This window comes from Dermochelys coriacea, chromosome 1, assembly GCF_009764565.3.
Source record: "Dermochelys coriacea isolate rDerCor1 chromosome 1, rDerCor1.pri.v4, whole genome shotgun sequence".
NCBI lineage: Eukaryota > Metazoa > Chordata > Testudines > Dermochelyidae > Dermochelys > Dermochelys coriacea.
Window position 1 is genome coordinate 126253732 of NC_050068.2, and position 288358 is coordinate 126542089.

Genomic DNA, 288358 nt, shown 5'->3' on the forward strand with positions numbered 1-288358 from the left:
GTGATGCTTCAGCAAGGCAGAGGACCTGGATCTGGGACTAAGACTGGTCCATTATCCAGAAATACAATTTTGATTTGGACTTGGTGATGGGTTAGGGTGACAGGGTTTAACTTCCCTGGAGAAGGAAGTAGTGTACCCAAAGGATTTGTGGTATGCATCAAGGGTAAGCGCCCAGAGCAAAAAAACTTAGAGGGATGGAATTCTCTACTCCTTCCATAGAGGGACGGCGAGCTCCTGTCAGCCTCATTTGCATTAATTATAATATTGTATACCCATAATTACACATACTGTGTTTTGTTGCTTTAGTTAGAATTTGTCTCAGTTATGATTATATAAATGGTAGTGGATTGTCACTGTGACCAAACTCTTGATAGGGCATAGGAATTCTATAGGGGTCACCCTGAATGCACAGGTAGAGAATTCTGGTTTGGCAAGAGCAGGTAGGAGTCTCTTTCAACCCCATGAATTGAGTGGATGACAGAGGATAGATCATTTGATGATTGCCCTGTTATTTTCATTCCCTTGGAAGCATCTGGCAATTGGCCACTGTGGGAAGACAGGATATGGGCTAGATGGACAGTTGGGCTGACTGTTCTTATGTTCTGCCCTAGAGACCAGGGACTCCGTCCAGTGATCCTGTTTTTGTTTTGGGTTCCCCACCTGGAAATTCTGTGGGAATGGACCAGGGACAATGCAGTGCTGACTTTACAGAACTGAGAGAGACAGCTGCACATTGGACCAGGACCGTGTGGTGCAGACCTCTCTGGATTGCAACAGGCAGGAAGAAGAGAGCTGGCCCCTGACTACCAATGAATCTAATTGGACTCATGATTGGGGTTTTAGGTGGCTGGGGACTGTGTGATTACGATTTGAAGATCACTACATGCCAGAAAATTAAAAGCAGGAACTGTGCTGTTTGGTCATCCTCCTGATAGACTGACAAGATTTTGTTCATTTTATTGTATGTAAATATTTATAATGTTATGGGGGGAGGCAGCGGTTCCTTTTACCCCCTCATAGAAAGTACTTGTGGTTCCTTATTCCCAAGAGCTTGTGAGTGGGGAAGAAGAATTAGAAAGATGACCAGGGAAAGTCTATTTTGATTTCCCAGAGCCCGAAGTGAGAAGATGGCTCTAGGTGCAGCTCAAGTCATAGTTTTATGCATTTTATAAAAGAACCCTTTGACAGACTAAACCCAGCCTTTCTTGCTGCCATTGGCATCTCACAGAATGGTTACTTAAGTATTTGGTGCTGTCAGCTTGGTCAATAATTTGTTAGTAAATTTAAGTCCTGTGGACCACATTTACATTGGTGCAACCCACTGTGTTTTGCAATTTTGTACATTTTGGAGTTCAGTGAGGAAAGAATTTAACTCACCAGGGCTTAAATTTAGCAATAAGCTATTGGACCAAGTTGATAGCACCAAATACTTGCATTATGGCACAAATAAGAACACAAGAACAACCATACTAGGACAGACCAAAGGGCCATCTAGTCCAGTATCCTGTCTTCTGACAGTGGCCACTGCCAGGTGCCCCAGAGGGAATGAACAGAACAATCATCAAGTAATCCATCCTCTATTGCCCATTCCCAGCTTCTGGCAAACGGAGGCTAGGACAGCATCCTGGCTAATAGCCATTGATGGACCTATGCTCCAGAAATATATCTAGTTCTTTTTTTTAACCCCTTGGCCAGATGCTTTGGCCACACAATTTTCTTGCTCAAGGAATTGATACCAGGCCCCATCACCCACATCCACCAGCAATTCCATAGCAAAATCATCCTCCTGATTTTCCAAACACTTCATGGAATTTTTTTCAACACTATCACTTTGAGTACATCTACACTGGAGCTGAAGGTGCAATTTCCAACCTGGGTAGACATACCTGCTGTAGCTTTCATCAAGCTAGCATACTAAAAAAGTGTAGCCACAGCAGCACAAATGGCAGGATGAAATAGGCACCCTGACTATGTACCTAGGGTTTCAGAAGGGACTGTACTTGGGAAAGCTACCTGGAAATTACACCTTTAGCTCCAGCGTAGGCATATCTTTAGATCTCCTGTCCTCCTACTCCAATCTGGTCAAGCTATTCCTCTATACAGTCACATCCTCTGTCCTCTCCCTTATTTCCTGCACTTTTGATCAATCTACAATGCTTTCCATGCCTGTCATTTCACATCTTTCTAATTCACTTAGCCTATTCTTGATCTCCCCCTCACCTCTTTTTCTTCTTTCCAGTCTTTTAACAGTGGGCCAAATCCTCACCCAAGCAAAAAACTCCCCCTGTAATCTACAGGCAGTCTCCAGCACCGTCAATTTGGCACTCTTTCTAAAGATTCCAGATGCATCTTTAAAGCCTGCTTTAAGTATTACAACACAAAATTTCCTTCCCCCCACCCTCACCTCCCCGATTGTATTCTTTAGATACACTACCCTAAAATTCTTTAGTGTGGCTAGCAGGAAAATGAATACACAGTGGGCAAAGCAGCTCTCCTACAGCCAGGAAGAGAATGACATATAGAAACCAAGCAGAGCAAGAGGCAAAGGAGCAGTGATATTAAGAGACTTCCAGACAGGGGTGAAAGTAGGCCAGTACGGGCCAGTATGGCGTACCGGTAAAAAACGGCCACCAGTACCGGCCCGTACACAGCTGAAGTTAAAGCTCTGTCATGGCAGCCCTTTAACATGGTTGCCCCTTTAGCCCCACCCACCCCAGGGCCGCTGATGGGTGGGGGGGCAAAAGGGGCAGCTGCCCCAGGGCTGGCGATTTAAAAGGGCCCAGGGCTCCCAGCAGCCACCGCTGCTGCATGGGCGGCGTGGGCCAAGCAGCGTAGATGGGCTGGCTGGGGGAGGCTGACCTCTAGGCCCACCCCTTCCACCCAAGGCCCTGCCCCTTCCAGGGGCCTGGAGCCAGGCCCCCGTACTGGTAAATATTTAATGTTACTTTCATCCCTGCTCCCAGCGGAGTTTTATTTGAGTTAAAATAGCAAAATCTGGTCTCCTCAGTAATTAGTCTGCAAAAACACTTACTTGCATCTTTACCTCCTAACATTACTGTTCTCGTGTCTACTCCCTCTCTACTGTAGAAAAGATGGTGTATACAGTGCCATAAATTATTCTTTCTCCTGCTACACTGAAGAATTTGAGGATCATTTGTTTGAAAGATACTATAGAAGAGTGTTATTGTACTAGAATACTTAAGATAGGCTATTAAAAAGTTAGGAAATTGACTATTTGGAGGCAGTGCCTAATTGGCAAGAACGAGCCTCCCTGTTGGTCCTTTCAATAGGACCCAGTTGTTCTCCCCCCCCATCTAGCAGTGCTAGTAGGGGAATTTAATTGGATTTAAGATTCTTAATATCAGTTAAATGGCCTGTTTCAGGACAACTTCTTAACTGTCTTCTTCTAAGTAGCTGATTTAAATATTTTCTTTAGTTTTATAGAATGTAGTTAAGATTGCTTACTTTGCCAGCTATAAACTGGCTGGTTATTTATTAACAACCAACAGGTCTACCCGCTCTGTAATAAAGTTATTTTGTCCATCTATAAACATACTTAGTTATCTAAGGATATACTAAAGAATGGATTTGCAATAATTTTGGGAGACAATGTACTTTGGTCTTAACTCACCAAAAGGAAAGCACCCCCAAGATGGGTTCACTCTCAGTATGGGTGAAACTTCTCTTAAAAGCTCTCTGGAGACAGACAGATAGAAGAGATTTTAATGGAAATAACCAGTTTATTGTTTATGTTTGATCATTGAAATGACAGAATAGCCATGGTTAATAATTGTGATTATTTTTGTTTGGTCTTGGTCATGGTGTCCTCTAAGATATATAAAAGAACCCTGATGGCTAAACAATGGGAACCACACCCCAAGATGCAAGAGAAATAATTAGTAAGAGCTTGTTTCTCTAAACTAAATATTTTTAGTATTTTTTAAAACATTACTTGGCATCTGGCAATCTAAATCTACTCCTTTCAACCCCACAAGTCCGGTGTGTGTGAGTGAGTGTGAGTGTGTGTGCGAGTGAGAAAGAAACCAGGCATCATGGGAGGAAGGTGGATAGTGCACTACAAAGAGGGACAAAGTATCTTTAAGAATTCAAGTGACAACAAGGTGCGTAACCTCTCCTCCTTCTTTGAGTGATTTTCCCTATATGCAGTGCACTTCAGATGATTCACAAACAGTGTCTCTGTAAGGAGGCAGGTGCCTGGAGTCCTGTGACACAGCAGACATCATCAGACCTAGAGAGGCATCAGAAGTGGTTTTTTTGGACACGTGCATAGTGTTCAATTAAGGTGCATACAGTGCAATGGAATGTTAAACTGTATTATATTGTTCAGCCACTAGGTATCACTGTGTGTAAAATAGCTTATTTAAGCTAATCTCAGCCATACCTGGCAAAGCATTAAAGGATTTTATGATGAACACATTTGTTGTGTACCTCACTAAGAAAGAAGCTCTGTAGCCAGTCCATATCTGGTACAGGAATATGACACGGTGTCAGAAGTAAACTAGAGTCAGAGGAGAACCCAAACAAAAGGAAAACAGCAACAAACGATGCAAACAGAAGGAACAAAGCAACAAAGGTTTCAGAATCTCATCAACATGACACTCTTCAATATCCCAGAGAACTTCAGCTTTGGCAAACCTTCACAATAGAAAGACTGAAAGCAGTATTTTGCAAGATGTCAAATTGCAAACATGTTCCACAATGAAACTAGACATATATGGACATCTTCGTTAATTTATGCTATGGGGAAGTAGATAGTACATATCTTTAAATCCTTTGACTTTACTGAAGTCAATCACAATGATGACTATGAAAGGGTTTCTGACTATGTTTGATGTATACTTTATACCTTAGGAAAATGTGATTTATGAAAGAGAATGCTTCCAACAAAAGAATTCAAGAACCAGGGGGAAAATGTTGAATGTTTTATATGAGCTCTGCATACATTGTCTGAAAACTTATTTTGTGACTGCAAAATACAAAAATATCAGAGACAGGCTGGTTATTGGGTTAATAGATAAAAACCTTTCACAGCAGCTACAATTGAAGAGCAATTTAACCCTAGCCATAGTTATATAGAAAGCAAAAAAGTCTGAGCTAGTGAGACAGCAAAACCACTAACAACTTGCCAAACTTGAAAAAACAAGAAACTAGCTTAGCTGTTAACAGAAGCAGCATGAGTGCTAAAAGTCATTCCCATAAAACCCCTGAAGGAAAGCGAGAGAACTTCCAGACTCAGAAGGACTAATTCCAGCCTGCATGCAGAAGTTATGAAAAATGTCATATCTCAAAAGATGATGCATGTCCAGCCAGAGGTGTAATAAATACATGAAATTTTGACATTTTTCAGCTGTTTGCTGCACCAAATCAGTCAGGGAGTTGACTATATTACAGACAATCAAAAGCCTTTGTTTCTGAGATCTATCACTTGTGATGACATAGAACCTACCTGGAGAGTGAAACTGAATATTCATGGCAAGATTATTGATTTTAAAATTGACACAGGAGGAGACATCACAGTCCTTTCAGAAGGGACTTCCAATCATCTTCAACCCCTCCCAGAGCTGAAGTCACCTGACATAATTCTGACAAGCCCTGGAGGCAGACATGCGAAACCCACCAAAAAATAACAACAAAGAAATTGGGCTTGTTTTTCACTTAATTGGCTTGTGAGTTGCTTATTGGCTAGTTTTTGGCTTCTTGCTTGTTTAGCTTGCAGCTTGTTGCTTCTTTTCTTTTGATCAACTTCGGGCAAGCAGGGGCAAGCAAGGGAGGAGAGAATCAGGGGTGCACAGCGGGCCGACCACAGTCCCAGACTGCATGCCAAGGGATCTAGTCACAGAGAATGTTGGAGTTCTTAGGGATTGGCTCATTTTGGCCTTGTTTTGAAATGGGATTAGCTTGTTTTTTGGTTTATTGTGAAAGTCAGGATGCTTATTTACCATTTGAAAGTTGGCAACTCTGCCTGGAGGTATTCTGAACTGCATGGGACAGTTCACCTCAGAAACAATTTACACAGACAAAAGCTTTGCATTCAGAGTGTATGTGATCAGTGGATTACAGACCAACAGCCTTCTCAGCCACAGTGTGGCAGCCATGATGGGCCTAGTGACAAAGGTGGAAGAATTCAATGGACTGTTTGGTGATATTGGACTTTTGAAAGGAGATCCAGCACAAATAACCTTAAGAGACAATGCTGTACCATATAGTGTATACACACCTCTCAGGATTCCTATCCCATTACTTGGTAAAATGGAAACAGAGTTAAAGAGAACGGAGCAGATTGACATAATTGAGTAAATCCCTAAAACAGCAGCATGGTGTGTCCCAATGGTACTAGTTATAAAGGAAAATATGATTGTGTTGATCTTAAATGACTTAATGAAGCAACAGAGAGAGAAAAATATATTCTCCCAACACTGAATGACTTCCTCTCCAAACTGAAAGGAGCTACAGTATTCTTCAAGTTGGATGCATTGAGTGGATTCTGGCAAATTCTTTTAGTCTAACCTGACTACATTTATTACACCATTTGGGGAATTTTGCTTTCGAAGATTATCTTTTGGAATTACCAGTGCATCTGAAATTTTCCAAAGAAAGATGGAAGAACTGTTAATAAACACAAATGGATTTTTAGAATTCATGGACAATATTGTGATATAAGGAAGGTATGCTGCCTGCCAGGGGCCAATATCCGAGACATTATGGAGGGATTGTCGAGGTTCATCTGGCCCTCTGACTACTACCCCTTACTACTTATCCATGTGGACACTAATGATACTTCAAGGTATAACTCTCAGCAGATCAGAAGTGACTATAGGTGAAAGAGTTGGGAGGGCAGGTAGTGTTCTCTTCGATCCTTCCGGTCAAGGCTAGGGGCCCAGGCAGAGACAGATGCATCCTGGAGGTGAATGCCTGGCTGCAAAGATGGTGTCGCCAGGAGGGCTTCGGCTTCCTTGACCGTGGGATGCTGTTCCAGGAATAAGGACCCTAACCAAAGCCCACAGGTAAGTCAAGAACGTGGAGTCCTGGGAGAAGGTTTGGAATTTGGGGAGAGCATGGGCTGTTATAGCAGGGTTAAAGGAGAGACAAGACAGAACTGGGTGGGTGGGAGGGACGGAAATTAAATCAGTATTTTAGATGTATAGTAATGCCAGAAGTATGGGGAATAAACAGGAAGAACTCAAAATGCTAGTAAATAAACACAACTATGACATAATTGGCAGCACAGAGACCTGGTGGGATAATAGGCATGACTGGAATATTAGTATAGAAGGGTACAACTTACTCAGGAAGGACAGGCAGGGAAAAAAGGGAGGAAGTGTTGCCTGATATATTAAAAAAGTGTACATTTGGACTGAGGTTGAGATGGAAATAGGAGACAGACTTGTTGAAAGTCTCTGGGTAAGAATAAAAGGGGTAAAAAACAAGGGTGATGTCATGGTAGGGATCTACTACAGACCACCTAACCAGGAAGAAGAGGTAGATGAGGCTTTTTTTTAAACAACTAACAAAATCATCCAAAGCACAGGACTTGGTGGTGATGGGGGACTTCAACTACCCAGACATCTGTTGGGAAAACAACACAGCAGGGCACAGATTATCTAATAAGTTCTTGCAATGTATTGGAGACAATTTTTTATTTCAGAAGGTGGAGGCAGCTATTGGGGAGAGGCTGTTCTAGATTTGATTTTGACAAATAGGGAGGAACTGGTTGAGAATTTAAAAGTGAAAGGAAGCTTTGGTGAAAGTGATCATGAAATGATAGAGTCCATGATTCTAAGGAATGGTAGGAGGCAGAACAGCAAAATAAAGACAATGGATTTCAAGAAGGCAGACTGTAGCAAACTCAAGGAGTTGGTAGGTAAGATCCCATGGAAAGCACGTTTAAGAGGAAAAACAACAGAAGACAATTGGCAGTTTTTCAAAGAGACATTATTAAGGGCACAAGAGCAAACTATCCCACTGCGTAGAAAAGATAGGAAGTATGGCAAGAGACCACCCTGGCTTAACCAGGAGATCTTCAATGATCTAAAAATCATAAAAGAGTCCTACAAAAAGTGGAAACTAGGTCAAATTACAAAGGATGAATATAAACACAAGTATATAGGGACAAAATTAGAAAGACCAAGGCACGAAACAAGATCGAACAAGCTAGAGACATAAAGGAAACATTCTACAAATACATTAGAAGCAAGAGGAAGACCAAGAACAGGCCTGTTACTTAACAGGGGTTCGGGCGGGGGAGAAATAATAATAGAAAATGTGGAAATGGCAGAGGTGCTTAATAACTTCTTTGTTTCAGTTTTCACCAAGAAGGTTGGTAGTGATGGGACATCTAACTTAGTGAATGCCAGTGAAAAAGAGGTAGGATAAGAAGAGGCTAAAATACAGAAGGAACAAATTTCAGATTACTTGGACAGATTAGATGTCTTCAAGTCACCAGGGCCTGATGAAATGCATCCTAGAATTATCAAGGAGCTGACTGAGGAAATATCTGAGCCATTGGCAATTATCTTTGAAAAGTCATGGAAGATGAGAGAGATTACAGAAGACGGCACTATATTTGCCCTTTTCCAATCTATAAAAAGAGAAATAAGGACAACCCAGGGAATTACAGACCAGTCAGCTTAACTTCTGTACCCGGTAAGACAACGGAGCAAATAATTAAGCAATCAATTTGCAAACATCTAGAAGATAATAAGATAAGTAACAGTCAGAATGGATTTGTCAAGAACAAACCGTGTCAAACCAACCTGATAGGTGTCTTTGACAGGGTAAAAAGCCTTGTGGATGGGGGGAAAATGGTAGACATGGTATATCTTGACTTTTGTAAAGCTTTTGATACTGCCTCACATGACCTTCTTATGACCAGACTAGGGAAATACAACCTAGATGGAGCTACTATAAAGTGGGTGAAAAACTGCTTGGAAACCATTCCCAGAGAGTAGTTATCAGTGGTTTACAGTCATGCTGGAAGGGCATAATGAGTGGGATCCCACAGGGATCAGTTTTGGATCCGGTTCTGTTCAATATCTTCATCAATGATTTAGATAATGGCATACAGAGTCTACTTATAAAATTTGTGAACAATACCAAGCTGGGAGGGGTTGCAAGTGCTCTGGAGGATAGGATTAAAATTCAAAATGATCTGGACAAACTGGAGAAATGGTCTGAAGCAAAAAGGTGAAATTCAATAAGGACAAATGCAAAGTACTCCCTTTAGGAAGGAACAATCAATCAGTTGCACATGTAAAAATATGAATTTTTTTTCTACCTAGGAAGGAGTACTGCAGAAAAAGATCTGGGGGTAATAGTAGACAACAAGCTAAATACAAGTCCGTTTAACGTTGCTGCATAAAAAGCAAACATTGTCCTGGGATATATTAGCAGGAGTGTTATAAGCAAGACATGAGAATAATTCTTCCGCTCTACTCCATGCTGATTAGGCATCAACTGGAGTATTGTGTCCTGTTCTGGGTGCCACATTTCAGGAAGGATTGGAGAGGGTCCAGAGAAGAGCGACAAAAATTATTTAAAGGTCTAGAAAACATGACCTATGAGAGAAGATTGAAAAAAACTGGGTTTGTTTAGTCTGGAAAAGAGAAGATTGAGGGGGACATAACAGTTTTCAAGTATGTAAAAGATTGTTACAAGGAGGAGGAAGAAATATTGTTTTTCTTAACATTTGAGCAGAGGACAAGAAGCAATAGGCTTAAATTGCAGCAAGGGCAATTAGGTTGGGCATTAGGAAAAGCTTTCTAACTGTCAGGGTGGTTAAGCACTGGAATAAAGTGCCTCAGGAGGTTGTGAAATCTCCATCATTGTAGATTTTTAAGAACAGGTTGGACAAATACCTGCCAGGAATGGTCTAGATAATACTTAGTCCTGCCATGAGTGCAGGGGACTGAACTAGATGACCTCTTGAGGTCCCTTCCAGTTCTATGATTCTTCAGTGGAAGAAAACAACAAAACCCTCAAAGTCCTAAGTCTAATGAGTTAGTCTCATCAGAAGCTAAATAAGACATTTTCCACCTACCCCAAATAGAGTTTTGGGGACAAACAATGCACAAATATGGAATCAGTCCTAGTCCTGAGAAAATAAAAATAATTTGAAAACTGAATGTACCAACTAATGTACCAGCACTGAGATGTGTGCTGGAGATGGTAAATTACCCTGGTCTATACCTACAGAACCTTTCTTCAGTGACAAAACTACTGAATGAACTCTTAGTGAAACACATTTTGGTTGTGGGGGCCAAATCAAGAAATTGCCTTAAAAAAGTTAAATAAATGATCTCAACAGCTACAGTTCTCAAGTATGAACAAACCCACAATAGTCAGTGCGGATATAATTAGCTATGACCGAGTGCTGTATTATTGCAACAACAAGGCTCTCAGTAAAAGCCAGTTGCATTTTGTTCTTGGACACTCACAGAAGATAAAAAAAACCAAAAAGCCGGGCAAGCATATGGGCATGTGAGAACTTTTACAGATATCCACGTGGATTGGATTACTCTACACTGATAACAGACCATAATCTGCTTGTAACCATCATCAATGGAAAAGACCTGGATCTAGCACCACTGAGATGTCAATGTCTATTGCTAAGGTTAATGCATTTTAACCCACTTACTAAATATTTTCCTGGGAAAAATCTGGTACTAGCGGACTAGGACAAGTGATTTTATCATAGAAGTGTATGATTGTCATGGTGAACACATATGTTATGTCATATAATCAATGTGCGATAAATAGATACAAGTAGGATAAAACTATAGGCGTATAAGATTATCAAGTATTTAGGAATGATAAGTGGGCATTAAGATCAGTAAAACATGATTGTAATGCAAGGCCTAAAAGCTGAGGCCTGTAAGATTTTAGTTTAGCCACATGACTTCAGGCTTAATGATGCTTGACGTAAGGGGGTGACCAAAGAATAACACTATGCCAGTAAAGTAAAAAGATTACTGGAAAGAATGGATCAATAATTGATGTTACTGGAAATATGTTGTAGTGTACCCACCTACGTCACAGGACACTTGATTGTAACCACAACAAATTCTGTTCTGACCGTAGGTTACCCTAAAAACAGGCTTGCAGAAATGTTAACAAGATGCTTAGAAGACAAAGGGGAGCTAAGAACAACCTATGAAAAGCAGGGCTCCCCAAAAGGAACTAAGATGTAAAGCACAAGGAGAATGGAGATGCATGTGTATACCACACAGACACTGCTAAAGAAAAATCGCTAGTCCTGGGCGCATGCAGAATATGCACAACCTGAAATGCACTACACGTAAGGACAATACCTCAAACTTCTTCATCTAGTGAAGTTGTGGTCTGGTTCAGAGACTTGCGAAGTTTGCATTCTCAACTAAAGAACCTTGAAATTCGAGATAGAGGACCTGCAAAGCAGGAGTTAACACAAATACAAGAACTATTATGTTGAAATTAATGGAATTACACCAGTATAAAGCTGGTAAAAATAAAGAGAATCAGGCCTAAAATGTCTGACAACAAATTCAACTTTTCAGTGAAACTCACAACTTTTTGGCAAACCATTATCCTTTCATGGGGAACTAGGCTCTGCCCCAGCAAACTGGTCTGTGCAAGCAAAGGGGTCTTGCCCATGTATACCAGCTTGGGAGATCAGAGCTCTAGAATATAATTACATTGTTCTTGCTAAATAGATTATTTATTTCTTCAACTGAGAAAAGGGAAAGTAAAGCTCAGGCTTCAAGCCCCTTCAACCACCTTTGTTGTCAATTCATTTTGGCCTGGGACAGTTTCCCCTCCCCCCCCGGTGAGACTTCAAACTCTTGCACATTCCTTGTCTTCTCCGTATTAGCTGTCAGGCCCTTCCTTATCTTTCTCTGCACCAAGATATCTCTGTGCATCCCCCAGACCTCAATCTCCATCCTCCAGGCCTTCCGCCCCCCCTTTTCTTATCATGTGATTAAAGACTTTCATTCTATTAGCATACAATGGGAAAGGACCCTCCCTATTTTGGCTTCCATAACCATGCTACTGTTCAAGAAATGATGGCCAGTTGAAACACAGAGCAGACCGATGTGGTTTGTGTTTTGGACTGGAGACAGGCACACTTCAACATTTCATTACAGTTAGATCTATTTAAAATTTTCTTCCCAGGTTCAGGTCTATGTATGGTTAGCAGATTCTGACAGGTCTAAGTAATGGTTCATATCTTTCAACAGCTTGTAAGCACACTTACTCATCTATCTAGTTTTTTTATATTCTCACCAACACCATGGGATTGGAGAAGCACCTTCAATGGAGTTATACATTTCTAGTGCTAGTTAGCCTACTTTCCCCAAATATTTTTCACGTTAATACTTCAAAAAGCATATGGTCAGAAGAAACATCAAAGAGTGGGATTAGGCTTTGCCAGTTCATCAGACCTGCAACTGTACAGCTTCAGTAATACTGACATGTGTGGTTTGCCAAGGTAAAGTAATCAAAGATTTCTAAATGCCAGTTTAACTTCAGAACTGCATCTAACAGGACCAATCATGAAAGGTGCTGAACAGCTATTTGCAAGATACTAAGCACTTGACTCCCACTGAAATAAGGGCACTCAGTACCTCACAGAACAGACCCCTTTGTTATTGGTGTGTTTGACAGCATGCAGTAAATACATCATACTGTACACCTCAATTGTAATTTTACAGTGTACCATTTTGATGTAGTTTGGATATTGTGCTGGGAAAACCTGACTGCAAAAGGGTTACGGGATTTTTTTTTTTTTTGAACACAAGACTAACATTACGCATGAGAATGATACGTTGTCGGTTTGTTAAATCTGACTTTTTTAAAAAAATGCTGACGTACAGGACCTGGATATGAAAATAGCTAGTGGCTCAATAAAGGTTTTTCTGGTCTGTGAGGTCATGTCTTGAAGCAGCCATATGAATAACAACATCCTTAACATATCTCCCAGCTACTCCTTTGGGAGAGTGATGGAAAAGTGGAAAAAACAGAAAGTCTGATTCATTGACAAGTTGTGATTTTTTTAGTGTACTGTTCCATGTATCATACTGTCCTTTAAAGTCCCAGATTTATTACCATACTCTCAGATTACCATTTTATTTCAATTAATAAATGAATATTAGTATGTTCTCATCTTATTGTTGGCAATGAGTCTAGCAATGGCTTTTAAGGGGAGATACCTTGTCTTCTTGTTTTTGCAAAGGACTATGTACATATAAACACCTATAGAAAAATAACAATGCATATTAATCTTTAAGTAGGCTGTAATGCTGTGTTCAAATATGAATCAAGTTTAAAATGCAATTTAATTTGATGGTTAGTCTATTCTTTAGTGGATATTGGCCACATTAAACAAGCAAGCAAACAAAAAGAATCAGTAGAGTGCATCAAGATTACAAGATTACCTCTTCTTACAACAAGGTACATCTATACTGCTGCTGGAAGTGTGCTTCCCAGTGTGGGTAGATAGAAAAGTGCTAGCTTTGCTCAGCCTACTGCACTAAAAATAGCAATGCAGCTTGGGACAAGATGGGCAGAGGCTTGGTCAAGCTGCCCCAAAAGGTACCCAATGTGTCAGGGCTGGGGCGAGGGGAGTGTACTCAGGCTGCTAGCCTAATCCACTACCCAGGCTACCCTTGGCTTACACAGCTATTTTTAGCGTGCTAGCTCGAAGTATGCTCCCAGCTGCAGTATAAACAGATTTAAGATTTGATCATGCAACTTCTACCCACTCAGATATCAATGAGACATCAGCAACATTGACTGAAGATTGGGGCCTTATGGCCTTTTCCATGAGGTATTTGTGGAGACAAAGTTCCTGCCCTTCTCAGATATGGGTGGAGAATGATCAATAGATACTGCATCTTGACATGACATGCGCTTTCCCAAGGCAGTACAGGTGGTCATTGCTGACCGAGAAGGATCATGGGCAGGAAGCACAGAGTCTGAAGTCCTGGGCATGGTCCAGTATCGAATGGGGTCTTTAAAATAGACACTTGAATGTAACTTTATTGTTTTTGCTTTATAAGAGGAGGACAGTCTGTATATCCCTTGACTAAGGGATTACAAATGGGTATTAATACTAACCAAGTCACATGAAGAGAGCCCTAAATCTCACCATTCCAAACAGGAAGCTGGTTACATATGGACTTTTGAACATGACGACTTGGTTTTCCTGGACTTTTTTATTTTGAAGATCAGACTCTTGAGCACCAAGGTAAAGAACAGTCAGGAATTAAATAATCCTGACTGAAACAGTTGAACGATTTACTACTTTATTTAAAAGCAAACAATACAGAAAAAGTTGTTGGACCATACTTTTATAGTACTTCCACTGTTTGTTTATTCTTTAAAATATTTAGTTTAATGGGAGAACATTCTCCCCCGCCCCCAATTTTCCAAGGCACAAAAATAATTCAGGTTCTCTTGTGTAACAAGAAAAGGAGTACTTGTGGCACCTTAGAGACTAACAAATTTATTAGAGCATAAGCTTTCGTGAGCTACAGCTCACTTCATCGGAAAGCTTATGCTCTAATAAATTTGTTAGTCTCTAAGGTGCCACAAGTACTCCTTTTCTTTTTGCGAATACAGACTAACACGGCTGCTACTCTGAATCTTGTGTAACAGTGGCTGATCCCGTCTTGACATTGGCAAGCATCCTTTTCATTATCTGTATTTCAGATGAGGGAGGATGCAGGAGCAGATGTTATTACCGATATACATAAATTGCTGAGCAAACAAGAGGATTACTAGAGGAAGGAAAGTACTTGGAAACAACATCAGTCTCCCAATGTTTTCAGTTAAATATATTCTGGGGCAATTCCCAAGATCCAGTTTTCAGCTAACCAGGAATGATATGCAACTCTGTAATAATAAAGGCCAACATATATAGGCCAGTGTTTTGCAGCAGACAGGCAATTCAACTATTTCTTTAGGTCAGAGTTAATCAACCATTGCAACCCAAGGTGCAAGGTAGGATGAGCATCACAAAAAGCATTCAAGAGGGTTATGAAGCACTGAAAATGTTATTACAATCTAAAAAAAAAAAATCACTCTCCTCTCTCCTGACACACACTTGCCCTTCAAGGTATTCTCTGTCAACCTCTTGAAACACACAAACATATAAAATTATATAATCTTATCATTATCACTTACACTCTTTTCTAGCAAATGTAAAGGGGTAATGAAAATTTCTGAATTCAAATAAGGAGTTGCCAACCAAAAAAGCTCGAGAAACATTGTTGTAGATGACTCATTGTGATGCTGCTTTCATCATTTCAGATACACATATTTGATATGAAAAATTTCATTTGGATTAGACAAATTTGGAGAAAAGCAGATGGATTCACTGATGGTGGTGGTGAGTGGAGGGTTGTTTTTCCCAACCATCACTGGTTACATTCCAAGTTATTGACTTCCTCTGATTCAAGCCTGCAAGATGAGGATCTGTGGGTACAACAAACAAAAGACATCAATGGGACAAAATGACTTTATGTCCTCAGCCCCATGCTTTAAGAACTCTTACTAACTTAGTCATGGTTACTAGAAATCCATTAAAACCCACCAGCATGATAAGGCCTTTTTTCATTTTTGGTAGGCTTTGGTCTGTTTTCTGTTCATGGCATTTTTATATTGCTTTATGAACGTATTGTTTCAGTCTGTAATTTATTGCTACTCTTGCCAGAACACCCTGGAGAATGAGATGTACAGATCAAGGATTTACTGATAAAATAAAACAGATTTGAACTCCACTGAATATAGCCTTCAGGGCAACAAAGAAGCACACTACAACTTGAACATAAAATAAGTACTTCCAAAATGAAATAAGAAAATAAAGCTTGGGGTTCTTTAAAGTTGACCAGTTAAAAGGAGCCAGTAAATGTAATAATTTTCTGGCAACTGTGTTTCTATATAATGACTCACGCATGGTTTCAAGGTGGTTTGCATTTTTTTCAGTAGATCAAACGCTATAGTGCATTCTTATTACTGATGAAAATATGCATGGGGAAAAAAAGCTTTTGGATAACATGTTCTAAAACTCACTGTTTGGTGCCATAATCTTGAAGCTTTTGTCTTTTTAGTTCCTTGAAGTACTGCCAACCTAAAATCAACCAAGATTTAGAGGGGAAAAAAAAGCTATAAATGGTTTGAATTATCCTAAATTTCAATGGGAGCATTGGGAGGGGAACACTGTGTTAAATTGATCAGAAGGCTAATAAGTAGAGTTTCTCACCCATTCAGATTTTAATGAATAAATGAATTTTCATTAACAATTTGAAATTAGAAATATAACAGTTCTGAATATTTATAATTATAGAAAACAGGTACATTCGGACTGAACAGCAAAATTCACTAATTACAAATGGATTTGTTTATACAAACACTATGCACGCATTTGGTACTAGGATAATACAACATTTATTCATTACATTTTCTACTTTTAACTGTTAATAATAACTTGTTAACATTAAAAAATCAAACTAAATGCTCTCCATTTGATGGACCTGCACATTTTGTACTCTACAATTAGAACAGAATCCTGTAACTGGAGCGTCTATCACCTATAACCCTAAGGAAACTCTGTTTTCAAGGTGAGTATTATATCACGCATGTTAAACCATTCTACCTCACCAATCTTGCCTGCTTTCCTATCTTTGTTACCTCAAACCTTATATATACACACCTACATAGAAAAAGGAGAGGTTATTCACCTTGTGCAATAAGTGGGGTTCTTTGAGATGTGTGCCTCTATGGGTGCCCCACTTGTAGTCTATAGGGCTAGCCTGCTTGCTTGCCTAAATATCTTTTCTTACGGGTTTCTTATTTTCTTATGGGGTTGAGCCTTTGTTTTATTATAATAGATTTATAGATTGATATTAGAGTGCTTTTGGCTGTAACACAAGGGATGTACATCCTGTATGTTGAGCTAAGACAAAGTTAGCGTACATATATTTGGGACCTTTCACCTAGATGGATGGTGATGAGCTAAAGCGTCAGGTCCATATATGTTTGCGACTTTTAACATAGATAGATAAAAGATGCATTGAAACAGGTTGGTATAGGGTCTACCTAAGTTTATAGCCCTTTAAACTTAACAGGTACACCACAAAGAACTTGGAAAGAACCGAAATAACTGGGTAGGACAGAAATAAAAAACGTGAGAATGAGCTACTGTCATTAATATGTATATATATGTCAGCAATCTGTACAAACATGCCAGCCTAGAGTAAGTGTACCCCAACATTTCTGTGGGTGAGGAAACTAAGTTTGGACATAGAAGGAGGGCTCAAGTGTTCAAGCTCAATAAGAGGGGTCTATTAGTCTGTTAATTCGTAATTGTAAGTTTTAAGTCAGTTAGTTAAGTATAACTCTAAGTTAGTCTCTGTAGTCTTCTATACCTCTCAGCTCTCTAGCTTCTCCTAAACTCTGCACTTCCCACTCAAGAACTGGACCTGAACTCTCGGCATACCAGAGGCAAGGCTAGTCTTTTGTCTCTTACCCCCAGGTAGGGCCCTACCAAATTCACGGTCAATATTGGTCAATTTCATGGATTTTTAAAATTGTGTATTTAATTATTTCAGCTATTTAAACCTGAAATTTCACAGTGTTGTAATTGTAGGGGTCCTGACCCAAAGAGGATTTGTGGGGGTTCTCAAGGTTATTGTAGGGGGGATTGCATTACTGCTACCCTTACTTCTGCACTACTGCTGGTGGTGGTGCTGCCATCAGAGCTGAGGAGCTGGAGGATGGAGGCTGCTGGTCAGGAGTTCAGTTCTGAAGGCAGCGCCGCCACCAGCGGCAGCAATGCAGAAGTAAGGATGGCATGGTATGGTATTACCACTCTCACTTCTATGCTGCTGCCTGCAGAGCTGGGCCCTCAGTCAGCAGCCGCCATTCTCTGGCCACCCAACTCAAAAGACAGCAACGCGGAAGTAAGGATGGCATGATATGGTATTGCCATCCTTACTTCTGCGCTGCTGCCTTCAGAGTTGGGCACCTGACCACCCACCACCACTCACCAGCTGCCCAGCTCTGAAGTCAGCATGGAAGTAAGGGTGGCAATACCATGATGCTCTTAAAATAACCTTGTAACCCCCCCCAAAACTGCCTTTTGGGTCAGAATCCCCAATTTGAAAAACGCTGTCTCCTTTGTGAAATCTGTATAGTATAGGGTAAAAGCACACAAAATACCAGATTTCACAGTAGGAGGACCAGATTTCATGGTCTATGAAGCATTTTTCATGGCCATAAATTTGGGAGGGCCCTACCCCCAGGTTATCAAGAAAGAGTAGGAGTGTAGTAATCAAAAGCTTTATAGTATCGTATATAATATCACATGCATCTCTAGAACAATATTCTTACCTTAGTAACGCAATTTATTTTACCATTTGATTAGAATGTCATAACAATTCCATTTATCTCAATAAAAGTCTTTAAGGCTACATTTGTCTCAATGAGAGTGTCCTTGTCATACAACCCGAGGGTCCTTGCAAACTCTGTGTAGCCTGATTCTGGACAAGAATCTTACTGGCTTCAGATCAGATTAAGTGGCGAGCCCTATAATCCATATTATCTAAAATAATAATAACCTCCTCCTAAACCAGGTAACACATTTCAGGTACAGATGTGCCCCCTGTACCTTTGATCAGAGATTTTTGGTAGCAGTGTCTGTTCACCAAGTGCAGGCATTCTACACATCCTGAGGATCATAGAAATAATAGAAGGTTAGGGTTGGAAGAGACCTCAGGAGGTCATCTAATCCAACCCCCTGCTCAAAGAAGGACCAACACCAACTAAATCATCCCAGCCAGGACTTTGTCAAGCCAGGCCTTAAAAACCTCTAAGGATGGAGATTTCATCACCTCCCTATGTAACCCATTCCAGTGCTTCCCCAACCTCCTAGTGAAATAGTTTTTCCTAATATCCAACCTAGACCTCCCACACTGCAACTCGAGACCATTGCTCCTTGTTCTGTCATCTGCCACCACTGAGAACAGTCTAGCTTCATCCTCTTTGGAACCCCCTTCAGGTAGTTGAAGGCCGCTATCAAATCCCTCCTCGCTCTTCTCTTCAGCAGACTAAATAACCCCAGTTCCCTCAGCCTCTCCTCATAAGTCATATGCCCCAGCCTCCTAATAATTTTCATTCCCCCCGCTGGACTCACTCCAATTTGTCCACATTGTTTCTGCAGTGGACACAATACTCGAAATGTGGCCTTACCAGTGCCAAATAGAGGGTAATAATCACCTCCCTCGATCTTCTGGCAATGTTCCTACTAATGCAGCCCAATACGTCTTGTATATAGGCACCATGGGTGAACCACCTTTAGTTGCTTCTCTCCCACAGAGCTCTGCAGAGGATCCTCTGAAGTGGACGGGAAGGAGGATGGTTAGTGGAGCACCCATTGGGATACACATCTCAAAGAATTTCAGTTACAGCACAAGGTGAGTAACCTCTTTTTTTTTTCTTTGGAATAGTGTCCCTATGAGTGCTCCACTTCAGGTGACCCCTGAGCAGTAACCCCACAGGGAGGAAGAAGCTTCAGAACAGAGTCTAATACCAAAGATAGAATTGCATTGCCAATTGCAACATCTGATTTTGAGGCATGCACTAAACATAGTGGTTGCAGAAAGCATGTACCGAAGTCCAAGTTGCAGCTCTTCAAATTACAGCAAAATTAACATCCTTAAATAATGCCATAGAAATAGATTGAGATCTTGAGGAATGGGCTAACACACTGTAGAAAGAAGTTCAATACTGGCAGAGTCATAACAAGAATTAGGATGCCAAGAGCTACTTCTTGAGTGTCTCTGGGTGTAGGCTGCACATCCCTTGGATTAGTCTGCAATTGAAACAACCAGTCTGGGAAACTTTCAGAAAGATTTGGTTCTGTTCAGATAGAAGGCTAACACCCTTCTGACATACAGATTCAATACAGTATGGAAAGCTGATTCCTGCCTCGTCTGATGCGGTTTTGGGGGACGGAGAGACTGGAAGGATGAATGGTCTGGCTAATATGAAATTCAGAAGAAACCTTAAGTAGAAACTTGGGATGTGATAGCAACAATAGCTTTTCCTTTAAAAAGGCTGTAAAAGAAGGGCCTACTATTAAAGCCCCCAGTTGTCTGACCCTCTGGGCAGAAGTGATGGCCACTAAGGAAGCTGTTGTCATGGATGGATGGAGCAGTGAACACCCTTCAAAAGGGTGTTTCATAAGGCAATTATGGACAAAATTGAAGTCCCATACTGGAGTAGGTTCCCTAATCTGTGGGGAAAGATTAATTAGTCCCCTGAGGAATCTTGATATTGTAGGGTGAGCAAAAATTGAAAAATCATCTGCAAATGAGTGAAAAGCTGTTATAGCCATCAAGTGAACCTTGACAGAACACATAGCAAGACCTGTTCTTTTTAATTTCCATAGGTAGTCCAAGATGGTGGAAAGAAAAGAATGAAAAGGAAAGACTTGTTGATAGGTACACCAGATGTGAAATCTCTTCCATTTCTGAAGGTATTTCATGCAGAGGTTTTTCTGCTGTTTAACAATATTTGTTGTATCTCAGTTGAACAGGAAGTGTATCACTGAAAACCAACAAGAAGCCAGACCTAAAGTTGCAGAACTTCAAGATTTGGGTGAAGAATCTTATTGTCATTCTGAGACAACAGATGGCAACTGATTGGAAGTCTCAGTGATAGAAGAGAAGCAAGTCAAATGAGGCAAGAATACCAAACTTAGCTCAGACAAGTCAGTGCAATTAAAATGACTTTGGCCCTATCCTGTTTGATCTTGTTCAGTACTTTCAAAAGTAATGGTTTTGTTATGTAAACATAAAGACGACCCCTTGTCCTTGAAATGAGGAAGACATTCCCTGGTGGTGGACGATCTAATCCCCCCTTGACCAAAATTTCTTGCACTTTGTGTTGGCAAGGGTTGAAAAAGCTCCACTTTTGGAAAACCCCAAGGATGGAAATATGCTGTTGAGGACTCATGAATCCAACTCCCATTCGTAATTTTGGGAAAAGTAACTGCTGAGGTCATCAGCTGTGGTGTTCTATATACCTGGGAGTTAAGAAGCTGAGATGACTATCTGGTTGCATATGTACCAGTTCCATAGTTTTATCGCTTTGGCACAAAGTAAGGTTGCGGGGGGGGGGAGCACGTCCTGCCCAGAGAGTTGAGGCAGAACATGTAGGTCACATTGTTTGTCAAGATATCTACAGATTTGGCTCTGATCAGATGAAGGAAGTGAATGCAAGCATTTCTGACTGCTCTCAACTCCAAATGATTGGTAGACAACCATTTGCCCTGGGTAGTGTGCAACTCTAGATGCACCTCCCTCACCCCAGAGAGATGCGTCTCCTGTTATAACAATGGTAGGAAGAACTTGAACAAAAGGGACTCCTGCACAGACCTTGGATGGGTCCTTCCACCATCTGAGTGAGTCCAGAATCCAATGGTTAACAGACATCTGCTTGTCCAGATTGTGTGCGTTTGGTAAATAAACTGTCCTGAGCCATCCCTGGAAGCATTAAAAATGTAATCTGGCATAATATTGGATTATGAAGACAAACTTCCATATGATCTAATAGCTGGAGACAATTTCTTGCTGAGGTTTGAGGTCTTATCTGAATCCCTGAAATGAGATTTTTTTAGGATCACAAATTTGTCCATTGGTAAGCTTCATGGCTTCCAGAGACACTCCTATGAAATATATTCACTTTACTGGTTTCAAGGCAGACTTTTTAACGTTGAGTTGGAGATCTAAAATGTGGAATAGAGACATTGTCATTTGTACTGCCAACAGAACCTCTTGGTAAGATCAGCCACTAAGTCAAGATATGGGAAGAGGTTTATCCTTAGTTGGTGTAGGTGGGTGGCTACAACTGCCATGATCTTTGACAATGCCCTTGGAGCAGAGGACAGGCCAAAGGGAAGCACATGGAGCTGGAAGAGGTTGTGGTCAACTATGAAATGAAGAAACTTCTTGTGAGGGAGTGAATTGTGACATGAAAATGTGTGTCCTGCAGGTCAAGAGTTGCAAAGTGAGGGAATTATAGCTGCTAGGATCACAATCCTGAATATCTGCTGTTTCAGGTATTTCTTTAGACACCTGAGAGCTAATGTTGCTCTTCATCACCTGCTTTTTGTGGGGACCAGAAAATATTTGGAATAGGATTCCTTTCCTCACTGCTGGACTGGAACTGGTTTTATGGCCCCTGAGCATAGAAAAGAGGTGACTTTCTGTCTCAGCAAATGATTGTGAGGTGAGTCTCTGAAAAGGAATGGGGAAGGGAAGTGTGAAGGAGGGATGGAAGGAGGTGAAATGGATTGGATAACTGTATGTTATGACCCCCAAATGGCAGAATGTTATTCTCTACTGTGCAGGCTGGAACTTGGAGAGACAGCATCTAAAGGGCAGGGGAAGCAGATGGGATAGTGTAGCAGTATATTCCTGTGGAGCAGATTGCTTGCACTCCCAAACACGCTATCTGAACTGGCATTCAGATTATATGGATAGCTGGAATGAGGTAGCTGTGGGAGCAGCTGGCTTCTTTTTTGAGTATCTTAGTCCCTTTGCTGGTGGTTCAGGCAGTTTATGAAAACTAGAGAAATAAACTGAGTGAGCTCTCTGTGATGTTTGAGGACTGATAAATTTTCATTTATTTGCAGGTGTATAGATCCCAAGGGATCTAGGTATGGCACTGGAATCCTTCAGGGTGTGAAGCAAGTCATCTGAAGACCCTAAAAACAACTTGTGACCAAATGGACAGTACTCTGTACTTCCTTTGAGAAGCCGGACAGCTGGAGCCAAGATTCTCATTGCATCACAATCACAATGCATCTGATGAAGTGAGCTGTAGCTCACGAAAGCTTATGCTCAAATAAATTTGTTAGTCTCTAAGGTGCCACAAGTACTCCTTTTCTTTTTTGCGAATACAGACTAACATGGCTGCTACTCTGAAACAGTTCAGGTGTGAATGTAAAAGCCCTGAGCCCTAGGCCAGAAGCGAGTATTTTTTATTGGCACATTTGCAAGCAGGGAGTGCCGTAGCATGAGTCTGCCAGATGATTGTAGCAGGCTCTACTAAAGTCTCATTTAGTGTCACACATGCAGAAGGTGAGATATGTAAAATATCCAGGAGTTTATAATGGCTAACCTGGACCTCCTCTAGAGGAATTTGAGATGTATTTGTGAGGTGCTTCATCAGTTTCTGGAACTGTATAAAGTCATCTGCCATGGAAGGTGGTGGAGATATTACAGCCTCATCCAGTGATGATGGAAGAAATATTAGTGTAAGGTGCTACCTCCTTGTAAGACTATGCCACCTGCTCCTCAAAGGTCTTCTCTACAGGTTCTGGTTGGTGAGAAGGGAATGAAGGCACAGGAAAAAGGGACTGTCTATGCTCTGGGGTCCTTAGAAATTTTTGACAATATAGGGACCAGGGATCCCAAAAAGGCCTCTGAGGGGGTCCATAGAGCAGAGGAGGAGGAAGAAAACACCACTGGTCACATGTAGTCTATTCTCCATTTTATCTGTATAAGCAGGAGAGTAATGTCTCGCTAAGTAGATAGGGAACGTGTGGACAGAAATCTGTGCTTCAGAGAAGTCTACAACCTGTTCCAAGGGAGGTGATAACTGTCCACCCTGGAGGATAGAAGTCTGTGAAATAGGACATCTCAACCAAAAATGTGGATTGGTGACCCAGAAAATCTTGGTACCGAAAGGGGCACAGTGCCAGTAAGTAAAGGAAGTTCCAGCTCATTTGACACAAAGAGATTTCCTGAGTACCTAAACTCCTGCAGTACCAGAGGAACATAAGCAATTGAATGCAATCCTGTGTAGGTTGGCGTCAGTACTGAGGTAGGGACCTAGCTAATATGCATCAGTGCTGCAGGCACCGAGCACAGCAAATGAGTATGCCCAGACTCGGACTCAGATGCGGAGGTCCGGGCCACCGGAATAGGTACTAAGGGAATCAAAGTGTCTGTTGGTGCAGTCCTCTTTCACATGGAATGTCTACTCAAATGCACATGACCACTTGAAGCAGAAGAGGTCTTCTGTACAGAGTTTCTGTTGGTACAAGTGTGACTTTTACAAATAGCCTTAGACATTTTTGAGGTACCAGATCCACTTGGAATCTCAATATCACTTCCCTTGGGACCTAAGGTCTCTGGTAACAGACTTCTTGGAGAGCTGGCAGTCCTGTTGTCAGTACTTATTAACTTAATATGAGAGGCTCTCAGAACCACAGACATGGATGCAGATGCTGCATTCCCTGAAGCTTTTGGTGACCAAGATCCAGAGATGGATGAGATAGCAACAGTCTTACCCTTGGAAGTTCTTAGCAATCAGGGACCAGAGGTAGACAGGGCACTAAGTGTACTCTGAAGGTGGTGTACAGGAGGGTTCTTGGAGTCAGGGTCAGAAGCTGATCTTAGTGCTTTCCCATCATCAAGAGCTTGAACTTTATTTCCCTGTTTTTTAAGATTTGCTCTTGAATGAGATCAGATCTTACACTTTGCTGATATATGGATATCCCCCAAACACCAAAGACACCAAGAGTGTACATCACAAACCTGGATAGTTTCCTGGCAGGAAAGATAATGTTAAAGCCTGGAGATCCTGGCATATCCCAGATAATAAAATCCAAAATAACCCCTGAGATGGGGAAACACAAAATCCGAACTAAACTAAATTACAGCCATCTAATTATTTAATAACTCTGAATAAAGCAAAGAAGGCATGCTGGACATTCCATCTAAGGCTAAAGGCAGTTGAGACAGAACTGAGAGCGGTTCAACCATGCAGCCCTATATATCCTCGCTACAGTGCGCAAGGATGTGTAGAGTGCACGTGCAGGTTGAACAGACATTGCTACTGAAAAGCTCCAATCTAAAGCTCAAGGACACATGTGCCTCTGAAGTGGAGCACCCACAGGGACATTACTTGAAGAATGAACAGTTCCTTAGAAACCAAAAAAAAGACATAAAACAAAATGTGACACATGGTGGTATCCACAACAAACGTCATTAATATTCACTCTCATTAAGATCATTCTTATTTAGTGTAAACATAGGAATACAAACCTATTAAACAGAGCAAGTTAGAAGTACACAAGCCTTAATCAAGTAACTTATTGTACAGCTGTAATATATCCTCTTCCTATAATTCTGTCATGTTCACATGTGTTGTGTAAAACCTTGATTGTAAACTCTTCTGGGCAGGGACCATATCTTTCATTTAAGTGCCTAGCACACTTTTGAATGATGTAAAATATATAGTAAATTATAACAAATCCTCACTCTACTTTTCCTTCACTCTACCTCCCTAACCTCCTGTTACACCCCAGTTTCCTTGGTCTGTTTTAGATTTGAAGTCCTTGTGGCAAAGATCTGTTTTTAAATTATCTGAAAAACACCATGCAGATTTATGAAACTATAGAAATAATCAAGTTGCTTCCTGTAGATGTTTTATGCATACTCGCTAGACATTTTATGTCTGATACTTCCACACTTTCCCCCTCCCTCCCAGCTTAATTTTTTTATGGCATGTCTTCACTACTTTGGCAGAAAAGTTTGAGATTGATTTGAGTTTCCTTTCTTAATACACCTTTCAGTCCATGTTTTTATTTTATTATTCAATTTAAATCTCCTCGCACTAAAGAATGTCTAGCCACAGCTCTGGCCAAAGATTAGAAAGAGAGGAAAAAAACAAGTTTACAGAACAAAAACAATCAAAGTGGCACTACTCTGTTCTCTCCAGAACCTCTTATACAAATTGAGTTGTTCATTGTCTCTTATATAGTAAAATATTATACCTCAAAAGTTTCACTCATTTTTGAAATCTCATTCTTAAACTGAAATTACATATTTCCTTTGCTCTACTGCCAAGTCAGTTTCTTAAAATAAGTAAGGTTTCAACAGATTAAATAACATACAATGTATTGTTTTAACATCCATCATCTTCCACAGGCAAACAAACATCAATAGTACAAATAATGGCTAAAATGAGGAGGGATGTTTATTAACTACTGGAAAGTTATGTAGATACTTGAAAATAGGCTTTATAACAATTTTTCATATCTAAAAATCTATCCGATGAAATGCATGTGTCTGCAGGAAGATTTGACTGCATAGTAAAAAGCATATTTCAGTAAGACAGACATACAGAAATAGCCTTTCTATGGGTACATTTCATGCTCTTTAAGAAGCAGATAGTGACATTAAGCTATAGTTTCAAGCTCTAGCAAAATTCTGTTAAAATGATCAATCACCAAACTTTGGGTCTTTGGCTGTGAATGACAATTCACAGGAGCACTGGACAAGGACTTTTGTAACCCATTTTAATGTGCTGTTCAAACTTCACTTTAGCTAGCAATATATTGCAACAGTTTTGCTCTCCAGTGGGTAGGTACCTGTGCTGAGAACATATGCACTAGTACTATTGCCAGTTACTGAAAATGCTCTTACAGTTCAAGAAATAGAGCTACTGCTTTTATCCAATCTTCAGATTACAGCAGGATGACTTTCTTGTGCTTTAAGGGACAGATTTAATACTGCCTTGTGGATCACAGTGGTGCTGCAAAAAAACTCACAAAATATGATGAGGTGCGTTTGAAGTTCCAAGAAAAATAAAACTCCTGTGTTGGTGTGTCTCTAAAAGAGATGGCTCTGAAGCAAAACCCAACAGTAATTGAGTTCTCATCTAGAACCAAACTTTCTTCTCTGTTTTTCTTTAAAATGCCCAGAGATGTGTTACCACCCCAGTTTCATTAGCCTGAAAGGCACCTGAACATATTTAGCATTATCCTATTTGATTAAATAAACCCGGAGCGTTAATTTTTTAGCACCATTTGTTTTGGTGCCTACCTACTATGGCGATGAGTAATTTATAAATGCATACATCTCTCAGAGACAGTTCAGCTTGGAATGTCTTTGAGGTCTTGTAATGCATCAGGGCTAGGGGCCCCAGTCATGGACAATGCCCATTGCATTAGGCATTGATGAAAGTATACTGTTAAGGGCACTCTCGATTGGTGAAGCTTGCAGCCAGATTTCATTCAAAGTTAAATAATGAACAGAAAAAAGACTTTATTTTAATACAGTAATAATCAACTGCTTCTTGTCATCATAGTGAATAGTTTGATAATATATTTCAGTTTGCCTTAACCAGTATTGTTTTTTCTAGATTTGACTATTCCACCTAGTATAGATTAAGTTTTCCTCTTTTGTTTATTTTTTGGTCTGCATTAATACCTTATTTTCAATCATGTTTAGTAATTCATTACAAAACCAGATTTCAGTCAACTTCAGATAGACTATTTTCAGATCAATTAAGATTACCTTTTGTGCCTCACTATATTGGTGTTATCCTAGGGAGACAAGGAGTTTGAGAAGATTTTTATTTAGAATCTATAACATAAAATGCAGTCCAAGCATGATGTTCAAAGGGTGTATATGCTGTAGCAAGTGGTAGCCTTGAACTGGCTCTTCAGTTATACTTAATGAGGACCAGAATTCTCTGCTGAGCAGAGATCACACTTGCTGCAACCGAGGAAAGGGGTCTTTCCTTTCCTGGGCTTGTAAAAAAACCCAGAATAATTTAAGGTAGTCTGAAGGCTGCTTTAAACTATTCCAACTCCAGTAGTCTCCTGTTAACTGCAAGTGCAGAAGATCCTCTGGAATATTGTACACCCTGGCCCTGCACCTTCCCATCCCTTATGGAGCAAGAATGGGTGTCACAGAGCTGGCTATGATGACTGATTCATCTCAGGGATTCCATTTCACTGTGTCAGACTGCAGCTGTCCTGTGGATAAGTTACTGGCCTTTTTGGACAGCTCAGGTAGCCCAAAAACCAGAACAGAGGCAAACGTGTGGCCCTAAAAACTCCCAATTGCTATAGCAATGGAGGAATATGGAAGCGAATACATCCTTAGCAAGATATTTCTTGCTAAGCTGTTACCTCCATCTTTTGTAGACTACAAAGAGTGAGCATCTTTATATAGGCAACATCCAGGAGGTTAAAAAAAAGCGGGGAGGGGAGGGGAAATTACAAGTAGATCAAAAATTAAAATAGCCTAAAATTTTAAAAATGAACAGTGATGTGTTATGATACAGCTGCTATAAGGGTCGGGGGGTTGGGAAAGAACTGGGTCCTTACCTCTGCAGAAAGCTAGATTTCTAAATGGAAGATTGTCACACTTGCACTGTTTTCTTTTCTGGAAGACTGACCTGAAGCATACAGAGGTATCCAAAAATAAGAAAAGCCATCTCCTTCCTGAAAGCAAAACAAAGAATAGTTAAATCTATGTATTTAAAAAACTATAAAATCAGTCCAATTGCTACAGAAAGAAGTTTATATAATACTGTGTATGTATAGCAGCAATTAACACAGACATTCCATGTGTCTTAATTAATTTAGGAGTATTCAGAAAGAGATTAGCCCTTTACATGAATAGCAGACTATAGAGTTACATTTGCTAGGACAATCAGTTATTATACAAAAAGAAAAGCAGTACTTGTGGCACCTTAGAGACTAACAAATTTATTAGAGCATAAGCTTTCATGAGCTGCAGCTCACTTCATCGGATGCATTTGGTGGAAAAAACAGAGGGGAGATTGATATACACACACAGAGAACATGAAACAATGGATTTATCATACACACTGTAAGGAGAGTGATCACTTAAGATAAGCCATCACCAGCAGCGGGGGGGGGGGAGGAGGAAAACCTTTCATGGTGACAAGCAAGGTAGGCTATTTCCAGCAGTTAACAAGAATGTCTGAGGAACAGTGGGGGGTGGGGGTGGGGGGAGAAATAACATGGGGAAATAGTTTTACTTTGTCTGTTTTTGAAGCTTTTTTGTTGAAGTATTGCCACTCTTAGGTCTGTAATCGAGTGACCAGAGAGATTGAAGTGTTCTCCAACTGGTTTTTGAATGTTATAATTCTTGACATCTGATTTGTGTCCATTCATTCTTTTACATAGAGACTGTCCAGTTTGACCAATGTACATGGCAGAGGGGCATTGCTGGCACATGATGGCATATATCACATTGGTAGATGCGCATGTGAACGAGCCTCTGATAGTGTGGCTGATGTGATTAGGCCCTATGATGGTGTCCCCTGAATAGATAGGTGAACAGAGTTGGCACCGGGCTTTGTTGCAAGGATAGGTTCCTGGGTTAGTGGTTCTGTTGTGTGGTGTGTGGTTGCTGGTGAGTATTTGCTTCAGATTGGGGGCTGTCTGTAAGCAAGGACTGGCCTGTCTCCCAAGATCTGTGAGAGTGATGGGTCGTCCTTCAGGATAGGTTGTAGATCCTTGATGATGCGTTGGAGAGGTTTTAGTTGCGGGCTGAAGGTGATGGCTAGTGGCGTTCTGTTATTTTCTTTGTTGGGCCTGTCCTGTAGTAGGTGACTTCTGGGTACTCTTCTGGCTCTGTCAACAAAAAAGCTTCAAAAACAGACTCCAGTGAGAGACTGCTGAATTGGAATTAATTTGCAAACTGGATACAATTAATTTAGGCTTGAATAGAGACTGGGAATGGATGAGTCATTACACAAAGTAAAACTATTTCCCCATGTTATTTCTCCACCCCACCCCACCCCCCACTGTTCCTCAGATATTCTTGTTAACTGCTGGAAATAGCCTACCTTGCTTGTCACCATGAAAGGTTTTCCTCCTTTCCCCCCCACCTGCTGCTGGTGATGGCTTATCTTAAGTGATCACTCTCCTTACAGTGTGTATGATAAACCCATTGTTTCATGTTCTCTGTGTGTGTATATCAATCTCCCCTCTGTTTTTTTCCACCAAATGCATCCGATGAAGTGAGCTGTAGCTCACGAAATCTTACGCTCAAATAAATTTGTTAGTCTCTAAGGTGCCATAAGTATTCCTTTTCTTTTTGTGAATACTGACTAACACGGCTGCTACTCTGAAACCTGTCATTATGCAAGGCACTGAATTTAGCCGTATAGAGTGGAAATCTGTCAACTTCATGAAAAAACTCATACAGATACAGACAGACATCATCTTCCTCTCCAAATGCAAACAGATGGACATCATACCGAAAGGACTGAAGGTAAAAAATCCATTACAATCTACATACCACACAGACTGACAGCTTGTGCCACACACTCTCAAAGAAACTGCGGAACCACCTGATCAACATCCTCTACAGCAAACAGGGAAAGATTAAGAATGAGCTCTCAAAACTGGATACTCTCATAAAGAACCAACCTTCCACACAAACTTCCTCGTGGCTGGACTTTACAAAAACTAGACAAACCATTTACAACAAACACTTTGCTTCTCTACAAAAGAAAAAGGACACTAAGCTATCTAAACTACTACATGCCACAAGGGGCCACAACAGTGGTTCCCGTAACCCACCCAGCAATATTGTTAATCTATCCAACTATACTCTTAGCCCAGCAGAAGAATCTGTCCTATCTCGGGGTCTCTCCTTTTGCCCCTCCACCCCCACGATCATGATACAGTTCTGTGGTGACCTAGAATCCTATTTTCGACGTCTTTGACTCAAGGAATATTTCCAACACACCTCTGACCAACATATTAACCCACAGAGACCTTCCTACCAACACTACAAAAAGAAGGATTCTGGGTGGACTCCTCCTGAAGGTCGAAACAGCAGACTGGACTTCTACATAGAGTGCTTCCGCTGACGTGCACGAGCTGAAATTGTGGAAAAGCAGCATCGCTTGCCCCATAACCTCAGCCGTGCAGAACACAATGCCATCCACAGCCTCAGAAACAACTCTGACATCATAATCAAAAAGGCTGACAAAGGAGGTGCTGTCATCATCATGAATAGGTCGGAGTATGAACAAGAGGCTACTAGGCAGCTCTCCAACACCACTTTCTACAAGCCATTACCCTCTGATCCCACTGAGAGTTATCAAAAGAAACTACAGCATTTGCTCAAGAAACTCCCTGAAAAAGCACAAGAACAAATCCGCACAGACACACCCCTAGAACCCAGACCTGGGGTATTCTATCTGCTACCCAAGATCCATAAACCTGGAAATCCTGGACGCCCCATCATCTCAGGCATTGGCACCCTGACAGCAGGATTGTCTGGCTATGTAGACTCCCTCCTCAGGCCCTATGTTACCAGCACTCCCAGCTATCTTCGAGACACCACTGACTTCCTGAGGAAACTACAGTCCATTGGTGATCTTCCTAAAAACACCATCCTAACCACTATGGATGTAGAAGCCCTCTACACCAACATTCCACACAAAGATGGACTACAAGCCGTCAGGAACAGTATCCCCGATACTGTCACGGCTAACCTGGTGGCTGAACTTTGTGACTTTGTCCTGACCCATAACTATTTCACATTTGGGGACAATGTATACCGTCAAATCAGCGGCACTGCGATGGGTACCCACATGGCCCCACAGTATGCCAACATTTTTATGGCTGACTTAGAACAACGCTTCCTCAGCTCTCGTCTCCTAATGCCCCTACTCTACTTGCGCTACATTGATGACATCCTCATCATCTGGACCCATGGAAAAGAAGCCCTTGTGGAATTCCACCATGATTTCAACAATTTCTATCCCACCATCAACCTCAGCCTGGAACAGTCCAAACAAGAGATCCACTTACTGGACACTACGGTGCTAATAAGCGATGGTCACATAAACACCACCCTATATCGGAAACCTACTGACCACTATTCCTACCTACATGCCTCTAGCTTTCATCCAGATCATACCACACGATCCATTGTCTACAGCCAAGCTCTAAGATATAACCGCATTTGCTCCAATCCCTCAGACAGAGACAAACACCTACAAGATCTCTATCATGCATTCCTACAACTACAATACCCACCTGCTGAAGTGAAGAAACAGATGGACAGAGCCAGAAGAGTACCCAGAAGTCACCTACTACAGGACAGGCCCAACAAAGAAAATAACAGAACGCCACTAGCCATCACCTTCAGCCCGCAACTAAAACCTCTCCAACGCATCATCAAGGATCTACAACCTATCCTGAAGGACGACCCATCACTCTCACAGATCTTGGGAGACAGGCCAGTCCTTGCTTACAGACAGCCCCCAATCTGAAGCAAATACTCACCAGCAACCACACACCATACAACAGAACCACTAACCCAGGAACCTATCCTTGCAACAAAGCCCGGTGCCAACTCTGTCCACCTATCTATTCAGGGGACACCATCATAGGGCCTAATCACATCAGCCACACTATCAGAGGCTCGTTCACCTGCGCATCTACCAATGTGATATATGCCATCATGTGCCAGCAATGCCCCTCTGCCATGTACATTGGTCAAACTGGACAGTCTCTACGTAAAAGAATGAATGGACACAAATCAGATGTCAAGAATTATAACATTCAAAAACCAGTTGGAGAACACTTCAATCTCTCTGGTCACTCGATTACAGACCTAAGAGTGGCCATCCTTCAACAAAAAAGCTTCAAAAACAGACTCCAACGAGAGACTGCTGAATTGGAATTAATTTGCAAACTGGATACAATTAACTTAGGCTTGAATAGAGACTGGGAATGGATGAGTCATTACACAAAGTAAAACTATTTCCCCATGTTATTTCTCCCCCCAACCCCACCCCCCACTGTTCCTCAGATATTCTTGTTAACTGCTGGAAATAGCCTACCTTGCTTGTCATCATGAAAGGTTTTCCTCCTTTCCCCCCCTGCTGCTGGTGATGGCTTATCTTAAGTGATCACTCTCCTTACAGTGTGTATGATAAACCCATTATTTCATGTTCTCTGTGTGTGTATATCAATCTCCCCTCTGTTTTTTCCACCAAATGCATCCGATGAAGTGAGCTGTAGCTCACGAAAACTTATGCTCTAATAAATTTGTTAGTCTCTAAGGTGCCACAAGTACTCCTTTTCTTTTTGCGAATACAGACTAACACGGCTTCTACTCTGAAACCAGTTATTATACAGTACAGCCACATGGGGATAAAAGCTCAGGGCACAGCTCTGGCTAGCCCACATCAGCTGACTTGGGCTCACAGGGCTCTGGCTGCAGGACTAAAAATTACTTTGTAGATGTTCAGGCTGGAGTCTGAGCTCCAGGACCTTCCATTCTCGCAGGATCCCCGAGCTCAGACTTCAGCCCGAGCCTGAACATCTGCACAATTTTTCAGCCCTAGAGTCTGAACCCTGCAAGCCTGAGTTAGCTGACGCGGGCTAGCTGTGGGTTTATCATTACCATGTAGACATGCCCTTAGGTGGTGCCGATAGGCAACTTTAATAATACGTGGCCCTGAGAATTTCTATTTTAAGTCCCTGATTTCAGTTACTTATAACATTGTCACACTAACTGTTTGGGCTGAAATTTTCGATGCTGAGTGTATGCATCAGGCTGGTGTTTTCTTTTCTTTTTTATTTCAGGCACAGCAGTTCAACCACTTCTCAGAACAAGGTTAGAGAAACACATTGTTTCGCTCACGTTAAAAAACTTATAGCCAATATTTCCGAAATTAATTTTGTTATGTGCACTAATATCGAGGTAATGAATGGATGTGTACCACCAGTAGAAACAAAAAACCTAGATATAATATATATTTTTAAAAAGTTACGATAGGGATAATTACTTCAGCCAGGACAGGTTAGGAATTTTAGAATTTGCTACTCAAAGAATTAAATTTAAGCATGAGAGAAATAAAAATTATGAAATGCACAGACCAGTCAAAAAACTAAAATAATATTTTGAAAGAATAAAATTACAGAGAATATATGTGCCTTGCAGGAAATATCAAGAAATAACAATACAAGTACATGTTGCGAAGCGAGTGAGAGAGACACGCGATGGGCATGTGCAAGAGAGAAACAGACACAGTGTGTGTCAGAGAGATGTGTTACCCTTTAAGTAGATCAGCACTCAGCAGTCAGGAAGGGTCTGTAAGCAGCTGACCAGGGCCCAGGGGCTCCAAGGCAGAGGGCAGGAGCAGTGCGGCAGTGTGGGGGAGGAGCACCTGAAGTTTGCGGCACTTGATAGCCTGCTGGGTGGCTGCGCAGCTTAGAGAGCACTTAGGTTATAGCTATCATTGAGAAACTTCAGCACCTCAGTGCTTTGTGGCACTGATGTGAAATTTGGCCAGGAGGGAGGTGGGATTGTCCTTTTATAAGGAATGTGTCCTTTGCCTTTCCTGTGAAAACCTGCTCAAATGTGGCAAAGTTATGAACCTCTGAAAATCTTTTTAGCACATGCTCAGTAGAGAGAGTTTGACAGCTAAGTTCTCCTAAGATAGTGTTTGCACTTAGCACAGCCCAGGCCAGGAATGCAGAGGCTGAATAGGACTGACCATGCGGTTGCAATTCCTTGCAGGCAGCAGTCACTATGAGCACAGGAGAACAGGAGCTGATGCAGGGAAACCAGGAGTGGGACAGCCTGGAGAAGCCAGCAGTAAAAGTGTTGTGACAAAGCTCTGTCCTTGCCTCCGTGGGTCCCGCGTTTCCTGGCGGATTTCGCTAGCCTCAGAGGCTCACTGTGACCCTCCACGTAACCCTTCTCTCTCTCTAGAGACAGGGGTCACAGTCTACTGATTCATTTTCATCTTAAGCCAGCGAGGGAGGTGAGGAGAAGTTATCTTTCCTTGCACAGTCTCTGTTGTCTCCCAGTCTCAGTGATTAAACATGGGGCAAAGGTGGGTGGGGGGGGTGGGAAGCCCAGGCCCACCCTCTACTCCAGGGTCCAGCCCAGGGACCCTAATAGTATGGTAGCTGACCTTTTAGAAACATGACATGTACAATTCCCTGGACTACTTCCCCCACAGCAGCCCTCACTTCCTCAAGCTCCACTTCACCCTTACCTCAGGGCCTCCTTCCTTGTGCCTGATATGGTGTGTACTACTCAGCCTCTCCAACAGCGCAACTTCCTCCCACAGCTCCTGACATGCACACCCACCTGACTGACTGGGAAGCTTTGAACTAGTTTCAGCCAGCCCCTGATTGGCTTCAGGTGTCCCAATCAACCTAGCCTTCTCCCTGCCTTCTGGAAAGTTCTTAATTGGCCCCAGGTGTCTTAATTGACCTGGAGCAGCTTCCATTTCACTTAACCTGGTACCAGGGATTTGTTTAGCCTGGAGCTAATATATCTATCTCCCACTACTTTTCTATAGCCATATGGCTTTGCTCCGTCACATATATCCCCTCCCCCAACCCCTCCGCTCAACACCATAGAGTTGGGCAACTTGGGATGCCAGGCAGTATGCTCGTGACAGACCATCAGCGTTGCCATAGTGGCATCCAGCCCTGTGCTGTATGCGGAACTGGAATGGTTGGAGGGATAAGAACCACCTGGTGACCCTTGGATTCTTTTCCTTATTCCGCTGCATCCACTGGAGGGATGCATGGTCCATCACAAGAATAAATCGCTGGCCTAAGAGGTAATAATGCAGTTTCTCCATAGACCATTTGACAGCAAGGCATTCTCTCTCGAATACTGCATATTTCTGTTCTCTTGGGAGAAGCTTTCTGCTTAGGCAGAAGATCGGGTTTTCCTCTTCTCCCACCATTTGCGACAGAACTGCTCCCAACCCCACCTAGGAAGCGTCTGTTTGTAAAATAAATTCCCTGTTAAAGTCTGGGGCTATGAGTACGGGGTCATTACAGAGGGCCGGCCAAAGGTCTGTAAATGCCAACCTCTGCTGCGTCGGTCCACTTTACCACATCTGGACCTCGGGCCTTCACCAGGTCTATTAGGGGACTTGGCAAAGTGGGGAATAAACCATCTGTAGTAGCCTACCACGCCTAGGAATGCACAGACCTGCTTCTTTCGGGTCAGCCGGGGCCAGTTTTGAATTGCCTCTAGCATATTCATTTGGGGCTTTGCTATGCCCCTTCCACAATATATCCCAGGTACCTAGCCTCTGCTAGCCCTATGGTGCATTTAGCGGGATTAGCAGCAAGGCCAGCCCGCCTTAAGGTGCGCAGTACTGCCTCAACTTTCTCAACTGGGTTCCCCAGTCTGGCATATGGATGATGACATCATCTAGGTACGCAGCTGCTGCATAACTAATATAGGGGCGCAGCAGCTTATCCATGAGGCGCTGGAATGTGGCTGGGGCCCCATGTAGCCCAAAAGGGAGGACGTGTACTGGAATAGCCCATCTGGGGAGGAGAATGCTGTCTTTTCTTTAGCTTCTTTGGTCAGAGGAATCTGCCAGTACCCTTCTGTTAGATCCAATGTAGTCAAGAATCAGGCACTACCCAGTTCGTTGATGCATGGTATGGGGTATGCATCAAACTGGGATATTTCATTCAGTTGGCGAAAGTCATTACAGAATCTCATGATACCGTCAGGTTTAGGCACTAGAACAATTCAACTGGACCACTGACTGTAAGATTCTTCAATAACCCCTAATTCTAACATTTTCTTTACTTCGGCCTTGATTTCTTCTCTTTTGGCTGCTGAGATTTGGTAGGGTCTCAATGTTACCTTGGCTCCGGGGATCATGTGGATATGATAATAGGTCTCAGTCGTCTGCCATGGTTTTGTAGAGAACACATCTCTGTTGAGATTAATCATGTCGGTTGCCTCGATCTTTTGAATCGGCGTCAAGTCGGATCATATCCTCACTTGCTCGTGTAAGTTATCCTCCAGGGGAAGGGTCTCCTCCATTACTAAGCACGTCTGTTGATCGTGCCAAGGTTTTAGAAGATTGATGTGGTAAATTTGCTCCGATTTCCGGGGGCCTGGCTGCCGCACCTTATAGTTCACCTCTCCCACGGCTTTGATTATTTCGTAGGGTCCCTGCCACTAGGCCAACAGTTTACTTCCTGCTGTGGGCACCAGTACCATCACCCGATCCCCTGGTTGGAACCGTCGAAGCTTCACTTGGTGGTTATAATGTGTTCATTGGGTCTCCTGTGCTCTCTCCAAGTGTTCCCGTACAATAGGCGTAACTCGGGCTATCCGATCTCTCATCTGCAGTACAGGCTCAACTATGTTCCTTCCGGGATTTGGCTCCTCTTCCCAGGCTTCTCTGGCTATATCCAATATGCCCCGAGGGTGGCGCCCATATAGTAGCTCGAATGGAGAGAAACCTGTGGAGTCTTGCGGAACCTCCCGGATGGCGAACATGAGGTAAGGCAATAGGGTATCCCAATCTTTCCCATCCCGGCTCACCACTTTCCTGATCATGGCCTTGAGGGTCCTATTGAACCTTTCCACAAGGCCATCTGTTTGTGGGTGGTATACAGAGGTCCGTAGGGCTTGTACATGGAGGAATGAACAGAGATCTTTCATCAACTTGGACATGAAAAGGTGTCCTTTGATCAGTCAATATCTCCTTGGGTAGCCCAACCTGGGCAAAGATCTGTACTAGCTCTCTAGCTATTGTCTTGGAAGCTGTGTTGCACAGCGGAACAGCTTCCGGGTACCGGGTTGCATAGTCCAGTACAACAAGCACATGTTGGTGGCCCAGAGCTGTCTTCTCTAGGGGCCCTACCAGATCCATGGCTATCTGTTCGAAAGGAACCTCTATTATTGGAAGAGGTATCAAAGGAGCCTGCAAGTGCGGGCAAGGGCTATATAACTGACACTCCGGACAAGAGGTGCAGTATCACCAGACATCTTCATGTACTCCTGGCCAGAAGAACCTCCGCAGGATCCGTGCCTGGGTTTTCTCTACCCGTAGGTGTCCTCCAAACAGGTGACTGTGGGCGAGACTCAATATGGCTTTTTGATGTTTTTGTGGCACCAGAAGTTGTTGTATCTCTTGCTCCTGCATTTGCACCATGCAGTACAGGAGATCTTTCTTCGCTATAAGGTCTGGGACCCCAGACCTTCCCATCCATGGGTATCCCATTGATCTTGGCCACCTCTTTCCTGGCGTTATCATATCTGGGGTCCTCCGCCTGGTCCGTCCAAAAGTCTCTCTCCCGGGACTAACCTGCCCAAGCTCCCTGGCGCTGGCTTCTGCTTCTTCCAATGGCTCGCCGCTGTCATGGCTGAGGGCAGGTTCTGGCTCATCTTCTGTGGTGGACAAGGGTCACAGTCTATTGAGCCATTTTCATAATAAGCCAGCGAGGGTGGTGAGGAAAAGTTATCCTTTCTTGCACAGTCTCTGTTGTCTCCCAGTCTCAGTGATTAAACAGGGGGCAAAGGTCGGGGTGGGGAGCCCAGGCCATCCTCTACTCCGGGCTCCAGCCCAGGGACCCTAATATTATCAGCTAGGGTAGCTGACCTTTTAGAAATATGACAAGTACAATTCCCTGTGCTACTTCCCCCCACAGAAGCCCTCACTTCCTCAAGCTCCACTTCACCCTTACCTCAGGGCCTCCTTCCTTGTGCCTGATATGGTGTGTACTACTCAGCCTCTCCAACAGCGCAACTTCTTCCCACAGCTCCTGACATGCACCCCCACCTGACTGGCTGGGAGGCTTTTAATTAGTTTCAACCAGCCCCTGATTGGTTTCAGGTGCCCCAATCAACCTAGCCTTCTCCCTGCCTTCTGGAAAGTTCTTAATTGGCCCCAGGTGTCTTAATTGATCTGGAGCAGCTTCCATTTCACTTAACCTGGTACCAGGGGTTTGTTTAGCCTGGAGCTAATATATCTATTTCCCACTACTTTTCTATAGCCATATGGCCTTGCCCCATCACAGTGTATAACCACTAGAACGTTTCCCTCAGAACTTGGATTAGAATCCAGGCTTGCTGAGTCAGCACTCATCTGCTGTCATCAAACGTCTGTGAAACCCACTGGCAAAATGTGTGCCTTATCTCCCTCTCACACAGAGGAGGACATTGCTATTCTATTCTATGACATTTCTATTGCTATTACTCCATTAGTCTGAGTGGCAGAGGTCCATGCTCTGGATCTAAATGTTCCACTGGTGAACAATTTGGAAGTCAGTATGGTTCACTATGATAGAACTGTTTTTTTCAGTTTGCTTTTTTAAAACCTAGGAAATTACAGACAAAAAACACTATCTTGAAAGAACATTAAGTTTGCAAAGTCAAATATGCAAAAGTTACAAAATGCCACAACTAAGGTTGCATGTGCAAGCTTAATTTGCTCCCCTTGTGTATACACAAGTCTTTAATTGCATGCTCATATGCTACTTCCGCTGCTAGCGCATGGAACTCTACATCTTTCATGTACAGGATGAACACTGCCCACTTAATGAGCAGATATTCAAACTTTTATTTTATTCTCATTGTTTCTATATGTGGCCCCAGGCCTTATTGACTGCATACTATTCAAACCCTGCTCTGAAGACAGAATTAATTTCCTCATGTACTTTTCTATGGTGCTCGTCCCTGCAGCAACTTAGTGCTTCATAAGAAATGAGTAAGCTTCAGAACACCTGTGTGAAACTAAGGGATGGTATTATTCCCATTTTACAAATGAGGCACAGGTATCTTATGTCAAAAGTAAAAGGGAAAGCTGACAGGTACGGAGGAGCATATGGTTCAGACAGAGATATCCCTTAGGGGAGGATCTATTAATGGAGATTCTCTATGCCCTAGTGAGGAGAGGATGGAAGATGATAAAATACAGATAGGATCTGATGAGAAACAGTCAAATGTAAAAAGTCCTATTCAAATTACATTTACATTCAATTACAGACAGATTTAAAGTTTCTAAAGTGTTTATATACCAATGCTAGATGTCCAAATAATAAGATGAGTGAGCTAGAGTACCTCATATTAATTAAGGCTATTGATATAATAGGCATCACAGAAACTTGGTGGAATGAGGATAATCTATAGGACACAGTAATACCAGGGTACAAAATATATCAGAAAGACCGAACAGGTTGTGCTGGTGGAGGAGTGACACGATATGTGAAATAAAACATAAAATCAAATGAAGTAAAAAAATCTTAAATGAGGAGAGGCAATTCTTGATTTAGTCCTAAGTGGGGCACAGGATCTGGTCCAAGAGGTGAATATATCTGGACCGCTTGGTAATAGTGACCATAATATAATTAAATTTAACATCCCTGGGGGGGGGGGGGGGACACCACAGGAGCCAAACACTGTAGCATTTAATTTCAGAAAGGGTACTACCCCAAAATGAGGAAGTTAGAGAAACAAAAATTAAAAGGTACATGCCAAAAGTGAAATCCCTGCAAGCTGCATGGGAACTTTTTAAAGACACTATGGGATAGAGGCTCAACTCAAATGTATACCCCAAATTAAAAAACATATTAAGAGAACCAAAAAAGTGCCACCAGGGCTAAACAAAGTAAAAGAAGCAGTGACAGGCAAAAAGGAATCCTTTAAAAAGTGGAAGTTAAATCTTAGTGAGGAAAATAGAAAGGAGCATAAACTCTGGCAAATTAAGCGTAAAAATATAATTAGGAAGACCAAAAAGAATTTGAAGAAAGAAACCAAAAAGACTCCAAAAGTAATAGCAATTTTTTTAAAAGTACATCAAAAGCAAGAAGCCTGCTAAACAACCAGTGGAGCCTTTGGACGATTGAGGTGCCAAAAGGAGCACTCAAAGATAAGGCCATTGTGGAAGAACTAAATGAATTTTTTGCATTGGTCTTCAGGGCTGTGGATGCAAGGGAGATTCCCAAACCTCAGCCATTCTTTTTAGGTGACAAGTCTGAGGAACTGTCCCAGATTAAGGTGTGATTAGAGGAGGTTTTGGAAGAAATTGGTAAATTAAACAGTAATAAGTCACCAGGACCAGATGGTATTCACCCAAGATTCTGAAGGAACTCAAATGTGAAATGTAAAACTACTAACTGTAGTCTGTAACCTACCATTTAAAATCAGCTTCTGTACCAAATGACTGGAGGATAGCTAATATGACACCAATTTTTAAAAAGGGCTCCAGAGGTGACCCCGGCAATTACAGGCCCTGACTTCAGTACCGGGAAAACCAGTTAAAACTATAGTAAAAAACAAAATAGACATATAGATTAACATAGTTTGTTGGGGAAGAGTCAACATGGATTTTGTAAAGGGAAAACATTCCTCACCAATCTACTAGAATTCTTTGAGGGGGTCAACAAGCATGTGGATAAGGGGGATCCAGTGGATAGAGTGAACTTAGATTTTCAGAAATCCTTTGAGAAGGTCCCTCGCCAAAAAGTCTTAAGCAAAGTAAGCTGTCATGAGGTAAGGAGGAAGGTCCTCTCATGGATTGGTAACTGGTTAAAAGATAGGAAACAAAGGATAGGAATAAATGGTCAATTTTCAGAATGGAGAGAGGTAAATAGTGGTGCCCCCCCAGGGGTCTGTACTGGGCCCAGTCCTATTCAACATATTCATAATGGTCTGGAAAAAGGGGTAAACAGTGAGGTGGCAAAATTTGCAGATGATACAAAATTGCTCAAGATAGTTAAGTCCCAGGCAGACTGCAAAGAGCTACAAAAGGATCTCTCAAAAGTGGGTGACTGGGCAACAAAATGGCAGATGAAATTCAGTTTTGATAGATGCAAAGTAAGGCACACTGGAAAACTATACATATAAAATGATGGGGTCTAAATTAGCTGTTACCACTCAAGAAAGATCTTGGCTTCATTGTGGATAGTTTTCTGAAAACATCCACTCAGTGTGCAGCGGCAGTCAAAAAGCAAACAATGTTAGGCATCATTAAGAAAGGGATCAATAATAAGACAGAAAATATCATATTGCCCTTGTATAAATCCATGGGACACCCACATCTTGAATACTGTGTGTAGATGTGGTCGCCCCATCTCAAAAAAAGATATATTGGAATTGGAAAAGGTTCAGAAAGGGCAACAAAAATGATTAGAGGTATGGAACAGCTGCCATAAGAGGACAGATGAATAAGACTGGGATTTTTCAGCTTGGAAAAAGAGACTACTAAGAGGGGAATATGATTGAGGTCTAAAATCATGAATAGTGCGGAGAAAGTAAATAAGGCAGTGTTATTTACTCTCTCTCGTAACAAGAACTAGGGGTCACCAAATGAAATTAATAGGCAACACATTTAAAACAAACGAAAGGAAGCGTTTCTTCACACAATGCAGAGTCAACCTATGGAACTCTCTGTCAGAGGATGTTGTGAAGGCCAAGACTATTAAACAGAGTTCAAAAAAGAACGATACATTCTTGGATAGATCCATCAATGGCTATTAACCAGGATGGGCAGACATGGTGTCCCTAACCTCAGTTTGCCAGCTGGGAATGAGCGAAAGGGAATGGATCACTTGATGATTACCTGTTCTGTTCATTCTCTCTGGGGCACCTGGCATTGGCCACTGTTGGAAGACAGGATACTGGCTAGATGGACCTTTGATCTGATCCACTATGACCATTCTGATGTTCTCTTCTAAGTGTCTACTTATTTTTGATACTCAATTTGACATATCTACAACCTGATTTTTCAGAATACTTATCAATATACAGCATATTATTTCTTCAAAGCATAGCCCTCCTTGAGGTCAAGTGTAGCTGTGAGTGCTCATCATTGTGGAAATCATATTTCAGGTTTCTTAAGTTGGGCACCCAGAAAACAAGGAACACAATTTAGTGACCACCTGTGAAATTTTTGGTTAAGTGACTTATTGAGCATCACCACAGAACTCTGTGGCAAAGACAGGGATATAATCTCCAAGTGACTGATCTAAAATTATTTTGGTTGGTTCAATTTTAAGTGACTTCAAGGGAGACCATTCTAAAATAGAATTTTAATTTGGATTTCACCTGCCATTGTATGTTACGATCAATGCAAAACTAAAGAACTGTAGTCTACTCTAGCAGGAAGTCATCACAACCACAGAGAAGCAGTTTGATACCACACTTACATGAATATCTGTAGAACATCATGTATTTTTCTGAAGCTCCTGAACACAGGGAACATTTAGTTAAGTGTACTTGATTCAATACATGTGTTTTCACACTTGATTAAATTAAAAACAGCATGAAATGAACTTGGGGAAGATTTAGAGCATTAAATCGTGAACACACTGAATTAGATCAGGACTAAGTATTTACACAATTTAATGAGAACTTTGCAGATTATGTTTTTTACTATTGGAGATATCCCTGAACGAACAGGAATCAGAACATTTTTGTTCTCCAATATTTCCTGTTAAGTCTTCATGCCAGTGGCTACTGAAATATCTTTCACCACCTGAGTCTTGTGCTGAGAAATCTTGACTTCTGCTTTAAAAAGTGACAGTTATAAAAAAAAGATTAAGCATTTTCATTTTGAAAGGTGGTGCAGAAGTTATATCTTCTTCCCAATATAAATAGAAGCAAACTAGATTTTAGACACTTAAAAAGATAGAAAGGTTTATTAAACAAATCCAGAATTGACAGATATTACATAAATTAAACAGCAGTAAAATTTTACTAAAGTTTATGTACAGATCACAGTGATTTTAATTGTGCAATGAGGGCTGACTTATGACTTTGAACAGTACTTATACATTGGATTTAGGACAAGCAACCAACAACATACAACATTTGTCTAAGTTAACCGTGGCAGTCTAGCAGTTCAAATTGGTTAAGTAGTACACGGATGCCTGCTGCAACTACCACTATTTACTATGCAAGTATTTATCAAGCAGTTAGGTTTGCCACAGAAAAGTGCAATACATGGAAAAGTCTGTACACAGTACAGTACAAAAGGAATCATGCTACAGTTCTTGAAAGCTGAAAAATAATTTTATAGCAAGGAAGCACTGCATCACAAGTCTTCTAAATGGCAAGCAGATGGGCTGAATCGTAGGCATATTTTAATTGCTTTCAAAATCCACAAAATCCCTGTTCATCCATTTAAACATAGTTTAGTACCTATATTTTGATCAATTAACAATGACTTTTCTACAGTGGAAGATCACATTAGTTAAAGCTCAGTAGCACACGTATTTATCAATTAAGCTAATTTACAGGAAAATCTACAGCATGTTCTCCATCTAAATCATGAAGCATTTTAATCATTTGGTTACAAGGCAATTTAGTTTACAATGCAAGTTCATTCACTTAAAAGCTCATATTGGGCAGTTTAAAAACAAATATATAAACACAAAAATAAAGATAATTTTAACTTTTTTTTAACCTTCTTGTTCACGGAAGCTGAAGAAATATAAAGTTCTTATAGACTGTTGTGGGAAAACAGCACTGGTTTATATGCAAAATACTTGTTAACAAAAGCAACCATTATAAAAAGAACTTTAGAGAACAACACTTGAGTCAAATAAAAAAAATGAAAAAAAATGTTTTAAATTACGGAAGAAATCAGAGTCATTCATGCAGCATCTGTCTGAGAACTCCTGGTTAAGCACGGATATATATTTGCAACAGTGTGGTGTGAAATCCCAATCAGCAAAGAGTTAAAATGAAACTGACCCAGCTATGAAAATAAATAAAATGGGTAGGCAGTGGTGCCTCTTAAATTCTATATTGTACAGGAAAAAACTGCTCATAATTACAAAACAGTTTTCATTTTAAATAATGTTCTGAAAGTGGTCTATGGTTAATAATTATAAGTTACCAAAATGTGAAATACGTTTTATACTAGAAAGCACAAAGAGATTATTAGTCTGTAATAATTAGAGATCAGCAGTTGAGCTATATATGCACACACAATTCCAGAAAGAATGTAAAGTCAATCTATCAACTTAATTTACCTGCCTGATTAGATTTCTTTACTCTCCGGCACAAAGAGTTTCAGTGCATCCATTGCCAATAATGGATAAATTTCACAGACAAAAATCTAACTCCTGGTGTGAAAACATTCAAGATCAATTACCTCCAATGTGATATGTGTGTTCAAATGTAATGTTATTCCCCTCTTCTGGCTTTGAAGATGTAAATGAGGTCTTAGGCAGTTCAGTTTTTAAATCTGCAAACCTACTTCTTGAAATTCAGCACATTCATTGCAATATGTACATTTTGTAATAAGAAACGGGTTTTATAGTTCTCCATGGAATACTGTAAGCTTACACGTTAGAAAGAACTGTACTCTTTCGAAAATACAAGCTCTGTGTGCTGTGTACTTAATTATTCTATCAAATCAGCAAGAGAAAGCTATCTCACTGCATATAAATACATGCCAGACCAAACATTTTACAGAGATTGATAATGACTGTTCCTTATGCCAGTTCTGTATCTTTTCATTTATTACTAATTTCTACACAGTATTTAATGGGAGTGGCACGTGGGGCCTATTAACCAGCAACATGTGGCACTTGCATAAAGTTATCAAGATGTCAATAGCAACACAGAATTTCCCCTTTGGTGTCTGAGTTTATTACCAGATAAACACTGTCTGCATTTCCGCAAGACACTTATGTAATCAGCCACACTCCTGTATATAGGTTTAAGGATATATCCATTAATTTTTCAATATAAAGCAGAAATTGGAGTTTGACATATGATTAATTATATCTGTCAGCTCACTGCACTTGTGAACTGATGAGAACTAGGTGGGTACAGATGTCAGCAGCTTTTTACTGCTAGAGACTCCTGGCTGAAATTTGACTGAAGTCAGAAGCAGAATTATTTTACTAATTTGGGTTATGAGCCAAGTGACCATTTGAATATCACATACTGTACTATATTGCATTCAGCATGCAGTTCAGAACAACTACCCAGCTTAGGCTAGATTTCAGCAATACCCAGGGCACTGCAGGTTATAATTGAGGTGCAGAGGTCTGTGGAGAAGTGTCCACATCATTTGTTTTGGTATTCTTAGAGACATCAGTATAAGTAGCAAGACTCCAGGGCATAAATGTGCCTTTTAAAAAAATACTTTTGGCCTAACTACAAATTTATCTACAACACAATCATTGAAAGCATGTATTTTTTGTTTTGTTTTTAAACCCTGATACTTCAAAATCAATTCCTTATGTTAGCGCAAATATCACAGTGTGAAACATGAAATCAAATATTCTTAAATTATATTTAAGTCTACCTCTGATTGTATGTGTATACACACACACACACACCCCCACACCCACCCATCACCTGCTAGTATTTGGTCTTACTTAAAATGAAGCATTATTGCAAATATTCCTTAAATACAGTGCGCTCCACTTATAAACTGATGTGGTCCACCTAGAAAACTGATCAGAGTAGATAACCAGATTAGGTTTAAACCTGAAGTCCAATCCTGCACATGTTAAAGTCCTAATGGTGAGGACTTGTAAGACAAGACCCTAATAAGTTTAGCCCTGGATTTTCAAATATAGGAGCACAAAGTTAGGTGCCTAAATATGGGTTTAGATGCCTGTCTGATTTTCAAAAGTACTGAGCACCCAACAGCTCCTACTTAGGTCAATAACAAAAATAATTTCAACTATGATCAAAGTATGCCTGACACTGCTTGTACTCAATTTGGGGAAAATAGAGCTGCTAGGGAGAGCCAGGAAGTTTAAAAAAAAAATGAAGCTATTGTACAGATCATTTCCACAAAGTTAAGTAATTGCATGATTTTTAGGAAAAATATTCAAAGATAATTCCATATTTTGCAGCAAAACCAAACAACAACCTTTAGTAGTTTTGGGTTGTTTTTTTAGAATCTAGATTTTTTGTTAGGGAGGACTGTGTACTCTTCACTAACACGTTCACACTGTTTATACTACTGTTCACATATTTTAGATTACACATTTTTCATATTTTCTTTGAGTAACTCATTCTCCTACTTAAATATCAGAAATTGGATAAAGTAGAAACACAGCAAGAGCAACAATAGATCTACCCCCTCGCCCCTCATTAGCAGCATGCACTGCTTTATTTGCCCTACAGTGATTTCACATACAAGGGAAACCCACTATACACAGCGTGGAATCACCAAATATCATGTCATGTAAAAACACAATGCATTGTTTTAACCAAAGTTATTTATGAAGTTAATATGTTTTTGAAATGAACAACAAAACATGTCCTTTTTCTTTCTGCTTTCAAGTATTATGGTTGCAAATGTGAAGCACTGGAAATTTTAGGTACAAATCTTTTTAAACTTAATTATTTTTATTTTTTACAAAGAATTATAAAATGCATATAAGATGATGAAAAACTCATTTATCCTTTTACGATTTTCCCCAGAGAACTTCTTGAAAAACATTTGAAAAATAAAAATCAGACTCTGCAAAGTACAAAAATTTACATCTTTGCACAGTTCCTGTGCTTTAGTTGTATTGTATTCATTATATACATATATACTAATTTGTGCTTTTAAATTACACAACTTTAGTATAAACTTATAAAATTAAGTCTGAGTTAACTATGCAAAAAGGATCTGGGCATAGCAGGAAACTAACAGTAAAACAAGTTAAAAAACTACAACATAGAATTTTTCATGAGTCTAGTAGACTTTCAGTATCATAATTTGCTAAACTAATGCCAATTCTATACAGTTAAAACGAGTCTCACCTGCCTGCCAATTGTTTAAATATTTATCTACGAATGTGCACATATGAATGTGATAACACTCTCCTACATGTCAAAGAATGTCTTCATGTATGTACTTAGTTCTTCTTTGCAAGCCTGCGAATACCATGTCAGTCTTCTTCCAGTTTCCACCATAAAACTAAAAGAAAAAAACGGTTTAAAAGAATGCCAAGTTCCAGACTAGTATAGTTAAGATTACAATGCTGTGAAAATAGGGACATACAAATGCTTGGACAACCTCACCTGTAAACTTAGCTAGTATCTCTTCATCTAGTATACTTCATATTATTTATATATTTACTATACATTACCCTTCTCCATTTTTCTCACCCTAACCGAATCTTAAAAAGAGCATGGTGAATTATATAGCAATGTGATTAAATAATCAGAAGCTGTTGTTACCCGTCGGCTCTGGGTTCTTGGGGAACCAGGGAACAGTATCAAGCCTGTCTCTCTCAAGAAAGACCTTCCCATCCCCAGCCTCTGCTTGAACCAAAACCAATCAGAAGACAGACTTACAAAAAGCAATGAAAAGGCAGCGGAAGGCACACCTAAACCCCTGGGATAAGGGTGACAGGATAAAGGAAACTTCCCTAACCTCATGTGCATCAAGGATGGGACAGGGAGGCATCCCCATGAGCATACTGAATGGAGTACAGAGATTCCAAGGGAAAAACTGCACTGATCCCTGGGACCAGAAAAGCTTAGAAGCACTGCATGATGGGGGATCTCTGCTTCAGATGTTAATGAACCCATGGCTGCACACATCCAGCGCAGCAGTTATCAGACCAATACTAGTAATAAATCCTTTATTGGCATCCGAAGTACTGAAGCTGCCTAATTGTATTGTGAGCTCCTCGAAGGAACACTGCCCACGGCCAGGAATGATCAGTTCCTATTATCTAGCCTGAACAATACAACTTTGGTATACTCCCTTGAGCCATCAGTTTAGCCATAAACAAATATAGTGTTCTCCCTTGAACCAATGTTCCTTCTCTACAAAAACCCCACCCATGCTCAAGTAAGTGTTCTAATGCTTGGTTCAAAAATCTGCATCAGTTCCACTGGGACTTTATCTTCTCCTGACTGATCATACTGAGGGCTCTGCCCGTCTCCAGCACTCCAGACCCTCAGCTACTACCACCACCTGGGACCCGATTGATTCAAGCTTCACGGAGTGGTGAGAACCCAGCTCTCTCTCCCCGTCTCTCTCTCTAGGTATAGCCTTCTGACCCTAACTTGTGTGATCAGTTTAGTTTTCTAAACCTGACTTTCATAATCAAAGTTGTTAGATTTAATATTATAACTGTTTTGTTTGTTTGGCTCCCCTACGGTCATTACATGGCAATACATAACTTTCATGGTTAAGCTGGTTGCTCCTCTCTCTTGCCCCCTCCATCATAGGTGTTTTTTGGCTCTCTCATTCGCTCTGCAGCAACACTCCTCGTACCTAAGCTAAAGATCCCTGGAGCACCCAAAAATCCTGTGGAGTTTGTTCATCAAGTGGGTTACTACCAAAACAACTGTAATGTAAAAGTGGAGATAGGGATGTACTGAACCTTGGACATATGAGGGTAGCAGCTTGAAAGTGCTGCTCAACTCAGCCTGTTCAGGCATACTCTATTCTGGTGTGGTGCCCATGGCATATGAGGGTGACAGTTTGGAGGTGCTGTTTGACCCAGCCTATTGAGTCCAAGGGCCTATGAGGTTGACAGCTTAGAAGCGCAGCTCGATCCAGCCTACTGAGTCCAGGGACATATAAGGGGTCAGCTTGGGAGTGCTGATTAACCCGGTCCTCGCAGACACGTGTGTGTTCGTTCGCCTGATTCTGGGGCTGGAAGAACCCAGCCCTGGGGAACGTAGATCCTGTAGGATAGCTCCATTGGGAGGGAACTTGCAGAAGTAGAGCTCCGTACGACAACAAGTGACACAAGCAGTACATTGATAGAATTACGAAACCCGCCCCAGAAGAGTAACTCTAATAAATGAGCATACCCCACAGTAACAGGCAAATCTGGTAGCACTGCTTCTTCTGCTCAAGGCTCTGTTGTACAAACCGACATTTCCTACAGAATTTCAACATACATACTACATGCTGCTATTTTACTAAGGTTACAACTGACAAAGATGAAGGCCAAATACCTTGCCGAGTTTGGTTGTCCCCCCTCAGAAGTTCTGGAAAATTTCTAGATCTTTAGGGGCTACAGGAGGGGTTTTGTTCCAGTCATCTTCAGGATAAGCTTCAAAATTAGACGTATCTCCGTCATTGGATACCTTCGGCACTATTGGAGGCTGATAAGAAATCAACAATACAAAAATGAAATAGATGTTTTCATACCACAGTAATTATCTCTTCCTCATCATCTTTTTGAACACATACTGTAGTAGTGCCTAGAGGCCAATCAGGTTGGTGCCCACATTGTAAATGTTGTATAAACAGCAAGTGACAGTCCCTGCTCGAAGAGCTTGCAGTCTAAAATACCAGACAACAGGAGGACAAGAGAAAAAAGCAGGTTAGTGAGGCGGGGAGGGGTGATGAGGGGAACAGGGTAACAAAAATAAGATTGGCTAAGAATTACACGAGGGGCACTATTTACGATTGCCACCTGCATACTGTTATCAAGGTGCAATTTACTCTATGCATTATGGAAGAAGTGATTTTTGAGCAGAAAATTGCAGGACGAGATTTATGGATTTAACTAGGAGTTTTTCTCCCATTCATGAAGAGTTGGGATGTGAATGGCTGAGGGAGAAGCAAGTGCTCTAGGTTGCTATCACTGGTAGAAGGAAGGCAGGAATCAATGGCTCAACAACCTAGTAAGTCTAACAGGTCGAGGCTAAATGCTGAAGGACCTTAAAGAAGAAGACCAGGAGTTTGTCTAGGACAACGGGACAGACAAGAGGGTGGAGGGGGGCTTATGTGGGATAGACAGGAAGAGGTTCCTGACAGCAGTACTTGGAATGATTTTAGAGGGGGCATTCATATTTTCAGATATGATGGCTCTTACAAGGCATAGAATAAAATTTCTTTGATTTAATTTTTGATACAAGGATGAGCAGAGCTAAGAAAAAGGCTTTGGAATAATGCTGACTCTGGATTAAACACAAGAGAGTACAAAGATTACATCAAGGCTGAAGCTCCATCCTTAACTCATCTGTTTTTTCCTAGAGATTTGACCATCATCAATAGTCACATCTTAACTCTCTCTAAGGATCAATGGACATGTTAGCACTGACTCTATGCTGGGCAATATCCATAAATAAAGTAGGGCTAATTATTACACATGGCACAAGGACGTGCCCCTGTGGTGGTAGTTCCTTAACATTAATGAGGTAACAGGGAAGGAAAAGCAGGAGATAAGAAGAGATGAATAAACACCATGAGAGAAAGGATGAGGTAAAGAAAGTAGTAAGAAAGGATAAAAAAAATAAATACTCTCATACCCCTTTTTATAAAATCGTCTCCCCTCTTTCCTAATTATTTTATCATTTGTAGGCATGCTCAAGGCTTCTCAATTGTTGCACAGTGCTTACATACTGTGGTGAATGGCACTGTAGTAATATAGTAAAGATATGAGATTGAAATTTTAGTCGCTAAGCAATTAGTCATAAGCTTCAAGAATGTTCTGTTACAAAGAGAGAGTTAAATATAATCAGCAAGTGACTTTTTCCTGCTGAGTATCAAGAAGTGATTTGGTCACATTTAATATTAATGCATTTTTAATAGTCTTTGCCATGACGACATCAGTAGGTCCTTTTGCTGGCAACAAATGTGCCTCTTTCCAACCCCTCCTCAATAGCGATTTGCATACTTTTTTTTTGGCTCAGAAAACACCCCAAACCTATCAAACTGATTGCTTGTAAGTGTATTAAAATGTTTCACTCAGATACTTCACATCATTAATATCCTATGCTTTTTCTAGTCTGGCAATAAACCCATGCAGGAGAAAAGCATTCAGCACTTAAAATAAAAAGTAATTTGAACTGCTGTAATTTGAAGAAAAAGTAGCCACATCATAAAATGCTGATTTTACAATGTTTTATTAATAAAGTATTTCTTTCACCCCAGTAGATCTTTTAAAGCAAATGTGGAGATATTGTGGGGAACCATCTGTTCTTGGCTTCCCCTGAAGGTCCTTTGTATTTCTAATATTGGCCTGGGGATCCCCAGTCTCCATAGCCTTCCCTGTCTTACATCTAGCACATAATCACCAGCCTACTCTCCTTCTGGGCCTGAAGTACAGAATGGGGTTCCCTTTGTATCTTTCTTTCATTAGCCATTTTGGTTTGCCTTCTCTCACACAACCCCCATGTCCTACTACCTAGAGAGCAAATTTAGCATTGTGAATCAAACCTGTATCTTCTGCTTGGCATTGCAAAGGCACTGGAATATCAAATTGCCTAATAATATAAAGCTTTATTCATATAATTTGCTATAAGCCATTAACAGATCAGAACATTACTATTAATTCCTTCAGGAAAAGTTATGAAAACATTCTGAAATTAAGATTATTCCTGTTAGATATGGGATATAGATGGTTTCCCTTAGTTATTTTAGTGTTCCATCCCAAGTCATGTGATCAATATGGAACTGGGGAAAAAAAACGGTGGTACTCTCATAAGTAAGGCTACGTTTTATTCACAGAGTATTTTTAGTAAAAGTCATGGACAGGTCACGGGTAGGGTGACCAGGTGTCTGGTTTTTGAGTGGAACACCCGGTCAAAAAGGGAGCCTGCCAGCTCCAGTCAGCATTGCTGACTGGGCCATTGACTGTCCTCATGGTAGTGCTGGATGGTTCTGCATGCTGCCCCCACCCCAACGCCACTCCCACAGCTCCCATTGGCCGGGAACCACGACCAATGGGAGCTGAGGGGGCAGCACCTGAGAACAGGGCAACACGCTGAGCCACCTGGCTGCACCTCCGCGTAGGAGCCAGACGGGGGTGTGACAGGTTCGGTCACAGAGTCCCCGTTAGGACTGTCACTTGATATGCTGAATTTGCCTCTGAGCCCAATTTTCCCTACCAGCCTGGGACTCCAGAACCCTGCCTTGTTGAGCCAGACACGCTAGCCAGCTGCAAACACAGATCCAGGTCTGAACCACGTCCCGCAAAGCTGCAGACTTTAACCAAAAATTGCTCAGCAGGTCACCTATCTCCAGCACCCAGACACTCAGTTCTCAATGGGATTCAAACCCCAAATAAATCCGTTTTATTCTGTATAAAGCTTATTCAGGGTAAACTCAAATTGTCCGTCCTCTATAAAATGTCACGTCCATCTCTATAATAGAGAGATATGCACAGCTGATTGCTCCCCCAGGTATTAATCACTTACTCTGGGTTAATTAATAAACAAAAATGATTTTATTAAGTATAAAAAGTAGGATTTAAATGGTTTCAAGTAATGACAGAACAAAATAAGTTACCAAGCAAAATAAAACAAAACATGCAAGTCTAAGCCTAATACATTAAGAAACTCATTACAGATAAATCGCACCCTCAGAGATGTTCCATTTTACAGACTAGACTTCTTCCTAGTCTCGGCCCAATCCTTTCCCCTGGTACAATCCTTGTTAGTTCCAGCTCCAGGTAGTAATTAGGGGATTTCTCATGACTGGCAGCCCCCTTTGTTCTGTTCCCCCCTTTCATAGCTTTGGCACAAGGCGGGAATCCTTTGTCTCTCTGGGTCCCCATCCCTCCTTCTAAATGGAAAAGCACCAGGTTTAAGATGGCTTCCAGTTCAGGTGACATGATCACATGTCACTGTAAGACTTCATTACCCGCTCACTGGTATACAGAAAGGCTTACAAGTAAGCCATTTACAACCAGTTGTCCTAGTTGATGGGAGTTGTCAAGATTCCAAACCACCATTAATGGCCCACACTTTGCATAATTACAATAGGACCTCAGAGTTATAGTTCATATTTCTAGTTTTAGATACAAGAATGATACATTCATATAAATAGGATGACCTCACTTAGTAAATTATAATCTTTGTAATGATACCTTACAAGAGACCTTTTGCATAAAGCATATTCCAGTTACATCATATTCACACTTATAAACATATTTTTATAAAACATATGGAGTGCAATGTCACAGGGGGACATGCTGCTGCTTCCGGGATCACCTGAGCCTGAACCCCTCACCCGTCCTGTGCCCCAACCTCCTGGCCCATCCCTTATCCCCCCGCCACCCTCCAAAGCCCTCAGTCCCAGCCCGGAGCACCCTCCTACAGTTCAAACCCCTCACCCCAAGCCTGGAGCATCCTCCTTCTCCCCAAACGCCTCATCCCCAGCCCCACCCCAGGGCCCGCATCCTCAGCCAGAGCCCTCCCACCCCCCACACTCCAACCCCCTGCCCCAGACCGGAGGCTCTTCCTGTACCACGAACTCCTCAGTCCCAGCCCAGAGAACTCCTGCACCCCACATCTTTCATGCCACGCTTCTCCCCAGAGCCTGCACCCCCCAGCCAGAGCCCTCACGCCCCCCTGTACCTCAAACCCCTGCCCCAGCCCAGAGCCCCCTCCCGCACTCCAACCCTTCGGTCCCACCCTGGAGCACCCTCCTGCTCCCCATATCTCTCATCCCCAGACACACGTCAGAGCCCACACCCCCAGCCCAGAGCCCCTCTCATACTCCAACCCCCTCAGCTCCACCCCCCAGCCCTGAACTCCCTTCTGCGCCCCAAACCCCTCATCCCTGGCCCACCCCAGAGCCCGCACCCCCAGCGGGAGACCTCACGGCCTCCCGCACTGCAGCTCAGTGAAAATGAACAAGTGAGTGAGGGTGAGGAGAGAAAGTGAAAGAGGAAGGGGAGATGGAGTGAACAGGGGGTGGGACCTCGGAGAAGGTGTTTGGTTTTGTGCAAGTAGAAAGTTGGAAACCCTAGTCATGGGCAGTAAACAAAAATTCATGGCCTGTGACCTGTCCATGACTTTTACTATATACCTCTGAGTAAAACCTGAGGGGAGGGGGAGAACGGTGCTCAGGGAGGCATCCCGGGGGGGATGCCGCGGGTGTGGCCTAGGGGGACGCTGCAGGTATCTAGGAGGGAGGAGCGGCCCAGAGTGCTCGGTACTGCTCCTCCCCTTTGGCTTTTTAGCTTCACTGGTCAGACTGGCAGGAACCTTTCCCAGGTGGCATCAGAATGAGATGCTTTTCATAATACATTATGCAGATCTGCGATCTTCCTTCTTCTTTCTCACATACTTAATGAGCGAGTACCGGGACAGTTACAAATACTGGTATTTCAAATCATCATTGAGCTTGTGAAAAAAACACTTTATTGAAATAAATAGGGCAGTTCACACCCATCAGAGCTATTATTTCAGACTCTCTGCAGATGTCTGCACTACTTAACACTCATTTTCAAGGTTTTCTTCACAACAAACAAAAACAAAACAAACAAAGAGCTAGACACTTCCTCTTTTAAATGAAAGCTGAGATGGAGGAAGAGATAGCTGCCTCAAAAATGCGCTGGCTTGCTGATTCAGCCCAATTCAAGCACTCGTGATAAAAGAATCTACTGTGTAAGATAGCTGAAACCCATAATTTCCAGTCCCACCCCACAATTTAATTGTATGGGTTCTCTGGAAGAAGCATGAATGGATTTTGTTTAAGAGGTTCACAGACAAAAGCTTAGCATTTTGATTAAAGGCATAGTGAATTACAAAATCCATTCGCCTCCCCTTCAAATTTTTTTTCTTTGTGATGATGGATGAAGGTGAGAAGGAGTTACTTGGATTCAGTTTTAGGTTGGGATTTTAAAAGGATCTTAAACGTATTATGGGAAAAAAGGAAACAGGATGATAAATATAGAAAAAGGAATTAATTGAGGCTGGGAATTTTAAACGTGCCTTATGGATTTAGGCACTCAACTCCCATTGTATTTCAATGGGTTATAGATGCCTAACTCCTTTAAGATCCTTTTAAAATCCTAGCCTCAATTCACTTTTCTATATTTATTATTCTGTTCCCTCTTCCCCAAACTACACATTTATAAACTGATTTTCTTAGTAAAAGAACAACCCATGCCAACAAAGCTTAGATACCATGAGAAAGTAATTCTCTGTATGCGGATTCTCAAATAAAAAAAATATTTGAGTGGAAGGTCTTACAAATTTTTATAGATGTACCTTTGTCTCCAGAAGAACACATATGCACATGTTAACCCATCAAAAACACTGACAGCAGCTCTACATTAGAAACTTTTGCCAGAATATTAACATCAGTTAGGGAGTGTGATTTTTGATGGCATTTTCATACTGGCAAAAGTGCTGAGGTAGACTGAGTTATATTGGCATAAAAGTGCTTTTTTCAGTTAAGGATTACTTTACTCAGAGAGCTGGTACAAGCTATACTGACAAAAGTACTTTTTTGAGAACATAAGCTGTGTCTATAGTAGGAGGGTTTATGATATGGTTGTACCTTTTCTAGTGACAATAAGGTGTAATGTTGAACTTCACAGAAACTAATCATGCCTTATTTAGAACACCACAAACTTGGGATTCAGTATTTGAATAGCCCAAAGGGTGGGCTATTCGAAAAATATCAAGGGTGTTTGGACTAAATCTTTCCTCTCTAAGATTCAGTGCTCATGTATCTTTTATCAGGGTATTAATTGGCTTAGTATAATAGGCAAATAAATGTGTCCTTCTGTTAAAAGTATCTCAGTAGTATAGTTCTCATGCAGACGTGTTCAATTCTAAGTATTATATACTTTTTAAAACGTATTATCTTTCTGAATTGTGTTCCCAAATTCACAGTTTTGCTTGCCCAAATGTTCTAAAGCAGAGAATTTGAAAAATATGAGATGACAATGTATATGGATAAAACATCTGAAGTTAAGTTTTAAGGGTTCTAACATAGAACAGCCACATATGGTTTCTCTTTAAATATCAACATGAAACAGAGCAAAAAATCGATAATCTCTTTGCTCTTTCAATTAATCCATCCAGAAATTCTATCCAGAAGTTCACTGCTTCACATACATAAGCAAGCAAACAGAAATGTATCTGAGTAGCACTTGACTGACATTAAATGGTGGAATAAATCACATTACTAATTAAGTAGAATTGTACCACCTGGATCTTTATTCTTTTTTTAAAGGAGAAGGAAGAAGTTTCACTTGCAAAAGAACTTAAATTAGCATCTTCAAATATTGGTATCTCTTATAAACATTTGCTCCTCTATACTGGCTGAATTTAGTGCTGCTGTATCTGTTAGAATTTTAATAATAAATTCATTTTCCCCCAGATGCTTCAAATTTTATTTAAAGATTTCTCTGCACTGAAACTTGGCAGCGAGACTCAAAGCCAGAATAAAATATTTCTGATTAGTTTTGAAAAACAGCTATTAACTAGCTCTTGTGAAATGAGAAATATGTATGTAATACAGGATATCATTTTCAGATTATTTTAGGGATTTTGTAATGTAAACCCACACCAATTTGTCAGATGTTAAATATGGACTAGTGAAAAGCATATCTTTTTAGAGAATCAATATTTGTAAATGCATCATATGACTGTACATTTCAAATTATTCTGTAATTGATCTTAACTGAATACACATGCAACATTATACCCCTATATTGTATCAGAAAAAATTTTGCATGGATGATTTTTGGTTACCATAGTCTACATAAGATTTTTGTACAAAATACCTTTAGTTTTCTTTGAGGTACAGCATCCCAGTCTATAGACCTGAACCACCGATGCCTTTTCACATCATCTGCTCCATTCTTTAATAAAACCAAAAAACAAACAAAAGATTGTAAGATAATGTATATGCGATAAAACTTTAACCTTTGTATTTCATTACACCTGTTCTCCTGCCCCCCTCAAGTTCAAACTTTATATTAAAAAAAGTCACAGAAGTCCAGAGGTCATCCATAACCCCGTAATATGAAGGGAGAGAGAGAAATATGAAAAACATTTCAAAGCTTTCGTAAGGGCATTAAATAACCAGTGAGCATAAAAAAATTAGATACTACACAAATTCACTCATTTATAACATAAGCATCTATTTTATTTCTGAAAAGCTTTTAACCCTAGTTATACACCTTGGACAAGATTTTCAGTGGCATGAAGGGCCAGTGCAAAGCCCTCTGGACCACATAAGCCCCCCACCTTGGTCTGCAAAGGACGGTGGTGAGAAACAGATGGAGTGGTGTCTGTACCCACAGAAAGGGTTCTGGCCTGGCTCTGCATAGAGAGTATTAAGGTAGTTCAGAGAAGGGATGAGGGGATCTGCACTGACACAGATCCAGTGACACCCAAGATCTCATACATGTGGTACAAGGACATGGGAGAGTGTGGAGCATCCCCATACCCATGTTTTGTTTGAGTGCGTATATCCTCTCTAATATCCTCTCCCACCAGGCACTTTACCACTTGTGAAAGGCTAACAGAGAAAAGTGAAGTAATGCTGCTAAAAAAACCCCTCAAAAAACAGGATGGATAAAAATCAGATTTTTTTGATAAAATGCTTTTTGAAGAAAAAACCCATCTAAAAATAGTTTTAATTAAGATACCTTTGAGCTATAATGTATCTCATCATGGAATAGGGATTATAAATTCTAATTCTACTATGAGACAATTTATTCTTGTAATGTTTAAGAAAAGTTTTGTAAATGAGTTCCAATAGTTCATAGATTAGGGAACCAATCTTATGGGGTTCCAGGGGCTTCTGTATAGATTATTTAGCTTAATCTTTCTATCTACCCAATGTGACTCAGTGCTCAGTCTAGAAGATACCATCAGAGATGCTTAGTTTTGCAGTTCTCAAACTGTGGATTTATGTCTCCAGACGTAACATGCTTGTCAACAGCAAAAATGTTTTTAAATAAATAAATATATAGAGGTGAGAAATAAGACCTCAACTCTATTGTCCCTCTGCAAATTTGTGTACACAGAGTCAATCCCTTAACTCTCTCTAAAAGTGCAAAGTTTCTAAAAGTTCAATGAAAAGAAGATTGTTGGGGGTGGAATAGATCTGGACAAGGAGAAGAAGTCTGCAGATCAATGTGCGAAGCAAGGGACATATGCTTGTTTTGTTAAAATATTCTATGTTCACTGTTGAAGAAAAAAAATCCAGAATACTTAACGTTGTTGTTTTAGCTAAATAAAACAATTTAAATGTCTGTCTGGTATGTTCTCCTCCTAATACAGCATGGCAAGAAAATCCTCCAAATATTGATGATTAACCTGTTGAACTGGAGATAGTTCACCTCCAAATGACTTCATAAATATCTGCTTCAATTACCTTTGGTAAATGAAATAACCAAACAATCATTCGTTTTCTGATATAGCTGTAAAATTAATCTGAAAAGTCTTCAAAATAAATCACTATTTAAAAATGTATAGTGTGCACCTTCTAAAAATGAAGCCTACATCTATCTGAGTTGTGAAGAATATGTATTAAGCTTATAACAACCAACAAGAATGCACTTTTATGTAGAAAACCATGATTAAATTGAGTCTTCCTGAGTAGTGATTTAAATCAATTTGATTTAAATCAAATCCACCCTGAAAAAAATTAAGAAAAACATTAAGAACTTAGAAAATATTTTTTCAGATATACAGTAAAGAGATAGCTATGCAAATGATTTTAATGAGGGGTATGTACTTCACCAATCAGCAATCCTCACACTCTAGCCTGCTCACCCATTGGTGGTCTAATGATCTGATGGTCTATGGAGAACTGTCTGGTGACAAAGTGCCAGCCCTCATTTCCAGTTGCTAAACTGCAGCAGCTAAAAACACATTAAATACTGTCCTAATATGACTTTTTCCTACATGCAATTACAACTTGTATTTTGTGACTGACCTGAAGGGGATATAATCCACAAGAAAATTATTCTAATAAATGACTCACTATGGAAAAGTCAATCTAATTGCAGTGGGCATTAGTCTTCTTTATATTAGCACCCTGAGTTTCATGTATCTAGGGCAATTTCATTAGAGAGAAGAAAATAAATCTCTTAGCATATACCAAGACAAGACAAGACAACAGGCTGACTAATGTGCAAGAGTACTAAATGAATATTTAAAAGTGTTGATTTTCCACTTTTTCCCTTAAAGTCCTTTAAGCTTTACACAGGAAGATGAGTTATTAGCGGAGCACAACCCTTAACACTTTTTTGGTTTTAGGTTTTGTCTCTAACCATCTTCCTTTAACAGTAGTTTGCCCTAAACACTGCAAAAGAAACACACACACACCCACCCCCCATTTTCAGGATAATGGTGAAATTAGTCTTAACTTAATTAAAAATACAGAACTAGAAAATAATCCTCATGTCGGGCATTTCTTGAAAACTAGGATTTGGGGGAACCATACAGGCAATCAAACCAGTGTGGGAGTGGCCCATCTCTTGGATGAAAAGAAAAGGAGTACTTGTGGCACCTTAGAGACTAAAATTTATCTGAGCATAAGCTTTCGTGAGCTACAGCTCACTTCATCAGATGCATCAGATGAAGTGAGCTGTAGGTCACGAAAGCTTATGCTCAAATAAATTTGTTAGTCGCCAAGGTGCCACAAGTACTCCTTTTCTTTTTGCGAATACAGACTAACATAGCTGCTACTCTGAAACCTCTTGGATGGAAGATCATTGTCAGGTGAAAGCAGCTCATCATTCTCCAAATGTCGTATTTTTTCTAAACTACATGGAAGAATCTCTTTGCTTGGTTCCTAATTGCAGCAGAATTCTGAACCACAAGACCTCACACACTGTTGGTCTAAATTTCAATCTGTTTATCTAAACTTCTTCCAAGAATTACCCACCACTAGCAGGTTGCTTCTTTGACACTGCTGACCTTATACCAGTGACAACCTTTCCCGACTACTGTACCCCTTTCCAGAGTCTGATTTATCTTGTGTACCCCCAAGTTTCACCTCACTTAAAAAAAATCAGACATAAAAATACAAAGTGTCACAGCACACTATTACTGAAAAATTGCTTACTTTCTCATTTTTACCATACGATTATAAATTAATTGGAATATAAATATTGTACTTAAATTTCAGTGTATAGTATATACAGCAGTATAAACAAATCATTGTCTATGACATTTTAGTTCGTAGTGACTTTGTTGGTGCTTTTTACATAGCCTGTTGTAAAACTAGGCAAATACTAGATGAGTTGATGTACCCCCTGGAAGACCTCTACGTACTCCCAGTGGTACATGTACCCCTGGTTGAGAACCGCTACCTTATACGACTAACCAAATAATTCAAGCTGAAAGTGCATTTCCAAGACAAATATTCAAACATCAAAAGGAGCAAGTTATCCAGCCACAATTACACTGGGCAGTCATAACAAGCTTCATGTTTTCTCCAGTGAAAACCTTGTTGAACCCATGAGGTCCCTTCCCATTGGACTGTTAACATCTAATATTGCATCCAATCACAGAATCCGGGGGCTAGAGATCTGTGGAGGTACTTTGATTCCTGAGAAAGAAGGCTGGGGACCTGTGGTAGGAGGGATCTGCAAATCAGATCCATCTTGGCCACAGAGGGGGCATGAGAATAGACCCAAGTCTGTCTCTTTTTTGGGGGGAGTTCAGGGGAGGATATATACAGCTGCATGAGACCTGTGGCCATAGGACTGAAAGGCATCTTGAGAAAAGTCAGATGTATTAAGTAGCTGGTGCAAAGCCTTCAAGGTCCATCATAGATGTAAAGCCTTAGGTACAAGATGAGGCTTAAAAAAAATCCCTGGTGTTCATTTGAGAAGTAAGGATATCCATGGTTGGAAGTTGTATCTGGATATCAGAAAAACATCAGATTCCATGCTCTGTGGAGTACCATGTTGTATGTCTGGAAGAGACTGACCCTGCCTTACCTTTCCCAGAACTGAAGAGCTATGTAGCTTGAAAGCTTTCCTCTTTCGCTAAAAGAAGTTGGTCCAGAAAAATTCATTACCTCACCCTCCTTGTCTCACTAATATCCTGGAACCAACACAGTTATAACACCACTGCAATTAACACCTCAGCTAAGGCAAACAGGGTCTTTCCAACAGCTCTCTCCTTTAGGTGAGAGCACTCCCCAGATCTCTTCTGTTCTCCACAGGGACTTCAACAAACCAGACAATTATTGTCACAACATACTTCATATCAGACAGAGATATCTCTCTAATGATAATTGAGCACTGAGCCCATGGCATGAAGGAGACCGGGGCGGTGGGGGGAGAGGTAAGAGAGAGCGGAAAGAGGAGAGGATAATTATCAGTGAAGTTCCAGGTTTAATCAGCTCCAATGTGCATGAAAAGCAGCTAGGGGCTCTGTAACAGAAAAGGAGCTCAGGAATTCACTTCAAGGAAAAATAATACAAGGAAGTGAAAGTAACGATGAGCCTGAAACAACTGGACTGATTACTTACACCTTTACTTAGAGGAAGGCTCTCCCAAGGTCAGTTGAGAAATAGATTAATGAAGCTCTGAATGTGATCAGCGAGCATTTGACTCAGTTAACAGTTAGTTCTAGGTTCTGAAACAAGTCTAAAATCCACTAGCTGCATAATAGTATTGTGAAGGGAAATTTAATGAACTAAACAGTTGTAAACATAAGGAATGACTGATCTCCTGGTTCCAGAGTGGGCTAGGATTTGCCCTCTGGTTTTTTTTTTTTTTTTTAAAACAAACAACACTGAATATATTGAAGAGGACTCAAAAGAATTGCTAATCTGAGGAAATATTTACTCCTAGGCCAAAGTTTAGAACTTAGGCTTCTCTTTTGAGATATGAGAACACAGAGAATTAACAATTTTGGGTAACGGCAGAAACTACTGAAAATCTCTGGAATAACTTCTAGTGACAATGGACCTTACCCATGATCTGATGTGGTGTATCTCCACTGCTACAGAAACTCAGACATGGTCTCTGATTTGGATGAGTCCTTGAGGTTGACGATAGTCAGACTGTTTCCCTATATAAGCAAGTCTATGTGAGGAGTTCTCTGCCCTGGCAGAACTGAAAAGTCGCTTCTCTCTGGTTTACAGAATGAATGGGAATCAGCTAAAGTTAGGTCTGATTCAGAAATAAGCCTGTGGTGTAGAAGTATTTTCACCCTCTTTTGTGGAGGGCGGTCTTTAAAAGCTTGGTCAAGAAGATGAATGGAGCATCTGTAGGGCTTATATTCCCTCATGGAAAATGGAAAAAAAAACACTTAAGTAACTTTCTTTATGTTTCACAACAATCTTGTTGGTAGATTTGTCTGTCTCCTTAGAATGGTGTACGATAAATCAAGTGTTCTGTCTGGTAAACCATTTTTCAGGTGTGGAACCAGGGAAGTCTCTTTGTTACTGCATTATTTGCTATTGAGCTCAAAGAGAATCAAACTGAATAAAGGGTGACACAATGAAGACTGGTTATACAAAGCTGATATGCATTTGTCCTTGGGAAGCAGTTCCTTAAGTCCACTGCATCAGGATGAATTAATTCATTTGAAGATCATAACCAAATTGAATGTAGCTGTAAGGACAGACATCTGTGTATCAGCTTTTTCATCCCTTGGCTACCCAACTGGCACTCCTGCCAGCCACTCTTGTCCTCCAAGTTTATCATGGGCTCAGACAGAGTCCACCATCTGCTTAAGTTTTGTTCCCCACCCTATAGAAGGAAGCTGCTCACTGGACAAAGCAGAAATAATAAGAACATCTTGTTCTGCTTACTTTGGTCACATCTTTAAATCAGAGTGGAAAGAATTAAAGGAGATACCAAAGATGAGCAGACAAACTGCCTGCAATGGTGGAGTGATTAAGGACAGATGGACAAGAATGTAGTAAGACAGACAAAAAAACCCAAAACAGATTCAAACTGGACAATGGTGGTAGGAAGAAGCAAAACTGAAGAGAAGGGACAGCATGTGCGTAAACTGAGAAGGTGGAGAACATAAAAACGGCCATACTGGGTTAGATAACGGTCCATATAGCTCAATATCCTGTCTTCTGACAGTGGTCAGTGCCAGATAACGCACAGGGAATGAACAGAACAGGGCAATTATCAGGGGATCCATCCCTTGTCATCTGGTCCCAGCTTCTGGTAGTTAGAGGTATAGGGACACCCAGAGCATGGAGTTCCATCTCTGACCACCTTGGCTAATAGCCATTGATGGATCTATCCTCCATGAACTTACCTAATACTTTTTTTAACTCTATTTTTACCTTCACAACATAAGAACGGCCATATTGGGTTAGACCAAAGATCCTTCTAGCCCTGTAGTCCGTCTTCCCACAGTGGCCAATGCCAGGTGCCCCAGAGGGAATGAACAGAACTGGTAACATCAAGTGATCCATCCTGTTGTCCATTCCCAGCTTTTGGCAAACAGAGGCTAGGAAAACTATCCCTGTTCATCCTGGCTAATAGCCATTGATGGACCTATTCTCCATGAACTTATCTAGTTTTTTTTGAACCCTGTTATAGTCTTGGCCTTCACAACATTCTCTGGCAAGGAGTTCCACAGGTTGACTGTGCGTTGTGTGAAAAAATACTTCCTTTAGTTTGTTCTAAACATGCTGCCTATTAATTTCATTTGGTGACCCCCAGTTCTTGTGTTATGAGGAGTAAATAACACTTCCTTATTTACTTTCTCCACACCCATCATGATTTTATAGACCTCCATCATATTCCCTCTTAGTCATCTCTTTTCCAAGCTGAAAAGTCCAGTTTTATTAATCTCTCCTCATATAGCAGCCATTCCATACCCCTAATAATTTTTGTTGCCCTTTCCTGAACCTTTTCCAATTCTAATGCATCTTTTCTGAGATAGGGAGATCACGTTTGCACACAGTTTTCAAGATGAGGGCATATCATGGATTTATATAGAGACAATATATTTTCTATTGCTTTCTTAATTATTCCCAACATTCTATTTGCTTTTTTGACTGCTGCTGCGCATTGAGTGAATGTTTTCAGAGAACTATCCACAATGATGCCAAGATCTCTTTTTTGAGTGGTAAAAGCCAATTTAGACCCCATCATTTTATGCATGCAGTTTGGAAAACATAATCCCATGTGCATTACCCTGCACTTATCAACATTGAATTTCATCTGCCATTTTGTTGCCCAGTCACCCACTTTTGAGATCCTTTTGTAGCTCTTTGCAGTCTGCCTGGGACTTAACTATCTTGAGCAATTTTGTATCATTTGCAAAATTTTGCCATCTCACTGTTTACCCCTTTTTCCAGATCATTTATGAATATGTTGAATAGGCCTGGTCCCAGTACAGACCCCTGGGGGACACCACTATTTTTCAAGCTGAAAATTGACCATTTATTCCTACCCTTTGTTTCCTATCTTTTTACTAGTTACCAATCCATGAAAGGACCTTCCTCCTTATCCCATGACAGCTTACTTTGCTTAAGACTTTTTGGCGAGGGACCTTCTCAAAGGATTTCTGAAAATCTAAGTTCACTCTATCCACTGGATCCCCCTTATCCACATGCTTGTTGACCCCCTCAAAGAATTCTAGTAGATTGATGAGGAATGTTTTCCCTTTACAAAATCCATGTTGACTCTTCCCCAAAAAATTATGTTCATCTATGTGTCTGACTATTTTGTTCTTTACTATAGTTTCAACCAGTTTCCCCGGTACTGAAGTCAGGGCCTGTAATTGCCGGGGTCACCTCTGGAGCCCTTTTTAAAAATTGGTGTCATATTAGCTATCCTCCAGTCATTTGGTACAGAAGCTGATTTTAAATGGTAGGTTACAGACTACAGTTAGTAGTTTTACATTTCACATTTGAGTTCCTTCAGAATCTTGGGTGAATACCATCTGGTCCTGGTGACTTATTACTGTTTAGTTTACCAATTTCTTCCAAAACCTCCTCTAATCACACCTCAATCTGGGACAGTTCCTCAGATTTGTCACCTAAAAAGAATGGCTCAGGTTTGGGATCTCCCCCACAGTCTCAGCCATGAAGACCGATGCAAAGAATTTATTTAGTTTCTTCGCAATAGCCTTATCGTCCTTGAGTGCTCCTTTAGCATCTCAATCATCCAGTGGCTACCCCAGTTATTTAGCAGGATTCTTGCTTCTTATGTACTTAAATTTTTTTTTTTTGCTATTACTTTGCGTCTTTGGGTCACTGTTCTTCGAATTCTTTTTTGGCATTCCTAATTATATTTTTACATTTCATTTGTCAGAGTTTATGCTCCTTTCTATTTTCCTCACTAGGATTTAACTTCCACTTTTTAAAGGATGCCTTTTTGCCGCCCTCCCCCCACCTCCTTTTTTTTTTTTTTTTTTTTTAAACACTTCTGTTGTTTAGCCAAGGTGGCACTTTTTTGGTTGTCTAGCATCCCCTGGCAATGAGCTCCAAGGGTGAATCATGCATTGTGTGAAGAAGTACTTCCTTTTGTTTGTTTTAAACCTACTGTCTAACAATTGAGTTACCCCTTGTTCTAGTGTTTATGTGAAGGGGTACATAACAAAAGTATTCACTTTCTCTACACCATTCATGATTTTACAGACCTCTTTATATCCCTCCTTAGTCATCTTTTTTCCAAGATGATGATCCCAATCTTTTAAATCTCTCCTTGCATAGAAACTTCCATATCCCTAATCACTTTTGTTACCCTTGTCTATACCTTTTCCAATTTAAATATATTTTTTGAGATCAGGGGACAAGAACTGCATGCAGTATTCAAGGTGTGCCAGTACCATGGATTTATAACTCACGAAAGCTTATGCTCAAATAAATTTCTTAGTCTCTAAGGTGTCACAAGTACTCCTTTCCTTTATATCACAGTTAGCAGTTCTACAGTTTCATAGTTAAGTTCCTTCAGAACCCTTGGGTGAATATCTGGTCTTCATGACTTATTTCTCTTTAATTTATCAAATTGCTCCAAAACCTCATCTATTGATACCTCAATCTGGGACTGTTCCTCATATCTGTCACCTAGAAAGAATGACTCAGGTGTGGGAATCTCCGTCGCATCCTCTTCTTTTCAATGGCCTTGTCTTCCTTGAGTGCTCCTTTAGTAATTTGTTAATCCAGCTGCCCACTGATTGTTTTGCAGGCTTCCTGATTCTAATGTACTTAGATTTTTTTTTTTAATTTTGTTTTGCACTTCTGTGGGGTTTTTTTGCTAGTTGCTCTTCAATTTCTTTTTTAGTCTGCCAAAAGTACACAAAACTAAAATCTTCCAGTGCTTAACTCTCCCTATGAACACCAAAAAGAGAGTCTTCCAGTCTCTGTAGCTAGACTTTGACACATCTATCATGTAAACTGGTTAGAGTAAATCCCTGACACCTGATACTGCAATAACCATTTCTGAAAAGTGAAACTACAGAATTTTGCAGTTTTATGGAAGGAGCATTAGTGAGGTTTCCAACATACTATGCAAAAAAAAACCAGAACATTTCCCTTTCGCCAGTTACTACAGGAATTCTACCAGGCTGGATCTTCACTGCTAGCACTGAGAAACTGTGGTAACCTTGTACTATATTCAAAAGCTTCTCAATTTCACAATGCAGTACTGTTCAAACTGTAACTTGTGACATTTATGAAAATGAACTGAACTTCAGATGTACTTTATATCCTAATAAAGAAAATGATTGTAATTGTCTTGCCCAGGACTGATTTTACTTGGCCCAATCTCAATACCCACCCACATGCTTATTCCCAGCAATGGCTAAAGCAGAGATTTATTGCTGACAGCAACAAACTGTCAGTTTTAAGTGTCTGGCCTTATAAATGTATACATTTTAAATCAATTAAGTTAGAATTATAATAGACCATTGCATCTCCGGTTTCAAACCTTCATACTTTCTCCATCACAGATAAATTATACTTAAATGCAAATATAAGGCATTTTTTCTTACACCTACACATTGGCATCAAAGAGATTTCTAGCCTACTTTATATCCTGGACATGAAAACTCAGCCTATAAATATATAGTACTTGATGGACTTAACAGTTGTCTTCATTCCTCCCTGAAGGCTAAAAGGAATGCAATGCTCCAAAATGTTTTTAGCTCTAACTTCTTCCATCTTTTGCTATTAAAACAAAATCTTATTTTAGGTTTTCAAGACATCTTATATTGGATATGCTTACTTGCCTAAGGATTACCTTCCACTTGGTCATTACTACTGCCACTCTCAGCTCAAGTGCTCTATCAGATCAGTCCCTCAGGTCTCTATAGATGTCCTAATTTGTTTCTACGTACTCTATGTACCTGATTTGTTTCTTTTACTTGCAGATATGTCTCTAGTTTTAGAGCATATACACCGTATAATTTGCTTAATTTATCACACTGCTAAATAATTTTCTTCTTGGGAAATACGGTGCCAAACAGGGCTTGAACTATTGTTAACTTACAAGCACTTCTTCAGTTTTGAAGCCCTAGGATACTGCTCTTTATTATTCTTACTTGATGTCATGCTGAGCCTCTGGGGCCTTTTACGTTAAAAGATTGTGCTGTGCATAAAAAGCAATACCTGGCATATACGACAGTGTTGTTTTGTTAACGCACTTGCACAGATGTCCATGGTTTCCCATCAACAGTTGGAAACCAGACTATCAATTTTCTAATGTAGATTGGAGACTTCTGATTTAGAAAATAATTGCTCTGAAAATGACCTTTTAAAACATTTTTAGAGCTGCGTTTCTCAAGCTTTTAATGTATGTTATATTCTAGATACACAAAATTATTACTCCTTCCTGTAAATAGACTTATTACAGATTAACTCTTTTGGTTGTGTGTACAAAAACAGAAGCGTCACTTTCTCTCTTTAGAATAGTAGTTTGTTTTTACACAGATTTCATTTTCTTTTTAAGTAAATGTCATGAGCAATAAGTATGGGGAAAAAAACCCAACTTCTCTCTATCTTGGAGCTGATCCAGCAAAACATGGATCTGTATGATTAACTTTAATCTTCTGAGTAATCCCACAAATGTGGATTTGGGATTGGTACTGATATTACTGGTGCTGTGAGCTGATAAAATTATTTAAATGGGACTATTCACATGTAAGAAGTTAAGCACAGGGTTAGGATCAGAGCCTTTTACAAAAGAACAGTTATTTACCCTAGAGTAACTGTGGTTCTTTGAGATGTTCTAGTCAGTGTGGATTTCACTGTAGGTGACTGATAACTAGCATCCTCCCTGGACAATGACAGTGAAGAATTGCAGCTGGATTAGTCAACTGACTATTGAAATCCTGCTGTCCTGACCTTGGCATCAGATCTATCTGGCACATCAATTGCATAAAGTTTGACAAGTATCTGTGGGTTTGTTCCACATTGGTACTTTGTAAATCTTAGATAGGGGCACATTTCTGAAGCAGGCCAAAGATGGTGCCCGTGTGCTACTAGAGTATGCTTTGATGTTCAGAAGAGGCAATATGAAGAAGATGGGTAGAAGACTGTTTCCTTTTGAAAAAAAGGGATCCATATCCATGAGATTTAGAATAGTAGAAAAATGGCAATAAAAGACATTTTATTGGAGGGATACTATATGTCTGAATGAAACTTGCTACTGGTTACCTGGGTGGGCAGCTGACAGTACATATTTAAATCTACAGGAATTTCTAGGATGCTCACATCTCAATATCTGATTTTTATTCCACTTAAACACAAAACAGGATATGAAGTTATTAGGTTCACACCTTGATGTTATTTTCTATTCTTGTTCTATATTTAGAGGGTACTCTGTACAACGTGTACACACACACACACACACACACACACACACACACCCACCCCACCCTCCCACCCCCCTTTATGGACATGGTATTACATTCATTCCACAACAGAATGGTGACAAGCAGGGGGATCTAAGATCTGCTGCTTGTGAATTATCACTATAACAAGAATGCTGATACCATTTCCTTTGGCTATGGGGGTGCCACAACATTATGGGAGAATCAATTTAAACTCGGGGGGGGGGGGGGGACAGGGACACTTTCTAAATGAAGCCAATTCAGTATTGGGTATCTTTGCCTCCAAAGAAAACATCTTTTTAACATGAAGTAGTAGTTGTAATTTTCCAAATGTTAGTAACATTAAAACAAAACAGCTTGAAAATATTTAAAATATTTTAACACTCAGTCATTTGTATGCTACACATACAGTTACACGATGAGGTTGTTCCCTTCAGGGGGAAAAAAAAAATCATTAATACAGTCCAAGGAAATAGAACCGCAGAGGAAAGGAGAGCATCTGGACAAAGTGCCAGATGGCAGCCCATTGCAGTAGATCACCCCATCACATACATACATACACCCCCTCTCCTTCCTCGCTTCTATTTTCTCTTTTCCTTACATTGAACTGAAAGTATGGTGCAATTATATATTCAACACCAGTAACAGCAATCAAGTGCAACAGAGGTACTTTTGTAAAGTTTAAGACAAAAATCAACTACAGCATTCATCCAACTAATACAAGAATGAAAAAATTCAGAACACAAAAATGTAATATTTTTCATAACTAATTTAGATGTTCAGTCCTAAGTAACAGAACAGAAGCACAAGTGGATCTCAAAATGCATGTGTACATTTAACATATTTAACACTAACCTTCATATTTCCCAATCGTCTTGTCCTGTCAACCACTAGAAGCTTCTTAATAAGGTCCCTGTAACAGAGGAAAAAAATGTCATCGTTTTATTTCATTAGGATATGCATAGTACAGACCACTGGAAGCACTTATTTTACCAGCATAAACATTTTGTGCATTTTAACAATTCACATTTTCCCTATTTCAGAACGTTTTACATTCAAATGGTTCAAGGCTGGTATGAAAACAGGTAACCGGTCTCAGAAGAACATAGAGGAACAGAGGTGGGCAAACTATGGCCCGCAAGCCACATCTGGCCCACGGGAACCTTCTGTCCGGCCCCTGAGCTCCTGGCCCGTGAGGCTAGCCCCTGGCCCCTCCCCTGCTGTCCCTCCTCCCCCACAGCCTCAGCTCACTGCGCCACTGGCACAATGCTTTAGTCAGCAGTGCAGCTGCAGAACCGCGGCCTGACCCGGTGCTCTGTGCTGCACGGTGGTGTGGCTGGCTCCAGCCAGGCAGCATGTCTGCCTGCCTGGTGCTCTGGGTGATGCAACCGTAGCACAGCCAGCCACCAGTGCTCCAGGCAGCACAGTAAGGGGGCAGGGAGCAGGAGGGGTTGGATAGAGGGCAGGGGAATTTGGGGTGGTGGTCAGAGGGTAGGGAATTTGGGGTGGTGGTCAGAGGGTAGGGAATAGGGGGGTTGAATGGGGGCAGTCAAGAAGGAGGGGGGGTTGGATAGGGCAGGAGTCCCGGGGGGCCCATCGGGGGTGAGAAGCAGGGGGAGTCAGATAGGGGGTGGGGGACGGGCCATGCCTAGCTGTTTGGGGGAGGCACAGCCTCCCCTAACCGGCCCTTCATACAATTTCGGAAACCCGATGTGGCCCTCAAGCCAAAAAGTTTGCCTGCCCCTGCTATAGAGTGTGGTTTCTTAAGAAAAGATTTGGGATACAAGTTCCTTGCCCTCCTGAAGTGTCTAACCTTCCTTTGCATGTTGTTAGGCATTCAAAATCTTAAGTCAAAACTGAACTTCCTTCAGAGCATGGTTTTAGACTAGACCTTATAGCAAATTAAAAAAGATATATAATTTTCAATCGTTAGGTTTCAGCCAATAATATATTGAATTCTACCTCAGTTAAAAATAAAGAAAATGTGGAACAGCAAGTTCTCTATTTAAAATATAGTGGGGACTAGCTTGCATTCATAAGTCCTCCATAGAAAATGAAATGTATACTTTGAGACCCTAACAATATTTTATGAATTTTGCATAAAGCTAAATTCAACTTTTTAAAAGCCGAGACAATGCTTAGAAAATCAAAAGTATTACGTAAATACATTTGTAAGTACTATGTTAACAAAATCAAGGATCACATTATGTTTTGTTATTCTTGTGTAAATCCAGAATAACTCCATTAAGGCCTGGTCTACACAAATCATCTTATGTTGACCTAAGTATGTCAGTGTACACACTACAACCTTGTTGCGCCAATATAAGTGCCCTGCTACACCTACATAACTACTCCACCTCCATGAGAGGTGTATGGATTATGGTGGTGTAGTTAGGGAGATGCAATGTCTGCGTAAACACTGCATTACTTACGTATTCTGTTGGCTGTCTTAATTTCACGGGTCCATGCTGGAGCCGTGAAATTGACAAGAAAGCCAGGCATCTAAAGCCCGGCTGCCCCTAGGTATCTGTTCCCAGCCGGGCTGCTGTCTGGAGGTGCCTCTCTTTGTGAGATGAGGCTGGCCCCAGCCAGGAGGTTGCCCCCCACTCCCAGCCAGGACCGGGGCGCCAAGAGCCAGGGGTGGGACGGAGGGAAGAGTGTTCCCAGCAGGGAGCTGCATGGAGGGCTTAGCACCTCACACTGCCACTCTTCCATCGGTGAAAACGCTCCTGGTGAGGACGTGCACTACCGACATGAGGAGAGTAGTAATTACTGCGGTGGTTGTAAGTTGACCTAATATAGGTTGACTTAGGGCATGTCTACATTAGAGCCCTAAGGCAGTGAAATTACCTTGGACATGCACTAGTATTACGGAGACTAAATTCAGCAACAAATTTCTACAGTTCTCTCAATAACTATATTCTTAATTATCTGCAACTTAATCTCTTCAATGAAAGCAAAGTAACAGTTTTGTATGTTCCACAATAATCAATGTCTAAGACAAAACATACAGCTTAGCCATCTTCGCTGTTCTGCAGCCTAAAGAAGAAGGAGATGCTACTGCAATCTTCCTTGTATGAATCTCCAAAGGACTTCAAAACAGGACTTCACAGAAAGCTTGTAAAAAAAAAATAATCATATCTATATTTATCTAACCCAGCAAATAAATATTGTTTTTTTCCTTTGAGAAACCAGGTTTCTTTACAGCAAGAAGGCAAATACAAGGGACAGGGACAGGATGAAATAAATCGTAGCCCAAAAGACCAGAGAAGATTGTACCAAGTGTCCTAGAAATCTTAGTTTGGCATATTGAGAATAGTGAACTGAATAATAAATTTGCTAAACAGCTTAAAAACTGTCATATGGGCAGAGCAAATATTTCTGAAACTCAGTGGAAAAAAAAATACGGAGCTGTCAGCTATGTGGGAATACAAATGTGAAATTGGAAGGAGATTTCCTAATCTCCCATAAACATTTCAGCCAGTAAGTGGCTAGATTTAGATTCAGTCCTGTGATTCAGTCATTTGTAGTCATTCCTGAAGGAATTTCTCCTCCTCCAAGGGCATCCCAGAGGACACTTAAGGAAGGGTATGTGTGTGTGTGTGGGGGAGGGGGAGACGGGGACAAATCCAACCATTCTTGTTCTAAACAAATAGATACCCTTTCAAATAGAATAGTGAAAAGTAATTCATATTAGAAATGAAGAGCCAGATCTACTGCTGGATCCCACTGGGTTAGAAACAAGCTGTGTAGCCGCTTACTGTGTCATTTAAACCAGCATTGTGTTATTTAATGGATGACTTAGCAGACTAAGTTGTAGAGCTCTTCCTTTGACTGTTCCTCAAACTAGCCTTGGAAATGCAGACAATACACAGCTGAGATACGAGTTGACTCAATGATGTTGAGTTGTCACTGAAGCTGTGAATGTGTGTTGCACTCAAAGAGAAGGAGCATCCAAATTAACATCTGCATCAAGAGAAAGCGTAGTGCCTCCTTAACGTCCTTTATACACAGGATTAAAAAGTCAAGTGTTCTAACAGTTCATTACATATAGTGTTGAATTGAAGTAGGTGCTGACATCCTAGATCATACCTTCTCAATAATAATTATTTAGATTGCAGTGACACCCCTATTGTTATGCATTTCCAAAACACAAGAGACTACATCTTTGCCCTAGAAGAGTTTACTCAAAAAACAAAACTACACACCACACACACTTCAAAACAGAGGGTCAGGGAGGTGGCTGACACACCTATTAGTAGTTCTACTTTTTGAGGGGGAACAGGGTATGGGGGTACAGCTACTGATAAATATCTTCAAACCAAAGGATTATTAGATGGCTAAATTCTCTTAATTTGTGTCAGAAGTGGGTCTTGAATATAGATTAGAACTAGAAAAGGATAATAGTCAGGGCATGCAAGTTCAGGAAAGGCATTTCACATGTAGGGGATGGGAAGGAATGAAGCACAGAGAATGTTGCAGGAAAGTCAGATAAACTGGCAACAAAGATGACTTCATAGGCAGAGTGAAGAGCGATGTGAAAAAAGACTAGGTTAGAAGTAAGTAGAAAAGGCAGAGAGTAATGCAGGGCCTTACTGGCAGTAACAAGAAACTTGAACTTGAAACAGTGGAAGAGGAGAAGGTAGTGTGACATAATCAGATCAACAGTCTACAAAAGCAGCTGTTTTCTCTATGGATTATAAGGAATGGTATAGGCATCAAGTGGGACAGATAAAAAGAAGCTGCGGTATCAAATGGTATGGGCATCTGTGGTGACAGATCAAGGCCTTGCCAAGAGTCTTTACTGGCTAGACATTATGGAAATGTTGTGGAGAAAGAGTTATTTGGGCACAACCTGGATGAGAGAGGGGAAAATGAAGGGAGGTGTCAAAAATGAAAGAATAGGGGTTGAGTTCATAGTTAAAAAAAAAAGCTGATGGTGAGAAGTCAAGGAAGAGATGTCAAAGAGGTAGGATGAAATACAGAACTGGATAGCAGGAAACAGGTTAGGAGTGAAGTGATAGATTGGTGAGTCAACAGTATAAAGCAGCACTGGATGAGCTCATCCAAAAAGGTGGGTAAAAGGAAAAAAGTGAGGGGTGAAGAATAGAGCTGGGAGGGGAAGGACCCAAGAAGGGGAGGGGGGAGAAATGAGGAAGATTACCCCTCAAGAAAGACACTACAAAAATACCTAAAGAAGTAAGAGGAGAACCAGGAAAAGACAGTAGTCAAAGGGTATGATACCTAAAGTAGCCTAGCTGCTCATTGTTGGCCATCTTTCTCGACTTACAATGGAACTTGGAGACACTTGCTGAGTGTGGTGACTAGAATGTCTTTCATGGCATCAGAAATTTACTGGATGATACAAGTCAGTGATTACTGTGCGACTGAGAAATACAAACAGATGCTGACAGTACTCTAGGTTTAACTGCTTTTCATCATGATGGCCTAGTCATCAATGACAAAAACCAACTTCGTACTGTTCACCTTCTGGCCATGTGCCCAGAAATTACTGCAGACAGTACATGTGGAGATGTATACTCTTTGTTTAAAAAGATTGTATTAAACACAATAGACAAGAAGAGGAAACTACAGGAAACTGGTGGTAGCAGCAGCAGCAGCATTTTGAGGGCAGCCAATGTTCAGAATATGTACAGGTATGGGATACCAGGATCAGTCAGCATAAGCACATATAATAAGCTGGAGCATGCTCATGAAATCTGCTGATACAGCTTTAATAATGGTCTTGTGAGAAGCCTTGTGCCTGAAGAGGCATTCACAGGAGATGGGAGAGAGAGAGATTTAAATTATATTAAGTATATTTTCACTTTGATTTCAAGACTAAATTTAGTCCAAAATATTTTCCAACAAAGCATTTTAGAATACTGCAAAAAGGTATCCTCCTATGCAGATCCTTTCAAACTATGCTAAAGAGGTAATTAAAAATGATTAATGATCAGTGATGAAAGCCAGTATACTTACTTCACATACAAATCCAAATGTCTGGGGAAATCTATTTTGCCAGCAAGAATCTTCTGATATATACCAAATGGGTTGTCATCAAAAAATGGAGGAAACCTATTTGAATAAAACAACCAAAACACAGCTTTCTTTAGCAATCTGCAAAAATGTACAATGGTATTATATTGAAGTAATTTATCTGCAGACCAGATTGTTAAGTACATACTTATTCTCTATGCATCGAGGCACTGCGTACTGAAGTCAGGGTTAACCACACCTGTGTAACCAAATTAAGGTAGCTATTCTCCAAAACATAGAATGTACTGTTCACAGAACAAATTCAGAATATATTAAAAACAAAATACTGAACTATTTTTAATATTACAACAGAAAGGTCAGTCACATATAGTGAGGGAAGATTTCCCCTAGAAAGTCTGTGATTTGGCTTCTTCCCTATTGGTGAAATTTGAGAGGCAATCACCAAAACCAGCTCTTCCCTTCTAGTCTGGACACTATTGACTTTCCCTTTACCTTGGCTGCTAATTCCAGAATTAAGAAGCTGTAGTTCCTTACCTTTAAAAGACAATATAAAAATAAGGAGCCAGTTACCTCTTTTTTGGGGGGGGGCTACACCCTCTTACAGCAACTAAGAATTAGTAGGTTTCAGAGTAGCAGCCGTGTTAGTCTGTACTCGCAAAAAGAAAAGGAGTACTTGTGGCACCTTAGAGACTAACAAATTTATTTGAGCATAAGCTTTCGTGAGCTACAGCTCACTTCATTAGATGCATTCAGTGGAAAATACAGTGGGGAGCTTTATATACACAGAGAACATGAAACAATGGGTGTTACCTTCACACTGTAAGGAGAGTGATCAATTAAGAAGAGCTATTACCAGCAGGAGAGCGGGGGGGGGGAACCTTTTGTAGTGATAATCAAGGTGGGCCATTTCCAGCAGTTGACAAGAACATCTGAGGAACAGTGGGCGGGGGGAAATAAACATGGGGAAATAGTTTTACTTTGTGTAATGACCCATCCACTCCCAGTTTCTATTCAAGCCTACGTTAATTGTATCCAGTTTGCAAAATAAAAGAATAAATGGACACAAATCACACGTCAAGAATTATAACATTCAAAAACCAATCGCAGAACACTTCAATCTCTCTGGTCACTCGATTACAGACCTAAAAGTGGCTATTCTTCAACAAAAAAAACTTCAAAAACAGACTCCAACGAGAGACTGCTGAATTGGAATTAATTTGCAAACTGGATACAATTAACTTAGGCTTGAATAGAGACTGGGAGTGGATGGGTTATTACAGAAAGTAAAACTATTTCCCCCTGCCCACTGTTCCTCAGATGTTCTTGTCAACTGCTGGAAATGGCCCACCTTGATTATCACTACAAAAGGTTTTCTTCCCCCCGCCCCCGCTCTCCTGCTGGTAATAGCTCATCTTAAGTGATCACTCTCCTTACAGTGTGTATGGTAACACCCATTGTTTCATGTTCTCTGTGTGTGTATATATAAATCTCCCCACTGTATTTTCCACTGAATGCATCCGATGAAGTGAGCTGTAGCTCACGAAAGCTTATGCTCAAATAAATGTTAGTCTCTAAGGTGCCACAAGTACTCCTTTTCTTTTTAAGAATTTGTATCCTCTCTTGGGCTTCTCTTTCTACAGGCCGACATGTTTGTTCACCAGAAAGGTGACATGTATCACTATGCCAATATATCAGTTCAGTAGGTTTAATGAATTCAATTCTGGACTCCATGCACTTCCCGGAATTCTGGACATCCACCTTTCTAAAAGTTACCCAAAAGAAGCTACGTGCAGTTACTGCTCTCACAACCACCACTCTTGGCCTCCATACATGGCACGTGAAGTCACTGTTAGCAATGCTTATGACAAACTGAAAAGGGTTGCAGCTCCTCCTCTTCACTGGAGTCAAGGCTGCAGGGGGAAAAAAGCCACCACTAATTTTTACTTTACATTAAGTCTTTAGTAGTGTAATGCCTGTGTAGGCTAGGAAGAAGGCTGGTGTTTTTAATTTATTAGCTAGAATGTTTTAAAGAAGTGCTGAATAAGATGTTATTAAATCCTATCTACATTAGGTTCTAACACCCTTAAAAGTTAGTTTCCTCCTTACTGTTTTAACACGCTTAGCTCCTTTTTTTAGAAATGTGGTGAACTCTGTATACATTAGGTGCTAATACTTTGCAAACACTTGCTGGTCTAGACAAGACCTTAGTGCCAAAACAATAAATATTTTCCTCCTATGTGATTTTCTTTCTGCAGTCTTGTGTTTTTGTTTTTTTAAATTTTGTCTCTTGTTCCACAATTACTGCATATCAGGTAGATACTAACTGGACAATTGTTCCAATATACCAGATTCTTCATGTAACAGGTACAGGAACTGGATTAACATTCTTCTTACATTGTAGTTACCAAACCACAGTCAGAGGCAACAACTGAGTTCAGAGTTTCCCTAGATGCCGTTTGAGTGTCCAAGAAAAAAAACAAAAACAGAACGGCCATATGTTCACCAAAGAAAAGAATGATAAATATTTTTGGTAGGAGCAGACAAGAGGATGGAACTTTATTTTTGTTCATAAAGGCAAAAGTAACAATGAACCTTGTTTGGATGATCTCACATGAAATAGCCGAGCTATTCATCCAGGAAAACGGGGAGACGGATAGCTCAGTGGTTTAAGCATTGGCCTCTTACACCCAGGGTTGTTGTGAGCTCAATCCCTGAGGGGGCCATTTAGAGATCTGGGGCAAAAATTGGGGATTGGTCCTGCTTTGAGCAGGGGGTTGGACTAGATGATCTCCTGAGGTCCCTTCCAACCCTGATATTCTATGAAACTTCAGAACATACAATCAACAAGTTTTTCTGAAGTCTAAGGCCCAGATTTTTAAAGGTATTTAGTCACAGCTATACTCTGAGTTAGGAACCTAAGTCTCATTTTCAAAAGTGATTTAAGTACTTCAGAGTCCAGAAGTCAGTGGGATTTAGGCTTCAAAGTGCCTAACTGACTTTTAAAAAATATGCCAAAATATTTTTAAAAATCTGGGCCTAAATTCCTATCTCAGACAACTGCAAGAAAGAACAAGAAAGGTAGCGAGAGAGGGTATCAAATTTTGGATGTGCTCAATTTATTCCCCCTTATATAGCAGAGAGACTGAATGGATGTCCTGTTGCTTATTTAGAACAGCCTATAGAACTGTGTTGCATCTGTATAACATTTTTATTCATCCAAATGATAAACTTTAAACTTTCAATTTTGCAATTATGATTAAGATTCAATCCTATTTTTGACTTGGTGCATGCATTACAAATAGAACTGTTAGGTGCCTGAGAAATCTCTATCAGGAAATTGTTAATCCAGATTTATTAATAATGTAAAAGGCAAGTTAAATGAATTGTATGCAAGATGATTTTTTTGATGCAAGTTACTTCCATCTTATTTCTCTCAAGAATTTTTTTTTTTTAAATGACTGGATTCTTTCCAGGGAAAAGCCCAGGTGAAACCTTGAGAAATATGATACTCATTCATTCCCTAACAATCTATACAAGTTATTACACTGCCACAAATTAAAAATGCAGTTTCTTTCTGCAAAAGTATGCCATTCAAGTCCAACTGTAATTGTTACATAGGACAGATATGTGCTCCATCAGTTGCTTAGAGAGCTTCTGGAGCAGGAAGCAATGCTGACATCTGGATTCCATTCAGTAAAATGATAATGATATTGGAATGCAAGTTTGTGCTTCAAGAATTCTCTGCTGTTGACAATTAGAGAGACATTTTACAAGTAGTACGCTATTGTTGGAATATACATTTGTTTTCTCTTCCAAGACTTAATTGCTTAACACAGCTTTGACATTTAACATTAATCTCAAAGAAAAAACCAAAATGGCAGCAGCTTGGAAAACTGGTCCTATTTATAAACTGCTAAATGCTCAGTTATGGTTATAAAGCACTGTATTGTGTTCATTTTATTGGATACGACTCTGATCAGACTTTCCACTCATATGCACTAGTGATGTGAATAATCCCTATGACTAGCAGTGGAGCAGGGATTTTGTTTGTGACTATATATCCACTTTTATTCAACTCCTACATATCAAATACATTCCCAGAGGCAGAGTTCTTCATCCATTCTTGAGACTATTGACATCTCAGATCTATTGACATGGGGACTATCAAATGCAACAATATTCTGCATGAGAGGAAAATCTGATAGCACCCAAGTGGAACTATTAAAAGAAAGACTAACATATGATAGGACAGCAACTTTTAAGGTGGTTAGCATGTTCTCCTTGAAAAGCTTGTTAGCCTTTAAAAAAACCTGCAAAACAAAAGTTATAAAAGTTATCTGATGAATGTGCCTAATAAGTTTAAAAGGAGCAGACAGTAAAGTTAAACTGGATACCACACCAACTTGAAATTAGTCATTTTTTTAAAAAAAGATGCAGATACCGCACCTGCCCCTGAGTGTCCATCAAATTTGTGATTTTACAAATCTCCCCCTTTTCATTTTTTTTTTAGTTTCTCTCCCCTGTTGCCGTCTTAAAGACTCGCACAAATGTAAGAAAAATCAGTGAAATTGATGATATAGTTATGAAATGTACAAAATGAAAATAAAAATCTCTATTTTTTCAGCTACCGTAATCTAGGTGTGACCTGTAACAATAATAGATTTAAATATATGTATATAATCCATCCAGATTTTTTATTAATTATTAAAGTTGACCATGTCCCTTCACAGTGTAGGCCTGGCCAGAATTTGAACCCACTGCAGATCACTGTTATCCTGCTTCTGGATACCCCAGCAGCCACAGACATGGTAGGCACCCTTTTCCATGTACGTCTGGCAAGCAGGCTGTGTCCCTTCTATTGTGTTCAGACTTTATTATGATGATTCACATATTCATGTTCTCCAGGCTTGACCACTCTAATAATCCTCTAACTATTAATGAAACTGACAATCTTAAATAAATAAATAAATAAATAGATAGATAAATAAAAAGCGACAGTTGATTTAGCACTGTCTGCTTAGGAACAAAGGCTGACAAAAGTACATCCCCTGAAGTGCTTTCCTCACTGCCTCCCTGCGAAATACCACGTCAAATTCAATGTTTCTGTCTTAAACTTCAAAGCCACATAAGGGGTAGGTCACATTTCCTGGGGACTGCTTGACCCTGCTTCATGACGACTTCCCACAGTTTCTGTATTCCACTATGTGCAGGAGTCAGAACTTTCTGTACAACTGCTTCACACATCTGGAGTTAACTCCCAGAAAATATTAAAATGACTACAAACCACACTGATTTCAGATGAAAATTCCCAATCCACTTTAAATCATCAGCCTTTCCAACTTAATGTAAGAAAAAGAAAAAAAGGATTCAAAGTAAAGTCTCCTTCAGTCAGCTTAGCATAGGAGAAACGTGTGTGTGTTTGGAGAGGCACTCGTATCTCAGCAATGGGGGCCATTTAAGAACCTAGATGAACAGATGAAGTCAGTGACCACAGGCTCTGACAGACATGCACTTATAGAATCATAGAATATCAGGGTTGGAAGGGACCCCAGAAGGTCATCTAGTCCAACCCCCTGCTCAAAGCAGGACCAAGTCCCAGTTAAATCATCCTAGCCAGGGCTTTGTCAAGCCTGACCTTAAAAACCTCTAAGGAAGGAGATTCTACCACCTCCCTAGGTAACGCATTCCAGTGTTTCACCACCCTCTTAGTGAAAAAGTTTTTCCTAATATCCAATCTAAACCTCCCCCATTGCAACTTGAGACCATTACTCCTCGTTCTGTCATCTGCTACCATTGAGAACAGTCTAGAGCCATCCTCTTTGAAACCCCCTTTCAGGTAGTTGAAAGCAGCTATCAAATCCCCCCTCATTCTTCTCTTCTGCAGACTAAACAATCCCAGCTCCCTCAGCCTCTCCTCATAAGTCATGTGCTCTAGACCCCTAATCATTTTTGTTGCCCTTCGCTGTACTCTTTCCAATTTATCCACATCCTTCTTGTAGTGTGGGGCCCAAAACTGGACACAGTACTCCAGATGAGGCCTCACCAGTGTCGAATAGAGGGGAACGATCACGTCCCTCGATCTGCTCGCTATGCCCCTACTTATACATCCCAAAATGCCATTGGCCTTCTTGGCAACAAGGGCACACTGCTGACTCATATCCAGCTTCTCGTCCACTGTCACCCCTAGGTCCTTTTCCGCAGAACTGCTGCCGAGCCATTCGGTCCCTAGTCTGTAGCGGTGCATTGGATTCTTCCATCCTAAGTGCAGGACCCTGCACTTATCCTTATTGAACCTCATTAGATTTCTTTTGGCCCAATCTTCCAATTTGTCTAGGTCCTTCTGTATCCTATCCCTCCCCTCCAGCGTATCTACCACTCCTCCCAGTTTAGTATCATCCGCAAATTTGCTGAGAGTGCAATCCACACCATTCTCCAGATCATTTATGAAGATATTGAACAAAACGGGCCCCAGGACCGACCCCTGGGGCACTCCACTTGACACCGGCTGCCAACTAGACATGGAGCCATTGATCACTACCCGTTGAGCCCGACAATCCAGCCAGCTTTCTACCCACCTTATAGTGCATTCATCCAGCCCATACTTCCTTAACTTGCTGACAAGAATGCTGTGGGAGACCGTGTCAAAAGCTTTGCTAAAGTCAAGAAACAATACATCCACTGCTTTCCCTTCATCCACAGAACCAGTAATCTCATCATAAAAGGCGATTAGATTAGTCAGGCATGACCTTCCCTTGGTGAATCCATGCTGACTGTTCCTGATCACTTTCCTCTCCTCTAAGTGCTTCAGGATTGATTTTTGAGGACCTGCTCCATGATTTTTCCAGGGACTGAGGTGAGGCTGACCGGCCTGTAGTTCCCAGGATCCTCCTTCTTCCCTTTTTTAAAGATGGGCACTACATTAGCCTTTTTCCAGTCATCCGGGACTTCCCCCGTTCGCCACGAGTTTTCAAAGATAATGGCCAAGGGCTCTGCAATCACAGCCGCCAATTCCCTCAGCACTCTCGGATGCAATTCGTCCGGCCCCATGGACTTGTGCACGTCCAGCTTTTCTAAATAGTCCCTAACCACCTCTATCTCTACAGAGGGCTGGCCATCTCTTCCCCATTTTGTGATGCCCAGCACAGCAGTCTGGGAGCTGACCTTGTTAGTGAAAACAGAGGCAAAAAAAGCATTGAGTACATTAGCTTTTTCCACATCCTCTGTCACTAGCTTGCCTCCCTCATTCAGTAAGGGGCCCACACTTTCCTTGGCTTTCTTCTTGTTGCCAACATACCTGAAGAAACCCTTCTTGTTACTCTTGACATCTCTTGCTAGCTGCAGCTCCAGGTGCGATTTGGCCCTCCTGATATCTTTCCTACATGCCCGAGCAATATTTTTATACTCTTCCCTGGTCATATGTCCAACCTTCCACTTCTTGTAAGCTTCTTTTTTATGTTTAAGATCCGCTAGGATTTCACCATTAAGCCAAGCTGGTCGCCTGCCATATTTACTATTCTTTCGACTCATCGGGATGGTTTGTCCCTGTAACCTCAACAGGGATTCCTTGAAATACAGCCAGCTCTCCTGGACTCCCTTCCCTTTCATGTTAGTCCCCCAGGGGATCCTGGCCATCTGTTCCCTGAGGGAGTCAAAGTCTGCTTTCTTGAAGTCCAGGGTCCGTATCCTGCTGCTTACCTTTCTTCCCTGCGTCAGGATCCTGAACTCAACCAACTCATGGTCACTGCCTCCCAGATTCCCATCCACTTTTGCTTCCCCTTGCAGGTATATACACTTGCAGGTATTGTGGTATGACATCACATCCTTTGTGTAAGTCTGCCTATTTCAGTATAAGAAATACGTACATCTTCCTTACATGAAGAGTTTTTGTAAAATCGCGTGTGTGTGTGTGTGTGTGTGTGTGTGTGTGTGTGTGTGTGTGTGTGTGTTTGTTTCTTTTGCTTAAGTTTTTTACATTTTCAGGTCATTAGAGTTGGTTGGGAATTTACTGTTATAATATTTTTCTGATGGAAAAAAGATTTCTACTGAAACAGTTTCCCAGCCTCTAGTTTCATTACTGGAAGACAGAGCTGTATCTTTCCCTTTTCCCTCTTCCTGTATCTGTGGTAACTTAAGTGAGCCAACTATACCAATTATTTATGTTGTATAAGATCATTTTTATAACTTTGTCATCATTTACACTATAGTGTTAAAGATTTGCATGGAAAATGAACATCCTAGCTATATAACATATATATAAAAATTAGGGCAATTACGATGGAAATTACATTCTTATTTTAGGAGCTTAACCTCTCCTCTTGCAGTATTCAATTCAATTCTAGGAAAGGAATCAAAGTGAATTTGCAAAAAAAATCTATTTTTTTTAATGAAGGGGTAACTTTCATAACCTGTACTTCCCACAGGTTAAATCCATCTAAATTAGAAAAATGTAATGTTAAAATAGTTATGGAATATTTTCCCATTTTAAATTACATGAAATCAAGTGTTAACAGATTTTCAAAATACAAACAAGGGCTTTTAGAATTTTATTTTAATACAATAAACAAAACAGATGCCAAATTATGTCTAAGAGCATGTCTACCCTACAGGTGCTGCAGCTATACAGCTGTAAGAACATAGTATAAACACTTCCTACTTCATTGTTTCATTCAAACAGTGTTTTGAACTTATTTAGATCATATCACTAAAGGGATGGTGGAGACAGTTGCTTTGAGACCCGTATTCCATCCTTTCACCTTAGTGAAATATTACATTCAGACCTGGCTTGAGGCACATATTAAAGAGTTTGATGACCCTCGCTGTATAAAACTGTGCAGTGATTTTGCAAAGTGAACAGACTTTATGCACGAGAACAAAGGTTTTGTGCTTATAAATTTACATTTTAGATTGTTTTCAGCATGAACACAAATGAAAACACAGCTGCCTCCTTCCCAGCTGACAGATTATAGGTAAGGCTATTATTTTGTCACAGAGGTTGCCGAAGTCACAGAATCCATGACTTACAAAGACCTCCAGGACTTCAGCCCTGGCAGCTGGGAGCTGCAGGGCCCCACTGCCTCCCGCAGCAGCAGGGAGCTGTAAGGTACCCCTACCGTCATGGTGTACCCCAGGAGCTCTCCTGGCCGCCGCAGGAGGAGGTAGAGGGGAAGCCGGTAGGGGACCCCAGCAGCTCTCCTCCGTGGCTCAGGAAGGGCCAGGGGGACCCTGCAGCTCTGAGTCCCCCTGGGTGGTGGGGGCCCCAGAGTGTCCAGCCACCCCACAGCTGGCCAGTCCCTTCCCATTTCATCATGGATATTTTTAGTAAGCGAGAGACAGGTTATGGGCTTCTGTGAATTTTTCTTTATTGCCCGTGACCAGTCTGTGACTTTTACTAAAAATAAATATTAGCCTTAATCATAGGCGTGTTGTGGTGCTAAAAATTTCTGTAGAAAGACAGTTGTGAACTACTCCCTTGGTTGAGTGATCCATTGGATGGCATTGAAATCAATCTGATAGGATTAAATATGGATTTTGTCACTTAAAAGGTACTATAGACGCATCTGTCTCTCCCCCCCATAAAAAAAAAAAGGATAACATATCCAAGTGCTGACAGCTGTAGGAAAAAAGAATGGTAGATACCTAAATAGAAAGGGCAGTAGGTTAAGCTCCAGTATCATGTAGAGCTACCCAATAAAAACAACCCAAAATTCATGCCAATATTCCTTCATTAAAAGAAAATTTTCATTTGGCAACATAACTGATGACATGAATACAGACTGACACATCTAACTTGTTAAAGTAATCAATATTTGACATTAGGCAGAAGAGGTATCACCTATGTCTGTTCCTGAAGGGATCAACCCATTGCAGGATAGGTAGGGTTTGAATCCTGAAGTTTTAGATTCCACCATGAAGGCAAGGCAGTTGGTGTGACGTGCCTCACCCTGCTAGAATACCAGGTTGTGTCTTAGTTTGGATTTTCTTTAATTTTTTTTTTCATGGGGGGGCTGTGGAATGGAAGTATGAGAAGATTTTGTCTCCTAAAAGGTTGGAAAAGAATCTGTTTAAAGTCTCAGAAGAGTGTGGTAGGTCTGATACGCGCTGGGTTCAGTCCTGCTGCCACAGGCGGTAAATGGGAAAAAAGGGTGAGTTACAGCCATTCTACTCTTCATACCCTTGTACAGGAGCACAAAGAGGCACAAGACACATGTACGGCCCAAAGAGAGACCTTTTATATTGCTGTATGGCAGCATTAGTGATAAAATTCCATCAGTCCTCACTTTTTTTTTCCCCAGTACACTTTCAACAGACATGCAGTGCACATACCAGGAAAGGTATAGTTTTTAAAAACATTTTTGAAGTCTTTACATATAATATACAAGAAATACTCAATTGGGCTTTTATTTTCAGTGTGATCAAATAGCTGTAACAGGAAGAACTATATTAATTTTCCTTTTTTTATTTTACATTTTAAAAATTACATTGATTAAAAACCCAACACAAAAGTTTCAATTTTTCTACTTAATATTTAACTCAAATACTTAAATGAATGTATTTGAAATGCCAAGAAATCTTTCTTTAGTGGCAAAGATTTTAAGTTTGTCTACTGAGAACACTGCCATCTAGTGAATCCCAAAATATTGCTGGAAATAAAGTTTATAAGCATATGAACTCAAGAAATAATCCCGATGGCTTTTGCTTTTTTACCCCTCTTCTTATTCCCCCGCACCTTTTTGGAATTTACTGTGCTTGTAATAAACTTTTCATCCAGAGAAATAAAGCACCATAACAGAGTGAACAAAATAAAATAATGCAGAATCTGTTTTCCAATCGCCAGTTTCAAACGTCAATAAGATAGGAGAGGTTTTTGATATAGTAGTTGAAGTCTCAGTCTTAAAGTTATACCAGATTCTTTAGAGCAAACTAGTAGCCTCTCTCTCTCTCTGCACAAGAACAGTCCATGCACAAAATCTAAACTTCTGTAAGAAACAAACAAACAAACAAAAACCTAAGCCTCCAATGGAAATATAAATTAGAGTGAGAGGGTAAAAAATAATTAAGTTTGATCGTACTACTGTTTTTTTTTTTTAAAAGGAAAAAAGAGAAACATGTTTAAATATATACATATATTTTCTTAATTCTTGAACTGTAAATCAGGTGAGTTACCCTTTATGAAGCTTGCTCACTTCTCTTCAAAGAATTGTCAGACAAGTTACAGTGCTAGTTTGCAGGATGGTCAACCTTTGAGAAAGGTATAACTGATTATTAATATTTTACGGAGGTTCAAACTGAACTCCATGATGGGAGAATATATAATTGCAGAATTTTGAGCAAAATATTTTCATAACTGTAAACTGGGATTTTGCTGCAGAATCTCCAGTCAGGTTACTGGGAGTTGTATGGCTAAATTATTTTGCATTCCTAATTGGGTACATCTTTGCAGTACATCTTTGCAGTCTCTCTCATAGGCTTTCAATTCTTTTCTTCACAGAAAGACAAGATAATCTAATTAGTAATAAACTTAACACATACCCAAGATATGTCAAACTTGTTATTCAGAATACTGAAATAGAGTGAACGTTATGTACTTAGTATCACCAAAGCAACACTTACCCCGACAGCATCTCAAATATCAGAATTCCTAGAGCCCACCAGTCCACGGCTCTTCCATGACCTTTACTCTGTATCACTTCTGGCGCAAGATATTCTGGTGTACCACACAGTGTCCATGTTCTAAGAGAAACGAACCAACAAAAACATAACATCTAAATTTTCACTTACTGTTTTAAAGTGCTGGATTGAAACTATAATTAAAATTAATACTGTAGGCAAACTAACGTTTGGAACCGTCAAGTTCACAAAGCTCTAAATATATAAGTGGCAAGTCAAAAATACTGCTGTTCTTAATCATTTCATACAAAGTCAGGAAAGGCCATTGTAATTATCTACTCTGAACTCCTATAACAGAGGCATAGGGAAGTGAAATGACTTCCTCAGGGTCACACAGGAGGTTAGTAATAAAGATAGGAATAGAAACCAGGTTTCCTGATTCCCAGTACAGTGCTCTATTCACTAGACCAGTGGTCACCAACGCATCGATTGCAATCGACTCGTCGATCCGGGAGCCTCAGCCAGTCGATAGAGATCTCCGGGGCTAAAAGTCCGGCGACGCAGAGGGCTGCCCCATGCTACTCCCGGAAGTGCCTGGGTGCGGGCATGCGTCTGCGCCCTGGGGAAAGGGAGTGGGGGGGTAAGGTGGCTTTGCACGCTGCCCCCACCCTGGTAGCTCCCATTGGCTGGTTCCCGGCCAATGAGAGCCGTGGGGCAGTGCTTGAAGGCACAGGCAGTGTACAGATACCCGCTACTCCGCTCACCCCCGGGGGCCGCACGCAGAGATATGCCAGCAGTCAGCCGCTTCTGGAGCGGCATGGGGCCACGGCAGGCAAGCAGTCTGTCTGCCTGAGCCCTCTGAGCTGCAGACTAGGAGCCACCTGTGGTAAATGCCTCCAAGCCGGAGCCTGCACCTTGCACTCCCGCCTGCATCCAAACCCCCAGTCCAGAGCTGAAGATTTTTAGAATCATGTTGTTCATTCTATTTATCCATTCATATTCCTATGTATGCATCTTATTTTCATGCTAGGACATTTCCAATATTTATAACTAGAATTTAACATATTTTGTAAGAAAAAAAGAGAAATAGGCAAAAAAAAAATCAGTGAAGTACACAGCTTTCATTTCATGCTGAAGACTGCATCCACCCTGCCAACCCACAAAGCTTGCAGCTCATATAGAAATGCATCTTTTGTAGTCTTCTCAAAAGCTGAAGTTCTCCAAATTAGCTTAAATATGCAGTAAATAAATAACTTTTTAGACAATTTAAAATTATGTTCCTTATAGTGCGCTGTAATCCTGGGTCCGAGTCACCTGTACAATCATAGAATATCAGGGTTGGAAGGGACCTCAGGAGGTCATCTAGTCCAACCCCCTGCTCAAAGCAGGGCCAATCCCCAACGAAATCATCCCAGCTAGGGCTTTGTCAAGCCTGATCTTAAAAACCTCTAAAATGCAGGTACTTTTGGTCAGTCAAGAATAGTATTAGTAATACTAAGAATAGTAATAACTTCAGCATTATGCATGGAGGCAATGAATTGCTTGTGTAATGCTACTAAAATCTCCAGTAAGCTCCAGCCATCGGCAAAACACATCTTAAATCTGCTGATTCAGCGTTTAACTTTGTACTCTGATCTCTGCTAGTCATCAGTGCGCTACTGTACCCCTGTGGCTATTTAAGGCTCCCCATGAGTCTGGAAATGACAACTTTCAGCAGAATCCCAGCCCTCCCTTTTAAAGGCATCTGAAGGACCCATGCCAGGGCTCCCTCCCATACCTGGCACCCCCTCCCACACCACAACACCCTGTCCCAACCTGGAACCCCCTCCTGCATACAAACTCCCCCCAGAGCCCATACCCCTCATCCCATCTTGCACCCCAATACCCTTCACCAGCCCGGAGCCAGCTCCTGCAGCCAAACTCCCTCTTAGGGATTGCACCCCTCACTCCTGTACCCCAGCTCCCTACCCCAGGCTCACCCCACAGTTGAGAATGTTACACTGATTTGCAACAATCCCAAAAGGTTTTTGGAACTATAAACCACAAATGACACTAATAAAAAGTAAGACTCATGAAATGTCCAGTGGATTCTATGAGATTAGGTGCAGTGTGACCATATGACGCCTCCACCCAAATTCCCTCTTAGAGCCTGCACCCCTCACTCTTGCACCCCAACCCCTTGCCCCAGACTCAGCCCGGAGCCCCCTCCCACACTCCGAATCCCTCGGCTCCAGCCCAGAGCCTGCACCTCCTCCCGCACCCTAATGCCCTGCCCCAGCCTGGTGAAAGCGAGTGAGGATGGGGAAGACCGAGTGATGGAGGTTGGGGGGAATGGAGTGAGCAGGGGCGGGGCCTCGGGGCAGCAGCAGGGTAGATAGATCCTGGGTTGATCTTAAGTTCAGAAGGTGATCTTGTGTGTAAAAAGGTTGGAGACTACTGCACTAAACTATACTGCTTTGAACTTTGTTCCAGTCTAAAAACCAATAGGGATCCATCAAACTTGTGTTTGATTACTTTTTAAAGCTCAAAAAGAAAAGGAGTACTTGTGGCACCTTAGAGACTAACATTTATTAGAGCATAAGCTTTCGTGAGCTACAGCTCACTTCATCGGATGCATTTGGTGGAAAATACAGAGGGGAGACTGATATAAGCTTATGCTCTAACAAATTTATTAGTCTCTAAGGTGCCACAAGTACTCCTGTTCTTTTTGCGAATACAGAGTAACACGGCTGCTACTCTGAAACCTGTCATTTTTAAAGCTTAGTTTACTTAGAAATATTTATTGTCGCAAGAATTATTGGAATATCCTCTATTCGCAGATACACAGGTCTGCAAAAATTTAAACTCTCTGCAATGTAATTCAAGCAAACTCTTGTATTATAGTATATTACATATACACACACATTTAACTATCTGCTTTGACTCAGGGCTCATTTACTGTTTTGTTAGGATACATTTCTAGCCATTCAAAATTTATCTTTACTATCCAAGGTTAAGCACTGTTATTAAGGAATGTTATTAAGTGGTAATTCTGCTGTCTATGTTATATACAATAGGTACCTAACTGTTGTAATGAACTAGAACTCCTAACTGTTCTCTGTGAAACATCTGTGCCGTATCTCTTTCAGAGTTTCACTAGCTTTACTATCTTGCGATTCTTTTAAGTGTGAAAATAAAAATCCTGTTTTCATTTTTGAAGACCTGCACTTCCCTCAAATGAAATAGTAAAAAGATAAAGCCTTAAAGAATATTTTGAGTTGACATGGGAAAAAGGGGCATCTGTATCACAGAAGAGGTATGTAGTCTTACTCCTTGTCAAATTTTGACAAAAGTACTCCTAGAATTAATGAGAAAAATCATTTCAAAGCTTTGTATCCACCACTATAGCTGCATTTGAAATACCGCCCCCCCCATACATTGGCTATATCTCGGGTGGGGGGCGAGGGGGGAGCTGAGGGAAGTGTTTTAAGAGTCAGGCCTGAGATTTTAAAGTAGGTGTTTATGAGAAAGGAAAAGGCTGTTGAGGCAATCCTTTAAAAGAGGGCTCCTACTGTAGGAGTTTAAGTTTGATAATTTTTTAAATGTGGCAAAAGTTAAAGATGTTTTGCTCCAACAGAACTGTCAGAATATATTTTCAAACACACTCCTCTATATGCCCAGCATTTCTTGAAACTGTTCATTAGCCTGAAGATACTTCTTCAGTTTTTACCATAAGCAGGTTGGGGTATTATTTTTAAAATTTGGAAAATGTCTGATGATTAGAAAATACAATCTAATACATACAAATACCCAGACACAACACTGCTTTACACACTAGTGCCATCTAGCAGTAGCCTGAAAGAGGACTATAAATGCATTACAAGGTATGCAATCAGTCTTAAAAAATGAAATTTTCAAAACAAATTAAAAACAGAACCATATCATTTTAGAGTTTGATTTTTCATTCACATTAATTTGCCAAGTGCTACTGAGCCAGATTCCAGCTTCAGACTATGGACTTTATGGACAGAAAACAATGCATGCAGCACATAAGGGAGCTGGAATCTTCTTGGATTCTGACCTTCACAACTTATTTGTGGCCAGATTTTTCAGATAGAAGAGGCCTTATGAAATATTAGAGCATTGCTTCCAGTGCACAAAAGATTACTCATCTTACTGCTAACCGTAAGATTAAAATGAGCTGTTTCCTTAACTACTTGACAGTTTAGTAATGGATAAAATTACTCAACTTGCAAAAGGAAAATGACAAGTGTAGGAAAATATAATTAGAGTACCTTGTCGAACATGACTATTGGGTTTTACTACTACCCAACAGGCCACCTGTTTTGACTGCTAATTTTATCACAAACTACGTATGTTAACTGATTGCTCGCACACATTTGCAGGCGAGTGTGTTAACTCTTCGTCACACTGGAATCATTAGTGCATCTATTTTTCTCACATGGCATTCTTCTGGATATACTTGTGCTTTTACCTTTTTATTTTTCTAGATTTATAAAATACATTCATTCCATGTTTCAGGAACGTAAATAATTCAATGATGTTTTTTTAAAAAAATCAAGTTGCTCTGCTGAGATCAATAATAAAGTTCATCAAGTTCATAAATGGCAAGTCCCTCCCCCACACAAAAGTTTGGGAAAAGTGACCGGCCTTACAGAATATTTATTGGCTGCATGCTTCTGTTTTCTCTGAAAATATAACTGAAGGAGAAAGAGGCAATTAATCTTTAACAGAGTAGACAAATTATTTTAAAACACTACAAGATTTTTTATATCTTGGGTTCACAAGGTTGGAATTAAAATAAAGCAGGAAACCAAGGGTATGGAAATTGTCTGTGTAGGATTGTAGCTTAAATCTAAGCTGTGCAGTGGCGCAGCAGGCTATCAGGGGCCCCGCAGGCTTGCAGCGGGGAGAGGCCTCTCTCCCCCAGCCCCAGCCCCGGAGCTGCCATAGCTGGTGGGGGAAGAGGAAAGAAAGAGGTGCCTCTACTCCAGCCCTGGGCTACTGGGGCAAGAGAAGGTTGGGGGGAAATCCTCCCTCCCTACCACAGCCCCGGGGCAGCCTGCACCCCAAACCCTGCCCCAGAGCCTGTACCCGCAGCCAAAACACTCACCCCCTGACCCTGCAACTCTCTGCCCCAGCCCTGAGCCCCCTCCTGCATCCCAACCCCCTAATCCCTAACCCTACCCCAGAGCCAGCACCCCCAGCCAGAGCCCTCAACATCCCCCCCACACACACCCCGCAACCCTCTGCCCCAGCCCTGAGCCCCCACCCACACTCCAAAGCCCTCAGCCCCACCCCTGCCACACATCACCTCCCTACTGGTGCACATAACAAAATTCATTTTGCACCCGGATATAAAAAAATTAGAGGGAACATTGATTGCAGCTGTATTTTCATAACAATGTGCATTTAGTCTTGTTCTTAAAACTTTAAGCTATCAGAAAAGGCTTTGCCCAGCTTGTCTAAGTAAAATGTATTCAACTAGAACTAGGGCTGACAAGTGATTAAAAAAAATATTGCAATTAAACGCACTGTTAATAGAATACCATATATTTAAATATTTTTGGATGTTTTCCACATTTTCAAATATATTGATTTCAATTATAACAGAATACGAAGTGTACAGGGCTCAATTGATATTTTTATTACAAGTATTTGCACTGTAAAAAACAAAATAGTATTTTTCAATTCACCTAACACAAGTACTGTAGTGCAACCTCGATCATGAAAGTTGAACTTACAAATATAGAATTATGTACAAAAAACTGCATTAAAAAATAAAACAATGTAACACTTTAGTGGCTACAGGTCCACTTAGTCCTATTTCTTGTTCAGCCAATCGCTCAGACAAATAAGTTTGTTTACATTTGCAGGAGATAATGCTGCCTGCTTCTTGTTCACGTCACCTAAAAGTAAAGAACTGGTTTTCGCATGGCACTGTTGTAGCCGGTGATGCAAGATATTTACATGACACATGCGCAAACATTTGTATGTCCCTTCATGCTTCAATCACCATTCCAGACACATGTCCATGCTGCTGACGGGTTCTGCTGTATAACAATCCAAAGCAGTGCGGATTGACGCATGTTCATTTTCATCATCTGAGTCAGAGGTCACCAGTAAAAGGTTGCTTTTCTTTTTTGGTGGTTCGGGTTCTGTAGTTTTCGCGTAAGTGTTGCTCTTTTAATACTTCTGAAACCATGCGCGACACCTCATCCCTCAGATTTTGGAAGGCACTTCAGATTCTTAAACCTTGGGTCGAGTGCTATTGTTAACTTTAGAAATCTCACATTTGTAAAAATGTAAAATCCTTCTTTACATTTTGTCAAATCTGCAGCAACAGTGTTCTTAAAATGAACACTATGTGCTGAGTCATCATCAGAGATCGATGTAACATGAAATATGTGGCAGAATGTGGGTAAAATAAAGCCAGAGGTGTACAATTCTCCTCCAATTCTCCCTTAAGTTCAGTCACAAATGTAATTAACACATTATTTCTTTAATGAGCATCAGCAGCATGGAAAAGTGTCCTCTGGAATGGTGGCCGAAGCATGAAGGGGCATACAAATGTTTAGCATATCTGGCATGTAAATACCTTGCAATTCCAGCTACAAAAGTCCCATGTGAATGCCTGTTTTAACTTTCTGGTGACATTATAATTAAGAAGTGGGCAGTATTATCTTCTGTAAATGTAAATAAACTTGTTTGTTTTAGCGATTGACTGTATAAGTAGGAGTACTTGTGGCACCTTAGAGACTAACAAATTTATTAGAGCATAAGCTTTCGTGAGCTACAGCTCACTTCATCGGATGCATTTGGTGGAAAAAACAGAGGAGAGATTTATATACACACACACAGAGAACATGAAACAATGGGTTTATCATACACACTGTAAGGAGAGTGATCACTTAAGATAAGCCATCACCAGCAGCAGGGGGGGGAAAGGAGGAAAACCTTTCATGGTGACAAGCAAGGTAGGCTAATTCCAGCAGTTAACAAGAATATCAGAGGAACAGTGGGGGGTGGGGTGGGGGGGAGAAATACCATGGGGAAATAGTTTTACTTTGTGTAATGACTCATCCATTCCCAGTCTCTATTCAAGCCTAAGTTAATTGTATCCAGTTTGCAAATTAATTCCAATTCAGCAGTCTCTCGTTGGAGTCTGTTTTTGAAGCTTTTTTGTTGAAGTATAGCCACTCTTAGGTCTGTGATCGAGTGACCAGAGAGATTGAAGTGTTCTCCAACTGGTTTTTGAATGTTATAATTCTTGACGTCTGATTTGTGTCCATTCATTCTTTTACGTAGAGACTGTCCAGTTTGGCCAATGTACATGGCAGAGGGGCATTGCTGGCACATGATGGCATATATCACATTGGTAGATGCGCAGGTGAACGAGCCTCTGATAGTGTGGCTGATGTGATTAGGCCCTATGATGGTATCCCCTGAATAGATATGTGGACAGAGTTGGCAACGGGCTTTGTTGCAAGGATAAGTTCCTGGGTTAGTGGTTCTGTTGTGTGGTTGCTGGTGAGTATTTGCTTCAGACTGGGGGGCTGTCTGTAAACAAGGACTGGTCTATCTCCCAAGATCTGAGAGAGCGATGGCTCGTCCTTCAGGATAGGTTGTAGATCCTTGATGCGTTGGAGAGGTTTTAGTTGGGGGCTGAAGGTGATGGCTAGTGGCGTTCTGTTGTTTTCTTTGTTGGGCCTGTCCTGTAGTAGGTGACTTCTGGGTACTCTTCTGGCTCTGTCAATCTGTTTCTTCACTTCAGCAGGTGGGTATTGTAGTTGTAGGAATGCATGATAGAGATCTTGTAGGTGTTTGTCTCTGTCTGAGGGGTTGGAGCAAATGCGGTTGTATTGTAGAGCTTGGCTGTAGACAATGGATCGTGTGGTATGATCTGGATGAAAGCTAGAGGCATGTAGGTAGGAATAGCGGTCAGTAGGTTTCTGATATAGGGTGGTGTTTATGTGACCATCGCTTATTAGCACCGTAGTGTCCAGGAAGTGGATCTCTTGTGTGGACTGGTCCAGGCTGAGGTTGATGGTGGGATGGAAATTGTTGCAATCATGGTGGAATTCCTCAAGAGCTTCTTTTCCATGGGTCCAGATGATGAAGATGTCATCAATGTAGCGCAAGTAGAGTAGGGGCATTAGGAGACGAGAGCTGAGGAAGCGTTGTTCTAAGTCAGCCATAAAAATGTTGGCATACTGTGGGGCCATGCGGGTACCCATCGCAGTGCCGCTGATTTGAAGGTATACATTGTCACCAAATGTGAAATAATTATGGGTCAGGACAAAGTCACAAAGTTCTGCCACCAGGTTAGCCGTGACAGTATCGGGGATACTGTTCCTGACGGCTTGTAGTCCATCTTTGTGTGGAATGTTGGTGTAGAGGGCTTCTACATCCATAGTGGCTAGGATGGTGTTTTTAGGAAGACCACCAATGGACTGTAGTTTCCTCAGGAAATCGGTGGTGTCTCGAAGATAGCTGGGAGTGCTGGTAACGAAGGGCCTGAGGAGGGAGTCTACATAGCCAGACAATCCTGCTGTCAGGGTGCCAATGCCTGAGATGAGGGGGTGTCCAGGATTTCCAGGTTTATGGATCTTGGGTAGCAGATAGAATACCCCAGGTCGGGGCTCCAGGGGTGTGTCTGTGCGGATTTGTTCTTGTGCTTTTTCAGGGAGTTTCTTGAGCAAATGCGGTAGTTTCTTTTGGTAACTCTCAGTGGGATCAGAGGGTAATGGCTTGTAGAAAGTGGTGTTGGAGAGCTGCCTAGTAGCCTCTTGTTCATACTCCGACCTATTCATTATGACGACAGCACCTCCTTTGTCAGCCTTTTTGATTATGATGTCAGAGTTGTTTCTGAGGCTGTGGATGGCACTGTGTTCTGCATGGCTGAGGTTATGGGGTAAGCGATGCTGCTTTTCCAACTAAAACCTCTCCAACGCATCATCAAGGATCTACCACCTATCCTGAAGGACGAGCCATCGCTCTCTCAGATCTTGGGAGATAGACCAGTCCTTGCTTACAGACAGCCCCCCAATCTGAAGCAAATACTCACCAGCAACCACACACCACACAACAGAACCACTAACCCAGGAACCTATCCTTGCAACAAAGCCCGTTGCTAACTCTGTCCACATATCTATTCAGGGGATACCATCATAGGGCCTAATCACATCAGCCACACTATCAGAGGCTCGTTCACCTGCGCATCTACCAATGTGATATATGCCATCATGTGCCAGCAATGCCCCTCTGCCATGTACATTGGTCAAACTGGACAGTCTCTACGTAAAAAGAATGAATGGACACAAATCAGACGTCAAGAATTATAACATTCAAAAACCAGTTGGAGAACACTTCAATCTCTCTGGTCACTCGATCACAGACCTAAGAGTGGCTATACTTCAACAAAAAAGCTTCAAAAACAGACTCCAACGAGAGACTGCTGAATTGGAATTAATTTGCAAACTGGATACAATTAACTTAGGCTTGAATAGAGACTGGGAATGGATGAGTCATTACACAAAGTAAAACTATTTCCCCATGTTATTTCTCCCCCCCACCCCACCCCCCACTGTTCCTCTGATATTCTTGTTAACTGCTGGAATTAGCCTACCTGCTTGTCACCATGGAAGGTTTTCCTCCTTTCCCCCCCCTGCTGTTGGTGATGGCTTATATTAAGTGATCACTCTCCTTACAGTGTGTATGATAAACCCATTGTTTCATGTTCTCTGTGTGTGTGTGTATATAAATCTCTCCTCTGTTTTTTCCACCAAATGCATCCGATGAAGTGAGCTGTAGCTCACGAAAGCTTATGCTCTAATAAATTTGTTAGTCTCTAAGGTGCCACAAGTACTCCTTTTCTTTTTGCGAATACAGACTAACACGGCTGCTACTCTGAAACCTGTATAAGTAGGAGGACTGAATGGACTTGTAGGCTCTGAAGTTTTGCATTGTTTTGTTTGAGTGCAGTTATTTAACAAAAATCTGCATTTGTAAGTTGCACTTTCATGATTAACTGTACGTGTATACTAGAGTACGTGTATGAGGTGAATTGAAAAATACTATTTCTTTTGTTTTTTACAGTGCAACTATTTGTAATAAAAATAATAAAGTGAGCAGTGTACACTTCATATTCTGTGTTGTAATTGAAATGAATACATTTGAAAATGTAGAAAAACTTCCAAAATATTTAATATATTTCAACTGGTATTCTATTGTTTAACAATGTGATTAAAACTGCAATTGATCGACAGCCCTAACTATTACTAAACAAGTCAAAGTATTAGATAATTAAGATTATACAGTTTTATGCTGACTCCCCTCACTGTAGTATCCAAATGTCTTCACTGAAAGTCAACAGAGGAATAGCCAAGTCCTCAGTGGACATCAAGGTTTACTTGGGTGGGGCTGTATAGGAGGAAGGAGTTTGGTTTATTTTATTTTTTTGAGCGGGAGGGTTGGGTGGTATTTTTGCCTAGATGGGGTATCTATATTGTTAGTATCATTCTTGCAACAGTGTAAAGGGTTTTTCAAACCCTTCAAAGAATTTAATAGTGTTTCCTGAAGATGGAAAGACACTGGATTTACTGAATGTCCTTTGGAAGTTCATTCCATACCCAGATTCCCTCAACTGACAATGCTTTATCCCCAGCTCTTATATACTTTGCCCTGTAAGACACTCATTTCTACAATGAGAGAGCAAGAGCACTTTAAAATAGATCGAATACTAGTCCCTAACCCAATGAATTTAGAATTCAGTTAATTTCATGATGAAGTCAATGGGAATCTATCCATTGATTTAAATGGAAGTTTGATTGTGTCCTTTAGAGGACGGGGGTCCGAAGTGAGCTGTAGTTCATGCTCAAATAAATTTGTTAGTCTCTAAGGTGCCACAAGGTACTCCTTTTCTTCTTTGTTCTGCACAGGCAAATCATGTCCATGCAGAATTCCATTGGTCTGGATTTGTAGCAGGATCAAGGTATGTGCAAACAATAATGATTGAGATATATTAAACATATCCTTCACCTCAACTCAGGCAAATACATTATTCTTATTGTGGTGCTTCCACCAACTGAGAAACAAACTGCTAATTGTAATCTACAAAAGAATAACTTAATTTTGTACAGAAGTATTGTGTGGGTGTCTCCAAAAACATCTTAGTAGTATTAATATTATTTTCACCGGTTTCAAACAGTATTGGAAATTAAAGTTGTTACAAAAGGTCTGCTCAAATAAATCACATTCTATGGGCCAGTTGTGGCTTGGGACCATTGAACATCTATTGTGCTGGAGCAAGAATACTACAAAAACTGTAATGATGCTGACTTCACCACACTAACTGAAGTACCTTGACTTCCCTGAACGCTTTCCTCACCTTTAACTTAGGTTAAAACATTAGAAAGAAACAAATAGCTAAATTATCTAAAATTTCTACCATGTAAAACATTTCCCTATTTCATCTTGAAATATTGAGATGGCTTGCTCCTAAGCCATTTTCTAAAATCTTGAGAGAAACACTGCATTGGATGGAGTATTAGCAGTCTTTTCCAAAACTTAAGCTCATTTTCTCCATGTTTTCAGTGAAGGCATCTGAGGGAGAGCAGTACAGAAAGGAGTGAGACAGCAAGAGAAATAGGAAAATGGCGTATAGAAGTAATAGCTTAAAATAGGTGTTGTGTCCACTAAAAACCACAAATGAATGAAATTAAAACCAATATGGGACTTTTATATGCTCATTCTCTTCAGGCTATTGCTGATGCTTCTGTATCTTCCTCTCTTTTCTCCTTTTATATCTTCCCATTTTCCCCCACTCTTGCTTTTGAGGTAATTGGAATATATTTCCTATTTGCATGCTCGTTGATGTCTAGGCACTTAAGCTCAAAAGTACGTTTAGTCCTGGCTGAGAGAACAAGAGTGAAAAAAAGATAATCAAGAAGTGAAATGAGGACGTACTACTTTGGAGGAAGCCACCCACATGAAGCAGAAAACTGAAAGAAAACAGTTAGTGATAGAGAAGAAAGAAAAGAGGACAAGTAAACATAAGAGAAGCAGAGAAGAGATAGCTCCTTGTTTTCTGAGGGTTGGAGAAAGAGAGGCAGGAGAGAATAGAAAACTAAAGAAAATCTTACCTGCCAGAAACCACCACCTTATTCACAGACTGAAAAATTACTATCTTAGGGCAAAAGCGTAATATGGAGCTGCCTTGCTCCATGGAAAGCTCAGGTAGACCCGAGAAACTACGCATACAGGAAGGACAGTGCAGACTGCGCAATCACTGAGACTGACGCAATTTGCTCCCTTACACATTGAGACTAGACAATCAATGAGAGGATTTTGGAGGGTTTAACCTGGCCCACATCTTCTTGCTATTTCCTGGATGACATTCTCCACCCTTTTGGGCTTACCAAAGCAGCAGACCTTGTGCTCATTTGAATACAGCAACTACAACTGTTTAAACCAAGGCATGGTGGGGAACTCTGTGTGGGCTCATTTATCTTCTGTATGCTGCACATGGCTTGTCACTACCTGGCCTGTGGCAGCCAACTCATTCGGCCAAAGGTAGGAATGACGGGGGAAAAAAAAAAAAAAAAAGAAATAACCCGCAAACTAAAGGGAACAGAAGAGTGAGAAATCAGTCACATTTCATGTTAAAACGATCCCCTCCTGAACCATTAATTTTAATTACTCCTTTTTTAGAATACTTTGACAGCAATTTACTTCAGGCATTTAAGAGGAAATATCAATAAATTGAATTTTTGCCATTTTTGAAAGGGAATAATCTTTACATGCAAACATTACGAAGCGTGAACCAGTGATACACAAGCTTGTCATGTTTTATAAAGCATTCTAATCCTTAGAAATGTCAAAGTAAGTAATAGAATAATCTAAGGGCAGGGTACAAGCACTAGGAATGGTATAATTATATTTAATTCCTTTTTGAGGGAGGAGAGAAACAATACAGATAAACTTGAGGTACTTCTGCTTTGATGTATAACCTGGCCTGGGCAGTTTTTTTGTAGCAGCTGTGCTAGTTTTCAGAGTTTTGAATTATTGTATTTATATTTTTGTACAGCTCCTACCTTGGGGTAAGTGCTCTATAAATTTAAAATATTATAGATATATAACCACCACTTCTCTGCAATTGTATTAGGAAAGCTCTCCCTTTTTATAGATGCACAATAATACATAATACATTATAACTATAAAGCCACTACTACTCTGCAATCAATTGTGTTCCGATAGCTCTGTTTTTATAGATGCACACCAATATATAGCAGCGGTGGGCAAACATTTTGGCCTGAAGGCCACATCTGGGTAGAAATTTCATGCAGGGCCATGAATGTAGGGCTGGCGGAGTGCGCTAGGGAGTGCGGTGGGGGGGAGGTGCGGTGTGCAGGAAGGGGCTGAGGGCAAGGGGTTGTGGTGCAGAAGGGGTGCGGGATGTGGCAGGGGGTTGGGGTGCAGGAAGGGTGTGATGGGGGCTCGCGGCAGGAGGCTCAGGGCAGGGGGTTGGGGTGCAGGAAGGGTGTGATGGGGGCTCGTGGCAGGGAGTTGGGGTGCAGAAGGGGTGCAGCAGGGGCTCAGGAGGGGTGTGGCAGGGGGCTCAAGGCATGGGATTGGAGTGCAGAGTGCAGGAGGGATTAGGGGTGCAGGCTCTGGCCTGGTGCCGCTTACCTTGAATGGCTCCGGAGTGGCTATGGCATGCAGCAGGGCTAAGGCAAGCTCCCTGCCTGCCCTGGCCTCACGCTGCTCCCGGAAACTGGCGGCACCATGTCCATGAAGCCCCGGCAGGGGGGCAGAGGGCTCCACGTGCTGCCCTTGCCTGCAGGTACTTCCTCCGAAGCTCCCACTGGCCACGGTTCCCCATTCCCGGCCAACGGGAGCTGCAGGGGGCAGTTCCTGCACTTGAGGGCAGTGCACAGAGCCTTCTCCCCCATCCTGGGGCCGTGGTGCCAGCTGCTTCCTGGAGCAGCGCAGGGCTGGTAATCCCACGGGCTGGATCCAAAGCCCTGTGGACCATAGTTTGCCCACCCCTAATATATAGTAAAAGAAATTGTAGTCATTTTAAATTCACAATAATACGAAGGGAGAATAATATTTAACCACCAGAAGGAGATTACAACTAGCAGCATGGGTTTGATAAATTACTATTTGTGGCTTGTAAATACCATCCCCATTGCTGAAGAGCGTACTTTGTATTACTCTCCTTATCTCTTTTACAGTTGGAGTAGCTATAAATTACACACCACTCTACCATACTCAAGTCCAACCTAATGCAAGGTGCCAGACTATAATCTTATCAACTACTTTTCTGAAATAGGACAGAAAATGTAAACGGTATACAAAATACAGGAGAGGTATTACAGTATAATATTACAGAATACATTTAAATAAGCCAATTTCTTTGTTCTGGATTTTAAATTGCTAAAATCAATGTATATTTTTCAGTCACACTGTTGATGCTGAGTTATACCCATTATACTTAACCACACCAAACATCAAATTTAGATCAGTCACCAAGTGGCAGTATCTACATTTAAAAACAAAATCATGGGAATTAGTGCCAAATACAATACAATTCATAACGAGACCCACCTAATTTACTACATGCAATAAAGGTTTGTTTCTTGTTAGTCAGCAGAATTCAGTGAATTGGAGAATTATGACTTTCTGAAATAAGAACCGCCCCCGGGTTATAATCACTTGTGTAAATCAGGTACTGTCTCCATAATGTCTATTAAGACTGTCATTAAAGATCTTCCATTCAAAACAATGTTTAAGTTAAATTTATTCAGGCAGGAGAGGAGCAATCATTTCTATATTATTAATGTAAAACAAATCCAGACAATCCAGTGAAATGTGGTGCTCAGAAATTAAAATTAACCTCACTTTATCACAAACCTGACTTCCAATGTTTAAGAACCTTTACTATTTCAGGACAACCTCAACACATGAGATTCATTCATGTTTTAAAAACAAGAGCTACTAGATTCCATATATGCCCAGCTTTAACTGAATTAAGACAGAGTCAAACACATATTTGATCATTGGCATTTTTCAATTGATCTTTAGCCTCAATGTGTTTTAGGTGTTCACAAAAGTTGGAAGAATCTTTTATAAATAAAGCACCAGTCAACTGAGGTTATACCCAACCAGCATCATCTTTAGTCAGCACAGGATTGGAAAGATGCAAGCAAAAGTTTGTTTCCCAAGTGACCTTGCTGTTATGATTCAGCCTGCCATGTTCTGTTTTTGTCACTCTAAGGTGTATGTTAGGGTAGCTGCAGCTGAGCCACTTCCATTTGGGTTCCCTTTGTAAAATCCCCACATATGCTAAAGTAGAACAAAAGTGATCAAAGAGATCAGCATAATCTCTCATCAAGTTTGTGTAATATTGTTAGCATTAGTATACGATCCAGTCTAGTTTTTAGCGTCCAAATCAAATGGGGGTTCCCTTACCCTGCAGGTCAACAGAGTCCTCATTATCAGGGATTTCTCTCTAATATTCAGTTTAAGTTGTTCCTTCTTAAATTCATCCTCGCATGGCTAATAACAACCTCCCCTTTCCTCCCAAATACCACCTAAATATATTCTTTTACACTGTGCCCGTTAGCATCTTTCCAAGGTTTATGGATAGACCAAGAGATACAAGATACACTATTCAGACTTCACCCTTACATGATCAGCAAACAAATACCCCTTTCTACCAGAGAAAGGCAATAGATGCGTTTCACAGAACATATACAGCAGCATCTCTACAGGGGAGATGGTATGGGCCATAAGGTTTTTCAATGAAATGGTCATTATGCCTTCAGTGTAGTTTTTTCGTAATTGTATTTCAATAATACAATACGATAATGAATTACCAAATTTTCTTTAATCCAAACTGAAATGCACTCTGACCCCTCTACTTTCAAAAAGTCTCTCAAAATGTAAGGGTAACAAGAAAATAAATTATAATGCATTCCAAAGTTAAACAACTTTTACTTCTAAGTCTGAATGGTTAATATCACATTTTAACACTGATGTTCATATATTGTTTGCTCATTTCACATGAGTCACTTGGCGTTTTGCAGTGCAAGCACTGAAATATCAAGTGCACAAAAACATCTATAATGTTTTGTAGAAAGTGATTCCTTAGCCACAGTGGAGCTACTTGCTATAAATATTGCTGAATACTATCTACTGTACAGTAGTTTGTTTCAGTATTACTTTCCTCCTGGTAGTAAGGGTGTAATGTGGTTCTCTTAAACGTCAACAACACTAAGAGTGAATGAAAAACTGAGCACTGAAAGTAAACATTACTTCTCACCCAAACATAATTATGTTTTACTTTAAGTGTGATTTTAAAAAGTCTTACCTATCCACCAGCTTTTTAGCAAATCCAAAATCTGTAAGCTTGATATGCCCTTCTTTATCTAATAATATATTTTCAGGTTTTAAGTCTCTGTAAATGATTTCTTTGGAGTGCAAATATTCTATTGCACAAATAATCTCCGCAGAGTAAAACAGTCCTGTGCTGTTGTTGAAACGCCCCATATTGCGCAGATAACTAAAAAGTTCTCCTCCTGGTACATATTCCATTAACATGTATAAAAAGCGTTCATCATGGTAGGTCCAAAATCTGTAACAAAAAAGTCTTTATTAAATATTGAGCCAATAAATCATTTGTAAAACAAATAAGATATTCTGTAAGCTGGTGTTGTTCCACTGTCTCAAGGAAAGAAGCGTTCTAAAATAATGCATAGTTAACTTGTGGATTTCATTGCACAAGATATCTCCAAGACTAAGAGCTCAGGTTTTGGGTGCATTTGACTGGTATATGGATAAGATTTCCCAGAGTTAAATCAGGTAGGGGAGAGACACCCACCGCTGCCTTAGACAAGATATAAACTTTCACTCTTCAGGGCACAAGCCAACAACTAACTGGCCAAGCTTAGAAATAAAGCTTCACTTTGTAGGTAGGTTTTCCCCATAATTGTCTGTCATAGGGTTTCTTGTGCATTCCTCTGAAGCATCTGATACTGGCCACTATTACAGATACAGTGAGCCACTGTTCTTTATCTTTCTTTATCAGGACAATTCCTGTGTTCCTATATTGTATTCAACATAGTGCAGCACAAATGAAAAACAAACAGTGATCTAAATTTGGAAAACTGCTTATGATGAAGTGTCTAAATGAAGAAAAATACACGCTAGTCAAAACCATTTTTTTCATTATTTAAGTCATGTCTTAATAGAAGTTTCATATCTCATCATCTTGCACTTCTATAGCGTCTTCCATTCAAGGTTCTTAAAATGATATTTCACAAACAGGAATGTGAGCTAGTAAAGGATTATCGTCCTAATTTTAACTTTAGGAAAAGTTGGGAAGAGAAGTTTAGTGGCTTGCCAGAAGTTTGTGGCATAGCCAGAAATGGAACTCACATCTTTTGACACTCAGTCCCATGACTTAACCATAAGACCATCCTGACTTGCACAACAAAATTATGATGTGGATGTTGGTAGCTGCTGCACCAATGACAACAAAGGGACTAGCTTTAATGAGACTCTCAGTCTTGACTAGGGCCTCTAAGCCCTACTTTAAAGAAACATCTGCACCCAAATATTAATCTGACAATAAACACCCCCATCCTACCGATACTCTTTCCTCTGTCAATTGAGAAAGACTGCTTTTTCAGTAGTACTACTACACCCAGCACCAGGCAGTCAAAAAACAAGCTATGCAACATGGGGAAATACATTCCAGCTCATTTAAGTCAGAAGGAAGAGAGAGGTTGATCAAAACATGCTGGCTACTATTAAGTACAAGTTAACAACTAATAATAAAGGCCGAGAGACAGAGAGAGTGTTTGCGTACATTTGTGTGTCTCACACATATACATAAGCATGCTTAGCACAATGGGGCCACACTCCTCAACCATGGGCTCATGGCATTAGACTAAAATAGTAATAATTAATAAAATAGCAAGTATAAATTAGAAATACTGTCTCACAAAAGGTTTTGTACTGAACACAAGATCATTATCTAGCATATCCTAGAAAGTGAAGATACATTTTTTTCCACCCATAGTGAGCAGACCAAATACCATACTGGTATCCAACCTGTGAGCCTAAAGAGCAAATGTGTTAAGAAGAAAGTTTGTATTGAAGTATCAACTGAACATATGTTCCGAGACGCATCCTGCAATTTCTAAACTGAATTGTTCCCTTACTGCTTCTGCTGCATCAACACCACCCTACCCCTTGCCTACTGCACTGTAGGGAAAGGGGGAGAAAAGCAGAGTTGGCTGGAAAATGGAGATCCCTACCCACAAAAAAAATTCAGAGACAGCTCCGCCTCTTAGCCTCCACACCCTAGCTCCGGGGCCAGAGAGGCAGAGAACTTGGGCACTCAGTCTCCCTGGCTTTAAAACTGGGGAGGGGAAAAGGGGGGGGGGAGAAGGAGGAGGGCACACAAGGAGTGGAGGGCTAAGAGGCAGAACCAGGGTGCACCACCACAGCAGCCCTCCAAGAAAAAAAGCTTGTCAAATTCACAGGTAGAAAGTAAAATTGACAAATGCCTTCTAGACAGGCAGCAAAGAAGCCCTCATTTCATTATTCCCTATGGGAAAAAAAACATTTCAGTTATGTGAAAAGGGTATTCTCCTGTCAGAAGTATTGTAATTTTTTTAACTCTAAAAAAATAGCTTTTGCTGCTCCATTACATCTGCTTTTCAGACAGACTGCGGGAGCCCCAGGAAGAGTAGGATAGTAGCTCAACTGGTTCTTCCTAAGTCTGTGGGAATCTTGAGCAAAGTAAGGCTTCATTCCCTGACACAGGAACCTGAGAAAGCCTAGCAGAAGGAAAAATTGAGACAATGAGAACTAAAACCAGTACAGCTCCCAAATCTCAGCCCCAGCACAGGTTAACCTGGGAAAAACAGAACTCTGGGCCATGCTTGATGATGTTAATGTCTTTTTCTAACAAGGATGTGAAGGGCTACCGTTGACATCTTTTCTCCTAAACAAAGTAAATACTAATGCCGTTGTTCTACCAATAAAAATCTCTGATAAACCCTTTCCACAACCAGTCAAAGAAGAATTGTGCTATGGAACATGCTGAATAAGTCAAACATGCATAGTCCAAGTTGAGAGATGCATTTTAGGCAGGGCTGTCGATTATTCATTGTTAACGCACGCGATTAACTCAAAAAAATATAAATCGCACTGTTTAATAAATTTCAATTGGTATTCTATTGTTTAATATTTTGGATGTTTTTCTACAATTTCAAATACATCAATTTCAATTACAACACCGAATACAACATGTACAATGAACACTTCATATTACTTGTTTACAAATATTTGCATTGTAAAAATGATAAACAAAAGAAATAGTATTTTTCAATTCACCCCATACAAGTACTGTAGTGCAATCTCTTTCTCATGAAACTACAATTTATAAACGTAGGGGTTTTTTGGTTACATAACTGCACTCAAAAACAAAACAAAAGTTTGTATCCTACAAGTCCACTCACTCCTACTTCTTGTTCAGCCCATTGCTTAGAGAAACAAGTTTGTTTACATTTACAGGAAACAATGCAGCCCACTTCTTAATTACGTCACCTGAAAGTGAGAACAGGCATTCATATGGCACTGTTGTTGCTGGCGGTGCAAGATATTTACGTGCCAGATGTGCTAAAGATTCATATGACTCTTCATGCTTCAGCCATTGTTCCAGAGGACATGCTTCCATGTTGATTGTTATACCAATAAAATAAAAACCAGCAGGGAAAAAGGCAAAATGCCACATTTATTGTGAATACAGAAAGAATCAAAGTAAGCAGTCAGTTATACCTATAACATTCCATTCAATCTCATTTATTCACACACACACACACACACACACACACACACACACACACGTTCTGTAAAGTTGTTATCATAGTTACCAGCCTTTAGAGTTGCTCATTCCAAGCCACTGGCCAGGTGGCCTGGACATGAGGAGGGAGCAGAGACTTGTCAGATGCTCATCTGATGCTCCTGGAAGTTGGTTTGCAGAATCAGATCCTAGAGTTCTCACTTTCTAGAGTCCATTTTTATAGGAATTTCTTCCTATGCCAGTCTATGGGAATTGCTTCATCATGCTGTTGCTGAATCAATCAGCAGATAGCACATTCCTGGCGGCTCCGTGCTGCCAGATGTCATCTTGTTCTTTGGTTCTCCCATCCTTGAGGCTGTTGGGTGGATTCCAGTCTTCCCTCTAGGGGTCCTCTGGTTATCTCCATTTGACGCCTTCTTCAGCTGATGGACACTGGATTCTTAGGCTGGCAACTCCCTGATCATTCAGTTATTATCCACACCAAGCATCCATCCACATACATTCTCTATCTCTATTTTAATCACAATTGTTAAAGCGAGATGAATATAACAAAAGGGTGGGGAGTCTCTGGGTGCTATTTCTGTTGTTACAGAGTATTGCTTTGAGTCTCTCTCTGTGTGAGGAGTAGTTGTTACAAAGAATTGCTTTGAGAACAGACTGTCTTATAATGTATTAACACAATTAGCAGCTTGCAAGTTTCACACAGAGAGGGAGAGAAACAGTTCCAAAAACCAAGAGACCTCTTAATTAGTAATACCCTGGAATTTAAACTATGGGGAATCAAACTCATTTGTGATTTTAATACAGAACTACTTTAATATGATCCAACATGATGACACCAGTTAAAAAAAATAATGTGTTAATTAAATTTATGACTGAACTCCTTGGGGAAGAATTGCATGTCACTTGCTCTATTTTACCCGCATTCTGCCATATATTTCATGCTATAGCAGTCTCGGATGATGACCCAGTGCATGTTGTTCATTTTAAGAACACTTTTTCCTGCAAATTTGACAAAATGCAAAGAAGGTACCAATGTGAAATTTCTAAAGATAGCAACAGCACTCAACCCAAGATTTAAGAATCTGAAGTGCCTTCCAAAATCTGAGAGGGATGAGGTGTAGAGCATGCTTTCAGAAGTCTTAAAAGAGCAACATTCTGATGTGAAAACTACAGAACCCAAACCACCACAAAAGAAAATCAACCTTCTGCTAGTGACATCTAACTCAGATGATGAAAATGAACATGCCTCGGTCCACACTGCTTTTGATGGTTATCGAGCAGAATCCGTCATCATCTGCATGGATGCATGTCCTCTGGAATGGTGATTGAAGCATCAAGGGATATATGAATCAGAGCATCTGGCATGTAAATATCTTGCGATGCTGGCTACAACAGTGCCATGCAAATGCCTGTTCTGACTTTCAGGTGACATTATAAACAAGAAGCAGGAAGCATTATCTTCTGCAAATGTAAACAAACATGTTTCTCTTAGTGATTGGCTGAACAAGTAGTAGGACTGATTGGACTTGTAGGCTCTAAAGATTTATACAGCTTTATTTTTATTGCAGGTTTTTTGTACATAATTCTACATTTATAAGTTCAACTTTCATGATAAAGTGATTGCATTACAGTATTGTATTAGGGGAACTGAAAAATACTATTTCTTTTGTTTTTACAGTGAAAATATTTGTAATCAAAAATATAAAGTGAGCACCATACACTTTGTATTCTGTGTTGTAACTGAAATCAGTATAGCTGAATATGTAGAAAACCTCCACAAATATTTAAATAAATGGTATTCTATTAATGTTTAACAGTGTGATTAACAACAATTTTTAATCACTTGACAGCCCTATTTTTAAGAAATTAAGCAAAAACAGCAGCCATATAGACAAGTAGAGTAGCTCAGCTGTAGGAAATCGTCAAACCAGACAACTCACCTTTAAACAAAATTACTGGTGACGTGAGGCAAAATGTGGCGAAAAATGGAAGACAGGGATGATCTGAGTGTGAACACCTGTTTGTTTTTGTATAAGTGCCAACAACTAATCCATAAAACTAGTGAGGCTGGGAGTGTTCTTTCTTAGTTTTTAAACTAAGGTGCCACTGACTATGAAAAAACAGTACATACTGTAAGACTTAAAGAAGTTTATTTTCACTTAAAAGTTATACTTTCTTTAAACGAATGCAGCATCAATAACTCAATTGGCTTACAAAAGCTGAGGCCAAGACAACATGCACTATTTTAATATGAAGTTAGCTCTTGGATCTTAAGTGGTTACTGGGCCAACATAAGACTCCTATTCTGCATTCTTATAACCAAGCAACTAGTTGATATTAATGGGACGATCAAACATAGGGCTCAAATTTATTCCTAATTATTTTTCTGAAAGCCATAAATACATAAAGTTACAGTCAAATTCACTTAGGACACATCCTTGTTTCTATAAGATTAATTTTTATCTTAATATGCCCACTGAAGGTAGCATACAAGACTACACTGTCTGGCTGTTGCAACAGTATAAAACAAGCATTTCCTAAACAAATGTCACATTTGAGCATGTAAATGTAAACTCAGAAGCACAAATTGTTAATTGTGCACTCAAGCACATATCCAGGTGAAATTTTAGACACATTCTACAAGTTGAATTCAGGTACAAGAAGGAACAACAAAAGTAGATGTGGTATTCTTTTTCATTCAACACACCTCTTTCATCCATCAAGTAAACATCTTGCATGCGCACAGCCACACACACCCCTCTCTATTTTTCTCTCCATAATTAAATTGGCTACTAAAAATTATTTTGCCTCTGAGAAAGATTACTCAAGAAGCATATTTAAATGTATATCCACACCAAGTTCCAATACATTTCGGATCTGAGAGATGATACAGCCAGTCATCACTATACAGTATGTATTTTGTGAAAATAGCCAATATTCAGATCCCATTCCACCATATTATGAAAGTTTTACCTGTTTTTTTAAAGAGAGAGAAGATCAAATTTGCTCTCTCCCTATGGTTAAACACATTTGCTCACATTGATTCCCTAGTACAGGTTCCCAAACTTGTTTTGCCACTTGTGCAGGGAAAGGCCCTGGCGGGCCGGGCCGTAGTTCACTCCTCCAGCCAATGGGAGCTGCTGGAAGTGGCACGGGCCGAGGGACGTACTGGCCGCCACTTCCAGCAGCCCCCATTAGCCTGGAGCAGCGAACCGCGGCCACGGGGAGCTGCAATCGGCCGAACCTGCAGACGTGGCAGGTAAACAAATCGGCCCAGCCCGGCCCGCCAAGGGCTTTCCCAGCACAAGCGGCGGAACAAGTTTGGGAACCACTGCCCCAGTACAAGGGTTAGTGTATTCTCTCTCCAAACTACCATGGGATATTCCTACTAACTTTACATATTGCAGGAACATTTAGAGATTCCAATCAAAATTAGGTCCCTATTGTTCTAGACAATGTGCAAACATATACTACTGCTGGGAGAATTCTGTGCCAAAAAATTAAAAATTCTGCACACAGTATTTTAAAATTCTGCAAAATTCAGCATACTTTGTCAAAACAACAATATAATCACACCCGGGGATGACAGCAGGAGTCCCAGCTGACCATGCTAGGCATGGGCAGGAGTGCTGGGAGTGGGAGAGAAAAGGGATTACCAAATTCTGTGTGGAAAAATAAAATTCTGCAGGGAACATGAATTCTGCATTGTGCAATGGTGCAGAATTCCAGAAGGAAGAACATACAAGTACCTCCTCACGTCACAGTGTACATTTTAAGATGAGAGACAGGGACACATTTTAATGTACAAATTACTTTTTTAATTATTAAATAAAATGTCCGCTATCCTCATCTGCTCCTCAAACTCTAGTCACCATTAGCATTTCTAGTCTCACTTTAAAACTTTAACTCCCCCAACCTCTCTAAAAACAGAAGAGAATAATTCACCTGCTAACAGTAGCGCAAGTTTGATTTTACCCCATAAAGACCAGATGCATTAGCTCTACCACACTTATTTTCCATTTGATGCAAAAAGTCCTGGCATCGCACCATGCTAATGAGCCAGCTGTAACACATTAATGAATCATTTTTTCCCATTTAAAAATTTCTCTAGAGCAAAGAGTATTGTGTAAAAGCAAGAGAGACCTATTTCAGCTGCAATCATCCATGATCAATTAGTGGCTGAATGTTTAAATTATGCTCTTTGACCTCAAATGTCTAATACTTTTAAAGTAAATAATTGAGCCCATATGTCACTAGCAGACCTGGTTTCTGGAAAACTTAATTTTGGTTCTGCTTATGGATTCAAGGAATTCCAGTCAGCCCCTGCACCTGATTTGGATTCATTGCTTTGCACGCATCATATATATCAAAGGAAGCCAAGAAGTGGTCTCGTTTGCTTGGAAGTGTGTAGAATTAGTACAGCAATACTGAATTATATTATGCTTTCAGAAAGAGGCAGATATGGATGGCAAACAAATATAGATTAATGAGGACTTCAGCTGCATTCATGTGTACACTCATTAGGAGCAGCGTGGCTATACGTGTGATTTTACAAACCTGCAGTTTAAACAAAAATCCATCATTCAGACATGTATTTGCACTATTCCTGGAGGACTTCAGGTCCATAAATCAATTTAAAACAACAGTGAGAATCATTATGCTGTGAAAGATGGCAAATTAGTCTCCCATGTGCTTTATCCACAGTAAAGGTATATTAAAGGCAGTAATGCAAATGTTTTCTATCCCATGCCTGTTCTGAGGAAGTTACTACTGGATGTGTAGTAACTTATTGTGACAATGTAAACTGAAGGGACATAAATTGTAGAGTGCTCTAAAGAGTTGTGCTGTAACACCCCTGGGTGGACCCTGCTGACATGCTCCAGAAGGTATAATAATCTAATTTCACAGATAATGTAAATGTAATACAATGGGAACAGTTTGTAAACCTCATACTTTAAAGCAGGGGTGGGCAAAATACGGCCTCCGGGCCAGATCCAGCTCAACTAACATTTCTGTCCGGCCCACCAGGCTCTTTCACAGCCCTCTCAATCTCCAGGCTGCTAAAAGTCCCGAGACACTGCGGGGTGCTCAGGCAGGCTGCCTGCCTGCCATGGCCCCACGCCACTCCCGGAAGCGGCCGGCTGCTGCTGGCATGTCTGTCTCTGCATGCCCCTGGCAGAGTAGGGGGTGGGGTGGTGGAGGCAGCTCTGCGCATTGCCCCCACCCTCAGCACTATCCTCCCAGTTCCCATTGGCCAGAAACCAGCCAATGGGTGCTATGGAGGCAGTGCTTAAGGGTGCAGGCATCGCTCGGAGACCTGCTGTCCCCCTCCCCCCAAGGGGTGCACAGATCCGTGCCAGCAGTAGCTGGCCTCAGCCACTTCCGAGAGCGGCGTGGAGTCACGGCAGGCAGGCAGTCTTCCTGAGCCCTTCTGTGCCGGCAGCCAGGAGCCATCTGTGGTAAGCACCTCCCAGCCAGAGCCTGCCCCTCGCACCGCCTCCTGCACCGCAACTCACTGCTCCAGCCCAGAGCCCCCGCCTGCACTCAAACTCCCTCCCAGACCCCGCACCCCTCCATTAACATAGTAGAAATGTGTAGCCTGAAACCCCAACGCAGGCAGAAACCTTGGGCCCATGGGCAGAATTGAGAGGATGCAAGGGTGTTGGGCCCCCAAACTACAGTGTCTTCCCAAAGTGGGGCCATCCTGCGGGCAGTTCCACCCCCGCACACACACCACCTCCTCTCCCCCACCCACTGTCCAGGTCCTAGACAGGAAGTTGGAGCCAGGTGGTGTGGGGCAGCTGCTCCTCTGGCTGGTGGTGCCATGTAGTGGGCAGCCGTGGCATTCCCGTCTGCTGCTGGTGCCCAGTATTTGGCTGCTCCTCAGCTCCCAGCCCCCTTTGACCGCTCACGCAGCTGGTCAGAGCTGCCTGGGCAGCTCCAGGCCCAGCAGAGCCCTCGGGGAGTAGCCACCAGCACACAGCCCCAGACATGTGGGTGGCCTGCTGAGGTGAGTTAGGGGTGGAGGTGGTGCTCCCTCCCTGTACTCTGCTGTGCAGAGTTGGCCAGAGCCCCGCCAGCCCTTTCTGCTCCCTCCCTGCAAAATAGAAGTCAAACTACACCTATGCCCAACAGTTCCCACCCCTGGCCTGGAGCGCTGCGTCTCCTCCTCCTCCCCAGGGGTCCCTGGAGTTTTCTAGCATGTTGAGGGGGGCCTCAGAAAGAGAACTCCTGACTTAAAGGACACTATTTAAGCCAATTTAAAAAGTTAGTTGTTTATGAATATCTGATCCAAAAAATAATCACATCAAAGAAAAAGTGAAGGCAGAAGGAAAACTTACAATCTGATCAGAAATGGGTGATTGACCTCCTTCAAGACTGACTTCTCATTGTGTACATGTTGTTCTTGTTTTAGCCGAATGACATCCGGAATGCTCATTACTTTCAGGGCAAAGTAACGTTTGGCCATTTTTTCTTTCACCAGATGAACCCGCCCAAAAGTACCTGTGCCTGAAAATTAAAGAACAAACGTCAAATGAGCCAATCTTTTCTACAATTGTACATATAAGAAATGCACAAATGCAATAAGTTTGTCAAAGTAACAATTCCTGCCCATCGAACTGGGGTAACTGAATTCCAACTTATCAGTATTTTTTTACTTCTTCCCAAACAATTGTTTCCTTAAGAATATCTATTTACAGTCAAATTTAAAAGAAATAATAATAAATAATAAAGATAATGAAGTCTTGGCCTGTTTAAAATCCACTCATCCTGGCTTGTAGAAGTACTTCAATTTACTTCAGTGTCTTGTTTTCTGTACATAATTGAAGAAGGGAAAAGTAGGCACTAAGGGGAGCCAAGAAAAGGAGGTCTCTACTATTAAGGACATAAATAAAGTGATATGAAAAAAAGAGACAAAAGACGAAATCTGAATTTAAAATATGGTACAACTGCGTGTGGAAAAATTCTCCACAATTTCAGAAACCAGTATTTATTTTGGGTTAGAAGCAAGTAATAATGCATATTTTATCTAAAAGCAAGACCCTTCTTGTTGTGTTACTTCCATTCCATCAGGTACGGCACATGACCCTGATTGGGGATTCTGTTTGCAATTGCAACACAGCCCACCCCCCACAGATTTATTGACATCTTCAAAGCAATTTCTCATCAGTTCAACTAACTTGTTTGATATGTATAAACAAACTCTTCAGTTGTATATTTTGTTCCAAAATCTTATTGAGGTCTCTTCCAGACCTACACTTCTATGATTCTACGAAAATAAATGTTTTTAGATAAATGTCATCAAGTAAAGGGTGAATTTTTCTTGGTTTCTCCCTTTCAGCATCATTACATTTTAACACATTAGAAAAAGTATATACAATGAAATGTTTTACACAAACAAAATAGGGGTAAAAAAGGAGAAAATCAAATCTCAAAACATAGGCAGAATTGCGTAGTGCAGGTAAAATATAAAACATGGTCAAACTCAACAGATTTAATACTAAATTGTTTGTGGTCTTGTGTCTCCATACCACACACAAAAAGGCCAACTTTTCAGCGGCATGTCCTCTTTTGCAGATAATGTATGCTAGCAATGAATTAGGGGTGAGGAGGAAGGACTCCTGTAGAAACACCCTCCAAAAAAGGTTGCACTTCAGTCATGCATTGACCTCTGTTATTTACTGTATACCTTATATTATGTTCTTATTAAAATTCATATTATAAAAGTAAATCCATCATGAAGTGATTTACATCCACAAATCTTTTTGCCATTACATACTTCAAATACACAGTATTACAACATTCTTAAAAAAAAATTATAAGCTTAAAATCAATGTATGTAGATGAAGAGCTTTAGTTTGCTTATGAGAGGAAGGTAAAGTTACAATTACTACACAATACTTGTGCTTGTACTGTCTGTTCAACCATTTTACAGCATTGACTAATTAAAGTTAATTGAGGATCTAAGTGAAATGACAAGTAAATATCTTAACATCGCAAATTTTAAAGAAATCAAATTAAACAGTAAAGGCATTTGTAAAAATATTCAGTCACATGCCAATCTTGCAAATCTCTCTCCATAACTCCAATCTCCCTTTGACAAATTATAGTTACAGAAGAAATTAAGAAAGAACAGGGCAAAATGACCAAAGTTAACACTTCAAACTAGTGTACTAAAATTAGTAATGACAAAATTCATTTTTTCCAAAGCTGCCTCAAACCAAAGAATGGTTTCAGAGTATTACCTGTCAAATATACTAATTGTTGATTAATGTTTATATACACTGTGCCAAAATTTGAAAAGGCCATGCTTTTGCATGGGCACATTTTTAGATAAGGTGATAGTTAGAATTCAAGAATTCGATTATTGTTAGTAAGCATCCATTATACCATATATGCACAAACTGATGTCTAAGTATCTCCATCGATAACTGAAATGCAGAGATAGGGAAAAGAAAGAAAGACACTGCATGAGAACTTATCAGAGTTTGATTTAAGGCTTTTCACTTTTGGGAAAAGAGGAACCTATACAAGAAGGATGGACTCCACCTAAACCAAAATGGAAACGGATGGCTGGTATGTAAAATTAAAAAGGCTGCAGAGGATGTAAGGGCTGAAGGAAAGCAGAAAGGTGTGTAGGAGCACATGATTCAGGAGAAGACATCCCTTAGGGATGAGTTCATTATAGACTAGTAAAGAAGTTAGGAAAGACATTAGTAAACTACAGGTAAGAGCTAATGAGAAACAGTCAAACATAAAAGAGTCCCATTTAAATAGAACACAAAGGCAAGCAACAGAACACTGACAAAATACAACTGCCACAAGTCTAAATACTAAGAGGGTAAAGTAGAGTGCCTGGCATTAAATGAGGATATTGATATAACAGGCATCAAGGAAATTTGGTAGAATGAGGATAATCAATGGGATGTACTAATAACAGTACAAAATATACAGGCATGAGAGTAGGTTGTGCCAGTGGGGGGAGCGATGCTACATTTGAAAGAATAGAGAGTCAAAGTAAAAATCTTAAATGCATCAAACTTTACCATAGACTCCACGGATAAAAATTCAATGCTTGAACAATAAGCATATACCAGTAGAAATATATTACCAAGCACCTGACTAGGGTGGTGATTGTGAAATGCTCAGGGAGACTAGAGAGACTACAAAGGCTGAACGTGCAATAATAATGGGGATTTCAACTATCCTCACAGTGACTTGGTATATGTCACCTCAAGAAGGTTTCTAGACTGCTTGTCCTGGAACCCATAAAGGCAGAAGCAATTCTTGATTAAGTCCTAAGTGGAATGCAGGATCTGGTACAAGATGTAAACATAAGTGAACCATTCAGTAATAGCCATCCTAACGTAATAAATTTAACACCCTTGTAGAGGTTAAAATGGCAAAAAAAAACCCAACCCACCACCATATTAGCACTTAACTTCAAAAGGGGAACTAGACAAAAATGAGGAAGCTAGTTAAACAGACATTAAAAAGAACAGTCACAGGGATGAAAAGTCTGCAAACTGCATGGAGGCTATTTTAAAAAACCATAATACAGACTCAAACTAAATGTGAACCCCCAACCAAAAACACTAGGAAGACCAGAAAGCCTTACCACAGCTAAACAGCACAGTAAAAGAGGTGGTTAGAAGCAAAAAAGCATTATTTTAAAAGTAGAATTCAAATTCTAGTGAGGAAAATAGAAAGGAGCATAAACTCTAGCAAGTCAAGTGTAAAAGTACACTAAGGCAGGCCAAGAGAGAATCTGAATAGCAACTAGCTAAGGACACAAAAACTAAGAGCGCAAAAAAAAGAAAAAAATCCAAGGAGATGGATCACTCAAAATTGCTGTGTTCTGTTCATTTCCTCTGAAGCATCACTCATCACTGCCAGAAGACCTACTGGGATACTGGGGTAGATGGACCGTTGATATGACACACTATGACCGTTCTTATGGTCATGTAATGTTGACAAAGTTTTGTAACTGTTCAAACAAATTAACTTCTTGCATCTCACTATCACTAAATTATAGTCCACAATCCTCCCCATTGTCTGCATGACCTCCACAAAACAATTTCTTGCAACCATGAAAATTTAAGTCAATAAATATTTAAAAATGTTTAAAACTAATTGATATTATCCATCAAAATTATAAAAAGTAACAAAAACCAAAATCTTCCATGCCTAGCTACAGTTCATAGAGACAAATTCCAAGACCGGAAGGGACCACTGATCATTTAGTCTGATCTCCTGTGTAACACAGGCCATAAATTATCCCTGATATAATTCTTAGAGCATATCTTTTAGAAAAAAAATGCAATCTTTATTTAAAAATTGTCTGTGATGGAGAATCCACGAAGACCCTGGGTAAATTGTTCCAATGATTAATTATTCTCGCCATTAAAAAGTTGCACCTTATCTCTAGTGTGAATTTGTCTAACATTGACTTCAAGCCATTGGATCATGTTTACCTATCTCGGTTAGACTGAAGAGCCCATTGTTAAATATTTGTTCCCCATGCAGATATTTATACACTAAATCAAGACACCCCTCAGCCTTCCCTTGGTTAAGCTAAATTAACTCTACCATTATAATGAATGTTTTCTAATCATTTACTCATTCTATCACAAGCTGATAAGAAAAGGCTAATTGTGTGATTAACTAAATGCGTGTTTTGTGCATGCACCAAAACGGAAGCTCATTTATATATTTCAGTACTATCAGCAAGTTGAACTGAACTCGCACTACACTGATCTCCCATGAATGGCCCACACTTGAAGACGGTTGCCTACAAATGCAAAGGAGCCTTTATGGGGTAAGAACCGAGTTGTCTGTGCAGCTTACCAGCAACAAATGGTAAAATAAAATGCAGGCCTTTTGTTTGAGCTAGAAGCCCCAGTTTACCTTCCACACCACGGATGCAAGTCATTTTTAAAAATAATTAAGTATTCTCTAAAAAGAAAAGGAGTACTTGTGGCACCTTAGAGACTAACAAATTTATTTGAGCATAAGCTTTCGTGAGCTACAGCTCACTTCAATGGATGCATCCGATGAAGTGAGCTGTAGCTCACGAAAGCTTATGCTCAAATAAATTTGTTAGTCTCTAAGGTGCCACAAGTACTCCTTTTCTTTTTAGAGAATACAGACTAACACAGCTGCTACTCTGAAACCTAAGTATTCTCTGTGTGTTTACATGTTTAACATATTTTTCCTGATTCATTTAGCTATTTTTTCAAGTGTTTCTAACTGAGAACAATAGAAACAAGGCATTTGCTAAAACAAGCAACCATCTGTAAAGTAGTCAGTTTGTTTTTAAAATTATCTTCAAGAACATGATGTGCAAGTCACTAACCCAGTTTATAGCACCATATGGGAGTTCAGCTGTACTCAGATACAAGTTTCAGAAATATGCAGACAAATTTTGTAGCAGAGTAAACCCCATGAAAGGCTTTTGTGTCCAAACACAAAAGATTTTAACAAAACAAAATAATTTGTGGTCACACTTAACCTGAGTTACAGTGCTTTCATTTAACCACCAAAACTGTAAACAGAGTTCAGAGAAGGCTTGGTAACATATTGCAGTATGTCACCAAGTTACCCTGGGAAATTTATCATGTGATTAAATCCCTTAATGCGGTCACGTTACATGACTATACCTGTAAACAACCTTGTTTTCAGGTAGGCTTATGCAAGTAAAATATGATTCTAATCAAAGCACCATCATCCCCAAGATATTTGAAATATTAATGATCTGTGTAGCATTAGATACCTTAGACAAATCTAAAAGAAATGTTATTTTTTTTTTAAATATAGCAGCATGTAGTTTTAAATATATGCATTGGGAGCTCAAAGAGACACAAAAGCTAAAGTTACAAATGCCCAGTGAACTGTTGACCAAAAGTTTTCAGATTATGTTTCTAAATTAGGTCAGTGACAACTAGAAAAAGCTATTAGAAATTAATCTGAAACAGACATTTACATTTCCAAATATGAACTCCGTATAAATAAATAAAAAATGGCCTTAATACAATACAAGTGAAGGCTATTGTGTGTGTGTTAAGTTAGAAAAATTTGTATTCATTTGATAAGAGAAGGGAAGGGAACTTGAACCCGGTGGCATTTTTGATCTCATGTTTCACAAAACTGTCATAGTTACTGGGTTGAATCTTTTGTTTTGGATTTTATGATTTTCCATACTCCTACTAGTTTAACTTTACAGATGATGGGACTCAAAACAAAATCAATCAGTTTTAAGACACGGTCTCATGGACTCGTTCAGGAAGAATCTCACTCAAGTAGCGTTGCCTCAGTTGTAAAGACTGGCAGGTTATTCCAGACTTGTGGCAAGTATCTAATCTACAGTGCCCCGGGGGGGGGGGGGGAGATACACCCACAGACAGGCAAGAATGTACAACCTCCCTAACCAGTTTTATTGTTCGACAAATGATCTCAATCAAGGTCTGTGTGTAAACTAATCCATAAACTATTGCAAGAAAGAAGTTATGATCCAATCAATGATCCTTCCTCTTTACTCAATCAGGGAAACATCTAATGCTTGTTTTTGCAAAGCAAAAGTCATTTTTTTAGGGTATTAATTTTCTTCTATTATAATTCCTCCAATTATGTTCAAGGCTTCTCTGTCAGAAAATACCAAAGAAAGTAAAAATGCCTAAGGCAATTACCAATGACAAATGGAAGCACAAACTTTCCAGGCAGGACTTGTGATAAATAATATTCTGTTCTGGATACTCCAAACGAAAATATTCACTGTTTTGAATTTGAACTGAAGTTGTAGTTGCACATTTTAGATTATCCAACATTCCTTAAATTAGTTTGCTTTCTTCTAATCATTTTGCAGTCAAGAGCAATGATCATGGTGAAATTTCATGTAATAAGCAGTAAATATTTAGTATTCAGCAAATACATTGCTATATATAGTAGAGTGTGCAGGTACAAAGTGATATAGCTTAAAAGCATTGCTCAAGTTCTATGCTTTCAATTTTAGTTCATATGTTGGCCTCTCCACTATAGGTACTGAAGGTCTTCCCCTCCAACTATCAAGAATTTTTGTAAGCATTAATTTCTCCATAACATGGTATTAAACATGAGAATTAATGCTGATTATTAAAATAGTCCTCATGCTAATTGCACTCAACGCAGACATATGAAACACTCTGGCTTGACTGTTGATTGCCAGGCCACCCTCTCAACCCTCTCCAGGCCATCAAGGACTAGAAGACCCTCACCCAAACTGTAGAGAGCAGAGATGTATTGTAAAGAAAGTCTCCTTGAGGCCCATTCAGCCAAGGAGGTTTAATGCAATATGCGGGAGGGAAGGAACGTCCTCTGTCAACATTGATAATTTTTAAAATAATTGTTAGTCTCTTGTGCACACATTATTGAGAAAGACTATTGTTTAATTTGTGCATGTACACATGCACAAATTAGTTTATATTTTCCTACTTACAGCATTCTTCAGGAGACATGAAGAAATGTATACACAAGGCGAGATGCAAGTATTTGTTATTTCAGCTCAAACTTTTCATACTGTTCACCTTGTTAATTCTTTTCATTCCTGTATTGACTATACATTTAAATCTGATCACACTCCTAATGGGCTCTTCCAAAGTCAAGAACTGTCATTTAGTTGTTGCTTAGCATAAGCTAAACAGGAGAGATAAAATTATGGTTGTAAATAATTCTCTTGTAAGTACATTTTGGCATTGTAATATTTACTTGGAGAGAAATCCTGGCCATAGCTTCATGGGTGCTGAGAATCCCATGAGCTGAAACAACCAGGCTGTGCTGCACTGAGGAGAGGTAGAGGGTGGGATCGAGAAGGGACTGTGCATGGTACGCTTATACCGCATGCATCATGGAGAAACTGCACAGGCTCTCACTGCAGCAGAACACAGGAGTTGGGACCAGACTGCCAACAGATCGACTGGCTCTTGTTCTCCAATAGGTTCTTGGAAGCTACTGGAGGGTGTCTTTCTTTCATGTTAAGGATGATTCACCCCTTCCCGTTATCACCTCGGTGTCCAGATACCCAGGCTGGTCACAGGTGAGTAGACTTGGCCCTTAGCAATGTGTGCTTTACTTACTACTTTGATAAATACAAAGTTAGGATTACTTTAAAATAATGACAGGTTTCAGAGTAGCAGCTGTGTTAGTCTGTATTCGCAAAAAGAAAAGGAGTACTTGTGGCACCTTAGAGACTAACAAATTTATTAGAGCATAAGCTTTCGTGAGCTACAGCTCACTTCATCGGATGCATCCGATGAAGTGAGCTGTAGCTACGAAAGCTTATGCTCTAATAAATTTGTTAGTCTCTAAGGTGCCACAAGTACTCCTTTTCTTTTTTTTAAAATAATGGACTCTGGTCCTGTCCATGATAAATGCATTCACTTAGATCATACAGTATTTGGAGATCTGTAGCCAATATCATTAAAATACCATATTTAGTTTGTACAAGACAACTTTAGTAGTCCCAAATACTGTTCTCCATGAATCTTGGGAATGTTACAATGAGGTAATAATGTTGCTTCAGCAGGACAGTGACTGCATGTATGTTGCTTGGTTACTGCAACTAAATGTTGAATTTTTAGAATAACCAAAAGAGTTTATATATCATAAAAATGGTACTTAACTGAACACTTTTTCTTGGAAGTCCCCCCGTTTTTGAAAAAAAAACCATGGACCCATCAAAATAACGTACGGTAAATGAAGGCCCACAGATTCATGTAGGTGGTGAAGTATGTTTCTTCAGCGAGTAAAGAGAATTTCTGCTGTTTGGGAAGTGGGGCAAGACAATTCCAGACTTTCAGAGCTGAAAAGGCAAATATATGTACTCTAAGTACAGAAAATGCTAACCATTAATCCATTATCATTTGTTTCCATGAGAAGAACACACTCTTGGAGCCTTCTGCAAATTTAGTCAGATTGCAGAACTCTGAAGAATCTCAACTATTTCCTTGATCAGATAACCTTAATATATTGACAGGTTTCAGAGTAGCAGCCGTGTTAGTCTGTATTCGCAAAAAGGAAAGGAGTACCCGTGGCACCTTAGAGACTAACAAATTTATTAGAGCATAAGCTTTCGTGAGCTATCCGATGAAGTGAGCTGTAGCTCACGAAAGCTTATGCTCTAATAAATTTGTTAGTCTCTAAGGTGCCCCGGGTACTCCTTTTCTTCCTTAATATATTAGAATCCACAGTACGAGCGAGTCCACAGGGAAGAGTGTAGAAATACTAGACCACCTTGGCTGAAGTGTCACAAATTGAGGAAAGGAAAGGATTATGCATACCCAATTGTACAAACTCCAGACCAGGCTGCCTTGGCCCAGGCCAGGATTACCAAATTTTGCCTTCCTCAACGTCTTCCTAGGAAAAAACAAAAGGAGTACTTGTGGCACCTTAGAGACTAACAAATTTATTAGAGCATAAGCTTTCGTGAGCTACAGCTCACTTCATCGGATGCATTTGGTGGAAAAAAAACAGAGGAGAGATTTATATACACACACACACACAGAGAACATGAAACAATGGGTTTATCATACACACTGTAAGGAGAGTGATCACTTAAGATAAGCCCTTTCATCCAGATCATACCACTCAATCCCTTGTCTACAGCCAAGCGCTACGATATAACCGCATTTGCTCCAACCCCTCAGACAGAGACAAACACCTACAAGATCTCTATCATGCATTCCTACAACTACAATACCCACCTGCTGAAGTGAAGAAACAGATTGACAGAGCCAGAAGAGTACCCAGAAGTCACCCACTACAGGACAGGCCCAACGAAGAAAACAACAGAACGCCACTAGCCATCACCTTCAGCCCCCAACTAAAACCTCTCCAACGCATCATCAAGGATCTACAACCTATCCTGAAGGACGAGCCATCGCTCTCTCAGATCTTGGGAGACAGACCAGTCCTTGCTTACAGACAGCCCCCCAATCTGAAGCAAATACTCACCAGCAACCACACACCACACAACAGAACCACTAACCCAGGAACCTATCCTTGCAACAAAGCCCGTTGCCAACTCTGTCCACATATCTATTCAGGGGATACCATCATAGGGCCTAATCACATCAGCCACACTATCAGAGGCTCGTTCACCTGCGCATCTACCAATGTGGTATATGCCATCATGTGCCAGCAATGCCCCTCTGCCATGTACATTGGCCAAACTGGACAGTCTCTACGTAAAAGAATAAATGGACACAAATCAGACGTCAAGAATTATAACATTCAAAAACCAGTTGGAGAACACTTCAATCTCTCTGGTCACTCGATCACAGACCTAAGAGTGGCTATCCTTCAACAAAAAAGCTTCAAAAACAGACTCCAACGAGAGACTGCTGAATTGGAATTAATTTGCAAACTGGATACAATTAACTTAGGCTTGAATAGAGACTGGGAATGGATGAGTCATTACACAAAGTAAAACTATTTCCCCATGGTATTTCTCCCTCCCACCCCACCCCCCACTGTTCCTCTGATATTCTTGTTAACTGCTGGAATTAGCCTACCTGCTTGTCACCATGAAAGGTTTTCCTCCTCCCCCCCCCCCTGCTGTTGGTGATGGCTTATCTTAAGTGATCACTCTCCTTACAGTGTGTATGATAAACCCATTGTTTCATGTTCTCTGTGTGTGTGTGTGTGTGTGTGTATGTAAATCTCTCCTCTGTTTTTTCCACCAAATGCATCCGATGAACTGAGCTGTAGCTCATGAAAGCTTATGCACTAATAAATTTGTTAGTCTCTAAGGTGCCACAAGTACTCCTTTTCTTTTTGCGAATACAGACTAACACGGCTGCTACTCTGAAACCTAGGAAAAAACAGTAAAGGAAGTGGGGGTATTTGTTTCTTTGTGCAATTTTATATAATTGTAGTGTAAAAAGTCTATATTACAACTGTTGATCAGACAAGACATTTGCATGAACAGTTTCCTACATTAATAGTGAAGAAGCAGGAGACAATATATTCAAGGCAGGGGTCATTGCCAGTAGCCTTTGCTTCCCCTTTCTGTTCACCAGAACCAGTTGGCATTCAGATCATGCTTTAAAGTCTGGGAGCAGGAGGTTGAGTGTGGGTAAAAAAGAGCCATATTTTTGAGCTGCAAGGTTTTGGGAGGTTCCATGTTTCAGAGAATTTGCGTTATATATTGTATATTCAGAGATTCTGTACGTGCACCAAAAGCATTAGGAGAGTAATTCTAAGAAAAAATAATAATGCAAGTGTATTTAAATATCCAGGTACAACAGAACAGATTTAAGAATGGATTCTCAGTTTATAGAAAAAAAGCAGTACCTGTGGCACCTTAGAGACTAACAAATTTATTAGAGCATAAGCTTTCGTGAGCTACAGCTCACTTCATCGGATGCATTTTATAGAGTAAACGGTATACTCTATGTTAATGTTTTTACTTTCCAGAGATGGTTGGAAAAAAGTATTTTTCTCTACAAAAAACTGACAGGAAAAATTTTAGTTTTTGTCGTTGTAAATTTTTCCACAAGAGTTCCATGTAGTCAAAAAACCATCTTCAGTCAAAGTTCCAATGGAAATTTTTTCACCATCTGTTATATTACGTTAAAACTTTTACTTGGCTTAGCCGAAAGTCTCATGGAAGGACATATGTTATAAACTACATTTATGTTTTACATGTGTATTTTTTTCACAGCAGCCCAAGAATTGTTCAGAATATAATGCAGACAAAACTACTGAAACAAAAGGTAACTCTAAACATACATACATAAAACTTGTCTTCAGAAGTGTTTTTTCAAGGCAACTTCTGTGACATACAGAAAAATCAGGATGGTGAGTGTTTTTTTTTTTTTTTAAGCCTCAATCACTCCACTAGCTCCTCCTCCTCTATGTCAAGTGTTAACTTCTTACCCCATCTTCATGGCATTGAATAGCTGCATTACTCTATTCTTAGTTTACCTTGAGCTTTATGATCTGACTCATACTTTACCAGGTTGACTCTAATCTAACATTGACTTTGGTGGAGATACTTCTGGTTTACTACAGTATGAGTGAGATTCAAGAGACGGGGGGAGGGGGGGTCTGAAAGTCCCTCACACCTTTATTTCTCTAATGGCACCTCAGACTCCATCTGTCCACTCATCAAGTTACCATCAGTACTTTCTCTCCCCACAAATCTCACTATACACTTTTTCTAAGCTGGTCTACCAAGTCATACCTCTCAAGACCCACTTTGTCATGATAGGACCCAGTTCCAGAACCACATTCAAAACACACCAAGAGATAATCTATTTACAGGACAACAAACACCTTTTTTGGGGCAGCAGGGGAAAGAGAGGTCAGTTTAACAACCAAGTAAATACCAAATAAATCCCTCCCAAAAAAAGACCCTAAAAATTCACAGAGTTAAAAAACAAACAAACTTCCCGGAAAGTGGAGAGATGCTGTTCTTTAGAGAAGCAGCCACCTACCTGTTCCAACTGCCATGACTGGCTCCAGCCCCTTCAGCTTCCTATGCTCTCAATCCTTGAGGGAACTACTCTTCTGGATATAAAGCTCCACCTACTCAGACATACATTACCTGTTTTTAAATATGGGAAACTAGGGCAAGCAACAGGACCCTGAGGGCTCCCATATCACAGAAGCCTACACAAAGCAAGTCGGACATGGGTTTTACTTATGCTTTTTAAAAAAAGCGTTCCCCACTGTGCTATGCGCTAGGCTTTGCCGAGTAGCCACATGCACTATTAGTGTAACTCCACTCTACTATTTAGAAAAAAAAAGAAAAGGAGTACTTGTGGCACCTTAGAGACTAACAAATTTATTTGAGCATAAGCATCCGATGAAGTGAGCTGTAGCTCATGAAAGCTTATGCTCTAATAAATTTGTTAGTCTCTAAGGTGCCACAAGTACTCCTTTTCTTTTTTGCGAATACAGACTAACACGGCTGCTACTCTGAAACCTGTTATTCTACTATTTGGTTAACCCATTTGGACAAGAGGCAAAGTCTTCTTCTTGTGAGGTGCTGTCAAATCAATATATACTTTTAAAGGATAATGCTCTCCTATTTTTTAAGTTATATACGAAAATGTATGCACAGTGAGTGACATTCTGTACCGTGGGGGAGAACCCTGTAACCCCCATATTCCTCATTTTTATATAATTGTGATCTTACATATAAAGCATGCCTTTTAAGGTGTCAGGGGAAAGGTCATGATCTGCTGAAAGTCATTTCTCTACCCATATTTATTTATATTTATAGACACACACAGATTATATCTATCTATCTATATATATCATCTATATCTATATCTATCATTAATGCATATGAAGTTATGAGAATTGTGTTGTATGGTGGTCACTAAAACATGCTGTAAGTTGGGGAATCAGTCAGATATTAGCTCCCAAGAGGAAACAAAGGAAAATAGCCAACGCCCAGGCGGGGTGTCAATCAACCCATCATCAACCACCATTGTCCAGCAAGGGAACTACAATGCAATGACTCATCTGTATGAGGACACACCAAGGGAATTTCTCAACCTTGCCTGGAGACTCAGCAATGTACCCAGAAGTGCCTGGATTTGTGGTTTCCCAAGCACATGGACTGAGGGTATAAAACCGAAGACAAGGGGCCTATGCTGGGCCTTTCTTCTTCACCCACCTACGCTGCAAGCAACAAGGACACTCTGAAGACTCCAGCTCAGCGAACTGGCCCAGATTTCAAGGGTGAAATCTGTATACTATGGACTGCAATATCCAGTGGGATGAGAAAAATTGCTTAATCTAGATGTTGCCCAGTCTAATAGGGTTGAGAGTTTAGACTGTGTGGTTATATTTTCTTTTGGCTACTAACTGACTTTTTGCCTATCACTTGATATCTCTTAACATCTACCTTCTGTAGTCAAATTTGTTTAACCTTTAATCTCTACCAGTGAGTTTATATGAAGTGTGTGACAAATCTGGTCAGGTTTTGCAAAGGCTGGGGTATGTCCACTTTCCATTGATGAAGAGGTGAACCAATTAATAAATCTGCATTGCTCATCTTGAACAGTACAAGACAGTATAATTCCCGAGGTATAGTGCTGGGAACTGGAGGGATTTGGCTCTGGTGCCTTTCTCTGTGTTATTCATGAATAGCTCTGGGAGAATTCATGCAATCTAGCTGGGTGTTGGTTCTCCACATGCTGTGATCACTCGCACAAATGCGCCTGCAGGGATTTGCTGCTCATCACTAGCAAGGCATTGTAAGAGACAGCCTAGGCTAGGGAGAGTTCAGGGAGCACAGCGACCACCCAGTCCCAGGTTGCACCCTGGGGATCCCATCACACAGTAAAAAAAACCTTACACTGACTCTCTCTCTTTGCCTAAGCATTATCTACCATTCCCAGTTAATACTGTAGGTATTTTGGTGCAATAGTCATTTCATTTCTAGAAATGTAGAAGTGCAAAAAAAAAAAAAAAAAAAGCACAGAATCCTGGAATATCAGGGTTGGAAGGGACCTCAGGAGGTCATCTAGTCCAACCCCCTGGGACCAAAGCAGGACCAATCCCCAACTAAATCATCCCAGCCAGGGCTTTGTCAAGCCTGACCTTAAAAACTTCTAAGGAAGGAGATTCCACCACCTCCCTAGGTAACGCATTCCAGTGTTTCACCACCCTCCTAGTGAAAAAGTTTTCCTTAATATCCAACCTAAACCTCCCCCACTGCAACTTGAGACCATTACTCCTCATTCTGTCATCTGCTATCACTGAGAACAGTCTAGATCCATCCTCTTTGGAACCCCCTTTCAGGTAGTTGAAAGCAGCTATCAAATCCCTCCTCATTCTTCTCTTCCGCAGACTAAATAATCCCAGTTCCCTCAGCCTCTCCTCATAAGTCATGTGTTCCAGTCCCCTAATCAATTTTGTTGCCCTCCGCTGGACGCTTTCCAATTTTTCCACATCCTTCTTGTAGCGTGGGGCCCAAAACTGGACACACTACTCCAGATGAGGCCTCACCAATGTCGAATAGAGGGGAACGATCACGTCCTTTGATCTTCTGCCAGTGCTCCTACCTATACAGCCCAAAATGCCATTGGCCTTCTTGTCAACAAGGGCACACTGTTGACCCATATCCAGCTTCTCGTCCACTGTAACCCCTAGGTCCTTTTCTGCAGAACTGCTGCCTAGCCATTCGGTCCCTAGTCTGTAGTGGTGCATGGGATTCTTCCTTCCTACGTGCAGGACTCTGCACTTGTCCTTGTTGAACCTCATCAAATTTAATTTTGGCCCGATCCTCTAATTTGTCTAGGGCCCTCTGTAGCCTATCCCTACCCTCCAGCATATCTACCTCTCCTCCCAGTTTAGCGTCATCTGCAAACTTGCTGAGGGTGCAATCCACACCATCCTCCACATTGTTGATGAAGATATTGAACAAAACCGGCCCCAGGACCGACCCTTTGAGCACTCCACTTGATACCAGCTGCCAACTAGTCATGGAGCCATTGATAACTACCCATTCAGCCCGACAATCTAGCCAGCTTTCTGTCCACCTTATGGTCCATTCATTCAGCCCATACTTCTTTAACTTACTGGCAAGAATACTGTGGGAGACCATGTCAAAAGCTTTGCTAAAGTCAAGGAACAACACATCCACTGCTTTCCCCTCATCCACAGAGCCAGTTATCTCGTCATAGAAGGCAATTAGATTAGTCAGGCATGACTTGCCCTTGATGAATCCATGCATCTTATTACTTTTAAGTTCAAGTTATGTAAAAAACCCTCTCATGAATGCAAGACCATTTATGCCAAGCTTCAACTTGAAGAATAATTTTTCTGGAAAAAAGGAATGACTTTAAACATCCAATTGCTTTAGGAGATATTCTGTCCCATCATACAAGAAAATGCTTTGTGTTTTTTTTTTTCCTTTTGGAAAAGTGCAATTATTTCCCCAAAAGTAAATTTGAGACCTAAAGACACTAATTTTTATGCAATACAATCAGATTTTGAGCATTAGCGATTTTCTAGTTTTCTAAAACCTAAAAGATTTAATTGACAAGAGAAGCAATTATGTTGATTTTTCTGTAATATTGCTTTTTACTTCCCACAACAGCTTTTAGTCTGGCACATGGCTCTGCTCACATAGATGGCGCCGACTTTCACCAAAAACTGTTTGTTTGATTGTTACACTGTTCTCTTAAGCAGGCCACTTCTCAAGAACACAAGAACTCCCAATGACTCTGAAAGTCTTATGACCAGCAGCACTCACTTATTAGCAATCTTTATTTGCTTTCTTTTGTATATTGGCGTCATCATCAGAATCCTTATCCGTCTAGCCTGCAAGTCTCCAATAACAAATGATGTCTATCATTCACCTCAACTGACAGTGACAACAGGTAGTACAGTACTTGCATCTACAGTTCAGCTTTCCTAGCAGTCTTCTTACGGGTCCTTGAAGGTCAGCTCCAGTTTAGCCACAAGTCTTCACCTTTTTGCAGTCCCCAGTTTCCAAAGACTTTGGAAATGAGGTCAATTTCTGCTCAGTTCCTTCTTGTCTCATTCAGCAAAGGACGTCTTTTCAGCCTTCAAGACAACTTTAATTGTCTAGGCTCTGCCCACTTCACAAGCCAGAAAAATGTAAAGCTTTTTTTTTAATCCCACCACCACTTATTCCTCTTACATTGCAATTTTTAGGAATAAAGAGCATAAGACTACCAGACTAATCAGGCCAACTGTACATTCTAGCAACAGTCTTTCATTTGGTTCAAAGAAAGGTTATAGATTCCCATAATGGAAAGTGAGGTAACAAAAAGCCCACATGAGAAGTTTCTTCATAACCTGAAGTAATTAGTAGTTGGTTTATGACCTGAAGCATGATCTTTGTCACCTCTAGTGCTCCTTTAACAAATCACCTTAAAAAAAAACCCCATCATTTCTCCCTGACAACTTTAGTTCAGTGTACTTGAAATGCCTCTCCAGCTTCTCCACCAATTTGTAACTCCTCTATGGAAGTTTCAGAGTAGCAGCCGTGTTAGTTTGTATTCGCAAAAAGTAGTACTTGTGGCACCTTAGAGACTAACAAATTTATTTGAGCATAAGCTTTCGTGAGCTACAGCTCACTTCATGACAGATCACAACAGCCAGCTGAGGAAAATTTTCCATCCAACTGCTTGTAGAACGCCTTATTTCCTTTCCATCCCCAACATTTTCAGCGGTGCTTAGAATTTGAGCATGCACTTAAGTAACAATTTTACTGCATTATGAACACCCAGGTGCTACAACACAACATGCATTGCAGAATTCCACTTAAACATTGAACGGGCATATCTTGGCTTGAGTAGTACCTTAAGGACTTTCCCTCTCCCCTCTTGCCCCTTTCAGTAGGGACTCAGTACATACATACACATACCACAGTTTAAAGGAAAGGTTTCATCCACAATGGAAATAGGATACCACAAAAAACCCCAATCAATCAAACAAAACACCCAAAACCTTACTTATCTGTTATTCTTACTTTAGCCATTTTACGGTTATATAAAGTTTTGGTAGAACTCAACTATACTTTAAATGTAAATTATAATTGCAAAATCTTGTAGAAATATGTAGTTAAATTAATACTTTAATATATAATTAGTAAGCTACTACTGCTTTACCTAGCAAATAAGCTCTGGACTACCTTATCTGAACTAAAAGGTAACTGTAAAACCAAGGTGTTTTAAAGGACGCTAAATATATGCTCAGGTTTATTATAATAATAATAAAAAAAGAATGTGTTACTTTAAGATCAGGCAGACAAATATAAACTCAGCCTGCCACACACTAGAACCAAGGAAAATTAAACAGAGTAAATTAATAGTAAAACAGGATGGTGCTTGGCTGGTTGGCAGTCCATCATTTAGCTATCTCAAATAAAAAATAATATCCAAAAGTAGCAATGCTATTTTTAGTTAGGACAGTTATTCTGAGAGTTTAGAAATATACAGGCAAAGCTTACACAAATTCCTTCTGGACATTTTCATGATTATTCCATATCCACAACTGAAATGAAATTTTAAGTCTTCAGTATCACAGAATTACTTTAAAATTAGTATTTGACTCTCTCTCTCTCTATACACAGAAGCCAACAAGTTACTCAAGAACCATGTTACAGTGCAAGCCTCAAACGGATGTTTTCAAAAGACCCTACATCTAGACACCTATTTCCCATCAATTGGAAGTCCAATTCTGAAAATATCAGGCTCCATATTTAAAATGTATTTTGTGCTCAGTGATATGTTCAAGTGATAAAAAAAAGGACAATACTATCAGAATCGGACTTCTACATAATCAACCTCACACCTTCACTGTAATGAAGCCTGACATTTACCTCCATCAAAACATATGCTGGTCTCACAAATATACCTCAATCAAAAGTATCCTAATCTATGGGAATTGTTATACAAAAGTATACAGTACTCCTACACTGTACACAAAATAAAGATGACAATGTGGGGGGGGGGGCAGGAGAGATCAGGGAAGTTAGTTTTCCCACCCTAGTCTGGTTGTAATTAGTCCCCAAATTTTAATGCCATAAAGTTATGTTTGGTTCTGGTATGCTGGATAATACTACGAGAAAAAGCAGTGTCTTAGAATATGACCCAAAGAAAGACTCCTTTGAAGTCTCAAGTCTCTGTCTCCTACACACTCAAGTCCCTGTCTGCTTTGGATTAACAAAATGGCCAATGGTTATAACTGCTGTTCAGGTTTCCCAGTGTATCCTTTGTAAATCAGAACTAGAACTTAGATTTGGATCTGGTAATGCACAAGGAACCAACGCAGGTTGCAGCATTGTGCAACAATAAGTTATTTTGTTTTTTCCACTTAGGAAATGAGCTACAGAAGTTTATGATTTTTTTCCCCTCTAGGCTGACAGATAGGATATTGCTGTAATCTACTCCAGAGGAAGCAAGTGAACTTCCATGACTAGGGTCTGCATCCAAATGGATGGTATAGCCTTCTTGCTTTATGTTTATAAAAAGTTATTTTGTTGACATTTGTATGGCATATCTGTACTTTTGTCCCCATTGACAGGAGACATGGATTACTACTTATGTAGCTTAAGAATAGAACTTTTCTTTATAGAAGTTAGCATTTTAACGATCACTAGGTATTCCTTTATGACACAATCTTAAAAATTCAGTAAGTCACCCAGGATATTAGTTGTTCCTATTTGTGGCAAGTGAAGTATGTCATATGAACTTGCATATATGTACGATATAGTGTGCATATAAACAAGCCTAGAATTCTTTTTTTAAAACCAATTCAGCACTTGGAAGATTTTTTTTAATTTTTAAAGAGGACTACCTGATGTGAATCATTCCTACATTAGAAGTCCACAAGGTGAGGAAAGTATTTGGCCTACCATCCCTGACTCCTTTTAAAAAGCAAACATTAAAAAAGTCTTATTGAAGTACAAAGGTTTATTATCGCTCGCTGAGTGCAATAAAAGCTACACTGTTTGTACTTGACTGATTTTCTCCTTCACCACCATTATACAGACACCTTCAAGGGACTGGTATTTCTTGAAATATAGTGCCTTACAATTACCTCTCATTTCCATCTTCATTTAACAACAAGGAGGAAGAAAATGGTGGTGGAAATCCATTTAGTGCAAAGAAAGCATTTACTGAAAAGATACAGATTACCTGTTAACTACTTGATTAAATCTGTATCACTTAAATTGTCCTAAAGCACAAAATTGAACAACAACATATACTCAAGAGCATATAAACTACTGGATGAACACGCTTTGATGGTATGTAATGATCTAATTTCAGCTGAAGTTGAAACTTTCCTCATCCCCATCCAAATGTTTCACATACTTAAGAAACAGGCATGGTGGCATGGTTATATGAAAATATTCAACAGTAACTCCTTCCCAGAGTTCTAGTTGCTGCCTTGGAAATATGACTAAAGGGACAGAGACCACAATCCTACAAACACAGATGCATGTATCTGAAGTTGAAGACACAAGTGTTAGCAGAATTGGGATGTAATTGAGCAAGACAAACCTAAATCCAAAGCTTTTCATGCCCATAAAGAACAAAACCTATGGGGGGGGGGGGGAAACCAGCCCTAAATGTAGAACTAAAAAAACCCCACTTTCAATAAAGCAAAACAGAGGACCGTGATAAATAATCACAGGTTCTCAAATAATCAGATAAGTACATGGCAATATTTCTACTGATTTCCAACAGGAACAGAGTGAGGCCAATGCTGAGTACTGTACTTCTGAAAATCCCACCTTCAGGAAAAACAGTTCAGACTGCCAGACCAGACTTCTATCCTTCCACAGCATACAGCGCAATCAACTTTTTTAAAAAAAACAAAAAACAGTTCAACATACCAAAAACAGATCTGATGAATTTCAGGTATAACAAATTGCAGGACGGCAATAGTGTTCAGGATCAGCTTTAAGCTTACTATAATTCACAAAATATAAGAGCCAACTATAAATAATTAAAAGACTACTTCAATAACTTGAATTTAGAATTGCACCTATGTATTCAGAGCAAGGAAAGAGACATTAAAATAAAAAAAAAAAGCACTAAGAAAGTTGAATTCCATCCAAATACAGGAGAGTGGATAAGCTTTCAAATACACACATTCAGAAACTTGATCTTCCTCTTATATACTTCTGTATTGCAAATATAGACCACAGTTTCAAATTATATTGCATAAATTACACAATGAAAGAAACTGAACAGCTTTTTAACTATCAGTCACGATAAAGCGGAAAAAAGTTACCAAAGTATCATTCATACTGTAACATGCAAGCCTCTTTCAGTGAATACAATCGCACATCTGGAACAGCGAATTGTACTGCAAAGAAAAATATTTTCAAAATTGATTAAATTGGGCAGGTAAGAACAATACACCAACTAATTCAGTTAATTACTGAAAACACATTTTAGACAATCATAACCCCAGTACAGCTCTGAAAAATAGTGGGGGAGGAAGGGGATTTTCACATTGTCCTTGTTGATGAAATAATAATTCCTCGGAAGTGTTTCCACAGTTTAATCTTTATCCTTAAAAATTTTGGCATCAACTAACAAACAAACATTATGAACATGGTTTGTTTTTTTCCTACAGCAAGTTAATCTGTAATTAAAAATATAAATCAGAAGTTTCCAATCTTAATTCATAGACCAACCAAACATAATTCAGTGCTAACAAAAACCACAGGGAAAGACGTAAACTAGAAACAGAAGAGGTTAACAGCTCATTGTAAGGGAGTACAGTCAGTGAGTTGGAACAAGTGTCCTCAGAGAAGCAATCTGGAGCTGTGAAAGCAGCCCATTCTGCAGACTGTGGTTTCAGGAGGCCCAACGACCTTTTGGAAAAAGTTGAACTGATTTCCCTCGTCCCCACAGTGGTGCAAAGCTGTATACATGTTAAATTCATGGTGGCTTCCAACCATCTTTGTACGGATGCATGTAGAAAGGCATGGTGGGAAGTTCAGTGGGTACATTTGTGGTCCTGTTGCAAGGCATAATTAGAAACTTTATAAAAACCAATCCTCTTTTCACAATACCAGGGAAGAGAGTCGGGGGAGAGAGAGAGAAGAGGTTTCAGGCAAAATTTATGAGAGCAGTAAGGGTGGGGCTCTCAAAAATCCATTTCTGTTCTTCTATTGCAGCTCTACTCTGTAGCTGTACAGAATGTGGTATACCTACAAAGAAAACAATCAGAAAATTATTGTCTAAGGCCTGGTCTACACTTAAAATTTGTCAACATAGTTACAGTGCTCGGGGTGAGAAATATTCATACCCTTGAGCTGCATAACTATGCCAAGCTAACCCCCAGTGTAGACGCAACTAGGTCGACAGAAGAATGCTTCCATCTACCTAGCTACCATCACTCAGAGGGGTGGTGTTTCCACGGCCGGGGGGCGGGGGAGAGGAGAGAGAGAGAGAAAGGTCGCTGTAGGCTGCATCTAAATGATAGGAATAGAGCAGCATAGCTACGGTGTCAAAGTTATGTCACTCCAGTCCCTAGAGTTTAAGCATGCTAGAACTTTCAGATGACATTAGTAAGCCATGCCAGTAGTCACTCTGAATGCTGTTTCTTGTACACCATTACTTCATCTCCCCCCCACCCCATATAGATTTTAATCTCTTTGGGTCAGGGATTGTCTCCTCCTATACATTTCTATAGTGACTACCACATTTTGGGCACCAACACAATAATAAATATAGTGTTAAATACGCTCATGTTTTGTCTAGCCTAGTTTTAAGTGTTCCAAGCCACAATGTTTCCACCACTCCAATTTTTATTCTGTGGCCTAAAATTCTCACTATAAGGAAGATTTTTTTTGGACCTGGGGGCTTCTCTTAATTTCATCCCAGTACTCTTTAAAAACCACCCAACTTAAACCTCCATCCTTAGTTTGTATCCTTCAAATATTTTTATCGCTTTTCAGAACAATGTAAACTTGGCTAAGAGATGACTAATCGGACATGTTTTGTGTCTCTCTTTCCTTATCAAATTTGCTCAAATTTACAATCAAAAATATGTTTGCAGGTTCTTTCCTAATTGTCAGCATGTCAAGCAGGATTCTCTCCTTCTGGCACATCATCAGCGAAAGCTTCTGCAGGCAAAATGTTGCTGTCATTAATACCCGTGCAACTCTATACCTTCAATGGGGTCCTGCAGTCATAACCGACTGAAACAGTTCTGTTAACGCACAAGAAAGAATTCTACTCACTCTCTTAGCAGGGCTAGAAAAAGAGTAAAACATAGCACAAACTGCCATCACTAATACAAGCAGATATAGTACAAAGAAGAAGAAGATCTACACTTCAGAGTACAAAATGCTAATTTTATTTCCTGATAAGCATTTAGTTATGGCCTTAATGCTCCATACATCACAACTTTCTATAACACAAACACGACTTAAACCTATAGAATCCTGGGTACGTTCTAATATCTGATGCTTTATGTTTGTGTGACTGAAAGCTTAGTTGTAGGCAGCTAAAGAGAAGCCATTAGAAAAGGAGAAACTGAAACACTCACATGGTTGATCCCTACTTTCATAACCAAGCTCTTTTCCTTTAACTTTTATTGAATTGGATCTGTGTTTTATTTATTGTTATTAGTATGGAGCATATGGAGAATAATACAAAGTCCTAGTTGAAAATTTCTGAAATTTCTATTAAAAAGCCCTTTATAACATGAAAAGTCTAAGTATGTCATCGGCAAAGTGCACATGACCCCAAAAAATGACCACATATAGAGAAAGATTCCTTAATCTTGTGTGCAAGTAGAATGGATGCATTTCCAGGAAGTCTAAATAGCCTGTCTTTATTGTATGTATTGTAAATTAAATTCTACAAAACAAAGCAAAGGATGGTGAACACATCACAATCCTCTCCTAACAAGCTATTTTAATCTGGAACTTTAACTGCAAATGGGTTTATTTATTTTGGTTAACTTAACAAGACCACTGACAATTAGCCGATGGGACAGAGTATTCCTCAAAGGGAGGTTTTGTTTATGTTCATATGATAGTATTATCAGATATTCCTTTGAGAATTTTGAGAGAAATATCAAGTGTCTAAAATTTATTTCAGGTGCCCATTGCATTTCCTAGATTCCTTGTTAACCCTGCCACACAGAAGGATGTGAAATATTTTCCCAACGCAGGTGATGGCAGCCACATTATTTAGAAGCGAAAATTAGAAATCGACACAACATCAATAATTTTATGATGTATAGAACAAAATTTGCAGGGAAAGAAGAGATCTTTTTATTCTGTGTTTGTACAGAGACTAGGCACAATGAGGTCCTGGGGTTTCTAGGCAATATAGTAATACAAATAAATAATCCCATTCTCCACAGAACTGGAATAAGTGCATGAACAAAAATAAAAAGGGTTCAGGAGGAGGCTTGGGACAGGGGAATGGGGTATGGAGACTGCTCCCCATCCCTGCTGCTCCTGGCGGAGGCGCGGCCAAGCAACTCTGCAAGCAGGCACCTTCTTCCATCTGCAGGCGCCGCCCCCTGCAGCTCCCATTGCCCACGGTTCCTGGCCAATGGGCTGGGAGCCACAGAGTTATTGCTCGGGGAGGGGAGGGACAGAGGCAGCGTGCCTGCAGAGAGCCGCCTGCCTGCACCTCTGCCAGCAACAGCAGGGATAGGGAGCTGCTTGTGGGGAGCCACCGGAGGTGAGCACCCTCCCTCCCAATCCAGCACCCTAAGCCCCCTGCCACGCCCCAACCTCCTGCCCCAAGTATTCTCCCAGAGCCTGTGCCCCACAGCCCCTCCCACGCCCCAGCCCTGCACTATCAACCAGACTTTCAGTAAAGATCAGAAATGCTGGTTTATAGAGCTTACCGGTTGGTGAAGTGCCGGATAAAAGAACTTTTACTGTATAAAACAAACAGTTAGAAAGAAACTCAAAATACTTGGCTTAAGGAGTCATTCCAAAAAGGTGCAATAAATATCTACTATAAGACAACTAAATCGTTTTGAGACAAATGATCTGATAAATGCAAAGTCTTTAAAAAAAAAAAAAAAAAAAGATTTATAGATTCCAAGGCCAGAAGGGACAACTGCAGTCATCCAGTTTGATCTTCAATACAACACAGGCCATAAAACTTCCCCAAATGATTCCTAAAAGCATATCTTTTAGAAAAAAAGTCCGATCTTGATTTAAAAATGGTCAGAGACTGAGAATCCACCATGACCCTTGGTAAACTGTTCCAGTGGTTAATTACTCTTACCATTATAAATTTATGCTTTATTTCCAGTCTGAATTTGTCTAGCTTCAACTTCCAGACATGTATTTTTTTTTCTGCTAGATATAAAAGCCCATCATCAAATATCTGTGCCTCATTTATACTTACAGGTTGTAATCAAGTCACACTATAAACTTTTCTTTGTTAAGCTAAATAGACTGGGATCTATCACTAAAAGGCCTATTTTCTAACCCTTTAATAGTTTTCCTGGATCTTCTCCGAATCCTCTCCAATTTATCAACATCCTTCTTAAACTATGGGCACCAGTACTGGACGCAGAATTTCAGCAGCAATCGCACCAGTGCCAAATACAGAGCTAAAATAACCTCTGATCCTACTTGAGATTCCTCCGTTTATGCATTCCAAGATCGGATTAGCTCTTTTGGCCAGTGTCACCTTGGGAGCTTAGGTTCAGCTGATTATCCACCACAAACTCCCAATCTTTTTCCAAAGTCACTCCTTCAGGATAGAGTCCTGCAACCTGTAAGTATCGCCTACATTCTTTGTTCACAAATGTATATATTTAGCTGTATTAAAAAACACATTCTTTGCACCTACTTTAGTAAGTGATCCAGATCACTCTGAATCAGTGACCTGCCCTCTTCATCATTTACCTCCCCCAACTTGTGTCATCTGCAAAGTATCAGTAATGATTTTATGTTTGCTTCCAGGTAATTGATTAAAATATTAAATAGTGTAGCAACAAGAACCAATCTCTTCAAGACCCCACTGGAACATATCTGCTCCATGATTATTCCCTGTTTACAAATTACATTTTGAGATGTATCACTTCACTGGTTTTTAATCCATTTATGTCCCATGTTAATTTTACATCATTCTAGTTTAAACAAAATGTTGTGCAGTACCAAGTCAAATGCCTTACAGAATTTTAAGCACACTAGGTTAACACACGATTACCTGTAAACTCATCCAAAAAGATATCAAAGTTAGTCTAACAGGATCTATTTTCCATAAACCAATATTGATTTGCATTAATTACATTACTCTCTTTGAGTTCTTTATTAATCAAGTCCTGTATCAGCTGCTCTATTATCTTGCCCAGGATCAATATCAGGCTGCCAGGCCTATAAATACCTGGGTCATACCATTTACTCTTTTTAAGAATTGGTGCATTAGCTGTCTTCTGCCTCACTGCCTTTAGCAAGACACTCATCAAGTCTTCCAGGGCTGACTTAGGGACCCACAACCCAGTTATGCAGTCTATACAGAGAACAAATAAACCAACCGTCAAACAAAATTCAGACAGACCAAAAGCACTGCTCACCAATTCCTACTATGTCCAAGCACTGAGTCTGCAGCTGGAGCTTCTCCCTCCTAAACTTTCCTGTTAGCTGCATCTATTTGTGGCTCAAGTTCACCTAGCAAATGACTTTTACACCAAGTCTTCCCTGCTTAGCTCAGCCCTGCCCCTCACCTCCAGGAATGGATTTACCACTCAGACTTCAAACACCTGAACTGATTAATGCTCCAAGGGCAAGAACCCAGGAGAAAGAGAAGGAGGGAACCAAATCTTGACAATACCAACTTCTTCAGAAGTTTCCTTGAGGATTATTTCCCATAAAGGCAATCTAGATACACAATAACTACACACAAATTTCTTTTTAAAAGAAGTAATTACATTCATTTTAAGGACCAGATTAAGCTCAGGAGTGTGTTTCAAGTCTTAAGGAATAATGTACACCCACCAAGTCAGTTTACTTAGACTTAGTGATTAGCCAATAGTGCATAGAGGGTCTGACCCTATTCAAATGATTCTCTAGAATCAAACTGTTCTCAAGGAAAAAGAGCTCAAAAGATGAATAAGCCACTGTGTTAATGTTAATATACATTTTAGAAACACTTGTATTTACTCTATAAATACTCGGATTCCCAACTTCATGGAATCCTTTCACAACAGTATTGAGATTCCCTAACCCTTGGCTCACATGGGACTGTGAGAGTTTAAATATGCTGTTTCTAGATAGTTTTTTCATTATGGTTATACGACAGTCAGTTTGGTTTTATACACAACATTCTAGCACACAAATGGGCAAGAAACAAGTGTACACAAAGTCATTTTATCATCAGTGTCAGACAATTCATTTGGTTTCTGAAAGGAAACTATTTTAATAAGGCAGATATAAAAATATGCAACTTTTATGTATGTGAGCAAAAGTCACAATACTGAATATTTTCAATTAAGATATTGTTTCAGTAAGCCTACAGCTGATTTAAGCTCCATAAATTGCCAAAGTCAAGCTATTTTACAGTGAAATGAAACACGCTGTAAGAAGAAAGGCAACATTCTAGGTGAACCCACTCCCAACTCCAAATGGATTTCCTACAATAAATTATCCCTCAAGAACTCAAAACAAAAAGCCTTAATGCTAACACAAGAATGTGGCAACAAATCTCATTTTGGATAACTGAGCTGGTTTAAAATAACTAGAAGTCTTAAAAAAAACAAAAAACTTTATTTAAAAATAGATAATTATTAATTTAGCCAAGTGGAAAATATGGACAAAAGTCACAAACCAACAGAGAACTTTGGACGCTGTAAAACAGAATTCCCCAGATTGTTATGCAGTGAGGAAGAACAGAGGACTAGGCCTGGCACTAAATGCCAGAGAAATCTCATAGCCTTTCATCTTTCCATGAGTAGACCAAAACAGCTTTTAAAGTCTTTAAAAGGCAGTACCTATTGTGACAAATGAGCAGAGTTTATCTTGCCTAGGTTAAAAATAACCTTCAACATTGAAGTACCTCTGTACTCCAAGCTAGTATTGCGGAAGAGCTCACCTTTCGATTGTTCGGGTTTACCTAGGTAATTTACTTTTTAAACAAATTTAAAATCCATGATTAGGCTACTTGTTACTAGCTCTACAGATAATACACCAGCTGTTCCTTCACCACAAAGATGCAGTGCTCAAAGTGAAAGGCATTAAATTAGATTTATCCTCAAGCTTGCGTCTCACACTCTAACCCTTTACTGTAAATAAAGGATTACTAAAGGGGCACAGTAAATGCTTTTTGTCTCTTGTATAATCCTCCAAAATAATACAGATCTCAGGAGTCTCTCAATGACTACTTTTGACAAGATAGTCCATCATTTCTAGACACTATGAGTTCTGCTTTTGGACGATGTGGAATTATTCAAGAAAATGTACTCTGCCACCTCCAAAGTAATAATATGAAATTTGGATCATACTATAGACATGCAGAGTCCTTCTTCTAGAAGAAGGCAAATTGGCATTTTGATTAATCAAGACAAAAACACTGATTAATGCAATTAAAATAAAAACCCTACTGTGTTTCTAACTTCCTTGGCAGAGTTTATAGTTTGAGTTCCCAGATTTCTTAAGTATTTTTAAATGAAGACTAATTGTTTTGTAAATGTGTTCACAGATGATTAGACTTACAAACTTTGAGACAACATAAGGGTAACTACCAAACCTTTTGATTTAATGAGAGTCACAGGAGGTTTAAAACACTAGATTTTTGGGATCCAGGCCCAATGTTCAGACCTTCACTCATCTGATAATGACACAGCAGAGGGCAGCAGTAAGTGGCTATCTCAGGACAGGCTATAGTTACCGCTCGATAGAGGAGAAGGGACAGCTGAAACACACTCCAATACCATCCCCTTAGGTCAAGTAAACTTCTGATCCCCAGAGAAAGCAGAAGGAGCAGCAAACAAAGGGTGTACCAGACAACTGCTGAGCTCCTAGAGCTGCAGTCAGGCTAAAAGGTGTACCATCACCATCCCCTCACGGGCCACATGATAGTATTATATGACCTGCAAAGGACTGGGTGGCAGAGGGAGCAAAAGCTGACGCATGGTTTCTGCATCAGCAGCTTAGCCTCATGATCAAGTTATCATACTGAACACACTGCTTTGACTGAGGGAGCATGGACCGGCTGACAGTTAAATAACCCGCACAAAGAATGACCATTCTACCAGCATCCAAGGACATGACTATCAAAGGCAATGTTTTTAAATTCCATTTCATGCTGAATAGTCAGAATCAAGGTGAGACCATCCTTGGGGACCTCAGGAATTAGTCTGTTCAGTGTGGGATGGATGAGAGAAAGTGGCTGGGCTAAAAGGTTATATTCAGGGTGTTTTTAGGCAGGGAAAAGAAATACATCTGTTGCAAGCGTCCAGGAGTCTCCCAACTCTTTGTATGGATCCAGGCCTTGATCAACCTTAATCAGAACCCTGATTAGAGTTGTTTGGCTACAATCCCCCCCCCCCCCCGATTTAAGGTTAGTGTTTTACATATGGGCAATTTACAAATGGATTCCATTAAAGTCAGTCAGACATTAGAGACTGATCATTTACTCCTTCCTTCTGGCCATGCAGGATTGTTCTCCACAGTGCTTTGTGCAGTCTAGGTTTCAGAGTCCCAAGCAACAGGGTTTCCACAACTTCCTCTATTTGACAGCTTATTAGAGCTCATTGCCATGAATTTCATTTTGACAGTCACCATCTTTCATATTTTGCATTACTACTTTCACTCTATTACTTTTAGTTATACCCCACAAGGCAACCATTTTCTTTCTCCTTTGCATTAATTGTCTATGGTACTTGAAGAGTGTGATGTTACACCTGAACATTCCAAGCTTGAGAAGAATTTACTACTTCTGCAAAGACCCTAAAAAACAAAACAAAAACAATCCGTGTTTTCAGCATTGTAATCACTTTTACTGTTCTCCTATGAATTCCTTCAAGTTTGACAACTTTCTTTCACAGAGGTGCTAGAACCAAAACATAGTATTTCAGATTCTGGCTCACCAGAGCCATAAATAAGAACTAGTGCCCCTCTTAATGCCTGCAATGCTTCAAATATGCAGTTCAAAAGTTTTACATAACAAACCACAATCTCACTTAGTTTGTTGTTCATTATCACTCAGATTTTCGTAATACTAATTCCTCCCAAACAAAACAATTATCTGGTTTTATGTTTTTCATCCTATTAAAAAAAATGTCCAGAATGTGAAGTAAAATGAGGCTGGTGACCAATGTTCCCTCTTTTTTTTTTTTTTTTCCAATCCATGTGCAGAAATAATTTTATGTGCACTAAAATTACAGCTGGCTCCAACTCCCAGACTGCAACCATCATCATCTGGCACAATTTTGCTATTTGTTCTTGTAAACATGAATACGTAATCTAAGACTACATCATTTTATTAATGGAGGATGTGGTCACTGAATATTAAAGCTGATGTATTAATGCCTATAGCATTAGTTTTGTTTAACATCAAAACTACATGCAAAAATGAATATTATGTGGATAAGTCTAACATAAAACACAAACATTATAAATTTAAGGATTTCATTTTACAGCATGATTGTTTTACAAGAAAGCATAGTAGACTGGGAAAAGGGTGGCTAAGAGGATAGGCAATGGAACATGGAGCCTATACACCCTACGACAGGTCACTGGTTCAAACTCAGCCCAGATCAGCAGTGACTGAGAAAGGGATTAATACTATTCTTATAATAGTTGACGTACGCTAAGTGTCCCACAGAATATACAAAAGACATGTTTTTTCTCTCTCTTCAGGGCAGAAGATGTGAGAAGAGGCTATAACACAACTCAAATAGGTGACATGCTGTTAGATACACAAAATATTTCAAGTATCTTAAGTTATTTTGTGTTCCGTTACAATTCCTTGGAGACAGATGTCAATGAAGTACCCTTAGAAGACAGGACGGATTGAGAGAGATCAAAGTGTTGTTTCATCCCTAAAAGTTGTCCTTCAATTTCACACACCGATGAGGCAGCATGAGGAAGCTAATTCTGCTACTACGTGAGTGGTAAATCTTCTGTGGCTATATACGAAAAGGAATTCAACCACACAGCACTATAATCACTTAAATTCATTTTATTTTGGACAGAACTATTTACATATTATAAAGAAAGTATTTTTAAGTGAACTGAGTTCTCAGTCTGGATGAATGTCTGACTAAGGTGTTTTGTGTATTGTTATTGGGGTGGGGGGTAAAGACGATGGACATTTAAGATTCCTTATGCCACAATCCTATCAGTACTGCTCCATGAATTCAAGACTTGAGTGAGAAAGGCAACTTAATCTTCACAACAGACAAACAAAACCTGTACTCAGATGGTAAACTCTCCAGGGGAAAGACTATTTTTTTGTTTGGACAGCATCTAGCACTACAGGGCCCTGATCCTGCTTGGGAGCCTATGGGCATTAAAACAATACCAATAATGTTTTCCATTTAAAAGAACTTTTGAAGCATGATGCTCAAAAATTGTAGGGATACAATATGGGAGGGGAGTTAGCATTTCCAGATTTTTGCATTATTATGTCAGTATCCAAATTAGCTTATGCCAGGAAATATATTTCAGAGAACCAATGAAGCTGGTTAGCAATAAGTGGAATAATGTATATGTTCACAGACATTTCCCCCACCCCCATCCAGAAAAAGCAAGAAGTAGGAACAAAAAATTTAGAAAAAACACTACCAGTCTGCTACAGGACCTAAGAGGTTTAGGTTATCTGGATTTCTGAAAAAAGGAGTACTTGTGGCACCTGAATATCTCACCAAAGATACTAGCTAGCTGCAACTAGGGATTTTCATTTTCCTCCCTAATACTACTAAATGCCCGAACACATGATGATCAGAGAGTTTTATCAATAGACTTCATTATGGCATATAGATTGGCAACATTCCATATATCACTGGAAGCTTTCCGATTATCAGGGAACCAATAGCTGGCTTATTTCCAGATGAAGCATTAATATAAAGCACTGACCCAACTCCCAATTAATACTAGCTAGTGGTCAATACAGGTTTGACTATTCCTACCAAGTCAAGTAATTGCAAAGATATATACCCTTTTCAAAAGTGACCTACAAACACCACCACCACACTCTGCTACTTGCCCAAAACTCCATTTACTACACTTTACTACTATAGTTTGCCTTAAATCCAAAGGACTGAGTTAAAGTTTGCAGTCTCGCAACATGTTACTAGGAATGTACTCAAGGCCAAGAGTTCTACACATCCCGGTTAATGTTGTTACATTGCTGACCAATTAGGGAACATACTCTTAAAGTTGTGCAATGCTCCCTTCTAACTTCCTTTAGCAGCCGCCTGCTTTGTCCACTGCTTGCAGAAAGCAGCCCGTTGCAGCTAGCTGATAGGTGGTTGGAACCAGGGTGGACCAGCAGCCCCCATCAGCTCCCCTCTCCCCCAAGTTCCCTGTGCAGCAGCTGCCCAGCAGGCTATCAATTGCCTGCAGTTCAGCTGTCCCTTCCCCCACTGCTATGTGCTGCTTCTGCCCTCTGCCTTGGAGCTGCTTCCCAAGACTCCTGCTTGCTGGGGGGGAGGGAGGGGAAGAAGAGGGGGGCTAATATCAGGGTGTCCCCCTCCCCCCTGCTCCTGCACACCACTTCCCCCGTTCTATGGAAGATGGGGTGACAAGGATCACAGTCCGGTCTCAGCTTGCTGATTTAATTAACAAGATAGTGTACTTCTGACCCCACTCTTCATACTTAAAGGGGAAATGTGCATCTCTCTCTTTCTCAAAACACACAGGGTATATGTCTGTCTGCCCTCCCTCCTTTCCTACTGCCTTGTAGAGTAGGAGAGTTAACCCTTGAGGGCTCAGCCAATCGCTAGTTCAGCATTTAGCAGTACTGTAAGGCATTCCCTGGGAAATATCCCACCCTCTGAGTCCTCCACCTCAACCAAGCTTCACAATCATCATCACTGTGTACCAGTATTAAATTATTTGTTTAAAACGTATACGCTGTGTGTGTGTGTGTGTGTGTGTGTGTGTGTGTGTGGTGGGGGGGGTCTTTTGTATGGTGAAAAAAAATTTCCCTAGAACCTAACCCCCTCATTTACATTAAGTTTTATGGGGAAACTGGATTCGCTTAACATCGTTTCACTTAAAGTCGCATTTTTCAGGAATATAACTACAAGGTTAAGCGAGGAGTTCCTGTATGCACTACTATGGAATGTTTTACCAGATACAAAACAAAATTGTGTAACAGGATTTTTGAGAGGCCTTTTGTTTCTCAATTCTTCTTGGCCTTGCATTAGGCCTGGCTCCCAGAGAATTACATCTCAGTTTCTTATGTATTCTTAGATACTATACTAACCCTCACTTTGTGCGTGCAGAAAGAAGGTATAGTGAACTTTTTTGGTTTCCAAGCCCCAACCATAGGCATTATGTGTCTTGGTCTTAGGACAAGAACAGATTTCTGAGGAGTAAGTGACATCAAAATAGATTTTACAGCTGACATGAGCAAAAGAACTTGTGGAAATGTTGCTACTCTATAGAATGTAGTATGTAACCAGTCATATTTTAATTTCTGCATCTTGAACTGTAGATTACTTAAAATTCTTCAAAATATACTTCCTACAATCCAAAAATCTTGTATTGCTACATTCCGTCAGCCCATTTCTTATACTGGTCAATAATGTCATTCTTTTATATTTACTCAGTTCTGCTGCATCAGCAAGTAGAGAATTCAGGATGCCTTAACCACTTCATCATAAAGTCTACTTAACTTAGAAAATTCATACACATTTAGGCATGTGTTAACCATCCTACTCTGGGTAGTAAAAATGTCCCCTATAAACATGGTGTCCCGTGAACTCAAGTTTCTTGAGAATAGGTCCATTAGTTTTTCGTTACCACTATCCTTCAGTCCAGGTGATCAGCAGCAGATGTCCAGAATAATTTTTCTTATATTGTTTCTTCCATTCTTTATATCTTTACAGTGATATGTGGTGATGAAATTCTTTGGGTTGGCACTTTTGACATATTTCTCTTTATCGTTAAGGAGACTACCTTTCTATTGATATTTATAAGAATGATTCCACTAAGCCTTAATAGGCATTATGACCTACTAAGCATTACTTTCACTTTTTGTCCTTTATTCCTTGTGTTTCATAAAAACTAATCTTATGTGTGTGTGTGTTCTGGAAGTACATCCATTTATTTGAGCTAAGAGAAAGATCCATATCTCCAACCTTCCCGTTTTATGTAGAGCTTGCCTAACAAATCATACCGACACAGGTTTTCATCATTTCATCTAAAAAGGAGACCCTCTACTTCAAAAATCTCCTAATCACAGGGGACATTTCAATTCTTGGCAATCCCCAAATCCTCCTCACTACACTACTAGAGTAATCAGTTAATTTCACACTCAAGTTTTTCACTCATGCTAGGAAACAGAAGAGACTCTAGGATCACCTTATCACTCCAGTCTTTTTTCAGTTTCCAGATCCCTGAAGTCCCAGCCTAAAATTCAAACTTCTCTTCACTCGTGTCATTTATTCCAATGTAGAGAAGAATACTATTAATATTATATTCCATCTTTTCACCTGTTCATCCTGACACGCAAGAAGGCATAATATTCTGCTCTTTTCAGTTGAGTTCCAATTCTCCAGACAGGTTTTTCCACTATAGAGATCGGGATTTCAGGAGTTTCCTTGTAGAGTAAATCTATAAGGCCCTGCTAATGATTCCAGGCTTAATTGTCCATTTTTTGTGTGTTCTCAGCCTTATGAACAGCAAGATATGTTCTGGGTAAACATGTTGAAATGGTGCACAATTATGATGTTCTGGAATAAGGTCAGTGAAAGTGCTCTTTCTGACAATCTGTAGCCTCCTACATGAAACTTGGAGGAAGAAGCATAGGCTGCAGGAGAGCAGAATTTGGAGACTACATCAGGAAGCCAGTCTGTGTTCATATGCACTTGGAGAACCGCTGCAAGCAGTTCATAATAAAGAGCCAGTTTAAAGGTTTAGAAAAACATGGAGTCCTCTCATGTAATTCCCCAACATTTGCTACGTGAGAAATGTTTCAAATCAAACTGCTGCATACAGCTGATATGTATTTAGGTTTTAAAGCAGTAGAATTTTTGTATTATATAAAGTTACAATCTTCCACACAAATTCAAGCTAAGGTAGCATGACATGCAAGATTCATTGTCAGACTGTGTCCCAAAGGCTGGTGCATCACAATGTAAAGGCATATGAGGCATAAGCTGAAACATTGTGCATGGCTATCTTTGTAGAAGCTTGGAAAGAACATGGGGGTAAAAAAGACAGATACTTGTTCTGTGCCCAAAACAGATGTAATGAAAGATCCTACAGAGTTAAGTTTTATACCATTTAAGCTTCACTTAAAATTTCATTTCCTGTCCAGTTTAAGTGCTAGAAATGCTGATATAATGAAAATTATTCCCATGTTCTGGTATTATCCTGTGGGTCCCCCCCAAGTACAGTAAAACCTCAATTATGAACACCAGAGTTACAAACTGACCAGTCAACCACACATCTTATTTGGAACCGGAAGTACACAATCAGGCAGCAGAGACAAAAAAAGCAAACGCACACAGTATGGTATTGTACAGTAACTACTTAAAAAAAGGGAAGGTTTAAAAAAGATTTGACAAGGTAAGAAAATTGTTCCTGTGCTTGTTTCATTTAAATTAAGATGGTTAAAAGCAGCATTTTTCTTCTGCATAGTAAAGTTTCAAAACTGTATTAAGTCAATATTATCTTTCAAAAGTTTACAACTGAACATTTTGTTCAGAATTTTGAACAACCTCCATTCCCATGATGTTTGTAACTGAGGTTCTCCTGTATAAAGAGTTTAAAGAGTTCCCATTTTATAAATCTTTGCAAAATCCTTCTCTCAAATGTCCTTTAAGTTTTGCTACTATATACAGTGGTTCCACACAAAAAAATATTTCTTTACTACTTAAAATTTATAACTCAAAGAAAAATTCCTAATGAATATCTATTCAGTAAAGCATTGTATTAGCATTATAGGGCCATCCACAAATTTAGTCAATCAATTTCAAAAACTGACTTGCAAAAAGGAAAGGAGTACTTGTGGCACCTTAGAGACTAAAATTTATTAGAGCATAAGCTTTCGTGAGCTACAGCTCACTTCATCGGATGCATTTCGATGAAGTGAGCTGTAGCGCACGAAAGCTTATGCTCTAATAAATGTGTTAGTCTCTAAGGTGCCACAAGTACTCCTTTCCTTTTTGCGAATACAGACTAACACGGCTGCTACTCTGAAACCTAAAAACTGACTTGGAAATGGTAGTGGTGCCTGAAGCCACCTCCAAAGAAATCTTGTTAATTTTATGTTTATGCAGTCATGTTTTGCTTTTAAACAAATAACCATACACAGACAAATGGGAACAAGCTAAGGGTCTAAAGCTGCACTCATTGACGTTTACAGTATAATTTCCAATAGGTGACTGCCATAACTGACAAAAATAAATGGGGAGAAACAAATAAAAAAATCCTCTCCCTTCCGCAATCAGACCAAAAGGTGTTTTAAGTGGAGAATGTTCTTAAGATAATTTTTATATGCAAATATTAAACAAATGCATGAGAAGTAGACAAATTCCCAAGCAAGAAAAAAGAAGGTCTTTCAGTTAAAAAAGAGGGAAAAAAACAAAAAAAAACAAAAAACAAAAACAAAAAAACCAACCTTCATTACTTTAGTTCTCAAAGACCCTGAACTGTAACATTTGGGGGGGGGGGAAGGGAAGAGTTACATTTACATTTTAAATGGCAATGCACAAGAGCCTACTTTAGCTTTCAGAGTGCCTACTTTAGCTTTCAGAGTGAACATGTTGCTCTGGCTCAGATGTCCCCAAAATGTGGGGTGTGCCCCCCCAGGAGGGCACAAAGGAACATCTGGGAGGTGTGAGGGGCCCAGACCAGCCCCCACATTTCTTAACACTGCAGTAAACTGGGAAAAATCTATTGATTTTTTCCTAGTGAACTGTGGGAGAGTTTGCCTGTCCTTTTGGGCACACAGCAGGTAATGGCAATTGTGGGAAGACACTGGAGAACTAGCAGCACTCAAATGGAGCTAGTCTGCATCCACACTGGTCATATGAACAGCTGACAATTTGTGCTAACTCAGATGTAGCTTTACTCTCCTGACAGACCAGCCAACACAAGTTAAGAGCACCATCGTGCACAATTGAAAGGACTCGAGTTAGGAGCAACAGTCAAATTATAATTAGAATTAACTTTGCATGAAAACAAGATCCTGGACTCCTTTCCTAACCAGATTGTTTCCTGTGTAGTAGTTCTCTCTCATGGTCCCACATGGTTGGTCTTCCTGCCCGCCATGTAGCTTCTTGCCATCTGTTCCCTATCAGTGCCATGGGCACTTGGGTACACAAGCCCATGAAGTCTACAGAAACTGGTTTTAGCAGCAAAATAATTCCACAAATAATTGTCAAATCCTTGTCATGATCAACGTAATAAAATAAATTTAGACTTTTGTCTGAACTGTTTGAACTGAGCAAAAAATCAAGCAGCAAGATAATGAGTTTAAGGGTTATCTTCCAAATGTTTTTATTTACTTGCAAGAATAATCTACATTAGATCAAGTTCACAATAACAAAATTCCTAGCAGATATGTTTAGTGTTAATTAACAGAGGACAGGGGAGTGACTACTGTTCATTTAATATAAAGTTTTACATTTCTCTCTCCAAAACTCTCGAGTAACACTTGGATTGTTTAAATAGATCTATGCTATTTAGAAAGCCTCCATAGGTCTTACATGCTCCCAGGTTTTAGAAGGCAACTGGTGATGTCAGAATGCAGGGCTCAGCATATATATCACTGCCAGGAGCAAAAAGAGTTTCTCTTGACAGTGAAGACAACTGATTTCTAAACTCCAGCAACAAATGTTTCTTTTTTTATCTGCATTCACTTATTTCCCCACAGAAGGGAGGGGAACCACCTATTAGTTGAGAAACACTGGCAAACAGAAGTTGCAGATACTTTTCTCAGAAGTCACCTGCAGATTGTGCAGTATAATAACTGTATGCATTACCATTCACTGCATAAAAGTCATTATAAAAAGAAAGTCACCAAATCAAAAGAAGTCTGAAAAGAATTAAAACAGTACATACAGGTGGCTAGGGAACATATAGCCATGGCAGTTTGCAGGAATTTTACAAGAATTTAATAGGATTCAGTCTCCCACTTCTATTTTCAACAGCTGCAGAAAGGTGGAAACTCCTCCTTACAAGCAGATGGCAGCAAAGATGTCTAAAATCAGGATCTTCAAAAAGAAGCTTCAGTTGTGACGATCAGCAAGAGCAGTTCTTATTCCCAAAACGCCCACCTACATAACCCAGAAGATGTTAGCTACACTGCGAGTCCACCAATAGATACAATGTAACGTACATTACAGTTCCTGACTGACACTGTACCTCATGCACAGCCATGTTACTAATGTCAAGAGTCATAATTCCATGTCTGACCACTGCCTCACAGAAAATTCTAACCAGATTCTTTGTTTTAAACATTGCAGCTTTGACACCTCCAACAATGACACTAGGGCCACTAATGTTAAGTCTCAGGTGGCTCTCCCCACAAATTGGAGAGATGTCAAAGCCAATGCCACGATTAGCTATATGAGAAATGATGTTTCTACTGAGCACTGGGTCAAACCAAAATGAAATCCCATGTCAAACACTGTACAGCAGTAACTGGGGACTAACTACCCAAACATCTGTTGAAAAAGTCATATGACAAAACACAATCTCTAATAAATTCTTGGAACATACTGAGGGCAACTTTTGTTGCAGAAAGCACAGTAAACAACATATGGACAGCCATTCAGACTTGATTCTGACCAACAGGGAGGAATTGCTTTAGGAATCTGAAGGTGGAAGGCAATTTGAGTGAAAGTTATCATGAAATGATTTCATTATTCTATGGAAAGAAAGGAGGAGTGAAAGTAGCAGAATAAAGACAATGGACTTCAAAAAAGTAGACTAAGTCAAATCTGGTAGGTAAGGGCCTATGGAAGAAAATGTAAGGGATAAAAGGCATTCAGGAGAGCTGGCAGTTTCTTAAAGAGAATATTAAAAGCATACCTGAAAACTATCCCAAAGTGAAGGAAACCTAGGAAGAATAGTAAGAGGCCAATACAACTCCATAAGGAGCTCTTTAATGACCTGGAAATCAAAAAAGAATCCTTAAAAAAAAAAGGCAGTAATAGAATAACAGCTACGGAGTACAAAGAGACAAGGTGAATGAGATAATAGTTTACTGGACCAACTTCTGATGGTGAGAGAAATAAGATTTTGAGCTACACAGAGCTCTTCCTCAGGTCTGGGAAAGGTACTCCCAGTTTCACAGCTAAATACAAGATCGAACAGACAGCTCAGCAAAAGTAGTTAGCACATGTGCTAAGGGAGCCTGTTAAAACGCCTGTAGTAATCAGACAAAGGGGGAGGGTTAGTGGGTTACAGATTGTTGTAATAAAGACACAAGATTTATGACTTATTAGACCATGATTTTTTAGTTTCTAGCAAACTATGAATTTACGCTCCCAGGCTCGTCTTTCTAAAACTATCAAAAAACCTGATGATAGCCATCCAATACAAGAACAAAAAGTTAAACCAACTACTCCACAACCACAGACCACCACATCTGGGAGAAACCATGGCACCAGTACCCACCATAGAGGCACTATACGACATCTGAACATCATCAGTTTATCAAAACTGCATCTCACTGGAGCTGAATTATCCATGTTCTCCAAGGAACTGAACTTCTGCCCTACCACAGAAACCGATACCATACTAACACGTGGAGAACTAGAAGAGGTTCTCTAAATACATATGGATTGAGGGAAAGCATAGGACCCTCTGCTTTGTGGGGCTGGAGAAATAACCGATGACATCAAAAAAGCTGAAATGTTTAATATCTATATTGATTCAGTCTTTACTAAATATTCAACACTAGATAGTCAACGCAATATTAACAACAAGGAGGAAGAAGCACAAGCCAAAAACAGGGGAAGAACGATTAAAGAATATTTAGGTAAGTTAGATGTATTCAATTAGGCAGGGCTGGAGGAAATTCGTTTTAGTGGACTTAAGAAATTTGTTAACAGTTCTAAGATTGCTTAGGTTATTTTCGAGAACTCTCGGAGGGGTGAGGTCCCAGAAGACTAGACAAGGGAAAATCAGGGCAAAACCTTTGCCCTTATACCTATCTTTAAAAGGGGGGAAAGAAAGAGGACTCAGGAAATTACAGACCAATCAATCAAACTTTGCCCTTGTGTGGAAAGATGCTGTACTGGGACAAATTATTAAACAGTCAATTTGTAAGTACCTAGAGAATAATGGGATTATAAACAACTGCCAGCATGAATTTGTCAAGAACAAGTCATGTCAAATCAGTTTAGTTTCCTTCTTTAACATGGTTACTGGTATAGTGGATAGAGGGAAGCAGCAGGTGTGATAAATCTTGATTTTAGTAAAGGCTTTTGACACAGTCCCACATGACTGTCGCATAAGCAAAATTTGGGAAGTGTCTAGATGAAATTCCTGTAAGGCAGGCTGAAAGACTATTCCAAAGGCTGTTAAAATGGGAGGCCTTATCTATGGGTTACACAAGGGTCAATCCTGGGTCTGGTTCTATTAGTTATTTCCATTAATGACTTGTATAGGGGAGCAGCAACTATGCTTATGAAATCTACAGTTCACACCAAGCTGCACTGTGGGGCTGCAAGCACTTTGGAGGACAGTATTAGAATTCAGAATCTTGATAAACTGGAGGATTGGTCTGAAATAAAGATAAAATTCAATAAAGACAAGCGCAAAGTCAAAGAAAATCAAAAGCACAACTACAAAATGGCTCAATGATAGTATACTTCTGAAAAGGGTCTGAGGGTTACAGTGGATTGCAAATTGCGTATGAATCAATAAGGCTGTTGTGAAAAAAGCTAAATATTCTGGGATGTATTAACAGGAGCGTTGTATGTAAAACAGGAGGTAACTGTCCCGGTCCACTCAGCACTGATGAGGCCACAACTAGAGTACTATATCCAATTCTGGGCACCATACTTTAGGAAAATGTGGACAAACTGGAAAGAGTCCAGGGTAGAACAACAAAAATAAGATCAGGTTTTCTAAACTCTTCATACAAGGTGTCAAATATAAAGGGAAGGGTAAACACCTTTAAAATCCCTCCTGGCCAGAGGAAAAACCCTTGCACCTGTAAAGGGTTAAGAAGCTAGGATAACCTTGCTGGCACCTGACCAAAATGACCAATGAGGAGACAAGATACTTTCAAAACTGGGGGGGGGGGGAGAAGAGAACAAAGGTTCTCTTGGTCTGTGTTTTTTTTTGCCAGGAACAGAAAAGGAATGGAGTCTTAGAACTTAGTAAGTAATCTAGCTAGATATGCGTTAGATTCTAGTTTAGATTCACGTTAGTGTGTTTAAATGGCTGATAAAATAAGCTGTGCTGAATGGAATGTATATTCCTGGTTGTGTGTCTTTTTGTAACTTAAGGTTTTACCTAGAGGGATTATCAATGTTTTGAATCTGATTACCCTGTAAGGTATTTACCATCCTGATTTTACAGAGGTGATTTTTATTTTTTCTTCAATTAAACTTCTTCTTTTAAGAACCTGATTGCTTTTTCATTGTTCTTAAGATCCAAGGGTTTGGGTCTGTGTTCACCTATGCAAATTGGTGAGGACTTTTATCAAGCCTTCCCCAGGGAAGGGGCTGTAGGGTTTGGAAGGATCGGGGGGGGGGGGGGAAAGACATTTCCAAGCGGGCTCTTTCCCTGTTATTTATTTTTTAGACGCTTGGTGGTGGCAGCAATAAAGTCGAAGGGCAAAAGGTAAAATAGTTTGTATCTCGGGGAAGTTTTAACTGAAGCTGGTAAAAATAAGCTTAGGAGTTTTTTCATGCAGGCAGGTCCCCACATCTGTACCCTGGAGTTCAGAGTGGGGAAGGAACCTTGACACAAGGAAAGTTTTAAATTAGTCTTGAGAGAAGACTGAGTGGAGCCTCAATCTTCAGGTATGTGAAGGGCTATGATAAAGAGGACAGTAATCAGTTGTTCTCTATGCCCATTGAAGGTAGGACAAAAATTAAGTGGCTTAATCTACATCAGTGGTTTTCAACCTGGGGTCTGCAGACTAGGTCTAAGATTTCCAAAGGGGTACACACCTCCATTTGAAAATTTTTAGGGGTCTGCGAATGAAAAAAGGTTAAAAACCATTCATCCTATAGCAAGGGAGAATTAGGTTAGATATTAAGAAACTGGGGGTGGGGAGGGGGAAAGAAAACTATAATTAAGCTCCAGAATTAGCTTCCAAGGGAGGTTGTGGAATCCCCAGCATTGGAGGTTTTTAAGAACTGGTTGGACAAATACTTGTGAGAGATGCTCTAAGTTTACTTGGTGCTGCCTCAGCTCAAGGTCCCGGACTTGATGACCTCTCAAGGTCCCGGACTTGATGACCTCTCAAGGTCCCGGACTTGATGACCTCTCAAGGTCCCATCCAGCCCTACATTTCTATGATTTGATAATGGTATCCAGACTCCCACAGCACTGGCATGTTATGTTTTTGTAGTAAGAAACTACCTCAACACTCTGCAGCCATTAGTCAGAAGATATTTGTTTCACATAAGAATGTGTATAAACCAAAAAATTTCTTTATAGATTCCACTGAAAGATTTTGGATTTTGAATTCAGCGACATTGTCTATTTATTTTAAATTAAACTATTAACACTGTAAATTGTTTCCTTACACACACTTAATATGTATCAGTTGTGCAAGATAAAAAATACAGACTAAGTTACAGGTTACACTTATACAGGTTAAATATGTTTACTTACAACTATAAAACAGATTTATTCACTTTTCCAACCAGTTCCAATATCAGATTAACTAGGCTAGTCGAGGAAAGTTGAAGGAAGTAAGTTGTTCCATTTCTCTCATTCTTTGTCAGTTACAGTGTAGAATCTAAATACAGATTAGATATGTCCCTTGCAAGCAAAGAGAGTTCCAACATTACACTGCAGGAAGTATTTGTGTTTCGTTACCAAGCAAATGGCCTCCTTATTTCTGCAGCATACAGTGAAACTGATGAACCAGTAATTCCTTATTTCTGCAAACAAGTGTTCTAGATAACCAATTAGGAAATCCCATAAATGATCTGATAGATAAGTCTTATCTAATGCTTTTTTCTTTACCTTCTTTTAAGTTGTAGAACCCAAGAAGTTGCATATAAAGTTTTCCATAAAGCTCTGCGTTCCAGTCAGAAAACTGTGATCTGTCATGATACTGCAGAGTCAGATAGCAAGGCAAGAGTTGAGCAGGTCTTACAATAAAAACTGGCTGGAAACTAGAGCCATTGGCTTAAAAGTCCTATAAATATATATTTAATGAGCAAAAAAGTAAACTCTTCCAGTGATCAAGTTTTCATAATAAATAAAATAAAGACAAGGTCAGTTTCAAATTAACAAAAGAAACTCCAAGATTAGAAATTTGAGTACTTTATACAGCATTAAATATTACCTACACATAACAATTAAGCAGTTGTAAACCAGAGACCATATCAATCTGAACAGAAGTTTATGCAGTGTGCTGTAAGGGTGGGTAAGAGGCAGGAAGAATTCAATGACAATTCACAATACCGCTACCAACCCCAAAAGGAATTCATCAGACAGCCTTGACCTTAACCCTCCACTTATCTTTTATGATAGGTATAGATATCAGCCACTCCAGTTTCATGGCAGTAATGCTTTATGAATTAACAGTGAGTTTCAGATTTAAAAGGACGTGTCACAAATTAGCGGAGGTCAAGACACGAACAGACTCCTTTACAGCAGGTGACAGCTGTCTTGTTTCAGTAGCACTTGCTTCCAAACCGATCCACAGAGCAGGATCAACTACTCCGCATGGGGATATTGGTAAAGAAAAAAAGGCAGAAGAATGGAGAGCTCCTTAATAGGATAGCATAGTAAAGTCACAGCAGCTGCTTGTGCAACATGAAAGCTGCCATAAAGGGTCAGAATTCACTGACTGCAAGCAGGCTTGGAAGGATTTGATTTTTATTGGTAAACGGCGATTTCTCCATATGCACACGGACTGACAAAAAAAAGCCATTTCCATCAATAAAACTTTTACAGACAGGCAAAGTAAGAAAAATACTGCTGAGTGTTAGACTCCCACCTTAACGCATATAAAACATGTTGTAATGGATGCTACATAAAGCATGTATCTACACTCTGCTAAAATTGCTGGCTCTGGTGTTAACATTCGTTACAGTGGGTGGGGGGATCAAAGTTGAGGAACAGCATAAATGCAATTATATTTGTGGTCTGCTGTAGCTCAGCTGCACACGCACAACAACAGAGGCAAACTTTGTTGTTTTACTTCTATTACAGGTTGCAGAAGAAAATCCCTAAAGGAATATTGCAGCAAATACAGCAATTCCTCACTTACCATTGTAGTTATGTTCCTGAAAAATGCAACTTTAAGCGAAACGATGTTAAGCGAATCCAATTTAAATAGGGGGGGGTGTTAGGTGCCAGGAAGCTCCCTCCGTCCTGAGCCCTGTTGGGTGTCCCCCCTGCTCTATGGAGATGGGGTAAGTGAGGTGCAGGAGCAGGGGGGACACCCTGACATTAGCTCCCTTCTCCTCTCCCCCCCCCCCCCGAGGCTCTGGAGAGTAGCTTCCAGAGGGCAGGAGCAGCACATGGCAGTAGGAGAGGGACAGCTGAACTGCGGGCAATTGATAGCCTGCTGGGCGGCTGCTGCACAGGGAACTTAGGGGAGCGGGGAGCTGATGGGGGGCTGCTGGTTCACCCTGGTTCCAGGCTCCCACCAGCTGGCTGCAACGGGGTGCTCTTCCTGCAAGCAGTGAACAAAGCAGGCGGTTGCCAAACGACATAATAAAGGAGCATTGCACAACTTTAAACGACCATGTTCCCTAATTGATCAGCAATGAAACAACATTAACCGGGACGACTAAGTGAGGAGTTACTGTACGTGGACCTCGAATTCAAAACAGTGACAAAGTCTGGAAAGGACAGAACGACATTTTGTACTGTTTATAAAACAGACATCTTATAACAGGCAAATTGTACTGCTGAACATGTGAATAGGTTCATGATATTAAAAAATGGCAAGAAAAAAATAAAAACCAGGCTTTGACAGAAACCTGTCAGGGAAGAATGAGAAAAGAACCAAGAAGCTACAGATTTTCATAGAATCTAGTACTCATGTTGTGCTTTGAGGCAATCCGAGTGAATTCAGTCCATTGTTTGAGCTTTTTATTAACTGTACTTCACAAAGACCCACTGGGAGCACACACCTGCCCAGATCATCAGCTGGAAAAAAAAATACCTGCCTGAAGTTTTCACTCACCAAGCTGTAACTAGGGATCTTTTGAGTGGTGGAAATTCTCTTTAGTAACTGATGCATCTCCAGAGCTTGCTGGACACCCAGCAATTAACATCCTGGCAGTGTTCTTCAGTGACAAATATAAATCAATAAATACCATTTAAATCCTCTGTTGCTCCTCAGCACAATGCAGGGGTCATTTCAATTTGGATTCAAGATATTTTGGAGAGTACAGCCACACACAGGAAAACCGTGTCAATCAACAACGCTCCATGATGCAAATGAAATGCTTAGAGAAAGACCTGAAAGAAATGTATTCACATCTGCTGCACATTCCATGTATTGCTCATCATCTCCATGTAGGCTTTGATAATGCAATCAGAACTGATGACTTCCGTGACATCACTGAATTTGCAATACATTTTCCAGCAATATTTAAACATACCAACAGGCAAAGGTGAGCATTTTATAAAGTCTGTCAATCAAAAAGAGCCCATCAAATGTGTCCCTGCCCTCCCCACATTGTATAATTGCACTAGTTTTCCTGCCTCAAGGCAATACAATTCATTCATGCACACTGGGACAGAGTGACAGATTCTCATTAAAGGCGAGGATACAGTCAGTTCAAAGAAGACAATGAAACTATGCTGGATTGTTGAGGACGATGTAACCCTATGAGAACCATATTGCAAGTAATCTTTTCTTTTTGTATTCTGAGAGGAAATCCATGGGGTTCCTTTTCAAATGGAAACAAATGCACCCCAATACATCACAGTGATCTGCAGCTTAACCACTATTTATAAGTTGCGACTAACGTAGATAATGCCTTAAGAAATAGAAGGCAAGTCAATATGCTCCAAAAGTGATCCCTTTCCATCTGCACGGTGTACTTTCACACCTGAATTTCAAAGCCAACTGAAGGCAACCATATCCCACAATGTACTCGGCAACCATATCCCACAATGTACTCGGACTCTATGGATCGGGATTTCTGTTTAATCCATTTGTCAAGGCCCAGATGTCACGCAATTTTAGCAACTACAAAAATAGTCTGTGCATTTCGCTTGCTAGGCAGAAGAGTTCAAGCATGATTTTGACTTGCATATGGTGTGCAAAGTGCCATGTGATGACTTGAACACTTGAGAAGGGAAACCCAGCCATTGTGTGTCATGTCCAGTGCATCACCTGCACTTACAATGCCAGCAACTTCAGTGTCTATGGAAAAATCATTCTGCCTGTTGAAAAGTTCAAAGCAAACATTGCATATGCCTCTCTGAAGACCAAATTGGACAGCTCAACTTTTTGTACTATAAGAGATTTGGAGATCTTCTGAAATCTAGAATCATCTGCTGACTACCAAATAACTAGGCATTCCAGTAACTGTAATAAAAGGCCCGAGATGAGTAAGTGTGTGCACATGCATACATGTTTTGGTGGAGGGGGAGTGTCTGGGGAAGGAGTCTCACTTAAACCTCCTAGTCATGGAAACCTTGTGGGCAAAAAAAACAGTAATATGCATTTTTCAATTAGGCTTGGACTAGCACGTGACTAGTAAAACCAAGTATGACGAGTTGACGTAGGATATTTACTTTTGTATATTTTGATATATGATGCTGACATATTTGTTGACATAAAACAAATTTGTGTTTTAACAGTCTATAAAAGCTTTAACGTTTTCAATCTGAATGTGGCTTTAGTAAAGATGCTCCAGTTGAGGAACCTCATATTAATGAAGAAGCCTGGATAACACATTTTGGCCAGGTCTTTAATGACTACCCCCAAATGGCTTTTTAATCTAATTCAACCACAGTTGGTGCAATGAGGAATCCTCTCTTTAATTTACCACTCTGGCCTTCAGAAATAGACAGTGAACTATAGTCATTTATTTTAGCCCAATGATAGAAAAAAGTTCCAGGGGAAGTTTTTTCTCCCCACTGAAGTTTTTCAGAAGAATCTTGACTGGTGTCTCCAGTTTTAGCTAAATTATTTACCCTCATTAGTCATGCTGGAAGTGCAATATCAGAGTTTGTTTCCTTTTAAAAAAAAAAAAGGAAAGAACAAAAAACCACAACCAAAAAAAATCCTGATTAATATAGACCTATTAGTATGTTAGATGTGGCAGGGAAAATTTATTCTAGATTTTTAATATCCAAATTTGAAATGCGGACTTGAAAGGCTAATTTACTACACAAAGAGCAAAGTGGCTTTAGGGCTAGTAGAGCCACAACTGACAATTGTTTATTTTATCCTATATGATTTATAAATATACTGCAGTTAAGGGTACTAGATTGTATGTGGCTTTCATAGATCTTAAGATGGCATTTGACTTTAACAACAGAAAAACTGTGTGTGAAATTAAGAATTGGGTATCAATTTAAGACTTCTGTATATTTTGGAGGATTACACTAGGGCAACACTTCAAGGGTAAGAACTAAAAATCAACCAAGACGCGACTATTTTCTCTACTTCTAAGGGAGTATGTCAGGGAAGACTTCTAGCACCTCTTTTTAATTAATTTATTAATGACATGGTGTATGTTTAAGAAGAAGGTAAGGCCTCTCTGCCACAAATGAAGGAAAGCTCTATCCTGTTACATGCCAGTGATATGGTTGTTTTATCACAAACTCCAAGAAGCCTCTGAAAGTTATGTCATTTTTCTTCATACTATAATTCTCAAGACCTGGTTCTCAATTATGATTTTGGGAAGAACTATCTGCAAATTGAGTGGAGGACAGGAGCTACCTTGTAGAAGAAGTCTCTGCTTGTACGTATTTAGGGATGAAGTTTCACCATTTGGGCCATTGGTCCCCTTATCATAAAGGTTTAAAACAAAAGGCCCTTAGCTCTGCTCAAGGAGTGCCCTGTTTTACCCACTCGTATGGTGGGAACACAGCTTCTGCAACACTAAATTTTTTATGCTACAATAATATCACAGATGCTTTAGGGGGTCAAAGTTAGTTTAGAGACCAAATTTCAGCCACAGAGATAACTCAAAATAATTTTGAGGAGCCAATTCTCCCAAATTCTATGCTTGCCTCATTTTTACATACCAAGGTGGGTTCTGGTGGGTTTTTTGTGGGTCCCCCACCATAAATAGATGACCTTGAATTGCTTTTTTAAAATTTTGGTCTAAAATCTGTACTCCTCCAGATTATAGATTGCCCTAGCTTTGCCTTCAGGAGATGGAGGAACAATCTGAGCACTCCTTATTTCCATGGTATAGGACCTTCCAATCGATTATAGTTAGAAAAACCTAACGTATTATTGACTTATTTTCGGTATTGTTTGATCAGCTCAATCAATTACTCAAATGGAGAGCCACAGATATTACCCAGCAAGATGATGTGGCTATGATCCATGATTCCAAGTTTATCTTTTGGGTCTCTACTTTGAAGACAACTCATGTTTTTGAACTGTATATGAATGAGTTATCAATTCCTCATTTATGTAAGGCATATACTCAATTAAGATTCCGAATCACAGTAAACTGCAGTCCTCAAGTTAGATATGGAAAAGTTCCTTCAGATCTTCCTTTTTGCCCATGTGAATCTGGAGCACTGGAAGATGTACCTCATTATCTTTTGGATTATTCAATTTTCCAGTTTGAGAGCATGGTTGATTTTTTCTCTTTTGTATAAAAAGAATCTTTATCAGCTCAAAAGAGTGGGTTTTTTAGGGTTATTTTCTCAATGTCTGGTAGTAATTAAATTGATGGTAATTTTTGCCCTTTTAGAATTATGGCTTAGAAGAGAGTTAAGTTCTGACTGACATTTTTAATGTATTATATGGATGTTGGTATAGTTTTAGATCGTGTATGTTTTTCTGTGTGTGTTTGCATGAGACATGTTATATGTTATCTAATAAAATTGATTAAATTTCAGCATCTACTGTCATTAAATAATTGCCTGGCCCCCTTCATTAATTTCATAGAACTGTACAAATTTAAATAAAAAAAGCTTAAAAATAAAGATTAATATTATTTGTTGGAGTTATGAAAAATAAGAATCAGGTTCCACCAATCTTCAGTATAAGGGCAACAGCCAAACTGTCAGTCATATAAACTCTTTCATGCAGGACATACAATTGGAAAATTTTTAAATTGTTTTGCAGCATCCTGCATTACTGGCTCTGTTGTGCAATGGGAAAACAGAGCAGGAGAGACTCAGCAACATTTGTCTCAAACCCCATTTCCTCTGCTGCCAAGTTTCTTTAGCACTGCAGCGAAGCAGACTTTCCAAGCATTTAGGGCAGGGGTCTCAAACTCAATTTACCTTAGGGCCAGTGCCAGTCCTCAAATCCTCCCAGCGAGCCAATAATGTCACTCATGCCACCCAGAACCCGCCCCCCAAAACTCCATCCCCCCCTCCTGCCTAAGGCTCTGGGAGGGAGTTTGGGTGGAGGAGGAGGACTGGGGTAGAGGATTGGGGTGCAGGCTCTGGGAGGGAGTTTGGGTGCAGAAGGGATGAGAGGTTGGGCTCTGGGAGGGAGTCTGGGGTCCAGGAAACATGTGGACAAGGGGGATCCAGTGGACATAGTGTACTTAGATTTCCAAAAAGCCTTTGACAAGATCCCTCACCAAAGGCTCTTGCGTAAGGTTCTGGGCTGGGGAGGAGGTGGGGTTGCAGGTTCTGGGATGGAGGAGGGGTGAAAGCTCTGGGAGGGAGTTTGGGGGCGGGAGGGGGCATATGGGAAGGGGGTGCAGGCTCTGGGAGAGGGTCGAGGGGGTGCGGTGCCTACCTGGGGCTCCAAGGCGGGACAGGCCAGGGGACCTCAGTGCACTGCTGCCCCCAGGTACCGCCCCCACAGCTTCCCATTGGCTGCAGGGGTGCTCAGGGTGGGGGGCAGCGCATGGAAACACAGCCCCTTCCCACCACAGGGTCGCAGGGAGGGGCCAGCAGCCACATGGAACGAGTGCACAGAAAGCCACTCAGCTCCGCTGCACTGCCGGTGGTGAGCGGGGCCCCGGGCTGTTTTAAATCTCCCAGGGGATGTGTGGGGGGGAGGGGGCAATTTAAAGGGAGAGACCTGGCCCCAAAACTGCTGGAGCCCCAAGAGCCACATTGGGGTTTTCTCGGGCTGCAGATGGCCCGTGGGCCAGGACTCTGAGACCCCTGATTTAGGGAGAAGTAACCACGACTTCTCCTCACCTGAAAACTTTAACCACAAAATCCAGATTTTACATAGTCCGAGGGCCACAATTTTATAATTATGAGCTATACCGATCCTGAATTGTTTCTTACAATTGTGAAATTATTATTGTTGCTCTTTCAGAGAGCTTTCTAGAGTGGAAAAGTAAGGTTTTTTTTCTTCATGTTCAAAGAATTTTTCTGAAACGATAATCTATTTATAGAATGTCAGATGCAGTACACGAATTTTTAATCTCTTGAGTTATATAAAGGTAGAACAAAAATGCATTCATTTCATACAAACACAACTGCCTCCACCTTTCACACACAACAAAAATGCCACAATCTTCTCTTTCAGAATTGACCATAGCATTTTAGAGTGGAATATTTTGAATATATATTGAAATATATGAATATTTTCACCACACATTTTACCCAGTTGTAATTATACCAAGCACAGACTGACCTCAAGATTTTGGAAAAAGTCTTCACAATTATTTTATCTCCTCTCCACACCTCACCACCGGGAGAGGCAGGGGCGGGAGGGAGGGAAGAATCACTATCAGTAGAGATTCGCAAAAAGAAAAGGAGTACTTGTGGCACCTTAGAGACTAAAATTTATTTGAGCATAAGCTTTTGTGAGCTACAGCTCACTTCATCGGATGCATTTGGTGGAAAATACAGAGGGGAGATTTATATACACACACAGAGAACATGAAACAATGGGTTTTATCATACACACTGTAAGGAGAGTGATCACTTAAGATGAGCTATCACCCCCCTGCTGCTGGTGATAGCTCATCTTAAGTGATCACTCTCCTTACAGTGTGTATGATAAAACCCATTGTTTCATGTTCTCTGTGTGTGTATATAAATCTCCCCTCTGTATTTTCCACCAAATGCATCCGATGAAGTGAGCTGTAGCTCACAAAAGCTTATGCTCAAATAAATTTGTTAGTCTCTAAGGTGCCACGAGTCCTCCTTTTCTTTTTGTGAATACAGACTAACACGGCTGCTACTCTGAAACCTATCAGTAGAGATTGCTGTTGATCCAGGAGTCCAGCTGCTCAGGATAGCGACAGCTATGCATGGATCCTACTTCAATATATAAATTGCCATATTTCCTTATAAGCCATAAGGAATTGGCTCTCTATCAGTCAGAGGTTTGCCTAGAGAATCTAGTTAAGTGCCAGGTTATTTACTATCTACTCTTTCCTCCCTCCCCACCATTATTTATCTACAGAAAGAAGATTAGTCAACAACCTTGATATAAAATAAGGACACAAACTCATCACTTTACCTACTTTAAAAAAAAAAACAGAAAAACCAAAGATGCAGGAAGTTTCCAGGTAAATGCAATAAAAATAAAGGGGCAAATGTTTAATAAAATTCACTGTCCTAGGAGGTGTGCGCATATTTTCCTGTTTATTCCTTTCTTCCAGTTACGAATCCACATTTCGCCTTCCAGCCATCTCCATAACACTCCCACTCTTATTCCCCGTTGTCATCTTTCTCTGAAAGACGGCATCGCCTTCCTTCCCCTACCAACTTTCATAATCACATCCACTTCATAATCATATCCACTTCCCTGCTCTACCGTATCACTGTTTCATCCTCTAGTCTATTTATGTCCTTTCTGCTCCCCAGTGTCTCATGTGACCTTTGCTCCCTCCTATATTTCAGTCTACAGGGTCCACCCAACCTTTCCCCTTTGTGTGCTCCATGCACACACTTTGCATTTATAAAATGTAATGCCTTCCATCTGACCTCTATACATTTTAAAAACTAGTTTAATCTGAGGTCCCCAGAGATTGCATCAGTGTTCTTACTCTCATTTATTATAAGAAAAAGATTATGGTCCTGATTTGCAGAGGTACTGTACACCCAAAGCTCCATATGAAGTCAACGGGAGCTTCAGGTGCTTGGTGCTTTGAAAAGTCAGGCCATATCAGAGGATTTGGTAAGTGAAATGAATGGGATTTAGGTGCCTAAATACCTTTTAAAAATCTGGTCTTAAGTGACTTGCCAAAGGTAACACAGGACTTGTCTTCACTACCATGCTTCAGCACACATGGTGAAGACATGCTATGATAATGGGAGAGCGCTCTACCATTGACGTAATTACGCCACCTCAACAAGAGGCAGAAGCTAAGTCAGTGAGAGCGTCTCCTGCTGACATAGCATGGTGTAGACACTACTTTAAAATCGATGCAACTTAAGTCATTCAGGGTGGTATTTTTTCACATCCCTGAGCAATGTAAATTACATAGACTTAAGCAGAAGTACAGACAAGCCCCCAGAAAACTCATTCTCATTTCCATTCCTTAAGTCCGAGGCCATTATTTCTCTCCTTTCATTGCTCCTCCTTAAAAGATTATGAGAAAGTAGTAACTATCCCATTGCACTTAGCTATCAAATAAACAGTTTTGTTCATAATATGAACCTCCAGATTTAGCCACACAAGGAATACACCTCAGATGCACCCCTAATCCTTCGATCAGTTCTCTCAGCACTTTAAAGGAGATTTCAATGTCCTCAAAGCTACAAAAGAGGCTCTGCCGGAACTGGCACAATGATTTCTGATGTGCTCCTGGTATGCAAGAAGGATCAGTTGAGACAATTAGCTTGATTGGGGAAAAAAAAGTAAGCAACTCCTATAGAATGGGAGCCCAGACACAAGCCCTAGCTGGTTAAAATGAACTTTGAGCATTAAAGTAAGGGCATCAATCTTTCAATTCACTTGAAAGATACTACTTTTCCCCTCAGGAAAACTGAAATTTATTTCAATCTTGTAACTAAAAAAGGAACTCTCACGCTTCCTTCTCATTTGAAAAGCTTATGTGAAATAATACACCTTACTAGGTAAAATTTTACTTACAGATCTTGTTTTTGGAAAAGAAATACCACCTTAGGTCAAGTTTATAAATCATAGGGGGCTTTTTGTTCTTTTAGCCATACAACTATTTTGATTAGAGATAGGATTTAAAAAAAAATACACCAATAAAAGCCATAATGTGAACACAGTTATACTAGTATAAGTATTCCCCTGTATAACTATACCCCAGTATAACTGCATCCACAATAGGGGGTTGAATAGCTTTAGTTATATCTGTACAGTGAATGCTGTGCTACTTTCTAGTGTAGACAACCCCTTACAGTAGGAACACAAATTTCCTGTCTTTCATTTCATGAAAGACAATTCTTGGTTGCTTTTCCTGGCTTACCACTACAACAGCTAATGAAACACATGCATAAATTGTACTGTCCATCCCCCTTCCACTCCAGACATGTTGTATTTCACAACCAGCCTTGAAAGACAATTCGCTTGTGTTCTCATATCTTATTGCTCTGAAGGGAAGACTCAGAGCTCTGGGGAAGTAGAAGGGTAGGTTAGATGGGGCTCTCTGTCTCCCCATACTTGCTAGTAATCAATAGGTTTGAGTCAACAACTTCCTTGGTGCTCAATTATTTACAAAGTTCTCTGTTCCAACTGAACACCATGTCTATCTCCTCAGGTTAAGCATAAACTTCCCAATTGTGACTTACCGTTCTATGGTGGAGAAATCCTGTAATGATACATCTCCCTGTTATGCTTATGTTTTATTTGTAAAGGGAAGGAGTTTCCTAGCTTTTATACAATTCATCTGTCTGCAGCACTAGTATGAGCTGGATCTGAGATTATTCAAGCATTCACACCACAACTGATACCTTTGGGTAGCTTTGCTCACAACCATAGACAGGCCTAACTGCAGAAATCAGAGATTAAAAAGACATTAAACTATACCCATTTATAGATTCATAGATACTAAGGTCAGAAGGGACCATTCTGATCATCTAGTCCGACCTCCTGCACAGCGCAGGCCACAGAATCTCACCCATCCACTCCTATGAAAAACCTCACCCATGTCTGAGCTATTGAAGTCCTTAAATCATGGTTCAAAGATTTCAAGGAGCAGAGAAGCCTCCCTCAAGTCAACCATGCCCCATGCTACAGAGGAAGGCGAAAAACCTCCAGGGCCTCTCCAATCTGCCCTGGAGGAAAATTCCTTCCCGACCCCAAATATGGCAATCAGCTAAACCCTGAGCATATGGGCAAGATTCAACAGCCAGATACCCAGGAAAGAATTTTCTATAGTAACTCAGATCCCATCCATCTAATATCCCATCTCAGGGCATTAGTCCTATTTACCCTGAATATTTAAAGATCAATTACTTACCAAAATCCCATTATCCCATCATACCATCTCCTCCATAAACTTATCGAGTAGAATCTTAAAGCCAGATAGATCTTTTGCCCCCACTGCTTCCCTTGGAAGGCTATTCCAAAACTTCACTCCTCTGATGGTTAAAAACCTTCGTCTGATTTCAAGTCTAAACTTCCTGGTGGCCAGTTTATACCCATTTGTTCTTGTGTCCACATTGGTGCTGAGCTGAAATAATTCCTCTCCCTCTCCTGTATTTATCCCTCTGATATATTTATAGAGAGCAATCATATCTCCCCTCAACCTTCTTTTAGTTAGGCTAAACAAGCCAAGCTCCTTAAGTCTCCTTTCATAAGACAAGTTTTCCATTCCTCGGATCATCCTAGTAGCCCTTCTCTGTACCTGCTCCAGTTTGAATTCATCCTTTTTAAACATGGGAGACCAGAACTGCACACCGTATTCTAGGTGAGGTCTCACCAGTGCCTTGTATAACGGTACTAAAACCTCCTTATCCCTACTGGAAATGCCTCTCCTGATGCATCCCAAAACCGCATTAGCTTTTTTCACAGCCATATCACATTGGCAGCTCATAGTCATCCTATGATCAACCAATACTCCAAGGTCCTTCTCCTCTTCCATTATTATAATTGATGCGTCCCCAACTTATAGCTAAAATTCTTGTTATTAATCCCTAAATGCATAACCTTACACTTCTCACTATTCAATTTCATCCTATTACTATTACTCCAGTTTACAAGGTCATCCAGATCCTCCTGTATAATATCCCGATCCTTCTCCGAATTGGCAATACCTCCCAGCTTTGTATCATCTGCAAACTTTATTAGCACACTCCCACTTTTTGTGCCAAGGTCAGTAATAAAAAGATTAAATAAGACTGGTCCCAAAACCGATCCCTGAGGAACTCCACTGGTAACCTCCCTCCAGCCTGACAGTTCGCCTTTCAGTAGGACCCGTTGCAGTCTCCCCTTTAACCAATTCCTTATCCACCTTCTGATGTTCATATTGATCCCCATCTTCTCCAATTTAACTAATAATTCCCCATGTGGCACAGTATCAAATGCCTTACTGAAATCTAGGTAAATTAGATCCACTGCATTTCCTTTATCTAAAAAATCTGTTTCTTATTCAAAAAAGGAGATTAGGTTGGTTTGGCACGATCTCCCTTTTGTAAAACCATGTTGTATTTTGTCCCATTTACCATTGACTTCAATGTCCTTAACTAATTTCTCCTTCAAAATTTTTTCCAGGACCTTGCATACTACAGATGTCAAACTAACTGGCCTGTAATTACCTGGATCACTTTTTTTTCCTTTCTTAAAAATAGGAACTATATTAGCAATTCTCCAATCATTTGGTACTATTCCTGAGTTTACAGATTCATTAAAAATTCTTGCTAATGGGCTTGCTATTTCAGGTGCCAATTCCTTTAACATTCTTGGATGAAGATTATCTGGACCCCCTGATTTAGTCCCATTAAGCTGTTTCAGTTTCGCTTCTACCTCTGATATGGTAATATCTACCTCTATATCCTCCTTCCCATTTGTCATGCTACCATTATCCCCAAGATCCTCTTTAGCCTTATTAAAGACTGAGGCAAAGTATTTGTTTAGATATTGGGCCATGCCTAGATTATCTTTAACCTCCACTCCATCCTCAGTGTTAAGCGGCCCCACTTCTTCCTTTTTAGTTTTCTTATTTATATGGCTATAGAACCTTTTACTATTGGTTTTAATTCCCTTTGCAAGGTCCAACTCTACTCGACTTTTAGCCTGTCTCACTTGATCCCTACATGTTCTGACCTCAATTAGGTAGCTTTCCTTGCTTATCCCTCCCATCTTCCACTCCCTGTATGCTTTCTGCTTCTTCTTAATCACCTCTCTAAGATGCTTGCTCATCCAGCTTGGTCTACAACTCCTTCCTATGAATTTTTTCCCCTTTCTTGGGATACAGGCTTCCGATAGCTTCTGCAGTTTTGATTTAAAGTAATCCCAGGCCTCCTCTACCTTTAGATCCATAAGTTCTTCAGTCCAATCCACTTCCCTAACTAGTTTCCTTAATTTTTGAAAGTCAGCCCTTTTGAAATCAAAAACCCTAGTTGCAGATTTATTTTTGTTAATCCTTCCATTTAGTTTGAACTGAATTAGCTCATGATCACTTGAGCCAAGATTGTCCCCTACAACCATTTCTTCTATGAGGTCCTCGCTACTCACCAAAATTAAATCTAAAATGGCATCCCCTCTAGTCGGTTCAGCAACTACTTGATGAAGGAATCATCGCATTTCGCATATCGCATCTAGGAAAATCTGAGCCCTATTATTATTACTAGCACTGGTCCTCCAGTCTATATCTGGGAAGTTAAAGTCTCCCATGATCATGCAGTTTCCATTAGTATTTACTTTATTAAAGACATTAAAAAGGGCTTTATCCATATCCAAATTAGATCCCGGAGGTCTATAGCACACCCCAAGCACTATCGTAGGAGAGGGCTTTACTAGTTTTCTTCCCCAATGTAATTTTTGCCCAGACAGACTCTGTCTTATCCATTGCATCGCTTCTTATTTCTTTACATTCTACCTCATCATTGATATACAATGCTACTCCACCCCCTTTACCTTTGTTTCTGTCTTTCCTAAAGAGCACATACCCTTCAATACCTGTAGTCCAGTCATGACTACTATTCCACCATGTTTCTGTTATCCCTATAATATCTGGTTTCACTTCCTGCAACAGTAGCTCTAGTTCCTCCATTTTGTTACCTAGACTCCTCGCATTGGTGTATAAACATCTTAATTTTTGCTGTTTGGCCTCGCTCACATTTTGTACCTTATTAGGCACAGTCATTCTACATCCAGTATAACCTATTAGACTAGTATCCACACCGCCCTCACTCCTTATATATATTCTCCTACCCACGGCTGTATCCATTCTTACTTCATCTTCTTCCCTCTCAATGCTAAAATCTGGCATGGAAATTTTCTGGACATCTCCCATCCATCTCCCCCCCAATTCCTAGTTTAAAGCTCTCTTTATCAGTTGTGCCAGCCTCGATCCTAGAAGTCTATTTCCTTCCCTACTCAGATGAAGTCCATCCCGAGAGAACTGACCTCTGTCCGTGAATGCCTCCCAGTGGCCATACATCCCAAAGCCCTCCTTATAGCATCACTGCCTAAGCCATCTGTTGACAGTCATAATCTTGTCAGACCTTTGTTGCCCTTCTCTAGGAACAGGAAGGATCCCGCTAAAGATTACCTGAGCCTCAATTTCCTTAAGCGTCTTCCCCAGCCTAGCATAGTCTCCCTTAATACTTTCCAGCGAGAATCTAGCCGTATCATTTGTTCCCACATGAAGGATAATTAGGGGATTCTTTCCCGCTCCCTTTAGGATCCTTTTCAACCTCAGGTCTACATCCCGTATCTTAGCACCCGGAAGACAGCACACCCTTCTATTCTCAGGATCAGCTCTAGTTACAGGCCTGTCTATTCTTCTCAATAAAGAGTCCCCGATCACATAGACCTGCCTCTTCCTGGTGACAGTGCTATTCTCCAGTCTCTCCCCTGTTCCCTCTGGCTGCAAGTTCTTTCCATTCCTATTTTCCCTTACAATCCTCTTCAACCCATCCTGTATCCTCCTGGGGCTCATATTTGGTGTAGTCTCCATTGCCTCTTCCCCTTTTCCTATAGGACTAGCCTCTCTTCTCTTCTTCCTTACCCTTCCACCTTCAACAAGTACCTGCTGAGCCCCTTCTTCATTTTCCAACTCTGCAAACCTGTTCCTAAGCTCTATTTCTTCTTCACTAGCCCGTCTTTTTCTCTGCCTGGTTCTTTGAGTCACATGTTTCCACTGACCACTTTCCTCATCTAGTCTCTCCTCAAAATTCCCCAGCCCTGCTTCCATCTGTGAGTCTGAGCTTTTCCCTTTAGATACCTCATATCTTTGCTCCATCATCTGCTCAAACCCCTTCCTAAACTCAACCAGACTTTCCACCTGCATCTCTAAACCTCGGATCTTTTCCTCCATCAGCTCTATCAGACGGCATTTCATACAGAAAAAACTCTTACCGGTTCCCCCCTCCAGGATCATGTACATACCACAGCTTCCACATCCAGTCATCCTCAATGTGTCTTTCACTACAGGAGTCACTCCCACAGCTGCCTCTGTATCTGTCATCTCCTTCCCACCTAAATCCTGTTAATCTGGGAAACACAAGCCACACCAAGAAGACCACCCTCCCCCAGCAAAAGCAAACCCCAAACAAGCACCACAATCCAAACCCCCCTTGCAAACTCCCACTCAAACTCCCGTTTAGAGCTCTGTTTGCTAGCTTCTGTGCCGCTGCACGACTGGCTGGCTACCATTATAGGGCCCCTCGTCAGAAGCCCCACCCCCTAGGCAGGACTCAGCTGCTCTCTCAGCACAAAGCCCCACCCCCTAATCAGGCTCAGCTGCTCTCCCAGCACAAAACCCCTATTTCCCTGACAATGCAGGATTATTCCCTAGTAGGGCTCTTGATTAATCACAGTTAATTCATGCAATTAACTACAAAATTAATAGCGATTAATCAGTTTTAATCACACTCTTAACAGAATACCAATTGAAATATATTAAATATTTGTGGATGTTTTTCTATCTTTTCATATATATTGTATTCTGTGTAGTAATTGAAATCAAAGGGTACGTTTTTCTATTATAAATATTTGCACTGTAAAAATGATAAAGAAATAGTATTTTTCAATTCCCCTCATACAGGTACTGTGGCGCAATCTGTCATGAAAGTGCAACTTACAAATGTACATTTTTTGTTACATAACCACACTAAAAACAAAACAATGTAAAACTTCAGATCCTACAAGTCCACTCAGTGCTACTTCTTGTTCAACCAGTTGCTCAGACAAACAAGTTTGTTTATATTTGCAGGAGATAATGCTGCCCTCTTATTTACAGTATCACCAAAAAGTGAGAACAGACATTTGAATGGCACTGTTGTAGCCAGCATCGCAAGATATTTATGTGCCAGATGTGCGAAAGATTCATATGCCCCTTCATGCTTCGGCCACTATTCCAGAAGACACGCTTCCATGCTGATGATGCTTGTTAAAAAAAAAATATTAAATTTGTGACTGAATTCCCTGGGGGAGAATTGTATGTCCCCTGCTCTGTCTTACCAGCATTCTGCCATATATTTTATGTTATGGCAGTCACGGATGATGACCCAGCACATGTTGTTCATTTTAAGAACACTTTCACTGCAGATTTGACAAAATGCAAAAAGGTACCACTGAGATTTCTAAAGATAGCTACAGCACTTGATCCAAGATTTAAGAATCTGAAGTGCCTTCCAAAATCTGAGAGGGACAAGATGTGGAGCATCCTTTCAGAAGTCTTAAAAGAGCAATACTCTGATGCGGAAACTACAGAACCCAAACCACCAAAAAAGAAAATCAGCCTTCTGCTGGTGGCATCTGACTCAGAGGATGAAAATGAACATGCATCAGTCCACACTGCTTTGGACTGTTATCAAGCAGAACCCGCCATCAGCACAGATGCACATCCCCTGGAATGTTTTTTGAAGCATGAAGGGACATATGAATCATTAGAGCATCTGGCATGTAAATATCTTGCAACACCAGCTACAACAGTGCCACCAAAATGCCTGTTCTCACTTTCAGGTGACATTGTAAATAAGCAGCATGCAGCAGCATCACCTGCAAATGTAAACAAACTTGTTTGCCTGAGTGATTGGCTTAACAAGAAGTAGGACTGAGTGGACTTGCAGGCTCTAAAATTTTAGATGGTTTTATTTTTGAATGCAGGTTTTTTTGCACATAATTCTATATTTGTAAGTTCAACTTCCATAATAAACAGATTGCACTACAGTACTTGCGTTAGGTGAATTGAAAATACTATTTATTTTGTTTTTTTTACCATGCAAATACATTTAATCAAAAATAAAGTGAGCACTGTACACTTCTTATTCTGGGTTGTAATGGAAATCAATATTTTTAAAATGTAGAAAACACCCAAAAATACTTAAATAAATGATATTCTATTCTTTAACAGTGTGATGAATCGAATGATTAATCAAAATTAATTTTTTAATTACTTGCCAGCCCTCTTCCCTAGTTTATTCTTCAGTGCTTTTCCTTGCATGACTATTTGCTAGATCTCACTGCGAGGAAGTCTTCCCCAATATTCCACCTACATTTTCATCCATTCCAGGACATGGAGATTGGATTAGCCTTGCAATGATGCTCTCTAGCATAAATATTGAAGAGTAACTGTTATGGGGATTCATTTCATTTTGTTTTATATCCAGGGAACTTCCCTACCCACACCCATTTTCAAATACAGTCAAGTCCATAGCAGGAACAGGGAGGGGGTCTGAGCTTGCCACATACCAATTAACTACTTTAATAAGATTAGTAGTCAAAGGAAATTTAATATTAGGGGGCAAGACTGTACTGAATCAATACACATTTTTCTTCACCAGTTTCTCAGATTTTACAAATCTTTCTTTCCCACAAACATTTCTGTTACTCTGTCTGTATCCTGAACACCCAGTCTGTGCATGTTTTAGTCATCGTATACTCCTAGTTTGGAGGAAGAATCTTTCCTTTTGTGTCCTATTTTCTTCCTTTTGAGAAGGGAAGGGTTGTTCATTTCTCCCTTTTATTATTCACTTACCAATCCATTAAGAACAAGGACCCTCATGGAAGAAGCCCTTCTTCTGGCCATGTAGGGTTTGATTTCTCTCTCTCTCTCCATAATCTACCAATGCTGCTTCTTCAATTACCTGTGGAACAATCCCACGGTAAAGTATTGAAGGAGCAACAGAGAAACTGACACACCTGGTCATTTTCACTCAAACTGCCTCTGGGTCATAGTTGATTATTCAAGGACAGGTGTGAACTTGTGTGAGAAGGAGGAGAGAAGAGGGAGAAGGAAGAAAGAAGAGGAACAAAGGACAAAACAAGAAAAAAAAACTAAGGGCTTGTCTACACTAACGCTTTACAGCGCTGCAACTTTCCTTTTTTAGGGGTGTGAAAAAACACACCCCTGAGCGCCGCAAGTTTCAGCGCCGTAAAGTGCCAGTGTAGACAGCGTACCAGCACTGGTAGCTACTCCCTTCATGGAGGTGGGTTTTTTTTGTTTTTTTTTTTAAAAAAAAAAAAAAAAAAAAAACACTCCAGCCCCTTCCTGAGCACTGTGTCTTCTGCTATCAGAGGGGAAAACAGAAATTTTGCCATAGCAGCCCTTTAACGTTGTTAGTGCAGACATGCCCTAAGTCACTCAACTGAAATACAGATGCTTTGTCTTGAAGATGTGAGAATGCAACAATGAATTCAAGTCTCTAAAACAACATTATACAATTTTTTTTCCTTCTGAAACCTACAGAGCTAAAATGTGTTTGCAAAGTAAAAGCATGGAAGAAACCATCAACTCTCCTTGAGATTGGGTAGAACATTTCAAAACAAAAATCACTCTAAAAATGCATTATACAAAGTGATGTTATGTTTGGATTGTTGAGCAGCCAGCCAATATCATATTATTGTTTTCATTAACTATTCAAGAGAGACTTCAAAAGTTTTATTTCTTTTTTTTTTTTAAATGGCTGTTACAAGTTTTGGTTGTGGAAAAAAGCTTCCACTAGTATTAACCAAAAAAATTGTATACTTAGATACTAAATCAGAACAATAGCTGTTACTGAACAGACTATACCTATAGAAGAAATTACTAGAATTTCTAGTATAGAAGCAGAAGAATGCCTACAGTAGTAAAACAATAGATTTTGCCAGGGATTTTGTTTTGTTTGCAGTTTTATTTTGATTTTTCCCCCATGTTTCCATGCTTACACAATTAAATAAGAGTCTGGGGTTATTTATAACATGCAGTTTCATCATACCACAAAATTTTAGTTTAGAACAATTCATAGGGATGTTTGTTTAAAAGCAACTCTGTTCATTGTAACTGTTAAATATTGTGGGAAAGTTTCCATTGCTCTTAAGGTTTTACAAAAATGGTTTACAAGTTTTAAAGTTAAGCAGTGTCCCTTTATTAAAGGCTCTGAAATTCATTGCACAGTGTCAAGTTTTTTGTTTTGGTTTGTTCTTTCAATAGATATTTCCTTCTTTCATTTCATCCCTCCTCTTCCCCACCTCTCCTTACGTTCTCTTTTTTTCCCCTCTGTATCCTATTTCCTTGGCCATATGTTATACTCTTTGGAAAGAAAGAATTTCCTTCCCCCATCCCTCCAGGAATGAAGCAATCACTCCTTTCCCTTCATTCTATTGTCTTATTCTACCTCTTTATCTGACTTTTTCATCCCTTTGTTAAGGCTTGGAAAAATCTGGATATACTATAGAAATGACAACACAAAAAAAGCTAGACAGCACCACTGCAGAGGTTCAAGGAACAATCCCCAAGCAACTTCAGCTGTTGGGAAAAGGAGAAGATGCTGCAATTCCTCCCAGATTGATTTCTCTACATTCTCCTTAGGAGCTTCAGCGTTTATATCAAACAATGATTCATTAGTGTTAAAAAAGGATGAGGAAGGATGATCCAGCAATTAGCGCACGAGTCTAGGACTTGGAAAACTGGGGTTCAGGTCCTTGCTATGTCACATACTTTCTATGTCACTGTTTAGTTTCCCCATCCATAAATGGGGATAACTACTTTACCTCATGGGAGACAAACACATTAAAGAATGTGAGGTGCTCAAATAGCCACTGAAATGGCCCCCATTATTGTAGTAAGACAGTCCAAAGAACCCCAGATGCTCTTATCTCTTCCCCTTTCTTCCTTTCCCATACACATACCCCAACAAAGTCAGAACTTCCTGACCTGCAACTTCCTGGCTCTCCTCCCACACAAATGACTCCCATGTTCGCCTCTGATACCAGGCATTGCTTTCAATAATATCAGCAGTCTAAAACTGACAATTCTTGACACAATTTTACCGAGGTTCTAAATTGCAGTGGTGAAATTAACCCTAGTATTGTTAATTTCATGTTGATGATGGGGGGGGGGGAGGGAGCAGAGGTAGGACTTAAAACTATCTAGTTAAAGCAGTGTAAAAGACTGTATGGATACACAAAACAATATGAACCGGGATTATATTGCTTTAACAATGTAAGGAACAGGTTTAAACTAAACACCCATGATCTTCTGCAATAGTTTAACAAAATCAGTTTTAAAACCAATTTAAATCACCTCAACTTCCATTTTTAAACAAGGCCCTAGGGGTCTTTACACCAACAGATTTGTACACTCTTCTCTCCTTCCTCTCAAGTTTTGTAGTTTCTGCTGTAGCACTTCAGTGAAGAAGTTACTATGCCAACAGCAGAGTTTCTTCCATTAGTGTAGTTAATCCACCTCCACAAGAGGCAGTGTAGCTACGCTGACCGCAGAAGTCCTCCCGTCAACACAGTACAGTCTACATCGGGGGTTAAGTCAGTATAACTGTCACTCAGGAGTGTGGATTTTTCACACCTCTGAGCAACATATTACACTGATGTAAATTTATAGCATAGATTTGGCCACAGATAAGAGTTAGCAAACTGGCTATGAATATCCAAGCAACAGCAAAAGGAGGGCAACAGGAAAAAGATAGAAGTGCATTGTCAGTGCATTGCTAAACAGTAGGCTGCTGCTCCTACACTCTTCTCCCCTCCCCACCCCCTTCCTGAGCACTGTGTCTTCTGCTATCAGAAGGTAAATAGAAATTTTTGAAGGCAACCCCCTCCCTTCAGACCTCCATTCCATCAGCATTCTTTACAGAATCCCAACTTTCCATTTTCTTAAGTGTTCAGAATCACCTTATAAAAGTCTCTGAAAAGATATGTTTAGAAATAATTCCTGTGCCATTTTTTGTTTTCCTTGTTATTTCTAGGGATATTTGCATGACAATTATATCTTAAGAGTTAGCCTTTTCCTGCAGTTTGTGCTCCACCTGGGGGCATAATCCTCTGTGATGACAAGTGTTTCCACAGCAACTAGTTGTGATGTCACAAATGAGATTAATCACTTCCAAGAGAGTGCAGCAGGTTTTTTTATGCAAATATATCTCTATTAATAAGACTTGTTCACAATTCAACTTTTAAATATTAAAGAAAGCAATACATTTTAAGATTGGCTAGCACGGCTCATATCAACTATAAAAGTCTTAAGCCATTCTACCACCATTTTTAAAGAACCATGTTTAAACCACAATGTTGATTAAAAATAGTTTTAAACCTCAAGTGAGCTTTGGCTGAACACCATTTATTTCTATCCAGAATAGGGGTTCGCAGCATTTGCTAGAGAGTAAGTCCATCCAACAAATCAGACTTTTTGGCATTCTGTTGGCAAGTATAAATAAAGGTTTGGTATGGCTGCATACACAACCATCTGAACCTAGTACAAGAACATACAGATTTACACATGCACACACTCTGGGAGTACTGATATTAGACTAGAGGCAAATACCATTCAAGTTACTGTAGATGTATATGGAGTGTCAAATGTTGAAATAAATGCTACTATTTAACACACACTGGAATGGAGGTTCTCATAAAAATGGAGATCTAGATAAGGTGTGCTAGAAATCAAAAGATGCTACTTTACCTTCTTCCACAATTCCCTTCAGCCCAAAGCTTTTTTGCACTAGTTACCAAAGAGGGCAGTGTGGGTTTAGGTTGTGAAATATATTTAACTGGGTGTCAGTTAACCTGCCTTCCTCAGTGGCCCACAAACTGCATTTGAAACTATTAATTTGTATTTTAACATGTTTCAGAGTCGCAGCTGTGTTAGTCTGTATTCATATAAAGAAAAGGAGTACTTGTGGCACCTCAGACTAACAAATTTATTAGAGCATAAGCTTTCGTGAGCTACAACTCACTTCATTGGATGATTTTGGATAATGGGCTAAGGCTAAGCCATATAAAACAGTATTACAAAAAGAATGTGCAGTGTGCCATTGAACACCGGATTGTCCCATCCCCACACACAAGCCCAAAATCATGTTATTGACTAGTTCAGTTGTGACTCACACATGATTATGCAGCCAGCAATATCCAGCTCATCTCACTTCTGTTTTTAAACCATGCCCAAAACCCTGTCCAGTCTGAACATAGTTTGTATCCACACAACCGTGATGCGTACTGAGCTAAGCTGGAGAGGGTGTAGTGGAGTAGGAATGCTGCACTCTTCAGGTTAGGACAAACTGAAAAAAACATCCACAGTAATGCACCAATTCATGCTAACTATAACTTTAATTCAAAAAAAAAAAATGGTTCTAGTGAAAACTGCTTTCAAAGGTGGCTGAAGTTCAAAGCAATATACTGTTCTGAGATGAACGGCTTGTGGTCTTGTCTAGTTAAAAAAAAAAAAAAAGACAAGGCTTAACTCTATGCTTAAGATAGACACCGAGCAACATACTGGTTATAGGCACATAAAATATCGCAACTTCCCACAGCGTCAGTAGGTTTTTCAGTGGGTGGCACCTGCCAGCCATTACACTGACATTTACAGAGCTCAACTCTGCTGTGTCAGACGCGGCACCTCCAGCGCTCAGGAAATACCCGGCAGGCACTGAAGTCTTCAGAAAGCCACGGGAGAGGAGCCGGGCACGGAAGATGCCCCCCGGGGACCAGCCAGGGAGATGGGACTGGGCGGAGGGGAGGGCACAGGAAAGGAGCGGGCCGGAGCTCTGGCTTTGGGGAAAGGGCAAAGCGGTGCCACTGGCGGCTGCGGAGCCAACAGCTGGTGCCCGGGGCGCGCCAAGCGGCACGGCCGGAGCCCAGCGCCCGCAGCCCGGGCTAGCGGGCGGGTACCTGGGCAGAGGGACGCGGCTCCTTTGTTCGCCCCGAGGGCGCAGGGGCTGCGTCCCAGCCCCCCCCCCCCCACTCACCCACAGTCGCCAGGGTCTCCAGATCCTCCAGCTTGCCGGCGTGGGGCTCGGGCGGCGCCGGGGAGCCGGAGCCCGCGGGGCTGGAGGAAGGAGCGGGCTGGGGCTCGCCCGTCCCCGCCGCCTCGCAGCCGCCGGCGCTTTTCGCTCCCACTTTGGCCTTCACGGCGCTGAGCGTCTCCATGGGGTCGGGGGGGGGGAGGGGCGCGAAGTCCGCGTCTCCGGAGCCGGCGCGGCCGCTCCCCCTTCAGCAGCCGCAGCGGCGGGGGCGGCCGCCCCGCCGGGCCAGATCCTGGTTCAGCCTCTCAGCGGCTGCCGGGCTGCCCAGCATCGCGCCCCAGCCGCCGCCGCCGCCGCCGCCTTCCTGCCCCGCACCACAAGCGGCCGCCCCGGCGGCTCGCCCTGCCCTGCTGCCCGCGCCGCCTCTCCCGCCGCCTGGAGCCGCCGCGCAGACAATGGGCGGGCGAGGCGGGCGCGGAGCCGCACGCGGGGCGGGAGGAGGCGGGGCGAGGTTGGGTTTCCTGCAGCTGCGGCGCACACAGGCCGGGCGGGCGGGCGGGCGGGAGGCGCCCGAGCGTGGTCTCGGCTCGTCCCCGCCGCCCTGCCCCCCCCCCCGGGGGGAGGCGGGATAAGGCGCCCTCGCTGCGCTTCCCCCCGCATGGGGGCGGCAGCGGCGGGCGGGTGCTTTCAAAATCCAGATGCCCGCCCCGCCCACGCGTTTCACACCGTGGCTCTTCCTCCCCGCCGGCGAGCCCCACTCCCGGGGACACCTGGGGCTGCCGCTCAGCCTCTCGCCTCCCCCCGCCGCCGGGTAAACCGGGCAGGACTGGGCCGGTTCGGGGGGCTCCCCCTGCGGCGCCTCGGCTGCGAGGTGGCGTCCTCAGCCCCGCGCGCTCCCCGGCTTCCACCCCGCCTCCAGCCCACAGAAGTGTCTGGGAAGAGAAAAAGTTCTGATCGTGTAAAAGCGTGGCAAGGCGGGAAAGAGCCGGAGAGCTTCAAATCTGGCCCTCTTCATCGGATGCATCCGATGAAGCGAGCTGTAGCTCACGAAAGCTTATGCTCTAATAAATTTGTTAGTCTCTAAGGTGCCACAAGTCCTCCTTTTTCTTTTTGCGAATACAGACTAACAGGGCTGCTACTCTGAAATCTGGCCCTGTCACTCCAGTAGCAGTGCCTGCCATAGACGGCACCAAGAAGGATCGCTCTCATATCTGCCACATTGGGACAGCAATCGGTCCTGCTATCCCCGCTTTCTTTGCTTCGCAAGTTTGCATATGGTGTTAAACGATTGCTACTCTGAAACCTGAATAGTGTTCAGTGGCAGACGTATTTAACCCTTGACATGCTTTACGTAGGCAGGGGGTGGGGGAGGTATTGCAATAAATGTCCTCACAGATGGACTGGAAAGGGCCTTCACTTCTCTGGATGGCACAGAGTTAAAATGTTTGCCTGCAGTGGGTCCTACCAAAGGTACAAACATTTCCTGTTACAATTGGGTTAAAGCATTATGAAAAATTAACATACTCATCCACGTTCGAAGACACTATAATGTATGTATGTATAAACCAGCTATAATAGTACTTGAATTGGATGCAGGTGGCTACACAAGGTGTAAGGCAAAGGCAGTGAAGAATTAGGCTCATTGCCTTTCTGTAGGGGTAGACCTCAACATTGATGCAAAAATGGTTACTAATTATAATAAAAGCAACTTTAGGTTATTACAAACTTTTCTGCATGTTTGCTGAATTTATGTTGTTATTTTTATAGACGTGATGCTGCTTATTAATGTAATAAGCCACTTCCTTATACAAATATTGATATTAATTGGTAATTAATTAGCTACCTGCCAATGCTTAAGCAACTTCTTACTATAAAAAGAACTTCTACAACGATTAGTGGGGTGGGGATACAATATCTTCTTTGATGACCATTTAAGTTTAAAGACTCTCTTAAACAATAATTTGATTTAAAAAGATCATTTTGAAAGCTCAAAAACCTTTGCACGGGAAATAGGCAAGTCTAAACTCATTTAAAAAAGAATTTCAGCTCGTATTAAACCCAGTAGAACTAAAGGGATCTCAAAATGAACTGAATAAAAAAGAGTTAAAAATCTAACTTTAAATATGTCCTGAAAAATTCCCACCACACACAAAGTCATTTACAACTCTGCTACATATGTATTACCAGACAGCATCTTCAGCTCATGAATATGCAATCAAGACCTTCCCATGAAGGTGATGAGGTAATCAAAAATTAACAGCAGTTAATATGTGAGCCCAGTCTTCCACCCTCAGTGAGACTAGAGAAAGAGAACAATATAAAACTCTGAATTGAGAGACCAATAGAACAGCACTTTCATCTCAGTACACTCTTCTCAACTTAGCCTGTTCATCTCATTTCTACAGGTAAGCAAAATAGCAACAAGGCAACTAAATAAAGAAGGTGACAACACAGCATAAAGATGAAGCAACCACCCAGCCCAGTGCTGTTTCTATGAAGTGATGACATCACCAAAACTTCTGAGATGCAGTTTGCAAAACCACTGCCAAGGGTTTAGATGTATTTTTTTCTTGAAGTGATTTTAATGGAATATTGAAATGCCATTGTAATTTAAGATATTAAGAGTTTCTCCTGTTTAAACACTAGACTGTACTCCTGGAAAGGAGAAATAAGTGAATCTTGGTAAACAAAGAGAAATAACATTTGATTTGAGTTTAAGATTCTTAATATTAATTAGTTGACTCCTCAAATGGCTTTAAAATACATCCAGTACTCACACATCTGTCACTAACTGACTGATCCCAGGCAAGCACACATAAGCCACAAGACCCCAAAAACAGTGAGTAGCCACAGGGGCAGGGTAAATCAATGTTGCTGTACACTGGGCATGTGGCTCTTGGGGAGAGCTAGCACGGTAGGATAGGCCCCACACCATTCCTGTCCCCACACTTTCCACAGGAGGTGATCATTATGGAAGATATCTCACTGCTGAGGGTGAGCAGATAATCAAGGGAGGGTCTTCTCCAAGCCTGCGGCTTCTGCCCTGGCACCTATGCAGCTAGCCTGTGTTGCAGCAATGGTTTCCCTCTGCCCTGCCCCCGTGACGGCACAGTGGCGTGGAAAAGTTACCGTTAATGGGACAAGAAACAAAGCAGCTCTGCCAAGGAACCTGCGGGAGTGAATTGTCCAGTATATCCACAAAAGTTTCCTGGAGATTTCTGAGGGAGATTCCCAAGAAGTGAGGGAGTGTATCAACAGCCTATTCCGCCGCTCAAGCTAGGCATGTGGTGGGAGACACACCTGCTTTCTGCAACCCTCCTGCCCCCAACAACTGGCTTCAGCAATTCCCAAAATCAGATCCACTTACCAGGGGGCCTCCTCTCCTGTTTGCACTTCACCAAGATCCGACTGCTGTGACTGGCTAGGCTCCTCCAGGGTAGAAAAGAGCTCCTGACTGCATGTCTTTCTGGCCTCCAAGTCATCCTCTGCCTCTGGTTCCCCCTCCCCCTCTTCATCCAAGATTGCCTCCTCCGGGCTCTTGACTGACACATGAGCCAACAAAGTATCCACAGGGGCTTACGCAGTGGAGGTGGGTATCACCAGTATCACCTCCAGCTCTTTGTAGAACTGGCAGCTCATGGGCGCAGCACCAGAGAGGTGGTTTGTCTCCCATGCCTTGTGGTAGGCGTTCCGCAGCTCCTTCACTTTGACCCTGCACTGCAATGTGTCCCAGTCATGGTCCCTTTCTATCGTGCATCTAGAAATCTGTCCATAGGAATCATAATTCCGATAGTTGGAGCACAGTTGTGAATGTACTGCCTCCTCTCCCCAAATGCAGCTCAGCATTGCTCCAAGCTGGGGATCGCCTGATGTGTGGAGTAGGCATGGCCACATGGAAAGATGCACTGAGACCACTGCATGCATCACCGAACAAACAGGAAGGGGACTTTCAAATTTTCAAAGGAATATATGGGGAGGGGCTGATGGTTGGTCACCTGAGGACAGGGCAGTAGATTCAAACCAAAGGCCAGAGAGGTGAGAACAGGCATTGTGAGACATCTCCTGGAGGCCAATCACAGCGCTGTAATCACCACAGTGTCTACACTGGCACCGTAGTGCTGTAGCCCCGGTGCAGAAAGCTCTATGCCTCTCGTCGGGGTGGGTTTTTTTAGAATGCTGCATCTGAGCAGTTTCTGCGCACTAAGGCACTTGGCCGTGTGTACACCTTGGGAGTTACTGCGCTCAAAGCTGCTTTACTGCACATAAACTTGCCAGTGTAGACGGGGCCTTACTCTTCAGGGCAGGATCTGTCACCATATTATGTCCTTTAATATAGCCTTTTGGCCAGAACTTGCTCCATTGTAGTCTTTCAGCTGCCCCCAGTAAACTGCTTGCTTTCACCTTTTGCAGCTTACCCTTCCCTGGCGTGTGTCCCATAATCATGGCTCTTCTAGCAAGGATAGATGTCTTACGTTTTCACTTTTACCTTGCAGGTCCCTACAAGTAACATTTTTATCTCTCCTTGGAGACAGAAGACTTATCTGGTTGGAAAGATTCATCTAACAAATTGCTTAGCAAAACAAGCATTTTTGTGGGTTTTTTGTTTGTTTTTAAAGTATAGAGAAAAATAGATTAAGGAAAAGTTAAAAATTCCTTCAACACATGTTAAGTTTTACATTTCCTAAATGCTACCTAGTAGTAGGCTATTTTCAGTTTCAGTTCCACACACACATGAATACAGTAAACTAACATTCCAAGTAAAGCTCCCTTTGTGACCCATCTGGTCCCAGCTTATTCATGCTGTTTCCCTAACTTGCTTCTCTTGTGTGTGTTTCTCTGTCTGTCTCTCTCTTCAGTGAGCCAAACTTCTTGCTGGTTCAGTGAATCTTCAGATGATAAATCATTAACCTATTTTCTAATCCTTCTTTGTCTCAGGAGACTTCCTGTTAGGTAAGTACCTCCTATCTCCAATCCAGTTTTAACTTGATCTAGGAGAGTCCAGGCTACTCCTCAGGTGCAATGGTATAGAAGATTATTGCTCCATTGTTTTGGTGGATGGGTCTCTCTGGCAGGTGGGGAGAACGTCTTCCACTGTCCACTCCTATGACATATGGATTTCTTACAAGGAAAAGAGTTTGTTTTACTCACACAACTTGCCTCGGTATGAGTATCCTTACAAAAAACATAAAACTAATAAACAATGCCATAGCTTCACCTTTTCTCACAGTGCCTGACAATGTGGCCCTACGCTCAGTTGGAATTCCTAGGCACTACAATAATTAATAAATACCACTTATATTATTTTTATGGGTTTTTTTAAGAAAACATGTGACTGGGCAAGTTGGGTGAGGTAAACAAACTTTTTTTCTTGTAAGAAATCCACCTGACATAGAAGTGAAGGAATATGTTCCATCCGCCTGCCAGAAAGTACCCATTTGCTATGGAAATATGATAGTTACTATGGTGAACAGCCATTTAGATTATGCAAATTGATCTATACATTTCTAAGACATCCATCATCAACCTAGTATTAAAACATGATGATGTGTAAAATTTTTCAAAAGTACTTACATGGCTTAGGAACCTCCGGGCATGTCTGCATATTGGGGGGATAATGTGCATGACAGGTGTCTGATTTCTAAACTGCACTAAGTGCTGCACATTGATTCATTGGTCCATGTAGACCTTGCTGGTGTGAATTAATAGCTCCCTAACACTCATTAATGTAATGCTGTTTGAAACACCACTATGTTAAAGCTAGGGTGACCAGATGTCCTGATTTTATAGGGGCAGTCCCAATAGTCAGGGCTTTTACTTATATAGGTGCCTATTCCCCTCCACCCTGTCCTGATTTTTCACATTTTCTATCTGGTCACCCTAGTTAAAGCACACTAGGGAACTTTTTGTACATACCTGCAAGGTCTACATGGACTAATGAATGTACAACTCATAAATGCAGTTTAGAAATCAGTCAGCCATTCTTCACATTACCCCCAACATGTAGACATACCCTAAAAATCATTGGGAGTCTAATGGCTCCTAAGTGCCTAGGTCACTTTTGAAAATGGGATTTAGACTCCTAAATCACATAAGCACTCTTGGAAAAAAAATTACCCAGTCTCTGAATTTTCTACATGGGGAAGTTGTTCCAGAATAAGGTAGGCTACAAATTTAAAGCACAATAGCTATTCTGTAATAACTCTGCAGTGTACACTTATTCTGAAATAAGAATAGCCACTGGGAGAACTATTGCAGAATAGCTATTCCAGTCAGTCTCCTTGTGTTGATGAGCTTTAATGAATGAAAAATATTTTTAAAATAATGAAAAATAATAGGATGAAACCAGATACCAGGAAGAGATCAGGGTGTGGTCACCTAAGAGAAGAACTAATAAACAAATTTTTTAAATAAAAATAAAGTCATGGGAATAATAGTACTACTAAACTTTACTGCCCAGTCACCTTGATTTTGTATTCTTTCCATCAAATACATGTTGCATATTGTATGATTAGTTTGCATTCTAATAGGGACCTAGAATGTGGGCCTGATTCTCCACTGCCTTGCACTTTGTGTAGTCATTTACTTTTGTGCAAAGAGTTTGTAAGATGTTACCAGTATGATCTGGAGAAATGACTACACCAGGCAGTTGAGAATCAAGTCCAGGTCCTCTTACTCTCTGAAAAGTGTTTAGTACACTTCAGTTACTGTATAAAAAATAAATGCTATTGTTTAACAATGGTCTGATATTTTTTTGCCATGAAAATTTATCTTCTGAAGAAGGAAACCAAACAAAGGGAACAGCTGCTACAGAAGACATTGAGGGAGCCCCACCCACTATAACCAATAGCCTGGTGGTTAGGGCACTTACTGAACCCCTTACTGGGGATTCAAGTTCAGATCTCCCACACCCCAGATGAGTTCCTTAACTACTGGGCTATTATGTGTAAGGGGGCCACTACTCCTTCCTTCTTGTATGTTTGAATGCTCTCCTTGTGAATTTAGTCTAAAATCTCAATGTTTTGTTTTGATAAAGGTGAGATGGTACTTTTTGACATTTGAGATCTTTTTTTGTTTCGACCAAAACAATTCACCATAATTGACACAAATTTATTAAAATATTTGAGTTGACCCAAATCCGCATATTTTGGTGAAAAAAATTTGCAATCTATCTATGGAGATACAATTTTCTCTCCGCAATACACAGAAACTGTAGAACAGCTGGGAAAAACAATGAAAGAAAATAGTGTCAGTGGCAAAACTCCCTTTGAATTCAGCCATGCTGGACCAGGACTCTCCTGTAACCTTCAGGGGTGATATCCATGTCTACTTTCCAAGCCCAAATAGTCAGGCTCTGTGCAGGTGAATAATGGAGGTGAAATGAAAGCCAAGCACAGCGCCTTTGACCTTTATTCTATTTTGTAAAACTGGGACTTCTCATCTGAGACAGGACTACTTGAATAATAGGTTGTAGTTTCAAGCTCTGGGAACATACTGTCTCCCTCCCTTGCTCTTTACATAATACAAACACACTAAACTTGTCAAAAACTCTCAACCACTTCCTGAGATTTTTCTTTATTTTAACAACAATAAAAACCTAATTTTGAGCAGGCTGTTTATAAGGGGTTTCACTTATTTATTTCTTTGTTTGAACTACTGTCTCAACTCCTAGCTCCTTAGAGTGCATTGCAAACCTTAGTATCCTTCTGTATTGAAGCTAGTGAGACCTACTTGGTCTTGCTGCTTGGCTGAGTCAGCAGGAAAGTATTGTATCTCCCTGTAGTGTCCCAGAACTTGACATCCTGTCACAATCCCCATTTTTTTCCACTTAGGATACAGTACTGTTATTAACTGAGTAGTAAGACTAGTACTGCTGGATTTAAAATTGTGTTTATATTTTTTGAAAGCAACAAAGTTCATAAGCAGAAGAAAACATCTCAGTAATTTAAAACATGAAGAATAAGACTTATTTACTAGTTCATTTTTTTTTTATATAGCAGTAGACTCAATGAAATGCAACCATGCCATTCAGGAGTTAGGAAAATTAGTTACACCTTGTTATTCTCTTCTTTGATGGATAATGTCACAGAATTCACACACCTGGCTCTCAGACCTCCAGCACAAGACTGGCTTCAATTCCCAAAGATAAAGAGCTTTGAAAGGCTGTGCCTCCCACATTTACCCTCACCTCCTTCACCTACTCCAGCAAGGAGAACATTCTAAACCTGCCACATAAGTGCCATAAACTTCTAGTGCCTCCAACAGTCAGGGGTTTTGGTGGTTGTTTTTTCAGGAGAATTTTTAAGCAAAAGGCTGAAGTATTAGCTAATGGTAAAATACTCCCCTCGCTCTGGAGCTATGGTATAAAACAAACACATTTATGCAGACATACTAAAATATATATACACACAGAGCCTCAGGAATGAAACAGCAAATTGAGTGGAAAGGGGTGGGTGGGTAAATGAGAATCCTGTGAGATCAGATCTTCAAAGAACCAGAATTACAAGGTAAGAAATTTTCCCTTCCTAAAGATATCATCATCACAGGACTCTCACTCTTTGAGAGTCATCAGCTACAGAGATGCCCCCAAGTAAGACAAAGAACAATCTACACTGCAGTAGGTAGCAACTGACAAATTCCTACTCCCCCACCCCCCCCCAAAAAAGCAGAAGACGTATAAAAAGAATTGGACCCAAGCCAAGCTTTTTCCTTCCAATGACTGTGAGGCATAAACAAGGTCTCTTGAGGATAAATCCTCATGCACCCTCTTCAAAGTGCAGGCTTGCACTATCAAATCCCATTCCCCAGAGTAAGGGATATCACTAACCAGAGTCTAGAGGCAAGAAACCCTTTTTTCCTTAGAGGGAAAATTCAGGACAAATAAAGAAGAAATCATCTCCCAAATCTGGCTAGCTATGGTCACACTAGAAACAGCCAGAGGGATCTCCGTAATCATCAAGTGACAAAAACTGACTGTCAAGGGCACCAGAGGATGTACCACCACATAGCAGGACTGGAATGTTCCACCTGCTGATGTACAGAGACTGCAGCTTTGGGAGTTTTTGGCCAGACTCAGCCTGCAAGCTTTAAACCCAAAAGTAAGGATTGTGTGATGGCGTCTTTCACAATTCACGGCAGCTGCACCTGTACTTGTATTCCCCCTCCATTTTCGATCAAGGGCACCCACTATAGGCTCCTGGCTCCTCATCTGTCACCTCTCTAAGGCAGAGACCCACATCTCGCTCCCTCCTGACTGCACAGTTGCCTGCCTTTATTGCCTAAGCATGCCTGCATCTGTGCTTTGCTTTCTCCTCAGAGGGTACAAATACTGTAATTGCCCTTTTGAATGTTTATTTCTAAAGTGAAAGCATTACAGAGGAAACATTACAAACAATAAGAGAACCTCCATGCCTGCAAATAAGCTTACCCTAAATCACTCCCAACTCCAACAAGAATTCTGGCAGGTGATCAGTCCTTCAGACCCAACAAAGGGATTTTTTTTTGGCTACAAGTTCATAACAGCTGTTAACTCAGAACAAGCATGCCATTGAATCTGCGAATCCTGTTTTTTGCAGCTAGGGGCTTTGATCTTCAGGTAAATCAGCAGACTATGGGTTTGTCCTCCAGGTGTAGTTTTAAAAGATTAGGTCCAGAGTTGGGAATTTACATTCACCTCCTGTCAAGGTTCCTTCCCCACTCTGAACTCTAGGATCAGATGTGGGGACCTGCATGAAAACCTCCTAAGCTTACTTTTACCAGCTTAGGTTAAAACTTCCCCAAGGTACAAACTATTTTACCTTTTGCCCTTGGACTTTCGCTGCCACCACCAAACGTCTAACCGGGCTTATTATTGGGAAAGAGTCGTTTGGAAACGACTTTCCCCCCAAAATCCTCACCAAAACCTTGCACCCCCCTTTCTGCGGAAGGTTTGATAAAAATCCTCACCAATTTGCATAAGTGACCACAGACCCAAACCCTTGGATCTTAAGAACAATGAAAAAAAATTCAGTTTCTTACAAGAAGAATTTTAATAGAAGAAAAAGTAAAAAGAATCACCTCTGTAAAATCTGGATGGTAAATACCTTACAGGGTAAGTATATTCAAAACATAGAGAATCCCTCTAGGCAAAACCTTAAGTTACAAAAAGACAGGAATATCCATTCCATTCAGCACAGCTTATTTTCTCAGCCATTTAAAGAAATCATAATCTAACGCATATCTAGCTAGATTACTTACTAAATTCTAAGACTCCATTCCTGTTCTGTCCCTGGCAAAAGCATCACCCAGACAGACTCAGACCCTTTGTTTCTCCCCCTCCAGCTTTGAAAGTATCTTGTCTCCTCATTGGTCATTGCGGTCAGGTGCCAGCGCGGTTATCCTAGCTTCTTAACCCTTTACAGGTGAAAGGGTTTTTTCCTCTGACCAGGAGGGATTTTAAAGGTGTTTACCCTTCTCTTTATTTTTATGACACGCCCCCCCCATCACAGATAGGGTGAAATGCTGGAAAACAGAAAAAATAGAGTTAATAAGACACATGCATCTCTAAATATACTACCAAGTATATAAAGATTAACAATATTTTCCACATCTCAAGCATTATTTTAACCAGTTGATTCTGGGAAGCTTTCATGGGAGAGTGCATCAGCCACTTTGTTAGAAGCTCCTGAGATGTGTTGGATGTCGAAATCAAAATCTTGGAGAGCTAAACTCCACCGAATAAGTTTTTTGTTATTTCCCATGGTGGTATGAAGCCACTATAGCACAGCATGGTTGGTTTGCAGGTGGAAACGCCATCCCCAAAAATATGGGCGTAGCTTTTCCAGAGCATAGACAATAGCGGAACATTCTTTTTCAGTAACTGACCAGTTGCTTTCCCTCTCAGACAGCTTCTTGGTGAGAAACACTACAGGGTGGAATCCTTGATCCGGTCCTTCCTGCATTGAAACTGCTCCAACACCATGCTCGGACTCATCGGTGGTTGTCAAAGTATGGGGCCCTTAGTACAGGGTCAGACATGAGTGTTGCTTTAAGCTGGTTAAAGGCCTTCTGACACTCTTCAGTCCACTGAACGGCATTTGGCTGTTTCTTTTTGGTTAGGTCTGTCAGTGGGGCGGTGATTTGGCTGTATTGCAGTACAAATCGTCTGTAATAACCGGCCAAGCCTAAGAAGGATTGAACCTGTTTCTTTGACCTTGGGACAGGCCACTTTTGGATAGCATCCACTTTGGCCTATAGGGGGTTGATAGTTCCTTGACACCCCTGGTGTCCAAGATAAGTCACTCTGTTTAGGCCTATTTGACACTTCTTAGCCTTAAGAGTTAGTCCTGCCTCCCTTATGTGCTCGAAGACTTTTTGTAGATGTTCCAGGTGTTCTGTCCATGAATCTGAAAATATGGCCACATCATCAAGGTAGGTGACTGCATATTCTCCTAATCCCAATAGGAGACCATCTACAAGTCTTTTGGTGGGTACATTCTGCAGCCCGAAAGGGAGTACATTAAATTCATACAGCCCGACATGTGTGGTGAAGGCTGATCTTTCCTTGGTACCTGCCAGTACCCCTTGGTTAAGTCCAAGGTAGAGATGAACTGGGCCCGTCCCAGTTTCTCTAATAGTTCATCTGTCCGTGGCATTGGATAGTTGTCTGGGCGAGTTACAGCATTTAGCTTACAGTAGTCCACGCAAAAACGTATCTCCCCATCTGGTTTGGGAACTAGAACCACTGGAGATGCCCATGCACTGCCAGAGGGGCGGATTACACCCATCTGTAATATATCCTGGATCTCCCATTCTATAGCAGTTTTAGCTTGAGGAGACACCCACTAAGGTTGGACTTTAATTGGGTGAGCAACACCTGTGTCAATGGAGTGGTATGCCCGTTCAGTCAGTCCTGGGGTAGCTGAGAACGTCGGTGCGTAGCTAGTGCACAGCTCCTTGATCTGCTGTCGCTGCATACGCCCAAGGGTCATGGAGAGGTTCACCTCTTCCACGCCACCAGCACTTTTCCCTTCATAGTAGACACCTTCAGGCCACTCAGCGTCATCTCCTCCCTGGGCTGTAAACTGACAAACCTTTAATTCTCTGGAATAAAAGGGCTTTAGAGAATTAATATGGTATACCTTAGGCTTTCGGTTGGAGGTGGGGAATGCTATGAGATAATTAACAGCTCCCAGGCACTCCTGGACCGTGAATGGCCCTTCCCACGATGCTTCCATTTTATGGGACTGGAGTGCCTTTAAGACCATGACCTGGTCCCCTACTTTGAAGGAACGCTCTCTGGCATGTTTATCATACCAGGCTTTTTGCTCTTTTTGAGCATCCTGTAGGTTTTCTTTAGCAAGGTCTAGAGAAGTTCGGAGGGTGTTTTGTAGGTTGGTTACAAAGTCCAGAAAGTTAGTCCTGGAGAAGGTGTATATCCCTCCCATTGCTGCTTCACCAACTGTAATGGCCCCTTAACCTTGTGGCCATATGCAAGTTCAAATGGTGAAAACCCTAAACTGGGAAGTGGTACAGCTCTGTAGGCAAAGAGCAACTGCTACAATACTAGGTTCCAATCACTGGAGTGCTCATTTACGAATTTACGTATCATGGCCCCCAAAGTTCTATTAAACTTCTCCGCCATGCCATTTGTTTGATGCTGGTAAGGAGTGGCAACCAAGTGATTTACCCCATGAGCTTCCCAAAGGCTTTCCATAGTTCCCTGCCAGGAAATTAGTTCCTGCATCTGTGAGGATGTCGGAGGGCCAACCTACCCTGGCGAAAATGTCTGCTAGTGCCTGGCATACACTTTTAGCCCTGGTGTTGCTTAGAGCTAATGCTTCCGGCCATGTGGTGGCAAAATCCATGAAAGTCAGTATGTACTGCTTTCCTCTGGGTGTCTTTTTCGGAAAAGGATCCAGAATATTCACAGCTACTCACTGAAATGGAACTTCAATGATGGCGAGTGGCTGGAGAGGGGCTTTGACCTGGTCTTGGGGTTTTCCCACTTTTTGGCATACCTCACAAGACCGGACATAGGTAGAAACATTCTTGCCCATTCCCTCCCGGTGGAATGACCTCCCCAACCGGTCTTTGGTCCTGTTCACCCCAGCATGGCCACTAGGATGATCACGGGCTAAGCTCAGGAGCTTGACCCGGTACTTAGTTGGAACTACCAACTGTCTCTGAGGATGCCAGTCTTCCTGGTGTCCACCAGAAAGAGTTTCCTTGTATAAAAGTCCTCTTTCTATAACAAACCTGGATCGATTAGAAGAGCTGAGATGCAGTGGGTTGCTCGGTGCCGCCGTCCAAGCTCTCTGGAGGCTTTCATCTGCTTCCTGTTCGGTCTGGAACTGTTCCCTTGATGCTGGTGACATCAGTTCCTCATTGGATTGTGGACCTATGCTTGGTCCCTCTGGAAGCGATGTAGGGGATGGGGGCTGTTTCCGTTGACTGTGAACCGCTCTCCACTGGTGCACTATGTTGGGGTTCAGGCTCCGGCTGAGCCTCTTGTGTAGGGTTATGGGCTGCTGCTGGTTCAGGTTTGGTGGGGCCCTCTGGTGTTGGGGTTACAAGTACTGGATTCAGTGCTGGCAATGGGTCTGGTGCTGGTTGTTCCGCCGGTTCCGGTTCCGGGATTGGCTCTGTCTGGGTCATTAGGACTGGATTCACTACTGCTGTTGCAGACATTGGCCTGGGGTCCGGGTCCATCACCTCTGACCGGGTCCGGGTAGAAGTTTCCGGAACAGAGCTAGGCGTGATGGCTTGTTTAGCCTGGCTGCGGGTGACCATTCCCACACTCTTGGCTCGCTTCACATGATTGGCCAAGTCTTCCCCCAACAGCATGGGGATGGGATAATCATCATAGACTGCAAAAGTCCACGTTCCTGACCAGTCCTTGTACTGGACAGGCAACCTGGCTGTAGACAAATTGAAAGAGTTTGACTTGAAGGGTTGAATCATCACTTGGATCTCTGGGTTGATTAAATTGGGGTCCACTAAGGAAGCATGGATAGCCAACACTTGTGCTCCGGTGTCCCTCCACGCGGTGACCTTCTTCCTGCCCATACTCACAGTTTCCCTCCCCTCTGAGGGTATCTTGGAGGTATCTGGGCCTGAGGACCTCTGGGGTGATTCTGGTGCAATGAACTGTAATCTGTTGGGGTTCTTGGGGCAGTTGGCCTTTAAATGCCCCATCTCATTACATTTAAAATATCGTCCAGCTTACAGGTCACTGGGGCAAGGTGGGTTGCTAGAGAACGGTGTGGCGCGATGATAAGGTGGCTGGAGAGTTCCTTGGGGGGCAGGTGGGCCTTGGGCTGCCCCGGTAGTAGAGTGTGATCTGAGGTTGTCCATTCTGGTATCCGCTCCAACTGCGACCAGTTTTTTTCTTCTCTGCCACCTCCACCCATTTGGCTCCAATCTCCCCCACCTCGATTACAGTTTTGGGCTTCCCATATAGGATGTATCTTTCTATTTCCTCAGGAACACCCTCTAAGAACTGTTCCATTTGCATTAGGAAGGGCAAATCTGCTGGAGACTTAACACTTGCTCCTGATATCCAGGCATCCCAATGTTTCAGAATGTGGTAGGCATGGTGGGTAAATGACACGTCTGGTTTCCACTTTAGGGCTCTGAACCGCCAACGGGAATGCTCGCATGTTAGCCCCATTCTGAGTTTCACCTTGGTTTTAAACAGTTCATACTGGTTCATTTGTTCCTTAGGCATTTCAGTCGCCACCTCAGCTAAGGGTCCACTGAGCTGTGGCCTCAGCTCTACCATGTATTGGTCTGTAGAGATGTTGTATCCAAGGCAGGCCCTTTCAAAGTTTTCTAAGAAGGCCTCGGTATCATCGCCTGCCTTGTAGGTGGGGAACTTTCTGTGATGGGAAGTGGTACTTGGAGAAGGATTGCCAGGGTTTGTTGGTATATTCTGCTGAGCCTTTGCCTTCTACATCTCCAATGCATGCTTCCTCTCTTTTTCCTTCGCCTCCAGTTCTTTGTCCTTTGCCTCCATTTCCCTCCTGTGGGCAGCCTCCATTTCTTTTTCCCTGGCCACATCTTCATCCATCTCCATCCGCATGAGTTCTATCTGTCTTTCATATTCCTTTTGTTTTTCCTCAGCCTCCAGTCTGGCTAATTCCACCTTTTGTTGAACTGTGGAGTCTGTCATCCTAACCTCTCTGTTTTTAACTAACTTTACATCAGAGAGTTAGAAAGAAAACCAAAAAAAACTTGGCTTGTAAAATTTTGCTGTGATGTCTGGATACCTATGTTCTCTGATAGTGATTGTCAGCCTACAGAGAAATCCTAAAAAAAACCCTGACACCTTTGTCTCCAGGCAAATAGGCAGAAAACCCCTCTAGTTGCTCTAAGGAGAAGAAAAAAAAAAAAACAAAAAGCAAAAAACTTCAGATCTGTGAAGACTTGTGAATTTCCCTGCAGGAGGTTAACTACCCTGCCTTTAGGTACAGAAAACTCCAGCTCCCAAAGACAATTCCCTTTTGTCTCTGCTCTGGCCCCAAAGCAGAGAAAAAAACTCGTAATTGCTTTCAGTTGGAAACGTGCTTTTCAGCAGCCCAAAGGAAAAAAAATTCCCTTTTAAAATCTCTGTTTTTGGTTCAAAAAATCTCAAATTGATCTCAAAATGATTTCAAGTTAATCCCACTGCTCTGCCACCATGTCAAGGTTCCTTCCCCACTCTGAACTCCATGGTACAGATGTTGGGACCTTCATGAAAACCTCCTAAGCTTATTTTTATCAGCTTAGGTTAAAACTTCCCCAAGGTACAAATTATTTTACCTTTTGCTCTTGGACTTTCGCTGCCACCACCAAACGTCTAACCAGGTTTATTATCGGGAAAGAGTCGTTTGGAAACGTCTTTCCCCCCAAAATCCTCAGCAAAACCTTGCATCCCCCTGCCTGGGGAAGTTTGATAAAAATCCTCACCAATTTGCATAGGTGACCACAGACCCAAACCCTTGGATCTTAAGAACAATGAAAAAAAAATTCAGTTTCTTACAAGAAGAATTTTAATAGAAGAAAAAGTAAAAGAATCATCTCTGTAAAATCAGGATGGTAAATACCTTACAGGATAATTAGATTCAAAACATAGAGAATCCCTCTAGGCAAAACCTTAAGTTACAAAAAGACAAAAAGACAGGAATATCCATTCCATTCAGCACATCTTATTTTCTCAGCCGTTTAAAAAAATCATAATCTAACGCTGAATGCATCTCATGAAGTGAGCTGTAGCTCACGAAAGCTTATGCTCAAATAAATTTGTTAGTCTCTAAGTTGCCACAAGTACTCTTTTCTTTTAGTGAATACAAACTAATACGGCTGGTACTCTGAAACATATCTAGCTAGATTACTTACTAAGTTCTAAGACTCCATTCCTGTTCTGTCCCCAGCAAAAGCATCACCCAGACAGACCCAGATCCTTTGTTTCTCCCCCGCCTCCAGCTTTGAAAGTATCTTGTCTCCTCATTGGTCATTTTGGTCAGGTGCCAGCAAGGTTATCCTAGCTTCTTAACCCTTTACAGGTGAAAGGGTTTTTTCCTCTGGCCAGGAAGGATTTTAAAGGTGTTTACCCTTCCCTTTATATTTATGACTCCTCCTCCCAAGTATTTCCTAGGAAACCGACTCAGCTTTGTTTGTCCCAAAAGTTCCTTCTTGCCTTGTCTGGCACATTGTTTGAAATAATCCTCTGAAGCTTGTAACACTTCCCAGGGTTTATGTTGGCCACATCTCCCATCTAGTTATATACAATTCCACAATAATACATAAACTTTCTGTTTTTAATGCAATGAACTCCAAGGCTACTTACACTTCATTCAGGAAGGTTTTTAAAAGATATTGCCATATCTGTCAGTGTCTTTAAAGTAACCCTTCTTATCATAGGAGACAATGCAGTCTAGTGGAACGTGGACTGGCCTGGGAATCAGCCAAGTATTCCTGGACTATGTCATTGATTTACTCACTGTGTAACCTTGGGCAAATCTCTTCTGTAAAAGGGGGATGATACCCCACTTTTCAAAAGTGCTCCAAAATCTTGAAAGGGCTATGAAAGTGCTAGGTATTCTTATTTATTTTTATTTTATGAAAACAACAATAGTTAAATCTATTATAACTACATCTTAAAATAAAAATGTAGGGGGGCAGCAAAAAGAAAAAAAATCTATCAATTGAATATAAAAATGATAATCACATTTTAATTATCTGCCACTGACTTCTGATGCCCTGAAATAATTTATGCTTTGCTTAGTATGTTCTCTGGAATCAATTAGATTAACCATAAGTGTAAATCTGTAATTACATACTTAACGTTGTAACATTCCAAGCTGGTCTGTTCTCTCTTTTCATTTTTCAGTGTCACTTAATTTAATTATAGGAACATCAGACAAGAAGGATGGAAAAATCTTTAAAGTATTTTTCTTGAAATTCGTTTGATGTGGAGGAAGTCAAGAAATTTGTTTAGATTTTTTTAGAGTTCATTTTTGTGTTCTTAAGTATGATACAAGCTTTTATATTTTTCACAGTTCTTGCAATACTAAAAATCTATATTTCTTCCAGTAAGTGCAGTACATGTTATAGCCATCAATATTTTTGGCTCCTGTTTAAAGGTCCCAGTTCAGCAAAGCACTCAGGCATGAGCTTAACTTTAATCACGTGAGTTATCTCAGCCTTATTCAACAAAGTATCTAGGCACATGCTTAAATTTTAACAAGTACTTAAGTCCAAGTGAAATCAATGGCTTAATGCTTTGCTGAATAAGGATGAGATTACTTACACACTCAAAATTAAGCATCTGAAGTGCTTTTTCTGAATTGGTGCCTAAAAGAGTGAGGTGATCTCTTAGTTTAAAAATGAGTACATTCCAAATTATTAAATTAAAAGACCAAGTTCAAGTTCCTTTTTGCATTTAAGAAGGAAAGATTCAGAATCAGGATTTGTAGATTCTCTTCCCTACTCTGCCACTGCTTGGCTATGATCATCAGCAAGTCATTGACATAGTGGTTTGAGTAATATAAAACCCACCATATAAATGTAACTGCTACTCTTGGGGGAATTCTGCGCTACTGTGCAAGTGCTGAATTAATGTCCCCCACAGACTTTTTCCCCCTGCACAATAATTGATTCTGATGGAGAGGTGAAGGGAAGCTGCAATTACACCTTTTGCCCACCAGGGGCTAATGTGGCAACAGAAGAGAAGGCAGAGCAGCCAGCTCTGGAGAGGGAGGGGGCAAGGGCTGCCTTCCTCACAGCGCCCTGCCTATGGGGCCAGGTGAGGAGGTATGAGATGGGAGGCGGGACAGACAGAGCAGGGCACATGGGGCTCCTCAGGGTGGGTCACAGGAGCTAGTGGGGTGACAGCACTGAGTGAGGGGCTGAATAGGTGCACGGGGTGCAGGGCCACATATGCATATGTGCCTGCCTGAATGGGACAGGCTAGGGGTCAGCCAAGGTCTGCATGGGAGAGGTTCTCAACTTCCCAACAATCCCTCCTCAAAAAACCTGTTCCATACTTCTCCCACCCACACCCAATAAACCTCCAGATTCACTTCCCAGCAATCACTTCCCTCTCCCTTAGCTCCTCCATTACCCCTGACTCCCACAAGCCTTTGCACTGCTCTGAGGGGTGCGGGAAATAGTATATGTATTGTAGTTTAAATGAATTACTCAAAGTTCTGTATTAGTTTACCTAGATTCCTTAATCTATTAGTCAAAAAATATTTTCTGAATCTTTTTTATTGTCAGTATTGTTACAGACATACATGTTGACAGGTATTTTGAAATAAATTACCAAAATAATTGAAACTGGTATGATTTTGGCACAGAATTCCCCAACGAGCAAACTGCTTAATCTCTAGACCATGTCCAAGTGCACACCCTACATTAATTGGTCAGATTCTGTCTTGCAGATGGCAGTTGTGCCACTGAGGGACTGAAATGTGAATTGAATTAATATGATGACAATTTTTTCTAATTTGTTTTGCATTTTGTTAATGGGTCAGAAAATGTTGACAAAATCTTAAAGGAAATTGTAACTAATGTTCTTGTTAATTTTTTCTTACAAAACTTTCTGACCAGGTTTAATTTTGTATTAATTTTTGGTCTGATTAGCCAAAATAAATAAATAATAATAATAATAATAATTAATAATAATAAATAAATAATTTTTTTTTAATCCTCTGCTGAAGAAAGACCAAGTCCTTCTCTCTCTAAAGGCTAGATTCTACAAACTTTACTCCCAATAAGTAGTACTTTACTTCAAAAGTAGTTTTATTCATTGCAGTTTCAGTCAAGAAGTAAGGTACTAATCATTGTGAATAGGGGCTTATCTACATTATAAAAAGAACTTGTGTTATAGCAAGGAATAATTAACATGCATTAACTAACATAAATATTAAACACTAAGGGCTAGATTCTCTTTTACACTTAGTCCCCTTTACACTGCTCTGGAATAGTTTTAGCATACCATGCAACAAGAGATATAAAAATACCAAAATTTAAAGAATCCATATTCAATACATCAAGATATTAATGTAGACAGTTTCAGCAACATATAAACAGACCAATAGCTGACTGATTTTACAAAATACCTGGCTATAAAACAATCCTGCTATATTTAATCTCCATTCTCTGGACTCTGTGATGATCATGTTTTCAGTATTTGTCTTTGTTGTGTGTCAATGGATCATTACTTTGGACAGCTGAAATAAATCGCTCAGTCCCAGTTCTGTTACGGGACACTTGCAGCAGTGCATTTAAAATGCCTAAGCCTGATATTCCATTTGGTTAAACTGGTGATACGCCATTGTTACTCTCCAGCTTAGAACCAAAACATTGAATTCATAGGTAGGTGATGGAACTGGGGTCCACATCATCTCAGGAGACAGACAATTGCATACAGTTGTCATTTTCTCATTGCAATTACCTCCAACCCCAGGAAGAATGAAGATGATAAAGGCATGGATCTTTAAGGAAGGTCTTCATCTCAGAGGAAAGGATGCGTATAGTCAGCAAAAGATTGAGAATGGTATTTCTAAATGCACTGACGACTCATCCTTAGCGCCATAATAATCATTAGATGCCTTCAGTCAAGGGTGATGCCAGTGTTCTGGCAAGTTTCCCAATATGTTTACCTCTTTCTACCATCATCACCTTCCTTCATCCAAGCATTTAGTTCTTCAAGGCACCATGGCCTTTTGGTGATGGCAGAGACTTCATATAAAAGCCTAGATTCACTGTTTCCCCCCCCCATTAATTGATAATGTTATGAGCTGATCATTAAAAGATACTTTTGTAAGGCCTGATTCAAACCTATTGAATCTTTTACACACATTTTAAAATCTTTACAGATGTCTTTAGAAAAGATGTACTTATTCTGTTAAGCTTCGTATTAGGGACAAGATTCTGCTGTTTGCTTTTAACTTCTGTTGTTTCAGGGGTTCTTTCTTTTTTTAATATGTTAGGTACGTTTTATTATACACTCATTCAAATGGCCTATTAAAATATATCTAAAATATTGTAAACATATCCATTTTATAATGCTTTAAAATATTGTCATTACCTGGAGACAGTTTTAATATACTGATGTGCATTTAAAATATATGCCTCATCATGAAAGCTAGAAAATTCTGAAATAATTTGTCTGTTTTAGAGATAACTGGGCTACTTTACACATGTCTGGAGATTCTTAACAGAGAATTCCCCTTGTGTATGGGGGAGTCTCAGAAGTCTCCTATCCCTGGAATAAGGAGGAATAAAGAACACACTAGGGTGCAATAGGGGCAGGAGATGTGGAGAATCAGAGCTCCATGACACCTCACCCAAAGATGGCATAAGGTCAATTAGAGTAATCTCCTTAATGCTCTAACTTCTTTCTGCTGGGCCGGGCAGTTGATGGTCATAGAGTTACAACTAGCTCTCTGCAGCTGCCACTCTCTATTATAAGTATAGGGTCCAGTCCTGGTCACTTTGAAGTCAAGGGAAGTTTTGCCTTTGATTTCAGAGGATGCATGATTCAGCCCACGGTGCGGACCACTGAAAATTAATAGCATACCTTAGGAAGGGATCAGGATTTGACTGGTTTCCTACTGCAGTCAGTTAGGATTTCAATCTTGGCTTTGCCATAAGCCCTGCATCAGGGGCAATGTGTTGTTGTGCTTCCCCTGCAGCAAGCAGCTCAAGAGGGAGGTTGTTCCCAGCAAAATCACAATCTTCCTCAGAGTCTCCTGCTGCTCCAGGAAGAAGTAAACTGTGCCCTGTTGCAGCGTAAGTGCCCAAAGCAGCAGTGTTCATATACCACCAATACATGCAGAGCGCAGAACCAAGGCTATACTCACTGCTCATCCAGCCCATGCATCCCCTTTGCAGAACCTGTATCCCCTTTTCCTGTGCTACCTAGTATTGAGAGCTTGCTGTTGAGAGCTTGCTGCTATACTGTTCTCAGAACTGCCTGGGCTTCCCTGCCTATTAACTAGAGCTGCTGGAAAAAAAATAGAGGCTTTGTGAAAATTTTTGAAATAGTTTTATTTCTGCAGGTTTCAAAAATGAACAGTTTTTCATTTATTCAAAATGTTTTGATTTTGAACATTTTTTGTTTGGCTTTCTTTCCCCTTTCTCCCCCTCCGCCCTCACCGATACATGGGAAAAGAAAAATAATTAAGGGAGGAAAAGTTCGGGGAGGAGGAATAAATCAAAATGTTTCCATTTTCAGGTTTCTTGTGGGGAGGGAGATTGGTTTTTTAAGGCAATTTTTCAGGAAGAAGATGAAAAAGATTTTTTTAAAAACTAGTTTAAGTATTAACTTTAACTTTGCTAGACCAGTAGGTTTCCCGATACAGGACAGCTTATGCTGAAGTCCTCTGCAAATCTTTGTCTGCCCAAAGTGTTTTTGTGGCTTTATTCTTTTTCAGACACTTTGCTGCCTTAACTCTTTAACAGTGCTGCTAGTTTCATGTTATTGAGTGGCTATGTTTTTTATGTTGTTTATATATTGTGGGATTCTTATCTGCTTCTGTTTTTACACACCCTTTGATAGCAGCCAAGCTGTCTCCTTGTTCAGAACAAGGGTCATATGTCCTGATGATATTAATAGAGCTGAAAAGGTTATTGTATTGGAAGAATTTGAAGAGTTCTCTCATAAAACTATACTGCATGGCTATATTTTGTACAACATCTTTCATAAAAACTGTCTCTCAAACTATTTTACAGCATGTTATAATATAACCACAAATTTAAATGATAAATAGCAGCAGAGGAAAATTAAAAAGATATAGGCAAGGGAGAAAAGGAGATATTTCATTTGAAAGTTAGAATGAGATGCAGAGTCAATACAGTGGTGTGACAGGAAAGCTGTTCCAGATGGAACTGCAGGGGAGAAGCCTTGGTGAGGATCACTCCAGCCTGGAGAGATTCTCCCCAGAGAAGGGTTGGCAGTGGAAATACTGCCACTTTCCCTGAGGGCTCCTTCTAAGGAAAACCAACCTTAACTTCTACTAAGAATTCCCCAGGAGCCCTGTCAGCAGAGGCTACTCAGGAGATTAATTGGATCAGTGCATCCCTTGGCCAGTATCACCAGGCCTCTGCACCACACATTTCCTCCCACATCCAATCATATTTTCTGTCAATGGGAGTGTTACACCAGGGTTTATATCCGCCTCAGCTGACATATATTTTGGAATAAATCAAACCCAAGGTCCATGAGATAGGCTTGAGTGAAACCCATAGAGGATTTTTTTTATAAACAAGGAGGTTTATTTCAATGTAGATCTTCAAATTAATGAGAACCCAGTGGAGTTATTTGGGGACTGGGTGAAGCATTTAGTTCTTTGTAGATGCCAATGTATCAGCCTGTATGCTGCAATCTGAAGAGCTAGGACTCGGGGATGTCAGAGAATAGTCAAAAGAAGAGGAGAGAAAGGTATGAGCAGGGATTTCTGCAGAGGTAGACTTAAAGCAGTGAGGTACATTACAGAAGTATTAAATCTAGAGTTGCATATATAAGAACTGTAGTGGAATAATGTCTCTGAGTCAAGGATGACACTAAAATATGGGAAGTGGAAGTGAATGCAAATGTAATAGTAATGGCCTAATTGTAAGAATGAGGCAATAGTACATTTATAAAGTTTCCCTCAAATTCCTTAAGTGTTATAGCCCTGCCACAAAAGTATGATAAAACAGTAAAGGCTATCTTTGTTATTTCTTTCTCAGTAAATATCACACATCTTCACAATTTAGTATGCAGTTATACCAGAATTAACCAGTGTAGATGTATTTTATTTCCCACACAAATACACATAAACTTTAAAGATGCATCTTACAGTATTTGTTGACTTTCCTTCATCCTTCCATAAATCCTTACAGGGAAACTCTGCATCTCAATATAAAGATAGATTTATAGAACTATTTTCTTAGGATAGCTATAAAAAATAACTCACAAAAAAGTATGTTGCTATAATCCTCCAGTAATCGCAATAGCTAGGGCTTGATTCACCACCATGTTATTCCAAATTTACACTCATTACTGGTATATATGCATTTGATACAGCAACGGCAGTGTCCAAGAAGCTCCAGTTTTGCTCTGGTGTAATTCTATTGAAATCAATGCTGTAGTGAATCAGACTCCTAGTATTTTACAGTTTGAACAAAAAAACAGACTTTCTGGGAAGATATGCTACAAAATTTGTATACAGAAGAGGTGAGAAAGAATGGTGAGACAATTAATTACTTGTTTATCACTTCACGAATTTATAGATTCATAGCTACTAAGGTCAGAAGGGACCATTCTGATCATCTAGTTCGACCTCCTGCACAGCGCAGGCCACAGAATCTCACCCACCCACTCCTACGAAAAACCTCACCTATGTCTGAGCTATTGAAATCCTCAAATCGTGGTTTAAAGACTTCAAGGAGCAGAGAAGCCTCCCTCAAGTGACCCGTGCCCCATGCTACAGAGGAAGGTGAAAAACCTCCAGGGCCTCTCCAATCTGCCCTGAAGGAAAATTCCTTCCCGACCCCAAATATGGTGATCAGCTAAACCCTGAGCATATGGGCAAGATTCACCAGCCAGATACTACAGAAATTTCTTTCCTGAGTAACTCAGATCCCATCCATCTAATATCCCATCTCAGGGGATTAGTCCTATTTACCCTGAATATTTAAAAATCAATTAATTACCAAAATCACATTATCCCATCATACCATCTCCTCCATAAACTTATTGAGTAGAATCTTAAAACCAGATAGATCTTTTGCCCCCACTGCTTCCCTTGGAAGGCTATTCCAAAACTTCACTCCTCTGATGGTTAGAAACCTTCGTCGAATTTCAAGTCTAAACTTCCTGGTGGCCAGTTTATACACATTTGTTCTTGTGTCCACATTGGTGCTGAGCTGAAATAATTCCTCTCCCTCTCCTGTATTTATCCCTCTGATATATTTATAGAGAGCAATCATATCTCCCCTCAACCTTCTTTTAGTTAGGCTAAACAAGCCAAGCTCCTTAAATCTCCTTTCATAAGACAAGTTTTCCATTCCTCGGATCATCCTAGTAGCCCTTCTCTGTACCTGCTCCAGTTTGAATTCATCCTTTTTAAACATGGGAAACCAGAACTGCACACAGTATTCTAGGTGAGGTCTCACCAGTGCCTTGTATAATGGTACTAAAACCTCCTTATCCCTACTGGAAATGCCTCTCTTGATGCATCCCAAAACCACATTAGCTTTTTTCACAGCCATATCACATTGGCACCTCATAGTCATCCTATGATCAACCAATACTCCAAGGTCCTTCTCCTCTTCCGTTACTTCTAATTGATGCGTCCCCAACTTATAACTAAAATTCTTGTTATTAATCCCTAAATGCATAACCTTACACTTCTCACTATTAAATTTCATCCTATTACTATTACTCCAGTTTACAAGGTCATCCAGATCCTCCTGTATAATATCCTGATCCTTCTCTGAATTGGCAATACCTCCCAGCTTTGTATCATCTGCAAACTTTATTAGCAAACTCCCACTTTTTGTGCCAAGGTCAGTAATAAAAAGATTAAATAAGATTGGTCCCAAACCCGATCCCTGAGGAACTCCACTGGTAACCTCCCTCCAGCCTGACAGTTCACCTTTCAGTAGGACCCGTTGCAGTCTGCCCTTTAACCAATTCCTTATCCACCTTTTGATGTTCATATTGATCCCCATCTTCTCCAATTTAACTAATAATTCATGTGGCACGGTATCAAATGCCTTACTGAAATCTAGGTAAATTAGATCTACTGCATTTCCTTTATCTAAAAAATCTGTTACTTTTTCAAAAAAGGAGATCAGGTTGGTTTGGCACGATCTACCTTTTGTAAAACCATGTTGTATTTTGTCCCATTTACCATTGACTTCAATGTCCTTAACTAATTTCGCCTTCAAAATTTTTTCCAGGACCTTGCATACTACAGATGTCAAACTAACTGGCCTGTAGTTACCCGGATCACTTTTTTTTCCTTTCTTAAAAATAGGAACTATATTAGCAATTCTCCAATCATTCGGTACTACTCCTGAGTTTACAGATTCATTAAAAATTCTTGCTAATGGGCTTGCTATTTCAGGTGCCAATTCATTTAATATTCTTGGATGAAGATTATCTGGGCCCCCCAATTTAGTCCCATTAAGGTGTTTGAGTTTCGCTTCTACATTAGATATGGTGATATCTACCTCCATATCCTCATTCCCATTTGTCATGCTACCATTATCCCTAAGATCCTCTTTAGCCTTATTAAAGACTGAGGCAAAGTATTTGTTTAGATATTGGGCCATGCCTAGATTATCTTTAACCTCCACTCCATCCTCAGTGTTTAGCGGCCCCGCTTCTTCTTTCTTAGTTTTCTTCTTATTTATATGGCTATAGAACCTTTTACTATTGGTTTTAATTCCCTTTGCAAGGTCCAACTCTACTCGACTTTTAGCCTGTCTCACTTGATCCCTACATGTTCTGACCTCAATAAGGTAGCTTTCCTTGCTGATCCCTCCCATCTTCCACTCCCTGTATGCTTTCTGCTTCTTCTTAATCACCTCTCTAAGATGCTTGCTCATCCAGCTTGGTCTACAACTCCTTTCTATGAATTTTTTCCCCTTTCTTGGGATACAGGCTTCTGATAGCTTCTGCAGCTTTGATTTAAAGTAATCCCAGGCCTCCTCTACCTTTAGATCCATGAGTTCTTCAGTCCAATCCACTTCCCTAACTAATTTCCTTATTTTTTGAAAGTCAGCCCTTTTGAAATCAAAAAATTATGTATTAGCTGCACTAGTTGTTCCTTTAAAAAAATTTAATGGTCAGTTTTAGGCTTTTCCCATAAATCATCTTTGGCATTTGAAGTTCTTTCAAAGTTATTTCTGACTTTTAAACATTTTAAAGAAATTTAAGAAGGTATATTCTGACCTTTTAGCCCAGAGTCTGATAACCTTCAAGGCAGGTGTGCAGATGTCAGGGCTAAGAATTCCATTAAGGCAGAATATTTCTCCATTTCACAAGGGAAGATAAATTAAGTCAACCTTCTTGCTGGGTGGCAAAGGAGCAATTCATTGATTGATCAGATGGGACCATTGTGCTCATCCAGTCTAACCTTCCGCATAACAGAGGCCAGAGGACTACCCTGACTTAATTCCTGTTTGAAATAGAACACATCTTTTAGATGAAGTGCTGAAATTGTCTTTCCTGCCATTTCTTCAAAATCCCCTGAGGCCAACCCAGATGAAGGAGAAAAAAAGGCCTAGTGAAGGGAACTGAGGTGATGTCAAGAAGAGGCTGGCAAATAATCAGTTATATTTGAAACACTTATGCTGAATAGGACTTATTCACAACTACTGAACCTACACTATACATTGATAGAGCTGGGATAAGCACCCAGGCACAAATAGTGGCTTTCCCCCTCTAAATTAGGGGTTTGCACAGGTGTAGCTATGTTCTTGGCCAGCCACCAACAGGCATTGTTAGGGAAAATCACGAATGAAGAGAAAGTGTAAGTGACTGTAATGGAGCCTAAATTGATGTAAATTAGACATTACACCCCTTACTCATCACTTCTGAATCTGACCCAGTGAACAGGTGTATAATATAAGCGTATGATAAGTGTAGGGTCTTATGACTTCAGTATGTAACTTTTTATATCTTCTTCCAGCTCTTCAGTGTGCAATTTTTTGTCAGACTCCCATGCACATTGTTTGAGTGGAGTCTAAATAGGCCTAAGGGAGTCCAGTTGAGTAAGGGAGTATAACTTACATCATCTTACACCTCCCTTCTGAATTTGCTCCAGTATTTTAAATTCAAATTTGACCAAACATGACCAGTACAGGGATCAAGGAAATGATTCTGTAGTATGTTGGGAACCTACTGTAAGGTGCTGATCTCCCTCCACTCTGCTGAATACAATAAGAATTAGAGGCACTTAACCCCTCTCTGATTTGGGCCCCAAATGATGACTTTATATCAATCTGGGAGGTGACTCACAACCAAAGGAAGGCAGAGGAGACTTTTTGTGCGGCTCACAATAGTAAGAGGGCTCCTGCAGTTTAGAATGAGTTGAGAAAGAATGTACTTAATATTTGGGTTCAGAAGTGCTCCTTATTCTTAGTTGTGAGAGACTCTGGCAGCTAGTAAGGGGCTCTGACTGGGGTGATTGTCATTGAGTGCAGTCTAAAGAACTACCGGATTTATTGATAAGATGATAATCATTATGCTCCTCTATCTGATCACAGCACTGATTATTTTAATCCCTAAAAAATCAGCCTTATATTGAAGATAATATGGTAATATTGATATTTAAGTTTTTGATATAAGGATTTCAAATACTTTGTTAAATTGCCTTTCTTTAAAAAGCAAAAACAAAACCCGCTAAGATTATGTTTGTAGTTTTAATATGAATACATCTTCTCAGTGATAGTTTGGGATTTTGAGCAGAATAGAAGACTTAATGAAATTTTAATGGAATTAAATTATGGTTTGAGTGACCCATTTTTAAAGCATTGCTCAGTTTGGCCCTGATTCAGGAAAGTATGCAATTAATTTTAAGCTCCTGCTTAAATCCCACTGAAATCAGTGAGAATGAATCATGTGTTTAAATGCTTTGTTGACAAAGGATGGATTTAAGCTCAAGCTTGACTTTAAATGCTCTGCTGAATTACAATTCTTATAATTTAAACATTTTCTTTCATTTGTAGCAAGTGCAGAGTGAAAGAGAAGGGATTCATCGGCTCACTGAATCATTTGAACTTCAGACGTAGGGCTCTAGGCCATTAATACCAAATTAAGAGAATTCCATGCCCAGTCGCTGCATGTTATTACCTGGCATTGGCCATTGTCAGAAGACAGGATGCTGGGCTGGATGGCCCATTGTTCTGACTCAGCATGGCTGTTCTCATGTTCTTGTGTACTATGTGTTGCATTAATTTGACTGGGTGTGAAATTATTTTCTGCTAATCTAAAAGCATGAAACCGGTACTACCAAACAGCAAAACAATGGAAAATAATCTACAAAACTGATGCGTTCGAACAGCAGACTGTTATTAAAAGAGTAAAAAGACCTATTCATGGTATATCTATGAAGGAAATTCTCCTTTGGATGTCTCTCATTTTGATCACTGCTGTATGTTATTTACAAAGATAAATTTAGTTAATTGCATGAAGTTGTCAAAATGTAAAATCTAGAATAATTGATTCAAAGGGAATGTGGGTATAGAAAGGTATGGTTCCCACATCTGCGAGCATCTTTCCTTTTAGATATTATCCAAAAACATGACATTGTCTGTTCTGGCTCATTGTATTATACAAACTCATGGGCTAACAAATTGCACATGGAATCTGGATTAATGAATCACACAGATCTCTGCCCTGAGACTTTTCAGAGAATTAAAATGTTTTGCAACTGCCTGCTTTTATACTAAGACCTTCTAGTAAACTAAGATTCTCCTTCCTATGTAATATATTGATATAATGGTTTGTAATTAAAATTATTACACAACAGCTATCAAATTAAAAATATAATGGTATAAATATTTCTAAGAAGGTAAGGAAACCATAAAACTGTACATAAAGCAAACTCCACCAAAGAGCAATAAAAGCAGGACCTCTTCCTATGTAAAACCTGATGGGAGAAATCCTGACCTTATTGAATACAGTAGGAGTTTTTCGTTGACTTAGTTGGGGCCAAGATTTCACCCAGTGACATATCTGTCTTGTGTTCCCAAGAAAGGCCTGTTTATTTTAAAATTATTAACTTAAAATTAACTTAAAATCAACCTGAAAACAGGTAATACCTAAAAGTGATTATTTTAAAAGTTTTATTAAAGTTCATGTAACAGAGTGTTTTGCCCCTTAAGAGCTGGAGGCTGGGGCTAGCCAACCTGATTATAGAATGAGGCACACCTATAAAAGGCAGGAGATGGTTGCACTGAGAAGGGAATAGCTCAGGAGTCAGTGATAGAGTCAACAGTGAGTGAGGAAAAGCTTCTTCAGGGAAGACCTGAGATCAGAGGAGTTGTCCCAGGCATGGAGACCTGGGAGAGACCCTGATTAAGCAGGGAAGGGACAACAAAATTCCTCAGGCAAGGAGGCCTAGGAGAAGGCAGAGAAATCTTGTGTTGTGTGGACTTATGAATGGACTTCGCAAATGAAACTCAAAATCCCAATTTATTTTATATTAATAAACCCTGTCTCCAAGAAGAGTTATTTTTGACCAAGGAAAAGCCTGGGTGAAATTCTATTTGAACAGTACAAGAGGGGACATTAAGCTGTCTGTAGCGTGACTCTAGTCCCTGAGGGAATGCATGGCCCACTCCAGTTATGTATGTTATCTCAGGAGTATTTTCCTCATACTGTTTAATTTTTCATTGTGTGTTTTGGAATCAGACAAACAATGACCTCAAGAAGGCAGTGGGTCCCACTTGTGTAATTATGTTTCAGAGTCACATGCTGTTTTCCAATTAATCCTAAAGCTCTTCTAATGCCAGTTAGAACATTCCTAAGCAGTTCATTAACCTAAAATAAGTAAGGAAGTTGAAGTACAGTGAAAGTGTTAAAATCACAGGTTTATGTTTCCAACTATGAAATGTTTCAGTTTTAAACCAAACATTGCTTAAGGGTCTAAAGTCTTCCTGAAGAAGACACTTTTAATAACTGCTTCATTGTGTCTTTGACAGCTCTATGCCTTATGCTTTCTAAAAGGCATATAATTATCAAAAAAAAACCCCAAATCCATCAGGCTGGATATTCTGTGTTCTTTTGTCTAGCTCAGAAATAGTTCTTTTCACTGTTCCAATTGTGGAAACAGTGAAAGCAAATCTATTCAAGATGCATTGGATTTTGGATGGGAGGAGGCCATGTGTTCCATCTGTATGCCCACCTACAGTATCTGTCTAACATTTGTACTCTGCAAAGGTTTTTGTTTTCTCCTCTGAGGGCTAGATTGTGGCTCCGGCTATACACCTGTGCAGAGGCATGAGTGGAATAAGATCTACCCTTGTTACCCTGAGTAGCCATGTTAGTCAAGCCTAGCTAGAAGCTCTAAGGACAGAGAATAAGCGTTGCACAGCTGATCGTCTCCCATGAGCAAATGAACGTGAGGGGCAGGAGATAGCAGAGAGTGAGCACAGCCATGCAGCCATGGCTCTACCCTTTATGTGCTGGTCAGCAGAGCTGGGCATAATCAAGGAGGAAGTAAACTGCACCCGGAAAAGAGGGGAAGTAATTTACTCCCTCACCTCCTCTGGAGCAAGAGGGGAGCCCAGGGAGGAACTGTACCCATCTGCTTCCTGACCAGAACAGGGAGTAGTGGATGCACTGTGCCTGCTTCCCTCTATGCACCTGCATGTAGTGCAAGTAGGCTGTATAGGGATACAGAGGGATCTTGCTCTGCCTTATGTCCCTGCATGGCTATGCAGCCTGGGCCATGATCTGACTACTGCAATTAATAAGCTGCTCTCAAAGCAAGGTACGTACTTCTCAATGTAAGAATAGCAGAATCTTAGAACTGACTAACACTCTTTTTAGAATATAATCATATTTAATTGCTGTCCATCGTAGTCTATTTCACAAATTATTAGCTCTTCAAATGAAAAAGTTTCTCCAGGAGTCCATTAATGCCCTGATCTTTCATAGCTTTAATATGCTCTCTCTCTCTTTTTTTTTATTGTTACCTTCTTAAATATTTTGGGAGAAATCCCCATCACTCTATTCCTAATGATCATGTACATCTCAAAGGTGACATTTAAATGTCAAGTTTAATCAGTCAACCTGATTATCTTATCCTCTCATCATAGCTGAAGTTCAACTCCAGATCTTTTGTCATCCTTGCTGTTTTTTATGGATTTCCACAAGCTATGAACAATAGTCCATCTGCTTTGCTCATCACCCATTATCAGCTCTTCTGTTTTTGCAACTTTTTCCAGTGCTATCTCTATTACTTTAAATCCCACATTTCATGTCCATTACAATCTCCCCTCCCCCTCTTTGTAGCGATTCAGTCTGACAATACTTTACCTTTTATTAAAGATATCAAATTGGAATCTGTAGTTGATAGTGCTTTATGGCTACACACTGCTATATAACATACAATATTTTTACTTAGATTCTTCTCTTTTTTTCTTGTGAAGTGTTTGAAACTTCCACTAATGTTTCCTTCCCCACCATCTTTCATCCCTTTCATAATTCTGGAATGCAAACTGTCTGTTCTTTCCTAGAGCTTATTCTAATTTTTGTTGTTTAATTACTTACCTGTACCTCCGTTTCATCAGCTTTTCATTTTCTATCCTGGGAAAAACATAGCTGTTTCTGGCATGTTTCTCATTCTCCCTAATCATTTTCTTACATTCTTTTACCTTTGATTTATATAGATATCTTCTCTTATAGCAGTGTAACTATTGATTTATATCTTGCATGCACTTGTCTATTTTATTGTTCCCTAATCATTCAATTTCTATTTACTTTCCAAGTGTATAAGTGTTGGTGGTATTTTCTGTCATGTCCTTTTTTTTTTGTCCTTCTTGTCTATTTCAGTTTTCACAGGTTTTTTTTTCCCCCTTCCAGCAATGCCTGTATTTTCCCCAAATCAGTTTTACAAGAGTGCCATTTAACCAAACCTATTAAGCATTCCCAAAGAGGACATGTTGGATATCTTTGGTAATGCCCTGCTTACAAAAACAAGGAAAATAAGTTAGTACAAGAAGGTTCCTTGCAGGTTGGTAATGGTCAATTATTGCTGTTTGTTGTTTTTAACCACTGGTGTTAGAAGGGACTGAAGGAAATGTAGTGACTGAAGGATGACCCCCACACTCTCTGCACTCCACCTCCCCAAAATGGGAGAATTCAGTGTGGAGAGTTTAACAGGAAGCAGGAAAAATGTCTGAAGACTGTAAGGGAAGGGTAGATGGCTTGAAGGGGAAAGTAAGTTGACAGACAGAAAAGCATAATAAAGCCTGCAGCATATCCATGGCAGGCCAAGGCCATCCAGACCTGCTCCGATGTGAGAGTGCTCTTTGACACATCCAGCTCCCTGGCAGAGTGGCTTCATTGGATTTGGGCTACCAGGTATTGTGCTGGCTGCTACTGCCCTCAGAGCCCTCTGGAGGAAGACTGCAGACAATATGAAACAGCCCAATACTGAATTATCTCTTCTCACTAAGCAGGGAGGGTCTGCAGGGAGGACAGTATATTGCCAGCCCTCCACATGGCTGGCAACACACTGTGTGTTTCCATTTCCTCCCCTACCTGGACCCTAGACCCATGCATCATCCTCCACAGAGTCTTAAGGAGAAGAAAATGCACCACAGGGTCAGCTAAGCCCTTTGTCCATGTAAGAGGGAAAAGTTCCCTGCCTGTAACAAACTGGAGTTTTGTTTCTAATTGCCCTTAGAAAATTATGTTCTACAATTAGGCAATCTTTATGTCAATAGCAATAAACTTATATGCTATAATTGTGTCTGATATTGTCTGTGATCTCCTGGCAAGATGTCTACCCAATGCAGGATTACCATCAATATGTGATTTTGAAGAAAAGATTGTTTGTGGTCCTTTAAACTTTAATACATGCGAGTTTGCTTTAAAAAACAACAGCACCCATAGGAGAAGCTGATCTGACAAGGAACTTTGGTTCTGAGGGAGAACTGGGACTGCCTGCACAAAGACAGGGGTACATCAGCAGGGGAGCTGGAAGGGGTAAATTCCAGCTTGAAGAGACACACCCTCACAAGGTTTGATTGAGCTAGCATGCTAAAAATTGCAGTGTCTCCACAGTGGCATGAAAGGCAGGAGGGGCTTGCTGTCCCAAATAGGATCCCATCTGAGGCCAGAGGCACATACTAGGGTGGCTAGCACTTGCTACCATTTGTGGCATCATCACTACTCTCTATTGTTAGTGTACTAGGTCAATCAGAGTTCGTGTAGCTACATCTCCTCAAACGGGAATCTGCATCTTCCAGTTCTAGTGTAGAACTTGGAATCTCTTGTGCCTAGTGGCACATGAGGCAACCTATTGTTCATCTTCGAGTGATGTCCCTGTGGGTGCTCCACTCCCGGGGATGGTGCGTGCCTGTGCCTGTGCCTTGGCTTGATGAGTTGTGCAGCAGTGCCTGTATGGGTCGTGGGATCATGGCGCCCGCCTCACACCCTTTGGGCACTTGAAGTACCATGTGCGCGGCCCAGATCCCTCAGTTCCTTCTCCGCCGTCCCCGGCCTGAGACGGAGCTCAGCAACCCTCCTGAGGACTTTTAGTTTTTCTGTCAGACAAGTCTAGTTCGTCAGTCAGTTTAGTGTTCTTAGATAGTTTTAGATTTCCGTTAGCTTGCCCTGTTTAAAAAAAAAATCTTTCTTTCCCGTAGCGAGTTTACTTTCGCTCACAAAAATGCCTGGTTCACCAGGTTTTAAAAGATGTTTGACCTGCAGAGAAGCAATGCCAGTCTCTTACAGACACACTCAATGTGTGTGGTGTCTGGGGGAATCTCATGTTCCACAGAAATGTGCCCATTGTGCTGCATTAAAGTCTAGGGCATGAAGAGATAGGGACCTCAGGCTGAAACTTATATTAATGGAAAATTCATTGAGACCAGCCTCTGACCCGGGACCAGAAAGACTTTCCTGACAAACATCCCCAGTCCCTTCATCACCGAGGTCCCCAAAAGCTGAGAAGCCGGTAAAAAGATGGCCAGCTTCACCATATCAAATACAGTAGACCAGAAAAAAACGGTCATCTACCAAATAGCTCTCAACAGCGCCGACCGCACCGAGGCTGAGCACTTACGATGCTTTGGGGAACTCCGGTACCATCCGTGAGGCAGCTGCCGCAGGCACCCACCACTCTGGTGCCGATGCTACGCCTCCACCACGGCACCATTGGCACCTCCAACGGAGTTTGCACCAACAACCACTCCAACCCCTTTGCCTTAGCCTGTTGCGGCTAGTGCAAAAGTGCCAACACACTCCACATCGGAGCTGATCCCCACTGCACACAGTTGCTGATGGCACCTAGACTCATCACCACAACACTTTATTCATCACAGAGACCTATTGGTCTCTTCTACTCCAGAGTCTTCCCTCCTGGGCACTGACCTCTCACCTACTTCAGCGATGCCGCACCAGCAGCTATCTCCCATAGCTTCATGATACTTGAGTAATGACGAAGATGAGGAGGTTGAAGGAGTATTTTCTCCTCACCACTCTTCCCCATTCAATTCTCATATACCTGAAAGACCATCATGGTCTAGATACACTTATGACCACATGACACCATGGTATGGACACCCACGCATGGGACCACCTGCTTCTTTCTCTGGCCCTTGGCCATACTGAAGCCCATGGGGGGGGTCTTACAGAAGCCATCACGTTAGATACCACAGTCCAGGTAGAGACCACACCAGATCACCACCTTCACCCTCTGAGACAGCAGTAACTGTGGCATGGGAGGTACCAATGGCAGACCAGGAAGAGGACACTGCTCCTGACGCCCCACCACCCATCGATATCCCCACCTACCATGGTGGATGACTTTACTCATTTCCAGGATTTGTTCAAAAGGGTGGCTACAGAGCTCAAAATTGCCCTGGAATAGGTGCCAAAAATTCAACATGAGTTAACTGACATGTTACAAGCATCCTCTTAATCAAAGATAGCACTAACAATTAACAGGACTATAATGGAACCTGCAAAAAAGGTGTAGCAAACTCCAGCTACAATCCCACCAACTGGCAAAAAAGCAGACCATAAATATTATGTCCCCTCGAAGGGTTCAGAATTTCCATTTATGCACCCAACCCCCAACTCACTGGTGGTTGAGGCAGCCAACCAAAGAGGTAAACAGCAATATTTCCAATCCACCTGAGCTGATAGGGACAGCAAAAGGTTGGATCTCTTTGGCTGCAAAGTATACTCGTCATCCACATTCCAATTTAGAGTGTCAAATTATGTGGCTTTACTCGCCAAATATGACCACAGAAATTATGATAAATTTATGGATTTTATTAATGATATTCATGATGAAAAGAAACAGCAATTTAAGTCTTTGATATCCGAAGGACAGATGATAGCACGAACTGTGTTACAGGCCTCCCTTGACACAACTGATACTGCAGCAAGATCTACCGCTACAGCAGTTGTCATGCAGTGAGTCTCATAGTTTAACTCCACTACTTTTCCTAAAGAGATTCAGAATATAGTCAAAGATCTCCCCTTCGACGGCGAAGAGAAGTTCACAGCCAAAACCAATGAGATGCTGCATACCATGAAAGATTCTCAAGACACGCTCCAATCCCTTGGAATCCACACACCTGCCGTGAGAAGAATAATCTAGATATCAACCACAACAGAGGAACAGATACCCCACTTACTCTCCACAGCACCAGAGACCCTATGAGCAACAACAACAACAACATCAGAGACAACAACCACAACGACGCCGTCCTCCGCTATCGTCAGTGCCTCAGCCACCTCCCTCTCACAAGCAAATTTTAAGCCTTGGTCGAGGGTCTAGAAAACCTATCCCAGGCCCTAGCATGTTCAACAACCACTCAGCTATTTACAGACTCTCTATTACTATTTTACCAAGAATGGCTAATCATCACCTCTGACAAATGGGCCCTGGAAGTCATCAGATAGGGTTATACTATCCCTTTCATTTCTATACCCCCCCATCCACACCCCCTCCCCATCCCTTTTCAGGGTCCTCTCTCACGAACACTTGTTACGCCAAGCGGTAGAGCATCTCCTCCAACTGGGGATGGTAGAACCTGTCCCTTTGCAAAACAAGGGGAAAGGGTTTTATTAATATTATTTTCTTACACCAAAAAAGAATGGTGGATGGCGGCCTATAGAATCATAGAGGAGGTCATCTAGTCCAACCCCCTGCTCAAAGCAGGACCAACCCCAACTAAATAATCCCAGCCAGGGCTTTGTCAAGCCTGATCTTAAAAAGTTCAAAGGAAGGAGACTCCACCACCTCCCTAGGTAATGCGTTCCAGTGCTTCACCACCCTCTTAGTGAAATAATGTTTCCTAATATCCCACCTAAACCTCCCCCATTGCAACTTGAGACCATTAATCCTCATTCTGTCATCTGCTACCACTGAGAACAGTCTAGATCCATCCTCTTTGGAACCCCCTTTCAGGTAGTTGAAAGCAGCTATCAAATCCCTCCTCATTCTTCTCTTCCGCAGACTAAATAATCCCAGTTCCCTCAGCCTCTCCTCGTAAGTCATGTGTTCCAGTCCCCTAATCAATTTTGTTGCCCTCCGCTGGACGCTTTCCAATTTTTCCACATCCTTCTTGTAGTGTGGGGCCCAAAACTGGACACACTACTCCAGATGAGGCCTCACCAATGTCGAATAGAGGGGAACGATCACGTCCTTTGATCTTCTGCCAGTGCTCCTACTTATACAGCCCAAAATGCCATTGGCCTTCTTGTCAACAAGGGCACACTGTTGACTCATATCTAGCTTCTCATCCACTGTAACCCCTAGGTTCTTTTCTGCAGAACTGCTGCCTAGCCATTTGGTCCCTAGTCTGTAGCGGTGCATAGGATTCTTCTGTCCTAAGTGCAGGACGCTGCACTTGTCCTTGTTGAACCTCATCAGATTTCTTTTAGCCCAATCCTCTAATTTGTCTACGTCCCTTTGTAGCCTATCCCTACCCTCCAGTGAATCTACCTCTTCTCCCAGTTTTGTGTCATCTGCAAACTTGCTGAGGGTGCAATCCACGTCATCCTCCAGATCATTAATGAAGATATTGAACAAAACCGGCCCCAGGACCGACCCTTGGGGCACTCCACTTGATACTGGCTGCCAACTAGATGTGGAGCCATTGATCACTACCCATTGAGCCCGACAATCTAGCCAGCTTTCTATACACCTTGTACTCCATTCATTCAGCCCATACTTCTTTAACTTGCTGGCAAGATTACTGTGGGAGACTGTCAAAAGTTTTGCTAAAGTCAAGGAATAACACATCCACTGCTTTCCCCTCATTCACAGAGCCAGTTATCTCATCATAGAAGGCAATTAGATTAGTCAGGCATGACTTGCCTGTGGTGAATCCATGCTGACTGTTCCTGATCACTTTCCTCTCCTCCAAGTGCTTCAAAATTGATTCCTTGAGGACCTGCTCAAAGATTTTTCCAGGGACTGAAGTGAGGCTAATTTGTCTGTAGTTCCCCGGATCCTGCTCCTTCCCTTTTTAAAGATGGGCACTATATTATCCTTTTTCCAGTCATCCGGGACCTTCCCTGATCGCCATGAGTTTTCAAAGATAATGGCCAATGGCTCTGCAATCACATCCTCCAACTCCTTTAGCACTCTGGGATGCAGCGCATCCGACCCCATGGACTTGTGCTTGTCCAGCTTTTCTAAATAGTCCCAAACCACTTCTTTCTTCACAGAGGGCTGGTCACTTCCTCCCCATGCTGTGCTGCCCAGTGCAGTCATCTGGAGCTGACCTTGGTCATGAAGACAGAGACAAAAAAAGCATTGAGTATATTTCCTTTTTCCACATCCTCTGTCATTAGTTTGCCTCCCTCATTCAGTAAGGGGCCCACACTTTCCTTGACTTTCTTCTTGTTGCTAACATACCTGAAGAAACCCTTCTTGTTACTCTTAACATCTCTTGCTAGCTGCAACTCCAAGTGTGATTTGGCCTTCCTGATTTCACTCCTGCATGCCTGAGCAATAGTTTTATACTCCTTCCTGGTCATTTGTCCAATCTTCCTCTTCTTGTAAGCTTCTTTTTGTGTTTAAAATCAGCAAGGATTTCACTGTTAAGCCAAGCAGGTCGCCTGCCGTATTTACTGTTCTTTCTACACATCGGGATGGTTTGTCCCTGTAACCTCAATAAGAATTCTTTAAAATACAGCCAGCTCTCCAGGATTCCTTTCCCCCTCGTGTTATTCTCCTAGGAGATCCTGCCCATCAGTTCCCTGAGGGAGTCAAAGTCTACTTTTCTGAAGTCCAGGGTCCGTATTCTGCTGCTCTCCTTTCTTTCTTGTGTCAGGATCCTGAACTTGACCATCTCCTGGTCACTGCCTCCCAGGTTCCCATCCACTTTTGCTTTCCCTAGTAATTCTTCCCAGTTTGTGAACAGCAGGTCAAGAAGAGCTCTGCCCCTAATTGGTTCCTCCAACTCTTGCACAAGGAAATTTTCCCCTACGCTTTCCAAAAACTTCCTGAATTGTCTGTGCACCGCTGTATTGCTCTCCCAGCAGATATCAGGGTGATTGAAGTCTCCCATGAGAACCAGGGCCTGCGATCTAGTAACTTCCGTTAGTTGCCGGAAGAAAGCCTCATCCACCTCATCCCCCTGGTCGGGTGGTCTATAGCATACTCCCACCATGACATCACCCTTGTTGCTCACACTTCTAAGCTTAATCCAGAGTCTCTCAAGTTTTTCTGCAGTTTCATACCGGAGCTCTGAGCAGTCATACTGCTCTCTTACATCCAATGCAACTCCCCCACCTTTTTTGCCCTGCCTGTCCTTCCTGAACAGTTTTTATCCATCCATGACATTATTCCAGTCATGTGAGTCATCCCACCAAATCTCTGTTATTCTGATCACATCATAATTCCTTGACTGTGACAAGACTTCCAGTTCTCCCTGCTTGTTTCCCAGGCTTCTTGCATTTGTGTATAGGCACTTGAGATAACTCGCTGATAGTCCCTCTTTCTCAGTATGAGGCAGGAGCCCTCCCCTCTCACGCTCTCCTGCCTCATATCCTCCCGATATCCCACTTCCCCACTTACCTCAGGGCTTTGGTCTCCTTCCCCCGGTGAATCTAGGTTAAAGCCCTCCTCACAAGGTTAGCCAGCCTGCTTGCGAAGATGCTCTTCCCTCTCTTCGTTAGGTGGAGCCCTTCTCTTCCTAGCACTCCTCCTTCTTGGAGCACCATTCCATGGTCAAAGAATCCAAAGCCTTCTCTCTGACACCATCTGTGTAGCCATTCATTGACTTCCATGATTCGACGGTCTCTACCCAGGCCTTTTCCTTCCATGGGAGGATGACGAGAACACTGCTTGCACCTCAAACTCTTTTATCCTTCTTCCCAGAGCCACGTAGTCTGCAGTGATCAGCGCAAGGTCATTCTTGGCAGTATCATTGGTGCCCATGTGGAGAAGCAGAAAGGGGCGGCAGTCCGAGGGCTTGATGAGTCTCGGCAGTCTATCCATCACATCGTGAAACCTAGCTCCTGGAAAGCAGCAGACTTCTCGGTTTTCCCAGTCGGGGAGGCAGATAGATGACTCAGTCCCCCTGAGGAGAGAGTCCCCGACCACCACCACCTGCCTCCTTCTCTTGGGAGCGGTGGTTGTGGAACCCCCATCCCTAGGACATTGCATCTCATGCCTTCCAGTTGACGGAGTCTCCTTCTGTTCCCTTCCCTCAGATGTATCATCTAGTCCACTCTCCGCATTAATACCTGTGGAGAGAACATGAAAATGGTTGCTTACCCGTATCTGCATTGCTGGTACATGGACGTTCCCTTTCTTCTTCTGGAGGTCTCATGCTACCAAATTTCTTCACCATCTTTCTGTCCCCGCTGCGCAGCCTGCTCTGAATCTTCAGAACGTTGTGGTGTAGAAGCATATCCTGACATCTGTCCAGGAAATCTTCAGTTTCTCTTATGTAAGGCAGGGTCGATACTTGTTTCTCCAGACCTTTAACCTTCTTTTCCAATATGGAGACCAGCTTGCACTTTGTATAGACAAAGTTGTTTCTGTCCTGTGGAAGAAAGACAAACATGGCACATCCAGTGCAGGTCACAACAGCTGAACGCTCACCAGCCATATTACTTTCCTTCTACGAGCTTCCTCAGGAGTTGTAGTAACTACTCAGAGAAGCCTGCAAGATATAAGTATCAGTGGGCTCTCCCCAGGCGAACTCCCAGGCAAATTCCCTCTGTTAGCCTCTCAGCTATCCTCAACCTCTGGTGATCAAACAAGTTCATAAAAAAACAAAGGTTCAAGGTGGTCACCTTAGCAACAATAATACCAGTGCTAGAACAGGGGGACTCGTTTTCAGCCCTCGACCTCCAAGATGCTTATTTTCACGTGACGATATACCCTGCACACAGGCATTTCCTCAGATTTGCCTTGCGCACAACCCACTATCAGTTCAAGATCCCTTTCGGCCTGTCAAAAGCACCACCAGTTGTTAGGATATAGATATTCAGGCCTGTCTGTAAAGGCCTATACTTTAAGAATTTAGGTGTATTCTTATCACTTGGCTAGTTATAGAGGTATAAAAGAAAGAATCAAAATCACTGTCTGCCGGTGTAAGGTCCTTCTCTTACTGTGACAGTCTGAGGCCCTGTGCTTAGGCTAAGGCCTTTGGCTAAGCAACAGAGGTAGCCATAAACTGGGAAGTGTACAGTCACATCTTCACATTCCAACCTAGTCACATTGAAATAAGGTGCTATTGGGCTGTTAGGAACACAATTCTGCCCTGATAATGCCCATTGCCTCCAGAGAAAGGGAAGTGCCTAAAAGATGTAAAAGGAAACTTAGTTTGATAGCATCTTGTCTGGCAAAAACTCACCTATCAATAGCTGGGATGTGAAATCCTCATTTCTGTGTTTGTTCTATCACTGTAGTCCCCATTTCCCTATTGTTTGTCTGCATAATCTCTGTCTGGTTCTGTGATTGTTTCTGTCTGCTGTATAATTAATTTTGCTGGGTGTAAACTAATTAAGGTGGTGGGATATAATTGGTTAAATAATCACGTTACGATATGTTAGGATTGGTTAGTTAAATTTCAGGAAAATGATTGGTTAAGGTATAGCTAAGCAGTACTCAAGTTTTACTATATAGTCTGCAGTCAATCAGGAAGTGGGTGGGTGTGTGGGTGGGGGAAATTGGAACAGGAAATGGGGGTGGGGAAATTGGAATCATGTTTTGCTAAAGGGGGAAATGGGAACAGGGACACAGGTAAGCCTCTGTGGTGTCAGAGCTGGGAAGGGGGACACTAAGGAAGGAAACTGGAATCATGCTTGCTGGAAGTTCACCGCAATAAACATCGAATTGTTTGCACCTTTGGACTTGGGTATTGTTGCTCTCTATTCATGCGAGAAGGACCAGGGAAGTAAGTGGGTGAAGGGATAAGCCCCCTAACACCAGTCTTCTCCAAGATCCTCACAGTGGTAACGGCACCTCTGATAAAACAAGGAATAATAATATTTCCTTACCTGGTCGATTGCCTCCTGAAGTTACCCACTCGTCCAGATGCCATCCACTCTACACAGACTACAACGGTCTGCAATTAAACATAAAGAAAATCAACCACACAACTGACTCAACAGCTGGGATTTATAGGCGCTTACCTTGATTCCATTGCTGCAAAGATATCACTCCCATGAGACAGATTCGAAACTATAAAAGCACTCATATCCATGCTACAGAACAGGTCACAAGTCGCAGCCCATGAATTCCTGCAACTATTAGGCCACATGGCAGCGTGCACATATGTGGTCAGACACGCACACCTACATATACGCTGCCTCCAAGGCTGGTTAGCAACTGGGTACAGACCAAACAAACACAGTTTGAACTTATCCGATGAAGTGAGCTGTAGCTCACGAAAGCTTATGCTCAAATAAATTTGTTCGTCTCTAAGGTGCCACAAGTACTCCTTTTCTTTTTGCAGATACAGACTAACACGGCTGCTACTCTGAAACCTCCCAAGGTAAAGGACACACTGACCTGATGGACTCCAACCCACAATTTGTGCTCAGGGATGCCATTCATACTGGACCCGCCATCAAAGATTGTCACAACCGACACCTCTCTCATTGCTGAGGAGCACACGTGCGACACCACACAGCCCAAAGACTATGGTCCATGACCAAGAAAAGCCTACATATAAATCTTCTGGAACTCCATGCCATCCATTATGCCAGCCTCCATTTCTTGCTGTTCATAAGAATCAGAGTATCAGGATTGGAAGAGACATCAGGAGGTCATCTAATTCAACCCCCTGCTCAAAGCAGGACCAATCCCCAACTAAATCATCCCAGCCAGGGCTTTGTCAAGCCTGACCTTAAAAACTCTAAGGAAGGAGATTCCACCACCTACTTAGGTAACACTTTCCAGTGCTTCATCACCCTCCTAGTGGAAAAGTTTTTCCTAATATCCATCCTAAACCTCCCCCACTGCAACTTGAGACCATTACTCCTTGTTCTGTCATCTGGTACCACTGAGAACAGTCTAGATCCATCCTCTTTGGAACTCCTTTTCAAGTAGTTGAAGGCAGCTATCAAATCCCCCCTCATTCTTCTCTTCTGCAGACTAAATAATCCCAGTTGCCTCAGCTTCTGCTCATAAGTCATGTGCTCCAGTCCCCTAATCATTTTTGTTGCCCTTCGCTGGACTCTCCAATTTTTCCACGTCCTTTTTGTAGTGTGGGGCCCAAAACTGGACACACTACTCCAGATGAGGCCTCACCAATGTTGAATAGAGGGGAACGATCACATCCCTTGATCCGCTGGCAATGCTCCTACTTATGCAGCCCAAAATGCCATTAGCCTTCTTGGAAATAAGGGCACACTGTTGACTCATATCTAGCTTCTCATCCACTGTAACCCCTAGGTCCTTTTCTGCAGAACTGCTGCCTAGCCGCTCGGTCTGTATTCTGTAGCAGTGCATGGGATTCTTCCGTCCTAAGTGCAGAACTCTGCACTTGTCCTTGTTGAACCTCATCAGATTTCTTTTGGCCCAATCCTCTAATTTGTCTAGGTTCCTCTGTATCCTATCCCTACCTTCCAGTGTATCTACCACTCCTCCCAGTTTAGTGTCATCTGCAAACTTGCTGAGGGTGTAATCCACACCATCCTCCAGATTGTTGATGAAGATATTGAACAAAAGTGTCCCCAGAACCAACCCTTGGGGCACTCCGCTTGATACCGGCTGCGAACTAGACATCAAGCCATTGATCACTACCCATTGAGCCCGATGATCTAGCCAGCTTTCTATCCACCTTATTGTCCATTCATCCAGCCCATACTTCTTTAACTTGCTGGCAAGAGTACTGTGGAAGACCATATCAAAAGCTTTGCTAAAATCAAGTCATGTCCACCTCTTTCCCCTCATCCACAGAGCCAGTTATCTCATCATAGAAGGCAATTAGATTAGTCAGGCATCTCTTGCCCTTGGTGAATCCATGCTGACTGTTCCTGATCACTTTCCTCTCCTCTAACTATGCCACTAACAATCTTAAACTATTCCAGGTCTCTGCTCTTGGTCCTGACACAGCACATAGACTCGTCATACCCAGCTATTATCAAATTAGCAATCTCTGCTGGAATTCCACAGTGTCTCAAGCTCTTCCAGGAGGCTTCTCTGTGGACTCTGCCAAATAATCAAAGAATCATGGACATTGAAAAGAAATCTTCTGCTGGTAGTCTGTGCCTCTGCCAGTAAGTCTTTTCAAGGTGAAAATCTGGTCAGAACACCACCAGATTGAAATCCAGCTAGTTCTTCCCTGAGTACTCTGTCAACAGCAGTTTCCCTCCTATTCAAAATGATAATGAAAAACACCTGTCCAGGTACAGATAACTGGAGAGAGGTGACCATCCTATGACAAATAAGCTGCCCCCCCTGCTTGGGAATTTTGTAGATAACACCTTTTCTCCAGTCTTCAGGACAGATCTCCTTTTCCCAAACAATTCTGAACCAGCCCCTGTCAGCTGATACTTATTACTTTACCTTGTGGGTGCTTACAAATTGATTGCTTGATTATATGCTCCATTATCTTTCCAAGTACTGAAGTTAAGCTGACTGGTCTATAATTCCCTGGGTTGTCCTTATTTGCCTTTTTATAGATTGGAACTATGTTTGTCCTTTTCCATTTGTCTGGGATCTCCTCCATGAGTTGTCAAAGATAATCACTAATGGCTGAATAAATCTCTCAGCCAGTCCCTTAAGTATTCTAGGACATATTTCATCAGGCCCTGCCGAATTGAAGACATCTAGCTCATTTAAGTAATTCTTAAATTGTGCTTTCTCTATTTTATCTTCAGGTCCTACCCCATTTACACTGATGTTCACTATGTGATTTGTCTGATCACTGATGACCTTTTTGATTAAAACAAACACAAAAGGCATTTAACACTTTGGCCATTGCTGCATTTTCTGTTACTGTCTTTCTCTCCTCATCGAGTAATGGACCTACCCTGTTTTTGATCTTCCTATTGCTTTTAACTTATTTGTAAAATGGTTCCTTGTTACCCTTTATGTCCCTGGATAGTTTAATCTTGTTTTGTGCCTTAGCCTTTCTAACTTTGTCCCGACTTGCCTTTGTCTTTTTAAAAAAATATATTCTTCCTTCATAATTTGACCTAATTTCCACTTTTTGTATGACTTTTTTGTTTTAATTTCTGGTCATTGAAGATTTCCTGGTTAAGAGACCACCTGATTTCATGGTATTCTCTTACCATATTTCCTATGGATTGAGATCGTTTGCTCATGACCTTAATGTCTCTTTAAAAAACCGCCAACTCTCCTGATCTCTTTTTTTCCCTTACACTTGCTTCCCATGGGATCTTACCTACCAATTCCCTGAGTTTGCTAAGTCTGCCTTCTTGATATCCATTATCTTTATTTTGCTATTTTCCCTCCTACCATTCCTAAGAAATATGAACTCTATCATTTCATGATCACTTTCACCCAACCTGCCTTCCACTTTCAAATTCTCAATCAGTACTTCCTTATCTGTCAGCGTCAAATATAGAACAGCCTCTCTCATAGTCACTTTCCTCACTTTCTGTAATAAAAAACTTGTCTCCAGTGCATTCCAAGAACTTGTTGGATAATCTGTGCCCTGTTGTATTATTTTCCCATCAGATGTCAGAGTAGTTGAATCCCCCATCACCACCAACTCCTGTGCTTTGGATGACTTTGTTAGTTTACAAAATACCTCATCCACCGCTTCTTCCTGGTGAGATGATCTATAGTAGACCTCTAATATGACATAATCTTTGGGGTTTTTTACCCCTTTTATCCTTACCCAGGGACTTTAAATAGGTCTGCCTCTCACTTCTATATCAACTTCAGCGCAAGTGTATACATCTTTGATATACAACACAACACTTCCTTTCTTTTTTCCTCTTCCTGTCCTTCCTGAATAAACACTACCTTTCTATATCAATATTTCAGTTATGTGATCTATCCCACCAAATCTCTGTGATGCTAATTATGTCATAATTGACATGATTCACTCTTATATCTAGTTCTTCCTGTTTGTTCACCATACATCTTGCATTAGTATATAAACAAGATGTTCATTACATTTCCCTTGTATATTCCCTCTTGTGTCTGCTTTATCCCTGCTATGTTCCCCCTAGATTTTGACCTTCACCCAGACTTCCATGTTCTGGATTTACCTGTGGACTTTTGTTTCCTGCTAAACCTAGTTTAAAGCCCACCTTGCTAGATTAGCCAGTCTGTATATGAAGATACTCTTCCCCTTCCTTAATAGGTGGACCTCATCTGATCTCAGCAGTCCTTCTAGGAACAGCATCTGTCAATATGAGTGTTAGTGATTCTAGCTGGTTGAACACAGCTTGGAAAATGATCTATTGAACAGGCTATCTGTCCTTCCTTTGTGGTTAAAATTGAAACACAGACTGTACCATGAAACAATTGTTTGAGAATTGTGATGTCAGTTGTTTAAATATCAAAAAAAGTTTTTTAGAATGCCCTTTCTTAAATGCTGCCTCAGGTTCTTTTGCATTATTTCCCATCCATTCTCTTCTCTCTTTTAGCTAATCTTTTAACTTTCTTGTCTTTGTCTTTACAGAATAGCTCTTTACTGCTGTCTCATTCTTGCTGAGCTCCCTTCTTTAATTCTTTCCTCTTTTTCAGCAAGCTTCCATGCACTTGGCTGGAGCCATTCTTCTTTCTTAGGTCTTCTCACCTCCACAATATTCCTGGCTGCATCTATATTTGCTTTTTTGAAAAACTGCCATTGTTCTCCTATGTCATCCATCAGTATCTTTGACTCTTCTGATCTGTTGCTACGTTCAGCCTCACTGCCAGATTTACTAATTTCCTAGTATTGGACATCTCCTATGCCTTGTGTAGTGTTGCATTTTTTAATTGTACTTTGATTGTCCCAACAACAAGATTGTGGTCACGTTCAACATCTGCACTCATATATATTATGGCCTCCAATAATGATCTTCTCCAGCACCAGCAATTGGCATCATGATCAAGCCGTTCTGGGGGTGAAACCATCCTTTGATCTTCATGTCAGTTTTTGTTTTTTCTTGTGTGGAAATAGCAGACCGCCAATACAATATAGATATGCCTTTGGACAAGCAGCCAGGAACAGAATGGGAGGAGATGAACTAAATGAGGAGCCTGAGAAGGGAGCCTGAATCTGGGTAGTTGAGAATGAGACTGGGACAAAAAGCTAGGAGTAAAGAAGAGACATGACAGGGACAGTTTGGAGAGGTTGGGTCGGAAGGGTCTATGATTTCTAGAGCACATTCCCCTCCAGAGTCTGGAATGGAACACAAGATTAATGAGTCTGAGCATTCTTTGGCTGTCAGCAAATATCTGTGATGTCCACTGACAAAATGTGTCTCACCTTCCTCTAGTCCTTGTCCACATGGAGGATGACAACAAACTATTGTTATCAGTTACTCTGTTAACTCAAATGTCAGAAATCTGGATGTGGAACTAAAGATTCCAGCCCGGCTGATGACCGGTGTGGGTGTCAGATGTTAGAATTTCTGGGTTTTTTTCAGTTTGCTTTTTAGATAAACCTGAGAAAACTTAACCAACACACACACGCACACACACACCATTAAAAGAACAGTGTGGTTGCAAAGTCAACCATTCAATGTTAGGAAATGTAGAGGCACAGGAAAGCTAAATTCTGGCAGTTTCCTAACTTTTGAGTCCTTGGCTTTGCAACCTTAATATTCTTGTAAAATTGTGTGTGTGTGTGTGTGTGTTCTGTAATATACATTCTATATACTTTGTTGACTTTGGGTTTAAGTTCTCCCAGACATGGTCTGGGGAAGTATGAATGAGATTGGGCATGGGTCTCATCAGCTATACTAGTTTTTGTATATCTTGAATATCAAAATTCACTTTTAAAAATTCATTCTCTAATCCCGTTTTTATCATATCTTGGTTCCTACATCCCAGTTCTCCTAGTAGCTTAACACATGTATTTTTCATCCTTTTGTGAGTATATCTACAAGCATTCCTTGATCCATGGCTCTAGACAGTTTTCATCTGTATGATATATTTTCTGTTCTCTCAGCGTTTGCATTTTCTTTATAAAGTGCATGGCCTCTTGGGTATTCTGAAATGAGAACATTTTTTCTCTAAATGCTAAATAGTGTTAGCTCCCCCCTCCCTTCTACCTCATTCCAAAACACTCTACAGTAAAGCTCTTTCAAGAAAGCCATAAATGCTTGTGTGGCAGAGTCGTCTTGTCTCATTGCTTGATATATATTGATCTTTACAGTTTTCTTTGCTGCTGTCCCATTTGCTGAGAGCATTCGTATTGGTCACCTTTCAGGATATGAATCTTCAATATCTTTACTGCAACCAGGATAATAGTGGAAATTTTTCCCCCATAAACATTTAATGAATTCTAAGCAAGTTTTGATTTAGCTGTGCTCACCAGCCTTTATATCGTCTTGATCCCAGACATTTATGGGAGTGAGAATTCGGGCATCTGAATATTTGCAAAAAGGGAATTTCAGGCCCTTAGTCAAAATGTATTTAATGAAGAAATGAAAGAATTTGGGGTGAAATTGGAAGCAGTGCAGTTGCCATCTTAGAAGTGTGCTTGCAATGTTTGTAAGACAGGGTTGATGAGAGGGAGAGAATGGAGGAGGAATGAAGGGGCAGAAGAGAGATAGAAGATCAGGAGAGAAGAGGAAGGAAGACATTGCAGCACTCCCTTCTTCCCATTTGGAAGGCTCAAGAAATTGCAGGGAGCAAGAACTCTGCCACCTGTGACCTCCTGTGAGAGGCAAGCGAGCTGAGGTATTCATGAAGATTGGGTGGACACCTTGGCTCTCTGGGATTATCTGTAGTTCCATTGTAGGGTCTAGCTTCAGGCTCTAATAACAGAAGCTGTTTCTCATCAGACTGTTTTGGTGTCATGCCTAGGAGATCAATATCTGCTCAAGGCAGAGGGACAGCAAGAGAGAGAGCAGCTAGTGGTCTTGTGGAATGAAAAATTCAGCATCTGTGGCGTGAGAACACCTACTTTCCTTTCCTGAAGACTTTCATGAGCTGACCTCCTTCCATAGGCTTGCTGTTGAGGAAAGCAGGGCCTGGGTCCAGGCATAAGGAATGAAGGCCCCAGTCAATGAAAAGCAGACCCTGGAAGAAGAGAACTGGACTTTGGAGGGGATGTAAGGATAATCTCTCTCAGGTGGCATCCTCCTCCTCTTCCGTTAGCAAACTTCCTGTCCTCTGGGAGTGCTGCTGCTGCCACACAACAGTTGCTATCGCCTTAAGAACCTGCTCCTTTAAGAAGCATTTCCCTTCCCTCACCTGGAGTGGCAGGTGTAGCAATTCAAAGACTCACCGGTGCGGCGCCTCCTGCTGGTTGTCTGGGAATTAGCTCTTTTCCAGCCTCGGCGCACCCTCTGCTGGCCGGTGTCTCGCCTGCATTGAACCCCCGTGTCCCTCCTGGACCCCAGTGCCCTTTACCTCAGGGTTCTGCCCCACCACAGTACCCCACAGTCTCGGTCTCCCCTCCCAGGGGAACCCCCAACCCTCTAAGCCCACCTTGCCTCAGTGGCTACTGCCAGTCATCATCAAGCCCCTGTTCTCTGGGGCAGACTGCAGTCTATAATGGCCATTCATCATTGGCAAGGGGGTAGGTCCTGCTGCCTTTGCCTATCCCCGAGATGCCCCTCTGCAGCTCCAGTACCTTTTGCAGGCATTCAACAAGGTCTGCAGCCTGGGGGTTTACAAGGCTGAAGTGCCCCAGCTCCCTTTGCCCTTCCCCAGTACTGCTGTGCTTCAGGTACCTTGCTTCCAGACAACTGGCACTTCCCACTCCAGGGCTAGAGTGAGACTCCGCCATCTCCTGGCCCCCCAGCATTCTTATCAGGGCCAGCTGGGCCCTGACTGAGCTGGCCACACCTGTGGTCAGCTACTCCCTCAGCTACTTTCACTCCTTTTATCTCAGCCACAGCTCTCTCCAGGGCTGTTTTTACCTCTGTTCTACTGGAGTGGGGCAGCTGCCCCACTACACCAGGTATTAAGCCATTTCCTCCAACTCTTCTGTTGCAGGATTGCAAAGGAAGTGCCACTCATTGTGCATGAAGATTGCAGAACCACACCCAAAGTTGCCAATGTTCAGAATACAGTGAAGTTTCACACTACAGGTTATACATACTGCAAAATATGAATGTGTAAAAAGTAAGGATGGTACATAAATTTTCAGAAGAAAATTGCCCAAAGCTGAACAGAAAACCAAGTGGTGGAAACTCAGTGAAATTAGCAGAGGTCCAAAAAGTAAGTGTGGGAGAAGATCTCTTTAGAAGGGTTAAGAGAAAATACAAATCAATGATGGAATCATATTGCAAGCAAAATTTTAGAATGTACAAATAGCCTGCTTGGTTGAACAAAAGCAAGAGTCTGGTGGTGAAATGAGAACGTTTATGGGGGTTGAAGGAAAAGAAAAACATCTTTTAAACTTGGACAGGTGACATTCCAATAGTAGAATTTTCAGGAATATATTTTAAAAAAAAAGCCAAAAGATAGCAAAGAAAGAGGGGGCAGCTGCTAAGGATAAAGCCATGGAAGGCTTATATGCCTGTCTTGAAGTGAAAGACGGTGAGAAAAAATATATAAACTGGCAAAGACCCATGATTAGAGAACTAAAGACATGTGAGATAAAAGTAGTTAAAGATAGAAGTGGAAATACGTTAATCCACAAGAACCAGATTAAGAAACAGTGGAGAAGCTATTTTGAAAGGTTTATGAATGAAGACAATCTAAGAGAACCATGCTGTACACTGAAACAAAACCAGTGTTTTGATGGTACCAGTCCTAGAAGAAGTTGCACAAGTATAAAACAACATAAAAAATAAGCAAGTTCTCTGCCCCAATGGTACACCAGAAAAAGTATGGAAATGCCTGGGAAAGTAGGCATGACTTTATTGACACAATTATTTAATTTCATCATGAGGACTGAGAAGATGCCTTGATAAAGGCATTTGGACATTTGTACCAATATTTAAGAGAAAAGGACACATACAATACTGTGACAATTACCATGACATTAAACTCATGAGCCACACCTTCACTGAATAGCATACTGAGGCCTGCACTGACGGGCAGAGCCTTTTGGAGGTGTGGGGAAAGACCAAGAGAAAGTCCTGCTTTGGACCTGCCACAGTGGAACAGTGGTCATCACATCCCATTCAAGTAGATTAAGTGCCAGCAATTCTGTACAGGCAGCATTGAAAAAATAGGCCGGTTCCGTGTCCTATTCACCACCTCAGATTTAAACCAAGTGGAAGGGACACCAGAATTAAATGGCTTGGACTCCCCAACTTCTTTCTCCCTCATTACCCAGCCCAATGAGTTTCTGTTATTTCTTTATTTTGATATTAAATTCAATGCATTTTACAGTCCCTGCCAACATTCGATTCTCAGTAGGGAGCAGTATCAACAACATATAGTCCTTATAGATGTTGTTACAAAAAAATTGGAGGCTTGATAGCTGTGCAGGAGCAAGGGCTTTGGACACCCAGAAAGTTGGGTTTTCAGCACCCAGAAGGCAGTCTGAATGTTTTGGTACTGGGGAGGGGATGCATCTCCTTATTCCCTTCCTTTTTTTTTGGCTAGGCAGGGGGTGACTTTAAATCTGTGGGGAAGAGAGTTGAATGTCTTGATTCCTATCTCAGCCACCCTTGACAGCAACTAGTTGGCCTGCTGCACCCTATCCCAACAGATGCAACTACATCCAGAGATTGTGGAAGTTTCTGCTAAAATGATCAGTAGTGAAATAGTTAATGGTGACATTTAAATTATCAGACTTAAGCAATAATATTCCACTAAGAGAGATGGGGCAATTTACAGCTCTCCGAGCCACTGTCCCATATTGTCTGCAGACTCAGGCAGACATCACTGCATCAGTTTACACTCTGTTTTGAAGCATATCTTTACAACTGTAAGGGCTAGAGACTTTTCAATGTAAGCTTTGATTCTGGAAAACAATTCTGCAGCAATTTAAAAATAGTCTAAGTTCTGCAGCAATTTACCCAGCTTCATAATCATATTATACACAGGCCCTGGTGACAGGGTTTAGGGATGTACATAGAATATTTTTGGCATTCACTGCCCTTGGCAAGGGTCTACTAGGTCATAATGACATTAGGCCATTTACGGATAATTATTAGCATGCTCCTGGCACTTCTGTACTTTTCAGAGACACTGCATAGTGTTCTGAAAAACTCCTCTCCACCAGAACCGTAATGATGAAATCCAAGGCACTTGGGGGCAATGAAACTTTGAGTACTTGTCAACTGAAAATCAGGCCACTTATACTAAGGCGTCTATGTGTGGATTTATGTACCTAATGTTAGATGCACAAGCTTGGAATTTTGCTCAGCCGTGCCAGAGGTGCTGGGCCAGATCCACAGTTGTGGCCAAAGAGCACTCAATTCAGCTGTGTAGTTACCTCTGCACTGCCTCTAATCCTGGGGCCCCTATGTGCCAGTCCAGCCCCTGAAAGCTGCTCTAACATGCTTCATGACACCCAAGCATCCCCCCTGCAGTTACACTATGCTTTAGAACAATGGCAGTGGCAGTAACAGTGGCAGTTACACTATGCTTTAGAACAATTTCGTAGTGATGGAGTGGTACAAGCTTCCCTATTTCTGCCTATTATTTGTATTTTATTACAGTAGGACTTAGAGGCCCCCAATGCATAAGCTATATATATATATCAGAGACTCTCCCTGCTCCAAAGAGCTTACAGTCTAGATAGACAAGACAGAGAAAGGTTGGTAGGGCAAGAGAGTCACAGAGAAATGAAGTGTGTGTCCACAACAGGTCAGTGGCAAAACCAGGAATAGAATCCTAGTCTCTTGATTTAGAGTCCAGTGCATTATCCACTAAACCACACTGCCTCCCCAGATCTGGCCTGCTGTTTCTATATGAGACATAAAACCGAGACCCTGACCACTTGTGGTTATTAAAAATACTCTTGGTATGAAGTTATAACTTTTCTCCACATTATACAATACAGAATTATATTACTGTATAAACGGCCTCAGCTGTACAACTGGCAAATTACACAAAAATATAATGACAGGTTTCAGAGTAGCAACCATGTTAGTCTGTATTCGCAAAAAGAACAGGAGTACTTGTGGCACCTTAGAGACTAACAAATTTATTTGAGCATAAGCTTTCGTGAGCTACAGCTCACTTAATCTCCTCTTCTAATGATACTGCAGCTAAAACACCTTTATTTTAGTCATCTTGGAGTCCCTAGAGAAGGGTAATTTAGCCATGAGGCCATTCAGTCTCTGGCCTCACTGCTGACACTAATAGGAGTACAAAAGATTGCCGATTCAGGAAGTTGTTATGGGATGTGGACATGTATCCATTAGGAGCTGAACTGAGACAACCAACTCATTTTATCTAGGCCCCTAAAGACTTGTTGGATGGTAATGATTTTCAGGCACACTGATTTTCTGGGCTGGTTCTGACTCGGGGTCTGTATCAATCTGTAGCTATCCATTTGAATAAGGTTGCTTAGTTTCTAGAATGACACACTATTAATTTAAACAATCAATGGAATGTCTTTTTGTACGAGCCTGCCCCAGAAATGTAACATCCTTAGATAATGTTTAATAGATAGGGGTTAAAATATTGAGAGAGGACTAAATCCTGATCCACCAGCTGCAAGTGAAAAGGGACAGAGATGTATTAGCTGGGTAGCTGTTCTGGACTGTAAGCTCTGTGAAATCAGGAACTGTGCTTTACTCTATGTTTGTGGGCATGGTACAAATACAAAACAAATAGTAATAATACTAGTAATGAATAGGAGGCATTGTGCCTAACTGGGTAGTATGGGTCACAGTCACCACTGCTGCACCCTTGGAAAGAACAGAGTGCACTGCCTCCAACTCTTTGCCAGCCCAGCTCTTCTGGCAAAGCAAAGGAGGGCATGGCCATGCTCGTGTTTTTTATCACTTGCTGGAGGATTCTCTGCTTCTTGAAGTCTTTAAACCACAATTTGAGGACTTCAATAGCTCAGACATAGGTGAGAGGTTTTTCGCAGGAGTGGGTGGGTGAGATTCTGTGGCCTGTGTTGTGCAGGAGGTCAGACTAGATGATCATAATGGTCCCTTCTGACCTTAGTATCTATGAATCTATGAATCCCTCCCCATTTTTCTGCCTTTGGGGAATCAGTGCCTGAAACAGTTCTTATGCTCAAGACTGCACTTGTGGGTAGCCCATGGACAGGGTACAAGGGGAGGGGGAAAGGTTAACTTGTTCTGTACGTCCAACCTAGCTATGATGTTACGGCTCTGATTCAAACCCAGAAAGACTAGCATATCGGAAGAAAGACATATTAGATACTTTTGTATGCTGTTAACTGAAGTTAAGTTCTCTGCTAAGCATCAGTATTTACACTGTACCACCTATTGATTTGAATAGGAGCCCCTTTAAGAATAGAAACCCTAATATTAGCTCTTTAGGGGTGCTGGGAAATAAATGTCTCTTTGATGCTGTTGCTCAAATTGGGAACTAAAGAGGAAAGCATGTGACCAGTCACTGCTTATCTTTCCATGTAGCCATATCAAGAGAGTATGGAAGTTTCTTGCATCAGTAACAATGAAATAAACTCCAGTCTTTGCCTATTGTAAAGAAGCTGTCAGCACTGATACATTCTGGCTTAACTAGAAAGATTTTTTGAGGGCTCTGGCACTAAGGGGTTAATGCAAAGAAAAGGAAGTGTGATTGAAGACAACATTAAAGAAATGAAAGTAATTAGTCAGCGCAAATGTTCCACAACCCCTCTCCATAAATAGCAGAGTTCACATTTCTTATAAGAAAGAACAGAAGTACGTCTGGGTGACATTAGCTTTGTGGTAGGAGAAATATAAATAGAAGCAAGTAGTTAAGAAAGCCCTTGAAAGGAAAACTACAATGTACATAGAAGACTTTGCAATCATATAACCCAATTACAAAGAAGAGAAAGTCAGCTGTCATGTTAATGGTCTTAAAATAAGTTAAAAATAAAAAGAATAATTAACAGTAAAAGAGGAAATAGCCAGCCTTGCTACTCTGCTGACATACTGTAGTTTAAAAGGTCCAGGCAAAGTGCACTGGACAGAAGCAGGGAAGTATTCCTTTCCTCTCCTGCCCAAAGTTCACGGGAACCTTCTCTGTCCAGTTGGGCCACCATCGCCTTGTGCAGTAAAGTCTTCTGAGAAAGGGTTTTTAAAAGCCCAAGGAAAGGGAGCAGGACACTCTATCACTAGTTTTCTTTGAAAATTAAAAAGAGCGAACAAGAGGGGCAGAGGATAACATGCAGTGTCTTTTGCTGCTAGGTCACAGTTTGAATCTGGCTCAGTGCAGAAGTGACAAAGTCATTACTCTGGATATAAAATAACTCTTTCAAATTGCTTTGGAGATTCATTATTACTCCCATCCCCAAAAGTCATCCGTCCCTTCTCTACTGGCCCCCACTCATCACAAGTCATAAGACCCCCACTTCTCATCATCTGCCTACATGGCAAATCCAGGGACTTTTTGAGAGGAAGGGAAAGCTGTTAACGTGATTAGCAAGGGAAATCTGTTGGAGGTTCGCTAGCTTCCCAGCTGCGTGAAAAATAGTCCATGTTTGCCAGCCTTTCATGAACATGGTCTGAGGTTTGGAAAAATCATTGAACTTCAGTCACAAGGCAACAAAATACTTTTCCAACTGACTTCCTCTTTTGCTGAGTAAAAAGGATTGATCTGGTACACAACAAAATGGCTCAGATCCACAAACTAGGCAGTGCAGGGATGCTTTACTTAGCACTTTACATTTTCATGTATGTGTTTGTATAGTGTTTTTCATTTTGCAAGAACTGTAAAAGCATTGACTAATACATTATTTAAGAGAAAGAAAGCAAGGACTTCATCTTCCAGTGCTAGCAATCTAGCACCTTTTACCAACACTAAATTCACTTTTAAAAGTTTATATAAAATAAAGTTAAAACCCTGAATGTTTAACAATATTTAAGAGAAAAAGGAAATGGAAACTAAATGAGGAACTTTGGAAAACATGCATAAAATGGAACAGTTGTCAGACACCGGCACTATAGTATCTATGCTGGATACAGCTAAGGCAGATCCTGGCAGTGGGGCCTCAGTGGTGGTAAGTCCACATGGAAGAAAGTTACAGTCATGTTGACTTCAATTTTTCCTCTAAAGGGAGATCTGCATGCAGGCAAAGCAGGCCCCCAAGAAGAATAGTCCTGGAATCTAGCTGCTGTAGTAGCCGTTACTGTGGTATCGAGGCAGCATCCTATCCCAGGTGGGTTAACTGCATTCCGTAAGCAGTCTTCACCATTAGGGCTCCTCTGAATCCGTCAGTAGAGATTAAAGCTACTTCCTCTACAGAAACCCCTGAAGGTGAAAAAACACTTCTTGCTTTTCCCCAGAGTGAATTCCAGCCTGGGTGCAGTAGCTGTCATTTGCACAGGGGGATTGTAGCAGGCTTTGCTTGGGGGCCAGCATGCCTAGTGGTCGGACCATGAACAAATAGCCTATCCGAGTCTTGGAACAGCTCTCACAGGCAGTCCTGGGCCTGGAAGCCAATTCACAGTTCATCACCCCACTCCCCCAGAGTCCAGGATCTCTTAGGCAGCTGGGGGAAGAGGGAAGATTAGGAGGACCAGGACATCTCCCTCCACCAGCTCCTGGCCCAGGGCCCAAGGGGAAAGAGGCGAAGGTTGGCTCATTCCCTTCTGGTTGCCTCCCTTGGGCTGCTTCCTACCTTTCCTGTTTTCTCTCCAGCTTCGGATGCGGCCCCAACCTTCTCCTTACACAATCTCAGTAATTCAGAGCCTGAATTACTGGGGATGAGGGGTTTCCCAGCTGTCTCTGAAAGCTCTTGTTTCCCCTAGTCAGGGAGCGTGCCAGATTCCAATCAATTTTCACTCACAGTTCCAGTCTTTCCTCTGTAGATCACTCTGCCTCAGCAGCTATAGCCTAGATGTGTTTTCACAGCCATGCTCTCCTTCACTTTCCCTCCTGCATGACTGCCAGAGCTCCCTTTTAAGCTTTGGGGTAATAAAAGCAGTGAGCACTTCATGATCTATTGTTTAGGGCCTGATTCCACCACCCTTACTCATGTTGACTAGTAGCTTGCACTGTGAGCAGTCCCACTGAAATCAATAACACTGCTTGCTAAGTAAGGTACAGGCTTTACACATTTATCTTACTGTTGTTGAGCACCTTTCTTTTTGCCATCATTTCAGGGTATGTTGTGCTTTTAGTCAGTCCTATAAAATGGGTTGGGTGTGAACTACTCTACCCCAGAAACATCCCTGAGAGGCATTGTGCCTCAGAGACACCTCTGTGAAGCACAAGTCCAGCCAACTTCCTCCTTGCTCAGGAAGCGATAATTTGCTGCTGGCATAGGCCAATCCACTGAGGCAGAGCCAAGGGTCCAGTCATTCCTTGTGTCCTTCCATCCCCTGACCTGCTCTGGCGTGTTGTGGCGAGTAAGCGGGCATATAACACTTGCTTATTTCTGCATCCCTGAACCCAATATTTGGGTATTGTATGAGAAGATCTTACTTCTTTGTGTGATGTATAGTCCAAATCACAATATAGATTTTTTGTGGGGATTTTCATAGGCACTCAAAGCTCCCTATACACTACAAGAATCACTTCCTACACCACTGAAATTCAGCCACCTTGGCAGAGAATATGGCAGATCTAATACAGTAAAAAGCCACACTACATAAAAATCTAGGCCAAGAAGTAAAGAATACCATAACCATTGAGAACGCAGAGGGGATTTGAATAGACAAAATGTAAAAAATAATCCTATGTCTTGGCTAAATTCCAGTTCGGATGAACAGCCCTAGTATTGAGTAAAGTGCAATGGAATATCTAATGACTAATAAAAATTCTTCTGTTGTTTACTTCTTTTTTTTTGTCTGAACATATGATATTGAGTAAAATTGTGGATAGCAACCCCAGTGCTGGGAATTTTCACCTAAAATAGCACAAACAAATCCTGAATTAAATGTAGGTAATTAAAATTACAGGGATAATGACATTCTATCAAATTGTCCTGCTGTATAATGTATCTGAGCTATGGAGTTAGTTCTGGTAATAGGATCTAATACTTCAAATCTTCATCTATAGTTAATAAGCAATTTCCAGATCCCTATAATGCAGACATTGCTATGTCGTAAAGGCACTTTCAGGGAGAAGCAAATTATGTTCATTGACATCCTTTGCTTGTGGCTACTTTCTAATACAAGTGCAATGCACTATAGTACAGAGTCTCAGGAACACAGCCCATTTATAGCAGTTATTGTACTAATCAAGAGATGCACACTGCATCCAAATGGATTTTTTTTCTAGAGAAAAGCCTGAGGGGGAAACTGCCTTAGTTTACTCCACACGGACATGCACTTAAATGTATTAAAGCCTTCTAAGAAAAATAAAAACAGCTTTTGCATTGGACATGTGCCTCATTTTTCCAGTGATATGAAATGTTAGTCACATTAGTTGGGCTTCAGGATTTGAAAAGCCACCTTTGCTTTCAGAGGATTATGGGTTCAAATCCAATTGCAGGTTTCTAAGCCATTTCCTGTTAAAAGGATTGTGGTCATGTAATCGTATTAGTCACTGACTGGCCTCTGTCTGGGCAAGGCAGAATAGCATGAGTGAAGCAGAAACCTGGCACATGTAAACTCAGGCCAAAGTGCATTTTTAAAGGGATTATCTCTAGAACAGCCTTGTCTGCAGGATCACAGAAGAATCCACAGTTATGTTTTCCCATTTCTATATGTAATACTTTGCACAGCTATTCAGAAGATAATTACTGAAAAGCATTTCACATAGATATTCTTCTCGCTTGAGTACTGCTGTGTGCATGTTTCTGTCTTTGTTCACAGATTATCATTGAGGCAGTTATATCTATGGACACTTCCTTTCCAATTTTTAACCCTCATTCCACCAGTCAAAACTTGTAAATCCAAGTGATTATATATGTTTAATACTGCAAATATTTATGCTAAATATGTTCCATGTGTTCACAAAACAGGGGAAGAATCAGTCTTCGTACACTATATCTATTAGTATCTCTCAAAATAAGCATGTAAGAACATGAAATGGACATACTGGGTCAGAACAAAAGTCCATCTAGCCCAGTATCCTGTCTTCCAACAGTGTCCTAGGCCAGGTACGCCAGAGGGAATGAACAGAACAGATAATCATCAAGTGATCCATTCCCTGTGCCCATTCCCAGCTTCTGGCAAACAGAGACTAGGGACACCACCCCGCCCATCCTGGCTAATAGCCATTGATGGACCTATCCTCCATGAATTTATCTAGTTTTTCTGAACCCTGTTATAGCCTTGGCCTTCACAACATCCTCTGGCAGAGTTCCACAGGTTGACTGTGCATTGTGTGAAGAAATACTTCCTTTTATTTGTTTTAAACCTGCTGCCTATTAATTTCATTGGGTGACCCCTAGTTCTTGTATTATGATAAGGAATAAATGATACTTCCTTATTTACTTTCTCTACACCACTCATGATTTTATAGACTCCTTTTTATATCCCCCTTTACTGCATATGTACTGTAGTTACACGGCTAACTCCCACCAAATGCTTAGGGCCAGGTCCTAGGTTCAGTTTATCAGCACTCAGCACAGGATCCTAGTTGGAGAGACAAGGTTACCGATGTATCACTTATGTGTTCCCCTGATTCATGGGGTTCCCTGGGTTCAGTGTGGTCCCCAGCATGAGTTAGAATAGCCCCAGGGCTGCTCTGCTTTGTGTCTGGCTGCAGTGGATACTAAGGGGACGTTCCACAGTTGAAAATCATCTGAACACAACAGTACTTCTGCTACGCTCATTCCCCAGACCACACCTGTAGATCTGGGACTATAAGGAGAATGGTGCAGAGACGACTACATTAGCTCTGTGACATCAGGATATTTCTGATATGCAGGAAGCCAGTAAAGGCCTCTTCATGTTGTCCCCTTTGCATCTCCAGAGTGGTTGAAAAGGAGCTGTAGCCAGGACCAGGATCTGGATGGTCATATTTTAGAGCTCTAATCTCACCCCCAACCCCACTCCACAGTCTGGAGGGCAGCAAAAATACACTGGATACATAAAAGAGGCCATGGGAACTTATGGAGGAGAAAACAAGCACACAGTATGCTACCAGTTCCTTAGTACCAACCCTTCATTTCAAGAGAAACATATGTGAAAAAGGACATTTCTACTTGTTCTCCTCCTTGTTTATCTACTAAAAAAGCCTTCATTATGTTAATGCTGTGATCACTGCCCTCCTAAAAATGACCAGAAGAATGCATTTGGAATTACCCAGCTGAACATTATTCTGTGTTGCCAACATATTTTGTGTGAACTTCATGCATGAACATGCCAATTTATCAATAAAATAGTCTCAGTTTTCCTGCCCTTGTTCTGTAATTGGGCAGCTGCTTGAGAGAGGGATCATCTGCTGCTCACACTTATGAATTCCTTGTGCAGTCAAAAGGAAAACAATGCAGTGACATGTCACTCAAGCTCAGTTTAACACATACACCTACTTAATCTGACTTTACCCTAACTTGAGCAAAAATTGCAGCAAACCCTGGTGAATTTGTATATATATAAAACACCCCATGATCATTATATGTATATAACATTCAAATTCTTAATTCAATGTTTGCAAAAGATAAAACAGTTTTTTCTTTACAACATTACAGTATTCTGCAGTATTTCAGAATTGATATCAGCACCATAAAATCACAGAATGTCACCAGTTGATGGGATATAGAATAGCAATTTGATTAAACCCTGGAGTGTGATTCTTTTTCTGGGTTCCATAAGAATGTCTCTACTGGGTTAGAATGATGGTCCATCGAACCCAGTATCCTGTCTTCCAACAGTGGCCAGTGCCAGCCTCATCAGAGGAAATGAACAAAACAGGGCAATTACCAAGTGATTCATCCCTGTCATCCAGTCCCAGAAGTTTAGGGGGTCCTAGAGCATGGGGTTGCATCCCTGACCATCTTGGCTAATAACCATTGATAGATCTACCCTCTATAAATGTATCTAATTCTTTTTTGAAACCAGTTATAATTTTGGCCTTTACCCTGGCAATGAGTTCCATAGGCTGACTGTGCACTGTGTGAAGAAGTGCTTCCTCATGTTTGTTTTAAACCTGTTGCTTATTAATTTAATTGGTTCCTGTGTTATGTGAAAGGGTGAAAAAACTCCCCTCTTCATTTTCTCCACATCATTCATAACTTTATAGACCTCTATCAAATCCCCTCGAGCCATCTCTTTCATAAGCTGAACAGTCCCAGGCTTTTAAATTTCTCATCATATAGAAGCTGTTCCAGCCCCCTAATAATTTTTTTTGCCTTTCCCTGTACTTTTTCCAATTCTAATATATCTTTTTTGAATGGGGCTACCAGAACTGCACACTGTATTCAAATTGTGGGCGTACCATGGATTTATGTAGTGGCATTATCATATTTTCTGTCTTATTATCTATCCCTTTCCTAATAGTTCCTAACATCCTGTGAACTTTTTTAACTGCCGCTGGTCATTGAATAGATGTTTTCAGAGAACTAATGGGTACTATGATAGACAGAATAGGATGAAGTTTGTCCCCTGTCATATTTCCAAAATCTATTTAAACCTCTTCTCTGTCTCAGAAGTACCGTGTTCAGTAAAATATGTTTCTAAGTAATTCTAAGCCAGGTATAACTAGACTAAGCTTTGTGAGTGAGGGGCTGTCTAGAGTTGTATGGGTTAAAACTTTTACAACCCAACTGGATTAAGCCGATAATAAACATCCATACCAGTTTATCATTGTAATGGATATTTTTGTGTGTGTCATAAGGGTTTGCAATAAAACAATCAGTGATAAAACTCCAGATGGCTGTTTTGACAACATGCTATTTTAAAAATAAATTCTCTTTCATCATTATCTATAGCCACCTACTCACTGATAGTGAGAAAGAGAGCCAAAAAGAAAACATGAAAGAAAGAGACATATGTTCTCATGGGTCCCATGAATAAGGACAGGGCAATACAAAGAACATAGTTTTTCTAAATACATTACCTTTCATATAAGGGCAAAAAAAATTGCCTTTTTGTTGAGAATAATCTCTGTTTTATCTCAGCACCCCCCACAGATGCAGACAGTTGGACAGAAAGATCAAAGATAGTTTCTATTTCAGTTGTGAATGTCAATGTGAAGACCTATATTTAAGAGCCAGAGAATTCCAGTGGTTCCTAAAGACATGCGTATTCAGCTGAAATATTGTTACAGATCAAGGCCCTGATTCTACTATGAACTTGATGTGAGCATGCCCCAGAATCTCACTGAATTCAAGGTCCACCTGCACAGAACTCTTTGCAGGACTGGAGCCCAAGTACTTCTAGTGAATTCCACGTAAGCCAGAGTTAATAAAAACAGCTAACTTTGAGCCTTCATTCACATTTAAATACCATGGGGAATTTATTAGTCTAGTCTAATACAGACAGATTCTGCCACACTAATCACATTAAATAATATCTTATTTCAAAAGTAGTCTTATTTTCTTTGATGGCATGACGTGATGTTAGATTCTTCTCCATATAAATGTAGCAGAATAGGATCATAATTGTGATTTGTTGGCATAAGACTGTTATGGAGTAACAACAGCTGAATACAAGGTAAATCCATTGGGAACGTGTACATTCAAGAGCCAGATCCTCAGCTGGTGCCAATAGATGTAGTCAATTGACTTCAGCGGAGCTACGCCATTGTACACCAGCTAAGCCACGGGCCTTATACATGTACATCTTACTACACATTCATATGGTGGCTAATCTTGAAATGGCCAGAGTTCTAAGGGTCAAAATAAGCAGTCCTATTTCACCTTTTTTTGCTCTTTATGGAAGTTATAGTGAAGCCTCTGGTTGATGACTTTAGCTCATTATTTATTAACTGATTTTTATTTTTACAAATGTGTTCATTAATCACAGTTGTTTGACAAAGACTTTATGTCTTTATGACTTTAATCATATGACCACCTATGTATTGTTTTGACTATTGTGTGTTGTTACGGCCTTCAAGGACTGTGGTGATACTCTCTGGTTACTGCACCATTATAGGTGGGAATAGTCTTGGCTGCAGAGGCCAAAAGACCACAAAGCAATTACAGATGGTGTTGGTTGGAGTCTGAATCTAAATACCTTGCAAGCTTGGGCCATCCTAAATATGGGCCTGATTCAGAGCCCACTAATGTAACAGGAGTCTTTCAGTTCACTTTAGTGGACTTTGCATCATCCCCTGTGTCAACTTGATTATTTTGTTGATAATTTATTCTCATGTTGTTGTTCTGATGTAATTAAGGTCATAGTAGTTATGAAATTATAAGGTATGATTGGCTGATTGTATTTTTAAGACATAACAAGGAAACCCCTGGCAACTGGAATGAGAACCTTTGCAGCAGCAAGTTATCTGTGGAATAGCAGAGAAGGTAGAGGTCTCTGATTAGATGAGAGAAGGATAAAAAGTAAAAAGAGAAATAAAACTTGCCACGGGCCATGGAGAAATGAACTATTTCCATTTTGATTTCAAAAGTGAAGAAAAAGATTATGTCTCATGAATGAAGCAATATTTTTGTGCAGAGACACTGAAGGCAGTCACAAAGAAAGATACATTTTCTGAAAACTGGTTTAAGAGATACATATGATTGCCTGAAGCACAGGGTCATATGAATTATGAGGAGTTGGTTGAAGTATTTTAAACAAAATTCTTAGCTCAGAGATACGAGGGTCACTTTGGAAATGAAAGAGAATAAGATTTCCTGGCTAGTCATGAAATGCTGTCCAAGAAATGCCTGAAAAGTTTAGAGACCACCCTTGCCGATGTGTCACATGAAAGAAGGAAGGTCCAATACACAAGCAAGGAAGGTGACAGTAATCAGTACATGCAAGATGACCTCAACAAGGTGCAGTGCTCCATATTTCTTTTGTTTGTGACTATCATATTAAACAGAGAAATATGTCTTTAATAAATTGAATTGAAGTGAACAGAGGACATAAAGCTGGTGCTTATTGTGCATCATAGCAGAAAAAGGAACTCTGTGGAAGGAAGTAATTTTTGCCTGATAACATGAAGCATAACTCCCTATATTTGAATCTTAAAGAGACTATTACACTAATTTAATGAGATGGCTTGAGATTTATACCACATACCACAATAAACTGGTTTCAAATGCTGCATATTGGGTTAATGTTAAAAACAAAAACATGTTATTAAAAGAATATTATTAAGGATGCCTAATGAAGTCCAAAGTTAGCAAGTGCCAAAATTAAGGTAGCCTGTGTAACTTTAATTTGTCCCCTTGTGTGTATGCATTGTGACACAGTCTTTAATTACATGATCATATATTATTTTTTACACAGACAAATTATAGTTCTTCTAGATTATATTTTATGATAAATAAAAACTTTAATTTTAAACAGTGAATTGTTTTATTTATATAAACTTGTAAATATTGTAATGTAACAAAGTCTACAAGTAAAGCATGCCTCATGAAATATAAGACAAGAGTATACAAATACATGCAGGGATTAAGAGCCAGATTTTGAACAGTGCTTAGCACCCATAACAGGAACTAGACTTTCAGAAGAACTCAATGGCCACATAGATACCTTAATGAACAGATTTCAAAATGGGGCTGCTGGGTGCTGAGTGTCTTTAAAATTCAGGGACTTCAAATCAGTAGCTAATTATGAGTTGAGGGTCTGATTTTTTAAGGCATTCAGGTACCGAAAGATGCAGATGAGCACTTAGTCGGACTTACAAACATGCCTAGGCACCTAAATACCTTTAAAATTCCAACTCAATTCTTTTTTAAATCTGACCACTTAAGCCCTGATCCAAAGCCTACTAATGTCATTGGGATGGGAGTCTTTCCATTGACTTAATATGTTTTAGATCAAGTGCTTATTTAGATTTCTAAATGAGAGCCATTGGGTGCTGATCACTTTTAAAAATCTGACCCTAATTCTAACAAATGTAAAATTGAAATGACAAAGCACACATAAGGGGCATGCATATTAATTTAAATTTTCTTAAATAAATAGCTTTATTCTCCCTCTTGACTGCAAGGAAAATGTAGGGAAACAAACAAACATAATAAAAATGTTGTTAGCTATTAAATAGTTTTTCTATTTCCTTGGGTGTTACCCATATTCATAATGTTAGTGAACTAGAAATATTATTCATACCACTTGGGAAAAAGAATATAATATGACAGTTTATCAGTTGTGTTGACCTAGATGTGCATACACTTGAAAATAACTAAATTATATATTTAAGATTTTAGCTACTGAATAAAAAATAAATATAATTATACATTAGTTTTGGCAGATGAAAAACATTTAAATGTGCCACTAGTGTAGAATAAATTAAAGTCTTTCAAAACAAAAAAGAAAAGAGGAAGATCTTTAAAATTAATCCTCTTCAGGGTGTCTGGTTGACTGAAAGGTGCAGCTAGGGGATTTACACCTGTTCACCAGTTTGAATCTCAGTTACAGTAGTAGTACCCACAATTAGTATCATTTTACAGAATTAAGTTGGCTTTTGTAAATAAGTTGGATGTGAATACAATTTTTAGGGACAGATCCTCAAGTCACAAAATACACCATAGTTTGATAATACTGCTCTGGTGGCGGTGCATAGGGTAGGTGTAGCTGCACACACTTCAGTGAAAAGCAAGCTGTGTCCACACTGCACTGTGTAGCTACACGCAACAATGAAAGACTCTGGCAAAACCTTTTCCTGCTGCCAGATCGTTCTCTGTGGTGGTGAAAGGCTCGAACAACTATCTGAAGTAGGGAAAGTCTCCCACTTCCAGAGACTTTCTCCACTGCCTCCCAGTGCTAGAGCCTTTCCCAGTGCCAGAGTCTTTCCCTTTCACAGTGGAGGTTAGGTATAAATAGCAGTGTAGATGGGGAGGCACTGTTTAGGCGCGCAGAGGCATGTTTGTTTCCCTACATTTTCCTTCCAGTCCTTGCATGTAGAGAACTATGAAGGGTTCATTCCCACAGGATTCAGGCATGTCTTTACTCTACTCACCTATGCAGTGCCTCACCTTCTACACTGCTAGGTCACCTGGAGTGCATATACTCACATGCCACCATGAACCAAAATCCAGAACCAAACAATCTGCAATTTCACAGACTTTGAAATCTGTGCTTGCATCCAATTATTGTGACTTGAGCTCTTCTCTAATACTGCTGATTTTTTCATAAGACTTCTCTTGGAACAGCTCAAGAACAGAAGGGATGGCAAGAAGGAATGTCCAGTCATGTGTAATGGAAGTGAAACTAACTGTCTGAATACTTGTCCTCATTCCTGCAGTGCTGTTCTGACTGCAGCTGGGCAGGCTAACAAGAAGTTCAACTTGGTGAGTTTGAATTGCACGATTCTGGAGAGCATTTGTTAATTTGATCCAGCACAAAAATTGCTCTGCCTGCAAATTCAGATTTTCACAATAAATATAAAAGATTTCACCATAGTAAAAGCAACATTCCCCCCCCCACCCCACCGCAAATTTGCTCCAAATGAAACAACTTTTGTACATATTTCACCTTGGAAACATGCAAAAAAAATTGTAACAAAAATGCAAAATGCTTGCCATTGTTGTAAAATTATAAAGAATTATATGTAACAGTTTTGTTGGTGGTGAATATTATTCTTCCACATTCCAGTGAGTCTGTTGCTTTAGGCCCTATAAAAAAAGATTTGACCCTGATCAGAGCAGCATGTATTTTTTATGCTTTTTACTGCCTAATAGATGCTTGTTTAATTAAACCTGTATGCAGTGAATATCCGACCGGTAATCAAAAGTGGATGTCATACAGCATGTATGTTAGAGCTCATTTCCATTCTGAATTCTCATTTTTTATGGTTTCAGATGTATTTTAATATGCAGCTCATTAACACAACAGACCACAGCAGCTACCTCTGAGTTGTTACAGCCTTTCATGGCAATGAACACTAGTAGGGACTCTTAATCTGTGGATTATATGAGTGACAGATTATTTTTAAAAACCTCATATTAACTGTATTTTATAAATTTTGAAAATAAACTCTCTGCTGCAGGTGCAGTAAGTATAAACATGTCGAAAATTCTAATGCCAAGTAGTTACTTTACATGCATAACTACTGTAGCTTCTTTGAAAACCTGAATAGCTCAGATGCTTTGCATTTTTATTAGTTGTCTGACAGGTTTTGTATTTTATTCAGAAATCTCTCTGGTCCTTAAGCCTCTAGAGTTTAAACCATGCTGTAAAATTCTATATCAGAGATAGAATTATGTTAAGTCTCACACATACAGAATAAAACTGAATTTTGCTTCTCTGGAACCTTATTGGCTTAATACCTATTAAATTCTATATGATGTTTCTATAAAGGAGTCTATAAGAGGGTAAGGAAAAACTGATAGCTAAAATCTGCCAAAAGAATGTAGACAAAATATTGTAAAATTATTCACTTTCTGACAGTGTACGTGTCTATATTTCTGTTTTATAAGCTATTCACATAGGGCTAGAGGTGGCACAGTCCTGAGTAAGGCACCGTATGCATGTGAATTATCCTAAGAAAAATGTTGAGAGGTTTTGTGTCTCAGAGAGGCACATTGCATCATAGGGCTTCCTGGGTGTGGAGAGAGGAATCATTTGCAACACCACTTCTACAGGGTGTGCCATTCTGGCTGCTTGCCTGCAGGATGGAGCCATGAGTCGGTTTGCTCCCTGCCTACTCCCCACTCCCTTGCTCCTGAGGGAGCTCCTCGGGTGCAGCCCCATTTACCCTGAGTGCTGTTATCCAGGAAACCCTACGAGATGTCACTCAAAGGGGAAGGCATTCTTACTCCCTAATATACGCCTGGGATGAGAGCAAAATCTGGCCCATAGAATTTAAACCTGCTCCCCTTGAACACCTTAATTTTAATAGTTGTTACCTCAGGCCTTACTGACCATAATCTTGATCATCGGTTATATAACAGAAATGCCAAGACGCTTACATTTCATATTCCCATAGATCTCCAGTCATTTTTCCTCTGTTGGTGGCATCACTGACATCATGTGCCTTTGTGACTACATAGGTAGCATTGTTGCAGTACTTTTGCAGTCTTGGTCCCCAACAATTCATTTCTCCTGCATTGCTTCAGTGGCCTGGGGTTGGTGTAACAGCCTTGTTTCATGAGTCTTGATTTTCTTGATACATTGGCTCTACAGTAACTTTTGACTAGCTGCATGGTGTTTGAGGCTATATTATATTCACTTTATCAGTCTCTATAAAATTGCACAGAATATATAATTTCAGTCTGAACATGTTTATACTTTCCCCTTCCCAAAGTTTCCCTTGTTTTATTAATGACTGGAAAATTACCAGGAGCTGCACACATCCTTCAACACTGATTCTAATAATAATAATAGTAATAATAATAATAATAATAAAAATAATAATAAAAAGTTACAGTATAAAATGTTCAAAATTTAACAGAATAAGCTCTTTTCAGGCTCTACCATGTTTCCATGTAAATCCTGGAGTTTAAACATTGACTTCACTGAGAGCAGGATGGGGACCTTCATGTTTCAGAATAGCATTCAGCTGTCCTACCACCAAATACCAAACTATCTTGTAGCTGTTCAACAGTCTTGGTGTTGGGTTTCAGAGGACAGTGTGCAAGTTTACTGAATTGATCACAGAAGATGTTTTTCAAATCATCGTTAATGTGGCGGTGATGGGGTATATCTGCCCCACTCTGGACAGGAGGAGGTTAACCCTACACTGTGGGCTGAGGAAGCTACACCTCCACACTCCTGCTGGACATGCTCCAGCTGGAACCTCAGTATAAAAGGGAACAATCTGCCCTGACCAGGGAGGAGAAAGAATGTGTATTATAGGCTCCTGTCCAGGAGCTGGCAGAGCCCCAGACCACAGAGATCGGACACACCATGACCCAGGTGAATACCTGGGTGTCCGCAGAAGCCCTCCAGAGGAAGCAGTTATCGGGAACTACGTCTGTCAACTATCCCAGGAAACCAGAGGACCTGAGACTTCAGAGCAGAAAGACAAGGTAGGAAGAAGTCCAGGGGAAACAGGCATTGATCTGGTTGTGGAACTGTGAGTAGAATCAGCAATGTTTTGGATGGATCTCCACTGACCCAGTAGCAGATACACTTGCCACTGATAGGGACCTGGGCTGGGACCCTGTGGAGTAGAGAGGACCTGGGTCCCTCTACCCTGGCTGCCAACCCACCTCTGGGTGGCAACCCACCCCCCTTTGGCCACACTGTCCTGTACAGAGGGGAAGTCACATCAGCTTTGGCCCCTGGACTGTACTGCCCTGTGCAGAAGGGTAGCACTATTAGCTTGGCAGTAGGGCCTTAATGTGCCTCCCCCGAAAGAGGTGACAGGATATACCTACCCTGCGACAATGGCCTATCTGTGATTCTGGAACTGGACTCATGGAAGCACCCCAAAACCTCTTTGTGAGCCAAAAGAGATGGCTCAAGTGTCACAAATGGATTGCCTTAATTTAGGTTATCAGGACATTAATGCAGGTGTCTTGTGCATTGTTAAAATATTTTCTTAGCCAACTGGGCATTTTACAGACAGTGGTCTCACTGGCAAGAAATATATCCATGCTATTGTTTAGTATGTAAATATATTTAGCAACAGATTATTTCTGTTCATTCATCCATGCACTTTCATTGATCTGAAAGATGAAAATAAATTTGCATTTCCTTGACTTGATGCTGTTATTTACACCTCCTCAAGATATTGGTTCAGGTGGAAAATTAATCCCCAGTGTTACTGTGCTTGCAAAGATTTATTTGATATGTTTTAAGATTAAAAATTGTGGATAACAACGTTGATATGTCAACAGAGAGCTCTTGAAAATTACATGGTCTAAGGTAGCAAACTGTTACTGTGTTTCAAAGTGGTATTTCCATGGTATATTTTAAAAAGCTGTGTACCTAATATGTCTCTGCAATACAGAAGGACCATAGTACCATAATTGGTCAGGCAGTAAGTAACAGCATGAATTTCAGAAGGGTGAGATGAAATTAGTTCTAGCTGATCAGCTAACATAAGCAGCTGGCGACAACACTCCAGTGTATTAGGAAAGCATCTATGAAAGATTTTCAATGGCTTTTTTTCTGTAATTCAAGCCAAATCATGTAATGAACAGTTGTTAGCAGCTTACCTTAAATACCACCAGAATAGCCTAGTATCTTACTAAAGAGCAGAATCTGTCGTTTTTGGAGGGTACATTTGTTCTGATCAGGAAGATAAGAGACAAAAGTCTACAAAAGCTCTCTTGGCTATTTACAAGTACTGTACATTCTATCTGTCTCTGTCTCTGTCTCTATCTCTCTCACACACACGCACTTTGGGCTTGGCTACACTTGCGAATTACAGCTCATTAAAGGAGCCCTGAGTGCATTAGCTCACTACTGGCAAAGCACGTAGAGTGCTCTGACTCCGCGGCTAGAGTGCTCCTGGTATTCCACCTCGACAAGTGGAATAATGTTTGGTGCACCCCCACTGGAGTGCCGCGACACCAGTGTGGATATCCTGGTCTGTTAATGCGCTCTGATCGGCCTCCAGAAGTGTCCCACAATGCCTGTGCTAGCCACTCTGGTCATCACTTTGAACTCTACTGCCCTGCCCTCAGGTGACCAACCATCAGACCCGACCTTTAAATTCTCTGGGAATTTTGCAAATCCCCTTCCTGTTTGCTCAGCTAGGTGTAGAGTGCTCTCAGAGAATCTTTTCAGGTGACCATTCCTCCATGCGCAAGGTGATTCCCAGTATGGAGGAACGGCGAGGTGCTGGACCTCATCAGTGTTTGGGGGGAGGAAGCTGTCCAGTTCCAGCTGTGCTTGAGCCATAGGAATTATGATACCTTCGGGCAGATATCAAGGGACATGATGGAAAGGGGCCATGACCGGGACGCTCTGCAGTGCAGGGTTAAAGTGAAGGAGCTGCGGAATGCCTACTGCAAAGCCCACAAGGCAAACAGCTGCTCCGGTGCTGCCCCTGAGACCTGCTGTTTCTACAAAGAGCTGGACACGATACTTGGGGGTCACCCCACCTCCACTCTGAGTACCACCATGGACACTTCAGAGCCCAGTTCAACAAGGCAGGAGGAAGAGGAGCAAAGCAGGAGCGAGGGTGCTGAGGTGGAGGAAGACATCCCGGAATCCCTAGATGCATGCAGCCAGAAGCTGTTCTCAAGCCAGGAGGAAGGTAGCCAGTTGTGGCAGTTGGTGCTTGAGGAAGGACAAACACCAGAGGAGTTTTATTTTAAGTGGCTTTTATTTTGGGAAGGAAATTATTCGGTGTGGGCTGTTGGGGCGAGGAGGGTTAGGGCTGCATGCATGCCTAGATGCGGAATAGGGCATTGATGTGCTCTCTCACATCGGGGTAATCGGCCTCAGTGATCTCTTCAAAGGTCTCATCCAGAACTTGGGCAATGCGCTTGCGCAGGTTTCTCGGGAGAGCCACTGTGGTCCTTGTCCTAGTAAGGCTAACTTGTCCCTGCCACTGTGCCATGGGGGGACCACTGCTGCACACAGGCAAGCTGCATATGGGCCAGTGCGGAAGTCGCATTGCAGTAGAAGACCCTCCCTTGCTTCCCAGGTCACCCTCAGCAGTGAGATATTTTCCAGATTAACTCCCGTGAAAAATGTGGGGACAGTGTTCATTATAGGGGGCCCCCTGAAGCTGTTGGCTCTTGCCAAGGCACAGAAACCCAGAGGACAGTACAGCCATGAAACAATCAGTCACGCTTGATCCTGTGCTTATTCATCATTTTGAGGCTCCTGTGGGTTACGTGCGCTCACTTTGGGACAGGCAAATTATGCTATTGTGTAGACTGTGCTTGCCCTTAAGTATGGGGGAATCATTGCTCTGTCTGGTGTGAACAATGCTGCCTCTGTTAAGTGTTGCATTTTGCCTTTACAGATGCAACCTTAAGATCTCAGCCATCCGTGTTATCACCGGCCGAAAGACTCCAAAGAATCAGAAAGAGGCCATGTAGAAGCAAGGAAGACATGTTACATGAAATAATGCAGCATTCAAGTAATGAAAACCAAAAAGTGCAGCATTGGAGGGACAGTGAAAAGAGGATCTGCCATCAGAATGAGGAGCACTGGCACAAAAGCATGATGCTCTGGCAGTAAAGCACAGATCGACTGATAAGCATAATGGAATGCCAAATTGACTCTATCCAGGAGCTCGTAGCCATGCAAGTGGAGCACTACCACGCCCGTCCTCCCCGCCCCCCCGCAGCTCTTGTCCCAAAACTCTTTCCCTTGTGCCCCCATGTCACCTCCAACCCACTTTCCCCAACATCTGGGTTCTTACCACCACCAGCTGCCTCCAACACCTGTAGCTTCACCACCCAGCCCTGAAAACTACGATCCTTACCCCCTGCACTCAACCCCCATCACTATGCAGTATAGCTATCCTGAAGTGCAGCACTCATTGCACAGCACTCCAGACAGGAAGGCTGAGTATGATAACAGGACATACACAAATCTGTAATTGTACCATTTCCCACACCATCCCCTTCCCCTTTCTGTTTCTCAAGCAGTGTTTCTTTTCAATAAATGAATTTTCTTTTCAATAAATGGATTTTTTGGCTTTGAAAACATTCTTTATTATTATTATTTATTATTATTATTATAAAGTAAAAGATACCTTACCCAGGAAAGAAACAAGCACTGCAACTCAGCGTAGCAAACACAGATTCCTACTAACATTGGAACCACTGCACTTCATTGCCGCGCAGGACACCAGACATTACTGGTGGCTTTCAGCCTCAAATTGCTCCCTCAAGGCTCCCTAATTCTTGCAGCCCTGCACTGGGACCCTCTAATAGCCCTGCTCTCTGGCTGGTCAAATTCAGCCTCCAGGTGTTGAACCTCTGAATTCCATGCCTGAGTGAGTCGTTCACCCTTCCCTTCACAAAAGTTATGGAGGGTACAGCACACAGATATAGCCGTGGGGATGCTGTCATTGGCCAGGTCCAGCTTCCCATACAGAGAGCATCAGCGGCCCTTTAAACCACCAAAAGCACACTTCACAGTCATTCTGCATCGGCTCAGCTTGTGGTTGAACCACTCCTTGCTGCTGTCAAGGCTCCCTGTGTAGGGTTTCATGAGCCACGGCATTAAAGGGTAAGCGGGGTCTCCAAGGATCACAATGGGCATTTCGACTTCCCCTACGGTGATCTTCTGGTCTGGGAAAAAAGTCCCAGCTCGCAGCTTCCTGAACAGGCCAGTGTTCCGAAAGATGCGTGCGTCATGCACTTTTCCGGGCCAGCCTGCGTTAATGTCAATGAAATGCCCATGGTGATCCACAAGCGCCTGGTGAACCATAGAGAAACACCCCTTCCAATTAACGTATTCAGAGGCTAGGTGGGCTGGTGCCAGAATTGGAATATGCGTGCCATCTATCGCCCCTCTGAAGTTAGGGAAACCCATTTGTGCAAAGCTAGCCACAATGTCATGCATGTTACCCAGAGTGATGGTTCTTCTGAGCAGGATGCGATTAATGGCCCTACAAACTTGCATCAACATGATTCCAGTGGTCGACTTTCCCACTCCAAACTGGTTAGCGACTGATTGGTAGCAGTCTGGAGTTGCCAGCTTCCAGATTGCAATAGCCACCCATTTCTCCACCATCAGGGCAGCTCTCAATCTCGTGTACTTGCGCCGCAGGGTGGGGGCAAGCTCATCACCCAGTCCCATGAAAGTGGGTTTTCTCATCCAAAAGTTCTGCAGCCACTGCTCATCATCCCAGATTTGCATGACGATATGATCCTACCACTCAGTTCTTGTTTCCTGAGCCCAAAAGTGGCGTTCCACAGTGGTGACCATGTCTGTGAATGCCACAAGCAAACTCTTGTTGTATGCTTTACTTGAGTTGATATCATCATTGGAGCCCTCACTGTCATTTTGGATCATGAGGAATAACTTGACTGCCAAACGTGACATGCTGGCGAAACTCATCAGCATATTCCTCAGTAGTTCGGGCTCCATTCCCGCAGACCGAAAGGGAAGACAGAGTGAGCAGTACAAAAAACATTGAAAGATGGAGCTAAATGTGGACGGAAGCATAGGGATTGCTGGGATGCGAACTGATGCATCACGGGGCATTGGGACAGGACCCAGAATGCCCTGCACTTCCCCCGCCCCCTTCCCACAAGCCACAGTGCCAGAATGGGAAGAGGTGCTCTGTGGGATAGCTGCCCATAATGCACCACTCCCAATGCTGCTGCAAGTGCCACAAATGTGGCCATGCCAGTGTGCTTGCAGCTGTCAGTGTGGACAGACTGCAGCACTTTCCGTACTGTGCTCTCCGAAGGCGGGTTTAACTCACAGCGTTCTACACCTGCAAGTGTTCTACACCTGCAAGGAGGCTTTCATTTGTACCCCATCCATCTAGAACTATGGGGTATCCAGATGTGAGGCACTGGGACACAGTGCTTTTTATGGTGGGAACTGAAACACAGGAGTTACACAGTTAACCACAACCAGCAACTCCTTTGCTTTTCAAAGAAGTTTAGACAGATCACAACTAACTAACAGACTGAATATTGAATACTCACAAAAAACTTTTAACAATCAACCCAAACAGTTTTCAACATTGGCAAAAACAATCCTAGAATAATTTGAAGAACAGGTACATTGGAGGAAATCATTACTTCATGAATATTCCATATGCATAAAGAGAACGAGAGTTCATTGGTTAGAGTTATTCATTGAGAGTTATTTTTTTCAATACTGTTATTGACCAATTTTATGGCTCTGATGTCTGTGAACTTTTAAATTAATGGTCTTTGCCAGTTAACATGAGGTTATTTTAATTAGGTTAAATATAACTAAAGACACTACATTCTATGGGTGTATATCTAAGCCTGTGCTCTGCACTCTAACTGTCTCCTCATTTTTGTAGCAGTTGGAGGGAAAGAGATTATTTTCCCCACACAGTTTAATATTTGTTGTGCCCCCTCCCTCTGGTTAGGTGATAATTGCTGCTATTATTCTCAAAGTTGTATATAATGGTGACATAACTATTGCATTGCTACAGCAAAATAAGCACATTCATTTCATAATTTGTGAGAGAGGGAGTAATTTGTTATATATTATAACTATCATGTGCTCATTCATTCAATATATAATAAGCAACCATTCTTCAATTGCATAGTTGCATTTCTGGATGCATGCAAGTAATAAAGAGCAACAGGAAGGGCCAGCACTAGGGATTATAGTATCTCTTGCACAGGAACACATGAACAATGGTGTGCCCTTGAAACTTCATATAATTATGATTAATAATAATTCTATTAATAAAGTGGTCTAGAGAGAATTATATATGGGGAAAGATAAAAGTTACTGGGCACCTAGAGGACAGGCAGTGTCCCCATAATATCTTTCAAGAACAGTCCCTTATTTTTCATCTCTTTCCAGGTTTACGTCTTTAATATTAAACAAAACAGTTTTATGGGTTTATCATAATCACTGGTAATTTCCACATGCCTTTTGTCAACATGTCATTCTAATCACTGCGAAGGGGGGAGGAATGATGTTGGGCAGTTTTATTTGAGGGATTTTAGAAGGACTATTGAATTACAAAGGTTCCCATCACAGAACAGCAAGTGGAACACTCACAATAGGTATTTCCCATTAAGCTCATTTTTAGTGCACCTGTATCTACCACAAGTTATTAGAGTCCCTAAATAAATATATGGACTAATACTCTATAAACACTTGGGTTTTATATTAATTTATATTGTTTTTAATAACTGTAATAGTTAATCTCAGTAAATATTGTTTATAGAATGCCATTTATGTATATGGTGGTTTACAAATACAGAGGACAAGGGTCCTGCCTGGAAGAACTTACAATAAAAGCTAACATCTATCCTAAGTTTCAGAGTAGCAGCCGTGTTAGTCTGTATTCGCAAAAAGAAAAGCAGTACTTGTGGCACCTTAGAGACTAACACATTTATTAGAGCATAAGCTTTCGTGAGCTAGAGCTCACTTCATCGGATGCATTCATCGAATGCATCCGATGAAGTGACCTGTAGCTCACGAAAGCTTATGCTCTAATAAATTTGTTAGTCTCTAAGGTGCCACAAGTACTGCTTTTCTTTTTATCTATCCTAAGATGATTGAATAAAGATGAGGAAAAAGGATGTACAGTAAAGTCGTGTGATCTGGATTGTTTAGGTCTTAAAGTTTAACATTTATTTAATATTTTTGTGTGATATATTTCATAATTATAGGCATGAGACATCAAGAGGCTTTTTCTGACTCATGAGTGGACTCAGGTGACTCATTATCTCGCTTGTATATAAGGGCACTGGAATAGCTCACAGAGTAAGAGAGATGATCTAGGATATGAACTGAGCAGCTCTGAGGGAGGAACCCTAGGGAGCAGCCAAGCCACAGAAGGTTTTTGAGCTGACCTTTATGATACCTTATTTTTTATTTTCTTAAAGCCAAACACCAAAAAATGGCCATGTTTGAACTTTACGTTGTGTGTGGACTTTCCACACACATTTGGAAAGGTGCCTGATAACAGTTCACATTATAGAATGGTTGCTGCAGAGATCAGTATCTAAACCTGACTTCCACTGGCAGTGAGTAAGCCCATCACTACTATCCCCAAATATATTCATGTGCTCTTATTTTTACCTTATAATTTAAATAAAGATACAATCTTAATACTTGTCTAGATTTCTTGGACAGGAATTTGTCTGCTGCACAGTGCAATCAGTGGAACCAAATATGCTGTGCAAGTTGTAACAGAGCTAAGTACAGGAAATACAATAGGGTTTTCCCCTCCCAAAATGTCTTCTGAGAAATGCCTTTCCACCCAATAAATTTCAGCCACTTGGGAATTTCCTACCTAAAGTAATTATCATTCATGGTTTACATTTTCAATAGTTTGCTTTCACTTACTGACAATCTTCATGCTGTCTGAGCTACTCTTGAACTGTAATTAATAGCATTTCACTGAAGAAAGGGCAGGAGTCCTTTAATATTGAAATCACTGAATTGAAGTGTTACTGATAGAGACATATTGTAAACTCTCTCTTCGTATTGATTATTGTTGATTACAGATGTAGCATTACCATTTGTGGATTGTATTTGTAGCATCTCCAGCATTAAGTCTGTCAATGCTATCAAGATACAAACTTACTTTTGAGGTATGATAAGCCAGGGCCATATAGTCTTTTTTCAGTAGTATATTGTGATTATAACTCATAGTTAAGGTTGATTTCTGGGTTCTCCAAGCAGGGATTTGACCTCTTTATTATGTATAAAAAATACAGCATATCCTTTCCAAACTTGAAACAGCTTTTCTTTGAGTTTAGAATGAACTTTGTGAGAATTTATAAATAAATCTGTTAATTAGGTTAGGAATTAAAATTAATCAAAACTTGGGTACTTTGAGAAATATAGCATCTATATCAGTCTTTTCTTTGAAAAATGTGTTATTCTGTTGTTAAGACCATTTGGGACAAACTCCCCATACAGATACAATTCAGTGAAACCTTGTGGGTATGCTATTTTTGATTAAATTAGGCTGTACCTAATTGTTATGGTTAAGTAGGCTACAACAAGGTCAACCCAAAAGCTAAGGTAATTCTTAAATGGGATACTGTGATATCAGAGCTAACAAAACCAATCAACTTTGCACTCCAGCTAATTTATGTGCAACACTCATTAGTTGTAATTCCTCAGTGGTATGAGCAGGACTGTCCACAGGTGTCAAGAGTTTTCTTCGGTTTTCTTTGGCCCAAATGTCACTTCTCTTTAAAGGTTCTGGGAAGTCCCCACTGTACAGATCAGCAGCAGTGCTGTGAAGGCTATCTCAGTCTTTAGAGTCCAGACTGGCTAAAGGATGAGCAGATTGGAGAGGTTAGACACTGGGGCTACTCTACCCTGAGAGTCTTTTCTGGCTAGACAGCTGAAATCCTTCTCCCACATTCTGCTGCAGCTATCCTCTGATGAGAGGATGGGGGCAGCCAGTGGAGAAGGGAGTGCATGGGCTGAAAGAGAGAGCATGTGCTTCTTTGCCTAGCCAACCCAAAGAGAGCCTGAGCTCAGGGTTGGGGGACAGCCCCAGGGAGAAGCCTGGTATGGGGCCCCTATGAGCCTGCAATGCTTATAGAAATCAATCACTGCCGAAAGGGAAGGAGGTCTCCTAGTCTGGGGCTGAGGAGCTGAAACTAGATGGATGGAGATATCATTCCTTCTAGATGTCATGGATTTATGTTGTAATCCCATTGACTGGCTGATCCTTTCAGTAACTCTGAGGTTCTGTACATGCTAATAAAGGTGTTGGGACAGACCTCTGCATTTTAGCAATTCCTGTGTGAATCCTGTTTCCCCAGAGGCTATAGGAGTTTGGAGCAACCTACCATAGCTAGCTTCTGGACCAGTGCATGGAATTACTGCCTCAGGTCCACTGAGGCACCATTGCTGGGGGGAACTGAAACAGGAGAGAAGAGGGAGCCCATTAATCACAGAGAAATTGGTACTTCGGGACTGGCTCCCCCAAAACATTGTAACTCCAGGCAATTCAGAGTTAAAGGTACACTTAAGAGAAATCCAAATGTATTAAGGTATGGGAATGCAGAGTTAAGGCACTCAAACAACATTAACTCTGCCCTGTAGTGACACTACGAGGGGGCAGCGTGGGAGAGGAACATGACAAAAAAATCAAATGTCTTTAAAATCATTATAATCTAATTTGGGAACACAAACACTAAACTGCCTTAAATATAATGCTATGGTTATTACACAGCATCACTACAGGACAGAAATAAGGATGTTTGGGTGTCATAGCTGTGAATTTCCAAACCTTAACATGTTTGGATTTCTTTTAAGTATATTAATGCTGAATTGCCTGGTTTATAATCCTTGGTTTGGGGATAATTAGAATATCCCTGTAATGTTTGTTTTTATCCTTAAGTTACTGACGTGTGCTCACCCTCAACTCCATTTTAACATGGCTTTGTGTCTTGGAATATAGTATATGGTATATTCTAATATAAAGTATATCCTAATGTTTCATATAATTTTCATAAGGAATATATTGTGGAAGGCTATGCCATATAAATGACAGAGGCAGAATTCTGCTAATCACAGAATCATGTACATCTAAATTTTTTTATAGTGATTTAAAAAGTATATTCCTCTTTGTAGAATACATAGGAAAAAAGGGCAGGAAAGGAGTAAACAAGAAATGTAAAGGGGCAGATCCTCAGCTGATATAAATGGTCAGAGCTTCATTGAAGGAGATGGAACTATGATGACTTATACCAGCTGAGGATCTGTCACACAATCTTCTCTTGGGAAAAGCCAGAAAACAAAACAGATTCAGGAACACAATTTAGATAACGACGACATTGCAACTGGAAGACCAACCCTGCCTAAATCCCCTTTGCACTGTTCCAGAAATACAAAGGGCATTTAAAGCTCACTTAAATCATGAAGCAGGCAGCTGATGATTTTCCCCAGTACAAGCAAATTCTTGTACTTTCCTGATACCCACTTCGGGCACTGAGGCAGAGAAGGGCCATGTCTGGGGCAAGACTGGGAGTGGCTAGAGCACACAGCTCTCTGGCCAGCTGTCAGTCAGGGGAGCAGTGATCTGCTGGCTTTGTAGCTGCATTATACCACCGTAGTGATTCACAGTGATCATAGTGGGACTGAAGATTTGGCTCATGTTGCATAAATATTATTGCCTACAACTGGAACTGCTTATCACGGTGAAGATACTAGATTTAGTAACATGGATTCCAGAATTTCTCCCCATACCACAACTTTCTATCCTTGTGTTTGTAGGCTTATGTTTTAGGAAGGCTGTATGGACTGGTAATTTTCAGTTGAAGCCTAGCTCTGTTAATATCAGAGAGAAGACAATGGTTGAAATCTTAGTTGGAAGTTTGCTATTGACATCACTGGGGCCAGAATTTCACCCCAGGTGTTAGGATTCAGAGCAAGAAAAGTTAGTGTAGCTCACTGTGAATAACAATGCCTAGAGCAGGTCCTGATTATTTTGAGTGTATTCCCTTGAATGGGAGGAGGTGTCATGCTTCAGAAATAGAGTGATGTCTGTGCAAGGTATCATGTACAGAGTTAATGGCTAATGTCTAGTGGTGTGAGGTTAAAGCTCCTACAGGGTACGGCCTAACAAGCTGTTAATTAGGTAGCAGGTGAATATAAATAAGGAGCACAGATGGTGTGCACAGGGGTGATTGGGAACCAAGAGAGAGTACAAATTCTGTGTCCTATAATCAAAATAAAAGAAAGGGGCCTGATTCTTCCCCACCTCGCAGCTGGCATAGTCACTTACACCTGTGCAAAGTGAGTCCAAAGGCCTGATTGGACTGTGTGTCTTGTATCAGCAGTCACCATCTGGATGGGAAATTCTGTTAACACTTTCCAGACTAGACAGCAAGAAACAGAAGAAAAACCCTGAGCCCTGACTACTAACACACCCATATGTCTAATAACAAAGAACCTCAGACTTTGGAACCTGCTGTCGGAGAGGGAATGTTGACAAAGATACAGGAGTTATTCTTCTAAAGTTACACAATAGGCTCTTTAAGCATAAACTGTTTGAATGCCAGCTGCTGTCTGGTGGGCCTCAGATAATCTATCGTTTGTATGGGTTAAACTCTGCACTGTTTATTGTGCAAGGGGGGAGATGGAGGAAACAGGTTATAGGGAGGGCAGAGTCCCTTCCAGCATTTAAAAGAAAGCTAGGAGTGCTGTCTGGCTAAGTAGCTGCATGGTATCATCTTACTGCTAGGGCTATGTCCAGTCCCACAACCAGGTAACACACACGGGGGGCAGTAGCAAGCTTTGGCTAAATGTTCTTACTATTCCAAAATGGCGTTCTGGACATCCACACTGCTGATATAGCTCCACATGCCCTGAATATGGGCAGGATTTTATTCATGATTACCACTAACTATATCAGATATAACTTCAAGGAGTTTGACAAATTAAAATAAAATTGAACAGAGACTGGGCAAAGACCATTAGGGGATTAGTGACAGAAAACGCAGGGTTAAATTCAAAGTCTATATGTAAGGTAATGCTCTCATAGCAATTAAGCTAGACTCCTCTGCCTGTTCATCTACTTCATAAGAATTTAGACTTCTTTAGACACATACGTGTACTGATGTGTGAGGCTAATGCAGCATAATTTACATGCTGAGGAGACAGAGGAAGCTGTAGGTGTAAGTTAAAGTATAAGGTTGTCTTCTTACATCTTGCTAGTTGCTTCACTCCTCCGTTGTGGCTGCTTGGTATTTGAGTTTCATCAGTTGATAATCCCATACATTTAGCTCAACACAGTGAAACCAGTTCAGAGCTGACGAGCCAAAACATTGGCCCCCATATAGCCCGTTTGTGCCACTCCAGAGGCACACATGGGCTATAATGCCAGATTAATTGTCTATCTGGGAATTGTATCTAATTTATATGGAGTGATGGATATTGGTTGTGTGGGAAGCAGGAACAAATGATATTGGGTCACATTTTCACTACCAGTAGTTATGCTACCTCCGGGGCAGCCTGGGATGCAGATTGTGTACAGAACATCACAATCTGCCTCTGTCTCCCCTCTGTTAGAGGTCAGAAACAAATTGCACTGAACCCTATACCCAGTGCAGCACGTCATTCAGCACACTGACACAGCTAGGTTAGTCAGTGTATTTGGGGGAGGAAGAAGATCTAAGAGCCAAGATTCCATCAAATCCCCTCCCCCTCCTACTCTAAGGGTATGTCTACACTATGAAATTAGGTCAAATTTATAGAAATCGATTTTGTAGAAAGCGTTTTTATACAGTCGAGTGTGTGTGTCCCCACACAAATGCTCTAAGTGCATGTAGTCGGTGGACTGTGTCCACAGTACCGAGCAACCGTCGACTTACGGAGCTCTGCACTGTGGGTAGCTATCCCACAGTTCCCGCAGTCTCTACCGCCCATTTGAATTCTGGGTAGAAATCCCAGTGCCTGATGGGGCTAAAACATTGCCGTGGGTGGTTCTGGGTACATATCGTCAGGCCCCCGTTCCCTCCCTTCCTCCATAAAAGCAAGGGCAGACAATTGTTTTGCGCCTTTTTTCTTGAGTTACCTGTGCAGACGCCATACCACGGCAAGCATGGAGCCCATTCAGCTAACCGTCACCGTATGTCTCCTGGGTGCTGGCGGACATGGTACTGCATTGCTACACAGCAGCAGTTTATTGCCTTTTGGCAGCAGACAGTGCAGTATGACTGGTAGCCGTTATCGACGTAGTCCTGGGTGCTCTTTTAACCGGGCACCTTGGCAAACATGGGAATAACTAAGTCAGGTCATTTCCCTTGTTTCATCTCATGGCGATTGAGTCCTACCGGCAGTGCACTGTCTTTTAATCTGCAGCTAGCAGAAGACGATGGCCAGCAGTCATACTGAACCGTCTTCTGCTGAGCACCCAGGAAGTGACGATGGCTAGTGGTCGTACTGCACAGTCTGCTGCCAGCAAGATGTATAAAGATAGATGAAGTGGCTCAAAACAAGAAATAGACCAGATTTGTTTTGTATTCATTTTCTCCTCCCTCCCTCCCTCTGTGAAATCAATGGCCTGCTAAACCCAGTTTTGAGTTCTATCCTTGAGGTTTTGAGTTCTATCCTTGAGGCGGCCATTCAGTTTCTTGCAAAGCCACCCCCTTTGTTGATTTTAATTCCCTGTAAGCCAACCCTGTAAGCCCTGTCGTCAGTCGCCCCTCCCTCTTTCAGGGCAACAGCAGACAATCGTTCCGTGCCTTTTTTCTGTGCAGACGCCATACCACGGCAAGCATGGAGCCCTCTCAGATCCCTTTGGCAATTAGGAGCACATTAAACACCACATGCATTATCCAGCAGTCTATGCAGCACCAGAAACTGGCAAAGCGAAACCGGGCGAGTAGGCGACGTCAGCACGGTTACGAGAGTGATGGGGACATGGACACAGACTTCTCTCAAAGCACGGTCCCTGCCAATGTGGGCATCCTGGTGCTAATGGGGCAGGCTCATGCGGTGGAACGCCGATTCTGGACCCGGGAAACAAGCACAGACTGGTGGGACCGCATAGTGTTGCGGGTCTGGGACGATTCCCAGTGGCTGCGAAACTTTTGCATGCATAAGGGCACTTTCATGGAACTTTGTGACTTGCTTTCCCCTGCCCTGAGGCACAAGAATACCAAGATGAGAGCAGCCGTCACAGCTGAGAAGTGAGTGGCAATAGCCCTGTGGAAGCTTGCAACGCCAGAAAGCTACCAGTCAGTCGGGAATCAATTTGGAGTGGGCAAATCTACTGTGGGGGCTGCTGTGATGCAAGTAGCCAACGCAATCAAAGATCTGCTGATATCAAGGGTAGTGACCCTGGGAAATATGCAGGTCATAGTGGATGGCTTTGCTGCAATGGGATTCCCTAACTCTGGTGGGGCCATAGATGGAACCCATATCCCTATCTTGGCACCGGAGCACCAAGCCAGCGAGTACATAAACCACAAGGGGTACTTTTCAATAGTGCTGCAAGCACTGGTGGATCACAAGGGACGTTTCACCAACATCAATGTGGGATGGCCGGGAAAGGTACGTGACGCTCACATCTACAGGAACTCTGGTTTATTTCAAAAGCTGCAGGAAGGGACTTTCTTCCCAGACCAGAAAATAACTGTTGGGGATGTTGAAATGCCTATAGTTATCCTTGGGGATCCAGCCTACCCCTTAATGCCATGGCTCGTGAAGCCATACACAGGCAGCCTGGAGAGTAGTCAGGAGCTGTTCAACTACAGGCTGAGCAAGTGCAGAATGGTGGTAGAATGTGCATTTGGATGTTTAAAAGTGTGCTGGCGCAGTTTACTGACTTGGTTAGACCTCAGCAAAACCAATATTCCCACTGTTATTACTGCTTGCTGTGCGCTCCACAATATCTGTGAGAGTAAGGGGGAGACGTTTATGGCGGGGTGGGAGGTTGAGGCAAATCGCCTGGTTGCTGGTTACGCACAGCCAGACACCAGGGCGGTTAGAAGAGCACAGGAGGGTGCGGTGCGCATCAGAGAAGCTTTGAAAAACAGTTTCATGACTGGTCAGGCTATGGTGTGAAAGTTCTGTTTGTTTCTCCTTGATGAAACCCCACGCCCCTTGGTTCACTCTACTTCCCTGTAAGCTAACCACCCTCCCCACCTCCCTTCGATCACCGCTTGCAGAGGCAATAAAGTCATTGTTGCTTCACATTCATACATTCTTTATTAATTCATCACACAAATAGGGGGATAATTACCAAGATAGCCAAGGAGGGGTTGTGAAGGAGGGAAGGACAAGGCCACACAGCACTTTAAAAGTTTAAAACTTATTGAATGCCAGCCTTCTGTTACTTGGGCAATCTTCTGGGGTGGAGTGGCTGGGTGGCCGGAGGCCCCCCCACCACGTTCTTGGGCCTCTGGGTGAGGAGGCTATGGAACTTGCGGAGGAGGGTGGTTGGTTACACAGGGGCTGTAGCGGCGGTCTGTGCTCCTGCTGCCTTTCCTGCAGCTCAACCAAATGCTGGAGCATATTAGTTTGATCCTCCAGCAGCCTCAGCATTGAATCCTGCCTCCTCTCATCACGCTTCCGCCACCTTTCAGCTTCAGTCCTCTCTTCAGCCTGCCTCTTACTCTCTTCAGCCCACCACCTCTCCTCCCGGTCATTTTGTGCTTTCCTGCACTCTGACATTGTCTGCCTCCATGCATTCATCTGTGCTCTGTCAGTGTGGGAGGACAGCATGAGCTCAGAGAACATTTCACCGCTAGTGCGTTTTTTTCGCCTTCTAATCTTCGCTAGCCTCTAGGAAGGAGAAGATCCTGTGATCCTTGAAACACATGCAGCTGGTGGAGAAAAAAAAAGGGACAGTGGTATTTGAAAAGACACATTTTATAGAACAATTGGTACACTCTTTCACGGTAAACCTTGTTGTTAACATTACATACATAGCACGTGCTTTCTTTACAAGGTCGCATTTTGTCTCCCCCCACCGCATGGCTAACAGCGGGGAACATTTCTGTTCAGCCATAGGCAAACAGCCCAGTAGGAACGGGCACCTCTGAATGTCCCCTTAAGAAAAGCACCCTATTTCAACCAGGTGACCATGAATGATATCACTCTCCAGAGGATAATACAGAGAGATAAAGAACGGATATTGTTTGAATGCCAGCAAACATACACTGCAATGCTTTGTTCTACAATGATTCCTGAGTACGTGCTACTGGCCTGGAACGGTAAAGTGTCCTACCATGGTGGATGGAATAAGGTTGCCCTCCCCAGAAACCTTTTGCAAAGGCTTTGGGAGTATGTCCAGGAGAGCCATGAGTGCCAGGGCAAATTAATCATTAAACATGCTGGATTTTAAACCTTGTATAGTATTTTAAAAGGTACACTCACCAGAGGTCCCTTCTCCGCCTGGTGGGTCCGGGAGGCAGCCTTGGGTGGGTTCGGGGGGTACTGGCTCCAGGTCCAGGGTGAGAAATAGTTCCTGGCTGTCGGGAAAACTGGTTTCTCCGCTTGTTTGTGTGAGCTATCTACAACCTCCTCCTCATCATCTTCCTCATCCCCAAAACCTGCTTCCGTGTTGCCTCCATCTCCACTGAAAGAGTCAAACAACACGCCTGGGGTAGTGGTGGCTGGATCCCCTGAAATGGCATGCAGCTCATCATAGAAGCGGCATGTTTGGGGCTCTGACCTGGAGCGACCGTTGGCCTCTCTGGCTTTCTGGAAGGCTTGCCTCAGCTCCTTAAGTTTCACGTGGCACTGCTTCGGGTCCCTGTTATGGCCTCTGTCCTTCATGCCCTGGGAGATTTTGACAAATGTTTTGGCATTTCAAAAACTGGAATGTAGTTCTGATAGCACGGATTCCTCTCCCCATATGGCAATCAGATCCTGTACCTCCCGTTCGGTCCATGCTGGAGCTCTTTTGCGATTCTGGGACTCCATCATAGTCACCTTTGCTGATGAGCTCTCCATGGTCACCTCTGCTGATGAGCTCTGCGTGGTCACCTGCAGTTTGCCACACTGGCCAAACAGGAAATTGAAATTCAAAAGTTCGTGGGCCTTTTCCTATCTACCTGGTCAGTGCATCTGAGTTGAGAGTGCTGTCCAGAGCAGTCACAATGGAGCACTCTGGGATAGCTCCCAGAGGCCAATACCATCTAATTGCTTCCACAGTACCCCAAATTCGACCCAGCAAAACCGATTTCAGTACTTGTCGGGGGTGGAGTAAGGAAATTGATTTTAAGAGCCTTTTAAGTCGAAAAAAAGGGCTTCGCCATGTGGACGGGTGCAGGGTTAAATAGATTTAATGCTGATAAATTCGACCTCAATGCCTAGTGTAGACCAGGGCTAAGATAGGAAGAGGCTAGATGGGGGACAACTCACTGAGGGATAAATTGACTCCATGAAAAGTTCCATTAGATGCCTCCAGGGATGATCTGACACCACAAATCCAGGCATGACTGAGAGGTGGGTCGGGAAGGTAGCTCCACAAGATTACTGCCAAGTGGTGGTCCACATTATGAAAACATTCAGCCACCCCTGTTTTGTGAGTGAGAATCTTCTGATTAGGTTTTAGACCCATGTAAACGTATTTAGTTGAAGGAGACAATAGTGGTCCTAGTACTACATCTCCTGTTGCTACCAAAACAGCTGTTCTATCTTTAATAGTTTTGGTATGATTATTTATGGTGTCAGTATTCCCCAGAGTACTTATGAATGGCTTAACCAGGCATTGTTGGCTATCTGCCACATATAAGAACCCTTTTAAACCAAAACACCTAAATGCCAGCTCTTGAAGACCTTGCACTATTGATTTCATATCAGCCCAGTGCACATCTTCAGTTACATATTCAGTTTGTTTGTTTTTGTTGACTGCTGTAGCATCGGGGGTTCTGAATGAGTGAGAAGAGACCACGTTGCCCTCAAACTCCTATTCTGTAATGCAGCCAGAATCCTCTTCTTGCAGTTCCTGTACCTGCTTATAGCTGGCAACAGTTAATGTCCACACCTCCCCACTCCAGTGAACATTTTGTTTCACTTTCCATTTCCCCCAGCCTCCTTAAACCACATCTTTCTGCAACACAGCCAGTGGAGAAACCGAAGATCTTTACAATATTGTATGCTCCTTTTTGGAAAAATGTCTGATGCTGTTTCAATATATTAGCAAATCTGAATTAGAGACACTGGAGACTGTTCCTCCTTCAGTGTATATCAGTAACTCCCAGTGTTAATAATCATGTCAGTTATGCATCATGTCCATTTAATGAAGACTAGACCTCTATGTGCATGAAATGTTGGTACACAAGTTCACTGCTTCATCTAGAACAGTTAGTGACAGCTGTGCTAGTTACATATAGCTAGGCTTAGATGGATTAGATTTTTGTTGGTAAGTGTCGGTCAATGCTAGTTTTGCTGTACACACAAACCGACGAAAAAACATTTCCATTGATAATAATTGAAATTTACAGATAGAGAAAGTAAGAAAAATGCTGCCTGATAACTTCTTAGAGTTTGATTTAGTATATTTTGAATATACTTGAAGCACACTTAGTTTATGCTTAAAGAGCCTAGTGATTTTCACAATTTGTGTTTTTACACTTATAAAGCTTTAACTTTTTGAATCTCAGCAACTATTGTCATTAAATAATGATTGCCTGATCCCTCCCATAATTTTACACAAATGTGAACATTTCAATTGATAATAAAAGTTTGAAAATAAACATATCAGTTGAAATTATAAAAAAATCTTGAATTCTGACAAGCTTACATATAGATCTATCTTGAAATAAATGATATTATGCTGCTTAGATGAGAAAGTATGTGTAGTGTATTATATATGTAGTGTGTTTACACTCAATTTACATAGTAATCATTAAAACCACTGTCTAACTCTGTAGGTTCCTAAAGTTGCTTGGCATCTAAATATTTTCAGTACAAGTTCCCTAGGCGCCTGTGTGTATGCCTCTGAGCAGGAACACTGCTGCCTCTCTCTAGGCATGTGGGCACCTATTTCTCAACTAAGCCCCAGAGTGCTTCACAAACTAGGGAAGACAGGTGTGGTTGCCTAAGTTGCATGCGTGGCCTAACTGGTAGGTGCATTCGGAGGCCATCTAATTCAACACAGAACAGAGGTGCTGTCTAATCTCCTTTGGCCTAGTGGCTAGGGTACTCACCTACAATATGAGATATGCCTGGTTCAGGTGTCACCCTGCCTGGCGGGGGGAAGGGATATGAACAGACAAGTGTGCTAACCACTAGACTGGAATATGTGGGTTGCCTGCAATTTCTCCTATTGAAGTAGCGTTCCACTTTAATCAAATAATTGAATATTAGTTGGGCCGGGGGAGATAGAAGAACTCTATAGCTTAGGGCTCTTGCAGATGACAGAGCCTTGTTCAAATCCCTTCTACTCATCAGACAGAGGGAGGACTTAAATAGGGGTCTCCTAAATGCTGGGTGCGTATCCTAATCATATGGCTAAATATTATAAGGGAAGTATGCCTCCTTCCTCCACCCCCAGCTACATTGTGTGCAGTTAAGTGCTCTCATCTCACCTGCTGGATTGTGCCCCACACACAACTTAGGTAGCCAAACACCAATCTTTCCCCAGTTTATGAATCACAGGCAGATATATGCACTACACTGCAGCTTGGACTTAGGCACCAAACTCTAAGAGAGGGGCAGGGCTTATCACACACTCCTGTCATCAGCATCTCCCTTTGGCTAGTTTACGCAGCTCCTCATGTAGCGTGCTGGCTTTGTGCATTGCACTGTAATGTTCCTATCTCTCCTCAGTCATCCTCTAGGGAGTGTCACTGCCTAACTCAAGCTTCGTGGACTGCAGTGTTGTTCTAGGTGATTTTCTAGGTGCCTAAAAGTTAAGTGAGCATCAAAGCCTGTGCCTCTTTTGTGGGTTCAGGCCTAAATGACTTGCCCAAGATCACACAGGAAGTATTTGGCACAGCAGGGAATTAAATCCCCATCTCGAGTCCCAGACTTGCTCCCTAACAACCGGACAATCCTTCCTCTCTCATATAAGCCCACAGCATATGTTCCCTGATTGGAGGGGCATACCAGCATTTCTAGCATCAATACTTACAAGTATTTGCTGAAATTAAATTTCAAATATGTATGTGAGAATATGAAATTTGCTCTCTGAATATTTGTAACGTATAGGCCAGCTCACATGTTTGTTGAAATAGAATGCAAAAGATGCCCAAACATGGCTGAAGCAAATTCATCTAAACATTCTGCATCTATTTTTGTATTATTTGCCCAGCTCTCATAATAATAAAGTAATTGCACTTTGTATTTATATGGAAATTTCTACCAGATGATCTCAAAACACTTTACAAATATTAATAAAATTAGCTTAACAACAATCCTGATCAATAGGCAAGTGGGTTATTATACCCAATTTACAAAAAAGAATATTAAACATAGTTGCCAAATGCTATTCTTAGTTACAACCATTGTAACCTCATTGTATATGGGAGCAGAGTTTAGATTGGAGAAATTAAGGGCCCAATCTAACTCCCACTGAAGACAGTGGAAAGGCTACCATCGACTACCAAGTTTTTTCATTGACTTCTGTGGGAGTCAGTTCAGGCCCTGACTTGCAATAGATCACACAAAAAGTCAGTGGCAGAGCTAGGAATAGAATTTAGGTTCCTTCTGCACAAGACCATCCTTCCCCCCTCTCTACTCTAATACAATAGTTGGAAATAATTGAATTATATGGATACTGTTTCTTCGAGTATGGGCAGCATGAATAAAATTACATTCTCTCAGGTGCTTGGCTGCTCAGGATCTAACGGATCACCATATGTGGAGTCAGAAAGGAACTTTTCCCCAGATCAGATTGGCAGTGACAATGTGTGGGTCACTTGCCAGGATTATCTGGGTGTATCTCACTTAATTGTTTCCTCACCATTGCAGGGACCTCAGGCACTGGTGCACCTCAATCCCTTCTATTCTCCCCCTGTGGCACAAAATAGTCTAGTCTCCTGTGGGCAAAAACACTCTGGTCTAATTTTGGTTGTTGGGTTTAGTGTGTGGGTGTTGAATGGTGTGGGTGACCTGTGATCTACAGGACATCAAACTACAGGATCTGGTAGGGTCTTCTGTCCTTAACTCTGTGCCATCAGTCTTTTTTTATATTCTCTTTTTTTATTAAAAAAATCCTTCCTCACAGTATTTAAAACAATACTATTTCCTGCCCCCTACAATTATAACCCACAAGCACAAAAGGCATGATCCAGAGAGATACTGAGCACACACAACTGTCCCTGAAATCAGTGGCAGTTGTGCATTCTCACTGTCTCAGGATTAGGCCAATAATGTGGGGCCTGATCCAAAGCCCATTGATGTAAATGGAAAGACACCAATGTGTTGCAATGTGTTGGGGAGTAAGGACCTTTGGATCAGGTCCTTACTCCCCAAAACAAAGAAGACTCTTCTCCTCTAAGTCCAGTGTAGTTTCTTCTCATCTTACACATTTAAAAGAAAACAGTTCAGCTGTTCAATACACAACCACTATGACAGTCTGAGAAACAACCCAATGGAATCTCATCCTGCAGCGGTTTCCTAGGTAATTAAAACATAATAACTGAAACAATCTGTTTCCGAAGCAAGAAACCCTAAACCATCAAAAGCAATAGTAGCCCTTTACACTTTCTCTCCCTCCCAATACCTTTGAATAAAATTTTAAACAGGCAGACACAGTTAGAAAAAAAAATCACTGCAGGATAAGGGATATACATAACAGGTGGCAGATAAATAGCTCATATATCCTCTGTGGTTCATTTGTGAAGGGAGGGACTACATACTGTAACTCACTTGAGGCTTTCACTCTTTGGAGCCATGGTTCCTCCCTTCTTTCATGAACCAGCAGGGACTAACGAACAGTAATCCACGGCCATTTGTTATATATATTATACCTAACATTTTATATATAGAGCTTGTGCACATGCCCAAAAGTGTTGCGTTCTTAATCCCCACTCACACATTCAACATCTTGAATCAGTTTATGGTCTCCAACAGCTGTCTGAGTTCTGCTCCATTCTCAGCCTTTCAAAGACATCTGTACAGCGATGTTTTGCCTTTGAGATGGCCTCAATGCGAGACTGCAAGGTGCCTGCTTTTCTATATGCCAGAAATTGTAGAGATACCACACAGCAAGACAGCGCTCATGAGGGGAGGTTGCTGGTTAGTTGTGAGGTTTGTGAGATGCAGATTGCTTTGTGACGTGGAGGTGCCATTTGGATGATAGCACAGATACAATATAGCCCTACTCTGAGCTAGGATTAGAAGCTTGTAACTCTAATGTTCACTTTTTTAGAAGTAATGTAGCATGTAACAGAGCATTTGGTTAGGGTAGTAATAAAAAGAAACCTACTTAGAAATTCTCGAGAACTTTCATGTACTGGTGTAGGTCATTCTCTCCTCCACTGGTTCTGTGACTGATAGGATACATTTAAATTCTGCAGTCTCTGCAGTGGTAACTAGAGGGCTATCATATTTTCCTGATATTTTCCTCAATAACCTTGCACTTGTTGCTAGCTCAAGTAACACAGGCTGATGTAACAATCTGCTGTGTATTGCTTGAAATTGCTTCTATTGTCTCTAACCAGGTTGGCTGCCAGTTCCAATGGATTTGTTGAAACAGCATGCTTTTTACCAGGCTATGCTTACTCCCTTCTCTTAGCAACAAGAGGTTCTGACGTTAGCAGGCTTATTTTGGAAAGCTATGTTCTGCTCAGGGCGGGATCAGAGCACCTTGGCACCCCAAGGACTTGAAGTTGAACTTTTTAAACTTACAAACTAATTGACTAGATGCAGAAACAAGACAAAACATAGGTTCAATTCCCAGTTTAAAAAAATAGTGAATATTTGATTTGGGCCAGTAATTAAAATGTGCTAATGAGTAGCATATTCAATTGGCTGTTGATTGACAATAGCACGAGTGATTTTTTTTATATTAAAGCTATAAGAAGGCTCAATAACATCAGACAAGATAACATTATAAATTGAAATCGAGCACTGCTCATTCACAAAACCAACATCACCTTCTGGGAAGAAAAATCTTCTAACATACTACTCATAGGCGAAAGAGAAGAATTGAGTTGGATGAATATAGAAAAAAAGAGTCCAACTTGACAGTTTACTTTCCTGGGTATGTCTGATCCATTGTTCTGCAAACAATTAGGTAAACAAGATTTTACTTGCAAGAATGTTCATGGAAAACCAAAAGCTTCTAGCACAAATAAAAATGCCTGAGAGTTCTCATCTCAGGAATACTCCCATAGCCTTTTTGAAATTGTTTTATAAATCGGAAGGGGAGCGTGGCTAATGAGGATGAAAGAAAAATAAATCTCAATAAAAGTGAGCAGTAGTTGCAGCAGCAGTTGTCACTGGGACTACTCACCCACTTGAAGTTGAGCACACATTTAAGTACTTTGCTGAACCTTAGCCTAAGTAAATAGCAGGGTCGTAAATAACAACCAAAAGAATTGGAAGTTGATTTGCAACTTATTCACAAATATATTTTTGCTGCATTCCCAGCTTTACTAAGCACTTTTCAGGATCAGCCCCTTAAAACCAGGCTGATTTTGGGTGAATCTACACACTCAAACAAACAAAACACAGCATTGAGTCTTAGACCCAGGGTCAACTGACTCTGTTGCTGTGAAGCTAAAAATAGCAATGTAGTCATCTGGGCTCAGGCGGGAGACTTGGCTCTGAAACTTGATGTGGTGGGAGGGTCTTAGAGCCTGGGCTCCAGTTCGAATGGCTATACGGCTATTTTTAGTTCGGAAGGCTGAGTCAGTTGAACTGGGTTCTGAGAGGTTTCAGAGTAGCAGCCGTGTTAGTCTGTATTCACAAAAAAGAAAAGGAGGACTTGTGGCACCTTAGAGACTAACAAATTTATTTGAGCATAAACTTCCATGAGCTACAGCTCACTTCATCAGATGCATACCAGACAGACATCATCTTCCTTTCCAAATGCAAACAGATGGACATCATACCAAAAGGACTGAAGGTAGGTATGCATCTGATGAAGTGAGCTGTAGCTTACGAAAGCTTATGCTCAAATAAATTTGTTAGTCTCTAAGGTGCCACAAGTACTCCTTTTCTTTTTTGGGTACTGAGACTCGCTGCTGCAAGTCTTTTTTTTTGCTGTGTGGACATACTCTGAGTAACCGTTTAGGGCTCAGTCCGGGAAGGTTCTGAACATTTCCGTAGGGTGATGAGCAATTCAGTTCCCACTGACTTTAACAGGAGATGAAAGCATGAAGCATCTCACAGGTGTGCTCCGCGCTTTGTCTACACAGTAATTAAATACCCATGGCTGGTCCCCACCAGCTGGCTCAGGCTCAAGGGCCTTAGGCTGTGGGGCTGTAAAACTGCAGATGTAGATCTGGACTCCCCCCTTGCCTTTCCTTCAGATGGCTCAGGCTGAATCTCAGGCTCTGGTACGCTCCCAAACACAGGGTCCAGAGTTAGGATTCCAGCCCGAGCCTGAATATCTACACGGAAATTTTACAGCCCCCACAGCCAGCGCCCCACTAGCCCAAGCCGGCTGACCCAGGCCGTCTGCAGATGTTTAACTGCTGTGTGGACATACCCTGAAAGATCAAGCCCTTAGTGCCTTCAGTGCTTACAGAAGAGGAGTTTCTTAGTGTCAGAGAGGGATAGTTGCCCTTTGGGATGAAGAAGCTGAAACAACCAGGTAGAGACTCTGATGTGCAGATGTATGTGTCTCCTCTTTCTCTCCAGATCCTATATATGACTCATCACTGAATGGAAAATAGATATGACAAGCCCTTGGGAAACCTATACTCACAGGACAAGGATATATTGCTAAGGAGGAACCATGCAGTTAGTATACGCAAACAAAGCAAAACAAAACCCATTTTAGTTGAAACAAATCTGGTCTATACATAATTTAACACTTGTTCCTATTTTAAAATAGGGGCTCCTAGTACTGACAATTTTCTTTTAGAATAAAATAGTTTTGATGCATCTTCACGGCAACATCTATTTCCAGTGATTTTAATAAATAAATAGTAGCATAAAACTGGTAGTAGATTTGCCTGCAATTCCTTGACCATGAGCATGGAGCAAATATCTGCATAAGAGAAGCTATTAAGAGAAATAACTTCTCTGGGGAAAAATATGGTAAAAATCAAAACAAAAAGCTCCAAAAGATGCATTCTTTATTTTTTTCCATGCTCCTTGTTTAGTTCATGTAGCCATCTGTAGCTGCCCCACTCCTGCAGAACAGGGGATGAAAGCAGCCCTGGAGAGCTACAGACAGGAAAAGCTAGGCTGATTGGGAGGCTGATCACAGGTGTAGCCATCTCAATCAGGGCCCAGCTGGCCCTTATAATAGGGCTGTGAGCCAGGAGCTGTAAGAGTCTCTCTCTAGCACTTGAGAGAGAAGGACCTGGTTGTCTGGGAGAGAAGGGTATCTGAGACAGAGCAATGCTGGGGAGCTCCAGCCTGGCAGTTCCCCAGGCTGCAGGCCTTGATAGAGGCCTATGCAGGTATGGGGACTGGGAGGAGCAGCCCAGGGTTAGGCAGAGGCATCTGGTCCAACCTCCTTGCCAATGATGAGTGGTTTACAGACTGCAGTCTGCCCCAGTGAATGGGGGCTAGATGATGACTGGCAGTAGCCAATGAGGCAAGGTGGGGATAGAGGGTTGGGGGTTCCCCTGGGAGGGGAGACCCAGAGTGTGGGGGTACTGCTGGGGCAGAACCCCAAGTTAAAGGCACTGGGGTCCTGGAGGACACAGGGCCAGTGACAGACAAGACACTGGCCAGGAGGAGGTGCTCCAAATGCTGGAAAAGAGCTAATTCCCAACATGACCAGCAGGAGATGCTGTGGTAGTGAGTCATCATCTCACTACACCCCCAAATTTGTTTTTCAAGCTGGCCAGCCCTGAACAATTTAGCCAAAGAGGCAGCCCCTCAGCTGGTGTAAATCAGTGTGGCTTCATAAGTCATGCTGATTTACACTAGCTGTGGATCTGACCCAGATATCATTAAATGGTCCTGATTCATCCTTATGCCTGTATATCCAAAGGATAACAACACTTATTTACTCAGCAATTATATTGTTGCCTCTTCTGACACAGTATCAACTGTCTGTCAAGCGATAGCAGATGTCCATCACTGTGCAAATCAGTTTCTCCATGGAGGAGAAATCAATGACATGGAGTGGAGGTGTATTTATACATGTAATTTGTTTTCCTGTGCTTCCTGAAATAGGGATGGTAAAAGAGCAGGCAGGGCCATCCCATCTTCCAGGAACCTCAGCTGAACACCAGTGTTTGGTTCCCAGGAAGCATCTCTGCCCTAAGAACTGACTAAGCAGGAAGAGAGCAAACTCTCCTGCTGCTGGCACAGCTCCATCTCCAAGAACCTGCCTCTGCTAGAAACTTGAATAATCCAAAAACTACCACCACTATAGCACATCTTCCCAAAGCTGAACATTTACTCACACACTAAGGAATATGTGGAATAACACCACCTCATGATGCCTACAGTACCAGTACTATTTATATGGTAACATAGATGTGCATGGTACCTTGCAGACAAAAATAAAGACAATAAGGCCAATTATCCATGGTCCTAAGGTCATTTTTATGGTGCTTGGGTGACACAAGGCAGCTGTAAAGGCCTTGGATTGCCTAACTCCCCATGGGAATATCTCTGGTGGGAGGGCTCCCCAATTAGCACAGATTAGGTAGAATGTCTCCATATCAGCCTCCTTCACAACCCAAGCTTATGGGACATATTGAGGAAGGTCCAAGGGAAGGGCACAGGTCCAAATTGCCACTGAACACTGGCTATTCTCATCTTCCTATGACTACTAGGAGTTTAGGGATAGCTGAATCATAAGGTAGGGCAGCCCTAAGCCCCAGCCATGCATGGGGTGGTAAAGCCTACTGACACAGGTTTGGGTCTTTTGGGGTGTCACCTGATGTGCTGGGATGCCACTGACTCAGCATATTCTGCCAGCCTAGGTCCCCTTTACCTGACCTTGCTGGGCTAGGCTCACAAGCCTCTTCCAGCCATGCACACAATCAGGGCCACACCCAGCTGCACAGAGAGACAGAACTCTGCTCTGGAAAGATTCAGCCTTAGGGGCTCATCCCAACACTCTGGTGCCCACTCCCTTTAAGGGGTACAAACCCAAAAGGTTTATGAAATTTGCCCCCTCCCTCAATGTGGAGGGAGATATGCACAACTTCTTGCACCCACCCCCGCTCATAATTACATAAACTGGGTTATATTATAAACAAGAAATAAGTTTATTAACTACAAAAGTTAATTTTAAGTGCATATATGAGATAACAGATGGAACAAAGCAGATTACTGACCAAATAAAGCAAAATATGCAAGCTATGCTCAATATACTTAAGAAACAGGTTACAAAATGTAAATTATCACCTTAAATGTTATTTTAGGCAGGTTGCAAAGTTTCTGTGGTTCAGAGTTCCAGTAATATTCCTTTTCAGACTGTACCCCTGTCTCAGTCTGGACTCCCTCCTTGCCTTTCCTTCAGATGGCTTTTGCAGTCTCTCTTCTTGGGCAGGCAGGCCATGGAGAGGAGGAATCCTGTTTGCCTTCCTCCCCACCGTTAAATAGGATTGACATAAGATGGGAATCCTTTGTTTTCCAAACTTGACCCCCTTTCCCTTCCAGTGGAAAGTAAGAGGAAGTCCCAGGTAATGTTTAATATCAGGTGACAAGATCACCTGACTCTGTAGTATCACAGCGTCCATGAATCAGTGGCAGTATAGAGTGTCTGCAGGAAGGCAAAGCCTTTTCATAGTCCATTGTCCTCGCTGATGTGCCATCAGCCCTGTCTGGCTTTTCCATTGTTGTACCTGAAGTGTTAGCAGTGGGTGTCACCCAAAGTATCATAGCTGAAATACAGATACATAGTCAATATTCCTAACTTCAGATACAGAAATGATACAGGCATACAGATTGGATAATTACATGCAGTAAATTATAACCTTTCCAATGATATCTTACAAGCCCCATTGTGCATAAAAAGAAAAGGAGCACTTGTGGCACCTTAGAGACTAACAAATTTATTTGAACATAAGCTTTCGTGAGCTGCAGCTCACTTCATCGGATGCGTGCAGTGGAAAATATAGTAGGGGGATTTTATATCCACAGAAAACATGAAACAATGGGTGTTACTATACACACTGTAATGAGAGTGATCAGGTAAGGTGAGCTATTACCAGCAGGAGAGAAAAAAAACCTTTTGTAGTGATATTCAAGGTGGGCCATTTCCAGCAGTTGACAAGAATGTGTGAGGAAAAGTAGGGGGGAAAAATAAACATGGGGAAATAGTTTTACTTTGTGTAATGAAACATGCACTTCCAGTCTTTATTTAAGCCTAATTTAATGGTGCAAATTAATTCCAATTCAGCAGTCTCTCATTGGAGTCTGTTTTTGAAGTTTTTTTGTTGTAATATTGCCACTTTTAGGTCTGTAATCGAGTGACCGGAGAGATTGAAGTGTTCTCCAACTGGTTTTTGAATGTTATAATTCTTGATGTCTGATTTGTGTCCATTTATTCTTTTACGTAGAGACTGTCAGGTTTGGCCAATGTACATGGCAGAGGGGCATGACATATATATGCCATCATGTGCCAGCAATGCCCCTCTGCCATGTACATTGGCCAAACCTGGAATGGGGGAAGACTAGGTCTGGGACTGGGGGGTGGGGAATTGGAACAGGTGGGCAAGGAGATTGGAATTGGTAGCTAGAGAGGAAAGTGAGATGTGTGAAATTGGGAACCACTAGGTGGGGAGAATCAGATAAGGAGTGGGGTGGGAGACGAGAAACAGTGCAAGAAAACAGGCTGAGAATCAGCGGGATGGGAGACAGATCTGATGAAGAGCAAGGGAAGAATGGGAACTTCCTGGGCAAAAAGACTGCGACAAGTTGCTGAGGTGGTGACACTGAAATTGGACAAGGAGCCCAGGAAGGGAGACTGGGAGCCAGTTGGATGGGTTACATGGTCTTGGGGGGCAACTACAGGTTAGGGTGGGGGAAAGACACATTCCATGAGGAGATATGGGGGGAAACTGCCATTGGCTAGGCAAGAAGACTGGGTTGGGGAGTCCAGAAGGGTGAGAGTAGATGTCATGGTTAGCGGGCTAGCAGTGCCTCTGACCCCTTCTTGGGTCTCTGAATGCAATCCCTCATGTCTTAGGGCCCATGTCTCCATCTATCTCAAAGGGAATCCTGCAACTCTTCTGCTCTGAGACCAGGCCCTAAGCTACAGCACTTTGTGTATCAAGCATGCTTACTCTGGTCGGTACCTGCAATTTTTTCCTTCAGGAGTCTATGACCAGTAGATTACAGTAACTCAAAGCAGTGTTCTTAAAACAAAAATATTGTTTGTTTAACCATAGGAACAAACCACAGTATAAGAAAAAAAAGGATTTTTAAAGCAACAAAAGACCTGTATATATGTCTATCTCCCCTAGAGTCCTAGGCCGGCCAGCCTTACCCCAAATTCTTACTGTCTGGATCTGAGTCTGTTCTCATTAATCCCTGGATGGAGTATGTGTCTTTTTTGATTTCCATCCCACTTCACAGGGGCCAAGTTTCTCCTGAGAAAACCTGTCTGGCAGGTCCGGCGGAGGGACTGAGCCAGGGCTTTGAAGTCAATGAATATTGCATTACTGAAAAAGGTATATCTGGATCCATGCCCACCTTTCTTTGGTGCATTTTCCGACAATCTTGCTATTGAATTATTTCATTTTATGCCTAGAGCAAACATTACAATAACCGAATCAAGATACTGTTTTCATAAATTATTACAAGCAGCTCCAAATCTGTCAGACTAGAACTCATGAAGCAAGGAGTCTGGGATTGGAATGACAAGCCTGAGGAGCAGTGACAAGCTGTGGGAGAACAGAACTGTGATGAGGAACCATGGGAGGTGAAGAGATAGGACAGGGGCAGGACGGAGAAGATGGGACAGGATGGGGAAGGTGGAATGGGCAGAAAAATCTGTGCCCACTAGCGAATATGCCCCTCCAGAATCTGGAATGGAACCCAGATTCCCGAGCCTCACAATTCCTTGGCTGTCAGCAAACGTCTGTGAAACAAACTGGCACAATGTGTGTCTCATCCCCCTCTAGAGCTGGTCCACACAGAGGATGATAACCTAACTATTTCTATCAGTTACTCCATTAGCTAAAGTGGCAGTTTATGTGGTAAACATGCAGATTCCAACCATGTAGATGACCCATATTGGTGTCAGTATTATGTTGTTGTTTTTTTAAACCTAGGAAATTATACACAAAAACTACATTAAAAGACCATTATAAGGGTTGCAAAAGAGAGCAAGCAAAAGTCGGGAAAGACCAGTCTTATGCTGTGCCGACATTCATTATGATTGCAGTGGTCTGCCTCATCCTGTGATTCTGCCACATTATTTTTAGCCCTACCCTTTCTAGGGTAAAACAAGTCCCACATACAATAGTCTGGCAGCGTCACACAGGAGCTTCACCAACTTCAGGCTTTGTGGGCCTTCCAGTCCTTGGCTCTGTGGTCTTTGCACCATGACCCTAGCTAAGCAAGCAGGGGAATGCTGGCCACCTGGTACTTTGGGTTCCAAACCCGACACCCTGTATACCAAAGATGTTTAGACTCTCTGCATTATTCCTGGGTTCCTTCCTGCCATGGCCTTCAGCTAGGCCTTTCTCACTGTCTTTACCAGGCCCACTCTTCTGCAGATCCCCCAAAAGAGGAACCTAACTAGTTATGGAGAATACAAGAAACAAAGGCCACATCAGGCCCACCTGCTCAAAGACGACTGGCATTTAGGTGTCTCTGTTTAGGGTCTGGCTCCAGCAAGGCCTTTCTTCATAGGCTTACTGAATAGATCTTCTCCTAATCAGCCTCTACTGACCTGAGCTTTTCCTCTTTATCTCTTTCCTCCAGGCTTGATGCCTTGCATAGGTGTAAAAGGGTGGGGCTGGTTGGGCCCAGAGGTGCCCATAAATGCACAAGTCCGTGTCCCATAGACTTGGGTTTGCAATGTAGTGTAGAGATACCCTAAGAAACTCCAATGAAAATCCAAAAGCACTGCAGTAATGTGCTCAGAGCAAGATATGCCCCACAACAAATTAGCTGCCAAATCCTGCATCAGTTGACGTTTTTTCAGTTGGATTTCAAGTGTAGTCCCTATAAGGCATGGACTATAGTCATGAGGGGACTATCTGGAAGAAATAAAGTCACAAACCCTTAGCCATACATAGATAGCTATAGATGCTATGTGATCAAATAGCAGTTGGGAGTCAGTCCAGACTCCTAGATTGCACATCTCCACCACAAATGGCAGCCAATCGCTACATAAGATTCAGTTGTGAATCTTGAACCTGATTCTTTAAGAGAAAGCATATGAAACATTTAAAGAGACAGTGTGAATTTAAAAATTCAAATGCTGCCTATTGTTTTAACTTGGGTTAGTGTTACAAGTAACACAAGTAAATGACTATTTCTGAAAGACTAGAGGGTAAACAAATCTCTGGGTTTTTTTCAGTTTGTTTCTTCTGTACATGTGACGGCACTTTGTGTATAGTCAGTTTCACTGTTTTCCTCTGCAGAGTCAATTATTTTTTCCCTATTGTTCATCTTTCAAAGAACAACAGCCGAGAGATTTTTTAAAAAAAATAATATGGGATTATAAAACCACAGAACTTGAAGAGTGGAATAGCACCTGAAATTACTTTAAACTCATTTGAAAAAAAAAATTAACTAGATTTCAAGTTGATGGCTTTTACAAAGAGGAACTCTCCTTGCCTTCCATACTTCACTCATAGGGCTAGATCATAACCTTACAATCTGCCTTGAGTAAGGGGTAATCTGTTTCTCTAGCATCTCAGGAGTAGATGGAGAATAAATTACGACTTCAAGTCACAATTCCTCTCTGGCTCCTGTTTGCTCTGAGGGAAGGATGGGTAAGTTACTTCCCCTCTTTCTCATCTATGTGCTCAGCAAGCTATTCTGGCTGGCAAGTAGGGGAGATGGACCCACGGCTACTCCCACTTCACACTTTTCTCTGGCCTCTCCTCTCCCACTTGCTTGCAGGAGGGAGTACCAGGTGAACAACTCCTGTTTCCCCTGGTCCCTCCTGTGCTGGAGTCACAATCTGAGCAGTAGAGTAAGGATTGTACTTTCCTTTTCTGCCCTGTATGGTTGAACATGCAGAGGCAAAGCTCAGCTATTTTAGCTATGTTCCCCAGTTTCTCCCTCCCATTTGAGTTCTGCTTTTAGGCTTTAAAGCTCTATTGATAAGATAGAAGGAAAGGAGAAAAAAACAAACAAACACAGTGAAATCTTCTTCATCCAAAAGATAACATTGGGTGAGGTACATTGAAGTTTTACTTCTGTTCTATTGTGTTGAAACACAGCAGTAAACAGAAATACCATTATTTTGCTGGGTATCATATGTTGGGGTGCATATCACACTCTGGTGCAGCAAGTGGTTTGCCAGAAATAATGCAGGCATCTCTGATGATGGGGAACATACCTGCTAACCTGTCTGAAGCATTTCCATGCTTGCTGCAGCCTCTCAATCTAGTTCAGGAAAAGAATCAGGCCAGATCCTTGAGATCTATGCCACACATTTGGAGGATTTATCAGTGGATCAAAAGCAGAGCAGCAGGTGGAAACATAGGGCACAGTGGATATAAGTAGCTTTAAGGGAATCCAACTAAGTATAAGTGAATCTAAATGAGTGTAAGTGGGGTTCTAACTTGCACCACTTTACAAATTCCCTCTGATCTGCACTTCCCCCCATTGTGTTTCAGTTCCTTTTTTGCTATGTATATATAAAACTGAATAGCTCCATCACTGCAAATTACATTCACATTGTGATGTCCTTATTGCAATAAATGTACAGGGCTGTGAAATTCGGCTTTAGCTATGATTATTTAATATTATTAAATTAAAAATACTGAGCGCATATTAATTTTCTTCACTTCATCAAATAGTCAATTAACTCAAATTAGTTCCAATCCTAAATGTGCCATCCCCAGGGCTTCCACAGCCTCCTTTCCCCTGCCTCTCTTTGGGTTCTTTCTTCAATCTTTTTTGCTGCTTTCATATCCTGGAGAAGAAAAGCTCATGCACACTAGTGTCACTAGGCAGGACTAGGCTCTGTCACCATTCTGGGATTGGCTGTGTCTCAACTAGATAGATGAGAGAAAAAGGAGGAGAAACCACATGAGTGGGGGTGGGGGTGCACTTTCAGCTTTCTTACTCGCATGAAGAAGGCTCTGCAAACAAAGGGATGCTTGAGGGGGTGTGGCTTGAGAGACTGGGAATGGGACACAGTGCTAAATCCTGCTTGTCCTATTCATGGGAGAAGTCCCACTGATTTCACCATGACTACCAGGGTGAGAAAGCCAAGCAGGATTTGGCTCTCAGCACAATAGCCCCCAACAGCTTTTGTTGGAGCTCCTCCCACCTTGTGATAATTGGCAGATGGGCTTCCCCTCAGCCCCATGTCCTGTCACACTATGTCCTGACACAGTTCTGCTGTTTCTCCTCCTTTCTCTCTCATTTATCTCCCCCCCCATTGCTATCTTTGCCCTATCCATTTTCCATTTCTCTTCTTATTTTGTTTATTTGCTCTCCCTATTTAGTATTCCCTTTGCTATTCACCTTTCCAATTTCCCCACTTGCCAGGGTCCCCATCCAACTGCCAGTGAAGTCAACAGAAAAACTCATAGGCCCAGATCCTCAAAAAATATGTAGGCTCCTAATTTCACTGATTGCAATAGAAGTTAGGAGCTAAAATACCTTTGAGAATCTGGGCCTTATAAGACTTTAGTGGGAGTTGGATCGGGTTTCAGAAGACTATGCTTTTGGAGGTGGATAAAAATTGTACAATAATTTAAAGAAGACACTTTCCTCAGTCCTTTCAAAAGAGAGAGTGCCCAGACTAGCTTTCCACAGCTGCTCCGAGTTGGTTATAAAGCAGCCATTACTAGTTAGTTCAGTTCAATATATCAGATGCATATCTGTATCTTTGCTGACAGCTAGTGGGTAGTTCTAACTCCCAGCAGTAAAACACATAAGAGTGAACATTTGTAATCAGATACATCTCTTCTCCTAATAGCAATTTCTTTCCCCATTGCCAAAAGTGTTCCTTTTAAAATGCATTTTCGCAGTGAATGGTAAAGTGTCAGTCTTCAAAGGCATCAGATATGAAAATTACTTTGTAGAAATTTAGTGACAAGCAAGATTAACAGAAAACACAGTAAGCAAGGTTCTGACTGCAGATTTAATGAAATAAAAAATAAACTCAACGTTTCTTAAATGCTGGAATTAGAGTAACAGACAATCAGTTCAAGAGCATGTTCAGATGTAGAGATTGGCAAATAGGAAAAGAGTGATGGAATAATTTATGAAAAATACAGTAACATTTTCTCAGATAAATTATTTGGAAGTATATTTATCAAGTTACCATCCGGGCTGTCTGGTGGATAAATAAACTAATTTAAAATTTATTTTAAAAATAATGTGATATTCAGCTAATAAATTATTTGATAAATATTATTCCACCAACTATATTCTGGAGTTAATAAGAATTCTGGTACTAGATTTTTTGCTCAGTTCCTAAGGTACATAGGTTTTTTTCATTGTCTTTTCTGCCTCTGCCCTGTAAGAGATGTATCAAAATGGACAGTTGCCTCAGTGTTTCCTTTTAAAAAAAGGAATTTTTTTCCCAATGGCTACTGTGGGACAGAAGGTCAGTGAAGTTTGGAAGAGTCTTCTGAGAAAGTGTGGAATGTAGAGGGAGCTACAGGACAGATGGAGGAGAGGTTGCTGCAGAAGCAGCAGGAGAGGGAATGCACCAGGAGTTATTGCTCTACCACATGGCAGCATTTTGGTGTGGTAGCAGGGAAGCTTATGCAGGTGACTTGTCATCTCTGCAGGAGGCTCTTGTGTGCAGATGACAAGAAGGGCACTTTGGGACCTACAGAACCACCTCTATCACAGGCAGTTGTGGGATATTGTCTGTGCTGCATCACCCACCCATTGCCCATCACCCCAGCAGCTACTGGCTCCAAAGAACTGCTGAGATGTGCTTTGCCTTCAGCATCAGTTTCCTCTGCATGAGGAGGAGGAAAAGGAGCAACTATAGCTGCAGCTGCTTCTTCCTGGTTCCTTCTCCAGGGAACAGGACCAATTGCCGATATTGAGAAAGCTGCCAGTCTGCAACAAAGAGGAGCACAGAACTGTAGAGTAAGAAAAAGTGTCCCCCCAGGGACAAGGGAAGGACAAGGAGACAATGGTGGCAGAGAGGAAGAGGATGGTGGCCTAAAAGGAGAAGGATTTGGGTCTTCAGTAACAGGCTTTCTTCTGTTGGATCGAGAGAACTAGTTCTCTCCCCTCTAGATCCCCGCAGGACCAAACATAATCAAGTCCTGATTTGTAGCAAATTAGCACCACTAAGAGCTCTCTCTCATCTTCCTCCTGGCCCATGGATTGTTGGAGTGCATTGAGCCCAGGAATGATCACTCTTTCACCATCCCCTTCTAATCATATACTGGGAACCTAATGCTTGACTTAGTATGATGCCAGTTACCTCCTGAAGCACCACGAGCATAGCCACTTTCCAAATGAGTTGATCCACTGCTTCTGCAGAGAAGCTTCTGGAAGCCTTGCTCTTCACCAGCCACCTCTCTGCAGCCAGCCTTCAGTTCCTGTCTGTTCTGCACTGAATGATCCAAGTTCTCTCAAAGTATATAACTTTCAATGTATGTGACTTGAGATGCCTAGTGAGCCACAGCAGCTGGGATGGTCAGATGGCTAGTGAGAGGATCTGGAAACTGATTTGGGCTCTGAGTCAAGCTATCTTTGTTTTTGTTGAGGGACGTGCAGGAGCATTTGGCTGCTAACTAGGGATCAGTGGACTTTTTTTTGCTATAGAGGTTACCATTTTGAGTTTTTTATCATGGTGAGCATGTAAAGAGCTGGGCTTGAACCATTCTGCCTGTTTCTATTTGCACAGTTTCACATCCCTTGAATTTTCAAAACCACCAAGTTTATCTGGTTGCACACTTCATTCAAAACTGCATCCAAGTTTCACAACCTCCGTGAACATTTCAACAAAGCTGGGCTGCATTTCATTTTGTAAGGAAACTCAAAACCAAGTGAATTGCACAGGATTTCATAACAAAGGCTCTACATTTGCATAGATCCCATAATAATCTTGTTGGCTTCCTGTACATTCAGCAACTGTGGTATTTTCATAGTGAATCCTGTAATTGACGTGTCATATCAAGTCCTGTTACAAGAAAAATAAATCATTACAATGTTTTTAAAGGACCTATTTTAAAGGTTGTGGGAACTTGATTTCTGCTTTTTTAGACATAGATTCAAAATACAGTGAAGAGATTTCACTTGTAATTTAAAAATTTGTTTATTTCACAGATGGACTAATTTGCAAGATTGACCTGTACCACCAGGGGATTCATAAAAGAAAATTACACCTTCTTTCTTTTGGAGAACAAGTGTCACTATTCCCAGATGTAAATAGGTTTCCCGTGAGAATTAATTATCAGAGTCATCGATAGTATATTAGCCTCCAGAACACTAGCGCTACACAATTCAAGCTGACAAATACCAGCTGACATTAGCTTATGGTTTTAATTTTTTTTTATCAGACACAGTTCAAAGCAGCTCCAAAGTAAATCTTTTCCTTCAATAACAAAGCAGTATACCACTCTGCCTCAGCTCTTCTTGTCCAGAATAGGATAGGAGATATTACTGCATGTCTTTTCTCTTCATGTGCAAAAGAACACCAACACAAAGGGCTCTTGGGAAAGCTTTATACTCAGCTACCTGAAATAATGTAAATGCCACTTAATAAAATGGAAAGGAAATATTAAAAATTCACTGCAGCGTGCTAGAAAGACAATGATCTTTTCTTGTCACAGCTTTTTCATCCTTTGCTACTGGTTCTACTTTGATTCCAGTATAGTGTAGAAGAGAAGCCCCAGCCTATAGCAGCTTTCATATTAGGGCTTATATGTTGTGTCCATGACATGTCACACCTTTGATGTGTTAAATTGAGTTCCAGCCTCAAACATACAACACAGTCACATAGGAACTGCCACAGTGAAAAAGAACAGTAGCCCATCATCTACTCTGTTATTCTGTCTCTGACAGTAGTTAACGCTAGATATTTCACAAGAAGGCAGATCACAGAAAAATAAACAAAACTCCCCACCCGTAGTGCATCTGACCAGCTGTGCCACGTTATGATTTGGGGAACATTTTTTTCCTAACCGCAGATGATTACCAGTGTAAAGTCTGAGTCTGAAAAAGATAATTCAAGTCAGCGTGATATGTGGTGTGATATGATTAAAAATAAAGTTTGAACCTACTTTGCTATCACATGGCAAGAGAAATTATCCTGATGGAGTGTTTATGTGAATTTGTGCAATAATCAAAAACCAGGCTTCTCTTTCAGATACAGTAGCTGTGACATTTCTCTCCGAACAGACCCCCTCCTTCTGGCCACATTATGAAAAGGTACCGCTCATTCTAGTAAGTAGAAAAAGAATTAGATCTAGTGTATATCATTACAATGTCCACCTTGAATTAGGGAGACAAAGTGGGTGAGATAATATCCTTTATTGGACCAACTTCTGTCGGTGAGAGAGATACACAAGAGCTATACAGAGCTCTTCTTGGGCACTGCACAATTGTGCTGCCCCAGGGCTAAACCAGGGAAAGACCTGTGATATAATTCGCTTTCTGGTTTCCCCATTGCTGCAGCTCTGCTGGCTGGTGGGTTGGGGGTGGATCCAAGGGCGGAACAAAGGCTCTATTCATTCCCCTACATGGCAGGGGGAGTAGCGGCCCTACAAAAGCTATTCTCATCACCTTGCCCCCACTATGACTCATCGTGAAGGTAGCTCATGCAGGGCAGTAAAATGGCACTTGGAACCCCCTTACTCCTCAACTTGATGTAAAGGAAAGTCACAGTCCTACTCTGAGCATTTTTGTTTTAAATTGAACAATGTTCTAAAACGTGTATTAAAATATTTCTGTTAAGCTTGTGTTCAAAATGTGAGTGTAATGAAACGTCTTTTAATAAAACCAATTCCTTTCCTTTGTTTACATGTACCAAGGTAAAACAGTGTTATTTAAAAAGGACAATGTTTTGTATTGTGCTAGTCTGGCCACCTTCTCTGGTTAGCCTTGTGGAGTGAGCACTAACCTCGGCCTCAGGAGATCTAGATTTTATTCCCAGCTCTGAGGCTGCCATGCTGAGTGACCTTAGCCAAGTCATTTTACCTCTCTATTGCAAAAATGTGGGAAAAGATACTGATCTCCTTTGTAAAGTGCTTTGAGGTCAACTGACAAAAATGCTATATAAGAGCTAGGTAATATTATTGGGTCTGGGTATACTATTTGCAGTGAGCTAGTTTAGATTCTTTATTTTGGGTGGAATGCATGCATATATAGAGAAGGCCAGAACAAGGCCCAATGCACCACTTAAAACCCTTTCAAGCCCATGCTGAGTTGTTTTAGTTCTAACAAGTATTCATAGCTCTTTTATTTGAGTTGCTTATATCCATTGTACAGAGTTTACACAAATGTAGTGCATGTAGCTGATCAAGCTACACTGGCTCATAGACTTCAAGATCAGAAGGGACCATCATGATCATCTAGTCAGTCCTCCTGCACACTGCAGACCACAGAACCTCACCCATCCACTATATTTGTTCCTTAAATTGTTTTCCTCTTTAATTTTCCATTTAAGCTCTGGAATCCATTCTTTATTTTTTGTCATTCTCTTTTTCCTAACTCACTTTTCCCTGTCGTTGTTTTATTTTTTTTTTATTGCTTTCTGCTAATTTGGCCTCAACTTTGTTCTCTGATTGTCTCATCTTGAGGCAGTTCTATTGCTGGAATTTCACAGTGCTGTATTGCTAAACCCTTTAGCAGTCTGAGTCTCTGTTGCATATCGGTTTGATTCAAGTCATCATCAAAGTGCTACTAGCAGTCTATGCTGCACTGCACTGAACTTTTTGTCTGCTAGCTCTTTAGGAGCAATAGCACCCTCTACTGGCATAATGGTCTATTTGGAATTTTTATACCGGATCGAGAAAATGTTTGGAGTTGACTTTTTCATACAAGAATGCCACTCCCCTGCAATTAGCTCCTCCAAGGAGTCAAGGACTGGGAAGGAAAATACTTTTCACTTTCTTTGGGAGGGTGGGGAAGGCACAGCTGGAGTTTAAGCAGGGACAGTGAATAGTTAGGACTCATTGAACCTTCAGGGTTAGTGTATCAATGTCCACAGAAAGGAAAGTTTTGGACACAGAATCTGAGTTTCCATGGTAGACTCAGAGGAAGAGGAGTCTGCCTGAAAGGAGGAGGAAGAAGAGGAATCCATTTTAGAGGTTTTCATTAGCTTATTTTAGAAATCTTCCTCTTTCTAAGGGTATGGCTACACTGGAGTTGGAGCTATAATTTCTCCCTCGACGAGACATACCTGTGCTGGCTCTGATGGAGTTAGCACACTAAAAACAGAAGCATAGCCATGATGCTGCAAGTGCTGGGAGGGGTTAGCTATCCAATGTGATATATGCCATCATGTGCCAGCAATGCCCCTCTGACATGTACATTGGCCAAATCGGACAGTCTCTGTGCAAAATAATAAATGGACACAAATCTGACATCCTCAAAAAAGAAAAGGAGTACTTGTGGCACCCTAGAGACTAACAAATTTATTTGAGCATAAGCTTTCATGAGCTACAGCTCACTTCATTGGATGCATACCTACCTTCAGTCCTTTTGGTATGATGTCCATCTGTTTGCATTTGGAAAGGAAGATGATGTCTGTCTGGTATGCATCCAATGAAGTGATCTGTATCTCACGAAAGCTTATGCTCAAATAAATTTGTTAGTCTCCAAGATGCCACAAGTACTCCTTTTCTTTTTGTGGATACAGACTAACACAGTTGCTACTCTGAAATCTGACATCAGGAATCATAACATTTGAAAACCAGTAGGAGAACACTTCAACCTCTCTGGCCACTCAGTAAAAGATTTAAGGGTGGCAATTTTGCAACAGAAAAGCTTCAAAAACAGACTTTAATGAGAAACTGCTGAGCTTGAATTAATATGCAAACTAGATACCATTAACTTGGGTTTGAATAGAGACTGGGAGTGGCTGGGTCATTACACATATTGAATCTATTTCCTTAAGTTAAGTATGCTCACATCTTCTTGTCAACTATCTAAATGGGCCATCTTGATTATCACTACAAAAGTTTTTTTCTCCTGCTGATAATAGCTCATCTTAACTAATTAGCCTCTCACAGTTTGTATGGTAACTTCCAACTTATCTGTATGTATCTCTCCTTCTCACTATATGTTCCATTCTATGCATCCAATGAAGTGGGCTGTAGCCCACGAAAGGTTATGCTCTAATAAATTTGTTAGTCTCTAAGATGCCACAAGTACTCCTGTTCTTTTTGTGGATACAGACTAACACGGCTGCTACTCTGAAACCTGTCATTAAAAAAACAGTAGGAGAACACTTCAGTCTCCCTGGACACTCAATAACATACTTAAAAGTGGCAATTCTTCAACAAAAATCTTCAAAAACAGACTCCAACAAGAAACTGCAGAACTGGAATTAGTTTGCAAAGTGGACACCATCAAATTAGGCCTGAATAAAGACTAGGAGTGAATGGGTCACTACAAAAACTAATTTCCCCCTG

At 41.2% G+C, this 288358-nt stretch overlaps 1 protein-coding gene and 1 long non-coding RNA gene across 2 annotated transcripts; one reads left to right on the forward strand and one right to left on the reverse strand.

Annotated features, from left to right (window-relative positions):
• Positions 1-43253: 43253 nt before the first annotated feature.
• On the reverse strand, positions 43254-179281 carry PRKX (protein kinase X-linked). Its single transcript, XM_038387232.2, has 9 exons — positions 178724-179281; positions 112875-113043; positions 103027-103290; positions 86655-86774; positions 75027-75122; positions 69900-69957; positions 57047-57124; positions 49527-49676; positions 43254-47523 (listed from the first exon to the last, which is right to left on the reverse strand). Exons 1-8 carry the CDS (start codon positions 178902-178904, stop codon positions 49551-49553), a joined length of 1092 nt encoding a protein of 363 aa, XP_038243160.1. The 5' UTR covers positions 178905-179281; the 3' UTR covers positions 43254-47523; positions 49527-49550.
• Positions 179282-179872: 591 nt separating this feature from the next.
• On the forward strand, positions 179873-181425 carry LOC122456879. Its single transcript, XR_006276038.1, has 2 exons — positions 179873-180190; positions 181126-181425. It is a non-coding gene; the product is annotated as an uncharacterized LOC122456879 (long non-coding RNA).
• Positions 181426-288358: the final 106933 nt, after the last annotated feature.

Excerpts from the sequence above, each read along its gene's own strand:
- PRKX (XM_038387232.2), bottom strand. The coding sequence starts at position 178,904 with ATGGAGACGCTCAGCGCCGTGAAGGCCAAAGTGGGAGCGAAAAGCGCC. Across the intron at positions 57,125-69,899 it reads GACGATTGGGAAATATGAAG|AATGGAGCAGATGATGTGAA; the intron begins GTTAGTGTTAAA and ends GTTTTATTAAAG. Across the intron at positions 49,677-57,046 it reads TACCTCAAAGAAAACTAAAG|CCTCCAATAGTGCCGAAGGT; the intron begins GTATTTTGTACA and ends ATTTCTTATCAG.